Source organism: Stomoxys calcitrans, chromosome 1, assembly GCF_963082655.1.
Source record: "Stomoxys calcitrans chromosome 1, idStoCalc2.1, whole genome shotgun sequence".
In the NCBI taxonomy this organism is placed as follows: Eukaryota; Metazoa; Arthropoda; class Insecta; order Diptera; family Muscidae; genus Stomoxys; species Stomoxys calcitrans.
The window spans coordinates 144,293,738-144,582,095 of NC_081552.1; the positions used below are offsets into that span (position 1 = coordinate 144,293,738).

General features: G+C 38.3%; 8 protein-coding genes and 3 long non-coding RNA genes across 21 annotated transcripts in view; 6 read left to right on the forward strand and 5 right to left on the reverse strand.

Moving 5' to 3' along the window:
• The first annotated feature begins 19,025 nt into the window (after window positions 1-19,025).
• On the forward strand, window positions 19,026-56,998 carry LOC106089755 (girdin). 4 transcript variants are annotated; one of them, XR_001221684.2, is made up of 13 exons: window positions 19,027-19,715; window positions 27,422-27,838; window positions 27,907-28,217; window positions 28,288-28,369; window positions 28,448-28,644; window positions 28,699-28,984; window positions 29,398-31,146; window positions 31,208-31,446; window positions 31,572-31,647; window positions 31,795-31,961; window positions 42,720-42,824; window positions 43,106-43,226; window positions 56,443-56,504. XR_001221684.2 is itself a non-coding variant. In XM_059362117.1 (12 exons), exons 1-12 carry the CDS (start codon window positions 19,635-19,637, stop codon window positions 56,861-56,863), a joined length of 4,131 nt encoding a protein of 1,376 aa, XP_059218100.1. In that variant the 5' UTR covers window positions 19,029-19,634; the 3' UTR covers window positions 56,864-56,998. The 4 variants fall into 4 exon arrangements, 3 of the variants coding, with proteins under 3 accessions (XP_013111182.2, XP_013111181.2, XP_059218100.1); XM_059362117.1 differs by lacking the exon at window positions 43,106-43,226 and having other exon boundaries at window positions 19,029-19,715; window positions 56,443-56,998; XM_013255727.2 differs by lacking the exons at window positions 42,720-42,824; window positions 43,106-43,226 and having other exon boundaries at window positions 19,028-19,715; window positions 56,443-56,998.
• Window positions 56,999-58,308: 1,310 nt separating this feature from the next.
• On the reverse strand, window positions 58,309-60,315 carry LOC106089756 (threonine aspartase 1). Its single transcript, XM_013255729.2, has 3 exons — window positions 60,146-60,315; window positions 59,051-60,027; window positions 58,309-58,966 (listed from the first exon to the last, which is right to left on the reverse strand). The coding sequence occupies exons 1-3, from the start codon at window positions 60,171-60,173 to the stop codon at window positions 58,883-58,885; spliced, it is 1,089 nt and encodes a 362-aa protein (XP_013111183.1). The 5' UTR covers window positions 60,174-60,315; the 3' UTR covers window positions 58,309-58,882.
• Window positions 60,316-63,948: 3,633 nt separating this feature from the next.
• Window positions 63,949-106,831, forward strand: LOC106089761 (H(+)/Cl(-) exchange transporter 5). Of its 2 annotated transcripts, XM_013255735.2 has the most exons (13): window positions 63,949-64,073; window positions 64,408-64,520; window positions 82,280-82,592; window positions 103,379-103,405; window positions 103,488-103,831; window positions 103,897-104,529; window positions 104,594-104,811; window positions 104,873-105,087; window positions 105,146-105,396; window positions 105,462-105,562; window positions 105,630-105,793; window positions 105,854-106,067; window positions 106,288-106,831. In XM_013255735.2, the coding sequence occupies exons 2-13, from the start codon at window positions 64,419-64,421 to the stop codon at window positions 106,376-106,378; spliced, it is 2,673 nt and encodes an 890-aa protein (XP_013111189.1). In that variant the 5' UTR covers window positions 63,949-64,073; window positions 64,408-64,418; the 3' UTR covers window positions 106,379-106,831. The 2 variants fall into 2 exon arrangements, with proteins under 2 accessions (XP_013111189.1, XP_013111191.1); XM_013255737.2 differs by lacking the exon at window positions 103,379-103,405.
• On the forward strand, window positions 74,490-75,176 carry LOC106089762 (uncharacterized). Its single transcript, XR_001221687.2, has 2 exons — window positions 74,490-74,843; window positions 74,910-75,176. It is a non-coding gene; the product is annotated as an uncharacterized LOC106089762 (long non-coding RNA).
• Window positions 106,832-107,444: 613 nt separating the features above from the next.
• Window positions 107,445-169,280, reverse strand: LOC106095197 (uncharacterized). Of its 3 annotated transcripts, none has more exons than XM_059360495.1 (6): window positions 169,188-169,278; window positions 168,030-169,107; window positions 167,671-167,950; window positions 161,167-161,285; window positions 107,701-107,778; window positions 107,445-107,640 (listed from the first exon to the last, which is right to left on the reverse strand). In XM_059360495.1, exons 2-6 carry the CDS (start codon window positions 168,848-168,850, stop codon window positions 107,580-107,582), a joined length of 1,359 nt encoding a protein of 452 aa, XP_059216478.1. In that variant the 5' UTR covers window positions 168,851-169,107; window positions 169,188-169,278; the 3' UTR covers window positions 107,445-107,579. The 3 variants fall into 3 exon arrangements, 2 of the variants coding, with proteins under 2 accessions (XP_059216478.1, XP_059216479.1); XM_059360496.1 differs by having other exon boundaries at window positions 168,030-169,084; window positions 169,188-169,276; XR_009396472.1 differs by lacking the exon at window positions 107,445-107,640 and adding an exon at window positions 131,407-131,469 and having other exon boundaries at window positions 107,703-107,778; window positions 169,188-169,280.
• A 16-nt stretch (window positions 169,281-169,296) lies between these two features.
• Window positions 169,297-169,676, forward strand: LOC131994140 (uncharacterized). 2 transcript variants are annotated; one of them, XR_009396477.1, is made up of 2 exons: window positions 169,297-169,426; window positions 169,492-169,676. It is a non-coding gene; the product is annotated as an uncharacterized LOC131994140 (long non-coding RNA). The 2 variants fall into 2 exon arrangements; XR_009396484.1 differs by having other exon boundaries at window positions 169,298-169,422.
• A 28,463-nt stretch (window positions 169,677-198,139) lies between these two features.
• On the reverse strand, window positions 198,140-223,874 carry LOC106094935 (ATP synthase subunit beta, mitochondrial). 4 transcript variants are annotated; one of them, XM_013262176.2, is made up of 9 exons: window positions 223,785-223,874; window positions 211,201-212,828; window positions 211,063-211,149; window positions 210,794-211,005; window positions 210,467-210,736; window positions 210,234-210,351; window positions 209,898-210,140; window positions 209,553-209,839; window positions 198,140-198,539 (listed from the first exon to the last, which is right to left on the reverse strand). In XM_013262176.2, exons 2-9 carry the CDS (start codon window positions 211,244-211,246, stop codon window positions 198,261-198,263), a joined length of 1,542 nt encoding a protein of 513 aa, XP_013117630.1. In that variant the 5' UTR covers window positions 211,247-212,828; window positions 223,785-223,874; the 3' UTR covers window positions 198,140-198,260. The 4 variants fall into 4 exon arrangements, with proteins under 4 accessions (XP_013117630.1, XP_013117629.1, XP_013117628.1 ...); XM_013262175.2 differs by having other exon boundaries at window positions 209,898-210,351; window positions 211,063-211,094; XM_013262174.2 differs by having other exon boundaries at window positions 209,898-210,351; window positions 211,063-211,140.
• On the forward strand, window positions 219,227-225,763 carry LOC131998553 (uncharacterized). The gene is made up of 5 exons (XR_009398791.1): window positions 219,227-219,736; window positions 219,832-219,997; window positions 223,585-223,729; window positions 223,806-224,100; window positions 225,674-225,763. It is a non-coding gene; the product is annotated as an uncharacterized LOC131998553 (long non-coding RNA).
• A 12,249-nt stretch (window positions 225,764-238,012) lies between these two features.
• On the reverse strand, window positions 238,013-239,452 carry LOC131997081 (uncharacterized). The gene has a single exon (XM_059367371.1). The coding sequence runs from the start codon at window positions 239,450-239,452 to the stop codon at window positions 238,013-238,015; it is 1,440 nt and encodes a 479-aa protein (XP_059223354.1).
• A 27,711-nt stretch (window positions 239,453-267,163) lies between these two features.
• Window positions 267,164-278,976, forward strand: LOC106094630 (isoleucine--tRNA ligase, mitochondrial). Its single transcript, XM_059370129.1, has 13 exons — window positions 267,164-267,383; window positions 267,628-267,747; window positions 267,806-267,965; window positions 268,032-268,239; window positions 268,310-268,626; window positions 268,693-268,865; window positions 269,274-269,516; window positions 269,580-269,746; window positions 269,798-270,100; window positions 277,512-277,628; window positions 277,698-277,923; window positions 277,992-278,226; window positions 278,528-278,976. The coding sequence occupies exons 1-13, from the start codon at window positions 267,219-267,221 to the stop codon at window positions 278,953-278,955; spliced, it is 2,862 nt and encodes a 953-aa protein (XP_059226112.1). The 5' UTR covers window positions 267,164-267,218; the 3' UTR covers window positions 278,956-278,976.
• LOC106094631 (integrator complex subunit 9) overlaps window positions 278,957-288,358 on the reverse strand; it is a 10,597-nt gene continuing 1,195 nt past the window's right edge. Inside the window, exons 3-6 of the mRNA XM_013261864.2 lie at window positions 288,109-288,358; window positions 279,828-279,930; window positions 279,568-279,767; window positions 278,957-279,503 (exon numbers count right to left, since the gene is read on the reverse strand). The exon at window positions 288,109-288,358 is cut by the window's right edge and continues 64 nt beyond it. Of these exons, the coding sequence (XP_013117318.2) occupies window positions 279,003-279,503; window positions 279,568-279,767; window positions 279,828-279,930; window positions 288,109-288,358 (1,054 nt within the window). The 3' untranslated portion in view covers window positions 278,957-279,002. The remainder of the gene's footprint in view (window positions 279,504-279,567; window positions 279,768-279,827; window positions 279,931-288,108) is intronic.

Below are 288,358 nucleotides of genomic sequence, written 5' to 3' on the forward strand. Positions count from 1 at the left end.
ACAGACATCACAAAGTTTGCTTGTGCCACAATCTCTTATTTTCATACCACTTACAAGATTCTGTTTCTGCATTTCCTTCAGTGCTTCGAAATCTCTATGGCCAAAAATCTTGTGCCAATAATGTTGGCAATTGTTCATATCACATGTCGCAAATAAAATAGCCCTGATATACTTTCCGCAAAACCAATTTCCTTTCCGTCTTTCGCTACGATACTTGCATTTGAATTTTTAAAAACTATCTTCAAGCCCTTCTTTAACATTTTGTTGACAGACAATAAATTGCCTTGAAAAGACGGAATGAACAGCACATCATGTATAGTTATGTTAAAACTATCGCCCTTGGAATTCACAGTTTGAACAATGCAAGTTCCCTTGCCTTCACAATAAACTGACTCACCATTTGCAACAGTCACTAATTCTCGAACACTTGCATCCAGCGATAAGAAAAACGAGCATTGTGAACTTATGTGGCAAGTTGCACCAGAATCGATTACCCACGATGAAGCATCACTTCCAGTTGAAAAACAAAAGTTTCCCTCTGATGAATTAACTTCTTTTGCTTCGTTGACTTTATAGTTATTCTTTGCTTTCTTGAACTTCCAGCCATCCTTTTTAAGGTGACCTTTTGCCTTACAAAAAATGACAACGTTTCACATGATGTTCGCCTTCACGGTCTGAAATCTTAAGTATTGAATTCGAAGCTTATTTTTCAAACATTCTTCAATTAAGCAAGTTTCCACGACTTTCACAGTAAGTTCTTCCTTTTTCCGAACTTCTAAAGCTGTCACGAGCGTATCGAATGATGGTGGTAAGCTACTCAGTAGCATAGCTACTAGCCAGTTTTTCAAACAATAGCTTCATTTCCATTATATGCTCATTTATATCACCATTTATTGAATATTTCAAATTGCAAATTTGTCTCATAATACGTACGCTTCTTCCGAGCGTGTCCTTTTCATGGTGAGAACGCAATATTCCCCAGGATTCGTTGGCACTTCCAGCCTTTTTAATGAGCATAAGTTGACTATCTTCCACGGATAAACCAATAATGACCGTGGCTTCCTCATTCTTTTTCTTCCAAATTTCGTCTGGTTCGCTTGGGACCGGATTTGTTACGAATTCCCACAAACCTTCCTTACGTAAAATCAACTCCAACTTAAATTTCTACAAATGGTAGTTGTCCTCGTTAAATTTCGCGAAAGATGTTCTTAAATACTCCATAGCGCTGGACCCAAAACCTATTGGAAATGCTTCTATATATGTGGAATAGAGTTAATAAGAACACACACGAATTGAATGATACAAAGGTTTATTTGAGAATGAAAAAAATATTCTTTAGAATTGACAGCATGTATAATATATTGAAAATCAATGCTATCTATGTGAATATAATAAAAGAAATAATAAAGTTAATTATTCAAAGTCGATTGATACTCCAACAACCTCTAATACCAGGGATATCGTAGTTCCAAGCGGTTCTATCAGGAATAGTGGTACATTACTTTTTAGCAAAAAGCGGCTCAGGTAGGGTGTAATCCACACTGCCTGGAACATCGGACATTGTATCAAGGATAACACAGTGACCGTAGGCGCCACATGACCGAAGCGAAAGCTCCTTTAGCCTTACGGCAGTGGTCGCAGAAATTTGTCTAGCCACAATGTCCAGAGGCATTATATGTAGCATTAAATTCAGTGCATCAGATGGTGTCGTCCTCGGTGCGGCTGTGATGCACAAACAAGCCATCCTTTGGAATCGGTTGGCTATTGAACATTAGGTGGATTTTTGAAACGCCGTCCACCAGAGCACAACATCATATAGGATTATAGGTCTGACAACTGCAGCATAAACTCGGCGCATGACGCGCGATCTAATCCCCCAACTTTTGCCAATGGCTCTCTTGCAGGTGTATAGGGCAAGAATTGCCTTTCATGCCCTTTCCAAAATGTTAGAATTGAAGTGCAATTTCCTGTCCAGCAAAACCACCCAGATGGAACATTCTCTTCTCGCAAGGAGACGGGTGCCAATGTATGTAGGTAACTTGTATCTCCTGCTGAAGTGGGCTACCACTTTCGGTAGCCCACTTCGCTGTTGCACTTAGAGCTTCCTGAAGTATACCTCTTAGAGTACTGGGAAACTTTCCCCTAATCGCAATTGCCACGTCTTCAGCATACACGACCACTTTCACACTTTTTTCTTCCAGAAACAATAATATATTGTTAATGGCTATATTCCAAAGTAGAGGGAACAGTACATGACCTTGAGGTGTTCTTTTACTGGCGCATCTATTTAGATCCAGAGATCCCAAGCCTGCCGTAATGCATCTTTTAGTAAGTAAGTTATTAACAAACTTTCTAACGGTAAAGTTGATGCCTAGAAACTCCAACTCCTTCATGACTAACATCGGTTTAACGTTATTCAAAGCACCTTCAATGTCAAGAAATGCTACCATTGTAAATTCCTTGACAGCGAGAGATCCCTCTATGTAGCCGACTAGGTCGTGAAGGTCTGTTTCAGTGGATTTGCCTTTACTATATGCATGCTGCTATCGCGACATGCGATCTCCAGGGATCTTTGTCCTAAGATATGTTTCTATTAACCTCTCAAGAATCTTGAGAATAAAGTATGACAGACTAATAGAACGAAAATCTTTCGCCTTCGTGTGGTAAGGTTTTCCTGCTAATCATCTCCTGATTCCTCAAATCCACCGCTTCTAATGACCTTCAGTTTTAACTTGTTGAATCCGTAGGATTCAACTCCTTCAGACTTGTTGAGGAATGCGAGACAGCCGGTCACCATCAGCCTCATCCAATCTTCCATATGGTGGTTCAAAGATTTGGATTAAATTCCCTTAGTCTTCCAAGTATGGATTGAGGATCTAAGGGAATTCTTGGTATCCAAGCATGCGCCATTGGTCGAGAAGGAATATCTTCCTTCTTGACTAAACTAGTGCTGCACCTGACCAGATCTCACCAATCTTTTTTAGCGCACAACGATACATTTCAATTGAGTGTTGATCCCCGAAAGCAATTATTCTGTATCGTCCCCGATACCTGCATCGTCACAAACTGGAGGATACCAAGGAAATTCCGCAAGAACATCGCTGTATACTGATGACTGTCCATTAACTATCCCACTTCAATTATTCCTAGCTATGCAGCCCTGTTCTTCTCCGTTATCGACAACTGTCATCACCAAACTGTCCCTAGCCATTTAAGCAAACGTTCTTGGACCCATCTTACTATTGTTCGCCTTGGTTCTTTTAGGCATGGGATAACCGCAGTCTTATGGCTGACTGCGGTGCAGTTTCCAAATCTATACGTATAGTCGTTGGGGTAGCCTGTACAGCGAATCCTCGAGCCCTATTGAGGGAGTCTCTCTCACTATTAGCGAGAGTCTTAGAATCATTCGCGCCAAGCCTCTCAATAAACCTCAGAGCGGTGCGCCCTCTATTATTCCAACCTCTTAAGGGACGTTTGGTTTGCCGGGAAAGGCCAATGGCATAGGCAAATTGTAGGCACGCGAAGAATAAGTTTGGTCTTATCCTTAAGACTCGAACCAGTCTGTCGGCTTATCGAGCCTAGAGTAGCCGCTCCACCAGTCGAGGTTTCAATAGCAGACAACATGCTACGGCATAAAACCACCACCGCAGTTGTTCGGCCTTTGGAGTCCATTCTAAACCTACTCCCGGACTCTAGATCTGCCTCTACATTGGAAACAGACGCAGATCATAAACTGCCTAATGGATAACACTATCGTAGCTATCCTTGATTGACTTAATTTTTTTTTTCGAAAAATAATGACCTATTACGAGTTAAGGCTGGTACTACGCTCTTTTTTGCGGAAAATTTTCCGAAAAATCGTTCCTTCGGTGGTTCGACATGTTACCACATTTGATTTTTATTGGGTTATTTTGGCCAAAATGTTGTCATTTACATATAAAAATTGATATGGCATTAAATAATTTATCAGCTGCTTACGTGCATGTGTACACACAAATGTGAGTGTGTGGATCGAACTGAAATTCATGTGTGTTGTTGTAATTTCAACCAAAACCCACGCTTCCGTAATTGATAAATGATGAAACAGAAAACATATAAAACGAGACAAATCCAGCATTTACTTGTAAAAAAGTTGTAGTATTTTCAAAAGCCTTTGTCAGCATCTTCCACTTTTATCCAAATATTGTTGTCGCAATTGCAAGACCAAAAGCACAACACATACTTTCGCAAACCTTATTATTTCGTACAGATTGATTGAGTTGCTTGTTGTGAAAGAAATATTTATTTTTCTTTCGAGTATATTTAATTATATTTAAAAAATACTTTCTTATTTAGGCATCCACAAACACTTTATTTTTTCCACCCAGAGTAAATAACTGTGAGCAACATCACTTGCATTAACAAATACTCAGTTACAATTAGAAGTTTGGCGATCGCATTTATTATGCGTAAGAAAATGACTTTTTGCACAGCGACTGTGATTGTGCTTTCAATGGGCGTCCCGAAATGTAAATTTTCCCTAGATGAACAAAGCTATGGCGAAACGAACACATTTCGACAATTTTTCCGTTTGTTTTTTTTATATGGAGATTCAACGCGAAAACCGAATATATTTAGTACCGGTCTTTACAGACAATTTTCTTGCGGAGCGAAATAACAAAACATCTGCTCTATTCAACGGTTCAAACATGGTACAATTTAGAGGTAGCGCATGAGCACAACAACAAAACTCTACCCCCAACGAATTTGGGGGTGGAGTTGAAATGTCAAAGTGGTTTTAGAAATAAACTTTGTTTTGCAACTTATCTTCTACAAATGTTTTTTTATATATGTATGTATTTCTAACACTGTTTTGTTGCTTATGTGTTAAATATCGAATCAAATAGAACATGTTTTTAAGATTTTAGAAAAAAATCACAACTGTGTTATCAAGCCTTTGACATATAGGTTTAGTGCAAAATCAAAACAAAAAATTGTACTCAGCTGTTCGCCTTATGAGTGCATCCTGGAAATAAACTTTGTTTTACAACTTATCTTCTTAACGTGTGTTCTATATTTGTATTTTCATCATTATAACACTGTTTTATTGCTTATGTGTGGAATATCGGATCAAATAGAACATCTTTTTAAGATTTTAGAAAAAATCACAGCTGTATTATCAAGCCGTTGATATCTCAGCTGTTCGCATGACCGCACCTTATAGGTGCATCCAGGGTTCAAATAAACATTTGTAAGTACACAAATCTGCTGACAAAAAATGGTATGTTATTTTTTATGTTTGCCTGTTACATGTTTTGATTACTTAAGGTTTTTTTGTTTTTTTTTTTTTTTAAATTTTGTTGGAAGAGATGATTTTAATTTGTGGAATATTTCTGTAAAGAAGCTATCTGATCCATTCATTGGTGTACATTTGAAAATGTGGATGAGCTCGCTCGAATTTGTTGTTATTGCTCTACTTATGTAAACATGACTGGCATGGCTTTTTGTTTCTAAATTTAAAGAAAAAAGATTATGGAAAGTCTACATTCAGTGGTGATAATAAACATCCACTGAGACACACATTTACTTTTGCTTTTGTATTCTCCATCCTATGGTGGAGAGTATACCATAATATGGGGGTATACTAATTTCATCATTCTGTTTGTAATTCCTCGAAATATTCGTCTAAGACCCCATAAAGTATATATATTCTTGATCGTCATGACATTTCAAGTCGATCTAGCCATGTCCGTCCGTCTATCTGTCGAAAGCAGGCTAACTTTCGAAGGAGTAAAGCCAGCCCCTTGAAATTTTGCAAAAATACTTCTTATTAGTGTAGATCGGTCCATGTTTTGATATAGCTGCCATATAAACCGATCATGGATCTTGACTTTTTGAGCCACTAGAGGGTACAATTATTATCCGATTTGTCTGATATTTTGCATGAGGTGTTTTATTATACTGTGCTGAGTATGGTTGAAATCGGTCCATAATCTGATATAGCTGTCATATGAACCTATCTGGTGTCTTGACTTCTTGAGCGTCTGGAGGGCGCAATTGCTATCCGATTTGGCTGAAATTTTGCACAACGTGTGACGATGTGACTTCCAACAACTGTTCTAATTATACTAAATCGGTCCATAACCTGATATAGCTGCCATATAAACCGATCTTGGGTCTTGATTTCTTGAGCCACTTGAGGGCGCAATTCTTATCCGATTTGGCTGTAATTTTGAACGTTGTGTTTGCTGTCACTGTGTTATGTATGGTTCAAATCGGTTCATAACCTGGTAAAGCTGCCATATAAACCGATCTGGTATCTTGACTTCTTGAGCCACTAAAGGGCGCAATTCTTATCCGATTTGGCGGTAACTTTGCACGTGGTGTTTTGCGGTGAATTCCAACTACTGTGCTAAGTGTGGTTCAAATCGGTTCATAACCTGGTATAGCTGCCAAATAAACCGATCATGGATCTTGACTTCTTGAGCTGCTAGAGGGCGCAATTCACATTCGATTTGGGACAAATTTTGCATGAGATATTTTTGTAATGACTTCCAACAACTTTGCTTAGTATAGGTGCAATACAAACCGATCTGGGATCTTGACTTCTTGGCTTCTCTATTACGAATTAACGGATTGAGCTAGAGCATGAAAATTTGGGATACTGAATGGGCGACCAGAAAGTTTTTTGGTACATTTAGGTACTAAAACGTACAAAATGGTAAATCTTGGCGGATTGAATTAGAGTTCACAAAATTGAAATATAGTTACACCTTAATAGCATATGTCGGGCGGCTAGAGGTTTATTTGAAATTCGTACATTTGAGCATAAAAAATTAGCTTGTAATTTATATATGAAATTAGAGCCCTGCAAAGGGGCTTTAAAGATCTTAAAGGGGCTTATAGGAAAAAGTATCTTATTATTTAGGCCATTTATAGAGATTGGGCCACATCTTATCAACATTTTGGTCAAAAATTGGCATTTTTGCTTATAACTCATAAACTAATATGTTTATGCTTCTGAGAGCTTTCTACTGATGTTTGTATAAATCGGTTAAAAAACTTTCGAGCTATTCAGTAGTTTTGACCGACCCTTTCGAGGCCTATTTCTCAAGACCCAGATCTCCCGGAATTTTTTTAATATCGTTGGAATCAGCACTCCAAACTGTACAAACTATGTAATTTTCAGAGGAATCATTGAGGAGCCAGTTAACTGCACTTGGGCCTCCCTGAGGTGCATCGGTGTACGAATTTCTTTCTATGTTATTCCCACCAAAACTTAGAATCAATTTCTTATACTGTGTATTATATTGCAGATGTCGTTGCCAACACCAAGCCCTTCTGAATGATTATATCGATATTTACGAGTGCATTCTCGAATGCACTGCTGATATCAAAACAAAATTTGCCCTCCAAGAATTTGCCCTCCTTCTTAGCCAGCTGCGCCGCAGACCAAACTGTGACGGTGTTGTCAGTCGCCGATCTTGCCTGCCTAAAGCTAGACTGAGAGTTATGCAGTTTTTGAGCAGATTCGAGTTGATAGTCCAATCGATTGCTAATCATTTTCCTAAATGTCTTCCGAAGGCACGATACCAGAGCTATCGACCGCCATGAGCTTGGGTTTTCGGGTTGTTTACCTTTCTTGTGGATAGGTTTTAACTTGTACCACCCAAGTACGTGGGATTTCGCCAGATTTTAACATATGTTCAAATAAATCTAGAATAGTCCGTTTGAAACATTGAATTTTTCCATATGCTATTCATCCGGTGAAGTATCCCTGGATATGCTTATTGCTGCTTCTAACTATTCAAATGAGAACAATTCTATATTTTCAATGTTCACTTCAGGAGGTCTATTTTCAGGTAATTGAACCAATAATAATGCCGCAATTCTCCTCTCGACATATCTGTGGTATAGCTTTCCCACTTGGTGCGTGTAGACCTTTAAACTTCGTTATGGTGCGCCATAAGTCTGCAGGTGTTGTGTCGTAAGTAATGGTCTCAAATAAAGTCTTCCAGCAAATTTATTTACATAGTTACACGCATCAAAATACAACGGCTGCGTTGGCTAGGTCATGTTGTCAGAATGGATGAAGAAGCTCCAGCAAAGAAGTCTTTTGAAGGCAAACACGGTGGTACACGCAAACCGGGAAGACCAAAAGCCCGATGGAAAGATCAAGTTGTGGGAGACACCTCGAAACTTGGTGTCAGAGATTTTAGAATGAGCGCGAAGATCGAGGCGCTTGGAACACTATTCTACGTTCGGCTAGTGGAAGAAATATTCTGTCATAGCCAATTAAAGTAAAGTAAGCAAATTTATTTGTTATTCTTTATTGTATAGAAATACTCCTTCTTACTCAAGCCGGGTTTCCGTAGATTCTCCCTAGTCGGATTTCGTTTAAAATGGGCCATTGCCCGTCTGGGCCCACCCTTGATCTTATTACAATTGCCATTCCACCATGAGTTATTGGGGTAGTCAGTTATCTTTTTCCTGGTCTTAAATGTATCATGCAAAGCCTCGGAGAATATGTCAAGTATGTTGCCCAAAAGAGCATCGCAGAATCTCTCCTCCTACAACAAATTGGTAATTTTTCTATTGAACTAATCATCTGGTATATTTTTCGGTATGACGGAAATCTTGCGATTTCTTTGTATTGGCCTTAGATGGATGTCAATGCAAATCAATCAATGCAAATTGCACAATGACTACTACCCAGACACTCATTAGATGTCTCCAAGAGGAGGCAAGGATGGGCTGGCAATAGTTAGGTCGATGAACGATGGATTTGTACATCCAAAAAACGTACGGATCCATCGTCAAGTAATACCAAATCATGTCTTTGAATTCCATTACCTGCTCTCCTCTGTTGTTGCTGCTCCCCCCATCTGTAGAGTGTACATTGAAATCGCCGCATACTACTGGTATGCGTTAAACAGTTCAAATTTGTCCCAAGCAATCAATATAGAAGAATTCGGATATATTTGTCAAATTGATGTTGGTATTAGTTATGTGAAATGCGGTATCAGTGCCATCGCTCTCAATGTCAATGTTTTTATCTTGTTTTGTGTTGTTGGTATACTGGCCATCTTCATTGAAGTGTCGAATGGTTTTGTGGATACATTCCGTGTCTTCGTCCAAATTAGCCTCATTAGAGACTGAACTGTTTACTTCCACCTCAATATTCTCTATGTCGATGGGTATAACATCGTCTGGAGGATCATCAGTGGCTATCTTATCATTAGATGTCCTATCAGCTTCTTCCGGGTAAATCCTGTTTCTGGCATTTTTGCGTATTATTGATTGATGCACTCGATCAGGTAGTGCACTCGATTTTTTGTTGTTGGCCAACTGCTCCTACCTGTTAAATTTGTCTTGCATACACCGTCATGTGGAGAACCACAGCGAAGACAGAGCAGTGAATGTCGGCGGCAAAATCTATGTCCAAATTTTTTTTTTGGTCCAACGCTACATGGGACAGCAGCCTGTTGCCAGTAAAACAGATTATAATTACATCTGCTATTCTCTTGTCACTTTTGTTATCGTTGGTTCTGGTAAATCTCTTGACCTCTGCGATTTTGATATTTCTGTAAAGAGATCCATACTCCGGCATTTCCTCGTATTTTCGAAAATATATCTCTCGGATGATGAGGAATTTGCTGGGACTTCCACCACAGCTTTGATTTCCCAAAGATCGAGAGGAATGTATACGTTGTATTTCTTCCTAAACGCTTCATCACCAGCGAGCTGGTTGATAGTTGCCCTATCAATGCTAACAACGCGAAGCTTTTTCTTCGAGACGAAGATTATATCAAATATCTTCTCACTTATCTTTTCCAAGGCAATGCCCTTTACTCATCACGTTGCTGATGGATAACCACCTCGCATCTACGTCTCCCATATACATGAGTATATTTTCTGATCCTTGGCGGGGGTACTTGTACCCGTCGATCTGCTCGAGCTCCGGCCAAATCATCGTAGTTTATCCCTGGAAATATACTATATGAGCTGTATGACGACGATAGCATAGTTACACGCATCAAAATCCAACGGCTGCGTTGGCTAGGTCATGTTGTCAGAATGGATGAAGAAGCTCCAGCAAAGAAGTCTTTTGAAGGCAAACACGGTGGTACACGCAAACCGGAAAGACCAAAAGCCCGATGGAAAGATCAAGTGGTGGGAGACACCTCGAAACTTGGTGTCAGAGATTTTAGAATGAGCGCAGAAGATCGAGCGGCTTGGAACGCTATTCTACGTTCGGCTAGTGGAACAAATATTCTGTCATAGCCAATAAAAGTAAAGTAGGTATATACTATTTTTAAGTCAAAATAGAAATTTGGAAACTTCAACACGTGTTTTCAAATTAACAGACTTTCATTTTCAAGTTGTTTTGCCTGATAAGCCAGACTTCATTTGCAGCGAAAATAGCTCTTAAATTATTGCGAAATACGACGGACTCGAAACTTTTGCAGCACACAAGGAAAAGTCAAACAACAACACACAACAAAGACATCAATCCCATGGCAGTCGGTTGTACACACCGGATTGACCCGATGGAATCCTCATCGGCAAGCGCTGACGCCTCAGTGTACGTGTTCGTCTTTTTTCGTCATGGGAGAGGCACATCCAGGAGTGCCTTCTCCGCACAGTTCTAGTCCGTGCCGGGATTGAAAAGAACCCCGGACCCTGGTTCTGTTCGGTTTGCCAGAACCGCCTTCATCATTGGTCGGTGTCGGTGAGGTGTAGCCGGTGCATGGATCTTGCTCTGGCCTCACTTCACTACGGGAGTATAGTCATACTGGCTATGTCGCAAGATGCTGTGCGAACATAGCCAGCAGTAGGTTACAAGCGTCGTCGTCGTAGCCTTCTGCGTCCTCGTGGGACTATGTGACGGTCCTCGTGGCGCTGGACCTATCGAAGGCCATGCCAAATTATTTGAGGACTTCCCCAACACGTCCCTCCAGCCAGGCCTGAAACGATGGTTCGCGAATTATCTGTGTGGTCGCCAGTCATGTGTGGAATTTAGGGATAAGAAGTCGAAACGCCGTAGAGTGAAACAGGGAGTTCCCCAAGGAGGTGTGATATCTCCGGCATTGTTTAACCTCTACCTATCCTCCATTCCACCCCCTCCAGATGGCATAGAGATCGTATAACATGCGGACGATTGTTCGATCATGGCATCAGGCCCCCCACCCATTGATGACATCTGCGATAGGTTGAACGTCTACCTAAACGAGCTTGCCTCATATTTCGCTGCCAGAAATCTGAAGATATCCGCCACCAAATCTTCAGCCACACTGTTCACTACAAATACGCGTGAGGTGAATACTGAGCTGACTGTGATGGTCGATGGAGAAAGGATTCCGACTATCAAGTGTCCCAAAATACTTGGCGTCACATTTGACAGCTCCTACACTTTCTCCCCACATGCCACAGCAATCTGCGATAAAGTCAAAAGTAGAAACAAGGCCCTCAAGTCACTTGCTGGCAGCACTTGGGGTGCAGACAAAGAAACCTTGCTGACCACGTACAAAGCAATTGGCCGGTCTGTGGTAAGTTATGCAGCGCCAATGTGGTCTCGCAACTTTGTGACACGCAGTGGAATAATATTCAGATCTGTCAGAATGCCGCCCTCCGAACTGCGACGGGCTGTCTCCTCAGTTCTCATGTGGACCACCTCCATCAGGAGACAAAGATCCTACCAGTGCGAAGACATAACTGCATGCTGTCTAAGCAATACCTTTTGGGCTGTTATCGCAGAAACCATCCAAATCATCATGTGTTTTCAAATTAACAGACTTTCATTTTCAAGTTGTTTTGCCTGATAAGCCAGACTTCATTTGCAGCGAAAATAGCTCTTAAATTATTGCGAAATACGACGGACTCGAAACTTTTGCAGCACACAAGGAAAAGTCAAACAACAACACACAACAAAGACATCAATCCCATGGCAGTCGGTTGTACACACCGGATTGACCCGATGGAATCCTCATCGGCAAGCGCTGACGCCTCAGTGTACGTGTTCGTCTTTTTTCGTCATGGGAGAGGCACATCCAGGAGTGCCTTCTCCGCACAGTTCTAGTCCGTGCCGGGATTGAAAAGAACCCCGGACCCTGGTTCTGTTCGGTTTGCCAGAACCGCCTTCATCATTGGTCGGTGTCGGTGAGGTGTAGCCGGTGCATGGATCTTGCTCTGGCCTCACTTCACTACGGGAGTATAGTCATACTGGCTATGTCGCAAGATGCTGTGCGAACATAGCCAGCAGTAGGTTACAAGCGTCGTCGTCGTAGCCTTCTGCGTCCTCGTGGGACTATGTGACCCCCCGACCTCTCCCGTACGGCAATTTATGCAACGGCAGCATCCCAGCGCAAATATTGCCAGGCCAGTGCCGGTAAGTGTTTCGTTTTTGCAGTTAAACTGCAACGGACTTCGTGGCAAGATCGATCGATCGTCGCAGCGATCCAGGTGACAAAGCTGACCAACACCTGCAGCTTGCACAGTTGTCACGGTTACAATGTGCTACGTAAGGATCGCTCAAGGAATGGAGGTGGGGGATTGGCCTTCGTAATACACCATTCCGTGCAGTATAGACCTATCTCGCCTGCGCATAGCGCTAGTGACCCCTACATGGAATGCATGGGGATAGCAGTCAAGTCCGGTACTGCCGAGATAGAGCTATATAACGTATACATACCGCCGGCTGGTAGCTGTGTTCCGATTAGTGGCCAGGCTTACAACCCCGACATAATTGGGTTGCTATCTGGCCATAATCGTCTGATTCTAGGGGACTTTAATACGCATCACACGTCATGGCATTCTCCCCTAGGTAACGACCAGCATGGCAGAGCAGATTGAAAGCTCCACGTTTTGCACGGTGAATGAGGATGTCCCCACTAGGATTACGAGGAGGTGCTCGCCAGACATCTCCATTGCATCCCCTGATCTCCTGAGTGACGTATTCTGGCAAGCCGTCATCTCTTTGGGGTCAGACCACCTCCCCATAATTCTCACAATCGACCGACCACCCGACTTCATAACCTTCAATCATAAGAAGGCCGATTGGACTGGCTTCAGAGAGTATACCAATCGCCGCTTCAGTGAACTGCCACCCCCTCTGATGTGCTTGTGGCCGAGAGGAAATTTCGAGACATCATTAACGCAGCACTTGAACACTCGTATAGTTCCCGATGTCTGGAAAATGGGCAGAGTGATCCCGCTACTGAAGCCTGGAAAAGACCCGAGTTTGGGGGAGTCGTACAGACCGATCTCCCTTCTCTCACCAGTGGCAAAGACGCTTGAGGCATTACTCTTCCCGAGCCTCGTAGGAGAATTTCCATTCGCCAAGCATCAACATGGATTTCGAAGACTGCCACACACATTTGCCGTGGCTTCAATCAGCCCATGCCATGTGATAGGACGGTCCTCGTGGCGCTGGACCTATCGAAGGCCATGCCAAATTATTTGAGGACTTCCCCAACACGTCCCTCCAGCCAGGCCTGAAACGATGGTTCGCGAATTATCTGTGTGGTCGCCAGTCATGTGTGGAATTTAGGGATAAGAAGTCGAAACGCCGTAGAGTGAAACAGGGAGTTCCCCAAGGAGGTGTGATATCTCCGGCATTGTTTAACCTCTACCTATCCTCCATTCCACCCCCTCCAGATGGCATAGAGATCGTATAACATGCGGACGATTGTTCGATCATGGCATCAGGCCCCCCACCCATTGATGACATCTGCGATAGGTTGAACGTCTACCTAAACGAGCTTGCCTCATATTTCGCTGCCAGAAATCTGAAGATATCCGCCACCAAATCTTCAGCCACACTGTTCACTACAAATACGCGTGAGGTGAATACTGAGCTGACTGTGATGGTCGATGGAGAAAGGATTCCGACTATCAAGTGTCCCAAAATACTTGGCGTCACATTTGACAGCTCCTACACTTTCTCCCCACATGCCACAGCAATCTGCGATAAAGTCAAAAGTAGAAACAAGGCCCTCAAGTCACTTGCTGGCAGCACTTGGGGTGCAGACAAAGAAACCTTGCTGACCACGTACAAAGCAATTGGCCGGTCTGTGGTAAGTTATGCAGCGCCAATGTGGTCTCGCAACTTTGTGACACGCAGTGGAATAATATTCAGATCTGTCAGAATGCCGCCCTCCGAACTGCGACGGGCTGTCTCCTCAGTTCTCATGTGGACCACCTCCATCAGGAGACAAAGATCCTACCAGTGCGAAGACATAACTGCATGCTGTCTAAGCAATACCTTTTGGGCTGTTATCGCAGAAACCATCCAAATCATCATCTTGTGGAGAGATATCCACCGCCCAAAATCCTTAAGGTAGATCTACATGATCTAGAGCGTGAGGTTCAGCGCTACAAGAGAGAACCTCTAGATCAAGCAGGTCTAGACAACATTCATGCAGACACGGTAGCAGATGCGGTAATCTACCGGGTGAATGTAGTCCTTGGAGAACGACCGCCACCCATTGCACCTGAAGAAATTGACCTCCCCCGGCAAACCAGAGTAGTTCTGGCTCAATAACGTTCCGGCAGATGCAGCCGCCTTAATTCCTACAGAGCTAGGATTGATGCCGACGTGCAATATGTATGTCCCGATTGTAACCAGGGACCGCACGATACACGACACCTGTTTAATTGCCCGGCCAGACCCACTCGACTCTGACCCAGATCCCTGTGGACGCACCCCATCTTAGTCGCAGAGTTCCTGGGTCTTGACACTCAACAGAATCAAGCAGACGAAAGATAGAACACAACAAACTGCTACAACAACAACAACAAAGACATCATCATTAAAACAGAGTTGTATGGTGCCCATTTCGAGAGCATTTAATTATATGGGCAATTAATTGAAGCTAAATTTGTATGGGTGTAGCGACATGTCGCTACTATTTTGCTTATAGGATTTATATCACTTCAATGGAACTCATTTTCTTCGTCACCATTTTTATACCCACCACCGAAGGATGGGGGTATATTCATTTTGTCATTCCGTTTGCAAGACATCGAAATATCCATTTCCGACCCAATGAAGTATATATATTCTTGATCAGCTTAAAAATCTAAGACGATCTAGACATGTCCGTCCGTCTGTCCGTCTGTCTGTTGAAATCACGCTACAGTCTTCAAAAATAGAGATATTGAGCTGAAACATTGCACAGATTCTTGTTTTGTCCATAGGCAGGTTAAGTTCGAAGATAAGCTATATAGGACTATATCTTGATATAGCCCCCATATAGACCGATCCGTCGATTTAGGGTCTTAGGACCATAAAAGGCGCATTTATTGTCCAATGTTGCCGAAATTCGGGACAGAGAGTTAAGTTAAACCCCTCCACATATATCTGCAACTTGGCCCAAATCGGTTCAGATTTGAATTTGGGACAATGAGTTGTGTTAGGCCCTTTGACATCCTTCGTCAATTTGGCTTAGATCGGTCCAGATTTGGGTATAGCTTTTATATAGACCGATCCTCCGATTTAGGGTCTTAGGTCCATAAAAGGCGCATTTATTGTCCGATGTTGCCGAAATTCGGGACAGAGAGTTAAGTTAAACCCCTCCACATATTTCTGCAACTTGGCCCAAATCGGTTCAGATTTGAATATAGCTGCCATGTAGACCGATATCTCGATTAAAAGTCTTGGTCCCATAGACGGCGCATTTATAATCCGATTTCATTGAAATTTGACACAGTGACTTATGTTAGGCTTTTCGACATCCATGCTGTATATGGTTCAGATCGGTTTATTTTTTGATATAGCTACTAAAAGGACCAATATTTTGTTATACACAATTGAATAGTGACTTGTATTTATTAGTATTTGGTCCAAGTCGGATCATATTTCGATATAACTGCTATGGGACATAAATTATGCAATTTTCACCGGATTTTGATGAAAGGTGGTTTACATATATACCCGAGATGGTGGGTATCCAAAGTTAGGCCCGGCCGAACTTAACGCCTTTTTATTTGTTTTTATAATGCGTTTTGACAGTTATTCGGGGAAAAACTCGAAGTTAGTACTAGGCTGTAGGGCGAAATCATTTTAATTTTACAATTTTCGCTTGTTTCTCTTTCGAGACGATTTTCTCTCCGATCTCTTTCTATTGTTGTGTTCTTTAAATCTATCCAGTGGAATTCGGTAAATTGTTTTAACACAAATCGTTTACTTAAAAAACGATAAGGAAAAGCTAACGAATTTGGTATTTGGACATAATTAAAATCAGCTGTTTTCGCTAACGAATAGAAAATCGTCAACCAAACGACGGACAATTATTTGGTGTTTACTTAACGACGGGAAATAAAAATCATAAATTACAATAGCTTTAGAGTATTTTTCTCTTTTTTTAAACATTTCGGATGCGTCTGCATAATCAATTAGAAAGCGCTGTAGCGTGCTTTTCGTAATATGACAAAAAAATGCCAGCAAAAGTTTTATAGGAATGAATTGGAATTGATAACACTTTACCTAAATAATTGTGTACATTTTCTTTAGATTTGTGATGTTTTTAAGTTAAAATAAAAAGAATTTCAGGCTGAGAGGAATTATTTATTATTTTTGTCCATTTCTCTTTGTGTTTTCGATTTTTCGGGTAGAGTTGCAAAAGAGAACAAATAGATAACGATTTCTGCTAACTAGGATTTAGAGGATAACATAATCGTTATCCTCTAAATCCTGTAATTGAGGTACAGATGTTCTGGATAAAATATCAGTTCAAATTTGTACTACTAAGTTATCGATAACATGCAATTACAGATAATAAGAAACGATTAATCGTGAAGTGCACTATATAGTAATAAAATAAAATACGAATTAAGTAAGTACTAGGCTTTGGAGTTGTTTTTACTCTCCCGCAATTTTTTACTGGAAAAGTACCGGCGCATACCTATTAATCCATCATCTGCCAAGTAATTAGGCAAATTTCAAAGTGGGTTAATAAAGGTGGTCTCACACGAACAGCTAAAAACAGCCGGCCAGTTTGACGATATTAAGATGCCAGTTCTATGTTTCTTTCACTGGCCTAACAACAACGAAATCAAGTATGCAACCATGGTTGAATTAAGAAGGTTGGGTAACTTGGCCAACAACGACGAAATCGACGGTACAACCCTGCTAGACTGTCAAATTTCTGGACACTTCGTAATTAATATTGTATGTAGAGCATGCGGGGAAGATGATGAGACGTTGGAGCATTTCCTTTGTCATTGCGCGGCTTTCGCGTTTAACAGATACCGGCACTTAGGTGGAGATACAATACCAGACATGAACCAACATAGGAGACTGGTATTGAAAACAATTAATAATTTTGTAAGTAGTACCGGCGCATACCTATTAATCCATCATCTGCCAAGTAATTAGGCAAATTTCAAAGCGGGTTAATAAAGGTGGTCTCACGCGAACAGCTAAAAACAGCCTGCCAGTTTGACGATATTAAGATGCCAGTTCTGTGTTTCATTCACTGGCCTAACAACAACGAAATCAAGTATGCAACCATGGTTGAATTAAGAAGGTTGGGTAACTTGCCCAACAACGACGAAATCAACGGTACAACCCTGCTAGACTGTCAAATTTCTGGACACTTCCTAATTTATATTGTATGTAGAGCATGCGGGGAAGATGATGAGAAGTTGGAGCATTTTCTTTGTCATTGCGCGGCTTTCGCGTTTAACAGATACCGGCACTTAGGTGGAGATACAATACCAGACATGAACTAACATAGGAGACTGGTATTGAAAACAATTAATAATTTTGTAAGTAGCACGGAATTCCTAACTTAAAATTTTTTTTTTCAGAGGTTACGCACAACAAGCCGAATACTGGCTTAGGTGTACTTCCATAGTGGCATGGGGTGGATTAATACCAGCACCCTCTTTTCAACCTAACCTAACCTAACCTTATGAATATCCTATGCATTATCATGTGTAGTTTCAACAAGATCAACAGAATTTTGATTATAAACGTGTAAATTATAAATTAAAAAAATTAAAATGTGAAAAAAATTAAGATCCAAACCAATCATTTGACATTCTAGAGGGATTTGGATAGAACGCTGGAATTGGACAATTCCAACAGCTAGACAAGTGACCTTACGTTCTTTAGTGAACCCTGTGTAGGACATTCCAATGGAAATGGTAGCAAGATTTCATAATCGATTTTTAGCAACTACAACTCGCTTAGTTGAAAATCGACTTTTAGACACCTGTGTGAAGTTAACGATGTCGCTGACTTTCGATAACAAAAAAAATGCAAAATTCACAGGATGACACAAAATTAAAATATTATAAGTACGGAAATTATCAACCATTTTCAGTAGCTTGCGACGACAGAAAATTATGATTCCACCCAAGCGTGATACGTCAAATTGAAGGTAATGGCCTCCTTTTAGATCTGACATTCGCACTTTTTTGAATGAACTCTATTCCTGGACTCTAGGCTGGGATCAGTGTCCTGCCCTCCAGTTACTGAACAGAAATAAATCTGAAAGCTTTGTTCCACGAAAAACTGATTCCAGTCAAAAGGGTTGCGTCTAATATAAGGTAATGACAGCCTCTTTGATGTGAGGTTCGCTCCGTTCATTCCTGAACGCTGGGCTGAAATCAGTGTCCTTCTCTCCAGTTCAAAAAAGAAATCTAGAAACTTTGTTTAATGAAAAAACTGATTCCAATCAAGTGCGATAAATCAAATTGAATGTAATGACCTCCCTTTTGATGTGGCGTTTGAGCTTTTTTGAACGAAGTCCATTTCTGCCCTCCAAGCTGGAAATAGTGTTTTGACCACTAATTTCAAAATGGAAAGTTTCTTCGGGACTTGGCGTGTCCCGGTCTCAAGTTATGCACCAAATATCAAACTACGTTGAAATCAATATGTATCCAACGACTATCCAGGATGGAAGTCGTTGGCTAACATTATTGTTCAATTGCTAAAATTACAATTTTCTTCCGTCGCTAGCGTTTTCACTTTGTGTCACCCTGTGAATTTAGAAAATTTTTGTTATCGAAAGTTAGCGACGTCTCTAACTTCACGCAAGTATTTTTGGGTTTTCAATACTGTCGGAAGATATTGAAGTGTTGATAACAATCTTTAAAAAAATTTTGGAAAATAGCTTAACAAAAAATAAAAATAAAACAAATTACAGTCGTGTTTAATGTTTTGAATAAATTGCAATTATATATTTTGTGTACTTCTCAATGAAAGGTCATTCTTTTTGTGTCTTCGATAATATACATACATAGAGTATGCTCCTAAAGCCTCAGTCTATTTATGTTGAATACCACAAGAAAAAACTTGTTAGTTTTATTACAATAATTTCGTCGGTAGTTGTTTCTAGACATATTTTAACCTATTGTCGACAGTAAAAGATAAAAACTTTAGAAAAATTCGCAAATTGCGAGAAAAGGGAGTACTCTAATTTCATCCGAAGAAGTGAAATAGCCGATCTATTTATGACAATGGAGAACTTACAAACACATTGCCAAACGTATGTATATGGCATGTAGGGAAATGAAATTTCCCACGATCTCTATGCATGTGTTCCGTAGAGTACACTTAATTGTACTGGATTGAGCTGTTTTGTGGCTTGGTGGCAAGCATCTATCCAACCTTCAAATTGCAGGATACGTGAGCAGAAATTCAGACAATGGCTGGAGTTGGTGTTGCTTTTGCTGCTGTTTCAGCAAATGAAATAGATGAATTCATTAATGGTGCGCTTGTCTCGTGGGTAAGTCTCATTCTAAAAACGTCCACACATCTCGAGCGGGTATATTACCTATTTTTTTATTCCTATTAGTATACACAGAAAAAATTTTTATGATATGGATGATTTTGGCATAACATTTAAATGTCCAAAATGAAACTTTTCATAACATTAATGAAACACGTTTCATAAATCTCAATTCAATGGAAAATTTCATAATAATTATGAAAATCAAACATATGGTGTATGAGTACGACATTTGTGAGTATTTTTCGAAAAACTTAAGAAAAATGAAATGAGGGGACGAGGCTATTGCTGAAAGGAAGTAAGAAGGAGTTCAGTATAGCACACATATAGGACACATAAGACTACGAGTTCACCCTGTTCTACTCTTTATAAAATGTTTTCATTACATGCATAAAAAAACATTAAAACCAAAAGCTTGGATATTTAGTTAAATTTATTGAGATAAAATATATGCATAAATCTAGGTACTGTTTTGTTTTGGAGGGGGTTGCGATTCTTGACCAGCCTCTGGGATGGCTGGATCGTTCCGATACATAAAACCGACGCTATACACGAACACAAGTGTTCCCCAGTTGAAAAAATATTGCTTAACGGTTACCTTTTTGGTGTAAATTTTGATGGTCTTTCAATGGCTTCTCCCTGCAAATTATGTACTAAGTTCTTACGCTTCAATTCCTCGTACAGACTATAGTCAGTTCGGGATGCTCCTAATAATGTTAAGATGGAATTCTAATGAATTCTATATTTTAGATTATGGAATTCTAATGAAATATAGCGTAATCTCAGGTTTATTTCATGTTGGAAAATGTTTTTTGGTACAAGGGCCATTATATTATCGGCAGTACTTACTTTTTACACTTTTCAGTTCACTGCAGAGTTAAAAACACCCAATAGCTTCAAGATTTTACTTAGTATGAATGACGCAGAGATCTAGCTGTGAATTGTAGTAATGTAAAACATGCATGTAGGTATGCGTGTGTATGATTTTTCATTCTTTTTTTTGCACACAACGAAAGCATGTGAACAAAAATTGAAAACAAACAAACAAGTATCCCAAGTATGCATTAACTAGTTTACTTGAACTTGACATGGAAAATTCCCCCCTCAAATTTTCATAAATGAGACAATTTTCATTGTATAACTACGTAGACAATAACATAATTTTTATGTTGTTGATGTTGTAACCACATTTTCGTGTGGAGGAGGCGATCCTCGTCAAGCTCCTGTAGGTGAGCAAGATTGTTCCGGTGCAGAGGACCTATCGCCGAGGAAACAGGGTGACCATTGGTTATTTATCGTCATATCGAGAATCATAGACACTCAGCATTTGTGCAAGAGCCGGTGCCACCCGACCCTCACTGAGACTCTCCACTCGATATACCGCTGATTGTCTGCGACTGAAGTTACAGCTACTCCGGATGGAGCATTCCACAACCTGTGGACGCGCCCGGTAGCTCGCAGTTAAGCTTCTCGTGACAGCAATGAACACCACACAAATCGGACCTCAAAGTTCCAGCCTGTGTGGTACTCACAGCTATCTCATGCCGGGACATAATTTTTACATTTATGATAGGTAAGAGTGGCAGTCTTTTACAGACTCACTTGGACAATTTTAAATCCATTGTGATACCACAGTAGCGACAGACCAAGGCTTCTGACGGTAATCGACCCCAAGGTACCGGGGCAACCCAATATTATGAAAAGTTGCTTTACATGTATGAAAAAAAGTTTCATAAACATAACTTTTTTTCACAAACGATAATATTTATGATTTTTTCATTAATATAATAAAATTTTTCATAATATTTATGAACAAAAGGTTATGAAACCCGATTATTACATTTATGAAGGAAAATTCTTAATGCCCAAAACAATATTGGGCGTAATGACCGCATCAGGGTAAGTTCTTACGTTACGTTATGTCCCCTGGGCGTAATGACCGGTCACCCAATCTTCTCACATCTCAATAAGTGCTGTTTTATTCAAGTTTAAACTCAATGGTAGGAGAGACCTCCTTTTTATAGCCGAGCCCGGACGGCGTGCCGCAGAGCGACACCTCTTTGAGAAGAAGTTGTTACATGTCTTCTATGCATGGCATAGTACCTCAAAGATGTCGTCAACATTAGGAGGGCATAACCACCGCTGAATTTTTTCTGATTTTTCTCGTCAGGATTCGAAGCCAGGCGTTCAGCGTCATAGGCTTACATCTGCGCTACGATGGCCTCCACTAAAATTAAAAGATTAGATGAAATATACAATTTTATGAAGTATTTTTTACTTTGTTATTATTTATGTTAGCTTTTTATAGGTCGCTCTTGTATATTATAACTTTTTTTGTGTTTTTGTGTTTTGGAGTTGAGGTTCATGACCATAAGAATTTAGTGTACAAAAAAATTAATTTAAAACGCTGTACTGGAGCCTATTAGTTAATAAGTACCAAATATAATATCAAGGGTTTTAAACGAACAGACTGAACAAATAATCCTGTTGTTGGGGGCTGACATAATGCGGAAATGCATACTATAAAGGTTCCGTACAGTGTTTGTTACTTGGAATGCAAGATTCTTAGAATAATTTTTTAGACATAAAAATTAATTTAGAAAAAGTTAAATTTGTAGATTTCCATTAACATCCCTTAATATCAATGGGCTGGTTTTATTACATTTTAGTACGTTTCGTACACTTATGCTATATATTTCGGTTTATATCGAACTCCACAACAACTAGCCGACATGACGGTTCAGCAGGCGCTTTTAACGAAGACACTAGAGTCTTAAACACAAGGCCGAACCTTTTGGGCTCCCTTAATTGGGCTCGGAGATTCGCTAAACGGGCTACCCCAAAGGCAGCACCTCTAGATTCGGAAACCCGCCGCACTCCGCTAAAAGGCTGCGGTCACCTGGAGGGCATCTTATGCCTAAAAGATCTATGGCGAACAATAGTAATACGGGTCCAAGGACCTTTGCTAATGTCGCTAAGGACAGCTTGGTGATGGTAGTTGTCGACAAGGAAGAAAAACAGGGCTGCATACCTAAGAATAATTGGAGTGGATAGTCAATGGACTGTCATCTGTATACTCCGATGTAATTGCGGAATTGCCTAGGCCTCCTCCAATCTGTGACGATGCAGGTTAGTATCGGGGTCGATACAATCGAAGTGCTTTCGGGGATCAACGCTCAGTTTAACTGCATCGTAGCGCGTTAAGGAAGGGGCGCGGCACTGGATTTATTCAAGAAGGAAGATATTCCTTTTCGACCAATGACACACGCTTGGATATCAAGGATTCGAGAGTGTCTTAACAGTGCTCCAAGTGTTCCAGCCACAAATTCCGCTTATGTTCGTTTACTACCCTATTTATTTCCAGATTCAGCTCGCTGATTCTGGGGTTAGTGGGGTCTATAAACAAATCCCATCACTCTCGCCTGCGAGTACCACTGCTTGTGTATTCGACCGGTTGGTATACAACGAGGGGCTGCTGCGTTAATGATGTCTCGGAATTTCCTCTCGGCAACTAGCACATCTGAGGGGGTGGCAGTTCACTGAAGCGGCGATTGATATACTCTCTAAAGCCAGACCAATTCTGATTGATAAACGTCCGGCGCTCAGGGGCAATGAAGTCGGGTGGTCGGTCGATGGTGAAAATTATGGGGAGGAGGTCAGATCCCAAAGAAATAACGGCTTGCCAGGATCAAGATAACAATGATCTTATAATTCTTCTCTGGAATATAGCCATCAACTGTATATTATTGTCTCTGGAAGAAAAAAGTGTAAAAGTGGTCACACATGCTGATGATTGCGGTCAGGGGAACTTTTCCCAAAATCTTAGAGATATACTTCAGGTAGCTCTACGTGCAACAGCGAAGTGGGCTACCGAAAGTGTTCTAAGCGTAAATCCATGCAAGACAGAAGTACTTTTTTTGAGCAGGAGATAAAAGTTACCTACAGCGACATCTGTCTTATTGAAAGGAGAGAATGTTCCATTTACAGAAAGCGCAAAATACCTGGGTGTTTTGCTGGACAGGAATTCCAACATTCTGGAAAGGGAAAGAAAGGCAACTCTTACCCTATACACCTGCAAGAGACCCATTGGCAAAAGTTGGAGGGTTTAGACCGCGCGCTATGCACTGGGTATATACTGCAGTTGTTAGACCTCTAATGCTATATGGTGCTGTCTAATGCTAGGTGCTGTGCGAACATAGCCAGCAGTGGGTCACAAGCGTCGCCGTCATCGTCCTCGGCGTCGGACTATGTGACCCCCCCGACCTCTCCCGTACGGCAATTTATGCAACGACAGCACCCTAGCCCTAATATTGCCAGCCCAGTGCCGGGAAGTGTATCGTTCTTGCAGTTAAACTGCAGCGGACTGCGTGGCAAGATTGATGAGACTGTAGATTTTATGAGTCGGAAAAGCATATCGGTCGCAGCGATCCAGGAGACAAAGCTGACTAACACCTGCAGCTTGCACAGTTGTCACGGCTACAATGTGCTACGTAAGGATCGCTCAAGGAATGGAGGTGGGGGATTGGCCTTCGTTATACACTATTCCGTGGAGTATAGACCTATCTCACCTGCGCTTGAAGCTAGTGACCCATATATGGAATGTATGGGGGTAGCAGTCAAGTCTGGTACTGCCGAGATAGAGATATACAACGTGTATATACCGCCGGTTGGTAGCTGTGTCCCGATTAATGGCCAGGCCTACAACCCCGACATAAGTGGGTTGCTATCTGGCCATAGTCGTCTGGTTCTGGGGGATTTCAATGCACATCACTCGTCATGGCATTCTCCCCTAAATAACGACCAGCGTGGCATAGCTTTGGCAGAGCAGATAGATAGCTCCACGTTTTGCACGGTGAATGAGGATGCCCCCACTAGGATTACGAGGAGGTGCAGCAGCTCGCCAGACATCTCAATTGCATCCCCTGATCTCCTGAGTGACGTATCCTGGCAAGCCGTCATCTCTTTGGGTTCGGACCACCTCCCCATAATCCTCACCATCGACCGACCACCCGACTTCATAACCTCTGAGCGCCGGACGTTCATCAATTACAAGAAGGCCAATTGGACTGGCTTCAGAGAATACCAATCGCCGCTTCAATGAACTGCCACCCCCCTCTGATGTGCTTGTGGCCGAGAGGAAATTCCGAGACATCATCAACGCAGCAGCCGCTCGCTTTATACCAGCCGGTCGAATACCGCAAGTGCGACCCAATTTCCCGGCGCAAGCAGTGGTACTCGCAGACGAGCGTGATGGGATTCGTGCTATAGACCCCGCTAACCACAGAATCAGCGAGCTGAATCTGGAAATAAACAGGGTAGTCAACGAACATTAGCGGAATTTGTGGCTGGAACACTTGGAGCAATGTAACTTAGGCACTGGTGCAGGCACACTGTGGGCCACTGTTAAGTCTCTCTCGAACCCCGGTAGACGAGACGACAGGACCTCAGTCACTTTTGGCGAGATAACCGTGACTGATCCGAAGAGATGCGCCAGGTTGTTCAACCGTCAATTTATTGTGCATCCCGAGAGAGACAGGGCATCAAGTGTCCCAAAATTCTTGGCGTCACATTTGACAGCTCTAACACATTCTCCCCACATGCCACAGCAATCTGCGATAAAGTCAAAAGTAGAAACAAGGCCCTCAAGTCACTTGCTGGCAGCACTTGGGGTGCAGACAAAGAAACCTTGCTGACCACGTACAAAGCAATTGGCCGGTCTGTGGTAAGTTATGCAGCGCCAGTGTGGTCACGTCAACTTTGTGACACGCAGTGGAATAATATTCAGATCTGTCAGAATGCCGCCCTCCGAACTGCGACGGGCTGTCTCCTCAGTTCTCATGTGGACCACCTCCATCAGGAGACAAAGATCCTACCAGTGCGAAGACATAACTACATGCTGTCTAAGCAATACCTTTTGGGCTGTTATCGCAGAAATCATCCAAATCATCATCTTGTGGATAGGTACCCACCGCCCAGAAGCCTTAAGGTAGATCTACACGATCTAAAGCGTGAGGTCCAGCGCTACAAGAGAGAACCTCTAGATCAAGCGGCATATCAAGCGGGTCTGAACAACATTCATGCAGACACGGTAGCAGACGCGTTAATTGGCTACCGGGTGAATGTAGTCCTTGGAGAACGACCGCTGTAGGACTGCCACAATTTAAATTAAAAGAATATTCTCCGAACTTCGTGTTTCAGTCTTAACAATTTCAAACAAAACTAGAAATTTTATTTCAATACATAAAAAGTATTTTCTACAATAAATCCAAAAGCTCCTTAGACTATATTATTTTAAAAACTAACAAAGTAAAATACAGTACAAATATTGTGGAGATATAGTCACCACAATGCCGACGTGCAAGATGTATGTCCCGATTGTAACCAGGGACCGCACGATACACGTCACCTGTTTAACTGCCCGGCCAGACCCACTCGACTCAGACCCAGATCCCTGTGGACGCACCCCATCTTAGTCGCGAAGTTCCTGGGTCTTGACACTCAACAAAATCAAGCAGACGAAAGATACTACACAATAAACTGCTACAACAACAACAACGCTCGGCATTGCGGTCCCAGTTAGTTCTCCTAGTATTCCTGTATGAACAATGTATGCTTTACTTTACCATGATTGCTTTACTTTACTAGCTATTGATTCAAATTAAAAGGACCATTACCGTCCAAATTCACACATTCCATAAGAAGGAAAATAATAAATTCTATGAAGTAAATTCTTTTAGATTCCTTTATAGAACTGTCAAATAAACCTATTTTAAGGCTCCATAAAGTTTTGTTGTAAGACTTTACGAAATGCTATGAAAATTTCAAGTAAAAAACGTTCAATGGCCTAAATGTAAAAATTCATCGCCTCCCAAAGCATTGGCATTACCAATTACAAAAATAAACAAAAAGGCATTTTCCGATGACGAAATAAAAAAAAAAATATTCTAATAGGAATTCAAATGTAGTTGTTCGTCTGTATGGACAACCTGTATAACCAAAGAACAATGTTAATTATGAGTTAAAAAGCAATGATTGTCATGTCATCGACGCATTGCCATACCATAACAAGTGGATTCACATTTCTTATTGTTATAATCGGGGTTTTCAATATTAAACTACTCAATGCAAATGTCATTGCAATGCCATACTGGAAACTAAAGGCGCTATTACATGGCATGTAGATGTCTTATGACATGCCACTTTTTGTGTTCACATGTAATTCAAAATGTATGTCAAATTTGTTAATTTACATAGGATTCATCATTTTTGCTATGACATAACCTAGAAATTTGAGCAAAATCAGATTTTTTATGAGTAGCAATTGTTAAAGTTGTAAGAAAGCTGTTGTTGTAGCAGGTCAATCCGGTACGTACAACGGGCTGCCTAGGAATTGCAATTAATTTGGGGTTGCTTTCATTCGACTGACAACAAAAACAGCGAATTTCTTTATGTTCTTGTCGGGAGGAATAGAGCACGCACTAATCGAAAAAAAATCTGTCCTTGGCCAAAAATGATGCAGGATCCATCCCGAAACGTAAATTAAAATGCAGTGGAGATTGAGCAGTTGTGATGATTAGGGATATGAAAAAAGAAAAGGATTATTGCCCTGTAACATCTTGAATTTTCTTACACAAATTATTTCAGTCCTTTACAAATGTCCATATTTCATTTGGTGCTATACGCTAAATACTTATAAATTTTAGCTGGAATCGTGTTTACCGCGCCCAGAGATACTGACTGGTTATTCATCTCTTTTGGACGGCCACTTAATTCACAATGTTTGGTTGCAAATTGATCCAGAACCTCAAAACATACCAGCAAACATCAATGAGCATAGTGATGTCGCACTGTGTATTGCCCGAGCTAAGAATTTTGAATGTATTGTGCGAAATTTAAAAACATTATTTGAAGAAGAGTTGGGCCAAACCATTTTGGTTTTGCCCGACTGTTACACACTCGGGTATGGCCCTGAAACGAAGCAAGGCTTGGAACAGATGAAAATATTGCTTACACTTCTATTGGGAGCAGCTGTGCAGTGTCCCAATAAAGAACTTTTTATTGCCCGTATAAAGGAATTAGACTTGGAGACACAACATGCTATTGTAGAGTTAATAAAACAGGTTGGCTGTGATATATTAAAAATAGCTCAGTGAATTTTCAAAATAGACTCTTTGGAATTTTTTCTTAGGTTACAGACAATCACAGCCTTGTGCTCACGGAAGAGTCATTGAGTTTATTGACCCCACAGACTATGTATAACCACATATTGCGCCTAACAAAGGAACGCGATAACATGTACCTCAAGTGGATATCATCCGTATGCGCAGATCGTGAAGCAAATGCTTCCGAATGTACAGCAAGTTCAACTAACCTGACAATGTCACCGTCAAGCGGCAAAACGTCCACACCGATATCCTCGTCATCTAATGCGGACAACAATCACATGGCAGTAGAGTTGGCAGATTTAAAATCTAAATTAAGGAAACTGCGACAAGAATTGTAATAGCACACAACTCCACTGTAATAGAAAAAACTGTTCTGAGTAGTTTTCTTCTTGTATATTTCACAGAGAAGAAAAGTCCGAAAGTCAATTGGAACTCCGTGAAGAGTTGGACCATAAAAATGCACAGTATGAGAAACTGCGTCTAGAAGTAAGTTATATTATATGGCAGATGCGATGAGTAAGTACACTTATATGGCATTTCGTTGCTTATTTTTCGATATTCCAGAGCCAAGAGTGGTATAACGAAGCAAAACGTTCTTCGGCCTATCGCGATGAGGTAGATGTACTGAGGGAACGCACAGAGAGGGCAGACCGCTTGGAAATCGAACTGCAAAAATTTAAAGAGAAGCTAACTGATTCAGAGTTTTATAAGACGCGAGTAGAGGAACTACGCGAGGATAACCGTATGCTCCTGGAGACGAAGTAATTATAAATCATAATATTTATAAAAAATTTTGTAAGTGTTTTTCTTCCTAGGGAAATGTTGGAAGAACAATTACAACGTTGGCGCAAGAGATCCGAACATGTCATGACGCTGGAATCGGAAATCATTAAGTACAAACAAAAACTTAATGACATGGCCCTGGAAAGAGATGCTGATCGCTCAAAAATGGAGGAGTTAATCGAGGAAAACACGCAACTGCAACTGGTGGCGAAAAATCTGAACACAACGCTGGACATGGACAAATCATTTTCAGATAACGATGAAGAATGCAATTCGGGCGACAATAGTCTGTCCGAACAACTGACAAATAATGCCCAGGTAATTCAACAATTATTATTTAGAACATTATTTTCCTTTAAGCGCCAAAAAGATATAAGTGCCAAAAACAAACATAACAAGCATCGAGAAGCCTTTTAAAGAATTCAACCCAACTTGAAGACAATGAAAATGCTAAATTTGGCACATTGGTTAACAATATGCAGAGAATATGGACATAGCCAAATATTACCATCCCTTTGGCACTTCCATCTTTTCCGCGATATGGCAAGATGTTGTTCAGACTGTGTCGGAACTATGAGTTCGTTGTATGTGGAATGAATCAATAGCGTGAAATGGAATTGAAATCTTGATATCAGACACTTTCGCGTTTTCTAAGTTTGCAAAAAATCTTATTGCGAAAAAAGAAAAAAGTCTTGTGACCATGGATAATGTTTTCTTTTTCATATTTTTAGACTCGTGCTATTAAACTAGAACTTGAAAATCGCCGTCTTGCCGCAGCTTTAGACCAGCTTAAGGAATCATCATTCCATGAATCCACAAACAAAATACTTGAATTGGAAAAAGAGAAGAAAAAACTAGGGTTGAAACTCGAGCAAATGCAAGAAAGTGTTCAAAGGCTTTCACAACAAAATAATGAATTAGAAAATGTTTTTCGTGATGCTCTCGAGGAAAATAAGAAAATGCAAATAACATTAGACCAAAGGCAAAAAGCATATGAAAAACAGAGTCAAGAACGTGAGATAGAACGATCCAAAATCATGGATTTGGAAAAACATATCGAGTCTTTGAACAAAGAGAAGCAACGTGTACAAACTCTGAACGAAAGTGTTCAACGTAGAGCAGATGACCTCGAACGCATGGTAGATACACGAACAAAAGAAATAGAACAGTACGCTGAAAAGCTGGAATCTTTTGAAAAAAATAAGCAATGTGTGTATGAGCTGCAAACGAAATTAAACACTTGTGAGCGAGAAAACGCCAGCCTGACAAAAGAGGTTTCCAAACTGAAGGAAAATTTGGAGCAGAAATCAGTTGAGTTAGACAGTCAGTGCGAATTGGTGGAAACGCAGTGCAAGGAATTGTCGCGAATGTCGAGGACATTGGAAGAAGTTGGCGATATTCAAGCACGCTTAACAGAATTAGAAACACAAAACAATGACTTGGTATCGCAAAGAGAAATTGATCTTCAAACAATTACAACGTTAAGACAAGATTTGTTAACCGGCACTTTAGCTACCAACAAAGTCAAACACAACTTAGAAAAACTCGGCCTACATGTAGACACTGCCGATGACAAAACTGAAATCAACGTTGAAACAGTCGTCGAAAAACTTGTGCGGAATCCGGAAACGTTCAAAACTGTTAGAGAAATTATGCTCAATGTATCAAAGGAGCAGTCAACTAATAGCACATCCAAATCCGATATTTGTGTTTTATGTCATCGAAAAGAAGTTTTCACCGTAGAGCGAAATATAGAATTGTCACCATTGACAGAAACCATTGAAATAGCTGAAGTAGCAAAACTCTCCGAAGCTAATACGCAACTGAGTGCACTTAATGTAGCTCTGCAGTCGAGCAATGATCAATTGCACGCTGAAAATGCCAGATTTAAAGTCGATGTCGCCACCTTAGGCTCCCAAATAACTTCACTCAACACCCAACATGTGGCTTTGCAATTAGCCAATTCGCAATTAGCCGCAGATAAGGATGTACTCCTGAAGGAAAATGAATCCCTTAAGCAGGAGCACACAAATCTCCTTCATGACCAAGTGACCTTACAATGTTTGCATGACCAACTGTCAGCCGAATACGAATCTCTCAACAAGGGTAAAGAACAGCTGAAGGTTGTTGTACGTGATCTAAGAAATGAAGCGCGAGATTTGCGAGAACATATTGTAAGTCTGGAGTCGCAAATGGATGAACTGAAGCAGCAAAACCAATCTATGAAATCTTGTGCCGAAGATCTTGCCATTTTACGAACTGAACACTCTAAGCTCACCGACGATTTTCGTAATCTATTTGCCACAAGTGATCGTTTCAAAAATGAGTATAAAAATATTCAAGAACAGTACAAGATGATTCGAATGGAAAATAGTAAATTGAAGTTGCAAAACAATGAACTCACTGGGGAATTGGGAAGCAAAAATGATCAAATGAAAATTTTGGAAATTCAATATGCCAAATCGGCGCAACGATGCGAGGTAGTAGCTAGCACCATTGATCCACAACACATACAAATATATAACCAAATTTCTCTTGCAGATGTTAATGACACAAAATATTGATTTAGATACGGAACGCAAAACTCTGATGGAAAATGTTTCACATTTACTTAAGCAGTACCATGAGCTTCTCACACTTTCTTTGGAGGATAAGAAACATTTTCATGAAGAAGAAAAAAGCTATACAGAATGCGTTCACAATCTCAATCGCCAAAAGGAGAAGTTAGAGGAAAAAATAATGGAATTATTTAAAAAATCTGAGGCTGTTGCTCCAAAAAAGTATTAATTATGTAAAATAGTTTGTAATTGAATATTTCACCATTTCACTTTTAATCGCTAGGGCATCTCTCAGTTTATTCTTTGTCAGTTTCATTTATTTAAAGTAATTTATCACTTTTTTACAGAAAACCTTTTGCTAGTAATTTAGTTAGGCGTGTTAAAAAAGCCAGTTCAGATTTAATGAACAAAGTTCCCAGTCGGGTGAGTGTTTTATACCTTGATGTATTTTCTACATTAATTTGAAAATAATTTTCATTTTTCATATTTCAAAATTCTTAATGCACTAACTAAGACTAACAAGGCCTTATTTAGTTTATTCATGAATACAATTAATTGTAACTATTTCAGAACCGTCGTTCTTGGATTGACGACTCACGTCTAACACAGTCACAGTTTATGATTGGGTCTGAATCAGGTGGAAATGACTCTGACAACAGCGCTGAAGAACCCATATCAATCAATTCAGACACACATCTTTTCCAACGAAATATACCAATACGTCAGAGTTTGCAAAGGTAAGCATAGGCATATTTTACTGCTTGCCTACTTGGCACTCTTTGTTTACTTGTCATATTAAGTGTACTCGGGATATTCGACCCCCAAAAATCAAACGTCGCCAAAAACTACAATAATTACTCTACGAAAGTGGTTGGGTATATATAATTAGATCCAATTTAATTAAATCAAATACAATTTGATCTGAAATGTGATCAACTCGCTAAGTGAAGAATAGATATCCGTAGGCGTTTTAATAGGCCGCAATCTTGAAGAATATAATGCACGGTTTTTGCAGCACTGCATTTTGGTCATGTTTGGATTGGAGATGTGAACGCACTTAACCCTTTCACTACTGATGTCGTCTACAGAGGACATCACTGTAAGAGCCAAATATGATTTTTGTTATATATATTTTTATATTTTTATTTGAGTGTATTGACGGTACTGTTCGTATATTTACATATCAACCGTGGACAGCCCAACACGTTGTTGTTGTTGTAGCCACATTTTCATGTGGAGGTGGCGATCCTCGTCAAGCTCCTGGGAACAGGGTAGCCATTGGTTATTTAAAGGCGCCAATAACCCGCCTTGTCAAATCGAGCGTCATAGACACTCAATACTTGTGCAAGAGCCAGTGCCGCCCGGCATCTCACTAAGACTCTCCGCTCGATACCGCTGATTGTTCGCGACTGCCGTTTCAGCTACTCCGTATGGAGCATTCCACTATCCGCAAACTATGGCCGCGCCCTGTAGCTCGCAGCTAAGCTTCTCTTGACAACAACGAACACCACACAGATCGGACCTCAATGCCAGCCTGAGTGGTGCTCACAGCTATCCCGTGCCGGGCACAACACATATTTATTCGTTTTAATTTTGATTTTGTGTGACATTGTCGGCTAAAAACCCCTTGTGCGTATTTTCTTAAAAGAGATTTCAATAATTGTGGTGATCTTTTGCAAATATATAAACGGTGATTTTTTCTGGCAAGAAGAAGCGTTGCTAAGAAAAATGGATACAAAAAAATTAGAGATCAAGCCATGTGAGTGTAGTGTATTCCGAAATAGTGATGTCCTTTGTAGTGGATACCGGCAGCTAGCGATTTTATCATTGTTTTTGCTTAACTAGTTTATTATGCCGTTGATCTAGACCAAACTTGGCATTTATTATGTTGAAAGCCTTAACAGAAGTCATCGTGCAATAATTTAGCCAAATCGGATAAAAATGTCGCCTTCGATTAAATGCAAAAAATTTTAAATAAGAATGCAAAAAATTTTGCTTTGCTTGGACCACCCATCTTCGAATTCGTGCTCTACTTCCAAATAATTTAATTTGGGCCCCATATTGCCATTGTCGGTAAATATGTGCCGGTTGGTGGTGTTATGGGACCCCCAAACACTTGGCTACAAAATTGGATACCTGATTGACATGATACGTATTAACGTATTTGAGGAAATTGTAGTGGGTAAAGCGCCTCCCAACTACCTGTCATTTGAATATGGGACTCAAATTTATATTTATTTACTATTATTTACTAATATGCCATTTGGAGGGATTTTTGAGGTGGGGGCATAAAAATCCAAGCCATAATCATATTCGTATTCTACTCTTCAATAGCTTCCATTTGATACCCATATTGTCCCGATAGATCCACTTTTGATTTTGAGTGGTGTTTTTGGTTTTTTTACTTTCTTTTTTAAACGCTCAATTTCGAGTTATTTTTGGTATTTTTTCCCTATAAAGATCACGTTTGTAACTATTAAAACCATAACGAAAAAAATAGTCGGAGCAGTCGACGGCAAAAATCGAATGGAAACTAAATCCATTTCAACCTTTTGACTTATTCGACTTTTTTTTTCGAATTTTCGACTTTTTTTTGACAAAGTCGATTATTCAACTTTTTTGAACAGTAAAAGTCGACTTCGACTTTTTTACACAAAAGTCGATTAGTCGAAAGTCGACTTTAAGATCCCTAATCCAATCTACCAATCTAGATTGGGATAACATTCCCTTAGTCTCCCAAGAATGGATTCAGGAGTGGTTGAGAAGGAATATCTTCCTTCTTGACTAAATCCAGTTCTACACCTGGCCAGACCTCGCCAATCTTTTTTAATGCGCAACGATACATCTCAGTTGGAAGTATTATAACTAGAATGGCTCCCTAGCTGTATGCAAAATTGGAAATTTTGCCCATGAACATTCCACTAAGGAACCGGGTTAAACTTCTCACCTATCAATGAGTGCAGTCCGATTCAAGTTTAAGCTCAATGATAAGGGGCCTCCTTTTTATAGCCGAGTCCAAACGGCGTGCCGCAGTGCTACACCTCTTTGGAGAGAAGTTTTACTTGACATAGTACCTCACAAATGTTGCCAGAATTAGGAGGGGAAAGCCACCGCTGAAAATTTTTTATGATGGTCTCGCCAGGATTCGAACCCAGAAAAACAAAAAAACTTATAAAAACTGAAATTAAAGTATAATCGAAAAATTTTAAAATTGTTTTTTTTTTTTGTAAGGAAGATATGGGTGAGAAAATTTTTTGAGTAAATTCGGTAAGGGATTCCAAAAACTATGTACTCCACCTAAAAAAAATGTTCAAATATAGTAGAGTGTACTAAAGGAGCATCATCTGTATGCAACGTGTAAAATTTAAAAATGAGAATCGATTTTCCTGTTGTCATAACTTTGTAAAAATGAAGTACATTTCGCAAGGAAAGATAACTACGAAACGAACATCCTAGAAATTCGGCATTGGCAGCGACAGGATCATGCTCGTTTATTTTTTTAATTCATACATAAAACGAACAATTTTTCTGAGGCGGCATAAGCAAAAAATAGGATAATTTTATCCTAATATGCATTGGGGTGTATGGCCTCAACGAGTACAATCTTCTTAAAATAAGACAAACCCTATTTGTGAGAAAATTAATATAAGCTTCAAAATTTAAATTTGAGTCAAAAGTCACCCTAAGACATCTTAGGCTATCAACGTACTCGACTATATGATCATTTATTAAAATTCGCGGATAAGATACGGTACATAGATGGAAATTTGTTGCCTTTGTTTTCATAACACATTAAATTGCTTAAAAATTTCATATGCAAAATCCTTTCGTTTGAATTCCATATTGTCCCGGACCTGAACCCAAATTTTTATATAAGTTTCGTATTCAACTTCCGTATATCTTTCGCTTGAGTCCCAAACTGTCCTGTTATATCCGTTTCGATGTGGGGCCACCTCCCCGCACTAAGGACTACCTTTTGTATATCAAGTTCGTACTCTACGCTTAAATCCTTTTCATTTGAGACCCATATTGTCCCAATCGATAAACATGTCCGTTTCGAATTATTTAATTACAGTACAGGTTAAATTATGCCATGAATTATTCGAATAAAGCAGTTTACATTTATATATTATTAAGTTTAAATTATAATTTTTTATTTTATTTCATGCAATGCGAAGCCATCAGGCCTATAAATAATCACACTATGCATAAGACGTACTTTTTCTAACATAAGTTAAAAAACTACTCAATTAAAAATAAAAAACTTAAAAACTGAAAAATGGAAAAAAATTTTAACCTATTTAACACTTACTGAATCTTGATAAAACTAAATAACAAATAAGCAACAATTTACTAAAAATTATAAGCAGTCACTGATTAAAAGAAAATCCTACTCAAAAAAGATCAACGTAATAAATTAAAAAAACATGATTAAAGCATAATAAAAAAAGTAAAAAAAGCAATACTTAAACCAAAATATACAAAAAAAAATCACAATAGTACTCTTGGCTTTAAAAACAAATTATCAAGAATTATAAACAAAACAGCTTAAAAAAATAATTAAAAAAGATCACTTAACAATAAAAAAGAATTAAACAAAATGGAAAAAAATAAGTAATACTAAAATCAAAAAATTAATAAATTAACCATAATACTCACGATAAAAAACAATATAACATAGTTATAGTTGTTGACAATTTGACACAAAAATTAGAAGCGCTGAAAGTGTAGACGAAGACGAATTGATAAAAATCTTGTTGAAAAACTAAAATTTTTTATATCCGCAGGCAACGAGTTGTACAAACGTGCAACTCTTACAAAAAAAGTACTACTCAAAAAGTTATCTACCTTCGGAAGAACTAACTGATTAGTTCTGGTAGAATGACATTTCAATAACTTAAAAAGAAACAAAAGCAAACGATAATTAACATACGACGGGAAATCACAACCAAGAAAACGACACACATAGGGCGTTATATGAACACGACGACCTACACCGTAAGGCATTTAGACATCTGGGGATTTAAAAGAAGCGCATTTGCCGTTGCCCACTTAAACACTCGGGAAAGATTTTCGTTGAGTTTCGTTATGCATTCACTAGCCTTGTAAACGGAACGACTTATATATATTTGCACGTCGTCTGCATACATCATAACTTCGCTGGGAATTAATTGGAGTGGAAGATCATTTGCGTATAACGAAAACTGTAACGGTCCGATTAGCGAATCGAGTGTAATTCCTTTATGCACTTGCAAGGGCCTGGACTCGTGTCGCCTATGCAAACGGTTTGGAAACAGTTACTGAGTTAAGATGTTAAATGGCTGGTCGATGTAAAAATTCCGTAATTTCGTGCGAAGATTTAGATGATCCACAGTATCAAATGCTTTAGAATGATTAAGCAGACAAGAAGACTAAACTCATTGTCTTTAATGGCATTTCTTATTGATTCAGAAACCTCAACCAATGCACTAATACAGCTATGATCGACTAGAAATCGTGCTTGTCTATCATTCAACAAGGACTTACTGCGAAGATATGCAAACATTTGTCTATGTAGATTTTTTTCGAAAACTTTTGAGATATATTACAGAATTGAAATGGGACGAAAATCATTTTTCGGTTTCGGAATTGGTATAATTTTAGCGTGTTTCCATATGGAGCGTTATGTGCGGAGGTCAGAATAGAATTGAGAAGGTGTGTGAAATAAGGTAGAAGGTAAGGTAGCACAATCCTTTAAAACTTAGGGTCAGTCTCATCAGGGCCGATGACATTAGATTTTACGAGTGAAAAACTATTTTGTACTTCATCAGGTGTAACACATTTGAACTCAATGGATTTGAGTTCAATGTCTCCCCCATGGCTTGTCCATTGTCAAATCCACAAAAAGGAATTATCAGTTCGTATATTTGGTGTGTTAATAAAAGTCTCGTTCAATTCATCTATATCGCACTGGAAGTGAGTAACAGACCTGGATTTTCTAATTCCGATATCTTTATAATTTTCCTTTACTTTTCGAGTCTATCGCAGAACTATTGGGTTGCCCAAAAAGTAATTGCGGATTTTGTAAACGAAAGTAAATGCATTTTTAATTACACTTAGAATGAACTTTAATCAAATATACTTTTTTTACACTTTTTTTCTAAAGCAAGCTAAAAGTAACAGCTGATAACTGAAAGAAGAAAGAATGCAATTACAGAGTCACAAGCTGTGAAAAAATTTGTCAACGCCGACTATATGACAAATCCGCAATTACTTTTTGGGCAAACCAATAAATCTGCTGGAGTAGTTATAGTTAGGATAGAAAAAAGTCTCTAAATGTTAATGTACGGTGAAATCGTATGCAATGAACATGAGGTCGTATTTTGAAAAAACATGGGACCAAAATTTTATCGTAAAGCGCAGTATGCACTTCTAATTTTCGTTACCATAAGAAATACATTGACATATCCTAAACGAAATTTTCATTACCGGTACCGTTAGCGAAAATTTCGCTAGCAGATACGCAGCTTAAATGAAATTTTATTTGAGCTACAGGGTGACATAATAGGCATTGGTGAATTTTTTGTTGCAACTACGAATGAAAATGTATGTTTTAATAGTTCCATGTAACATGAAATAAAAGTATTTGCAAATAAAAACGATTAATCACAGCACATATGTTCTTTAATCGCCAAAAATGATTAAAATTCGACCAAAAAAATAGATCTATGTTTGTCGCCATCTTGTATCATAAATGTCTTGGCTGCAACCGAAAATTTCGCTAGAGGTGCATACTCAGCTTTAAGTAAGATTTTCGAGGAATTATTAATGAAAAAAGATCCAGAAGAGTGTTGATAGTTGACGAGAAATGTGTGGGGTTGGTATGATCAGCAGTTGAGGGACCTAAGGTCAGCATACTCTCAGTTAATCAAGAATCAACCAGGATATTGGAGATGAAGTCACCTGCAATAACAACATCATCATAACCCAAGATCGCGCCCTCTAAAATTTCATAAAGCTGTTGCAAATCAATTGTATTATTCGGTCGATAAATGCAACCAATTAAATTGTTTTGCCACACCCCCTCCACGACATTCCCTACCAGATCCGAAAACAGATTAACCAGGTTGATCAACCAATCTATCAGGAATGGCAGAACCTAATAATGTTTCTGAAAGGCATATTATGAGCGTACCAGACTTTATCAAATGTTAGCCTAAATTCATTAATTTTGTTGGCCAAGCTTTGTGCATACCCTCAAACCACTTTTTTATCTGGCCAGTATATAAACTAAGTCCTTAATTATGTATGTCATTGCAATCTCTTTCTACATCAACCGCTAGGACCTTTAAAAATGATAGAACTTAAGGTATCAGCAGCGTGTTTGTAAAATTTCCTAAACTGAAAATGAGGAACAAGAAAAAATTAAATTTGAAGTATGATAAGAGATAAAGATGTTATGAAAAAGAAACAAAAATTGTTTTCTAAAATCAATGTAAAAAATTATAGATTTATGGGTACTCATAACTAAAAGAAAGTGTGTAGTTTTGTAAGTTCTGCTGTTTTTCGCCGCCAGAAACATCTTCCAGAGTGCGAAGGCCATCGAAGATTTTTGTGTGATAATTACATATTGGCTCTTAAGCTATTTAGTTGTTTAATATAGGTAAGGCCACGAAAGGGGTACGTAGATTTCATCAGACCTTTTTTTTTTAATTTAATCGCTTCTTGAAGAAAGTGGTCATTTGCATTGGAGATGTTTTTATTGATGCAGTATGGGGTAGTAGATCTAAAACCGATTGAATGCAGCTATTGTATTTGTTGTTATTTTGCTTTTTGTAACCGGATACGGATTTTATCATATGGGTGCATGAATTTAACTAGAATACCACATCCGGTGAATTTTTGTTTTGTAGATTTGAGTCGAGGTGGTTCTATATCATATCATGGTAGCATACACATCCGCACAAAAATTCCTATGCCCGCGGGCATAGGTAAAACATACAGACGCACACAAACAGTGTAAAGAACTTGGTGTTGCTTCGTTCGACTGACTCTATTTCAGAGCAATTTCATTTAATTGATGTTTGAATTTCATTAAGTAGATGATGATGATTTGATACTCTCACACAGTTTCGGTATTTTCAATAGTGGTAATGTACCCATCACTGTTCTATATGCAAAGATCTGCAAATATTGCTAAAAACGTCCATCAAGTTATCATTTTGATGTGGTATACCATTCACCCGATCTTCACAGGAGACGGGAGCAATTTAATTTTCTGCCTTAGCAGCTGCATTCTCAATTCCTTCGTCGATCATCTGCATTATTCAAAACCCTTAGTCGTACATCCTTGGTGCTTTTGCCGAGTTTCCAAAAGAGCGCAGTATTATACTCTCGCTGTCTCCCGTCTTGTGGTATGCTGTTATTGTCAACAATTAAATTAATTTGTGTAATATCACCTTGGTTTTGATCATTCATGATTTTTTTTTTTTTTTGTTTAATGCAACTGTAGTCATGTTAAGGCGCTATTTTTAATAGAATATTTTCTACAGCTCGGCTTCTATCAACGACGTGTTGTTTTTGTAAAGCTTCAGATATACATATGTTAACCAATTGATTACAATTGCAGGCCAAAAAGCGCTTTTGAGTTTGACACACTGCGACTTAAGTCTTAAATAAGTCAATCCCTCTCAATGCTAGATTTTTTTGGTTGTTTTCATTTACTTATTGTTTTGTGTGGATGGGAGCAGCGTATACCATCGTGGTATAATCGAGGCGACGATAGAAAACCTGGAAGGAAGTGAAGAGGTTTCCGATCGGATACCTGAGATGAACCTTGAATTCCAGTACGAGGCACTGCTGCCATCGGCACAGTCTTGGATTGACGGAACCCTAGTATTGTCATCTGGAAGATCATGTTACACGGATCGATGAAACCCAGGAACTGAGATCTGTTTAAGACTGCCTGGCCATAATACGGTCCTGTAGATGGAGATCCGGGCGATCACGGAATGCTTTATGTGGTATGGTGCTAACGCGAGGACGTCGAGTGTGAACATCTTTACAGACAGTAAAATTGCCATAAGGGCAATAACAACCAGGACGGCAAGGTCACAGTCTTGCAGTGTAAGAGGGAGATTAACGCCTTCTCTGAGGATGAGAAAATCCTCATCGTTTGGGTGCCGGGCCATAACGAAGTAAGGGGAAATGAAAGGGCAGACGATTTGGCGGTGAAGACCAGGACTGCCGTTAATTAACCCGAAGCCTTTCAGATCGACGCAGTCCGAGTTAAGGGAGTGGGCGTCGAATGCACATGCAACATTGTGGAACAGGGAAACGGTCGGTAGGAGGGCAAATCCTATGGGGGGATCCAGATCGTGAGAAGACGAGGCTATTACTGAAAGGAAGTAAGAAGGAGGTCAGTATAGCTATTGGTATCATAACAGGTCATGCGGGGAAGATGATGAGACGTTGGAGCATTTCCTTTGTAATTGTCCGGTTTTCGCGTCTAACAGATAACGGCACTTAGGTGGAGACACAATACCAGACATGAACCAACTTAGGGGAGTGGTATTGAAAACAATTAACAATTTTGTAAGTAGCGAAAAAGAATTCCTAACTTAACTAACAAAAAACTCTAAAGTAACATCTAATAGGAAAATTTCAAGTTCGGAATTCCGATTACTGGCTTAGGTGTATGTGCATAATGGCATGGGGCGGATTAATATATTCACCCTCTTTTCCACCTAACCTAACCTATTGTTTTGTGTAATCCTTGCTCAATTGTTTCATTTGCTTTACTGTTGGCTGTTTTGCTCTGTTTATTTATATGTAAAATTCTTTGTACAATTTTAAAAGCAAAGAAATTTACACCAACTTTTTTACGGGTTGTATACAACGCAGAGTGTACAATTTAATGAGTTTTGATGTTTTGACTTTGTTAAAGTTTTTTTTTTGGAAAGATATTAGATATTTAATAGGAGCTAATACAAAACACGTCCACTCGCGACTAAAGTCTTGGAAGTGCTTTTTGAGTAGTTTTGAGGTAGGGCTTTCTGCCAGATTATTTTACCCCAATGTTTAATACCAATTTCGTGTTCTTGGGATATCATAAGCGTGTAAACCATATTTCACTTAAATCGGTGCACCTATCTCCAAGATCTGGCCGTTTTGAAAATTGAGGTAAGGGGGAGAGTCCTATATCCATCGAAGGCCAAATTCTACCATCTGTTCAGCCGTTTTTGTGTTTATAGGTAACATAGAAACAAAGAACAAAAGAGTGCAACACTTTAATTTTTATATACAGTCGGACCTCAATTATCCGGGAGTATACGCACACTTTACCATTATATTTGAATAACCAAATAAAATGATAATAAATTGAAGATGGATTTGTGCAGAAAGTGACTCTGTTTGTGGGTTTTAAAATGTAAAAGCCTTGGAAAACACAGAAGAACATAGAAATTTAAGAACGGTCTTCGAAAACGATTAAAGGAAACGTCTGTAACAGGCACATTGATTGAGAAAATTTTAATATTCTAACAGCTGGTTGCAAAAGTTTAAAAAGAGAAACTATATTCACAAGCACAAGGCCGAAGGAGCAAAGCCTCAGCTGATTTTGTCGTTTCCATAATGTTTGTGGAAAATTTAAATAATTTATTTCAAGGGAAAAACTGGGTTGGAAAGAGGTTGCGGATATTATTATAAAAATAAGCAATAAAAAAATTTACAATGGATATGAAGCTGTCCTATCTTTGAAATGTTGCCAATAAAGCAATATGGTATGCCATAATGAAGGCGAGACTAACTGCATTATTGTGTGCTAATGCTGCTGGTATTTTCAAGTGCAAGGCTTTAGTTATTGGAAAAAATGCTGGGTGACGATCTTTAATTTGTTTTAACAAACTTCCCGTTATTTATAAAACCAATAAAAAATCGTGGGTCACTCGACAAATATTTTTTAGAATGGCTTTACAAACACTTTAGTTGCGAATTAGGAGATCATCTGAAATACGATCGTTGATCCTTCTGTCCGATACATACAGACGTAAAATTGTTTGACAATGCTACAGAAAAATTAAATAAACCGAACGATTTTACCATAGAGCATATGAAAAGATAGCTCAAGTGTAATAATGATTCCTTATTTGCTGTTTTGTCCGATGGTGAAACTATAGATCTGACTTATGATGGCGATGTAATTATTCAGCAAAAATATCTTTAAAATAAACAATACATCGTTCCAAAAATTTTTTTGGACTTCTTGGAGACCTTTGGCTGCTCCGGCATTTGAGACTATGAAAAATGTTAGTAAAAAAATGTGTGGTCACGAGCTTGCCAGAAAAAATAGGTCCGACTGTAATAGATATTTTTAGAGTTTAGGCTACATGGCATTGCTGTTAATATTATTTAAATCGGTCATATAGTATTAAAATACGTAATTAAGCGAATAATATAATTTATCACTTTTTTTAATGTCTGTTCGCACTTTCCGTTCTTTTCTTTTTTTCATTTAGGGATGTACTGGACAACTCGCTTTCCCGTGGTGGTACAATGAGAAGTAGTTTACAAACCCAAAAACGTACGGACTTAAATAATTCACGTAGAAATAGCGTGCACGGGTAATGTGTTTTCCTTGTTGTTTTATATACGTATGCATTAAAATAAGTTATTTAAACTTTGAGATTACGAATAACACAAGTCAATTATTTCGTGTTTCGAGCCGAAATCTGCGCAATCGAATATAATTCAAAATTAATTAATTTTGTACATATATCAAAATTATTTTGCGAGTCCGATGGTTAATATGAAATTCTTTCTTATAAAAACATATATTTCATATTCTATATTAATTATTTGACTTGTTTTAATCTCATCACGCCTTATTTAATTTTTGTGGTAGACTCTTCAGTTTTGTATAATTCATTCAGCAAGATTACTCTTAACATATCATCAAATTTTCCAAACTGACGATTGCAAATTTTTGAGTTATGAAAAACAAATAAAAGGTTTGAGGTGGATAGGTAAATATTACTCTATCGTAAGAAGTTACAGTTTGATGAACGTCTTGCTGGCTGTTCAAAGCTTCAAAACCAAAATGCTACATGCTTTAAACAGTAACAAATAACATCTAAAAGTCGGGCAGGCCTGTTCCGATAACCGCAATCGCAACTTTAATTTGTAATCGTAAATCTTAAAAATTTTCCAGATTTTAAATCGGTCAGACCGAATTACCGCATACGAGAACGAGTAAAATTGTTTGAAAATGTTTGTTTTGGCATTACCGCATTCGTTAACGAATAAGCACTTTCGACATTCGTGATTATGGCATTCGTTAACGAGAGCATAATCGAGTATCAATCGAATTGTTAGGTTAGGTTAGGCTGAAAAGAGGATGCAGATATTAATCCGCCCCATGCCACTATGGACATACAACTAAGCCAGTAATCGGCTTGTTGTGCGCTCTAAAAACTATAAAGTAACATCTAAAAAGAAAATTTTAATTTGGAATTGTTACTTGATATAAATAGTTAAAATAAAAGTAAAAATTTAAGTTTTTGAGTGTTTTTATAATATGAAATAAATAAATACATTCTTTTTCATATTAAGGAATAATTTATGCAAAATAAATGGGCTACAAAGGATTGAAATGACACACTTTATGGCCATCCAAATTATAGCCAAGGGAAGGCCACATCTAAAGAACAAATGATGCCAAATCTTGGAGAAATGTAAGAAACGGCCAATTGCAGCTTGGGTGGTAGCGTGGTGAACATGAGCCCTTAGAAATTTAGCTCAAATCAAGTCAAATCAATTAAAGTAAAAGCATTTTAGTATCGTTAAAACATGTTAGTCTCTGTTTTGGAGCCGTCTATATTTCGGTCGCATACCATGGACGTACCAACAAGACTCGGCACCGTCACAAAAAGACTCGGCACTGTGCTTTAGCACGTGAAAACAAAGAACGGCAAAAAAAATCGTGTTCTCTACTTCATTTGGTCCACAGAGTGGCTGTCCAATTCGCCACATGCCAATCCGACGGACTCTTTTATTAAGGCCACTTTTGAGCGCAAGGTAAGGACTACAAAATATGACCGTATGGATTCACTGAAAAAAATTGCTTGCAATTCGCTTCTTGTACGTGGTCATATCGCGCAAAAGTGATTGGATTCAAAAATATTTCTACATATATTCGTACTTTGAATCAATATAAAATATTTTCACACAAACAAATGTGCTCGTTTATCAACTACCCGGCAAATATAAATAACATGCATTTGTTATTAATAATATAAATGTTTTATTTAGATTCTTTATGTACGCTTTATTCGGCAGTGTCATTGTTGCAACACTTTTATCTATCATTTCTCTACAAATACGCACAAAGTTATTGTCCTCTTCAGAATCGTGGACGACGAACACAACAAAAGCAATGACACCATGCTTTTTTTATTTATAAATTCACGCTTGTTTCCAAAAATTTCAATAAATTCATACTTTTTACAAAAACCGTTTGATGTTAATTGCCATTTGTGTTGTTTTTTTTTGCCACAAACATATGTTCAAATCAACTCTGATGCAAAAAAAAAAAAAAATCGGTAGCCGTTTGAAAAATTTTGATACGACAGCATTCGAGTGCGGTAATACAATACATCCATTCGATACGTGACGAAATCTCATTCGATACAAAAGCGTACTCGATAACGTATACGGTAATTCGGTTTTTTTTAAAAAACTTTTTGCTGCATATCTATAGAATTAATTCACATCATAAAAGTAAATTTTTATGAATTTTTTACCTAGATTTTTGATATGTTTAACAACACTCCAAATTCGCCGTCGTCGCTGTTGGTATATTTTGTGAATTCATTGCAAAACACAGGAATATTAACGAACGATTTGCAGATTAGAACATATTTCAGCTTTTTTCCTATTCACACAAATGCCTTTGCAAGGTTGTTTTTTTATTGCATTTAGCAAAATTTGGTCTGTGGCTATGTTCTTGCCATTTTTAGCAGCTACCAAAAATACGCGTGCACCGAATTGTGTCTGTCAGAATAAGAAACGGTGGTGTGCTGGTTTGCATTTTATCATCATACGATTCCAATACGAAAAAAGAACAAATATTGATAATGTGCCGTGTTCTACAATTCGATTTTGGACGATTACCGATTATTTTTTGCATTTTGCATCAGAGTTGATTTGAACATATGTTTGTGGCAAAACAAAACAACACAAATACATACATGAAATTAATATCTACCCGGCTTTTGTGAAAAATTTGAATTTATTGAAATTTTTCGAAACAAACGTGAATTTTTAAATAAAAAAAACATGGTTACATCGCTTTTGTTGTGCAATAACAATAACTTTATGCGTATTGGCAGAGAAATGATAGATAAAAGTGATCCAATGTCACTAGCGAATAAAGCGTTCATAAATAATCCAAATAAAAAATGTATATTATTAATAACAAATGCATGTTATTTATAGTAATCGGGTAGCTGACAAACGACAAAATTTTTTTGTGTGAACATATTTTTTATTGATTCAATGTACGAAAGCATGTGGAAATATTTTTGATTCCATTCACTTTTGCGCGATATGATCACATGTTCCATTATCTTTTGTTCTGAGTCGTCAAAGAAACGAATTGCAAGCAGCACGAATGTAATCTGCCGTTATGTTGGCCCATTCCTGTACAATGTATTTGTTTAGCGCATCCATACAGGCATATTTTGTAGTCCTTACCTTGCTTTCAAAAATGGCCTATGTACATAAATAAAAAAGTCAGTCGGATTGGCATGTGGCAAATTGGACAGCTACTCTGTGGACCAAATGAAGTAGGGAACATGATGTTTTTGCCATTCTTGGTTTACACGTGCTAAAGCACAGTGCCGAGTCTTGTTGGTACGTCCATGGTCTTCAACCGAAATTTTTGTTTGCGACCAACATGTTTTAACGATAATATTGGGTTGCCTAAAAAATAATTGCGGATTTTTTAAAAGAAAGTAAATGCATTTTTAATAAAACTTAGAATGAACTTTAATCAAATATATAATTGCCCATGGCAGCCGGTTGTACGTACCGGATTGACCCGATGGAATCTTCATCGGCAAGGGCTGCCGCCTCAGTGTACGTGTTCGTCTTTTTTCGTCATGGGAGAGGCACATCCCGGAGTGCCTTCTCCGTATGCTTTTGGTCCGTGCCGGGATTGAAAAGAACCCCGGACCCTGGTTCTGTTCCGTTTGCCAGAACCGCCTTCATCATCGGTCAGTGTCGGTGAGGTGTAACAGGTGCTTGGAGTGGGTACATTTCCGTTCTTGCTCTGGCCTAACTTCGCTACGGGAGTATAGTCATACTGGCTATGTCGCTAGGTGCTGTGCGAACATAGCCAGCAGTGGGTCACAAGCGTCGCCGTCGTCGCCTTCGGCGTCCTCGTCGCCGGACTATGTGACCCCCCCGACCTCTCCCGTACGGCAATTTATGCAAAGACAGCACCCTAGCCCTACTATTGCCAGGCCAGTGTCGGGAAATGTATCGTTCCTGCAGTTAAACTGCAATGGACTGCGAAGCAAGATTGATGAGATTGTGGATTTTATGAGTCGGAAGAGCATATCGGTCGCAGCGATCCAGGAGACAAAGCTGACTAACACCTGCAGCTTGCACAGTTGTCACGGCTACAATGTGCTACGTAAGGATCGCTCAAGGAATGGAGGTGGGGGATTGGCCTTCGTTATACACCATTCCGTGCAGTATAGACCTATCTCGCCTGCGCTTGACGCTAGTGACCCATATATGGAATGTATGGGGGTAGCAGTCAAGTCTGGTACTGCCGAGATAGAGATATACAACGTGTATATACCGCCGGTTGGCAGCTGTGTCCCGATTAATGGCCAGGCCTACAGCCCCGACATAAGTGGGTTGCTATCTGGCCATAGTCGTCTGGTTCTGGGGGATTTCAATGCACATCACTCGTCATGGCATTCTCCCCTAGGCAACGACCAGCGTGGCATAGCTTTGGCAGAGCAGATAGATAGCTCCACGTTTTGCACGGTGAATGAGGATGCCCCCACTAGGATTACGAGGAGGTGCAGCAGCTCGCCAGACATCTCAATCGCATCCCCTGATCTCCTGAGTGACGTATCCTGGCAAGCCGTCATCTCTTTGGGGTCAGACCACCTCCCCATAATCCTCACCATCGACCGACCACCCGACTTCATAACCTCTGAGCGCCGAACGTTCATCAACTACAAGAAGGCCAATTGGACTGGCTTCAGAGAGTATACCAATCGCCGCTTCAATGAACTGCCACCCCCCTCTGATGTGCTTGTGGCCGAGAGGAACTTCCGAGACATCATCAACGCAGCAGCCGCTCGCTTTATACCAGCCGGTCGAATACCGCAAGTGCGACCCAATTTCCCGGCGCAAACAGTGGTACTCGCAGACGAGCGTGATGGGATTCGTGCTATGGACCCCGCTAACCCCAGAATCAGCGAGCTGAATCTGGAAATAAACAGGGTAGTCAACGAACATAAGCGGAATTTGTGGCTGGAACACTTGGAGCAATGTAACTTAGGCACCGGTGCAGGCAAATTGTGGGCCACTGTTAAGTCTCTCTCGAACCCCAGTAGACGGGACGACAGGACCTCAGTCACTTTTGGCGAGTTAACCGTGACTGATCCGAAGAGATGCGCCAGGTTGTTCAACCGTCAATTTATCGTGCATCCCGAGAGAGACAGGGCAAGGAGGAGAGCCATTCGCCGTATTCGTGGTCTCCGAGCCGATGAACAGCCATCACAATTTACCGTGGGCGAAGTTACGAATGTCATCCGTGGCGCCAAATCTTCCAAGGCGTTGGGCCCCGACGGAATCTCTACATTGATGCTGAAGAATCTGGATTTACCTGGAGTTGAGTACCTTACCACTGTCCTTAACCTGTCATTGAACACTCTTATAGTTCCCGATGTCTGGAAAATGGGCAGAGTGATCCCGCTACTGAAGCCTGGTAAAGACCCGAGTTTGGGGGAATCGTACAGACCGATCTCCCTTCTCTCACCAGTGGCTAAGACGCTTGAGGCATTACTCCTAAACGTTGGGTCGCGAATTATCTGTGTGGCCGCCAGTCATTTGTGGAATTTAGGGATAAGAAGTCAAAACACCGTAGAGTGAAACAGGGAGTTCCCCAAGGCGGGGTGATATCTCCGGCTCTGTTTAACCTCTACCTATCCTCCATCCCACCTCCTCCAGACGGCATAGAGATCGTATCATATGCGGACGACTGTACGATCTTGGCATCAGGCCCCCCACCCATTGATGACATCTGCGATAGGTTGAACGTCTACCTCAACGAACTTGCCTCATATTTCGCTGCAAGAAATCTGAAGATATCCGCCACCAAATCTTCAGCCACACTGTTCACTACAAATACGCGTGAGGTGAATTCTGAGCTGACTGTGATGGTCGATGGAGAATTGATTCCGACCATCAAGTGTCCCAAAATACTTGGCGTCACATTTGACAGCTCCTACACTTTCTCCCCACATGCCACAGCAATCTGCAATAAAGTCAAAAGTAGAAACAAGGTCCTCAAGTCACTCGCTGGCAGCACTTGGGGTGCAGACAAAGAAACCTTGTTGACCACGTACAAAGCAATTGGCCGGTCTGTGGTAAGTTATGCAGCGCCAGTGTGGTCACGTCAGCTTTGTGACACGCAGTGGAATAATATTCAGATCCGTCAGAATGCCGCCCTCCGAACTGCGACGGGCTGCCTCCTTAGTTCTCATGTGGACCACCTCCACCAGGAGACAAAGATCCTACCAGTGCGAAGACATAACTACATGCTGTCTAAGCAATACCTTTTGGGCTGTTATCGCAGAAATCATCCAAATCATCATCTTGTGGATAGATATCCACCGCCCAGAAGCCTTAAGGTAGATCTACATGATCTAGAGCGTGAGGTCCAGCGCTACAAGAGAGAACCTCTAGATCAAGCGGCATATCAAGCGGGTCTGAACAACATTCATGCAGACACGGTAGCAGACGCGTTAACTGGCTACCGGGTGAATGTAGTCCTTGGAGAACGACCGCCACCCATTGCACCCGAAGAAATCGACCTCCCCCGGCAAACCAGAGTGATTCTGGCTCAATTACGTTCCGGCAGATGCAGCCGCCTCAATTCCCACAGAGCTAGGATTGATGCCGACGTGCAAGATGTATGTCCCGACTGTAACCAGGGACCGCACGATACACGTCACCTGTTTAACTGCCCGGCCAGACCCACTCGACTCAGACCCAGATCCCTGTGGACGCACCCCATCTTAGTCGCGGAGTTTCTGGGTCTTGACACTCAACAGAATCAAGCAGACGAAAGATAGTACACAATAAACTGCTACAACAACAACATATAATTACCATTTTGTTCTATAACCTTTTGCCATCTTCCTGGCAAATTTAGTATTCCACGCTCATAGAACTTCTGGCCGTTATCTGCAAAAAACTGAACCAAGTGTGATTTTATAGCCTCATCATTGCCGAAAGTTTTACCATTTAAGGAGTTCTGCAAAGATCGAAATAAATGGTAGTCTGATGGTGCAAGGTCAGGGCTATATGGTGGATGCATCAAAAGTTCCCAGCTAAGCTCACTCAGTTTTTGGCGAGTGACCAAAGATGTGTGCGGTCTAGCGTTGTCCTGGTGGAATATAACACCTTTACGATTGACCAATTCTGGTCGCTTCTCCTTGATGGCTGTATTCAATTTGTCCAATTGTTGACAGTAAACACCCGAATTAATCGTTTGGTTCCTTGGAAGCAGCTCAAAATGTACCACACCCTTCCAATCCCCCCAAACAGACGGCATAACCTTCTTTTGGTGAATATCAGCCTTTGAAGTGGTTTGAGCTGGTTCACCATGCTTGGACCATGATCGTTTTCGACTAACGTTGTTGTAAACAATCCATTTTTCATCTCCAGTTATGATTCGTTTTAAAAACGGATCGAATTCATTGCGTTTAAGGTGCATATCACAAGCGTTGATTTGGTTTGTTAAATGAATTTCTTTCAATACATGCGGTACCCATATTAAAATTGACGCCAAACAAACAAATGTAAACAAAATTTCGCGCACTTTTTTCCTAAAGCAAGCTAAAAGTAACAGCTGATAACTGACAGAAGAAAGAATGCAATTACATAGTCACAAGCCGTTGAAAAATTTGTCAACGCCGACTATATTTCTACTATATTACCGACAATTACTTTTTGGGCAACCCAATAAATTGCATTTATTGGGTTGCCAAAAAGTAATTGCGGATTTTTCATATAGTCGGCGTTGACAAATTTTTTCACAGCTTGTGACTCTGTAATTGCATTCTTTCTTCTGTCAGTTATCAGCTGTTACTTTTAGCTCGCTTTAGAAAAAAAGTTTAAAAAAAGTATATTTGATTAAAGTTCATTCTAAGTTTTATAAAAAATGCATTTACTTTCTTTTAAAAAATCCGCAACTTCTTTTTGGGCAACCCAATACTTTGATGGATTTGACTTGATTTGTTTAGCTAAAATTCAAAAGGCTCATGACCACCGCGGTACCACATAAGCTGCAATTGGGCGTTTCTTACATTTCTCCAAGTTTTGACATCATGTGTTCTTTAAATGTTGACTTCCCTTGGTTTCAATTTGGATTTTTTTTTTGCCAAATTCGGATGGCCATGAATTGAGTCATTTCAACCTTTCTTGGCCATTTATTTTGCATAAACTATTCCCAAAAACGAAAAAGTATGTATTTATTTTATATTATAATTACACTCAAAAACTTAAATTTTTACTTTTGTTTTATTTATTTATATCAAGTAACAATTCTATTCGATTGCTCCAGAGCTCACGAGTGGATTTCGAACAGCTGCAACTCGATTATGCTCTCGTTAACGAATGCCATAATCTTGAATGTCGTTAACGAATGCGGTAATGCCAAAAGAAAAATTTTCGATTCATTTTACTCGTTCACGTATGCGGTAATTCGGCCCCAGCTTTTGCTCCCATTTTTAGGATGTCATAAAAAATAGCATACTAGTGTGATAGCAAAAAAGGTTAGTCGTATGTAAAGTGGCAATTTTGACACATATACAGCCCTATTTTGAATAACAATTCCCTGGGAGTTTTTTCCCTGCTCCCCTTTCCCTTATTCTAAACAAGCTTCCAAAAAGAGGAATGTCTCCCAGGGAAAAAAGTAGGTATTCTGAATAGAAATAGAAGCGAGATTGAGATCATAAAATTCAGGAAAATTTTCCCCAACAAATAGAAGGGAGTTGGGATAAAAAAGTATGATTTAATGTTTTTTACAAAAAAAATGATACCACTTCTTACTCTTTACGAACAATTTATTGTGTACGGAAATTATATTTTGCTTTCTTTAAAAACAAGTAAACATTTTGTAAGGTTCTCATGGCCCAAACTCCATGTACCCACCACAGAAGATTTGTATACGTTTTTCAGTTTTATTAGCGATAAAATACAATAAAAGTTTTGGTATGTGATTATATCAAGATATTCGGTTCATATTTTAATATTCGCCGTTCGGACTTGGATACTAGAGTTCAAAAGTTAAATCGAACAGCATTCATTGATAGCGAGAAAACTTCAGATTGTTCTTTAATGGAATGTCCGTGGGCAATTTTGCAATATTGAATTATAGACCATCAATTATAGCAAAATTCTTGCTGCCACATTTGGCTGCATGTGCTCCGCTCTTTGAAAGTTAGTCAAGATCGGGAAGAATAAGTCGCTTTCCGGCAGCACTATATCCAGAAGCCGTCACAATTACCAGTCATTACAAAAGCGCCCACCATCCAGAAGTGTCGATTAGATGTTTACGTACTAGATAAGGGCAGACCGCCACAGCATTCATGATGATAAAGTAGCAGAGGTAAACCTTTATACTACTCCCTAAAGTAACTCGGCTCAAGAACGGTCCGGATTTTGGGCTGTTATCGCAGAGACCATCCAAATCATCATCTTGTGGATAGATATCCACCGCCCAGAAGCCTTAAGGTAGGTCTACATGATCTAGAGCGTGAGGTTCAGCGCTACAAGAGAGAACTCCTAGATCAAGCGGCATATCAAGCAGGTCTAAACAACATTCATGCAGACACGGTAGCAGATGCGGTAATTGGCTACCGGGTGAATGGAGAACGACCGTCTCCCATTGTACCGGCCAATTGCTTTGTATGTAGTCAACAAGGTTTCTTTCTCTGCACCCTAAGTACTGCTAGCAAGTGACTTGAGGACCTTGTTTCTATTGGGTTGCCCAAAAAGTAATTGCGGATTTTTCATATAGTCGGCGTTGACAAATTTTTTCAACGGCGTGACTCTGTAATCGCATTCTTTCTTCTGTCAGTTATCAGCTGTTACTTTTAGCTTGCTTTAGAAAAAAGTGTAAAAAAAGTATATTTGATTAAAGTTCATTCTAAATTTTATTAAAAATGCATTTACTTTCTTTTAAAATATCCGCAATTACTTTTTGGGCAACCCAAAACTTTTGACTTTATCGCAAATTGCTGTGGCATGTGGGAGAATGTGTAAGAGCTGTCAAATGTGACGCCAAGTGTTGTGGGACACTTGATGGTCGGAATCATTTCTCCATCGACCATCACAGTCAGCTCAGTATTCATCTCACGCGTATTTGTAGTGAACAATGTGGGGTTAGTAGTTAAGTTTGGTATAGTGTCCTAAGCATTGCAAATACTTTTCCTGTCGTTGCGATGACGTAATCTTTTCATGTTAAGGTGCTATTTATTATTATACCTAAATTTTTAGCTTTGTAAACCTGCTCAATTTGCTAATCTCCGATGAGAACTGAAAACTCACAAGATATGCTTTGCCTTCTGTCAGTAATTAGCATGAATTTGGATTTATCAGAAGATTGTTTGCAGTGGCCCATGTGTGTATTTTGCAGAGATCTCTGTTTAGCTTTAATATACCATCTGATAGTGATGATTTGTGGCAATGAAGTAATATTTGAACATTCACCCTTATTATGTATGTCGTAGTCGAATTTCGAGAGCAGTCGTAGTCGAACTCGAATTTACATTTCGTTGGTATTATGTAAAAAAAATGACGTGAGTGTTTTTGTAATAGACGTATCCTACATATTTTAATAAATTCTGAACTACCCAGTGATAAAAACATCAGCTGATTGAAAATATTTGAGTTACAATTGCCGGCTTTTTAAACGTTTCGTAATAAAAAGTAAAAAAGTAAAATAAAAATGCTAAGTGTTGCAAATTTTTCATCTTCTGACGAAGAAGACGAAACCAATGCTTATAATCTTATTTGTTATCGCAGGCAGATAAGAATTCAGTCAAACATATTTTCCCTTCCAAGTTCAAAGTAAGTATGTTTCCTTTCACGTTTCTCCCAAATTATCAATATTTTTTTGCAGATTTGTAAGCAATTTTAGACTGAACAAAGCGTCTTTTCGGTACGTTCTAAGGACAATTTCACAAAAACTTCGTGATCCCTCCAGATCAACATGTGTGCCTAAAACTTTGCGGCTGGCAGCAACACTAAGAATACTCGCGGAAGGTAGCTACCAAAAAGGAGCAGGAAACGATTTCAACGTGGGCCTGGCACAACCCACAATGAGTTGTGTCTTTCACGAGTGCATAGATGCGATGTATAGCGAACTTTGCTCCAAATGGATTACATTCAAAATGAGCGAAAGGGAAAAGATGGAAATAAAGGAGGTTTCCGGGCGTAATTGGCTGTATTGATGGCACCCATATAAAGATTTTGGCTCCAACTCTATCAGAACGTTGGAAATACTATAATAGAAAGGGATTTTATAGCTTAAATGTGATGGTGGTGAGTAACTGATTAATATGCTATTCACAGAATTTTATAATGCAAAATTACAGGTCTGTGATCATAAACTAAGAATACGTTATATTTCACCAAGCCATCCAGGTTCAGCACACGATTCGTTGGTATGGAATGTTAGTGATCTTAAAGCATATCTTGCAGAACGATATAATAACGGAGAAAGAAACACATGGCTTTTAGGTATGATGGAATGACAAGGATAAAAACAAACTTATTTATCTATATATCTACAGGTGATGCAGGATATCCACTAGAACCATATTTAATCACCCCCTTTAGGGCAGCAGAAGAAGGCAGTGCTGAGTTTTGACACATAAAATCCACAAGAGCTTCAAATTGTTTTGGTGTCGTTTTCTTTATCCTTTAAATATGTTTAATTGAATAATTTTAGGTAAACAATGCACAAATGTTTGATACTAAGACTTACGTTTTGCTGTTATTCATTTTTCTAATTATTTTTATTCAGTTTTTGTAATTTTTAATCTTGTCACTTGAAAAATTCTCTACGACTGTTTCTGTCGAATTTCTCGTTAAAAAACGGCATACATAATACCAAAAAATGTAATAGATTTTAAACATAGTCGCATTTCAGGCGAAAAACGACATATGTAATACCATTCACAATAAACGACAGGAATTCGTTGTGACTACGACATACATAATAGAGGTGATTATCTGCATATATATGGATGTTTGAATAGTCCAGTTGATGTGGCAAGTCGTTGATGTACATGGAGAACAAGAGCGGGCCGAAAATAGAACCTTGAGGCGCACGTCTATTCATTGCTAAGGGCGCTGACCTGGAAGTACCAATTATAACTGATTGAGTTCTATCTCGTAGGTAGTTCGATATTAGTGCGATAGCTGTGTTGGAAAAATTGAAGTAGTTTTTTAATAATACATAAAAAGTAGCATGTCATAAGACAAGAACATGTAGTGTGATAGAGCCCTATTGTGGTCGCGTGAATGTATGCTTTTAGCAGAAAATATTGTTGGCAACCCACAATCTATCTGGGATATCGGTAGGATCAGAAGAATCCAAATAAAATGTTTCTTTTCGAGAAGCTAACAAAGCCAAAAACATGCCAGACTGCATATTTTACAAAAAATATTTTTGAAAAACTAACAAATTTGTATGACGGCTTAAAACAAATAAACATACATATGTTTCTTGTTTTGTTTGCATCGAACGTGGACATCCCCCCGAATAACAGAAACTATGTATGTAAAAAAAAGTATGTAAAAAAACCGATGTGGAAATGAAAATGGTCGAAATTAAGAACATGGACCAATGTAGTATAATTATTTTGTAATTTCAAACGTTTCTTCTAAAGCAATTAGGCAAAACATTTGACTCAGTTCTGCTACAGCTGCTTAAGTGTTGCCAACGAAATGTAATGTAAATAAAATAAAAATCGGAGAATCAGCCTATGCATCGCACAAATTGATTACGATTTGTAATCGCAAACGTAGATACGACTGTAATGGGGAACGTGGCTGCTATCTTTGTAATTACTTTACCCATTTTTCTGTTACAATGTTTTTTTTTTTTTTGTTTGTTATTATTTCATCTGAACAAGGGGAACATAAGTTCATAGGCTCATCCGTCTTGTATTTTAAAATTTTTATCGTCAATGTTTCGGCTACTGCTTAATTTTGACTTTGACATTGATAATATTCTTTTTCGATTTGATAAATTATCAACGCGCCAATGAAAAAATATGTTTTCCGTTTAGATTTTGTTAGCAATTTTGTGCAGCACCGTGATGTGGTGGGTGTTTTTATTGGATACGAAATAATGATAATTACAATAATGTGTCGTTAATAGCTCTTAACCCCTTGCTGGGGCACTATCACCACTTGTACGGTATGCAAAATTCATTCATTTTTACCAACAGCGAACAAGAGAATCGTTCCAAAGATGAAAAAGTTCCAGCGTAGGATCAATTCATATAAAAACCAGCCAAACGGGATTAAATATGTAACAAGGATAGGAGGTGGTAATGTTTGTATATATGTTAATATATTGCGCTGAGCTCTGGCATTGCTCACTTGACTTTGTTTAAAGAGATTACAAAGTGATATACATAGCTCAGTAAACTAACAAGACATCAACAAATAACACTTTGCTTAAATGGGTTAATTGGCTATCGTAATTTTGCAAAAATATAATTTGAAATATTGCCAAAAATGTATGTTAATAATTAACGGCAGGCAAATGCATTAAAATGCTTGAGCTGTTTTCAAATATATTGCTGATAATATTCTGTTCTATATTAACCAAGAAATCTGCATGGTAATTTTCAAAATAAACATTACTAATTCGTTTTGCAAATTTTGCACTCCCCCGCTCAAAAAAAAATTTAGTCTGGAAGCGGCTGATGTAACAGGCAGCAGTCTAACACTGGGAACGGCAGGGTCAAGAAGAACAGTCTATCTCATCGATGAGAACCAAAAAATTCCCGACACAAATCAATCGACATCTACACTGCAAGTGGCCGCTTCTGGGGACAATAGCAGCAGCACTGCCGCAACCAATAACAATGGTGCCGAACCTCAAACACCTACGACCGCTAAATCGGAGAATCCTGCCACATTCCTTATGTACAATAGAATCAACAATATTGTGGGTGGCAATAGTTTGAGCTTGGCTAACAACGAAGCACCCACAAGTAGTGCTACTACTAATCGAGATACGGACGATCAACCTGACCAGGAGCATAAATTGTCTCGCAAGCGGAATGAGGACAAAAATAATAGCATATGGTATGAATATGGTTGTGTCTAAAGAACTTGCCGGCTGAATATGGGATTACAACAGGATATTGATTGCTGGTTGGGTAAACAATTGCATTTTGTATTGTGAATAGAAATTTAAGCATTGTATCGAATTTACTCATACTTCATAAACTCAAAAAACAAACACCACTAAAGTTCTAATAGATGGATGGAGGTGTTGGTATGGGGGAAATTGACCATCGTCTTCAAATGTATTATTTTTTGTGGTTGCTATTTACACATGCCCACGTACATAAGTGTATGCATAAAAGTTACTCGAATATTTTCAAAGCAGAGTGTGTCCTTAAAAGCCTTATACATTTAGATTTAGTAAAGATCATATTTTTTTACAAGCATTTATTAGAAACGTATTTGTAAAGTATTTATAACATATACCCTTTATATGAATATATATATATATATATATATATATATATATATATATATATATATATATATATATATATATATATATTATTTGTTCTCACTTCAGAAGCAACGAAGAACTTTCATCCTAAAATTATTTCGTACTTGTAAATGTCTAATATACTTGTTTGTGAATTTATTAAATATTTATTGAACACAAGCTGATCGTACAACACAAATACAGAATAAACAACATGCACAAAATTAAGAAATTATACAATAAATTCCTGCCGTCTTCTGTTTTTTTTTTTTTTATAAATTTATGATTCTTTAGCATAATACATATATACACAATTTTGATAGATTTTATAAAAAATTGACAATAAACTTTACATTGCCAAAATCAACACAACTGGTGTTTTTTTTTCAAGGTGCATGCATACAGTGTGCGTCAAAATAAAGTGTACAAAAGCATTTATTTAAAATAGTTTTTATTACAGCCTTCAAAATCACAATTTAAATAAACATTTTGTTTTTTCAAAAGAGAACTTAAGTCTACTCTACTCTACTTACACTAAAAAAAGTCAAAAACTTATACACGTGTCTATGGACACGTAGCTACACTTTATTTTGACACTCGCTGTATTTCAAATTTTATTGCAGGAAATTTCTTCATGTAATACCATACATCTGATGTCATTTTATGGTAATTCCTAAAATGTTGAGGGAGTTATCGACTATGCTTTGCTCCGCTACGAACTTGATGAGGAATGTGTCATATGCAGTTGACTTTACAGACATGAGAGTAGAGAACTCTTGTTTGTTCAAAGACGGAAATTATTGCTTCTGCTAACAGTGATGATGCTGTCCGATGTATTAGAAATGCATCATACAGTATTTTATTTTACATATATACTTATGTATATATTTTTTGTTTGTTTGTTTTATCTTAAATTAACATCTTTGGTCTATAAAAAATAGTTTTGAAAACTCGCAAACTTTTATTGCCTCGCATATTTGAGGGCGAGCGGACACAAGTGGCGCACCCATCCCTAAAACCTAAAGGAAATCGTATATCGAATCGATGGATTTGGTTTATCCTTCGTTGCTTTTATTCATAGATTAATTTCTTTTGTACGTGTGTATTGTATATAAATGTGTAGGTATACTATATTTTTATTCGCACACAAAACAAATGAAACTCACAATGCTGCACACAGTACAAACAGATAAATACATACAAACTTAATAGATTGGTTGGCTGGTTAGTTGGTTGGGAGAATATGAAAAACGCAAGAATAATATCTCTTCCATTTTCAATGAATTTCGCATGTGTTCACTATATAACTTGAGACATATAATGCAAAAATAAAACGGTTATTACTTGGGCGATGAATTCGGCAGAAGAGAATGACAAGAATTGTTCTTTCTTCTTTTTGCATGAGAGGAACATGATCTTAATAGGAAAAAAATGTGGATGTCATTGCCATCATAATCATCATTGCGGTCGGCGCTGCCATTTGTAAAAGTATTATGATCTTAGCGTGGTCATTATTATCCTCCTTTGCATGTCGTATCGGAGATCGTTGTTATAACGTACATACTATACATATGTGTGTGTGTCACCGAAAAATGAACATTTAAAATACAATTAGACGTCAAACTAAACACGCAGATGGAAATTGTGTCCGTTCACTACACTCGACTTCCCAGGCAGACTGTACGTTGGCAATGGTGAATAGACAAACTAGATGAGATAAATAAAAGAGAAATAGAAACAAATAAACAATAACGACATAAATCGACAACAACACAATTGATAGACACAAACTTTTGGCGTTTTCTGTTGCGTTGACATGTAACCTACGCAAAATGACTTTGTCGTGTGGCTCCATAGCACCTCCCCACAGTTATTTTTCGGGTAATAGATTAGGGATAAAGCTCCACCATAGAGGCATTGGTCGGCTGGAAGAAATGGCGATTCGAGGAATTTTGCTTTGAATGTTTTGTGAAGACTGGTGACGGCGCAATCGGAGGTGAATAAATCAGTGCATATCTCCTTTGCAAGAAAAGTTTTCATGAGATACTCTCCATTCCCCGTTGTACATGTGGCAACCGACAGATCGTCTGTGTCAGTGGCCCAACAACCTGCACCATAGGTGGCCGCTTGTCCTACGCGGCCAGGAACTTTTAATATTAGTCCGCCCGAACTGCAACCAGCCGCCGAATTACCCGTACTATCAACGCATACTGCTCCCACCGTATCTAATGGACTAACATCTGATGTCTCAACCGTTTCAGATGGATCACTGGAGTTTTCTATTTTTGTACTAGTAACTTTCGCTGCATCGCCTACCTTCGACTTGTAATGGTTGTAGGTGAACTTTGCTTTTGACGATATCATTGCACTTGCATCTATCATAGCACATCCCATTTCCTCCGCAAAATTTTCGGCTCCAACGCCTGCCATTACCATAGGAGGTATGCGTTCCATTGAAAGCATTCTTTCCTGACCTTCACACAATATTCGGGCCAACTGAATAGGATTTTTAACCGTTGAAACATTGGTACATGCTCCAAAATGCAAATTTGAGCCGTTCATAATGGAAGCATCGCACTGGACATGACCATCCCAACACAGATTTGAGCCAAATCCTGCATTTGTATTACCACAATTTTCAAGTCGAATAATAGCCGCTTCGCAAGCATCCATTGCAGAGCCACCATTTTTCAAAATATCTGTCGCCACTATACATGCTTCTTTTATAACGCGCTGGTATTTCGTTTCATCTACAATATTTCCCGCACCTATTAGACAAAAGATGTATATATATATATATGCATACATAAACAAAGGCAAAAATGTAATACACAAATTTTAGCTTGCATTCAAAATGAGCTTTTTCGCGTTTTTTAACCAATGTACCTGAATGCACAGCGATAAAACCAGACATTATTAATTTTCCCAATAACTGTTAATTTTGCCTCCGAATACTCTCGTTCTATAAAGTCTTTTTTAGAACATCTTAAACCGATACCTTCGCTTTAACAAAACGAAAATGTAAACATCTTCCCGATCCGATTGTGAATAAACAAATAAACTTTGGATCAATCGATTAATCGCCTTGCTGTGTAAAAAATGGAAGTCGACTTTTAAGTGGATAAAAAATCGAATAGCCGAATTTATAGGTATGTGTTACATGACACATCAAACGCTTATTGAAGATAAATTACATATCATGCATCTTTTGCTGTCGGTTAATATTTCAAAGAGGCAAGTTCGCTCCCAAGATATATTCATTTACATGTAGTGGCAGTTGCCTAACAACAAAATATTGCCTAACACTGTGAAAATCAGTGATTAGTTCAACTCTGATTTTGTGTATGTTTTGTGTACTTTCTTTTAAAAAATCCACAATTACTTTTTGGGCAACCCAATATATTACCGACAATTACTTTTTGGGCAACCCAATAGTTCTAAAAAGTACAATCGATGAAAACGCCATTCGGAGCTACAATATCTTCCTTTTTTCAAAAGCTCTTGAAGAAATATCCAATGCAAAAAGTTGTGTGTGTGTTATGGTTCTTAACTATAATTCACACACAACCAAAACTCGTTGAGAAAAAATTGTACTCAGCTACAGTACACTATTCGTTGTGAAAATTTCGCTTATGCGTACTCACGCATGCATGTCAAAAAAATTAAAATAGGATGGTTTGTATTGTGTGAGTTACATAACAAATGCACATATGCATCTGATGGAATTAGTTAACCAACTTTCAACTTTAAACGCGTTTCAGGACGCAAAACATATGATTTGATTATGTTTACTCAAGATGCACTTATAAGGTGAGGTCATGCGAACAGCTGAGTACAATTTTTTATTTTGCAGTAAATATAAATGTCAAAGGCTGGATAACACAGCTGTGATTTCTTCTAAAATCTTACAAAGATGTTCTATTTGAACCGATATTCCACACATAAGCAAGCAAGTTTATATTTTCAACCACTTTGACATTTCAATTTACAGCATTTGCCACTCAAGGTAGTTGCGTTGGGGTAGTTTTTGTTGTCGTGCTAATGACGCTACCTCTTATGCTGAGTATTCTGTTTAATTTCTCGAGCGAAATGCTCTGTTTATAGTGAGAAAAATGGCAAAAAACTACTATAGTGGCAACACTTGAAACTATTGCCGGCATTATTTGGTTTCAATGGTTCATATTTCTTTATTTATTTGAGAAAAAATATATAAAATAGAGAAAACAATAAGTACAAATAAAGAAACGTGTTTTGTTACGGAAACAAAAACATTTCATTTCTGTCAAATTTCGCGCGCGAAACAATTAAAAATTTCAGCGACAATTTCGAAAACAGAATGGCATACCAACCCTTAGTTGTACCATGATGTTTACTGAATTATAGTAATTGCTTAGCAGCCCGTAAATAAGGGGCGTGTCATGGAAAACAATTAGGCATTTTGTAAGTAGCACGGAATTCCTAACATAGATTTCTTTTTCGAGGTTACTTTTGAGTTTTTAGAGCGCACAACAAGTCAATTCCTGGCTTAGGTGTATGTCTATAGTGGTATAAGGCAGATTAATATCTGCACTCTCTCTTCAACCTAAAAGCCGGTACTATATTCGGTTTTCGCGTTGAAACTCCATATAAAAAAATAAACGGAAAAATTTGCCGAAATGTGTTCGTTATAACTTGTTTTTTCATCTAGGGAAAATTTACATTTCGGGACGCCCATTGAAAGCACAACCACAGTCGCTGTGCAAGAAGTCATTTTCTTAGGCAAAATAAACGCGATAATCAAACTTCTAATTGTAACTGGCTGTTTGTTAGTGTTAGTGATGTTACTCACATGTATTTACTCTGAGTAGAAAAAATAAAGTGTTTGTAGATGCATAAATAAGAAAGTATTTTTTTTATATAAGTAAATATAATCGAAAGGAAATTAATATTTCTTTCACAACAAGCAACTCAATCAATCTGTACGAAATAATAAGGCTTGTGAAAGAATGTGTTGCGCTTTTGGTCTTGCAATTACAACAACAATATTTGGATAAAAGTGGAAGATGCTGACAAAAGCTTTTGGAAATATGTGCTTATTTAACTTATAACAGTGAAAATACTACAAAATCTAATTATTTTCACAAATAAATTATGCATTTGTCTGCTTTTAAATTGATTAAATAAAATTAATTATGAAGGGGTGGGTTTTGGTTGAAATTACAAAAACACGTGAATTTCAGTACGACCCATACACTCACATTTGTGTGTACACATGCTCGTAAGCAGCTGATAAGTTGTTTGATTCCATATTATTTTTTTATATGTAAATGGCAACATTTCGGCCAAAGAAACCCAAAAAAGACACCTTGTCAAACCATCGAAAGAATGATTTTCGAAAATATTTCCGTAAAAAAGAACGTAGTACCAGCCTTAACCTAAAACCCCGTTTAGCTGATTTTATATAGGGAAAACTCCGGATTTAGGGCTCTCGTCAGCTGATTTTATAAAGGGAAAACAGATGATCGAGCCATTAAATCGAGATCGAGCCATAGTCAATCCTGCGTAATTGCAAGCTAAATTTTATGTAACATTCTCGGTAACGGAAATTTCGCTTAAGGTGGATTTACATACCTCGCGCAGCACTTATGCGTACTCATGCGTGCATGTCAAAATTAAGATAGGATGGTTTGTATTGTGTGAATTATATAACAAATGCACGACGCATCTGATGGAATTAGTTAACCAACTTTGAACTTTGAACGCGTTTCGGGGCGCGAAACATATGATTTGAATATGTTTACTGCTCAAAATTAGCAAATTAGAGAAATTATTTTATTAAAAACATATTAAACCACTTTATTACCAATTTCCACTGAAATTAACTTTAAAAATTACAGAAATAAGCTTAATTTTAGAAATTCATGGGCAGCAATAGGCGCATGGTATGTAACTCAACCAAAAGAACTCATATGGGTGCATACGATTGCTTTAGTATTTATAAGTGCTGCGCGGAGTATATAACTCCAGCTTTAAGATATGCCAATGTATTTCCTTTGGCAACGAACATTTTGTTTGAGGTGCATACCCCGTTAAAATTGCACTTATATATAAGCCCATGGCGAAATAATTAAAGGTGGTCTCATTTGTACAACAATCACAAATCAAATGGCGCAATCCGCCATCTTGAAATCAAGCTGATCGGACGTTTTGCCAACACACACAAATAAAATAAAAAAAAAACCGTCAAACCCGGCCGGCTGTTAACAGCTGATTGCGTGAGACCACCTTATTAAATCCGTCTTGATATATGCCATGACGAAACAATTAAAGGTTGTTTCATTTGTACAATACCCACAAATCATATGATGCAATCTGCCATCTCGTCACCAAGCTGATCGTAGTTATGCTAACACGCAAAGAAATTTGTGTGTATACGTGTGCGTACATGAGCAGAGAATATGCGAGAAAGAAGATAACAACAAAGAGAATGCAAACAAAAATCTGGCATCTTAATACCGTCAAACCCGGTCGGCTGTTAACAGCTGTTCGCGTGAGACCACCTTTTTAAATCCGCCTTGGATATATGCCTAGCTTAACAAGTTTAAAGATTCGTCTACAAATGTAAATCGCCTATAGCTTTTTTTTGCTGTACTCAAGTCAGCTGCTCCATAATGAAATTACGCTACGTTACTACGTTTCCACTGATTGGATTTGACGTTTGTCTTTTTGGTCTACCTCTTTTCAGCACGTCACAATTTCGGTAGTTAATTTTATTGTGTAAAAAATTTACTAATTGCGCGTTTCGAGCAAGAATATCTATTCAAAACTAATATGAGTACGTATACGGGGTTTCTCTAAATAAGTTCGCTATATCTTGCTGCATCAGTATTTTGTATATAGAAAAAGTAGATGCAAGTCTTAAGTGCTTTCTTTGTTGCATTAACGTATGAGCAATACCATCGCACCAATATACTTAGCATATGTGTGTACGCGCGTGTGTTATTCTTCTCGTATCTTTTTTTGCTAAATAAAATAATTAAATAAAACTGTGAATCGACTATGGAAAATGGATAGGCGTTTTTCACAAATTTTTTATCAAATCACACCATGAAAAATATTTCGGATACAAAATATTCGGTGTATTACATCCACCCACTTTTGTCTTGCAGATTTGCAGTGAATGATTACCAGCGTTATGGAAAAGTTTCCTTTAAAGGGTAATCGTGAAATTGCTGCAGAGGGAAACAGCTATATAACAGCGTATCAGTCTGTATTAAAGAAGGTAGGTATCTGAACTCTAAGTACCTATAATATATGGGACAATGCCAATGATTTTGATTTCGTGTATGCCATTTCTGAGTGATGCAAAATTTGAACAGGGTTTGCATTTTTGGACGAAGGTCCACAAAATCGAGCAACTTTTACTCGAAGTGACCTCATTTGCAACCGCATTCTAGGCGTAAAGTCCCCCATAGATGTTTTTGATGTCTTAAACCCTCATAAGTTCCCTAAACATTAATCAGATACTAATCTCTAGGGAATTACTACCAATTATTTTAAAAAATGGTGACACAGGACTTTCAATGTGAGAGGCGGGAATTCTAATACCCTTGAGTGTTGGAAGTTATTGTAGACTTGGTGTTGCCTTAGAAACTAAGCGCACATTGACATGTATAGATATGAAAGTTTTATACTATGTCTCATACAAACAAAAAAATTGGTTCATTTGTGATAACAATTTGGACAAATGCCTTAAGCAGTCGTTCTGCATTCGGAAGATTTGTGAAAAATCTAATTTATTTTCACAACCAACACAATCCTGCCTTCATATTACACTATAATGCATTGCTTGTAATTGTTCTTAAACCCCTTAACATAAAAATAGGTCCTAATGAATTTTCCATTTGGTATTTGTAAATAAATATTAAAAAAAACCACGTACACACCTACCCTTTTAAAAATTATTTGTTGCCTCGCTGATTGTTTTAAATTTAACGTTTTGTATATTTAATGTGTTTCTAAAATGTGTCCCAGAGAGTTTTATATACAGTGTTCAAAATGAAACCAAAACAAAATATTATTTTTTGGTAAAATGATATATTAATGAATTTCTATAACTTTTTAAACAATAAATTGTTCAATAAAAGCTCCAATAATTTAAAATATTACATATCATTATTTTTTCTCCATAAATAGCTGTTCAAAATAATAGGAGTATTAATACATATGAACTGTCATTCCGGTTCTCTGTAAAATAATTACAATGTTTCCCCATAAATGTTCAGTTGGTTTGACGACAGGAGACTGAGCAGCTCAACCTGAACCCCATGGATCTGAAACTACCCCTTGCCAATTTACTAGTGCTTCCGGTCATTATCTTATTAGAGTCCCGGCGCGGGATAGCTGTAAGCACCACATAGGCTGGGTTGATGTCCTCCGATCTGTGGTGTAGCTGCGAGCTACCGGGCGCTTCCACAGGTTGCTGGCAGTGGAATGCCCCATACGGAGTAGCTACAACGGCAGTTGCGGACAATCAGCGGTAACGAGTAAGATGTCGGGCGGCACCGGTTCTTGCACAAATACTGAGTGCCTATGATGCTCGATACGACAAGGCGAGTTATTGGCGCCTTTAAATAACCAATGGACAACCTGTTCCAGCGGCGATCGGCTCTTTGGACCGGAACGAGCATGGTAACCTACAGGAGATTGATGAGGAGAGTGTGGCTTCAACAACAATGTAACATTATTTGCTACAAGCTTGTAACATATTCATGATGTCTTGTATTTCATTATTGAAACTATACCGTTGCACAAAAAGCTCCAATGATTCAATAATTTTTCCCCAGCATGTTTGATTGCCTTTTTTGTAAATTTAGATTTATATTATGTATTTGGCAGTTCGGCAGACGTCTGTCTAGAACCTGTTCTACCAAATAATATAGCTATGTTCCTCTAGTTTTCAAGGGGCAAATCGATGTTTTTTAGCGAGCTTAAAGCGCGCAACTGTATACTTCTTGGTCAGCAATGGTAGCATTCTTGGACTTTTTGCGATTTAGTTATTTTCCAACAAACGTTTGCGAATAGTGGGGCCAGTTTCAGTCAGATTTAATCCCCATTGAATCTTTTTGTCACAGTAAGTTTCCCTTTAGATTAAATCCCATTGAATCTTTTTTGAAGTCGCAGTAGGTTTCCCTTTGCTATATCTTAACATCGACGGTCATCAATAGTTGATGTTTTATGTATGAGTCTGAATGTTTCGGCCAGTTTGGTATTTAATGAGGCATTGGCAACCGTTTGATCAAACCATCCTACTATTTCTTTAATGTATCTGTTTGTATATATAATAGTATTTTGATTAATTTTCGACAGTCACCTTTTTTTGGAACAGTCCCTCTATTACAGAAATTATGGTTTAAAATTTATTCAAAATTATTGCAAACAACAGCTTTATGATTTGGCTGCAATTTAGCGCAATGGCATCTACTATGGTCTTCAGCATCCAAACAAAGTTTGGCCCGGATCGGTTTATAGCCTGAAGTATCTCCACTAGCATATTAATTTTTATTCATTATCCTTTGATTGCCTATAAAGAGACCCGGCAAAGAACGAGACAAATGCGGTCCATGGTGGAGGATATATAAGAGTTGTCGGTATGTACAAGAGTTGTACATACCGTATGATACAAATGAAAATAACTTATGAAAATCACTTTTCAAAAAAAAAACATGTTATTTTTTCGATTAGATCGTGCTCTATTCCTTCTGAAAAAAGCAAAAAGTAATAAACTGTTTTTGCTGAAAAACCATAAATTTGTTATAAGAGATGATAGGATGAGAATAAGGGATAAGTGGTTTAGCTGGAATAGCAACAACGAATTGATATGTGGTGGAAGAAGTGCCAAAGTTGCGCTACTTGAACTATATGACGAAGAGTTAACAACAAAATCATTTAATGATACTATTGAACGAAATGCTTCAAAAAACTGTTAGAAAAAAATCTCACCGTAAACCAAGAAATATTTAATGAATTTAAACTAAAAATTATTTCTTAGAATATAAATGGATTAGCGGAAAAATACCTTTATCCTCAATTTCTCACATATTTAGCAGGCTTTGAAATAATTATTTTACTAGAAACTCACTTAATGAAGGATCACCCAAAACAAGCTGAAAAATATTTCCCAGGATACGATATTAAGTGGATATATGCTGTAAAGGAAAATCGGTTTGGAAGGGCTAGTGGTGGAAATATGTTAGCAATTAAATGAACTCTGTTAAATTACAATATAAAATATACTTTTACCTCAAATTATGAAATTATGGCAGTGGATATTGAAAATAATGGATTGAGATTTAGGATTATACCACTTTATATAAGAAGTGTTATCTGGAATCAGAAATTTGATGAGCTTCATGATAATGGGAGACCTTAATATGAATATAGGAGATCTATCACAGGAAGTATGTAGAGAGAGTTTTCTGTCGGGTACTCATGAAGGAGGCCATCGTAGCGCAGAGGTTAGCATGTCCGCCTATGACGCTGAACGCCTGGGTTCGAATCCTGGCGAGACAATCAGAAAAAATTTTCAGAGGTGGCTTTCCCCTCCTTATACTGGCAACATTTGTGGGGTAATATGCCATGTAAAACTTCTCTCCAAAGAGGTGTCGCACTGCGGCACCCCGTTCGGACTCGGCTATAAAAAGGAGGCCCCTTATCATTGAGCTTAAACATGAATCGGACTGCACTCATTGATAGGTGAGAAGTTTGCCTCTGTTCCTTAGTGGAATGTTTATGGGCAAAATTTGCATTTTACTCATGAAAGAAAGTCAATGGATAAAGTGGTCTCTAGCAAAGGTCGAAATTTTCTGGTTTACTGTAACGAACAAAACCTTTTAATTTTAAACGGTGATGAGGTCAGAAACTACTCATTTTTTAGCGCTGTAGGCAAATCTGTAAATGATTTTTGTGCGATGTCTCAGAACTTGCACAATCATGTCTACAGTTTGTGTGTTGATAAAACTATACCGATTTCGCAGCATCGCATATCTATTAGATTGAAAAGTTTTATTGAAGTGAAATTTGAAAAAATAATTTCTCGAACATACAAATACATAAAATCATTGCCTAGTAACATAATAACAAAGAACGATACAAGTAGATATTAATTTGTTAAACATATACTTCAACACTTTCCCTTTGGTAAAGGCTTGGTCATCATATCTGCGAGTTGATTTTCAGTTGAAACTTGAGTCGTTGACAATAAACCTTCTGTTACCTTTTCACGTACGAAGAAGTGTTTTAGATCAATGTGCTTTGTTCGTTTATGAAATTCTGGATTCTTTGATAGACGAATCGCAGCTGTATTGTCTATATTTATAATTGGAATGTCCTTATAATTTATTATGTCCTTGAAAAGTCGTGTAAGCCATATTACTTCTTTTGCGGCTTCACTTGCAGCTATAATTTCTGCTTCAGTTGTTGAAGTTGACACTGTTGGTTGTCGTTGACTCATCCAAGATAAAGCTCCACCTGCATAAGTTGCAACAACACCTGTTGTAGAACGTCCTGTAGTGACACATCCACCATAGTCAGCATCGCTGTAACATTCTAATAGCTTGGGTCCTTCTTTATTATAAGCTATTCCAACATCTATGGAACCAGCTACAGCGGTCAAAAAAAGTATTCATCATTCAATGTTTTTTTTTTAATAAGTCTACAAAAGACAATTGGAATAAAAACATATTAAACTAATGATGCAGTAGTGCTTGTGTGATATATATGTACACAATTTCATTGTTTTTAAAGAAAAAAATAGTATTTATTGGAACAAAAAGGGCCATTTTACAGCTGAACACAAAAAATTAAACAAAAAAAGTATTCATCATTGCAAAAAAACAAAAAAATAAATAACATAATTTAAAAAAATTAATACTTTGTTATTCGACCACCGCGTCTTATAACTTCTTTTAAACGGTTTGACATCGATTGGACTAATTTAGCGGTTATATTTTGGTCTATATTAGTCCATTCCTCCATTATCACCTGTTGCATTTGACTCTTGCTCGAAAAATTGCGCGTTCTCAATTTGCGTTCGAGATGTTCCCAAAGATGTTCAATTGGGTTCAAGTCGGGACTTTGAGGAGGAGTTTTAATGACTTTGGGGCAGTTATACAGCATCCACATCTTGGTATTTAAAGCAGAATGTTTGGGGTCATTATCTTGATAATATTGAAAGTTATTACCAAGCCCAAGTTTTACAGCACTATCTTTTAAATTCCTCTTTAAAATGTCAATGTAATACTTATGATCCATTACTCCATTAATAATTTCAAGATTTCCCGCTCCTGAAGCCGCCATACACCCCCAAACCATTAAACCACCTCCACCATGTTTTACAGTAGCAACTGTGTTTCGTTCTTCAAGCTCTGTATTTGCTTTTCTGTACACTATGACCTTTCCATCGCACCCAAAAAGATTAAATTTGCTCTCGTCTGCAAAAATGACTGTTTTCCAAAATGATTCGGGCTGTTTTACATACATTTTTGCGAAGTTTAGCCTGTTCACTCGGTTTATTTTATTTATAAAGGGCTTCTTACGTGCAGTTCTTCCTCTGTAACTATGCCTTTTGAGTGTATTTCGAATTGTTTGTGTAGTAACTTCCTTCCCTAAATATTCCATAGTGTTTTTACGAAGAATGGTCGCATTTGTCTTCGGAGTTTTCTGAACTTGCCGCACTAGCCAACGCACATCTCCAACTGAAAGTGCTTTTGGTCGACCAGATCTTGGTTTATTGTCAACAGTTTTCGTTTCTGTCCACTTTCTGATGATGGATTGTATAGTAGATCGTGGTCTATTTAATATTTCACTGATAGTTTTTTGAGTTAAACCATTCCTGTGGTGTTTTATTATCAAAACTTTTACCTCATCAGAAACCTCGTTTTGCTTACGACCCATTTTGACAAAAACTATATTTTCAATGAAATTAAATATTTGCTGTCAAGGGCAAAGCCTCCTTTACTAAATAAAACAGAAAAGGGGGATTCCCAAATAATATTTGAATTTGACTTTGATGATAGCACATCAATGATGAATACTTTTTTTGTTCTGTTTATGGTGTTATTATATAAAATTGCATTTTTTGCGCTAATTAAATTTATTTTTTGAATTTATTTTAAAACATATTACGAAAAATAAACTATTGCATAAAACTGCATTATTTGTTTACTTTAAATTTTCTTCAATTACCCAAAATAAGTGAATTTATTATCAATTTTGCTAATGATGAATACTTTTTTTGACCGCTGTATATATCTGAATACTCACTTGAGCTTTTGAATATCTTCACAAGTGTAGTTGTCAAGGTGTCTTGATAGATAACCGACACTATATGCCAAATCTGGTCTTGTTCCTAGCATCAAATACATCAGAGCACCTACAGCTTGTCTATAAGGAAACTCGATTCGTGCTTTCCCTGGTTTTGAAATGCATTTGACTGTATTTTCCATTGGTGTATGGTTTAGTAGCTGCATCAGACAAAGAAGAACTTGAGCATTTTCTCAACAGTTTAAAATCAGAGTTCAAGATCGTTTCTAATGAAGTTTCATACTTTCTTGGTATAAAAATTGAAAACAGCAATGATCAAATTAAATTTTTCCAAAATTTTCTTGGCATAAGACTTTTGAGAGATTCTAATTTGATCATTGCTGTTTTCAATTTTTATACCAAGAAAGTATGAAACTTCATTAGAAACGATCTTGAACTCTGATTTTAAACTGTTGAGAAAATGCTCAAGTTCTTCTTTGTCTGATGCAGCTACTAAACCATCATCGACATAGAGAGCAAGGATTAACTTTTTACCATCTTTCTCTCTTATAAACAAACAGCTATCTACAGAGTTGGCCTTAAATCCATGTTTCTTTAAGAAATCTCCCATTCTTTTGTTCCAACATCTGGGTGCTTGCTTCAAACCATAGAGACTTCGTTTTAACAGACAAACTCTATTTGATCCATCGTTAAAACCTTCTGGCTGTTCCATGTACACGGTCTCGTTCAATTCACCGTATAAAAAGGCTGTAGACACATCAAATTGTGACAAATGTAGTCTTTCAGTTGCAGCAATACTTAGGACAGATCGTATACTAGACATTCTTGCTACTGGACTGAAAGTTTCATCATAATCTTCACCTTCCTTTTGTTTAAATCCTTTTACAACCAGTCTTGCCTTGTACTTTTCAATGGTGCCATCTGATTTTGTCTTCACACAATATACCCATTTCGAGGGAAGTGCCTTTGCTCCATTAGGAAGATTCGTGAGTACCCAAGTTTTGTTCTCAATCAATGAATTCATCTCTGATTTCATGGCTTGTATCCAATTGATTCTCTCTTCACTTTCAACAGCTTCTAAATATCTTGATGGAGGTTCGGTTTGGCAAACAAAATCATGTGCCATCATCACCATCTCATCGCTGACACAATTTGATAAAATTACAGTACGATTTCTTAAGCGTTTCACAATAGTATTATCGCACGTATCATCTAATTCATCTCTTCGACGCTTTTTACGTTGGATTTCTTCAAAACCTTCAAAGTCTTCTAAATCACTTGTCGAATCTTGATTTTCGTTGTCGCCATCTTGGAGTTCGGCATCTTGCTCTTCGAAATCCTCTATATCATTTGTGGAATCTTGATTTTCGTTGTGGCTTTCTAGCGGTTCGGCATCTTGCACCGCTTTCTCTTTAACTAATTCTTGTTGGTATTCATCTTGTTCTTCACCTTCGTGATTATATGGATCGATGCGTATTGATATTTCTTTCCCATTTTTTTCTTGGATATTATTGGAATTCTTGTTGTTTTGCTCTTCCACAACTTCATCTTCTTTAACTTCTTCATTAGCACAACCATTTATTTCTTCGGAAAATATCACATCTCTTGATATTTCTACTATATTTTGTTCTTTAATATAGACACGATATCTCTCATCGCCGTCATAACCAACAAGATAACCTACTGTTGCCTTCTTGTCCATTTTCTTCCTACGCTGACTGGGAACATGAACATAGCATTTTGATCCAATAATTCTTAGGTGTTTAATTCTAGGTTTCTTGTCGCACCATTGCTCAAATGGACTTTTATCCTTTTCTGACGATTTTCCCGTTCGATTTAAAATATATATGGCTGATTTCACAAATTCGGCCCATAACGACAAAGGAAATTCAACATTCTTGTTTGAGTTCATGAATGTTCTTGCCATCTCTACAATGGTTCTATTTTCTCTCTCAGCACCACCGTTCTGTTGAGGTGTATATGGAGCGGTAAACCGTTGACTTACTCCATGTTTTGCCAGAATTTTCTTCACTTCTGCATTGTTGAATTCACCACCATTATCACTAAGCAATGTTTTAACTGTGTGTCCTTGAGATCTGGCATGTGCAAGCATTTTTATTAATGTATCCTTCACATCTGATTTGTTCTTCACAACATATCCATAACGAAATTTTGTGTAATCATCCTTATAAACGACAAGATATTTATATTCTCTAAATGAAGAGGGAAATGGTCCGCAAACATCTGTCGATATTAATTCTCCTGGAGCTTTTGCAGTCTCACGTCATCCAAATGGTAATCTTGACAACTTACCAAAAACGCAAGGCTCACAGATTTCACTGTTGTTCTTTACTCGAATTCCCATCTCCTTTTCTAATTTCTCCTTTACATGCCGTTTATCTTGATGTCCCCATCTTTCATGGTATAATTGCAGTTTTGATATTTCTACAGAGAATGAAACACACTGATTTGCAGACACGGGTCGAAAATCTATTCTGTATAAAGTTCCATTTGGCTCACGGTGTCCACATAAAATTGTTTCTCCATTGAGATCTAGCTTGCACTTTTTTATTGTCGAATAAAACTTACTTGAGGGGTTTCTGTCATGTGAAGCCAATACAGAAAAAAGGTTTCTTGATATACCAGGAATATACCAAACATCATACAACTCCACTGTCTTCTCAGCATTGTTTACTTTTGATAAAACTTGAATTGTTCCTTTTCCCATTGCACTTAAAGTCTCTTTACCAGCAGCTTGTATTGAATGTGGTTCTTTGAATGCTTCGTAGTCAATAAAAAATTCCTTCGCATTTGTTACGTGCCTTGTTGCACCATTATCAACCCACCAATCGCTGACAGATGTGCTCAAATTAACTTCATTTGACACCGAATGAAGAGCAACATTGGAGTGCGATGTATCCAATTGTTTTGACTTACTTGGCTTTCCATCAGCTATCCACTTTCTGCAGTCTTTAATCCAATGTCCCTTTTTCTTGCAATAGTGACAAATGTCATCTTTCTTGCCATTTGCAAAATTCTTATTTTTCCGCTTCTCATTTAGAACCAATGCTTCTTGTTTCTCCGAAATCGTGTCTTCAGATTTCTTAAAATTTCTTTCAAATAAACAAAGTTGCATAAGAAGTTCATCTAACGACTTATCTTCATCTCGTGTGAGCATCATCCAACTGGATTTAAACATTTCAAATGATTTTGGCAATATGTGTAAAATCTTGCATATCAGGAGCAATTCTGGTAATTTTTTTTCTCCTTTTATTACCAAACCAGCATTGATTTCGTTCCATAAGCTCTTGAGCTTGGATATATGTGTAGAAACATCGCTTTCTGCCATCCATTCGAAAGAAAATAGCTCCGTGCACATCTTGAATAATTGATCTTTAGATGTCGCTTCAAATTGCTGATGCAGCGCTTGCCAGACATCACATGCAGACTCTTTATCCATTACCTTCATGAAAATGTCATCCGAAATTGTGTTTGTGATCAGACTCTTGGCATAGCTATTAGCTTTTTTGTAAAAATCACAACGATTTTTGTGTTCTTTTTCTTGAGCTTCTGTTACTCCTTCTTCCAAGGGTTCCGGCTTTGTAATTCTATGCTCAACCACATCCAGAGCTCCCTCGTAGAAATCTAGAAGATCCTTCACCTTCCGCTTCCAAATTGGCCAGTCCGACTCGTTATGTGTCGAGTCGGACTGGCCAATTTGGAAGCGGAAGGTGAAGGATCTTCTAGATTTCTACGAGGGAGCTCTGGATGTGGTTGAGCATAGAATTACAAAGCCGGAACCCTTGGAAGAAGGAGTAACAGAAGCTCAAGAAAAAGAACACAAAAATCGTTGTGATTTTTACAAAAAAGCTTTATGTTTTTGCAAAATTCCATTGTAATTTTCTTTTCTTGATACCTCTTTTTCACAAAATTAATTTCTCCAATATTCTTTTTTTTTTTTTTTCTTTTCACAGACTTCAAAAATTTTCACAATAATTATTTTATTTTCTTCGAGCTTGCTGGGCTCATAACCTATTAGATTGAAAAGTTTTATTGAAGTGAAATTTGAAAAAATAATTTCTCGAACATACAAATACATAAAATCATTGCCTAGTAACATAATAACAAAGAACGATACAAGTAGATATTAATTTGTTAAACATATACTTCAACAATATCAACTCTCGAAAAATAGAACTTCTACCGAAATTAGTGTGGAGGGACTCACTTAAGGATCAATATCAGAGAAACGTAACTAAGAATTTGTACGGGGTTTAAGGGGGTTTGTATATTGATGATACTAATATCAGAATACTATTATATGCAGATGACATAGTTATTCTAGCAGAAGACATATACATAGTGCAAAAAATGATATCTAAATTGGAGGACAACTGTGCAAAATGGAATCTGATAGTCAAAACAGACGAATCAAAAATTATGATATTCAAAAAAGGTGGAAGACATTCTGGGCAAGATAGGTGGACATACCGTGGAGAAGAAATTGAAATATGTTCTCAATACAACTAACGAGGCATTATTTTAATATCACAAATGAAGTTTCTATTGAACATACAGAATAGAAATGAGCAAGCAAAGGCTGCAATAAATATTAGTTGGATAAATTTTTTAAAGAAGGACTCTGTTAAGCTTCAGCATAAGTGGAACCTTTTCAGGGCCGTCTTTAGAAGCGTACAATCGTATGCTGCTCAAGTTTGGGGGTATACCCACTTCGAAGAAGCAGACAAGTTGCAACGTTTAACACTTTCTGGGAATCTGTCCTTTACTGAAAGAATACAGATTGCGCTTCTTGTGAAAACGTTTATTGTGCGAGGATGAAATTATAACTGTCGACAATATTTAATAAATGAGTATAATTAAAAAAACTTTTAGTATTCCTATGAATTTCAACAAAAGCATATGTATTATTAATACAGGTTGGCGACAAACTGTCATAGCCGTACATCTTTTTTCAAAAATTCAAAATTGGTTTAATTTGTATAATGTATACTATTTTTAATGAAATAAAGATACTCTACTCCGTAAGCTTTTTTTGTTGTCAGTCTAATGAATGCAACCCAAAATAAATGCAAATTGCAAAAAAATTTAGCAAAATTTGCCCATCAACATTCCACTCAGGAACAGGGGCAAACTTCTCACATATCAATGAGTGCAGTCCGATTCAAGTTTAAGCTCAATGATAAGGGGCCTCCTTTTTATAGCCGAGACTCGTACCCAGGTGTTCAGCGTCATAGGCGGAAATGCTAACCTCTGCGCTACGGTGGCCCAAAAAAAATTGTTTCCACAACTGCATGATTTGACCAGCTTAATTATAATTAATTGTATATATATGTTCAGTGTGAACATAGAACGTCAAAGCCTTTTCTTGATTCTACGATAAATGGGTTGATTCCCATACTCTTTTCGTATAGCGGATCTATGTGGTTTTCGTGTCAGCTCCATCGCTGTCTTTGCGGGTGTCAGTCTACAATTTTTTTTTTTTTTGCAATTTACGAAGGCATTTGTGGCTTGATTTTCATTTTTATGCTGGATTTGGATTACAATTACTATACCGCAAAAAGTGTCCGCATTTTATGATTCAGTTAAAGGTTATACAGATTGGAAGTCAAGAAATATAAAAAATTTTATTTTTTTAACGTGCTGAAATGCCTTAATATTTTCTTTTTTTGTAAAGAGGGCATTTTGTAGATGCATTTTAAGTGAAATTTGAACAAGATCAATTGTCAATTTGTTTTACCAAATTTCAAAAGTTTCACACTAGAAAAAATTTCCACGGGGATTTTATCACTTTTTTTGAAATTGAATTAAAGATTCAATATTTTCCAATATTTTAGGGCATGTCCCGTTATATCCTACCTAGCCATACATGAATTCATGGCAGCCAAAATACTAAAAAATTTAGATTATCAGGTAGTCAAACTTTATTGCACCTACAAAACACAAAAGAATCATGAAAATATTTGTCTCTATTCCATCCGATTTTATGTAACCCGCAACATAAAAGTAAATTTTTCAACAAGTTGAATTTTCCAAATATTTTGTAGTCGTCACCACAGTAAAGGAAATTTCCATACCTTTCAAGCGATGTATAAAATATTTCGCAGTTCTATCTACTCTAAATTCAATTTAGACTCCACTAAACTAGTTGTAAAAATCGCTATTTTTGAAATGTACTCTTGTGTGAAAGCTTCAACAAAATATTGATCAATTCGTCCATGGGATGGAACATATTTTTTCCATGTCGAGAAAATGTCGCACGCCGAATTTTAGAAAAATTGGAACACAATGTGGGTTCCAGAGCAAAAATACCAAAAATGGGGGTACGTTTTTATGGGACTGACACCTAAAGTTAGACCGATCTGGACCATATTCGGTTGTAGTTGGTCTAGACAGTCTAAATTTCAGCCAAATCGGATAAAAAGTACGCATTTGGAGATTGGTATAGCTGTCATATACAGAAATTTTTTAAATTTCCTGTATCTGTTAGCCGCAAAAGCCGGGATATGAAATAGGAAATGCTCCAACGTCTCATCATCTTCCCCGCATGCTTTACACATGCTATCACCTGCCGTACCGATTTTGCATAAGTGAGCTCGTAGTCCTGTGTTCCGTTATTATACTAAAAGCTATACGGACCTCTTTCTTACTTCTTTTCAGTAATAGTCTCGTCCTCTCACGATGTGGATCTCTCTATATGATTTTCGCCGTGTTACCGATTGTTTCGCTATTCCACAGGGTCACATGCACATTCGTCGCCCACGACCTTAACTCGACCTTGCCACTCTGGCGTAAGAGGGCGACTCCTTACCTTTTTTTTAGCGACTATCTTACCTTTCCGTCATGACTGTGTCGTCAATTTGGATGTCACAGTCCTCCATGAAGACTCAGGAGCGTGCGCGCTTACTTCGCGCTTGGTCTACCCAGAATAGTTGAAAGCGGGGAGCTCTATTTCTTTTTCAGCATTTTAACAGCGTTATGCTGTTCGGGAGATCTGGTTCTCTTCCCAGCTTTGGTGGAAGTGCGCGGAATGTCAGTTCTATCCCTTCCAGCATTCGCCCGATTGCGCTGCCGGTGCATACTCCTCTGTCACCTTCGTCGTGCCCTGGATTGCTTTCTTGGTCTTCTCGTGGGTTTAGCGAATCCCTCGCTCACTTCTGCCGTCATTCCACTGTTCTCATCTCTCGATTCGGCTACGATGACTGTTTCCTTGACACTGTCGATGTCTTAATCTAAATCGGAAACACCTCGTTTACTCAAACGCTGGGGACGAACTGTGTTTCCCTCTGCGTTATCCGTCTCTTCCTCATTAATTAGTCTGAGGACTGGTTGTGCGCTTCAAGCATTACTCTCGACTACGGGTGCCAAGGCACCCACACCTATAGGAGGGGCGGACAACATGCTACGGTGTAATGCCATCACCGCAGCTGTTGAGTCTTTGGAGTCGATTTTGAACCTACTCCTGAAAATCTTTTAATTTTTTCGTAATAGGTTCGTATTACAAGTAGAAGCGTGCTTAGTTCGGCCGTGCCGGGCAAACAAAGGATAATGGATAAGAATTGCTAAGCTATTGGAGCTATTTCAAGTTATGGTCAAATTCAGAGCATAGATGAATTGAATGTTGAAGACCATAGTAGAAGTCATTCTGTAAAATTTCACCTAATTCGTTTAAGAATTGCGCTCTTTAGGGGCTCACGAAGTAAAATCGGGAGATCGGTTTATATAGGAGCTGTATTAGAGGAGAAGCCGTTGTACAAAATTTCAGCCAAATCGGATAAGAATTGCGCCCTCTAGAGGATTAAAAATATAATTGGGACATCGTTCTATATGTCTATATCAGGTTATTAACCGTTTTAGACCATACTTGACATAGTTGTTGCGAGACAAAACAAAACACTTGTTTTTGATTTGATTTATTTTATTCTTTTTTCGCGCACAACGCCGGATTGACCCGATGGAATCTTCATCGGCAACGGCTTCCGCCTCTCCGCACGCTTCTGGTCCGTGTCAAGATTAAAAAGAACCCCGGACCTTGGTTGTGTTCGGTTTGCCTCCTCCACCACCGGTCGGTGTCAGTGAGGTGTAACCGATGCATGGAGAGGGTACTTTTCCGATCTTGCTCTGGCCTTACTTCATTTCGGGAGTATATTCACACTGAATATGTTGCAAGGTGCTGTGCGAACATAGACAGCAGTGGGTCACAAGCAGCGTTACCGTTGTGCCACTTTAGCATCAAATTTGACACTTTTTTCGACGATGACGCTTGTGTGCCACTTTTTTATTGTGCTATTTAATACCATACTTTTTGGGTTTTTGGGCCACTTTTCCACTTCTCTGTGCCACTTTTCAAAAATTATTTCGTTATTGTGTGTTTTCACTTAAATAACCGTGGTGCGTCGTTCAAATCTTAACGTGAGCATCTGAAGTTTATCCAGCGGTGATACTCCCCACACCATTGCTGGCGACACCTCTTCATCATTCAGCATGTAACTTATCGAAATAGTGATCGTGTGTATACTATGTCGATCGTTCTGAGTGTGCTTAACGTCTTCAGTTCACCCGTCAATATCTCGAAACACGAGTAAGGCCGCTCGAGATTTTGCAATCATTGATATTTAAAAGGCTTGCTCTCCGTACCTTGATGCAAATTGGCAATTCACATTCTTGTCGAGTATGGTTGAAAAAGAAATTCGTTTAGAAATTTTTTTGCTGTTCGTCCTCGAAATATTCGTCCAAGACCCCATAAAGTATATATATTCTTGATCGTCATGACATTTCTAAGTCGATCTAAGAATGTCCGTTTGTCCGTCGAAAGTACGCTAACGCTCGAAGGAGTAAAGCTAGCCGCTTGAAATATATACTTCTTATTGTAATACTTCTATTGTGTAAATCGGTTGGGATTGTGAAAGGCTATATCGGTCCGATCTGGGATCTTGACTTCTTGAGTCAGTAGAGGGCACAATTCTTATCCGATTTAGCTGAAATTTAGCATTACGTGTATTATGTGATATAGGTGTCACATAAACTGATCTGGGGTCTTGACTTCTTGAGCGGCTAGAGGACGGTTTAAGTCTTGATCTGCTGGAGACCAAATCCTTATTTAATTTGGTTGAAATTGTCTATATGATGTACTACTATGGCCTCAAAAATCATGGCATGGTCTCCAGATTGAGAGAAATCGTCCAGAGCACTTGGAGTACATAGTGCAGGGCATATACGAATCGGCTTAGCCGAACTTTACACCTATGTAGAGTGTGCCACCTTTTTAGAAAAGTTATGCTACTTTTTTTCAACGAATGCAACTTTATTTGCCCCTTTTTGAAATATTTCATCGTCGTCGTAGCCTTCCGCGTCCTTGTTGTTGTTTTAGTCACATATGCATGTGGAGGTGGCGATCTTCGTCGAGCTCTAATAGGTGAGCAAGTTAGTTTCGATCTATACAACCGATCGCCGCGGGAACATGATGGCCATTGGTTATTTAAAGTCGCCAATAACTCGCCTTGTCGTATCGAGCTTCATAGGCATTCAGTATTTAACCAAGAGCCGGTACCACCCGGCCTCTCACTGAAACTCTCCACTCGATAGCTCTGATTGTCCGTGACTGCAGTTGTAGCTACTCCGTATGGCGCATTCCGCGTCTTTGTCGCCGGACTTTGTGACCCCCGACCGGGAAGTGTATCATTTTTGCAATTGAATTGCAACGGTCTCCGAGGCATGTTCGACGAGATTATGGATTTTATGAGTCGGAAGAACATATTTTTTTGCAGCGACCAGGGATACAAAGCCCACCAACACCTGCAGCTTGCACAGTTGTCACGGATACAATGCTACGTTAGGATCGCTTAAGGAATAGAGGTGGGATTAGTCTTCGTGATGCACCATTCCGTGCAGTATAGACACATCTCTCCTGCGCCTGGCGCTAGTGATAGCAGTCAGGGATCAGACCACCTTCCCATAATCGACCGACAAACCGACTTCATAATCTCTGAGCGCCGAACGTTTATCAATCAGAAGAAGGCCGACTGGGCTGGCTTCAGAGAGTACACCAATCGCAGCTTCAGTAAACCGACATCCCCCTCAAATGTGAGAGTTACCGAAAGGAAATTTTGAGACATCATTAACGCAACAGCCGCTCGCTTTATACCAGCCACTCGAATACCCCAAGTGCGGCCCGTAGATTACGAATGTCATACGTGGCGCCAAATCATCCAAGGCGTTGGGCCCCGCCGGAATCTCCGCACTGATGCTGAAGAATCTGGATCTACCTGGAGTTGAGTACCTTACTACTGTCCTCAACCTGTTTTTGAACACTCTTATAGTTCCCGATGTTTGGAAAATGGGCAGAGTGATCCCGCTACTGAAGCCTTGAAAGAACCCGAGTTTGGGGGAGTCGTACAGACCGATCTCCCTTCTCTCATCAGTGGCCAAGACGCTTGAGGCACTACTCCTCCCGGGCTTCGAAGGAGAATTTCCATTCGCCGAGCAACAGCATGGATTTGCGGTGGCTTCAATCAGCTATGTGATAGGACGGTCCTCGTCGCACTGGATCTATCGAAGGAATTTGACATGGTCAGCCATGCCAAGCTATTTGAGAACGTCGCCAACACCTCCATCTAGCCAGGCCTGCAACGCTGTGTCGCGAATTATCTGTGTGGTCACCAGTCATTTGTGGAATTTAGGAATGAGAAGCCAAAGCACCGTAGAATGAAACAGGGATTTCTCCAAGGCGGGGTGATATCTCCGGCACTGTTTAACCTCCACCTATTTAACCTGCACCTCTAGAATCGCAACCACTAAAAATGTCACTTCCATATAACAGAACAGGCTTTGGTGTAAATGTCTGTGTGTGATACAGTGTTGTCATCATACCTCATAACAATTTTTGCAGACACCCCAATGTTGTGATCAGTCCAAGTGAGAGATTTGCTTATTATAATGCCAAGATTTTTTGCCTTTTCTACGAGCTGTATGTATTAATATTCTCTCTTCTCATTGGATATTTCGTGTGCAGTTGAAAATTAGTATTCATTTCGATTTTTGTGGATTTACGTGGAGGTAATTTTCCAAAGCCCATATATGAACAGCTTCTAAATCTTCATTTATCTTACACTTAAAATGTCATGACGATCATGAATATATATACTTTATGGGGTCTTAGTATACCCCCATCCTATGCTGGAGGGTATATATACATATAAAAAAGTCCCCAAATAAAGTTTAGTCTTAGAACTCAAAAACACCAAGGTTTGATCTACTAACCTAATACCATCACCGTGGCTTGAAATCTCCCACATCCCAGATTGGCTGTTGTATAGTGTAATCACGAATGTGGAACTAACTGAAAAATCCCTTGGATCATCGGAAAATAAATTTTCGACGTTGACCTCAAAACATTTCAGTTTTGGAATTTAGATATGCCCTTCGCAATCTCGCAAGAATTAAAGATTTTTTTCTTAAGAATTCCGAATTGCTCTGACCTCAGAACTTTGTTTTAGGCGTTTGTTCTAGCTACCGGAAAATTTTTTAAAGTTATCATCAAATATGCCGCCATAATGAGGATGCCATTTTCAAATTGGGGAATACATAGTTTCCAAACATTTTTTTATAAACGTTTTGCATATCGTTTTCAACGTCTTATTTGTTATTTATAATTTAGTAGTTGCTAAAAATCAAATATATACTTTGCGATTCTCTTTTCAGGCGAACGGTCAAACGGGAAGCGACGCGAATAATCCAGACCATCCTTTAGCAGCTCAATCAGGCAGTGCAGCAACGACGTCCTTAACTACGCCAGAAGAAGATGATGAAATGATTGACATCACTCCGCGATCCAGCCCAGGTGACGTAGCGAATCATTTTAATACATACAGTCGCACAAGTACCGCTGATAATTCCGACATGGAAAGAGAACGAGGAGATTATCGTCATCAACAATTAAATAGCGGTAGTCACCAGCAGCAGCGTTCACATCAACATGTGCCAACACATAGTGCTTTCGGAGATTCATTGGATGGTAAGATAAAAGAAAATTAACACATATCCAAAATATTGCACGTGATGTTAGTATAAGCATGTTCCAGTATTTGTTTACAAAATATGATTTACAAATTATACACAGTAGACTCTAATAATTCGAACTTTTCCGTTCCTATCTAGAAGAATTTGCAAATAAAATCAAATAATAAAATTTGTATGTACGTAGGTATACAACGAAAGGCGTAATTTGGAGGTCGTGTTTCGAACTGTTTTTCAGTATATTTTTTTTATTTTTAATCTCAACAAGCATTTTCATTGTTTTGTAGAAATTAAGCGAACCCCTTTAATTTGGCAAAATATTTAATAGATAGGATTTAATGAAGATTCATTTAAATTTCAAAAATTTTTTACTCTAATTTGTGTTTGTGTTTGTTTTTGAGCACTATCCAGCAAAAAAGAATTTTGAAAATCGGACCGCAAATGAAGATTTGGCAGCACGAACAATTTTTGCGAAATGCCGAGTTTATCAATTTTAGGGGACTGCCAAGAGACGTGCGGACAGCCTAGGGACACGATGTCAAATTTCAAAGAGATATCTCTACTGGTTCTCACACGGCATATTTTTTTACTAATGTTTTTCGATTTTCTCCCACTGTGCGTCGTCCACATATGCGATCATTTTCACGCCATCCCCGTGGAGATCCAACAGGATTTTGTTTATCACTAGTTTCCAGAGAATCGGCGAGAAACCCCTTCCTTGTGTCACACTTCTGAACACACTATCTCCGAAGTCCGCGATGATGTGGCGATGACTATCTTCCGATGTGGCGATGACTATCGACTCTGTTTCCACGTTGTTAAATATCCCTTTAATATTTAGGAAGGACGCTATCGCCTATTCCTTTAGTTGGAGAGACGTCTCGACTTCTCGTACCACTACTTTGTGGAAGGCCGTCTCCTCCGCCCTGCCCTTGAGGGATGCATGTTGTGCCCCGTGGAGATCCAACAGGATTTTGTTTATCACTAGTTTCCAGAGAATCGGCAAGAAACCCTTTTCTTTTGTCACTCTTCTGAACACACTATCTCAGAAGTCCGCGATGATAATCCTGCCACGTAGCATGTCTTCAGATGTGGCGATGACTATCGACTCTATTCCACGTTGTTAAATATCCCTTCAATATTTAGTTAGGCCGCTATCGCCTATTCCTTCAGTTGGAGAGACGTCTCGACTTCTCGTACCACTACTTTGTGGAGGACCGTCTCCTCCGCCCTGCCCTTGAGAGATGCATGTTGTGCCTATTAAGGTATGATCCACATCCATGTCTTTATTGTTAATAATATTATTTTGTTTGAAATGTCAAATGCTACGTTTTATTCTACGCTATTAATATATAGCATACAAAATTTGGGCCCAAGACGGAACCTTGGAGTACACCAGTAGGAACAGAATTAACATTCAATCATGACAGACTACATACAGCGAGCGATTTTACAAAAAGGACATAAGAAGTCTACAAGACGTAAATGACAAGTTGAAATTGTTATAGAGTTTAAAAAAAAGCACGCTATGGTCTACGAAATCAAAAGGTTTGGTGAGGTCAAGTGCGGCAAGTATGCACGGATTGTCTTTGTCAACAGCACGCCTAATGTCATCATTAAGCGAGATCATAAGAGATGTAGTACTGTGGTATATTTTCTAAAACCCGATTGCAATCGTCGGTTAGCAAGTAACGATTAAGATGATCTAAAAGTTGATTCCTTCCGGCACGGGATAACTGTGGGCACCACACAGGCTGGAACATTGAGATTCGAACTGTGTGGTGTTCACTGCTTTGACGAAAAGCTTAGCTGCGAGCTACCGGACGCGTCCACAGGTTGCGAATAGTGGAATGCTCCATATGGCAGTCGTGGACAATCAGCGGTATCGAGCGCAGAGTCGCAGTGAGAGGTCGGGTGGCACCGGCTCTTGCACAAATACTGGCCATTCTGTTCCCGCGGTGATCGGTCTGGACCGGAACGAGCTTGCTCACCTACAGGAGCATGACGAGGATTGCTACCTCCACATGAAAATCTGACTATAACAACAACAAGTTGAATCCTTATAATTATTTCGAAGGTCTTTGAAAAAGCGGTTATAATGGAGATTTCGAGATGAGAGTCTCAGTGAGGAGTCAGGTGGCACTGGCTCTTAATTAAATACTGAGTGTCAATGATACTCGAGATGACAAGGCGAGTTATTGGCGCCTTTAAATAACCAATGGCCAACATCAGCGTCTGTTCCCAGGTTAGGGGCGGCTGGCGGCGAGCGTCGGATCTAGTAAAAAGCGGCTCGCCACAACGAGGGATACATGTGCAATCCCACAAAACTCATGCGGTTGGCGCGCTGCGCCAGTAACCCGCCCCCGGAAAACTGAGAACTACTATCAGAAACAAAGGAATAGTTAAAACGGACCCCCCCAACGTTGACGACCAACTCAAACGAAAAAAGGACCATGATTTGCGGATCTGCACCTGGAATGTCCGCACTCTTTATAGAGAAGGTGCAGTATACGCGCTGGCGGATGTATTAGAGAAGTACAAGGCAGATATTACCGCCTTACAGGAAGTGCGATGGACTGAGAACGGCTTCACTACAACACCAAACATGCATTTTGCTGTGGATTTGTGGTTAGTCGGAGACTGAAACACCTTGTCTCCAGCTTTACTCCGGTGGATGAGAGGCTTGCCACAATCCACATAAAAGCCAAATTCTTCAACTTCAGCCTTATTTGTGCCCATGCCCCGACGGAAGACAAAGACGAGCAGACCAAGGATTTTTTCTACGAGCACCTAGAGAGAGATCATATTCTCCCTCTTGCCCCGCCCATGATATCAAAATCGTTCTGGGAGATTTTAATGCGAAAATAGGGAAGGAAGACATTTTTGGTCCAACAGTCGGAAAGTTAGCCTCCACGTGATAACGTCCAGTAATGGGTTGAGGCTGATAGATTTCGCGACGGCAAAAAACATGGTAGTTAGTAGCACCAGATTTCAACATAAAAATATTCACAAAGGCGGCGAAGAGGATACCTCAGAACCAATCCCTGATGATGGTATAGAATGTTTACCTCCTAGTCACAATGAGGTCCAAGTAGCAGTGACCCGACTAAAGAACAACAAGGCAACGGGTTGTCCGCTGAACTATTGGGTTGCCCAAAAAATAATTGCGGATTTTTCATATAGTCGGCGTTGACAAATTTTTTCACAGCTTGTGACTCTGTAATTGCATTCTTTCTTCTGTCAGTTACCAGCTGTTACTTTTAGCTTGCTTTAGAAAAAAAAGTGTAAAAAAGTATATTTGATTAAAGTTCTTTCTAAGTTTTATTAAAAATGCATTTACTTTCTTTTAAAAAATCCGCAATTACTTTTTGGGCAACCCAATATTTAAGACCGCAGGCTACACGCTGATAAGGCGAATGCATCAGCTTATCTGCGCAACCTGGCTAGAAGAACGCATACCCGATGATTGGAACCTCGGCATACTATGTCCCGTACACAAGAAAGGAGACAAGACGGAATGTGCCAACTACAGAGGAATAAGTCTCCTCCCCATCGCACACGAGATACTCCTCGAGCGTACTGTGTGAAAGATTAAAACCTAAAGTCAATGAGATAATTGGGCCCTATCAATGCGGTTTTAGACCTGGTAAATCCACCCTAGACCAGATATTCACCCTGCGCCAAATCCTGGAAAAGACCCGAGAAGGACAAATCCACACCTAACATCTCTTTGTTGACAACAAAGCTGCCTTCGATACTCCTTAACGTTCAAAGGTATTTCAAGCCATATCTGAGTTTGGTATCCCTGCAAAATTAATAAGGCTCTGCAGGATTACACTTGCTGAAACGCGTTCCTTAGTAATAATAGGAAAGAATCTCTCCGAACCATTTAATACCAAACGAGGTTTCAGACAACGAGACAGCCTATCGAGTGATCTGTTTAATATCCTGCTGGAGAAGATTATACGACATGCAGATGTGAATAGATATGGCACACTAATCACAAGAGAACACATGCTACTCGCCTATGCCGACGACATCGATATCATATGTCGGTCAGTAGTAACTGAAGCCTTTGAAAGAATCGAAAGACAGTCAGTGAAAATGGGTCTGGAGGTAAATGGGGATAAGACGAAAAGGATGGTTTTATCTCCCAAAAAGCCTTGCACAACCGAGCAGATAAAGAAAATGGTAAATCAGTAACTTTACCTACCTTGGCACCGAAACGAACGACACCAGTTTTAAGACTAAGCGAAGAATAATACTGGCAAACAGATGCTACTTTGGACTAAGTAAGCAGTTTAGAAACAAGTCCACCTCTCGACAGACGAAGATTCCACTATACACTGATTACAGAGACTGATACTACCCGTGCTGTTATATGATTCTGAAGTATGGGTACTTGGGAAGGCGGATGAGGCAGTGTTTGGAGTATTTGAGAGAAAGATTCTTCGTAAAATATATGGACTAGTTTGCTTTAACGGAGAATATATGCGACGTATGAACCACGAGCAGTATGAGCTGTATGACGACGATAGCATAGTTACATGCATCAAAATACAATAATTATTCAATAAATTAGGATCTATATCACAGTTGTTGGTGATTGTAACCAGCGTAATGATGAAAAGATTGCCATAAGATGCGAAAATGATAATGACAAAAATATTTTGTGAACGAGATCAAGGATAAGATGGGGAATGATTATAGTGTTCAAAGATGAGAAGACCTAGATTGTTGATTCCTGGTATGAATGAAGAGACTGAAAAAAGTGCTATTATTGCAGCGATCAAAAAACAAAATAATATTGATTGTGATTATATTGAATGCGTTAAAGTTAATAAGTCATTTAAAAATCCGACAGTTTTTAATGCAATAATTGAGATTGATGGTAAAGGGTAAAAAGAAATGAGGACGAGCAAACTTAACATTGAATGGGAATTATGTCCTGTGTATGAAAATTGCACCGCCTTAAGATCTTTCAAATGTTGGGGATTCCATTATGTAAGTATTGCAAAAATAATGAGCAGATATGTGCCAAATGCAGTGAAAGTGGACATGCATATAAAGACTGTAAAACTGAAGATAATTGCATCAATTGTAAAAAAGCTAAAGAGAGACTAAACCTGCGTGATGAGGATACAAAACATGATTGTAGAAGTGCAAATTGTCCGATTTTGCAGAGGAAAAATTGTTTGAAAGCTGAGAATATAGTTTTTTAGCAACCAAATGTTTTAAATGGACTCTATTTGAACATTTGTAGTTTAACGACGAATTTGGATGAGCTTCAAGTGCTCTGTCATTGTATTTGTTTGTCAGAAACCCATCTGACCGAAATAATGAAGTGGAGCTACATAACTATTTTATTTTAAGATGCAATAGCACATCTAGACATATTGGTGGTGTTTGCTTTTGTATAAATGGCAATATGAAGTAATCGAGAATGTTGTAACGGACAGTTGGATATGGTGGTTAAAAATACAGATGAAATATATGAATGAAGCATATACATTAGTCGGCGTCTACAGATCACCACAGAGGCAGAATTTAGCTGAAACGATATTCACTGATTTTTTTGAGTCAAAGATTGAGAACTTCGGTGCTGAAGAAAAAGTATTGATTGTGGGCGACTTTAATATCAACTGGATAACAATATTCACAAAATTAAATTGGAGGCAATTTTAAATGACAATTGACGAAAACCTCTTGCACGTTAATTGACTACGTAGTTTCAAATATTAATGATGTATCTGCTAAAACTAACCGCAAAATGAAAATAAGTGATCATGAATCAATAGAGATTGAAATTCCAGTAAGGACGGCGCTTGATCAATCAGAACCAAAAATAATACAATTCTTAAGTTATAATCACAATTTGTATCGTAACAATCTCTTATATAGCAATATAAATAACATTTTTCCGGATCAAAGTTGCCAAGAAATAAGTTTAGCATTGGTTGAAACCTTAACAGACGCTACTACAACAATGATAAAAAAAGAAGGCGCTAAAGCTAAAAGAAAAACAGCACAATGGTATAATTACAGTACACTGGCGATGAAAACCATAAAAATAAATTTATATCAAAGAGCTATATGGTTAAACAACAATGTAAATGGGCAAGAATACAAGCGTTACAGAAATTTAAATATATAAAACTAATATTCAAAAAGTAAGTACATTAATAATAAAATTACACATTGTTCCGTCCAAAAAAATATGTAGAGAGCCATAAAAGAACTCATTCTAAAAAAAGATATATCAAAAATTAAGGAAATTTATTTTGAGGGAAAATATTATAAGCGTGAACAAGAAATTTCAAATGTACTCAACAACTTCTTCATAGATAGTATAAAGCAAATAGTAGACAACGTACCAGCTAAAACGTTTCAGAACTTTATTCAAACGAGCCCTTCCACCAAATTTAAATGTGATATACCAGATATCGTATCATTGAAAAATATACTCAAAACCATGAATAATAAAAAAGACTAGGATTTTCTATCAGTAAAAATTATATTAGAAAATTATGATATAATTGGAAATCATCTACACAGAGTAATAGAATCATCAATGAATGAGGGAGTATTCCCAGAATGTCTAAAAGAATCAATAATTATACCAATTCAACAAGTTTAAAATTCCAAAGACCCTCAAGAAATTTGACCAGTCAACACACTATCAACAATAAGTAAAATCATAGAGAAAATTGTGCATCATCAATTGAACGAATATTTTGAAATCAACAATCTTTTAAATGAGACGCAATCTGGATTTAGAGAAAAACATAGCTCTGAATCCCTGTTAAATTTTGTAGTTGAACAATGGAAGACGGATGTCGGAAAGAAAAAGTGTGTAGTTGCTGTTTTTCTAGCTTTGAAACGAGCCTTCGAAAAAATCGATAGGAAAATATTGATTAAAAAGCTTAACATATACGGCGTTGAAGGAAAAGAGCTAAATTGGTTTCAAAGCTATCAAGAAAATAGAAAACAATAAACTAAATGTGGTAATTTCATATCTATACCAGCCATTGTTAACACGGGAGTGCCCCCTGTATTGGGAACATTACTTTTTTTAATTCTAATATACATAAACGATTTGCAAAAAACATTGACCGAGGCAAAGACATGTATGTTTGCGGATGATGCCCTAACTGGTGAAGATCCAAACATTTGCATTGTCAAACTAAACGAAGAACTGGAAAATGTGGCAAAATATGTGAAACTAAATAAAATGAAACTGAATACAACTAAAACTAAGGCAATGGTTATAAACGGAAACGCAACGGAAAATATTGGGTTGTCCAAAAAGTACTTGCGGATTTTTCATATAGTCGGCGTTGACAAATTTTTTCACAGCTTGTGACTCTGTAATTGCATTCTTTCTTCTGTCAGTTATCAGCTGTTACTTTTAGCTTGCTTTAGAAAAAAAGTGTAAAAAAAGTATATTTGATTAAAGTTCATTCTAATTTTTATTAAAAATGCATTTACTTTCTTTTAAAAAATCCGCAATTACTTTTTGGGCAACCCAATATTATAATTGAAAATTCAATTATAAAGAAAGTGGAGGAGATAAAGTATCTTGGCATTATCGTCAATAAGCATTTGAAATTTGACAAACACTTTGAATTTCTATGTAAAAAATAGCAAAAAAGGTGGCTTTCCTGGGAAGAACAAGAAATAATATTGTATATCAAAGAAAACTTCAATTCGAATTTACAATACAATAAAAAGCCTCACTTTGAATACTGTTCAACATTACTTTTCTTAGGAAGCAATACAATGAAGTAACGACTCCAAAAATTACAAAATCGTGCCATGAAATGTATTTTAAGATGTAGTAGAATGGATGCTAGAAACTTGCAGTGGATGTCATAAGTTGCTGTCAATGAAAGCATTAATTTTCATGTTTAAAGCCAAAAATGGCATGTTACCAAAATATGTTCAAAATCATTTAACTGATGTAGAACCATACAATTTACGCAATTTACACGATTTTAGATTACAACTCCATAGATCTAATTTTTGTCAAAACTTAATATTTGATAATGGCCTTAAGATATTTAATCAACTTCCTGTGGAATTAAAAACTGAAAACAATTTTAAAAACTTTAAGCGCAATATAATTTTCTATGTTAATCGAAATTTCTAATTTATAAAATCCGAACTCAAAATTTTGTGTTATCTAATAGCTTAGCTTGTTGTTGTTGTAGCAGTTTATTGTGTTCTATCTTTCGTCTGCTTGATTCTGTTGAGTGTCGAGACTCAGGAACTCTTCGACTAAGATGGGGTGCGTCCACAGGGATCTGGGTCTGAGTCGAGTGGGTCTGGCCGGGCAGTTAAACAGGTGACGTGTATCGTGCGGTCCCTGGTTACAATTGGGACATACATCTTGGACGTCGGCATCAATCCTAGCTCTGTAGGAATTGAGGCGGCTGCATCTGCCGGAACGTAACTGAGCCAGAACTACTCTGGTTTGCGGTCGTTCTGCAAGGACAACATTCACCCGGTAGCCGTTTACCGCATCTGCCATCGTGTCTGCATGAATGTTGTTTAGACCTGCTTGATATGCCGCTCGATCTACAGGTTCTCTCTTGTAGCGCTGAACCTCACGCTCTAGATCATGTAAATCTACCTTAAGGCTTCTGTGCGGTGGATATCTATCCACAAGATGATGATTTGGATGGTCTCTGCGATAATAGCCCAAAAGGTATTGCTTAGACAAAAGGTATTGCTTACATGAGAACTGAGGAGACAGCCCGTTGCAGTTCGGAGGGCGGCATTCTGACAGATCTGAATATTATTCCACTGCGTGTCACAAAGTTGAAGATACCACACTGGCGCTGCATAACTTACCACAGACCGGCCAATTGCTTCGTACGTGATCAACAAGGTTTCTTTGTCTGCACCCCAAGTGCTGCCAGCAAGTGACTTGAGGACCTTGTTTCTACTTTTGACTTTATCGCAGATTGCTGTGGTTTGTGGGGAGAATGTGAAAGAGCTCTCAAATGTGACGCCAAGTATTTTGGGACACTTGATGGTCGGAATCATTTCTCCATCGACCACCACAGTCAGCTCAGTATTCACCTCACGCGTATTTGTAGTGAACAATGTGGCTGAATATTTGGTGGCGGATATCTTCAGATTTCTTGCAGCGAAATATGAGGCAAGTTCGTTGAGATAGACGTTCAACCTATCGCAGATGTCATCAATGGGTGGGGGGCCTGATGCCATGATCGTACAATCGTCCGCATATGATACGATCTCTATGCCGTCTTGAGGGGGTGGGATGGAGGATAGGTAGAGGTTAAACAGAGCCGGAGATATCACCCCACCTTGGGGAACTCCCTGTTTCACTCTACGGTGTTTCGACTTCTTATACCTAAATTCCACAAATGACTGGCGGCCACACAGATAATTCGCGACCCAACGTTTCAGACCTGGCTGGAGGGACGTGTTAGCGATGTCCTCAAATAATTTGGCATGGCTGACCTTGTTGAATGCCTTCGATAGGTCCAGTGCCACGAGGACCGTCCTATCACATGGCCTGGGCTGATTGAAGTCGCGGCAAATGTGTGCGGTGATGGCATGCAAAGCTGTTGTTGTGCAGTTTTCGAAATCCATGTTAATGTTCGGCGAACGGAAACTCTCCTACGAGGCTCGGGAGGAGTAATGCCTCAAGCGTCTTTGCCACTGGTGAGAGAAGGGAGATCGGTCTGTACGACTCCCCCAAACTCGGGTCTTTTCCAGGCTTTAGTAGCGGGATCACTCTGCCCATTTTCCAGACATCGGGAACTATAAGAGTGTTCAATGACAGGTTGAGGACAGTGGTAAGGTACTCAACTCCAGGTGAATCCAGATTCTTCAACATCAATGTTCAGTTCACTGAAGCGGCGATTGGTATACTCTCTGAAGCCAGTTCAATCGGCCTTGTTATGATTGATAATCGTCCGGCGTTCAGAGGTTATGAAGTCGGGTGGTCGGTCGATGGTGAGAATTATGGGGAGGAGGTCTGACCCCTAAGAGATGACGGCTTGCCAGGATACGTCACTCAGAAGATCAGGGGATGCAATGAAGATGTCTGGCGAGCTGCTGCACCTCCTCGTAATCCTAGTGGGGGCATCCTCATTCACCGTGCAAAACGTGGAGCTTTCAATCTGAAATGTGATGCGCATTAAAGTCCCCTAGAACCAGACGATTATGGCCAGATAACAATCCACTTATATCGGGGTTGTAAGCCTGGCCATTAATCGGGACACAGCTACCAACCGACGGTATGTACACGTTATATAGCTCTATCTCGGCAGTACCGGACTTTACTGCCATCCCCATGCATTCCATGTAGGGGTCACTAGCGCTATGCGCAGGCAAGATAGGTCTATATTGCGCGGAATGGTGTATTACGAAGGCCAATCCCCCACCTCCATTCCTTGAGCGATCCTTACGTAGCACATTGTAACCGTGACAACTGTGCAAGCTGCAGGTGTTGGTCAGCTTTGTCTCCTGGATCGCTGCGACCGATATGCTCTTCCGACTTCAGTCTACGATCTCATCGATCCTGCCACGCAGTCCGTTGCAGTTTAACTGCAAGAACGATACACTTCCCGGCACTGGCCTGGCAATAGTAGGGCTAGGGTGCTGTCGTTGCAAAAATTGCCGTACGGGAGAGGTCGGGCGGTCACATAGTCCGATGACGAGGACGCAGAAGGCGACGACGACGACGCTTGTGACCCACTGCTGGCTATGTTCGCACAGCACCTTGCGACATAGCCAGTATGACTATACTTCCGTAGTGAAGTGAGGCCAGAGCAAGATCGGAAATGTACCCACTCCATGCACCGGTTACACCTCACCGACACCAACCGATGATGAAGGCGGTTCTGGCAAACCGAACAAAACCAGGGTCCGGGGTTCTTTTCAATCCCGGGACGGACCAGAAACGTGCGGAGAAGGCACTCCGGGATGTGCCTCTCCCATGACGAAAAAGGAGAAACACGTACACTGAGGCGGCAGCCCTTGCCGATGAGGGTTCCATCGGGTCAATCCGGTGCGTACAACCGGCTGCCATGGGATTGAGAAAATAGATAAATAAACATTTGTATATTGGGGTGGCTATCATCGCAAAGCTTCATATCGGTCTCTCACTGAGATTCTCCACTCTATACCGCTGATTGTCCGCGACTGCAATTGGAGCTACTCCGTATATAGGGCATCCCACTATCCGCAACCTGTGGACGAGCCCGGTAGCTCTCAGCTATGCTTCTCGTCATGACGGTGAACACCACACAAATCGGAACTGAGAGTTCCAACACGTGTGGTGCTGTGGCGGGATGACTATGAGCTCAGTTGTTATCACATCTATCTGGGATATATAGATCTAGATAATCTTTTAAAGATTTTTCTATCTACAACGTTACAAAATCCCAGGTTAAATTGCACAAAACAATTTTACCTGAAATACTAATCACTCCCACCCAACCAAATGTTAACACTTAATTTATAATTTGTCCAGATGACTGCATGAGAAGTGCCAAATGGCGGAGTAGCAAAAACAACGGTTGGCGAATTGCTTCTCCGATTTAAACGCCGCTTAATTATATTTTCTTCCTCTCCAGCCAAGAAAGAAAGTTGCTAAAAGCGTGCTAAGTTCGGTCGGGCCGACTGTCATACCAAAACGGCATATACTGCACCGATTAGAGGCTCAAGAAATCTTATGGGGAGATCGGTTTATATGGCAGCATATCAGGTTATGGACTGATTTAAACCACACTAGACAAAGTTGTTGAAAGTCATACCAAAACAACACATGCAAAATTTCAGCCAAATCGGATTAAAGTTGCGCCATCAGATTTCTAAACGGTAGATCGGCAGCTATACCTGGTTACCGATTTGAACCTTACTCATTACAATTGTTGGAAGTCCTACCAAAACACCACGTGCAAAATTTCAGCCAAATCGAATAATAATTGCGCTTTCCAGAAGCTCAAGAAGTCAAGACCCAATACCGGTTTATATGGCTGCTATATAAAAACATGGACCGATTTGGGTCATTTGCAATCTCAACCGACCTAAACTAATAAGTAGTATTTGGTACGGTTGTACGTACCGGATTGGCCTGATGGAGTCCTTCATCGGCAAGGGCTGCCACCTCAGTGTACAACACACTACTACAACAACAACTTACCACAAAAGTATCAACCATCAGTTGATTTCTGGAAGTGGATTGAACAAACTCAAAAGTGTCAACAGAACATTTGTACAACCGTTCTTAATACGTTTAAATATGTATAAATGTTTCCATTCCTATTTTTTAGCGATTAAAAAACATAATTGCACATTCATAATGACTACAAAAATGATCACGTATTCTGATTATTGGAAAGTTCGAATTTGTAAGAGTTCACTGTGTAGCTTATTTCGTACGCCAGCATTCACCGATAAATTCGTTTGTGCTAGGGAGGGGGAATTGTATGTGTGCCATCACTTCAGTGTCTGCTTGTATTTGTTGTTTATTATTTGTTTTCATGTTTGTTAAATATATTTACAAATAATTGTTAAATTTTGAAATTAACATATTAATCGCCAGCCACATATGTGAAATTTAAAGAATACAGAACAAATAGATCATTTGCTTTTGGTCGGCAGTTACCGCAGGGATAACTACCAAACCAATGGTTGTCCAACTTATTCATTAGTTGTCAACCGTGGGTGATTTTATTTATTTGTCAATAATAAAATCAACATTTGGTTTTAAATCAAAATGTTTTCAAAAAGTGGTAAAATTGTTCGCTGGACTGCCACATCATTTTTCAATTCTCATATAAATTCATCCAAGTGCGAAAGATTTTCGTAGAATCAGAAAAATCTGCAGAAAATATGCATATCATTGTTGTCATTGCCTAAACAAAAACAACGAACCCGCCGCACAGTGGTGGCGCTTGTATGGGATGAGTGGGTAAAAATAGTAAACATTGATGTTCGGCCTGAAATTTTTAGTATGAGTTTGTTCCATGGACAAAATTTAAAATATATAAAATGGTGTTTTCGTCTATGTGGCAACAAAACCCACACACGCAAAAAAAAACGTTTGAGACTTTTTTACGACAAACAAAACACTTTTATCACGAAGTTTTTCTTTTATTGTAACCGTGTGACGTTTCGCTTCAACATATCAAACGTAAGCCATAAACGTAGCATTATAGAACGTAACTTTGTTTATTGGTAACCCATTAGCAGCTTTGCCTACGACTTGACCTAAATAATTAGAGCAAGACACAAATGGCTGACGAGTACAAAAAAAAACACAACAAGAATTTCTAAGGCACCTGCGTTGTTTGGGAACATTTACGCGATAAAGAAATATCCATCCCAAAGAAGGTATTTAAATTTGCGAAAACAACAACTCCCATAAGCGATTTTTTGTTTTATTTATAGTATAACGAATACAGCAGTTCATAATACAATATTTTAATGGTTTTGCGCGAAAATGGCTTTTAATATAAATTTGTATCATAACATAATCCAGATAAACTCTGAAGGAATTTGAATTACCAACTGAGATCTGATTAAAATTGGCGAAATATTGAGTTTGAATTATGTATATACAACATTAAATTGAACTTAGCATACTTTTCAATATAGAAACTCCGTGCTACTCACAAAATCCTTAATTTTTTCCATACCACTCCCCTAAGTTGGTTCATGTCTGGTATCGTGTCCCCACCTAAGTACCGGTGTCTGTTAGCGACGAAAGCCGGGCAATGATATAGGAAATGCTCCAACGTATCATTATCTTCCCTACATGCTCTACACATGCTATAACTTGCCGCACAGATTTTGCATAAGTGAGTTTGTTGTCTTATGTATCCCATTATGGCACCAAAAGCTATATTGACCTCCTTCTTACTTCCTTTGAGTAATAGTCTCGTCCTCTGACGATCCAGATCACCCCATAGGATTTTCGCCGTTCTACCGACTGTTTCGCCGTTCCACAGTGTTACATGCCCGTTCGTCGCCCACGCCTTTAACCAAGTTTATTGACGGCAATCCTCTGGCCTTCACCATCAAATCGTCTGCCCTTTCATTCTCCCTTACTTCGTTATGGCCCGGCCATAAGGTCCTGGTTGTTATTGCCCTTTTGGCCATTTTACTGTTCCTAAGGATGTTCATACTCGACGTCCTCGCTTTAGCACCACACCACCTCATTATTATTAATTTATAAATAAAGACATACTAGCTGAAATCGCCAATAACATGTTCTAAATATCAAGAATGAAAGGTATTGGCAGGTATTGTATTGTTGTTGTAGCCAATATTTCGCCTTGTCGTATTGAGCACCATAGTCACTCAGTATTTAAGCAAGAGCCGGTGCCACCCGTCCTCTGACTGAGACTCTCCACTCGATACCGCTGATTGTCCGCGACTGCAGTTGCAGCCACTCCAACCTGTGGACGCGCCCGGTATATAGTTTTGTCCGATGTGGGAACAGAATCCAAAATTATATTCCCATTTAAAAGAAATTTTGATCAGACTATACTGTCGCTATCTTCTTAAAGTGTGCTCATTTTGAACTAAATCGGTTCAGATTTAGATATAGCTCCTATATAAATTTTTGTCCGATATGGGCACAGAATCCACAAGAAAGACTGAAGAAACAAAATAATACATATAGAAAGTATGGAGAACAAAATCAAAATTGGACAAACGCATGTAATTAAAAAAATAAAGTTTCTGCAAAGTATAAATGCTCACAATTCTATAATATTTCTTTTCCATCTTATATGTGCTGCAAGCTTCTGCAGCTGTAATCTATTTAGTTGCGTTTCTCAACTGGCATTTTGAAGTATAGTTTGTCAGTAAACTTGCCTGTACTAAGTACTAAAATTTTGCATGCATATTGAGACATTCAAAGTTTGTGTCAACTTAGTATAAATGATGCCACACACTCATCTGCAAACTTCTGCAGCTCACAACTATTTTGTTGTTTTTTGAGATGTATAGATTGGCATGCAACTTATATGTAGCCCATAAAACTACTCATAATAGCGGAGGTTAACTTAGTATAAATGATGTCTCTCATTATTCTGCAAGTTTTTACAGCTGAAATTGTTTTAGTTGTAATCTGTAGATCTCAGCCGACATTTTGGTGCTTAGTTTGGGGCAGTAAACTCGATTATACCAGGTACTAAAACTCTAAATCAATATTGAGAAATTCTAAATTTATATCGAAAAATTAACTAATTCTAAGCGCTAATTTAATGTGATCACACAACCGATTCATGAGATGTACTTTATATAATTGTTTTTTTTTTTTAATAAAACCCAAAACATTTGAGGTATTTATTATCAGCTTGAAGTACAACCAAAACATTTTTGAATGACCTTGACTTCGTTTATATGGCAACCGCGGGCACGTTTGCATCTGTCAATACGTTGGACCCAATTTTCGATGACTCGTCCACATATTTCAACCGAAACGTCCCTATTTCCATGTTAGCTCTTCCAACGACTTCGGCTTATTGGCATAAACCAATGACCTGACGTAGCCTCAAAGAAAATAGTCTAGAGGCGTCGAATCGCACGAACGAGGGCCAATCGACTGGGCCATTTCTTGAGATAACATGAGCTAACATTGTTATGCGTGCTCTGTGCCTTGCACCCTCCCAATTCAGGTCAAAAATAATCAGTGAGAATGGTGAGGTAGCGTTGTCCATTCACGGTTAAATGACGATTGGCATCGTCGTAGATGGAGTATGATCCACATATGGATTTCATTAAGCCAAAAATGAGATTTCCGAGTAAAAAAATGATATGGTCAGATCCAAATATATCTCAGATGAGATATTGTTGGATCTAATTAGATCCAAATGGATCTGCCGTATCCAATTATATTATATAACCAGATATAATTATATCTGCTATATATAATTATATCCGGTCTTGGATATAATTATATCTGGCCTTAGATATAATTATATCTGGCCTTAGATATAATTATATCTTGGGCAATATATATGTATATCTTGCTCTACAAATTTTGTCCTTTCAGTGTTTAAAACTAGAAATGCTTCAATTTTATTTTAAATTTTTAGGCATTAGGCATTTTACTAACAAAACGTTAGATATTTTGTATTATTTTTTTTAATTTTAACAATATGTGATTGTTAACAATTGTTAATATGTGATATATGAGAGTTAATATGTGATATATGAAGTTTATTTTCTAAATGTAATATGGTTACAGAATGTAAAATATTTTCAATTACATTTGTACATTCCGCCAATTTAAGGTTGTTCATTGTTTCTCGTCCAAAGTTTTTTTTCCATGGACGTTGTTTGCTAAAAATTCATTACGTGATTCAAAAGGAAAAACAGATGTTGCCCATAAAGTGTCCCAGCGCCGGACGTTTCATTCACTATTTCAAATTTCATCGAAATCGGATGAAAAATGGTGCTTTTATGGGCTTAATACTCTATGTCGGGAGATCGGTCTTTATGACGGCTATATCCAAATGTGGTTCGACCTGGACCACATTCGACTAGGGAGTGTAGAGGTCTACTAAAACTCACTGTTCCAAAATGAAAAATTTGATGAAAAAAGCTCCTTTTATGGGGTCAATATTCTATTTCGGGAGATCGGTCTATATGGCATCTTTATCCAAATATGGTCCGATCTGGACCACATTCAACAAAAAGATGTAGGGGTCTATTTCATCGAAAAATGCTCCTTTTATGGGCTCAATACTCTACACATTAATGATATGTGTGTGAGTGCAACCCAAATACAAAGAGTAAGAGTAAACTCAAATTCATAACTACTTTCCAAGAGTAGGCAAAAATAAGGAGCAAAACACATGCTGTTTGTTCTAAAAATAGACCAATTGTATTTGTTTACCTTTAGCCCCGCACATTATAAACAAGTAGTTGGCTGAGTTGGTAACCCACCTGACTAGCAAACGAGGGGACCCATGTTCAAACTCCATTGGCGACAAAAAGTAAAGATAGCAGTAATATTGAAAAATGGTAAAAAATAAGAGTTTAATAAATGTAAAAAACAAAAACAAGCAAAAAAAGTAAAAGCGTGCTAAGTTCGGCCGGGCCGAACCCACTACCATGAATTTTGCTTAAAATTTATACGAAATAAATTTAGTGGAAGGGTGTAATTTTATTCTACATACCAAACTTCTCTCAAACCAGCAAAAATTAAAGCTTCTAGGAAGCGAACAAGGATGATCGAGAGACCGGTTTACATGAGAGCTATATCAGGTTATAGACTGATATGGACCGTATTTGACACAGTTGTTGGAAGTCGTAACAACACCTCATGCAAAATTTCAGCCAAATCGGACAAAATTTGCGAATTAGACGAATATTTCGAGGTGTTACAAACGGAATGACTAGATTAGTAAACCCCATCCTATGATGGTGGGTGTAAAAAAAACAACAGCAATTTTTTTATTTAAGATCCAATTATATATAATTTGATCTTTTTATATTTGGGACAAATTCGAGATACAATTGTACCAAATTGTATCAGATTGTGTCCAATTAGATCTACTTTGATACAATGAGATCCATTAGATATAATTGGATCTGACCATATAAATTTTTTTTACTCGGGTTGTCAAAATTTGAGTTAACGCTCTTAAAGTAGCGGTCATCGACTCCGAATTTCGCTAGTTAATCTTTATGATTTGCCGAGGTTGTTCGTTCGTGTACTTTTCCATGAAAAAAATGAGAGTTTATTAAATACAGTTAAATACAAGTACAGTGACAGTTCGATGATTAGTCTCAAATTGCACTCAAGTTGTCAAGTCCCTTTTGGAAATCCCTTTACTTTTGGAAAATTCGTTTTATTAAACAACAATAATCTCTAATGTAGACTCTACTTAACGGTATTTAAATTATCGGGTGAGTTGACATTTCCCTTTAAAAATTTCTTATTCTGGTGTGTTCCGGGTTTATCTTCGAAACAAATTGTTAGTATCTATTATCACATACACAAAATGGCAAAATTAATTCCTTGTGGTTAATATATGATCGAAAATTCGTGAAATTTTGACATTTTACATCCGTGTTAACAAAAGTATGAAAGTCAAAGTGAAACCTAGAAAACACATAAATATTACTTTATTTTAGCTGCAATTGGCTATGACAGAACATTTGTTCCACTAGCCGAACGTAGAATAGCGTCCCTAGCGCATCGATCTAATGCACTCATTCTAAAATCTCGGACACCAAGTTTCGAGGTGTCTCCCACCACTTGATATTTCCATCGGGCTTTTGTTATTCCCGGTTTGCGTGTACCACAGTGTTTGCATTCAAAAGACTTCTTTGCTGGAGCTTCTTCATCCATTCTCACAACATGAACTATCCAACGCAGCCGTTGTATTTTGATGTGTGTAACTATGCTATCGTCGTCATACACCTCATACAACTCGTGGTTCATAGGTCGCCTATATTCTCCATTAACGCAAACTGGTCCATATATTTTACGAAGAATCTTTCTCTTAAATACTCCAAGGACTGCCTCATCTGCTTTCACAAGTACCCGTGCTTCAGTAACATATCTTAGCACGGGTAGTATCAGTGTCTGTAATCAGTGTATAGTGGAATCTTCGTCTGTCGAGAGGTGGCCTTGTTTCTGAATTGCTTACTTAGTCCAAAGTAGCATCTGTTTGCCAATATTATTCTTCGCTTTATCTCAAAACTGGTGCCATTCGTTTCGGTTACGGCGGTGCCGAGGTAGATAAAGTTCCAAACTTTCTCCATTTTCTTTATCAGCTCGGTTGTGCAAGGCTTTTTGAGAGTTGAAACCATCCATTTCGCCTTATCTCCATTTACTGCCAAACCCATTTTGATTGACTCTCCTTCGGATCTTTTAAAGGCTGGAGTTACTACTTCCGGTGACCGACCTATAATGTCGATGTCGTCGGCATAGGCGAGTAGCATGTTTTCTCTTGTGATTAGTGTGCCATATCTATTAACATCTGCATCTCGTATAACCTTCTCCAGCAGGATATTAAAGAGATCACACGATAGGCTGTCTCCTTGTCTGAAACCTCGTTTGGTATTAAATGATTCGGAGAGATACTGAGGTTCCAATCATCGGGTATGCTGAGGTTCCAATCATTGGGTATGCGTTCTTCTAGCCAGATTGCGCAGATAAGCTGATGCATTCGCCTTATCAGCGTGTCGCCTCCGGTCTTAAATAGTTGAGCGGGTAATCCGTCGGCTCCTGCTGCCTTGTTGTTATTTAGTCGGGTCACTGCTACCTGGACTTCATTCTAACTAGGAGGCAAACATTCTATACCATTATAATTGATTGGTTCTGCGGTATCCTCTTCGCCCCCCAACGTCGGACACTAGCAGTTGGATAAAATGTTTTTCCATATCCTCAGCATGTTATCAGTGTCAGTTAACAGATTTCCTTCTTTGGCTCTGTAGAAGGATATGCCTGTATTAAAGCCATCGGTTTGATGTTTAATTCTTTGGTAAAATTTCCGGACTTCATTCTGACTCCTGTACATCTCCATTCGGTCACACTCACGCCTTTCCATTTCCTTTTTCTTTCTGCGGAATAGACGTATCCCGTGTCGGCCGGGCATTTAGGTTAAGTTAGGTTAGGTTAAAGGACACATGCCTGGCAACCGCTTTAACCGAAAACCTCGGGTCCAATGTTTTCATCTTAGAAATAAATAAAATAAGAGGTAACAGAGATACGAAAGCTGGTAGAAAGAGATTAATATGAACGAAAAGCCGACATACAGACCGAAAGAAGTTTCACCGACTGGAGGCCCACCTCGTCAGCCATCCCAAGCGCTTACATATGATAATATGATATTTTTTAACTTAAGTTCTCACACATTACGTACGTTGTTTCGTTAGCATATTTGTTGTTGTTATAACATGTAAAAGGAAGAAAGGTAGCCATAAAACTGTCCATTTTACGTTGAAATCAATGTACAAACGTATTGGAATTAGGAATGAATATTACCTTTGGTCTTCATTGCTTTAGACGAATATTGAAATAGTGTGAACCCTTGTCAACTGATCTTCAAATTTGGCTCCGATCACCTCTTAATCTGTGTTGATGCACACAGTTGTAAAGGGTGATTTTTTTGAAGTTAGGATTTTCATGCATTAGTATTTGACAGATCACGTGGGATTTCAGACATGGTGTCAAAGAGAAAGATGCTCAGTATGCTTTGACATTTCATCATGAATAGACTTACTAACGAGCAACGCTTGCAAATCATTGAATTTTATTACCAAAATCAGTGTTCGGTTCGAAATGTGTTCATTCACCGTAACGTTGCGTCCAACAGCATCTTTGAAAAAATACGGTCCAATGATTCCACCAGCGTACAAACCACACCAAACAGTGCATTTTTCGGGATGCATGGGCAGTTCTTGAACGGCTTCTGGTTGCTCTTCACTCCAAATGCGGCAATTTTGCTTATTTACGTAGCCATTCAACCAGAAATGAGCCTCATCGCTGAACAAAATTTGTCAAAATTTGAACACATTTCGAACCGAACACTGATTTTGGTAATAAAATTCAATGATTTGCAAGCGTTGCTCGTTAGTAAGTCTATTCATGGTAAAATGTCAAAGCATACTGAGCATCTTTCTCTTTGACACCATGTCTGAAATCCCACGTGATCTGTCAAATACTAATGCATGAAAATCCTAACCTCAAAAAAATCATCCTTTACAAACTATTTCTCAATGGATACAAATAAGTCGCATTTAACTAGTTGTTTGTTCTATGTTTCTCTGTTTTAGCTGGTTTATCATTTTACGGATCCTCAGGTATGATATGCTACTTCAAATTGTTTTTAACGCCCACTTTAGAAACTAAATTAAATTTTGTCATACTTAATTACAATTTCAGAACCTCATGAAGATATACCGGGGATTGGACAGTACGATGATTTTCATACGATAGACTGGCAACGTGACATTGCAAGAGATCGTATGCGACATCGTTATATTGTGAAGAAACGTCAAGACTCGTTGTGGGATTTGGTCAAAGGAGCCCATGATGCATGGTCGGGATGGCTGTGTGTTTTGTTAGTGGGAATCGCGGCAGGATGTGTTGCCGGTATGGTGGATATTGGAGCTAGTTGGATGTCAGATTTGAAGCATGGAATTTGTCCACAAGCTTTTTGGTTTAATCGTGAACAATGTTGTTGGCCTACCAAACAGTCGGTCTTCGAGGAAGGCAACTGCTCAACGGTGAGTTTTGTGAATAGCTCAGTGCATCGAAATAAAATCCTAACAACGAAGTTTTTGTTATTTAGTGGAAGACATGGCCCCAGATTTTTGGCTTAAGTCGTGAGGGTACGGGAGCATATATAATATCCTACATTTGGTATGTTCTATGGGCATTGTTATTTGCTGCTCTGAGTGCTTCCCTTGTGCGGATGTTTGCACCGTACGCCTGTGGTTCCGGTATTCCAGAAATAAAAACTATTTTATCTGGTTTCATTATAAGAGGATACTTGGGTAAATGGACGTTGCTTATTAAGTCGGTGGGTCTAATGCTGTCTGTGTCTGCTGGCTTAACACTGGGAAAAGAAGGCCCGATGGTACATATTGCTAGCTGCATTGGCAATATATTTTCCCATTTGTTTCCAAAGTACGGACGAAATGAAGCAAAAAAGAGAGAAATCTTATCGGCCGCAGCTGCAGCGGGCGTTTCAGTGGCTTTCGGAGCTCCGATCGGCGGTGTTTTGTTTTCCTTGGAAGAAGTTTCCTATTATTTTCCACTAAAGACTCTGTGGCGTTCGTTCTTTTGTGCATTAATAGCCGCTTTTGTCCTAAGATCTCTGACACCATTTGGCAATGAACACTCCGTGCTATTTTTCGTGGAGTATAAACAACCTTGGATTTTCTTCGAATTGATACCATTTGTATTTTTAGGTATCATGGGGGTATGAAAACGCCCAGTACTACATTTCTATAAATAAATAATGTTTCGCATTCGAATATTTTTAGGGTGTCATTGGGACACTTTTCATCAAAGCCAACTTGTGGTGGTGTCGTTTCAGAAAATTCAGCAAATTGGGACAATATCCCGTCATGGAAGTGTTGGTCGTCACTCTTGTCACCGGCATTATATGTTATCCAAACCCATTTACTCGCATGAATATGAATGAACTTATTTATTTGCTCTTCAGCCAGTGCTCTGCAGGAGATGTATCGAACCCTCTATGGTAAGTTTTTTTAAGTTTGTCATTGAGGTGCTTTGAAATGGTAAAATGTCTCAATTTTCAGTGATTACACGCGCATGAATATAACAAGTGGAACATCTTCTTCGATAGAGGTCACTCAATTGGGCCCTGGAGTCTATCGTGCAATTGGTTTGCTCATTTTGACATTTTTCTTAAAGCTTGCATTAACAGTTTTTACATTCGGTATGAAAGTTCCGGCGGGTCTTTTTATACCTTCACTACTGCTTGGAGCCATCATGGGGAGAATTGTGGGCATTGGTGGGTGCTGCACTTTTTTCGTTTCATTCAATATATACTAATGGTACTTTAAAATTAGCCGTAGAACAATTCGCATATAGTTATCCAAATGTTTGGTTCTTTACCGGAGAGTGTGTCACGGGAAACAATCTGATAACCCCGGGCTTATATGCTATTGTGGGTGCTGCTGCAACTTTGGGCGGTGTGACACGCATGACGGTATCCTTGGTTGTGATAATGTTCGAACTGACCGGCGGTGTTGGCTATATTGTACCATTGATGGCTGCTGCTATGGCTTCAAAGTGGGTCGGTGATGCTCTGGGAAGACAGGTGAGAGGGGGAAAAAACACTAAGTCAAAGCTGCAAAGCTATCAATATACCATTTTATTTTTAAGGGTATTTATGACGCACATATTGCCCTTAATGGTTACCCCTTCCTAGATAGTAAAGAAGAATTTGCCCATACTACCCTGGCAGCAGATGTAATGCAACCAAAGTAATAAATATTAAGCAATGATCGCTTGTGCACATAAATCTTCATATTGATACTCTTAATTTTCCAGGCGCAATGAAACACTTAACGTCATTACACAAGATTCTATGACTGTTGACGACATTGAGACTCTACTGAAGGAAACTGAACACAATGGATATCCAGTGGTCGTTTCCCGAGAAAATCAATACCTCGTGGGTTTTGTATTGCGCAGGGATCTCAATTTAGCTTTGGGTGAGCGATGACGTAAAAACCTAGTCTCATCGGGAACATTCACATTGTTTCATGTTTTAGGTAATGCGAAGCGTTTTGTCGAAGGAATAAGCGGACACTCTATAGTATTGTTTACGTCGACCGCACCTGCACAAAACCTGGGACCACCACCGGTGAAAATGAAAAAGATTCTCGATATGGCGCCAATTACAGTAACGGATCAAACACCCATGGAAACTGTAGTTGATATGTTCCGAAAGTTAGGATTGAGGCAAACACTTGTAACACATAACGGGTAAGAAGGGTATTTCAATTGTCAACGGTTCTAGCAAACTTTCTTGACCTAATCCATTTGAATTGTTATTATAATGAATTTTGCAAACAAAGTTCAAATATTTCTTGTTATTGTACTTAAGTCCTACGAAACCCAAACCACCAGTTGTTTAAAATGCATCCTCTTCTTGTTGGGTGTAATCGCGATTTTTAATGCCAACAATTCTTCTCTCGCATTTTAGGCGTTTGTTGGGAGTTATAACGAAGAAGGATGTACTGAGGCATGTCAAGCAAATGGACAATGAAGACCCAAACACAGTTCTATTCAATTAATTTGGAAAGCATACTGGCGATAATATTTCAAAATGCAACAGCTCCAAATCGAGTTACGCTCCTGCGTCAAAATTATACGCGGCGAGCGCTTTTCTATCATATCGAACTTACTTTTGACTTCTTTGCAAGTTATATGGCGATTGAATGGCTGGCTTGGTATTAAGACCCACATTGATTGTAAACAAATGCAGCACGCAATATTATCGTTGTTGTTTTGTAATAATGAATGCATGCGATACAAATTTTTAGAAAATTATGATGTGATGAGTTTATAACAATTATGATTAAAATACTGTATAGATGAAAAGTAGAAAATCTTTAATGTTAGACATAACCTCTAGTTCTGGTCTTACTGCTCTGGCATGAGAACCAATAGTTTTTCGGAGCTAAACATTTCTACAAATTTTAGTTCGAAACCGAATTGTTACAAATACATGTCCTTGTTTTTATTTATTTATATTTTTTCATTTAATTAATTTTATCTTAAACACCACGAAGTTTTTTCGCAAAATTACAATATATATGGAGAGAGAGAGAGGGAGAGAGAGAGAGAGAGAGAGAGGAAGGAAACGTTGTTTACATTCTTCATCTAATTTATTAGCTGATATTATTAACTCCATCTCGCTAACAAAGGTTTTTCATTACATTCAATTATTCATTCAATTAAAAAACATCACATTGTCCTAGATGTCTGTCGGTATTATAGATTAAATTTGTATTTCAAACCAAGAGAAATTCTGAAACAAAATAGGTACACAATACATTTGCAAAACTCTTTAACTAACAGAACGTACGGGGAAAATGTGTTTGTCAAAATTAACGCATGCTGGGGTACACATATATGTAAATAAGTAAGCGTTACATTTCAGCCGTTTTTTATTGGCCTAAACGTCATCATGCAATTGTATAAGAAACACTTTCCACATTTGAAACCTCTTGGCTATTTACATCTAAATTCTTCATAATTCTTCTACCCTTTAATTTTTATAAATTTTTTAATTGGTTCATCTTAATTGTATATTAGACATCGTTTTTATGTTTGGTAAAATACAAAAAATCGTGTGTATAAGCGCAAAGTATATATTATTATTATTATATTTAAGAAACGTTATTGTAAATAGTTAATTATTTAATCATACATTACAGATTTTAATCAATAATAAAGTATATTGAAATAATAATGATAATAAATTGAAACGGTTTAGATATCCAAACAGAATATTTGAAATCCATTTTCATATAGGCCGGTTATTATCCAGGACCTACAAATATATTTTCAAATTATTTGTATTCAGAGATGGAAGAAAAATGTTATCTTTTACCCATTGTCACTGGACTTTATAAAGTTTCCTTTGCCTCTTAAGTCTCCTTTGATAGTGAAATGCTCGCCATCCAGCAATCTGTAAGAAATATAATCATGTCATAGACGATGTTGTTTGATTCACCATGAAACTTTTTTCAAATCTCTGTTTGCGTTTTCTTTTTCGGTCTTAAAATCTTACTGAGATTTCATTGCAGGATATCGTCCGGTTTTAGACCATTGTTATACCCTCCACCATAGGATGGGGTTATACTAATTTGGTCATTATGTTTGCAACTCCTCGAAATATTCCTCTGAGACCCCATAAAGTATATATATATTTTTGATCGTCATGTCGTTTTAAGTCGATCTAGCCATGTCCGTCCGTCTGTCGAAAGCATGCTAACTTTCGAAGGAGTAAAGCTAGCCGCTTGGAATTTTGCACGAATACTACTTATTGGTGTAGGTCGGTTGGGATTGTAAATGGGCCATATCGGTCCATGTTTTGTTATAGCTGCCATATAAACCGATCTTGGATCTTGACTTCTTGAGTTACTAGAGGCCGCAATTCTTATCCGATTTGGCTGAAACCGTTCTTGTATCTTAACTTCTTGAGCCACTAGAGAGCGGAATTTTTATCCGATTTGGCTGAAATTTTGCAAGAAGTGTTTTGTTCTCACTTCCAATAACTGTGCCTAATATTGTTTTTATTGGTCCATAACCTGATATAGCTGCCATATAAACCGATCTCGGATTTTGACTTCTTCGGCCTCTAAAGTTAGCCATTATTATCCGATTTGGCTGAAACTTTGTATAACGAATTTTCTCATGACCTCCACCTAACGTGTGCAATATGGTCTGAATCGGTCTATAGCCTGATACAGCTCCATATAAACCGATCTCCCTATTTTTTTTCTTGAGCCCCTAAAGGGCGCAATTTTACACAACGACTTTTACTATGGTCTACAACATTCAGTTCAATTATGGTCCAAATCGGACGATAACTTGATATTATAGCTCCAATATCATAGCAATTCTTTCCTTTTATCATATGCTTGCCTAAAAAGAGATATCGGGAAAAGAACTCGACAAATACGATCCATGGTGGAGGGTATATAAGATTTGGCCCGGCCGAACTTAGCACGCTTTTACTTGTTTAATGCTTTCTATTCGAAGAATAGCATAGCGAAAAACATATAAAAAAGGAAGCGCAAACAGGCAAACCAAACGAAAGGCACGTCGCATGTGGTCTAGGTATCTCTGCCTATACACAAAACAGCACATGGGACGTGCCTTTCGTTTGCTTTGTCTGTTTGCGCTTTTTTTAATGTTTTTTGCTATGCTATTCTTGGAATAGAAAGCATTAAACAATGGTTTAAAGCCGGACAATATCCTGCAATGAAATCTCAATATTTTTTTCAAATATTTAAAAATTATTGAGGTTAGCTGTTAGGGCAACCCTGGTTTTGGGCAGAAACATATATAAACAAAGAATTTGAACTTCGCACATAGACTGGTTGGTGGCGCTTGTGAATATAGATAAATGATCAATATCTAAGAACATGCCGCAAGCAGAACTCTGCTCTCCATGGCATGCAGTTTGGTCGTTTATATTTTCTAAATATGCATTATTTCCTTTCCCGTGTAGGAAACTATGGCGTAATACACGTATATAGGGTTTTGGCAGTCTTAGCTTCCAATATATGTAACTTTCTTTTATTATTATTTTTCTTTTTGCTGTAAATTTGATTTTTTTTAATTTTTCGGCAGATCTGCATGCTGTAAAGAAAAATAAAATAATACCTTGACATATGCTGCCAAATTTTGAGAGCACAAAAATGTCTCTGTTATTTCTGGTGGAGCGGCTGCTCAGGGTCCACTTGCCGACAGATGACTAGTCAACAGGGCCTTTTGACGAAGACACCTGGTTAGAGTCTTAAGGACAAGACCGAACCTATTCTAACTTCGCATGCCTATAATTTGCCTTGGCTATCGGCTTTCCCCGGCAAACCAACACGCTCTTTAAGAGGTTGGAATTATAGAAGGCTCATCGCTCTCAGGTTTATTGAGAGGCTTGGTGCGAATGATCCTAAGACTCTCACTAATAGGGAAAGAGATTACCTAAATTGGGCTCGCGAATTCGCTGCACAAGCTACCCCACGTCTAGATTCGGAAACTGCACCGCAGTCAGCCAAGAGGCTGCAATCACCTGGAGGGCATTCCATGTCTAACAAAATTAGGGCGAACAATAGTAAGATGGATCCAATAACCTTTGCTAATGTCGCTAGGGACAGTTTCGTGATGGCGGTTGTCGACAAGGGAGAAGAACAGGGCTGCATACCTGGGAATAATTGGAGTGGGATAGTCAATGATCTGTCGTCAGTATACTCCGATGTTCTTGCGGAATTTCCTGAAACTCCTCTAGTTTGTATCGATGCAGGCTGGTATCGAGGCCGATACAGACTAATTGCCTTCGGGGATCAACGCTCAATTCAAATATATCGTTGCGCCTTAAAAAAGAATGGTGAGATCTGGACAGGCGCGGCACAAGATTTAGTCAAGAAGAAAGGTATTCTTTCTCGACCAATGGCGCATGCTTGGATATCAAGGATTCCCTCAGATCCTGAATCCATACTTGGAAGACTAAGGACATATAATCCCAATCTTTTAACCACCGAGTGGAAGATTGGATGAGGCTGATGGTGACCTGAGACATGTAGTGCTCGTACTTACCCCAGGTTGTCTCGCAGACCGCAAGCTCGTTCCGGTCCAAAGGACCGATCGCCGCGAGAACAGAGAGGCCATTGGTTATGAAAAGGAGCCAATAACTCCCCTTGTCATATCGAGCATAATAGGCACTCAGTATTTGTGCAAGAGCCGGTGCCGCCCGATCTGTCACTTAGACTCCGCTCGATACCGCTGATTGTCCGCGACTGCTGTTGCAGCTACACCGTATGGAGCATTCCACTATCCGCAACTTGTAGACGCGCCCGGTAGCTCGTAGCTAAGCTTCTCGGGACAGCAATGAACACCACACAAATTGGAGCTCAATATTCCAGCCTGTGTGGTGCGCACAGCTAACCCGTGCCGGGCGGAGAAATCGTCCACACCGCAAGTGTCACTGGTCACAACATTGTCGTTCATATAAGGTATATTTCTTTAAAATCGGCTAAACAATCGTTAAGTTACTAGTGGCTGAAAAATAAAAAATAAAACACACTAAAAACACACATTTTCCTCTGCCTCTATTCTGCCTAAAAGGTACCAAACAATACATAAAGGGTGATTTTTTTGAGGTTAGGATTTTCATGCATTAGTATTTGACAGATCACGTGGGATTTCAGACATGGTGTCAAAGAGAAAGATGCTCAGTATGCTTTGACATTTCATCATGAATAGACTTACTAACGAGCAACGCTTGCAAATCATTGAATTTTATTACCAAAATCAGTGTTCGGTTCGAAATGTGTTCAAATTTTGACAAATTTTGTTCAGCGATGAGGCTCATTTCTGGTTGAATGGCTACGTAAATAAGCAAAATTGCCGCATTTGGAGTGAAGAGCAACCAGAAGCCGTTCAAGAACTGCCCATGCATCCCGAAAAATGCACTGTTTGGTGTGGTTTGTACGCTGGTGGAATCATTGGACCGTATTTTTTCAAAGATGCTGTTGGACGCAACGTTACGCTGAATGAACACATTTCGAACCGAACACTGATTTTGGTAATAAAATTCAATGATTTGCAAGCGTTGCTCGTTAGTAAGTCTATTCATGATGAAATGTCAAAGCATACTGAGCATCTTTCTCTTTGACACCATGTCTGAAATCCCACGTGATCTGTCAAATACTAATGCATGAAAATCCTAACCTCAAAAAAATCACCCTTTATATTTACTAAATAAGTTTTCCAAAATGGGTAATAGCAATAAAATCGGTTAAAAAATAGATGACTTATGCAATTTTTTCTTCATTTAGAAATTTCTTAGAATAATGAGTTATGCGTGAATGAAAACCTGCATGGGAAAACATACAAATTTTCTTGAACACCCAAATGCAAAATGCAAATTTTGCCCATGAACATTCCACTATGGAACAGGGGCAAACATCTCACATATCAATGAGTGCAGTACGATTTAAGTTTTAAGCTCATGATAAGGGACCTCCTTTTTATAGCCGAGTCCGAACGGCTAACCGCAGTGCGACACCTCTTTGGAGAGAAGTTTTACTTGGCATAGTACCTCACAAATGTTGCCAGCATTAGGAGGGGAAAACCACCGCTGAAAATTTTTTCTGATGGCCTCGCCAGAATTCGAACACCCACCAACAACAAACATGCTTTGGCCTAAAAATTCGAAAAAAAAAACGATTTAAACAATTTTTTATGGCTTGGAGTTTTATGAGTCAAATAGGTAGGTTCAAAAAAGTGTTTCATTCAGTAGAACACAGGATGATCCTTAAAAACGATTTAAACAATTTTTTATGGCTTGGGGTTTTATGAGTCAAATAGGTAGGTACATATTTAGCCCATTAACGCTAAATATGTAGAGGCTACAAAAGTCTGTCATTTTTAGCCTTTTACCTGTTTGTTGGTAATGAGCCTTATAAATGAAGTCAAAAATTTCTCAATTGTTATGGCCTTGGTTGTTATGGGTTAAACAGTTAACGTTATATCCTTTATCTATTAATGGATTAAATAAATAAAGGATATAACGGAACCAAACTTGTGGTGGCGAAACATTATATTTTCTGTAAGTGAACAATAAACATAGGAGTGATTTTAGTGCAAAAAGTGAAGTAACAGAGTCTTTTTTTTATTAAAATTTACCAAAGATTAAAAATATTATCAAATAAAAATATCTTAAAAGTGTGTAGTATATGAGACAGCTTTTGTTGTATTTGTGGATTGTATTTGGATAAACGAAATAAGATAGATGTGTCGGTAAAGAAGCATGCTATTTCTCTTTATGAAGAATATTTTAATCGTCCCACAGTGGGATGAAAAAAAAAAGTGAAAATAAGTCTGCCATTTTGCCCATTTTGTCCTAGGGGCCCTCCAAAGCTGGTCACTTCGGCCCTAAAAAAATTTTTTTCGGGCTGTCAAAAGCGCATTTATGGTCCGATTTTTAAAATTTGTTGGAAAGTGCGTAAAAAGCCCTATAGCAATAGGCCTAAATGTGCGGGATATCTTCCATAGTGTCCAAGAAATTTGACTAAAAAATTTTTTTTTGCAGTTTTCGCTGGTCTCTTATATTGTTGCTTGTGAAAGGATTTCTGAACCGATTTAAATTTTTTTAACTGATTTGGAAAGTTAATAAAATGTACTATTGGTCGCGAAATATGCTAAGGTTCGATTCTTCAGTCAAAAGTTATGCGAGTTACAAATCAAAAAATGTGAAAAAAATAAATTTTTGTAATTTTTTTCGCAAAAAGGGTGATTTCATCGTTTCGTCTCTATGCAGAAAACTTGGCCCAGCACTATCAATTTTGCTTACTGTAATGTAAAGAAGACTTAATGAAGATGTGTTTAAAGTGTAATTTTTATAAATTGTGTTAATCCCAATTGGAGATGTGTGAAGTACAATATTGATATTTGAAAATTTCAGCTTAATTGTAGTTGAAATTGAAAATCCATTTGCCAGGTTTTGGGAGTGTGCGGCCCTCTTAGGCACCCCACCCCAGATTTTTATACCAAATTTTTTTGTTTTTAGATCGTTGTAAGTTTGCAAACAAAATTTCGCTTGAATCGCCTTACACAACTCCGAGATCAGTCGTTTTTATACCCACCACCGAAGGATGGGGGTATATTCATTTTGTCATTCCGTTTGCAACACATCGAAATATCCATTTCCGACCCTATAAAGTATATATATTCTTGATCAGCGTAAAAATCTAAGACGATCTAGACATGTCCGTCCGTCTGTCTGTTGAAATCACGCTACAGCCTTTAAAAATTGAGATATTGAGCTGAAACTTTGCACGGATTCTTTTTTTGTCCATAAGCAGGTTAAGTTCGAAGATGGGCTATATCGGACTATATCTTGATATAGCCCCCATATAGACCGATCGGCCGATTTAGGGTCTTAGGCCCATAAAAGCCACATTTATTATCCGATTTTGCTGAAATTTGGTACAGTGAGTTGTGTTAGGCCCTTCGATATCCTCCGTCAATTTGGCTCAGATCGGTCTAGATTTGGATATAGCTGCCATATAGACCGATCCTCCGATTTGGGGTCTTAGGCCCATAAAAGCCACATTTATTATCCGATTTTGCTGAAATTTGGGACAGTGAGTTGTGTTAGGCCACTCGACATCCTTCGTCAATATGGCTCAGATCGGTTCAGATTTGGATATAGCTGCCATATAGACCGATCCTCAAATTTAGGGTCTTAGGCCCATAAAAGCCACATTTATTAGCCGATTTTCCTATGATTTGGGACAGTGAGTTGTGTTAGACCCTACAACGTCCTTCGTCAATTTGGCTCAGATCGGTTCACATTTGGATATAGCTGCCATATAGACCGATCCTCCGATTTGGGGTCTTAGGCCCATAAAACACGCATTTATTGTCCGATGTCGCCGAAATTTGGGACAGTGAGTTAAGTTAAGCCCCTTAACACACTTCTGCATTATCGCACTGATCGGTCCAGATTTGGATATAGCTGCCATATAGACCGATCTCTCGGTTTTAAGTTTTGGGGCCATAAAAAGCGCATTTATTGTCCGATGTTGCCGAAATTTGGGACAAAGAGTAAAGTTAAGCCCCTCCACATATTTCTGCTATGGGACATAAGTTATGAGTTTTGCACCGGATTTTGACGAAAGGTGGTTTACATATATAGCCGAGGTGGTAGGTATCCAACGCCTTTTTACTTGTTATCTATGGCAAAGATAGGCAATAAAACTACCTTAAACAACGTCTTGGAAGGGAAAGTTAAAAAATAATACCGCAAACAACAGCAACGAAATTCCTATATTTTATTTTTCTTTATTCAAAAGGCCGATAGGTTGTCATAATAAATATACATGTTGGATGATTAATTTTTATCACTCTGCCCTCTCTCTTTTTATGTTGGCTTCACCAAATTAGCGCCATTTACTGGCTGTTTTCAATTGGATCAACTAAATCCTATTGGGTCAAGTAAATACAATTGAAGACTGCCAGATGGCGCTAATTAAAATGTTAGTGCTACTCGCTTAGGGTGGATCATCATGTGACCCACCATACCACTATTAAATAGTCATCATTTAGTATTTTTTTAAATCAAACCAAATTGCCATATTAAACGATTTTCTGTGGTAAAGAACTAATTTTCCAGTCTATATATTTGGTGCGGCGGTGATAGTTCTTACTATTAAACCATTTAAAACTTTTGAAAACTTGTCTATCGATGAGCTAAATATGGTTGCAACCTTAACGTTAAAGTTTGCAACACCTGCTATCACGCTAAACGTTATAATTTCGGGACTATGGCGGCCTACATTTATTTGTGTCCCCACACATTAATTAAATCACACAGTGTCCCGTCAGTTCATTATAATTGATCGACTGTTTTGGGGTGAGGCGGTCCGCTAGATATATGAGCAGAATAATGATATCAGATTCGCAGTTTACAACCTTATACCTTTAATTTAACCCCATACAGTCATGAGTGGTGTATACAGCCGTTTGGTAGAGGGCGTCTATAAGAGGGTTGTGCGCCACACTGCCACTCGAGCACAAATTTGAGTGACGCACTCTAAAAAATCTATCACTTGATTCCCCATTGTTTAATAGGTCAAATAACCTATTGGAAGCGATTATAGGAGGTAAAGCACCACCTAGATTCTTGGTCACAAAGTTTAATGTCATATTCGTAATTTGCTCTCAAATGCCTTTCATTTGAGTTTTATCAAGCTATGATCGAGTAATATTCCCATTTGAGGAGCTTATCAGGGAGGGGCGACCATCATTTATTTGGACCTCGTTTTATATGTCATATTTGTAGTCTACTCCCGAATACCTTTCATTTGAGTCCTATATTGATATAAACGTCCAATATGTCTATTTGGAGCAGTTTTTGGGGTTGGGCGTCCCCTTGGATACTTGAATCCAAGATTTTATATCACATTCGTGTTCTTATCTCCAATGTCTTCCATTTGATACCCATATTGTCCCTTTCGATCCACTTTTGATTTTGGGTGGCGTTTTTGTGGTAACGGGGGACGGTGCGCCCCTTTCCAACATCAATAAATTACATAGCCTATACCTCCTTCCTGATCATATTCGTAATCTTTTCCTGAATACCTTTCATTCGAGCCCCATATTGTCATTATCGTCCAATAAACCTATTTGAGGGTTTTGGGGTCGGGGCGGCCCTTCAATTACTTGGACCCAATTTGTAATATGGAATTCGTAATCTACTCTTAAATACCTTTCATTTAAGTCCCATATTGTCGCGATCGGTCCACTTTTTTTTTGGGTGGTACTTTTGGGGTAAGGAGGAGGATCCGCCCCCCTTGCGATATCAAAAAATTATTTAGCGTATTGCTTCTTCCGAACCATATTCGCTATCTACTCCCGAATACCTTTCATTCAAATCCCATATTGTCATTATCGCCCATTAAACCTATTTTGAGGGGTTTTGGGGTCGGGCTGCCCCTCAATTACTTTGAACCAATTTTTAATATGGAATTCTTACTCTACTCTTCAATACTTTTCATTTAAGTCCCAATCGATCCACTTTTATTTTTGGGTGGTACTTTTAGGGTAAGGGGGAGTGTCCATTCCCCTTGCGACATCAAAAAGTTATATAGCCTATTGCTCCTTCCGGTTTAGCCGTTGTTGAGTCTAGACAGAACAAAAAAATGTACAAACCCACAAACACAAATTCATTTTTTTATATATAGAATATAGATAGATGGTATATACTATCGGTTTGCTGTTCGTCTTCTTATTCAACTCTAAGATCCTGGAAAAAATGTTCACGTTGTTCTTTTGAATTGCCGTTTCTTGAACTGTTTAATTGGCTTCCATTACGTGTGCATAGAAAAAACAAGTAAGAGTGTGCTACGTTCGGCCGGGCCGAATCTTATATACCATCCACCATGGTCGCATCTGTCGAGTTCTTTGCGCAGTATCTGTTTTTAGGCAAACAAAGTATAATATAATGCATAAGGACGGAGGAGCTGCCATATCAAGTTATAGTCCGATTCGGGGATCCAGAAGCAAAATTGGGAGTTCGGTTTATATGGGAGCTGTATCAAGCTATAAATCGATTTAGACCATATTGCACACGTATGTTGAAGGCCGTGGGAGAAGCCGTTGTAAAAAAATTCTGCCAAATCGGATGAGAATTGCGCCCTTTAGCGGCTCAGTAAGTTAAGATCCAAGATCGGTTTATATGACATCTATAGCAGGTTGTGGACCGATTTGGACTATACTTCGCACAAATGTTGGAAGTGATACCAAAACAATTACAGCCAAATCGATACACTACACACAAGTGGCCAAATGTGGCAGATTTGAAAGTACTAACAATTTTGAATGGCTTGCAAGGTGGTAGTACAAAGTATTCTTGGCATTTTTGTGAATGGGACAGCCGAGACTCATCTAAACATTACATACAAAGAGACTGGAAACTGCGTTCAACAGCAATAATTTGTGAAAAATAACATAAATATACCGTTAGTCAATCCAAAAGACATCATTTTACCTCCGTTGCACATAAAATTGGGCTTAATAAAGCAATTCATGAAAACACTTGATGAAAATGGAACAACATTCAAAAACCTTGAACAGGGTTTTCCACGAATTACGAGCGGAAAATTAAAAGAAGGTAAATCATATTTTATATTAACAGAACAGGTATCTTTATTGGTCCCCAATTACGGAAATTGGTAAAAGATGACAAATTCGTTCAACAAATGAAATTTGAAGAAAAAAAGTCATGGAATGGTTTTGTTTTAGTGCAAAAACTTTCTTGGAAACACAAAAAGTGAAAATTATGAGCAGATAGTAAACATCATACTGTTGGCTTAACATGCAATGGGGTTGCAAAATGTCAATAAAATTACACTATCTGCAAGATTTTCTTTAAGTTTAGGAAAGCAGAGTGATAAGCAAGGTGAAAGATTTCACTAGGAAATATCTAAAATTGAACAACGTTACATAGGAAAAAATAAAATAAATTTAAAACACAAAAAATTGTATAATTTAACTATTTTTTAAGCGATTTTATTGTCATTACGCATTTTGGAAAGCTTATTTAATTTCCTTTTTCACGCTACCAACACGGCGCCCCGGTAGTAGAGTTGGTAGCGTGCTTGGATTACTAGTGGAGGGGTCGAGGGTTCGATTCCCGCCAGAAGCCTTAGTCTGTCGCTACTGTGGTGTCACAATGGACTTAAAATCTCTAAGTGAGTCTGTAAAGGACTGCCACTCTTACCTAACCTAAATATATACATATATTGTTTGGTACTTTTTAAAGAGAACAGAGACCGAGGAAAATGTTGTTTAGCGCGTTTTTATACCCTCCACCATAGTTTCGTCATTCTGTTTGTAACTACTCGAAATATTCGCCTGAGACCCTATAAAGTATATATATTCTTGATCGTCGCGACATTTTATGTCGATCTAGCCATGTCTGTCCGTCCGTTCGTCCGAAGGAGTAAAGCTAGCCGCTTGAAATTTTGCACAAATATATTCTTATTAGTGTAGGTCGGTTGGTATTGTAAATGGGCCATATCGGTCCATGTTTTGATATAGCTGCCATATAAACCGATCTTGGGTCTTGACTTCTTGAGCCTCTAGAGTGCGCAATTCTTATCCGATTGGAATGAAATTTGCACGACGTGTTTTGTTATGATATTCAACAACTGTGTCAAGTATGATTCAAATCGGTCCATAACCTGATATAGCTGTCATATAAACCTATCTTGGGTCTTGACTTCTTGAGCCTCTAGAGGGTTCAATTCTTATCCGATTGGAATGGAATTTAGCACGAAGTATTTTGTTATGATATCCAACAACTGTGCCAAGTATGGTTCAAATCGGTCCATAACCTGATATAGCTGTCATATAAACAGATCTGGGGACTTGACTTCTTGAGCTTCTAGAGGGCGCAATTCCTTTCTGATTTGGCTGAAATTTTGCATGACGTATTTTATTCTTACTTTCAACAACTGTGTCAAATAATGTTCAAATCGGTTCATAATCTGATATATCTGCCATATAAACCGATCTGGGATCTTGACTTCTTGAGCCTCTAGAGGTCGTATTTATTATCCGATTTGCCGATTTGTACGACGGATCCTCTCATGACCATCAACATACGTGTTTATTATGGTCTGAATCGGTCTATAGCCCGATACAGCTCCCATATAAATCGATCTCTCTATTTTACTTCTTGAGCCCCAAGGGGCGCAATTCTTATTCGAATTGGCTGACATTTTACACAGGTCTCCAACATATAATTTAATTGCGGTCCAAACTGGACCATATCTTGATATCGCTCTAATAGCAGAGCAAATCTTTTCTTATATCCTTATTGCCTAAGAAGAGATGCTGGGAAAAGAACTCGACATGGTGGTGGGTATATAAGATTCGGCCCGGCCGAACTTAGCACGCTTTTACTTGTTCATATTTCAGCCACTGTAACTTAGCGATTTTTTGGCCGATTTAAAAGAAATATAGCGTATATATGGTATGCCTGTTTTAAACCGAAAATCTACGAAAACGCATTTTCTCTACGCTTAGCGTCCTAAATTAATTAACGAAGCGACCCAGAAAAATTAAAGGTATTTTCGTTTTCCATGGACTCAAACAAAACAGAATTTGTACATTAGAACCTCTGCATATTTTTGATGTAGCACGTAATTTCAGTTACGTTGCCAATTTCGTTACAGAAATTTTCATTTTTATATTTATTTACCTACTTTTTTACAAATGAAATTGACTAAAATTTCCAACTTTATACTAATTTTTACTTCGTGGTTTCCTGGTCTCCTGAAAACTCAACTGTAGTCGAGTTACAATCCATAATCGACACAATGGACTTCTATACGGATGGTTCCAAACTAGACGACCAGGTGAGAATTGGGGTGTATTCTGAAGAACTTGGAAGAACTCATATCGAGAAGGTTACCCGACCACTGTAGTGTATATCAAGAGGAGATCCTTGCAAGTAAAGAAGGAATGGCTATGATGTAGTGTCAAATGACGATTGGCATAAATATATTCTCAGACAGCCAGGCAACCATCAAATCCCTGCGTAATGTAGTTCTCAATTTAAATGCCGCTCTCGACTGTCGCAGATCTTTCAACGAGATAGCTGAACAGTTCAAAATCCACCTGCTCTGGGTGCAAGGCCACCGAGATACCCAGGGAACTGTAGAACGGACGGGCTTGCGAGACTAGGAACTACCTTACACATTCCAGGGAAACTGGAATCTGTGCCTCTAGCGACTTGTAAGCTATGTTTTCAGGATCAGGCTCGAATGGCAACGATTGATAGATGGTCACAAAGAGGGGGCTGTGAGCATTCCAAATCTGAGATAGACGTCTCAGTCATTGTGTCCGTCATGACAGGTTACTGTCTAATCGGAAAAAATGCTGACAGACTGAAGGTTGCCAGCACCGACTTTTGCAGAAGCTGTGAGGACATCGAAGAAGAAGAGACTATAGAACACCTTCTGTATGTGTGTCCCGCTCTGGCAGTCAGAAGGAGTTCCACTTATGGTTCCCAATTTCTGTGAGAGCCTGTCTAATTTAGCGGATGTGAACATTCGCAAGTTTTTGGTATTTTTAAAGCGATCTGGATGGTTCAACGGTAGGAACTAGAAGTCATCTTCCTTCTTTTATTCCTGTGATATCACAATGGACGAAAAGGTGTAAGCGAGTTTAATGGCAGACTGCCACTTAAACCTAACCTAACCTTCAATGCTCTTTGCAGACATTCCGGATAATAGTATGGCAACATCAAAATCTAGGCAAATTTATACAAGGTAAAGTTGCTGGTGCAGCTATGGAATTTTCTAATATCAGAGTTGTATCCAAATTCCACTAGAATGTGGAATGAATTGTTTGCATTTTAAAAGTACGTTTACTAAATCCGAATTTTTGGCCTTATCAAGATTTAAGTGCTAAATCCAGTGGTATTTTGCAAATAAGCCCGATTTCATGGCTGAATAATCCATAAATGTACCAAAATATTGGGTTGCCCAAAAAGTAATTGCGGATTTTTCATATAGTCGGCGTTGACAAATGTTTTCACAGCTTGTGACTCTGTAATTGCATTCTTTCTTCTGTCAGTTATCAGCTGTTACTTTTAGCTTGCTTTAGAAAAAAAGTGTAAAAAAAGTATATTTGATTAAAGTTCGTTCTAAGCTTTATTAAAAATGCATTTACTTTCTTTTAAAAAATCCGCAATTACTTTTTGGGCAACCCAATATATTGTTTTCAAGAGTTGTCTATGGTTGTGTAATATGCATATTCATGTATACGCATTTACGCTTGTGTATGTCACTTAAATCCCCAAAAACGCAGTGCAAACGGACATGATTTGTTTATGGATTTAATTAAATCCAGATTTAAAAAATTTCAATGTAAAAGTTTTTTACATTTGGTTCCTTTTACACGTTTTTATACCCACCACCGAAGGATAGGGCTATATTCATTTTGTCATTCCGTTTCCAACACATCGAAATATCCATTTCCGACCCTATAAAGTATATACTAGATCAGCGTAAAAATCTAAGACGATCTAGACATGTCCGTCCGTCTGTCTGTTGAAATCATGCTGCAGTCTTTAAAAATAGAGATATTGAGCTGAAACTTTGCACAGATTCTTTTTTTTGTCTATAAGCAGGATAAGTTAGAACATGAGCTATATCGGACTATATCTTGGTGTAGCCCCCATTTAGACTGATCGGCCGATTTAGGGTCTTAGGCCCATAAAAGCCACATTTATTATCCGATTTTCGTTAATTTGGCCTAGATCGGTCCAGATTTGGATATAGCTGCCATATAGACCGATCCTCCGATTTAGGGTCTTAGGCCCATAAAAGCCACATTTATTTTCCAATTTTGCTAAAATTTGAGACAGTGAGTTGTGTTACGCTCTTCGACATCCTTCATCAATTTGGCACAGATGGGTCCAGATTTGGATATAGCTGCCATATAGACCGATCCTCCGATTTATAGTCTTAGGCCCATAAAAGTCACATTTTTTATCCGATTCTGCTGAAATTTGGGACAGTGAGTTGTCTAAGGCCCTTCCATATCTTTCTTTGATTTGGCCATGATAGGTTCAAATTTGGTTATAATATTGCCATATAGACCGATCTCCCGATTTAAGGTTTTTGGCCCATAAAAGGGGCATTTATTGTCCGATGTCGCCCAAATTTGGGACAGTGAGTTGTGTAAGGCTCTTCGACATTTTTCTGTAACTTTGCCCAAATTGGTCCAGATTTGGATATAGCTGCCATGTAGACCGATATCTCGATTTAAAATCTTGGCCTCATAAAAGGCGCATTTATAATCCGATTCCACTGAAATTTGACACAGTGACTTATGTTAGGCTTTTCGACATCCGTGTCGTATATGGTTCAGATCGGTTTATTTTTAGATATGCTGCTAAAAATACTAATATTTTGTTATATACAATTGAACAATGACTTATACTTATTAGTATTTGGTCCAAATCGGAACATATTTTGATATAACCGCTATAGGACATAAGGTATGCAATTTTCACCGGATTTTGGTGGAAGGTGGTTTACATATATACCCGAGGTGGAGGGTGTGTAAAGTTCGGCCCGGCCGAACTTAACGCCTTTTTAATTATTATTGTTTTAATTTTTAAATTAAACGTTTATAGTGATGCATCTTTTAATTTTGTGGTGCTACACATGATAATGCAAATAAAAACTAGAATGTCAATTTAACAGGTAAAACGCTTGTGTTCTCGTAAGATACACATAGTCAATTTCAGAACATAGATAAATTACAAAGACATAGACTGTCAATGGGTCGGATATCTAGAATAGTATCCAGTGCCCTAGTGGGCGTGGTCCTCATTGCTCTGCACATGCCAAGACAACATGTTCTCTAAACTTGTTGTATGGTCCTAACGTTACACTTTTTCTCCATAGCAGTCCACCAATCTATTATGGCGTAAGTAAGTATTGGTCTAATCACGCTTCTGTAGAGGCAGTGGACTATCGTTGGATTCAGGCCCCATTTCGAGTCTGAGGCCCATTGACATAGTGCCCAACATCTGTGAGCCTTCTCAGTACGCTCCTGAATGTGACACTTCCAAATTAGTTTCCTATCCAAGATCACTCCTAAATATTTGACCTTGTCAGATATCGAAATCGTTTTATTGAGGAAACGTGGCGCGTCAGATTGGCCCACCTTCATCTTCCTCGTGAACAGGCATATTTCTGTTTTCTCTGGGTTAACATTGAGACCTCTGGGTCTAGCCCAGTCATATGCCATATGCAAGAGCCTTTCGGCCTTTCTGAATAGCTGGTTCCGATCCTTACCTCTAAGAATTATTATAACATCGCCTCCATAGCACACGGGTGTGATTAATGAAATAACCAAATTTGTGAGCAGGAATGGTTCGATTGGAACTGCTTTCGTTTAAGTTTTGTGATGCGTAGAAACCTTAGGTTATATGGGAATCAACACATTGCCGAGATTTGAAGGATTTTCATCGAATCGAGGTCGAAATTTCAGAGGATATGTGCTGAGAAGAAAATTCAATTATATAATAAGAACCTAGAATTGTTAGAAGCGGTAATATAGCAAAGATTGGTAGTCTTTGTCTAATTCGATGAAAAATCGTAAACATTTCAACAAGGGTAATATTATCATAAATTACTACCTGATACAATCAAATGGCAACCGCTTGTACGCACCGGATTGACCCGATGGAATCCTCATCGGCAAGGCCTTCCGCCTCAGTGTACGTGTTCTTTTTTTGTGTGCGAACATAGACATCAGTGGGTCGCAAGCGTCGTCGTCGTTGCCTTCTACTTCCTCGTCGTCGGACTATGTGACCCCTCTAACCTCTCCCGTGCGGCAATATACGCAACAGCAGCACCTTAATATTGCCTGGCCAGAGCCAGGAAGTGTATCTTTCTTGCAATTGAATTGCAAGATCGACGAGATACCTTAATATTGCCTGGCCAGAGCCGGGAAGTGTATCTTTCTTGCAATTGAATTGCAAGATCGACGAGATAGTAAATTTTATGAGTCGGAAGAATATATTGGCTGCAGCGATCTATGAGTCAAAGCTGACCAACACCTGCAGCCTGCACAGTTGCCACGGCTATAGCAGTCAGGTCCGGTACTGCCGAGACAGAGCTATACAACGTGTACATACCGCCGCTTGGTAGTTGTGAGCCAGTTAATGGTCAAAAGAGGCCGATTGGGTCGGCTTCAGAGAGTACAACAATGCCGCTTCAATAAACCGACGTCCCTCTCGAATGTGCTTGCCGAGAGGAAATTCCGAGATATCAATAATGCAGCAGCCGCTTGCTTCATGCCAGCCGGTCGAATACCCCAAGTGCGGCCCAATTTCCCGGCACAGGCAGTGGTACTCGCAGGCGAGCGTGATGGAATTCGTTGTACGGACTCCACTAACCCAAGAATCAGCGAGCTTAATCTGAAAATAAGCAGGGTAGTCAACGAACATACGTGGAATTTGTGGCTGGAACACCTGGAGCAATGTAGTTTAGGCACAGGTTTAGAAAAGCTGTGGTCTACTGTTAAGTCACTCTCGAACGCCGGTAGATGGGATGACAGGACCTCAGTCACTTTTGGCGAAGTAGCCGCGACTGATCCGAAGAGATGCGCCAGGTAGTTCAACCGTCAATTTATTGTACATGCCGAGAGTGACAGGGCAAGGAGGAGAGCAATTCGCCTTATCCGTGGTCTCCGAGCCTATGGACAACCATCACAATTTACCGTGGGCGAAGTTACGAATGCCATCCGTGACGCAGAGTTGCTAGATCTTGACACTCAACAGAATCAAGCAGACGAAAGATAGAACACAAGAAACTGCTACAACAATAACAACAACTTTTTGAGGTCTGCGAGCCAGTCGGAACATAGTATGAATACTGCATGTCTCCGGTCGCCATCAGCCTCATCCAATCTACCAATCTTCAAGTCAGTGGTTGAAAGATTGGGATTACAGTCACTTAGTCCCCAAGTATGGATTCAGAATCTGAGGATATCCTTGGAATATCTTCCTTCTTGACTAAATCCAGTGCCGCGCCCCTTCCTTAAGGTGCAACGATACATTTAAACTGAGCGTTAATCCCCGAAAACACTTCGAGTGTATCGACCCCGATACCAACCTGCATCGTAACAGATTGGAGGAGATCTAGGCATTTGCGAAAGTACATCGGAGTATACAGATGACAGCCTCTCTGCTTATCGGTGAATGTTTTAGGATCATTCGCACCAAGAGATTCTATAAACCTGAGAACGATGCGCTTTTTATTATTCCAACCACTTAAAGAGTGTATTGGTTTGTCAGCGACGGCCGATGGCCTAGGCATATTATGGGCATGCGAAGATAAAAAGGTTCGGTCTTGTGCTTAAGACTCGAACCAAGTAAAAGCCCATGCTGACCTGTTGTCTGTTGGCTAGTTTTTGTGGAGTTCGATATAAACCGAAATTTATATTAAGGGATGTTGATGGAATTCTACAAATTTAACTTTTTCTAAAATAATTTTAATGTGTAAAAAAAAATTATTTATTTCATTATTATCTTGCATTCCAACTAACAAATATGGTACGGAACCTTTATGAAATAAATTTCCGCACACTTATTTCACCCCTCAACAACAGCATTCTTTTTTTCAGTCTGTTCGTTTAAAACCCTTGATCTTATATTTGGTACTTCTTAACTAATAGGCTCCAGTACAGCGTTTTAAATTAATTTTTTTGTACACTAAATTCTCATGGTCATGAACCTCAACTCCACTTTGGAGAAAAAACAACTAAAGTTATAATATACATGAGCGGCCTATAACAGGCTAACATAAATAAAAACAATGTAAAAAATACTTCATAAAATTTTATATTTCATCTAATCTTTTAATTTTAGTGGAGGCCATCGTAGCGCAGATGTAAGTATGTCCACACATAACGCTGAACGCCTGACTTCGAATCCTGACAAGAAAATCAGAAAAAATCCTGCGGGCGTTAGAACTTACCCTGAAAATTATGAAAAAACCCCAGAGCAAAAAAATGAAATAACCCCCAATAGTAATTTTGGGAATTATTGGATTATTTTGACCCAATTGTAGGGAATAAAACCTTAGAATTCCTCGTATATTGCAATACTATTGTGTTGCCCAAAAAGTAATTGCGGATTTTTTATATAGTTGACGTTGACAAATTTTTTCACAGCTTGTGACTCTGTAATTGCATTCTTTCTTCCGTCGGTTATCAGCTGTTACTTTTAGCTTGCTTTAGAAAAAAAGTGTAAAAAAGTATATTTGATTAAAGTTCATTCTAAGTTTTATTAAAAATGTATTTACTTTCTTTTAGAAAATCCCCAATTACTTTTTGGGCAACCCAATAGAATAGAAGCAATGTAATAAGGGCTATATGTTAATCTAAACCGACCAAAAAAGATGTCTGTGGCAAATAAGATATATACTTTGATTGTAATATATTATTGTCAGGCGTACAGGCACAAGGTTTTATGCCCAATTCGACTCAACTCAGAAAGTGATTACGAGACAATCCGTATACCAATTATAACCACTTCTTTTGGATGCTGCAAAAGTCACTAGGTTATAATACCCTGTTTATCCTAGTAGTGGAATAGGCTACACAGAGAAAATTTTCCTTCATACATGTAATAATTCGGTTTCATTACCTTTTGTAAATATTATGAAAAGTTTTATTATATTAGTGAAAAATCATAAATATTATGAAAATGAAATGAATATGATCGTTTATGAAAAAAAGTTATGTTTAAGAAACTTTGTTTCATACATGTACCTTAAAGGTCTACTTCTCCCGATCCTCGTTGGAGAATTTCCATTCGCCTAGCTTCAGCATGGATTTCGAAGACTGCATAGTACGTCTTAATCGTAATAATTAAATGAATCGTAATAATTACCACGAAATCTAGATCCACATATGTCATCCTCCGTCCTCAGAGCCGTTTTACTTTTACTTTAATTGGATATGACAGAACATTTGTTCCACTAGCTGAACGTAGAATTGCGCCCCGATCTTCTGCACTCAATTCAAGTTTCGAGGTGTCTCCCACCACTTGATATTTCCATCGCGCTTTTGGTCTCCCCGGTTTACGTGTACCACCGTATTTGCCTTCAAAAGACTTCTTTGCTGGAGCTTCTCCATCCATTCTGACAACATGACCTAGCCAACGCAGCCGTTGTATTTTTATACGTGTAACTATGCTATCGTCGTCATACAGCTTATACAGCTGGTGGTTCATACGATGCCAATATTCTCCATTAACACAAACTGGTCTATATATTTTACGAAGAATCTTTCTCTCAAATACTCCAAGCACTGCCTCATCTGCTTTTACAAGTACCCATGCCTCAGAACCATATAACAACACGGGTAGTATCAGTGCCTTGTACAGTGTAATCTTCGTCTGTCGAGAGGTGGCCTTGTTTCTAAACTGCTTACTTAGTCCAAAGTAGCATCTGTTTGCCAGTATTATTCTTCGGTTTATCTCAAAACTGGTATCATTCGTTTCGGTTAAGGCGGTGCCATAGGAGATAAAGTTGCTGACTATCTCAAAGTTGTGGTTCCCAACTTTCTCCATTTTCTTTATCTGCTCGGTTGTACACGGCGGTTTGGGAGTTGAAACCATCCATTTCGTCTTATCTCCATTTACTGCCAGACCCATTTGATTGACTCTCCTTCGATTCTTTCAAAGGCTGGAGTTACTACTTCCGGTGAACGACCTATGATGTCGATGTCGTCGGCATAGGCGAGTAGCATGTGTTCTCTTGTGATTAGTGTGTCATATCTATTCACATCTGCATCTCGTATAATCTTCTCCAGCAGGATATTAAAGAGATCACACGATAGGCTATCTCCTTGATTGAAACCTCGTTTGGTATTGAATGGTTCGGAGAGATTCTTTTTTATTCTCCTGCCGAGTATTATTAATTCTGCAGGAATACCAAACACAGATATGGCTTGAAATACCTTTGCTCGTGAAGGGGTATCGAAAGCGGAGATGGTAGGTATTGATTTCTGCTTCTCAGAATATCTGGTCCAGGGTGGATTTACAAGATCTAAAGCCGCATTGATAGGGCCCAATTATCTCATTGACTTTAGGTTTTAATCTTTCACACATTACGCTCGAGAGTATTTTGTATGTGATGGGGAGGAGACTTACTCCTCTGTAGTTGGCATATTCCGTCTTGTCTCCTTTCATGTGTACGGGACATAGTATGCTGAGGTTTCAATTATCGGATATGCGTTCTTCTAGCCAGATTGCGCAGAAAAGCTGATGATACGCCTTATCAGCGTGCCGCCGCCGGTCTTAAATAGTTGAGCGGGTAACCCGTCGGCTCCTGCTGCCTTGTTGTTCTTTAGTCGGGTCATTGCTACTTGGACCTCATTCTGACTAGGAGGTAAACATTCTATACCATCATCATTGATTGGTTCTGCGGTATGCTTCCTCTTCGCAGCCAACGTCGGACATTTGCAGTTTAATATCTTATAATTTAATCTTACTTTAATAGTTTTGAGATTATATTGACTTTGAAAACGTCACTGTTCTTTTTTTGTAGTAAAAAAGCAGTGCCATTTTCCAAGTTAATATAATCTCTAAACTGTTAAAATAAGATCATATTAGTAATATTTATATGTTATAAATACCATGTTTGGAGGCCACCGTAGCGCAGAGGTAAGCATGTCCGCCTATGACGCTGAACGCGTGGGTTCGAATCCATCAAAAAAAAACCTTTTTCAGCGGTGGTTTTCCCCTCCTAATGCTGGAAACATTAGTGAGGTACTATACCATGTAAAAACTTCTCTCCAAAGAGGTGTCGTACTGCGGCACGCCGTTCGGACTCGGCTTTAAAAAGGAGGTCCCTTATCATTGAGCTTAGTTTGCTCCAGTTCCTTATGGAATTTTCATGGGCAAAATTTGCATTCTAAAATTCCCTTCAATATGTTGCGTTTGGAATTCATCCATTCTATTTGCGAGGCATATATTTGACTCACTCTGACTTTTTTCGCAATGGATATGTGTGAAAGGGACCACAGTATAATCTTGATCAATGTACAATTTATACTATCAAATAAAAATTTAATTCGTACAATTAAAAATATTTTCAACGTATGCCTTGTTAACCAATCAATTGCCGTGATACAAAAGAAAATCGAATTTCTATTTCAAAAATTTTTAAAGCAATTAACACCTTGATTAAAAAGTCTTTTATAAGACAATATCATATTTAATCGGTCAAATTTAGGTCTATGTTTTTCTGGTTACAGGGTCATGAAGAAACCAGCGAAATGAACACATATTTAAGTCAACATACAAATACATTTTATATAACATGTAGCTTTGTATAATGGACGAACAGCAGACTAGGTACACAAAAAATATATTGACTTAAATTTTATCAAATCAACTTATAAAGTGTATTGATAAGCAATCCTATTTTTAACAAAGTGATTAATTGCTTTGATAATTTTTGATATCGATATTCTATTATCTACTTTATTGTGTTCCTCCTAGAATGTTTACCTCCTAGTCAGAATGAGGTCCAAGTAGGAGTGAGCCGACAAAAAAAACAACAAGGCAGCAGGAGCCGACGGGTTACCCGCTGAACTATTTAAGACCGGAGGCGGCACGCTGATAAGGCGTATCATCAGCTTTTCTGCGCAATCTGGCTAGAAGAACGCATATCCGATAATTGGAACCTCAGCATACTATGTCCCGTACACATGAAAGGAGACAAGACGGAATGTGTCCCCATCGCATACAAGATACTCTCGAGCGTACTGTGTGAAAGCTAACCTGTGAAACCTAAAGTCAATGAGATAATTAGGCCCTATCAATGCGGCTTTAGACATATTAAATCCACCCCGGACTAGATATTCACACTGCGCCAAATTCTGGAAAAGACCCGAGAAGGACAAATCAACACCTACCATCTCTTTGTTGACTACAAAGCCGCCTTCGATACTCCTTTACGTTCAAAGGTATTTCAAGCCATATCTGATTTTGGTATCCCTGCAAAATTAATAAGACTCTGCAGGATTACACTTGCTGATGCACGTTCCTCAGTAAGAATAGGAAAGAATCTCTCCCAACCATTTAATTCCAAACGAGGTTTCAGACAAGGAGATAGCCTATCGTGTGATCTCTTTATTATCCTGCTGGAGAAGATTATACGAGATGCAGATGTGAATAGATATGGCACACTAATCACAAGAGAACACATGCAACTCGCTTATGCCGACGACATCGATATCATAGGTCGGTTACCGGAAGTAGTAACTGCAGCCTTTGAAAGAATCGAAAGAGAGTAAGTGAAAATGGGTCTGGCAGTAAATGGAGATAAGACGAAATGGATGGTTTCAACTCCCAAAAAACCTTGCACAACCGAGCAGATAAAGAAAATTTAGAAAGTTGGGAACCACAACTTTGAGACATTCAGTAACTTTATCTACCTCGGCACTGCCTCAAGCGAAACGAATGAAACCAGTTTTGAGACTAAGCGAAGAATAATACTGGCAAACTGATGCTACTTTGGACTAAGTTAGCAGTTTAGAAGCAAGTCCACCTCTCGACAGACGAAGATTACCCTATACACGACATTGATACTAGCCGTGCTGTTATATAGTTCTGAAGCATGGGTACTTGTGAAAGCAGATGAGGCAGTGCTTGGAGTATTTGACAGAAAGATTCTGTGTAAAATATATGGACCAGTTTGCGTTAATGCAGAATATAGGCGACATATGAACCACGAGCTGTATAAGTTGTATGACGACGATAGCATAGTTGCACGCATCAAAATACGGCTGCGTTGGCTCGGTCATGTTGTCAGAACGCAAACCGGGAAGACCAAAAGCCCGATGGAAAGTTCAAGTGGTGGGAGACACCTCGAAACTTGGCGTCACAGATTTTAGAATGAGCGCAGAAGATCGGTGCGCTTGGAACGCTATTCTATGTTCGGCTAGTGGAACAAATATTGTGTCATAGCCAATTAAAGTAAAGTAAAGTTCTATTGTGATTGGTAAATAAGACTAATGTTTAATAAATTTTTAATTACACGAATTAAAATTGATATTTAATAGCAGAAAACGTATTGATCTGCTTCTACAAAAAGAAATACGGTATTTTGTTCTCTTTCACACACATCCGAAAAGACGTGGAAGCAGCTCTTAAATTTTTGCGCCAATGTCGATAATTTTTAACACGCTCATGCCAAATGTTGCGTATATGCAACATTGTGTTTGTGGGCGTTTAATTTCCGTTATTTTGATTTTTTTAAACCTATCTCGAAAATATAGCCTCATGTGTTTTTAAGCTTTCAGCTGATTAACTAACAGTCAACTGCACGTGTTCAGTCAGCAGTGATTGTTCCGAGAATGAATGTGATAAATTTATTTAGCAAAAATCGTGTCTTAAAAAACATCAAAATAGTTAACTAGTTTGCCCGCAATAATTTCTAAATTTTGTGTTGCGTATATGCAACATTGGACCATCAGGACTTACATATTGTGGTAATTTTGTTTTTGTATATCCATTCCAAGATGCGTTCAAAAGGTCTAAAACAGGCTGAAATTGAAAAAATAGCCAATTTTGATTTTTATAAGTCGTATGACGAGGAAGTGAAAGAAGATGGAGGTCAAAATCTGGAGAAAATTATTGATGAAGTGTTGGACAGCGAAGCTGAAATTATTCAAGTTGGTTTGATTGAACAATTGATTACAACGGAAACTGATGACGATTTGAGTGAAAATGAAATCGTTGTGCAGGAGGTGAGGAAAAAAATTGATTTGCAGAGTTGATGTGGAGGAATGCCGAAATAATGGGAAGCGATACCAGCTGGATATTTCACTAATTTTTTCTGATGGAGTGTGACATAAAATATGCGAACAAACAAACTTATATGCCATGCAAATAAAGGGCCTAGAACTAAAATGTACTGTGCCTGAAATAAAAACATTTGTTGGCCTTCTACTATACCTTGCGGTTATGAAAATACCAACATATAGAATGGCGTGGGCGGCCAATTTCCAACTACTGGTCGTTGCAAACGCATTACCAAGAAACAGATTCGAAAAAATCAAACAATTTTTTCACTTGAATGATAATACTAAAGTTTTATAAAGTTCGACCTTTGTTGGACTTCATAGAAACCAAATTTAGTGAAATTCCACGGGAAGAATACCAAAGTATTGATGAGCAATGCTTGCATATACAGGTATCATATTATTTTGAACATATCTTATATATTTCAATATAGTTTGAAACAATATCTTCCAATGAAGCCCAACAAGTGGAGCTTCAAAATGTTCACTCGAGCTGGTGTATCTGGGATTATTTATGATTTTACACTTTACATTGGAGAAGGAACTTGTAAATCTTATGGCTTGGGCATATCATCAGATATTGTTCTATTTTTATCATCCATTGTACCAGTAAACCAAAATTTCAAATTGTTTTTTGACAAGTGGGTTTCTTCAATAAGATTGATGGTTGCTTTGAAAGAAACCGACATATTACCTGTTGGTACAATTAGAAGCAACCGATTGAAAATTGTGCTCTAAGTAGTGAGAAGGCACTTCAAAAACGAGGACGATGATCAAGCGATTTCAAATATGAAGCAACACACTATTAGAATCCCATCGGTGAATGTAAGAGTGGTGGTGCCGCAAAGAGAAGGAGTTTATAACTATACCTCGTTCAGCTCTAGTAGATTACTATAACAAGTTAGTGGGAGGGGTTGATCTTGCGGACATGCTGATTGAATTGTACAAAATCAACCACCGCTAAAATGTATGGTACATGCGCATAGTCTACTGGTGCATAAATTCGAGTTTAGTAAACAGTTGGTTGTTGTACCGCAAAGACATCACACGAACGGACGGCGAATTGAAGCATATGGCATTTATAGATTTTCAATTGGAAAATGCTACCGAGCTAATGAATGCAGGTCAAACTGCAGCTGTCGCAAAAAAGAGGTCGTCCATCATTACTCCTTCTGACAATAAATGAAATGAACTTTTTCACATTATCCATCGACTCCGTTATAACCAGTTCTATCACCATCATCAGTTCCGTCACCAGTTTCTGATTCAAGCCCCTATAAGAAGAGAGCATATGTTGCAGAATCTGCAAAATCCTTACGTTTGGATGGATACAATAATTGGCCGGAATGGGGAACAAGGGGCAAATGTAGGCTCTGCAGCACCGGATTTCCAAGCAGTAAATGCAATGTGCACTTGTGCTCTAATCCACAAAAAAATTTATTTTGTATCATACTATACCAAATTGGTTTAAACGGCATATGAAAAAAATCAACTTATATTTCAAATTATACCACCGTTGACCAATGTTGCATATACGCAACATCCTGTAGCTCATGAACCAGGAAACCTAGAACATTGAAATTTTTGTCAGTTATTATTGATGGTTAACACCATCGATACTATCGGTGAAATTATTACCCAAACATACTAAAATTTTGTGCGTGAATCGCTCTAAACCCGCGGTTTCATTTCTTAAACCCCTTAAAGCTGTAATCATTGGGCGATTAACTATCTTATTAATAATCATCATTTGTACAGAAGTAATACCACTGTGGAACAATTTCTGGGTCATGGTCTTGATGTTTCAATTCAAACTTTGAGCGCCCTCTTCATGTCGGACGGGTAAAGCCTGAAAAGGTTTTAGAGTTCTCAGACAAAACATTTCAGCTCGAGTATAGCTGATTGGCTGGTGTACGAATACCCAGGCAGAAAGTGGATATTCAAAGCTCAATCCGGTCCAATTTAATCGTTTTTACGTTTTTTTTTTAAATATGCATATTTTATAATATATTTAGCAAATTTGTTGATCCTATATATTAAATTAAATTAAATAAAGATTAGGTCTATTAGATACTATCTATTAGAACAATTAGATGATATCGATTGTTAAGAATAAAAATGTCGAAACTATCGAATGGAGGAGAATATCGATAGTTTGCAACTCATACACGCAGACAGAAAATGAATACTAAACAAACTATCCACACCAGGCACAAAGATGAGTAATAAACAAAGAAAATCAAGAGAAGAGAGAATTTCAACAGAACTGTGAATGAACAATTATCTAATTTTCTAGTATTCAATCAATTGCGGACACTTTTTTGCTTTTAAACTTGATATTATTTTAATAAAACACTTTTTAACTTCCTTCCGTGTTTTTCTACAGTTTTTATGTTCCCCCAATTTCCTTTTTTCCTCTCTTAAGGACGGTACTATATTCGTTTTTCTCGTTGAAACTCCATATAAAAAAAAAAAAATAAAAAAACAAACGGAAAAATTGCCGAAATGTGTTTGTTTCGTCATAACTTGTGTTTTCATCTGGGGAAAATTTACATTTTGGGACGTCCATTGAGAGCCCAACCACAGTCGCTGTGCAACAAGTAGTTTTCTTACGCAAAATACACGCAATATCGCCAAACATCTAATTGTAACTGAGGGTTTGTTAGTGTTAGTGATGTTACTCACATGTATTTTCTTTGAGTGGAAAAAAATTAAGTGTTTGAGGATGCATAAATTAGAAAGTATTTTTTAAATATAAAAATATACTCGAAAGAAAAATAAATATTTCTTTCACAACAAGCAACTCTATCAATCAGTATGAAATAATAAGGTTTGTGTAAGAATGTGTTGTGTTTTTGGTCTTGCAATTACAACAACAATATTTGGATAAAAGTGGAAGATGCTGACAAAGTCTTTTGGAAATATGTACTTATTTTACTTATAAAGGCTAGTTCTATGTTTCTTTGGGGAAAATTTCCCTAAATCGTTTTTTCGGTGGTTTGACGAGGTAACCACATTTGAATTTTTTGGGTTTCTTTGGCCATAATGTTGCCATTTACATATAAAAATTCATATGGCACCAACCAATTTATCAGCTGCTTACGTACATGTTTACATACAAATGTGAGCGTGTGGACCACGCTCAAATTCATATATGTTGTTGTAATTTCAACCAAAACCCACCTCTTCGAAATTAATAAATAATGAAACACAAAACTATTTAAAAAGAAACGAATTCTACTTTTATTTGTAAAATTGCTTAGATTTTGTAGTATTTTTGTTGGTATAAGTTAAATAAACACAACTTTCCAAAAGCCTTTGCCAGCATCTTCCACTTGTTTAAAAATAATGTTGCTGTAATAGCAAGACCAAAAGCACAACACTTGCACAATCGTTATTACTTTGTACAATAGTTTGCTATGAACGAAATGTTTATTTTTATTTATTTTAGAAGTATATTTATTTATATTTATATACAAAAAGTTTCTTATTTATTAATCCACAAACAATATTTTTTTCCACCCCGAGTAAGTACATGTGAGCAAGATCACTAACACTTACAAACATTTAGTTACATTTGGAGTTCGGCGATCGCGTTTATTTTACATAGGAAAACGATTTGTTGCGCAGCAACTGTGATTGTGCTCTTCTTGAGCGTCGAGAAATGTAAATTTTCACTAGATGAAAAAACAAGTTATAGCGAAATGAACACTTTTCATCAATATTTTCCTCTTATTTTTTTATATGGAGTTTTACCGCGAAAACCGAATAGAGTTCGAACCTTAAGTAATAAGGGAATGCCCTGCTTAAATTAACTTAACTCACTGTCCAAAATTTCGGCGACATCGGACAATAAATGCGCCTTTTATGGGCCCAAAACCTTAAATCGAGAGATCTGTCTATATGGCAGCTATATCCAAATCTAAACCGATCAGGGCAAAATTAAAGAAAGATGTGGTCCTAAGGGCCTAAGACAACTCACTGTCTCAAATTTCAGCAAAATCGGATAATAAATGTGGCTTTTATGGGCCTAAGACACCAAATCGGAGGATCGGTCTATATGAAAGCTATATCCAAATCTAGATCGATCTGGGCCAAATTGACGTAGGATATCGAAGAGCCTAACACAAGTCATTGTCTCAAATTTCAGCAAAATCGGATAATAAATGTGGCTTTTATGGGCCTAAGACACTAAATCGGAGGATCGATCTATATGGGGGCTATATCCAAATCTGGACCGATCTGAGCCAATTTGGCGGAGGATGTCGAAAAGCCTAACACAACTCACTGTCCCAAATTTCAGCAAAATCGGATAATAAATGTGGCTTTTATGGGCCTAAGACCCTAAATCGGAGGATCGATCTATATGGCAGCTATATCCAAATCTGGACCGATCTGGGCCAATTTGGCGGAGGATGTCGAAAAGCCTAACACAACTCACTTTCCCAAATTTCAGCAAAATCGGATAATAAATGTGGCTTTTATGGACCTAAGACCATAAATCGGCCGATTTTTATTACATTTTTAAAGTAAAACAAATTTATTGTGAAAAATGTTGCGTGAAATAGTGTTATACAAATAGAATGAATAAAATCCAAATGCAACAAATTGGAAGATATTGTAGAATGTAAACGTTGTATTTATACAAAGCGCAAAGCTTCACAAAGGCTATGGTCTTCATCAAGGGATGGGGCACTAAATTTGCGACGGAACGCATGTTGAGATTCTTGGGCAAGCAAAACGGAGGCTTGGGGGAAGGAAGGAACTCGCTTTGTGGTTGGCATTGATCAAGTCTCCGTGACAAATTTGGCTAAGACTAACGGAATGGTGCACTACGGGAGCAGAAATTTTTATTCTGCGACATCAGGCCGTGCAGTGGCAGGTAACTCAATACCGCCCAACAAATTGGAAAGACTAGGAGATGCAAAGGTCCTAATACTAAAATATAAGGCAGTGCAGTGGTGAGAGACCCAACACAGCCTAACAAACAGGAACCCGACGACGGACCCATCGCCGACTTTAAGATTCGGAATACTGGGATAGGTAAAGATCCTAATATTGAAACATAAGGCAGCGCAGCAACAGGAGTCTCAATGCATCCCCACGAACAGGGAGCTGATGATGGTACCATCACCTACTCCCAAGAAGCCCATTTACTTAAGATTTGGATGGCTAAGATAGGCAAAGATCCTAGTATTGAAACACCAGGCAGTACAGGGAATGGAAACCCAATACAGCTTAACGAACAGGGACCCGACGATGGAACCATTACCGACTTTATAAAGAGTCGGAAGATTAGACTAGGCAAAGAACCTAAAACGATGACATGACATGGCAGTGCAGTGACAGGAATGTCAATGCAGTCTAAAAAACAGGGAGCAGACGATGAGATCATCACCTACTCCCAAGATACCCATTTACTGCAGGACCAGTAATTGAGGTAATCCAGATTAACCTCCACCGGAGCGAGACTGCTACACACCCTCTGATGGAGAAAATCAGCAAGGGCAAGATTCATAATTCAGGAGCCATGGACGACCCGGAACAAAGTCTCTGGACTAAACCATATCAAGTACCAATTATTCTATGCTATTACTGGTACTTGGCCGAGGACCTGCGTTATTTGTCATAGAAATTTGAATTATATATTTTCCCCAGAGTTGTCAACGTCGGATGCAACACTGGTGAGACAGGGAGACGGTGGACTATACCTGGCATCACTTTATCTGCCTTTCGACACTCCGACACCGCCACCCACGTCGGAGCTGCAACGGCTGGTGGAGAAAGCAAAACAGACAAGAAACGAGGGAGTGCGATGCAAACTCTCACCACATTTCGTGGGGTAGTACCAACACTAATAAGCGGGGCCAAGCCCTGGCAGAGTTCTTGACGACCTTATAACACTTAATATTGGTAACACCGCTAGCTTTGTTAATAGGATTATGGAGGAGGTATTAGATGTGACGATATGTTCGGAAATCTAATCGATGGGGTTCAGGATTGAAGGGTATCTGAGGAAAACCTTTCTCTGACCATCTTTACATTAGGTTTATAATAGCGCGGCCAGCGCCGAATCCGATAAGCTTCCGGAATAAGTTGAAAACCAACTGGACAAAATTCGGAAGGTTACTCAGAAGAAGACTTGGGCAAGATATTTTAGATTGTCCAAGCATAGAAGACATTGACGAAAATGTCAACAGGACGAAAATGTCAACTGCAAGATAGTTGTCCTATTCGGGAAAGGAATTCAGCCCAAGAAAAACCCTGGATGAACGGGGAGATTCGCCATAATGGGGTAAGGGGTCCGTAGACTTTTTAACAGAGCACGTCTTAAAAAAGCGATAGTTTATTGGGATGTGTATTACACACGGCTCAAGGAATACAATATGATTACCAGAACCAGTTTCTCTCAAAAACCCATGTCCAAACTGAAACTTTACTAGACGACATGGGAGTGAGAGCAGAGACAACGGAGGACATGTTAAGGCTTTTGATAAAAACCCATTTTCCACAAGATACGAAGGGACTCACGGAGACATCGGAATCTTGGAATAATGACGTTGATCGAAGGTTTATAATTACGGAATTTATGGTAAACGAATCCTTGAGGAGCTTCAAACCATTTAAGCCACCCGGACCTGATGGAATATTTCCGGCGTTACTGCAAAGGAAGCCGACTATCTGGCGCTTCATCTGGCCAAAATTTTCACAGCGTGCCTAAGACTTTCATATACTCCGAAAATCTGGCAGGAGGCAATCGTGGTGTTTATACCTATGTTAAGGGAAGGTCAGTGGAGACTGCCCTGCACGAGGTTGTGCATAAAACAGAAGAATCCTTCGATGCCAATACGTACACACTGGCGGTATGCATTGACATCGAGCGGGCTCTTAACAATGTGCGGACCGACACACTGATCCTTAGACCAGTTCCGGGTGGATCTGGTCCTTAGAGACTGGAGAAACCATATGGTAAGGAACAGGTGGATAAATTGTGTGTCCCATAGCTTAAATATAAGTGAGAAAGTGCCACAGGGCACGCCACAGGGGGACATTTTATCGCTACTCCTATGGATGACCACCATAAATGACCTATTACGGATGCTGACTGAGGAGGGATTTGAACCTGTCTGCTACGAAGACGATGTTGTAATACTTCTCAGAAGGGCCGAAAGGGTCTTGCATATGGCATATGACTGGGCTAGACCCAGAGGTCTCAATGTTAACCCAGAGAAGACTGAAATATGCCTGTTCACGAGGAAGACGAAGGTGGGCCAATTTAACGCACCACGTTTCCTCAATAAGACGATTTCGATATCTGACAAGGTCAAATATTTAGGTGTGATCTTGGACACGAAACTGAATTGGAAGTGTCACATTCAGGAGCATACTGAGAAGGCTCATAGATCTTGGGCAGTATGTAGACGGGCCGTAGGCTCGAAATGGGGCCTGAATCCGAGGATAGTTCACTGGCTCTACATGAGCGTGATTAGACCAATACTTACTTACGCCTCAGTAGTTTGGTGGACTGCTATGGAGAAAAAGTGCAACATAGGCTGAGCGATGAGGACCACGCCCACTAGGGCACTGGAGACTATTCTAGATATCCGACCCATTGACATACAGATTAAGTGTGAGGCAGCCACTGCGGCTATGAGATTTAAGGCAATGGGAGAATGGATTGAGGATGAGAGCAGCTCATACCACCGCGATATAATCGAGGCGACGAGGCCTGGAAGGAAGGGAAGATGTTTCCTGAGATGAACCTTGAAGTCGAGTGCGAGGCACTGCTGCCATAGGCACAGTCTTGGATTGATGGAACCCTAGTATTGCCATCTGGAAGATCATGTAACACGGATGGATCAAAGCTAGAGGACAGAATGGGCCAGGGGGTTCACATTGAGAACCTAGGAACTGAGATCTGTTTTAGACTGCCTGAACATAATACGGTCCTGCAGGCGGAGATCCAGGCGATCACGGAATGCGTGCAGTGGTGTGGTGCTAACGCGAGGACGTCGAGCGTGAACATCTTTACCGACAGTGAAATTGTCATTAGGGCAATAAAAACCAGGACGATAAGTTCACGAACAGTCTTAAAGTGTAAGAAGGAGATAAACGCCTTCTCTGAGGATGGGAAAATCCGCACCTTTTGGGTGCCGGGCCATAACGGAGTAAGGGGAAATGAAAGGGCAGACGATTTGGCGGTCAATGCCAGAGGACTGCGGTCAATAAACTTGGTTAACCCGAAGCCTTTCGAGTCGACGCAGTCCGAGTTAAGGGAGTGGGCGACGAGTGCGCATGCAACATTGTGGAATTGCGAAACGGTCAGTAGGACAGCGAAAATCCTATGGGGGATCCAGATCGTGAGAAGACGAGGCTATTACTGAAAGGAAGCAAGAAGGATGTCAGTATAGCTATTGGTATCGTAACAGGACACAAAGGACTACGAGCTCACTTATGTAAAATCGGTGCGGCAAGTGCTAGCATGTGTAGGGCATGCGGGGAAGATGATGAGTCGTTGCAGCATTTCCTTTGTCAATGCTCAGCTTTCGCGTTTAACAGATACCGACACTTAGGTGGAGACACAATACTGGACATAGACCAACTTAGGGGAGTGGTGTTGAAAACAAATAAGGATTTTGTAAGTAGCACGGAATTCCTAGCTAAAATTTTCTTTTTAGAGGTTACTTATTAGTTTTTAGAGCGTAGTGAATAGTGGCATGGGGGGGATTAATATCTGCACCCTCTTTCAACCTAACCTAACCTTACCTATGGTGGTGGGTTCCTAAAACTCGGCCCAGCCTAACTTAGCGCGCTTTTACTTGTTATTTATCATGTTGGCCCAAGTTGGAAATGTTTCGTCCACGCTTTTAATGAATGCCAAATTTCCACTCAATAAAGAACTTATGTACATGAAATTGTTTTCGCCATTTTTTTTATATGGAGTTTCACTGTGAAAACTGAAGTTAATACCCACCTTTATTGTAGAAATATTCAAAAAAAGCACTTTCTGCTATAAAAATACATGTAGGCAACCCTCCCATCATATGTTTTACTACCAGCATTAGGTCTGTTTGCAGGAGAGTAAGAACAGCCTTTACTCTGTTTTACCATTTATTTTAATTAGACAGCTAGTTTCTGATATTAGATGCTGTACATTTCTGTTGGGAAAACAACGTCCAGTAGAAATTGGAAGCGCTCAAAATTTCGCTCGCTCTCACGCACTCTTCCGCTCTCTTCTGGTAGCAAATAAAGCACATGATCGATTTCCAGTAACAATTTTTGCATAAATTTATGAGTTCACGAATACACTTATTATATAGCAAATTATTGTTTGCGTGGTGTTATCATAAAAAATAAAAGTGGAAGATCTATATTTGTAAGGGATTGTATTTTATTTGAAGGACAAAGAACGAAAATGCAAGAAAATTCCTTTTTTTCATGGCCTAAGTTGACAAACATTCCGTCCAATCCTTCGTACCGCAAATGAAAATTTTTTCACAGATTTTCTTTTTACTATTTTTTATATGGAGTTTCAATGTGAAAACGGAACTTAATACCCACATTTAGTTACAAAAAAAGAGAAAATTGTGAAATTTTATGATCTTCACCCTAAAGCCTACTACTTCGACTTTTCGGCCGAGCAACTGTCGAAACGCATTATAAAACCAGTAAGGAAAGGCAAAAGTCGGGCGGTGCCGACTATATAATACCCTACACAACCTAGTGCATGTAGTACTTTTTGTATGTAGAACTTATCTCGAAATCTAGTCAGACTTTAATTTGGATACCAATTGAAATAGCAATTTAGAACCTTGTAAGATTTTCCTACCATAGGAAAAAAGATTTGGATTTCCACATCTTTAAAAGGCCATATCGGATAAAAGATTATATGGGAGTTATATCGAAACCTGTGCCAATTTTAATGACACATACTGGGGCGTCAAATAGAGACTGACGTCCCAGTATGTGTCATTGAGATGTGGCCAAAATTGTGGTTTTTACTGCCATAAAAGTCCATATCGGATGAAATATACACATTGGAGTTATATCTTAATTAGGACTGATTTTAATGAAATTTTGCGCACGTATTGGAACGTCAATTTGAACGTCTCATGCAAAATCGGGCGAAAATTGTGGATTCTACAGCCTTAAAAGGCCATATCGGATGGACGATATATATGGTAGCTATATCTAAATCCAAACCGATTTTTATGAAATTTTGCATACATATGAAGACGTCAAATAAAGCACCTCATGCAAAATTTTGTAAAGATCGGACCAAAATTGTGGATTCTACAACCTTAAAAAGCCAAATCGGATGAAATATAGATATGGGAGCTATATCTAAATCTGAACCGATTTTTATGAAATTTTACACATTGAGACTTCATAAACACGACTCCACACCAAATTTGGTAAAGACCAGACCAAAATTATGGCTTCTGAAGCTTTAATAGTTCAAATCGGAAGAAGATATATATGAGAGCTATATCTAAATCTGAACCGATTTTTATGATATATTAAGATCAGTAACAAAACAGTCCGTGCCAAATTTTGTGCAGATCGGTTAATAATTTTAGCTACTACGGCCATTTAAGTGAAAATCGGGCGATACATATATATGGGAGCTATATCTTAATCTGGACCGATTTTTATTATATATATATATATGTCGTGCGGGTGTAAATAAATAGATTTTTTTCAAAATCAATATCGTTTGTCCTTGGGCCAAATAGTGGCATGTGCAAACTTTCGGGACAATCGGACAACAAATACGACCTGCACTTTGATGACAAGAATACATGGACTCACAGAAGGACATGACTAAATCGAATCAGAAAGTGATTCTGAGTCGACCGGTATACTTATCAATGGGTCTAGCTCTTCTTCTTCATAGCGTTGCAAACAAATGTACAAATCTATAATACCCTGTACCACAGTGGTGGTGCAGGGTATAAAAATTGAGCCGAAGTGCACTATCTGTCAAAATCAGTGATTAGTGCAACTCTGATTTTGTGTATGTTAATAGTTCGGGCCATTTTTTTGTTGGTTGTGTGTTATGGTTCTTAACTATAATACACACACACAACCAAAACTCGTTGAAAGATAATGCACATCGCGAGAAAAAATTTTAGCTGTTTATGGTATGAGTTCAATAGTAGCGATGTCGCTGTGCCAATACAAATTTCGCTTCAATTAATTGCCAATGTTATTAAATGCTCACGAAATGGTCGCCATTCAACTCTGTTTCTATGATGTTGTAAGTTTAACTGCAAGAACGATACACTTCCTGGCACTGGCCTGGCAATATTTGGGCTGGGATGCTGCTGTTGCGTAAATTGCCGTACGGGAGAGGTCGGGGGGTCACATAGTTCGATGACGAGGACGCAGAAGGCGACGACGACGACGCTTGTGACCCGCTGCTGGCTATGTTCGCACAGCACCTTGCGACAAATTAAAAATTAAAAAATTCGGCGGGGCCTGGCCGGGATTCGAGCCTGGGCACACGGAGCGGCGGAAAGAGCCGTTGTCTAGCGTTTGAAGCCATCAATACAACTTCCAACAGATGCATGGGTGTAGTGTAATTGTCGCAGAAAAAAGTCTGTTAGTCACGAAAACACATGTATTGGGAAAAGTACAGCTAATAGACAGGGTTGTCAAGCAACCTCTCTGGTTTTCCTTTTCCATTTGCAAAGAAAATCCCCGATCATTGAGCTCGTCTCGAAAGAGAAACAAACAAAAATTTTAAAATAAAATGATCTTCGCCCTAATAGGCAAAAAACTTGAAAAATGAAAAAATTCGGCAGAGCCCGGCCGGGATTCGAACGTGGGCACACAGAGCAACAGCGAGAGCCGTTGCCGTTGTCTAGTGTTCGAAGTCATCAAAACAACTTCCAACGGATTCACAGAATCATGTGCACCATGGAAGTAGTGTAATTGTCGCAGAAAAAAGCCGGTCATTACACGAAAACACATGCATTGGGAAAAAGTACAGCTAATAGACAGGGTTGTCGAGCGTGGTTAATGTATTGTAGTAATTGCATCATTGAGGCGTTTTGGCAATAAATGCGATTCAAATAAAATATACAAACGCACGGCCCTTGAAGCCATCACACCTCATATGGTTGAAAAGTCTTCTAACCAAAGACGTTGCGATCTCTGGCTTTCCTTTTTCATTTCCAATGAAAGTCTCTGATCATTGAGCTCGTCTCGAAAGAGAAACAAACAAAAGTTGTGACATGAATGTTGCCTTGGCATGGGCGACGAGTGCACATGCAACATTGTGGAACTGCGAAACGGTCGGTAGGACGGCGAAAATCCTATGGGGGATCCAGATCGTGAGAAGACGAGGCTATTACTGAAAGGAAGCAAGAAGGATGTCAGTATAGCTATTGGTATCATAACGGGACACAAGTTTATTATTAACTTACTTACTTAAAGAAGCATTACGACTGGCTTGGGATCTGTGGATCTAAACAGATGGGTCAGCAGAGGAACACCTCGAGGAGGTGTTCCATTAACAATATATTATTGTCTCTGGAAGAAAAAGGTGTTAAAGTGGTCGTGTATGCTGACGACGTGGCAATTGCGGTTAGGGGAAAGTTTCCCAGCACTCTAAAAGATAAACTTCAGGAAGCTTTACGTGCTACAGCAAGTAGGCTACCGAAAGTGGTCTGGGTATAAATCCGTGCAAGACAGAAGTAGTTCTTTTTACCAGGAGATACAAGTTGCCTACAGTGGAACCTGTCTCCGTGTGAGGAGAGAATGTTTCATTTACAGAAAGCGCAAAATACCTGGGTTTTTTGCCGGACAGGAAATTGAACTTCAAATCCAACATTTTGGAAAGGGCAAGGAAGGCAGCTGGACATTGTGGCTGGACAAAAATTTCTGCGAACACTGCCGTGAGCTTTCTCATTGAACATGTGGCGGCTACGGACACTGTGCTATCCTTGATACAATATCCGATCTTCCAGGCAGTGTGGATTACACCCTGAGCCGCTTTTTGATAAAAAGTACTGTATCACTATTTCTGATAGAACCGATTGGAACTACGATATCCCTAGTAACAGAAGTTATTGGGTTGCCCAAAAAGTAATTGCGGATTTTTTAAAAGAAAGCAAATGTATTTTTAATAAAACTTAGAATGAACTTTAATCAAATATACTTTTTTTACACTTATTTTCTAAAGCAAGCTAAAAGTAACAGCTGATAACTGACAGAAGAAAGAATGCAATTACAGAGTCACAAGCTGTGAAAAAATTTGTCAACGCCGACTATATGAAAAATCCGCAATTACTTTTTGGGCAACCCAATACATAGACTTCTATACGGATGGTTCTAAACTAATCGACCAGGAGGGCTTTGGGTGTACTCTAAAGATCTAGAACTGGTCATATCGAAGAGGTTACCCGACCACTGCAGTGTGTAACAAGCGGAGATCACTGCAATTAAGAAAGTGGTGGACACATAAGACTACGAGCTCACTTATGTAAAATCGGTGCGGCAAGTGATAACATGTGTAGGGCATGCGGGGAAGATGATGAGACGTTGGAGCATTTCTTTTGTCATTTCTTTCGCCCGGCTTTCGCGTCCAACAGATACCCGTACTTAGGTGGAGACACAATATCATACATGAACCAACTTAGGGGAGTGGCATTGAAAACAATTAAGGATTTTGTAAGTAGCAAGGAATTCCTAACTTAAAATTTTCTTTTAAGAGGTTACTTTTTAGTTTTTAAAGTGCTTAACAAGCCGATTACTGGCTTAGGTGTATGTCCATAGTGGCATGGGGCGGATTAATATCTGCACCCTCTTTTGAACCTAACCTAACCTAACAAGCAAAACTTGAAAAGAAAAATTTACTTTATAGGGCGTACCCCTAATTTTATCACACCTCGCGTGATATTTTAGAATTTTTTTTTCATTTTCGACTATATGTATATGGAATTCCGTTTGAAAAATTCAAATTTTTTTTATAATGCAGTTTGTTGGAAAAATTAAAAAAAATATATATAAAAAAATAAAAATAAATATATCTTTTAGAGCTTGATTGATTTTTGTTGCATATCTATCGTATTCGTACCTTTCATTTGATACACATATTGCCTAGGAGTAAGGTAGGTTAAAAACTCTCAAGACCCCGTAGGTCCTTCCCGGGTCCATTTTTTAGACATATTTTTGCATATTCGTAATCTACTCGCTAATGCCTTTCACTTGATAGCCATATTGCCTAGGAATAAGGTAGGTTCTCAAGACCCCGTCGATTCCCGGGTTAAATTTTTAGGCATGTTTCTGCATATTCGTATTCTACTCGCTAATACCTTTCATTTGATATCCATTTTGCCTAAGTTCGAGCACTTTTTCTCAAGAGGGAGTTTTTGGACACCATATGCGGACAGGCATGGCTAAGCCGAATCAGCAGGAATTTCTAAGTCGAACTACACATTATATCACAGCCACAGTAGTGGTGCAGGGTACAGTTTGTGGTTTTGTAATATATTTCACACAAAAGTATACTTAGTTTACCAATTTTATGTTAGGACCTAAGTCTGAACTGGATTCCTAAGAAAGCACTACGAGTACATATAACTTTCATCGTCGTGGCGGCACGGGTTATTGTTAACCTATCGCCATAATATTTCGTATTTTTCTTATTGGGATCAAAGGAAAAAATGGTGTGTATGCGTTTCAAAAAAAATTACTTTTTGGGCAACCCAATATAAACTCAAAGAATTTACTGAGTATTGAGATCCATATATTGTAGTTTCCCATGATTGTACCATGAAGATCCTCTACTTTTTTAAGTATCATTAGGTTTTTTGTTTTTATTAAAAAGGCAAAAGAAGTTTTGTTATTTCGCTCCGCAAGAATTTTCCTGTAACTCGTAATAGGTCCAGGCTCCACTAGCCGAGATGACAGCTGGTTAGCAGGGGCTTTTGGCGTAGACACCTGGCTCGAGTCTTAAGGGCAAGGTCGAACTTATTCTTTCTTCGCATGCCTATAATTTGCCTAGGCCATTGGCCTTCCCCTGCAAACCCATACGCTCTTTAATAGGTTGGAATAATAGAAGACGCATCGCTCTTAGGTTTATTGAGAGGCTTGGTGTGAATGATCCTAAGACTCTCACTAATAGGGACAGTGACACCCTAAATTGGGCTCGGGAATTCGCTGCACAGGCTACCCCAAAGATTACACGTCTAGATTCGAAAACTGCACCGCAGTCAGCCATAAGGCTGCGGTTCCCTGGAGGGCATACCTAAAAGAACTAGGGCGAACAATAGTAAGATGGGTTCAAGAACCTAATGTCTAGGGACAGTTTGGTGATGGCAGTTGTCCACAGGGGAGTAGAACAGGGCTGCATACCTAGGAATAATTTGAGTGGGAAAGTCAATGGACTGTCATCATCAACTCGTGGTGCGCTAAAAAAGATTAGTGAGATCTGGCCAAGTGCAGCACTAGATGTAGTCAAGAAGGAAGAAATTCCTTCTCAACAGATGGCGCATGCTTGGATACCAAGGATTCCCTCAGATCCATACTTAGAAGACTATGGCAATGTAATCCCAATATAATAGTATTGGCACTAAACTCCGGCTGTCTCGCAGACCTCAACAAGTCTGAAGGGGTTGTATACTACGGTTTCAACAAGTTCAAAATGAAGGTCTATAGAAGCGGTGGGGTTGGGGAATCAGGAGACGACTCAGCAGTTGTTGCTGAACACTTGCCTGAGGAACTACCGACCACATCGCTAAAGTCTGACGGATTGCAGGAGACTGAAAATCCCCCCGCCACAATCGAGACAGGAGGAGATGGCATCGAAACGGGACCCGACAGCCCTGTGTGGGTGAGTCATCCAGTTGGACTGGGCTCAAGGTGTGCGCCAGCGGGAAAGCACGGAACTCAAAAAGTACTTCCGCAGTAGCAGCTAGTGAAGCAATTAAGGAGGAATCGCCCACACCGCAATAGTCCAGTGTCCTGAGGAAGAGTGGTTCCACAGCTTTCTCACCTACCCCTGGATGCGTTCGGAAGCTCATCGTGACAAGATCTTACGAATCTTGTGAGGATGAACTCCTGGCGGGATCAGAAGACGAGGCTAACACAACAGTGATGGAAGTTCTGAATCCTGACTATGGTTCAGTTTCTACAAAAAATGCTCCACCATTGTTAGGCCCTTTCGGCGGCACTAAAGGCCATCCTGATGACGGGGGGATTTGACGTGGTTCTCATCCAGGAATCATGGGTCTGTGGAGGAATGGATCGTGGACTAAGAATTCCAGGATTTGAGCTACTTAAGGGTACGGGAAATGCCGGCTTTAAACCTTAAGTCGCTGGTTGAAGCCGTTTCTGTAGGGTAGAAGAGCCTCATTGTAGGAAGTGATGCTAGTGCACATCACCAGATATGAGGAAGTTCGATGTGAACGAAAGGGGTGAGCTGCTTATCGAATATATTATAAGCGGCAATCTGTCGACCTTTATTGCCAGGAACAGGCAGGGGGTACTAGATATTACCTTTGGATCGGAAGATATAAGCGCTTGAATATGCGACTGGGATATGTTAGATGACCAAAGCTTCTCTGATCATCGTTATATTAGTTTCAGCCTTGGAGAAAATATTGCAAGTGTCCCTCGGCTTAACAGAAGAAAGGCAGATTGGAATAAATTTCGGCACAAATTCTGCAGGACTATCCCTTCTAGACCAGAAAAGGAAGTGGAAACTACGGAGGATACAAATTCTGCACGACTATCCCTTCTAGACCAGAAAAGGAAGTGGAAACTACGGAGGATATAGACATAATAGGCAAGCGGAAGGCACTGAATGAGTTTGTGTCAGCATGTCCTAGTGCCAAGTCAAGGGGCAAACAGCGACCGTCATAGTCGCTGACGGTCGCTGTTTGCTGGACATGCTGACACAAACGAGTCATTCAGTGCCTTCCGTCAGCGTCAGCGACCATGACGGTCGCTGTTTGCCCCTTGACTTGGCACTAGGACATGCTGACACAAACGAGTCATTCAGTGCCTTCCGCGACCATGACGGTCGCTGTTTGCCCCTTGACTTGGCACTAGGACATGCTGACACAAATGAGTCATTCAGTGCCTTCCGCTTACCTATTATGTCTATATCCTCCATAGTTTCTACTTCCTTTTCTGGTCTAGAAGGGATAGTCGTGCAGAATTTGTGCCGAAATTTATTCCAATCTGCCTTTCTTCTGTTAAGCCGAGTGACACTCTTGCAATATTTTCTCCAAGGCTGAAACTAATATAACGATGATCAGAGAAGCTTTGGTCATCTAACATATCCCAGTCGCATATTCAAGCGCTTATATCTTTCGATCCAAAGGTAATATCTAGTACCCCCGGCCTGTTCCTGGCGAGTCGCCAGAGCTAGTTGGTCTAAGGAAGGACTGCAGAAACTCTAGAGCAACACACGATTGGGGCATCTATAAGGCTGAGCTAAGAAAGGGCGAGCTGAGAAAGGCTCAGAAAAAATCCTGGGTAGAATTCTGCAGCTCTGTGGAGGATACATCTGAGGCCTCTAGGCTAAGGAAGATTCTTTCCTGGAGACATATTACGGTAGAGTACATTCAGAAGTCAGTGAATGTATGAACAATGCCTAGTGAAGAAATACCAGCACCTCTCGTTAATACACATTTCCCGGGAAATTCTGCAACGGACAAAGTGGCACCAGAAGAGGTTGGCACTGGCATGCATTCGTCGGAGGCTATTAGGGAAATTGTGAGTGAACCGAAAATCCTTTGGGCGATAAGAAGTTTTCACTCCTTTAAGTCGCCAGGCCCTGATGATGTATCACCGATTGAATTACAAGCTGTGTCTGATAGACTGTGGGATGAAGGGACACGGAGATCATTTTTATTCCGAAAGCAGGAAAACCCTGCCACACGAAGGCGAAAGATTTTCGTCCTATTAATCTGTCATCCTTTATGCTGAAGACTCTTGAGAGGATGATAGAATCATATCCTAGGGCAAGGTCCCTAGAGATCGCCTGTCGTGGCAGCAGCATGCATATATTAAAGGCAAATCCATTGAAACAACCCTTGACGACCTAGTCGGCTACATGGAGGGTTCTCTCGCTGTCAAGAAATATACAATGGTAACATTTCTTGACATTGAAGGTGCTTTCAATAATGTAAAACCGACGTCAATCATGAAGGAGGTGGAGTTTCTAGGTATCTACCGTAGGAAAGTTTATTATAAACTTACTTACTAAAAGATGCATTACGGCAATCTTGGGATCTGTGGATCTAAAAAGATGGGTCAGCAGAGGAACACCTCGAGGAGGCGTACTGTCTCCTCTACTTAGGAATATAGCCATTAACAATATATTATTGTCTCTGGAAGAAAAAGGTGTTAAAGTGGTCGTGTATGCTGACGACGTGGCAATTGCGGTTAGGGGAAAGTTTCCCAGCACTCTAAAAGATAAACTTCAGGAAGCTTTACGTGCTACAGCAAGTAGGCTACCGAAAGTGGTCTGGGTATAAATCCGTGCAAGACAGAAGTAGTTCTTTTCGCCAGGAGATACAAGTTGCCTACAGTGGAACCTCTCTCCATGTGAGGAGAGAATGTTTCATTTACAGAAAGCGCAAAATACCTGGGTTTTTTGCTGGACAGGAAATTGAACTTCAAATCCAACATTTTGGAAAGGGCAAGGAAGGCAGCTGGACATTGTGGCTGATCAAAACTTTCTGCGAACACTGCCGTGAGCTTTCTCATTGAACATGCGGCGGCTACGGACACTTTGTTATGCTTGATACAATATCAGATGTTCCAGGCAGTGTGGATTACACCCCCCCGCTTTTTGATAAAAGTACTGTACCACTATTTCTGATAGAACCGACTGAAACTACGATATCCCTAGTAACAGAAGTTACATAGACTTCTATACGGATGGTTCCAAACTAAACGACTGGTGGGCTTTGGGTGTACTCTAAAGATCTAGAACTGGTTATATCGAAGAGGTTACCCGACCACTGCAGTGTGTAACAAGCGGAGATCCTTGCAATTAAGAAAGTGGTGGAATGGCTAAGATATAATGTCATAACGACAATTGGCATAAATATCTTCTCAGACAGCTAGGCAGCCATTTAATCCCTGGAGAACGTATTTCTAAACACAAAAACCGCCCTCAACTGTTGCAGATCTCTCAACGAGATGGCTGAACAGTTAAAAATTCACCTGTTCTGGGTGCCGGGCCACAGAGATATCCCAGGGAATTGTAAAGCGGACCAGCTTGCGAGACTAGGAACTACCCTACACATTCCAGGGATACCGAAATCTGTGGGTATGTCTCTAGCGACATGTAAGCTATGTTTTCAGGACCAGGCCCGAAGGACAACGAATGGTGGATGGTCACAAAGAGGGAGCTGTGAGCATTCCAAGACTATGTGGCCTAATCTAGACTAGAAGAGGTCTACTGCTTTGCTGTCATTAGCTAGACAGTCTCAGTCATTGCGTCCGTCATGACAGGTCACTGTCTAATCGGAAAACATGCTGACAGACTGAAGGTTGCCAGCAACGACTTTTGCAGAAGCTGGCTGGATATCGTAGAAGAAGAGACTGATTTTTAATGTCTGTCTGATATTTTTAATTGTACGAATTAAATTGTTATTTAAAAGTATAAATTGTGTGTTGATCAAGAATATACTGTGGGTCCTTTCACACATATACATTGCGAAAAGAAGTGAGAATGAGTCAAATATATGCCTGGCTTCTATCATATACAGCCGCAAAGTGGAGTGGGTAGACAAAAAAATATGAAGAAATATATAAAGCTTGTTTGACAAAACCTACCGACTAGAATGAGTGGTACCAAACGAAATCGTGATCTAAGAAACCAGTCAAACAATTACAAAGCAAAAACACATTTTTCTGCCTATCTTTAAAAACAAGGGTTTTTGTTTTCTATTTGTAATAGAAACAGAAGACCCTATAGACTGCAGCCGGACAATATCCGTTACGCTGAAAAAGTGAAAAGCAGAAAAAATTTGAATGTGAACAAATAAAATGGATAAATTTGTCAAACTCAACTAATTACAGGAAATTGTAGAATGCAAACGTGGTATATATGACATATAAATATTGCTAATATTATTTAATTTTTATAGTTTATTGGAAAACGACGCTGAGGGCGGAAAAAACATATGTGGATGTAGATTTCTTGGTACGACGGTTGCCTTTGTTATTTTGGGATTGGACAACTGACAGCTCTATCGAAAAACTTGACATTATTGAGGTTATACGTACTCAGAACGTTTTGACATACGAGCTCTATTTGTGTTGTTTACAGTAACTTAAAAGATTCATCTTGGCCTTAAAAATGGAATGAAATCGTGAACATTTTCGTGCGATTATTTTTTACAATTTTCGCCGTGAACGATGAACTCAATTAAAATGAAGCTCCAACAAGGTATGGTGATGGTATGGTGAATTCAACCGAGGTCGTAGTTCACTACAATACAAATTTCGTGAAGGTCGTCCAAAAACCATTGATGCTGTGCGCTAACTGATCGTCATTTGACCTATTGTGAGATTGAGACAACCTTAGGTATAAATGGAACCACACAATTTGTCAATCGCCCCAAAAAAACTCATGTCGATCGGTCGAAAGAAATGCTCCAAAATTACGAAACAACTGCATTTTTGAGCACTCAAAATATCGATTTGACGAGTCATCCGCCGTATAGTCCCGATTTGGCACCGAATGACTTTTTTTTACGTACCCGTCATAAAAAAACGAGAGATCAACGTTTTTCAACACCTGAAGAAGCGGTTGATGCATTCAGAATGCATGTTTTGGGATACCTCAATCAGAGTGGCAAAAGAGCTTCGACAATTGGTTCAAACGCATGCAAAAGTGTATAGATTTCAATGAGGAATATTTTAAAAAACAATGAAGCGATTTTCGATGATTAATATTTGTTTTTGTGTTCTCTAATCCCGAAATATAAAAGGCAACCCCCGTACTGTACGCAAAATGTTAAGATTGGTATTTATTACGATCCATTTTAAATATGTATGTAAATTAATTGGTTTCCTTAAAATTCATGTTGAGGCGTAGTGACAAAAAATACTGATGTTGGTCGAAATCGGATCAGATGTAGATATAGCTTCCATATATACGTTCGTCGCATTTGGACTAGTATTGCAGAAATTTTTGTATTTGTCAACTGATGAAGTTTAACTAGCAAGCCAAAAATCAGCTCAAACTATGGTACCATATATAAAAATCAATTTGTGTTTGTTTGTCGGTTTGTTTGTGTATGACCCTCCCCCTTACCCTAATTTTCAGAAAAGCCAGATTTCGGTGATAAGTGGTGCGAGTTAAGCGAAATTTTGTGTGCTCTCTTAAAGTAACCTTAAAATAAAAATTTGGAATCCAAATTTCGGATGGGGTACCTAGGGGGGTAGCCCCACCCCCAAAAAACTACCAAATATATATATATAGACCAAAATACAAATACAAATTTTGCCCATGAACATTCCACTAAGGAACAGGGGCAAACTTCTCACATATCAATGAGTGCAGTCCGATTCAAGTTTTTAAGCTCAATGATAAGGGGCCTCCTCTTTATAGCCGAGTCCGAACGGCGCGCCGCAGTGCAACACCTCTTTCGAGTGAAGAATATATATAGACTAATAATGACAATACGGAACTCAAATGAAAGCTATTTTAAGAGTAGAAAACCTATCTGCTATCCAATTGTCGGACTAAGTATTTGGGGGACCCCCCAAACCCCTTCCAAAACAACCCCAAAGAGGACAAATTTACTACAATCGCAATAAGGGCTCAAATGAAAGGTCTTTGGGAGTAAAGCACGAATCTGATATCAATATTAGGGAAAAGGTGTGTATGGGGCCACCCCCATAATACCACCCATATGGGGCTGTAATAAGAAGTTTTTTAGAGTAGAACACGAATCTGATATATATTTTCAGGGCCAAGTCACTGAACGGCCGCCCCATCCCCCAAAACAGGTCATGTTCGCTGACTATAGAAATATGGGGCTCAAATGAAAGGTATTTTGGAGTAGACCATGAATCTGATATAAACATTCGGGACCAACTGCCTAGGGGACGTCCCATCCCCATAACAACGCCCCAAATAGGACGTATTTGCTCACCAGGACAATTTTATGTTTTAAAGGGAGTGGATGTCGATATTTATAGTTTTTAGTTACCCTAAACCGGAAATATTTGCTGACTTTTGCAATAAGGGGTATTTGAGATTGGAAAACGAATTTGATATCCAATTTTGAGGCTAATGGCAATATGGGGTTCAAATAAATGATATTTGAGAGTAGAGCACGATGCTGATATATTTTCTAGGCCAATTGTTTGGGGGACCACCCCACACCCAAAACACCCCTAAATCGGGCATATTTACCAACCACGTCAATGTGGGGCTCAAATGAAAGGTATTGGGGGTCTACCCCTTCCCTAAAACACCCTTCAAACAACAATCGCAACCATTGCAATATGGGGCTGAAATAAAGGTATTTGGGAGTACAATACGAATCTGATATCCAAATGTAGGACCATGTATTTGGGGCACCGCTCCTTTCCCAAAATACCCCCCAAAGAATACAAATTTATGGGCCAAATGTTCGAGGACTCCTCGTCCCATAAACTCCCCTTAAACCAATGGCAATATGGGGTTTAAATAAACGGTATTTGAGAGAAGAGCACGATGCTGGTATTTTTTTCTGGGTCAAAAGTCTTACGGACCACCTCACCCCCGAAAACACCCCTAAATCGGACATCATGACAATATCGAGCTGAAATAAAGACTTTTAATAATAGGGTATATCTAACACCCAAACGTTAATGACCCTAAACCCTGCTAGCGAATTCATAGACCAGTAAAGATCATATTGGTTTCAGATAAAGGCATTTATATTGTTATGCTTTTGCGATATAGCATGGTATTTCACTAAAAGCTCTTAATTTGTCGAAAATAAATATTCAAAGGATAAAAAAGGCGCAGCGGAGCGGACCCAGTTCAGCTAGTACCATATAAAGAACGAAATCAACACTTCTAGAGCAGAAGACATTTGTAGCAAATAACAAACTTGTTAGCATTAACTAAAATGGCGAAGAAACTTTTCCAATATTTTAAATCGTGAGATCGGTATATATGGGTTCTATAGCAGATTATGGACCGATTTGGACCGAACTTATCTGCTGATCTAAAAAAACGTACGCTATATACCTCTAAAACTAAAATAAGTTTGCTACATAGAAAAAACATAGACATAAATTTGCGCGATTAAACATGGTGTTGGCTTGTAAAAATCTTTTCAAACAAGATGTGCTGTTTTTGATGGGATTTCGAAATTTTTTGTATCACGGTAAGTGATTGGTAAAGAAGGCATACCTTGAACATATTTGTAATTGTACGAATTCAATTATTATTTTATAGTTTAAATTTTTTGTTTTTACTTTTATGGTTTTTATCTCTACATGAAATGTTTTTTTTATACCCTCCACCATAAGATGGGGGTATACTAATTTCGTCATTCTGTTTGTAACTACTCGAAATATTCGTCTGAGACCCCATAAAGTATATATATTCTTCATCGTCGCGACATTTCATGTCGATCTAGCCATTTCCGTCCGTCTGTCCGTCCGTCCGTCTGTCTGTCGAAAGCACGCTAACTTCCGAAGGAGTAAAGCTAGCCGCTTGAAATTTTGCACAAATACTTCTTATAAGTGTAGGTCGGTTGGTATTGTAAATGGGTCTTATCGGTCCATGTTTTGATATAGCTGCCATATAAACCGATCTTGGGTCTTGACTTCTTGAGCCTCTAGAGTGCGCAATTCTTATCCGATTGGAATGAAATTTTGCACGACGTGTTTTGCTATGATATCCAACAACTGTGCCATGTATAGTTCAAATCGGCCCATAACCTGATATAGCTGCCATATAAACCGATATTGGGTATTGACTTCTTGAGCCTCTAGCGTGCGCAATTCTTATCCGATCAGAATGAAATATTGCACGACGTGTTTTGTTATTATATTCAACAACTGTGCCAAGTATGGTTCAAATCGGTCCATAACCTGATATAGCTGCCATATAAACCGATCTTGGGTCTTGACTTCTTGAGGCTCTAGAGTGCGCAATTCTTATCCGATTAAAATGAAATTTTGCACGACGTGTTTTGTTTTGATATCCAACAACTGTGCAAAGTATGGTTCAAATCGGTTCATAACCTGATATAGCTGCCATATAAACAGATCTTGGGTCTTGAATTCTTGAGCCTCTAAAGGGCGCAATTCTTATCCGATGGAATTTCGCACGACGTGTTTTGTTGTGATATGCAACAACTGTGCCAAGTATGGTTTAAATCGGTCCATGTTTTGATATAGCTGCCATATAAACCGATCTTGGGTCTTGACTTCTTGAGCCTCTAGAGGGCACAATTCTTATCCGATTTGAATGAATTTTGCACGAAGTATTTCGTTATGATATCCAACAATTGTGCCAATTATGGTTGAAATCGGTCCATAACCTGATATAGATGTCATATAAACAGATCTGGGGATTTGAGTTCTTGAGCTTCTAGAGGGCGCAATTTCTATCCGATTTGGCTGAAATTTTGCATGACGTATTTTATTTTTACTTTCAACAACTGTGTCAAATAAGGTTCAAATCGGTTCATAACCTGATATAGCTGCCAAATAAACCGATCTGGGATCTTGACTTCTTGACCCCTAGAGGTCGCAATTATTATTCGATATGCCTGAAATTTTGTACGACGGATCCTCTCATGACCATCAACGAACGTGTTTATTATGGTCTGAATCGGTCTATAGCCCGATACAGATCCCATATAAATCGTTCTCTCTATTTTACTTCGTGAGCCCCAATGGGCGCAATTCTTATACGAATTGGCGGAAATTTTACGCAGGTCTCCAACATATAATTTAATTGTGGTCCCAACCGGACCATATCTTGATATCGTTTTAATAGCAGAGCAACTCTTTTCTTATATCCTTTTTTGCCTAAGAAGAGATGCCGGGAAAAGAACTCGACAAATGCGATCCATGGTGGAGGGTATATAAGATTCGGCCCGGCCGAACTTAGCACGCTTTTACTTGTTTTAATATAATTTCAAAGTAAAACAAATTTATTGTGAAAAATTTTGCGCTGAAATAGTGTAATGGAGTAAAATGCCGAATGTATGGATAAATTCCAAGCGCAACAAATTGGAGGACATTGTAGAATGTAAACGTGGTATTTATTAATACGTATTATTATTATTATCTTATCTAAATATTGAGGATGGAAGATAACAGATTTGGATCTAGATGCTATGATTGGTATTTATCACGACTCATTTAAATACATATGTATGAATATAAATGTTATTGTTTGTAATACTTTTTACAGACGGTGTCACCGACAACGAAGAGAGGTGGCTCAAAATGGAATCAACAATTTTTCTTTTTTTTTTTTTGGAAGCCTGGGACCATTAAAAAATAAACTAGAAATATTTTTAAGCAATGTATTTCATGTTATAACCGCAATTTAATCCAATGAAATAAAAAGTGTTTTACAAATGTGAAAAATGTCAATTATTTAATATTGTGGTGTATCCACATTTATTATTCTCAATCGTTTAAATTATTTATTTTTAACACAGTAGGTTAAGTTTTCATTTCCTTGTTAGTTTATATAACACTTTTGAGTTTTAAAAAATATGTTAAATTGAGTAGGCATTGGATTGTCATTTTCTTTTCATTGTACAGAAAAATTTGATTCATTCGAAAAAATATAAGTGACGTGTCAGGAAGCAAAATTAAAAATATTCATAAATTTGTTAATTGTTTGCGTTTTATTTCGTTTTGCACCCTTAACCGCGTCAATTGGTGACCCCGACTACACGTTAAAGCACATAAGACAATGTTTCATTCGCCAACCGGAAACGCCAGCAGAGCCATAGATAATCAATTTGAAGAAATCATTCCTGGAATGAATTCACCATTGGTTCATGGTAATATTACGTCAAACTCTATAATGGATGACCCGCTACCAACAGTCCCAGTGGAGGTTTCAAAAGTTTCAGCGAAAATTCCACCATTCTGGCCCAACAATCCAGCATTATGGTTCAAACAGGTCGAAAGCCAATTTATAACATCTGGAATAACATCCGATTCAACCAAATTCCACACAATTGTTGGTTCCATAGACGCAAGCGTTCTTTCGGAGGTAAGCGACCTTATTCTCAAACCACCAGAAACAAATATGTTTGAAACGCTAAAGAAGAGTGTTCAAGAGCGTTTCATGGATTCGAAAGAGAAGCGGTTGAAGCGTTTGTTGCGTGAAATGGAACTTGGCGATAAAAAGCCATCAACATTACTCCGTGAGATGATCTGTTTAGCCTCTGGTGAAGTTTCGGATGAACTTTTAAAAACTCTCTGGATGCAACGACTTACGAAGCAAACTCAAGCAATTTTATCGGTAAGCAGTGAATCTTTAAGCAATTTGGCGGCTATGGCCGATAAATTTCTGAAACCGCGGAATCATGGGATGTTAGTGCTATATCCTCAAGAAAACCGACAGAGTCGACACAAATTCAGGATTTAAAAGCCAAAATTGAAGAAATAACCAAGAAGATCGAGGCACTCGCAAATCAATCAAGAAGCCGTTCAAAATCAAGAGGCAGGTCACAGAGAAAGTCACGTGATAAACCTTTTTGTTGGTATCATTATAAGTTTGGTGATCGTGCTACCAAATGTGTGCAGCCCTGCTCATTTGTGCCAAATTATTCTCCGGAAAACTAAAAGGCTCCTCATCATCGGTGACGGATGAGGACTGCCAACAGATAGGTCGCCTTTTTGTTCGTGATACAAACCTAAAATATGAGTTTCTCATCGATACTGGTGCTGATGTATCTGTGTTCCCGGCTACCTCAACTAATAAACGCCAAAACCCATCAAGTCTTGAATTAATAGCAGCTAATGAGTCCCCTATTAAAACATTTGGTATAAAAACTCTTACCTTAAGTCTTGGCCTCAACCGAAAATTTACCTGGAATTTTATCGTTGCCAGTGTTAACAGACCAATAATTGGCGCTGATTTTCTTAGCCATTTTGGGTTATTGGTTGATGTAAAGAACAATTGTCTGATAGATAATACGTCCAGATCAGAAAGTAAAGCAACATTATTTTCTGGATCTTTAAATTCTGTAAAATCAATTTCAAAAAACTCAGAATTTTGTAAGCTTTTTCTACAATTTGCTGAACTGACGCAAAGTGACAATCGTATTTCACCAGCAAAGCATTCTGTGAAGCATGTTATCCACACAGAAGGTCCACCGGTTCATCCAAAAGCACGAAGATTGCCCCCTGAGAAGCTCAAAATTGTAAAGCGTGAGTTTGATTTGATGCTGCAACAAGGTATATGTCGTCCTTCGAAAAGTTCCTGGGCAAGTCCGTTGCATTTAGTCCCGAAGTCAAATGGAGAGTGGCGTCCATGTGGCGACTACCGCCGTTTAAATGCTGTTACCACTCCCGACCGCTATCATGTTCCCCACATACACGATTTTGGACACATGTTGAGCGGTAAGCAAATATTTAGTAAAGTGGACCTTGTTAAAGCATATCATCAAATACCAGTTGAAGAATCTGACATTGCTAAGACTGCAATTATAACTCCATTTGGGTTATTTGAGTTTCCTCGAATGAGCTTTGGACTTTGTAATGCAGCTCAGTCTTTTCAGCGCTTCATACACGAGGTCATACAAGGTTTGGATTTCTGTTACGCCTATATAGATGATATCCTCATTGCGTCAAACAACAAAGAGGAGCACTTGGAACATCTCAGGAAATTATTTTCAAGATTTCGAGAGTTTGGTGTTACTATTAATTATTCCAAGTCGGTGCTCGGAGTTGCAGAAGTCGAATTTTTAGGATATGTAGTCAATACAGATGGTATCAAACCTCTGCCATCCCGCGTAGAAGCAATCAAAGGCTACAAGTTGCCAGAAACTGAAAAAGAGCTGCGAAGGTTTTTAGGAAAGGTAAAATTTTTATAGACGATTTATTCCTAATGCAACACATCAACAGTCAAAACTTCATGCAATAAAAAGGGAACGAACGCAAAGACCCAATGGACAGAGGACTTACTTGAAGCTTTCAAGGAATGCAAGAACTCATTAGCTGATGCAGTTCACTACATGGAATATCTCATCCAGGCATCCGAGCAACAACAAGCATGATTAAAACTCGTTTTGTTTGGCCATCAATATCTAAGGACCTGCATGTTTGGACCAAATGTTGTATATCCTGTCAAAAGGCAAAGGTTAATCGCCACGTCAAGAGTCCTCTTGGAAATTTTGAGTTACCAACGGAACGTTTTAAAAACATCAGCATCGATTTGGTTGGTCCGCTACCTCTATGTCAAAATTTCAGGTATGTTCTCACTTGTATTGACAGATTTACCAGATGGACCGAAGCTATACCGTTGACAGACATAACAGCAACAACCGTTGCTTCAGCATTTCTGTCAGGCTGGGTTTCCCGATATAGAGTTCCGTCATCTATTACAACCGATCAGGGAAGACAATTTGAATCTGCTCTTTTTCGAGAATTTTCGCGGTTATTAGGAGTAAATGTTACCCATACAACACCTTACCATCCCCAAAGCAATGGTCAAATTGAAAGATGGCATAGAACAATGAAGGCAGCTATCAAGTCATACAAATCGCAGAATTGGGTAGAAATTCTTCCTGTAGTTATGATGGGTTTGCACTCGGCAATTATTCAAGATGTTGGTTATTCTTCTGCTGAAATGGTTTTTGGGACCAACCTCACTTCTGGTGAGATATTTGATAACGTCAACTCCAAATATTCATACAATTGGATTGATGAATTTCGTAATAATATGCAAAATATAAGACCAACTCCTGGAATAAGACATGGGAAGCATACAATTTTTGTACCCATGGATCTACTGAAATGCTCACATGTTTTTGTAAGAAATGATGCAGTTCGAAAACCTCTACAACCTCCCTACGAAGGCCCATTTCAAGTAATTTCGCGGAATAGTAAGATATTCAAAATTAGACGAGGCCAGGATGAAAAGGTTATATCCATCGACCGGCTCAAACCCGCCTATCTCTTAAATGAATCAGAATCAATAAATGGCAAATTCCAAAAAAAATTGGTTAATTGAGTTAGTAACCACTTTAATTGGAATGGAAGCACCACTTAATACGAGAGCCATATCTTTTTGTAATCCTCAAAGACCTACATTTATTAGATATACCTGTGCGAAATTTTAATTGATACACAGACGGTGTAACGGACGGACATGGTTAAGATGACTGAAAATGTCAAGACGATTAAGAAGATATATACTTTAATGTCTCAATACTTCGAGGTGCTACAAATGGTGTACCCATTATTTAACTATGATAATTACCTGTGGCATTCAAGTGAACCGTCTTCCCCAGGCGAAAACAGCAAATGTCCATCTTGTGTAGCCGCAATTAGATTTGTAAAGGGCAGGGGGATCTTTGAGATAAGGGTTCCTTCAGTCTCCTGGAAGAAAAGGAGTATTAATGTAAATTATTTGGAATCTTTTCGGATTCATTATCTTATGAGCAAATAAATTCATACAAGCGTGTGATAACAAAACAAGTAAAAGTATGTTAAGTTCGACTGGGTCAACTCTTACCTCCACTATGGATTGCATTAATCAAGTTTGCACAGATTCTCTTTGTCAAAGGAAAATGGGGAGTTAAAAAGGATATGCTCCAACGTCTCATCACCTTCCCCACATGCCCTACACATACTATAACTTACCGCATCTATACTGCATAAGTGAGCTCGGCCTTTCGGTCTTTTTACATAGCTGATTCGGACCCCAACCCATTAGAAAGAAGTTTTATAATATCATCTGTATAAATAGCTCCCATATAAAACGATCTTCCGATTATACTTTTTAAGGCTCTTGACCTCAAATATCTATATTAAGAATGGCTCGAATGAGAAAAAAAGTTTCTCTTAAAACCCATATCTAAGCTGGATATAGATAGCTGGATATCCACAGGATACGACAGGATTAACGGAGACACCGGAATCTTGGAATAATGAGGTTGATCGAAAGCTCATTACAGAATTTATTGCAAGGAAAACATTGAAGAACTTCCAACCATTTAAGTCACCCAGACCTGATGGAATATTTCCGGAGATACTACAGAAGGAGGTAGACTTAGTGGCTGCTCATCTGGCTGCTATTTGTACAGCGTGCCTATGACTTGGGTATAATCCCAACCCGTTACAGAAAGCAAGGGTGATATTTATACCCAAGCCCCGACAAGGCAAGTTATGCTACGTCCTTCCTACTCAAAACCATGGAACGTATTGTGGATACCATGATACAGAGTAGAACATCCAGCGAACTACTCAAATATAAACAGCACGCATATATCAAGGGAAGGTGGATGGAGACTTCCCTGCACGAGGTTGTGCATAAAATAGAAGAATCCATCGATGCCAAGACGTGGACTTTGGCGGTATGCATTGACATTGAGGGGGCTTTAATAATGTGCGGACCGACATATTGATCCAATCCTTAGACCAGTACCGGGTAGACCTGGTCCTTAGAGACTGGATAAACCATATGCTAAGGAACAGGTGCATAAATTTTGTGTCCTATCGCATAAATATAAGGGGCACAAGGCACGCCACAGGGGGGCATTTTATCGCCACTCCTATGGCTGACCAACATAAATGTGCTATTACGGATGCTGACTGAGGAGGGATTTGAACCCGTCTGCTACGCAGACGATGATATAATACTTGTTAGGGATAAGGATCCGAACAAGTTATGCAGAAGGGGCGAAAATGTCTTGCATATGACTGGGCTACCCCAGAGGCCTCAATGTTAGCCCAGAGAAGACTGAATGCCTGTTCACGACCGGGCCGAACTTTGGATACGCACCACCTCGGGTATATATGTAAACCACCTTTCATTAAAATCCGGTGAAAATTGCATACCTTATGTTCCATAGCGGTTATATACTAATAAGTACAAGTCATTGTTCAAATGTGTATAACAAAATATTGGTCTTTTAAGTAGCTATATCTAAAAATAAACCGATCTGAACCATATACGACACGGATGTCGAAAAGCCAAACATAAGTCACTGTGCCAAATTTCAGTGAAATCGGATTATAAATGCGCCTTTTATGGGGCCATTACTTTAAACCGAGATATAGGTCTACATGGCTGCTATATCCAAATCTGGACCGATTTGGGCCAAGTTGCAGAAAAATGTCGAAGAGCCTAACCCAACTCACTGTCCCAAATTTGGGCGAAATCGGACAATAAATGCGCCTTTTAAGGGCCCAAAACTTTAAATCGAGAGATCGTTCTATATGGCAGCTATATTCAAATCTGGACCGATCAGGGCCAAATTGAAGAAGGACGTCGAAGAGCCTAACACAACTCACTGTCTCAAATTTCAGCGACATCGGACAATAAACCTAAAACCGAGAGATCGGTCTATTGGCAGCTATATCAAAATCTTTACCGATCTGTCTGCCATATTGCACAAGTATATCAAGGGGCTTAACTTAACACACTGACCCAAATTTCGGCAACATCGGACAATAAATGCGTCTTTTATGGGCCCAAAACCTTAAATCGAGAGATCGGTCTACAGGGTGGCTGATGAAAGCCGCTACCAAAAAAAATGTAATAACTTTTTTTCTATTTAATAATAATAATTTAATAATTAATTTAATTAATTAATTAATTAATTTAATTAATAATAATTTAATAATTAATTTAATAATTTAATTTAACATGAATAAAAGAAAAATGTATTCCATACACCGAAAAAAAAATGTAGCAATATTCATCATTGTAGCAATATTCATCAGCCACCCTGTATATGGCAGTTATATCCAAATTTGAACCGATCAGGGCCAAATTAATGAAAGATGTGGAAGGGCCCAACACAACTTACTGTCCCAAATTTCAGCAAAATCGGATAATAAATGTGGCTTTATGGGCCTAAGACCCTTAATCGGAGGATCGGTCTATATGGCAGCTATATCCAAATCTGGACCGATCTGGGCCAATTGGCGGATGATGTCTAAGAGCCTAACACAACTCACTATCCCAAATTTCAGCCTAAGATCCTATGACGGCCGATCGGTCTATATGGGGACTATATCAAGATATAGGATATGGACAAAAAAGAATCTGTGCAAAGTTTCACCTCAATATCTCTATTTTTAAAGACTGTAGCGTGATTTCAACAGACAGACGGGCGGACATGTCTAGATTGTCTTAGATTTTTACGCTGATCAAGAATATATATACTTTATAGGGTCGGAAATGGATATTTCGATGTGTTGCAAACGGAATGTCAAATTGAATATATCCCCATCCTTCGGTGGTGGGTATAAAAATTTCGATATCCGACAAGGTTAAATACTTAGGTGTGATCTTGGAGAGGAAACTGAATTGAAAGTGTCACATTCAGGAGCGTACTGAGAAGGCTTACAGATATTGGGCTCTATGTAGAAGGGTCGTAGGCTCGAAATGGGGCCTGCATCTGGTGGAGATTAGGGCGATCATGGTGTGGTGCTAACGAGAGGATGTCGAGTTTACCGACAGTAAAATTGCCATAAGGGCAATAACAACCAGGACGGTAAGGACACGAACAGTCTTGCAGTGTAAGAAGGAGACTAACACCTTCTCTAAGGATGGCAAAATCCGCATTGTTTCGGTGTCAGGCCATAGCGGCGACCCCTTTCGGGTCGACGCAGTCCGAGTTAAGGGAGTGGGCAACGAATGCGCATGCAACATTGTGGGACAGCGAAACGGTAGGGAGGTGAAAATCGTATGGCGGGATCCAGATCATAAGAAGACGAGGCTATTACTGAAAGGAAGTAAGAAGGAGGTCAGTATAACTATTGGTATCATAACGGGACACATAGGACTACGAGCTCAATTATGTAAAATCGGTGCGGCAAGTGATAGCATGTGTAGAGCATGCGGGGAAGATGATGAAGCGTTGGAGCATTTCCTTTGTCATTGCCCGGCTTTCGCGCCTAACAGATACCGGCACTTAGGTGGAGACATAATACCAGACCTGAACCAACTTAGGGGAATAGTATTGAAAACAGTTAAGGATTTTGTAAGTAGCACGGAATTCCTAACTTAAAATTTTCTTTTTTGAGGTTACTTTATAGTTTTTAGAGCGCACAACAAGCCGATTACTGGCTTAGGTGTATGTCCATAGTGGCATGGGGCGGATTAATATAATTCATAATTGACCGATTTGACTTATAAAAAACTTTTCAAACAAGGTGTTAATTGCTTTAATTACTTTTGGCAAATAAATTCGATTTTCTTATATCACGACAAGTGATTGGTAAACAAGGCATACGTTTACATATTTTTAATTGTTCGAATAGAATTGTTATTTAAAGGCTGGTACTATGTTCGCTTTTCGTGAAATTAGCTCGTGATTACTTTTTTTAGATAATACATTTTGAAGCAATAAAAACTTGCTCATTTCACTGAGTAGGATATTCCCCCATAATGGCTGTCACTATGTCCGTTTTTCACCGTTGACAACCCATGTTTTTCGCGATTACTTTTTTGAAAGACTTCAAAAACGTCAATGATAGAATACCAATTTTATTAAAATTTCCCCACAAGTAATGAGAAAATTTTCACTGAATGAAGTTTATATTGCTTTAAAATCAATTATCTTTAAAAATATTATCTTTTAAAAATCTTCAATCGTTCTGTCAAATATAGAAGGGCGACTGACGACGGAAAACTTTAATGCGGCAAAACATGTATTTCTCAAGAGAAAGGGACTTTTAGCGAGCATATGGAAAGGTCATTAGGAAGACTGTCGAGATAGGCAAAGAGAAGTGAGTTGAAGATGACCCCAGGAAATACAAAGTTGGCCCTCTTCACTTCGAGATATGAGTTATCATCCTGCAAATGTCGAAGAAGGCGAGATACCTGAGCCTAGTATTATATTCGAAACTATCTTGAAAAAGGAATACGGATGAATGGGGCACTTGAATAGTGGAAGGCTATGAAGACCTCGGTCTTCACAAATGGAGTTAAAGACTGTATTGGGAGTACGTTCTTTCAGGCTGAGTTCTGTGGCATAACGATAGCCGCAAAATTCTGATTGGAAGATAAGCTCTTGCCCCCGATTCTCTTCTTGTAATTTCTTCTTATATTCTCCCATTTATCTCACGTTTTCTTTTCTTTCTCATCCACACTTCGTTTTCTCACTAGGATATCCATTGGCCAGACTGGCCTCCGAGTGAACTCACCCTTTCATGATGAGCCATCCATTGGACCCTAACCATTGGCAATCATTGAATAGGACTAACTGTTTTAATGATATACATTTTTGGTTTTAAAATTTGTCCAAAATTAAAATTTAAACAGCTGGCACGAAAGCGAAACGTAAAATGTTGTTTTTACTGAATTCTACTTTCGGGTCACGGTCGACTGACTCTCGGTAATCGTTTCCATATGTATTCATAAGGCAAAACAAAACAGCTGCCATGTTCTTCTACATTAACGGTATGTTTACGAGAGCATAACCTTTATTTGGTGCACCTCTGGTTAAAGCCTATGCAAATTTATACAAGACTAATGTCACTAGCCCAGCTGATCGAATTTTCCAATTTCAGATTTGTATCCAAATCCCACAATGACGTCAAGCTTTGTTTGGGTTTTAAAAGCTTTTAACATTTTGTTTCTTTTTTACATTTTTATAGTTTTAATTTATAATTTTAACGTTTATGTGCAAAATGTTGAGAGTTTGGTGATTAAGAGCTTCCAATTTCTACTGGACGTTTATCCCAAGCAGAAATTTGCGGCATCGAACAGCCAGCTGTTTAATAAATACCAAAAGAGAATAAAGACTTATCTTTCTCTCCAAAAATTTTTACTGAAAACTACGCGAAACAACCTTACAGCAAAAGCGAATACAGGCCAAGATATAATCATGTTGGCAGTTGCCCAACAACAAAATATTGAGTGCACTATCGGTCTAAATTAGCGATCAGTGCGACTCTGATTTCGTGTATGTAACTAGTTTGCGCCATTTTTCGTTGTTTGTGTGTGCTATGGTTCTTAAATATAATACACACACAACCAAAACTTATTGACAGATAATGCACTTCGCGAGAAAACATTGTACTCAGCTGTTTACGGTAGTGATACAGGCGGTTCTCACACCGGTATGCATAACACTTAATGTAGCTTTGAAATAGGGTTATTTGACAGATCTCTGTTATAGAACAGTCAAATAAACCTATTTGAAGCTTTCATTAAGTTTTGCGGCCACTAATCTATGAAATAACAAGAAATTAAAATGTTTAAAACATATGTACCATGTGCGTACTCAAAAATGTGTACAAATTTACACAAATTGTTACTGGAAGTCGTTTCGTACTTTATTTGCCAGCAGAAGAGAACGAATGAGCACGTGAGAGCAAGCAAAATTTTGAGAGTTTGGTAATTGAGAGCTTACAAATTTCTACTGGAGGTTTTTTTCCCAGCAGTTTTATGAAATTCAGCTGTTTAATTCAAACAAAAAGCAAAAGAGAGCAAAGGCTGTTCTTACTCTTCTGCAAATTTTTACTGGAGAAGTAAGCGAACAGACAGAAGAGAGTACGTGAGAGCGAGCAAAATTTTGAGAGTTAGGTAATAGAGAACTTGGCAATTTCTACTGGAGATTTTTTCCAGCAGAAATTTGCTGCATCGAACAGCGTTTTATGAAAACCTGCTGTTTGATTCAAACAAAAAGCAAAAGAGAGTAAAGGTTACGCTTATTCTCTTACTGAAAAAGTACGCAAACAGACCAATTATAGAAGAAATATGAACTTCAAATGCTTTGTTCGATTGAATATGAGTTTATGTACTTACATCATGAGAATTTCTCAAGTCGTGAATGAAGACTTCACCACTCAAATCGCAGCTAATCAATATAGTGTAACCTTTAAAATTGGCCTTTAGTAGAGATGAAGTCGAGAAAACGTGTTTTTTCATTTGTAGCGTTTCTAAATGGCGCTTTACAGCGGTAGAGTTGGAGATCCAACATTGCAGAATAGAGCCATCATTACAACCAACAACAAATTCATTATAGCTCAGCGCTATCAGACAGGTTATGTCTATTGGAGAGTTCGGCGTGAGTCGTAGAGAAAACCTAAGGGGTCAATGAGTTTCGATTTAAGTTAAATTCTATGCATATATATGTATGATTTATTCACAAATTGAATACATACTCGGCCTCCATGGTTAATTCTGCACCCAAACGCCATTGGGCAACATGTCCACCGCTATGAGCTGTCAGTAAAGTATGTTCGTTGGTCCAATCAATTGCTATAGCGTAACCATGCAAAAGCGGATTGTGGTACAATTCTGATATGCCCGACCATTTGACATTTTGCTCATAGTTCCAAATGTAAATGTCACCATCCATAGTCGAACCAGCAAACATACATTTTCTGTAGGGATTGGTACACAGACTTCGAAGACAGGCTTTAATGGGAACACGCTTCGTTTCTCTCCAAGCGATTAAATTGTTCTGTTCTCGCTTTGGGACAAATAACAAGAGATTCTGTTCTACGTGCTCGCACCAGTCTTCATCGTGTGGGAATATTGTGCTTATGACAAGGACTGGAGCATTGTTCGTCTGCACAGACAGCCAAATTGCGATCCCTTGAGAGTTTTCTAAAGTTTCCAACGAAAGTTTTTGGTAGGGTTGTATTTCGAGGTCATTATTCGTTTTGTTCGTATTTCCTGATTGAAAGTCTGGTGTGCATCCTTTAAGAAGTTCTCTTTCAACGTTTGGGAGTATTTTTCGTAGCCAAGTTGCCAGTTGCCGTTCGTCAATAATGGTCTGGTTAGAATTTGCTCTAATTCCCACTGTTTGCGTTCCTCGATTGCACCACTCGTTAAATGAAGATGATGCATCGGCTTTTGGACGCATTGGATCCGTGCTTGTAGTTTTGTCGGTTAAATTTAGCTGTTTATCGTCTTCGTGGGTAGCTTTGAATTCAATCACTGAATTCAATGCGAAAGTGTGTTCCGACAATTCATCCATGATTTAATTTTTAATCAAAACTTCACCAAAAGCGAATTTTCTTATTTGTTCACAATTACTCGACACCAGATGAACCATTATTTGGCCAATGAACTAATGAACCAGCGAAACGGAAACTCAATGTGTGCTAGTAGTTTCTATGGTAACTAGCAAACCATTAGGGGTTTCAATGCGCTTCTTAATGGCTTGTGCTTTGTTCCTCTTATTTCACTTGGACAACTGTCAAACTACATACTAATGTAATGATACGAGTAGAACTAATAGTTAAATTGAAAATGATTAATATGAAGGCAGGATTGTGTTGGTTAGCAACATATCTGAATAAGTTTAAACTTACCCAGTAGGAAGTCCCATGTCACCACTTTTGTCTACTATGGATGTGACATTGTCACCGAATTGTCTACATTGTTTGTTTTGACAGGTGACAAACTATAATTTATTTTATATTTTATTCGTTTTCTCAATTGTTTTGTTGAAAATAATTTTGCCGGGCCATACATCTTTTCGAAAAGCAATGAAAAAATTGCAAATTTAGTAAGTTATGCTAATTAGCGACGTAAACTGACACATTTGTAGGTACATAAATTTATTGTAATACAAGTTCTATAAACAATTTTAAACTTTTTGTTTGTACTTAATAGGCACTGCAGATGAAGACAATTCTTGGTGATAATGCTGAATGCAACCGACACCAGGCATATGGACACGGCAATTTTTGACGGATAATTTGGCAGCTATTCAAAATTTTCCTTTTTTATAATTTTTTTAATAAAATATATTTTAAACTAATTAATAAATACATGTCTTAACTAATATTAATGCCCTATTCAGCTAGTTTTGAAATTTAGTGAAAGGGTTGGTATTCTATTCTGCTTAGGCGCGGAAATCTTTAATTGTTCCGCGAGCGGAATTTGACAATTAGTTTTTATACCCTCCACCATAAGATAGGGGGTATACTAATTTCGTCATTCTGTTTGTAACTACTCGAAATATTCGTCTGAGACCCCATAAAGTATATATATTCTTGATCGTCGTGACATTTTATGTCGATCTAGCCATGTCCGTCCGTCCGTCTGTCTGTCGAAAGCACGCTAACTTCCGAAGGAGTAAAGCTAGTCGCTTGAAATTTTGCACAAATACTTCTTATTAGTGTAGGTCGGTTGGTATTGTAAATGGGCCATATCGGTCCATGTTTTGATATAGCTGCCATATAAACCGATCTTGGGTCTTGACTTCTTAAGCCTCTAGAGTGCGCAATTCTTATCCGATTAGAATGAAAATTTGCACGACGTGTTTTGTTATGATATACAACAAATGTGCGAAGTATGGTTCAAATCGGTCCATAACCTGATATAGGTGCCATATAAACCGATCTTGGGTCTTGACTTCTTAAGCCTCTAGAGTGCGCAATTCTTATCCGATTGGAATGAAATTTTGCACGGCGTGTTTTGTTATGATATCCAACAACTGTGCGAAGCATGGTTTAAATCGGTCCATAACCTGATATAGCTGCCATATAATCCGATCTTGGGTCTAGACTTCTTGAGCCTCTAGCGTGCGCAATTCTTATCCGATCAGAACGAAATTTTGCACGACGTGTTTTGTTATTATATCCAATAACTGTGCCAAGTATGGTTTAAATCGGTCCATAACCTGATATAGCTGACATATAAACCGATCTTGGGTCTTGACTTCTTGAGCCTGTAGTGGGCACAATTCTTATCCGATTTGAATGAATTTTTGCACGAAGTATTTCATTTGATATCCAATAACTGTGCCATGTAAGGTTGAAATCGGTCCATAACCTGATATAGCTGTCATATAAACAGATCTGGGGATTTGAGTTCTTGAGCTTCTAGAGGGCGCAATTCCTATCGGGTTTGGCTGAAATTTTGCATGACGTATTTTATTTTTACTTTCAACAACTGTTTCAAATAAGGCTCAAATCAGTTCATAACCTGGTATAGCTTCCATATAAACCGATCTTGGGTCTTGACTTCTTGAGCCTCTAGAGTGCGCAATTCTTATCCGATCAGAATGAAATTTTGTACGACGTGTTTTGCTATGATATCCAACAACTGTGCCAAGTATAGTTCAAATCGGTCTATAACCTGATATAGCTGCCATATAAACCGATCTTGGGTCTTGACTTCTTGAGCCTCTAGAGTGCGCAATTCTTATCCGATCAGAATGAAATTTTGCACGACGTGTTTTGTTATGATATCCAACAAATGTGGGAAGTATGGTTCAAATCGGTCCATAACCTGATATAGCTGCCATATAAACCGATCTTGGGTCTAGTCTTCTTGAGCCTCTAGAGTGCGCAATTCTTATCCGATTGAAATAAAATTTTGCACGACGTGTTTTGTTATTATATCCAACAACTGTGCCAAGTATGGTTCAAATCGGTCCATAACCTGATATAGCTGCCATATAAACCGATCTTGGTTCTTGACTTCTTGAGCCTCTAGCGTGCGCAATTCTTATCCGAGTGGAATGGAATTTCGCACGACGTGTTTTGTTATGATACTCAACAACTGTGTTAAGTATGGTTTTAATCGGTCCCTAACCTGATATAGCTGCCATATAAACCGATCTTGGGTCTTGACTTCTTGAGCCTGTAAAGGGCACAATTCTTATCCGATTTGAATGAACTTTTGCACGAAGTATTTCGTTATAATATCCAACAAGTGTGCCAAGTATGATTGAAATCGGTCCATAACCTGATATAGCTGTCATATAAACAGATCTGGGGATTTGACTTCTTGAGCTTCTAGAGGGCGCAATTCCTATCCGATTTGGCTGAAATTTTGCATGACGTATTTCATTTTTACTTTCAACAACTGTGTCAAATAAGGTTCAAATCGGTTCATAACCTGATATAGCTGCCATATAAACCGATCTGGGATCTTGACTTCTTGACCCCTAGAGGTCGCAATTATTATCCGATATGCCTGAAATTTTGTACGATGGATCCTCTCATGACCATCAACAAACGTGTTTATTATGGTCTGAATCGGTCTATAGCCCGATACAGATCCCATATAAAACGTTCTCTCTATTTTACTTCGTGAGCCCCAATGGACACACAGGTCTCCAACATATAATTTAATTGTGGTCCGAACCGGACCATATCTTGATATCGTGTTAATAGCAGAGCAATTCTTTTCTTATATCCTTTTTTGGCTAAGAAGAGATGCCGGGAAAAGAACACGACAAATGCGATCCATGGTGGAGGGTATATATGATTCGGCCCGGCCGAACTTAGCACGCTTTTACTTGTTGTTTTTATTTTCATACCAAAAGACGTTTTTTATCTGCACTTATGGTTTTAACATGGTTTTAAACGAATCATTGAAACCAATTAAACAAAAATGATGACGACAATGATGTCAAGCGTTGCCACTAAAATTTCTTTTTGCCATTTTCCTCACTATAAACAAAGTACTACTTTGTCACCTATTTTTCTCCAGCATTACGGTTGGTATTCAATTCTGCTTTCGGAATAGCCGCTGAAATTTTTAATTGTTCCGCGAGCGGAATTTGACAGCAAGCAAATGTTTTTATTTCCGTACCAAAACACGTTTCTTCATCTGCACTTATTGTTTTATCTATTTTATATATTTTTTCTCAAATACATAAAAAAACGGACCATTGAAACAATTAAAACAAGCAAAAATGAAGCCGGCAATAGTTTCAAGTGTTGCCACTAATAGTTTTTTGCCATTTTCTTCACTATAAACAGAGTCTTACTTGTCCGCCTATTTTCAGCCAACGTTTCGTCGTCGTTTTAATACCCTCCACCATAGGGTATAAAAACGACGTCATTCTGTTTGTAACTCCTCGATATATTCGTCTAAGACCCCTTAAAATATAATATTCTTGATCGTCATGACATTTTAAGTCGAACTAGCCATGTCCGTTCGTCTGTCCGTCCGTCTGTCTGTCGAAAGCACGCTAACTTTCGAAGGAGTAAAGCTAGCCGCTTGAAATTTTGCACAAATACTTCCTTTTTGTGTAGGTCGGTTGGGATTGTAAATGGGCTAAATCGATTGGGATCTTGATTTCTTGAGCCGCTAGAGGGCACAATTATTATCCGATTTGGCTGAAATTTTGCATGGCGTGTTTTGCTATGACTTCCAACAACTATGCTAAGAATAGTTCAAATCTGTCCATAACCTGATATAGCTGCCATATAAACCGATCTGGGATCTTGAATTCTTGAGCCTCTAGAGGACGCAATTATTATCCGATTTAGCTGAAACTTTGTACAACGGCTTCTCTCATGAGTTTCAACAAAATATGGTTTGAACCGATCAATAGTTTGATATAGCTCCAATATAAACCTATCTCCCGATGTTGCTTCTTGAGCCCCTACAAGACGCAATTCTTATCCGAGTGTACTGAAATATTACACAATGACTTCTACAATGTTCAGCATTCATTTATGGTCCGAATCGGATTATAACTTGATATAGCTCCAATAGCATAACAGTTCCTATCCTATTCCAATATTCTTTGTTTGCCTAAAAAGAGATACCGCGCATAGAACTCGACAAATGCGATCCACGGTGGAGGGTATATAAGATTCGGCCCGGCCGAAATTAGCTCTTACTTGTTATATTTGAGTTTGGCAGCATTCCGCCTGAAAAGCTGAACAGAATACTCAGTTAAAAGGTCGAAAATTTCGACTAAGGGCTGGTACTATGTTCGTTTTTCACTGTTGAAACCCCTTTTTTCCACGATTACTATTTTGAAAACAAAAAAAACAATGATAAATTAACTATTTTATTAAAATTTTACCAAAAGTAATACTGAATGATAATTCGAAATCAGCAAGTTTTTTTGCTTTAAAATCTATTATCTAAAAAGAGTAATCGGCGAAAAATGATTTCGCGAAAAGCGAATATAATACCAGCCTTAAATGATTAAAAATGTCTTAAAATGGGTTGTTTAATATGCCAGTGTAGCGGATTTGCTAGCTTAAGGCTGGTACTACATTCGTTTTCCACAGTTGAAAACACACATTTTTCACGGTTACTTTTTTGAAACACTACAAAAATAAGAAACATAATACTTTTATGAAGATTTTTCATAAATAATGAGGGAATGTCCTACTGAATGAAATCAGCAAGTTGTTTTCCTTCAAAATCTATTATCTAAAAAAGTAATCATGAAAAAAATTTTGCGAAAATCGAACAAAGTCCCAACCATTATGGATAAATAAAACGCACTTCCCGCTATATGCTTTGTACTTTAAACGTTGGAAGAATCCAGAATATCAAGATCAACAAAACAAACAAAATAAATCATTTTAAATAAATGTGTCTCGGAGTTCATATATGTGATTTTATTAAAATCCTGAGCAAATTTTGCATTCCAGAACGTTTAATCATTGAATAAATATGTTGCCTTTTTCCACTTTTAGTTTTGTCATTCAGATTGAATGATGACACAATATCCGCTTACTAATCGGGGATAGCAATTCTTTCCATACAATGCATGACATAATTATCAGGTAGAGTATCGTAAACAGCTGAGTACAATTTTTTCTCGCGAAGTACACTATCTGTCAACGAGTTTTGGTTGTGCGTGTGTATTATAGTTAAGAACCATACCATACACAAATAACAAAAAATGACGCGAACTAGTAACATACTCAAAATCAGTGTTGCACTAATCACTGATTTTGATAGACAGTGCAGTCAATATTTTGTTGTTGGGCAGCTGCCACTACCTGTAAATGAATATATCTTGATACAAACTAAGCGAGAAAATCCGCTAAATGGGGTAAATAAAACACGGCAAAAATTTCCCTACTGACAATGCCCCATATATACCGCAATGTCTCTATATATTCCATAATGACTTACTAATGATTTCTGAATGACAACCTCATATAAAATGTCTATAGCAAAAAGCATGGGTTTGGGTAAAATTTGTCGGTAGTTCTGGTTACAAAAGTCAATAGTATGTCAGTATAGATTTATTATTGACACTTCCTACATATGTATATATATATACCTAGGTATACATAAATATGTGCATACATATGTATTTTTATTCATGTATTTTCTGCGGTAGCCGGTTTAATAATTTTACAATTATGAGAACCTTTGCTAATGTCGCTAGGGACAGCTTGGTGATAGTAGTTGTCGACAAGGAAAACAGGGCTGCAGGGCGGCTGTTGTGATCGTGTGTTGCATGATAATGAAACAGGTTAAATAGATTTTTAATGGCTAATGCCTTATTTTTACTATTTTAAACCACAATTAATATTTAAGGCAAGCTGGTCTTAAAGAGTGTTAACTCTCTGTTATCAACAGACGAACCCACACCCAAAAGGAAATCGTTGTTGACATTCATCTACTCCAAACTCAGTGTTGCCAGTTTGTTATAAATGTTTTCCATTTATTGGGGTATCCCAACACATACCTAGGATCAATTGGAGTGGGATAGGCAATGAACTGTCATCTGTATACTCTGATGTGCTTGCAGAGTTTCTTGAGCCTCCTCCAGTTTGTGACGATGCAGGCTGGTATCGGGGCCGATACAAACTAATTGCTTTCGGACAGGGATTCGCAGCGGAGCAAGCCTACTTTTGTCGGAGCGGGAGCGAAATTTTTCTAACCCGCTCCGCTCCGACAAAAAAGTCTTAAAAATACAAATTTTTTTTGGCTTACGAACTTGTTGTTTTGGAATTAACACACAAATTTTAGAGTTAACTTTCGTTAAATCGTTATCGGAAACATATTGAAGAACATATTTTTATCAATTTTAAAAAGTTTAGTCTTAAAGTCCAAACAAGTTAAAACGAGCTAAGTACGGTAGACTCGCATCTGTCAAATTCTTTTTTGTTTTGTAAACCGCCAGTTGTATTAGGGCCCCCGGTATCCGAACCAAAAATCGTCCATATCGGCCCATAATTTGATATAGTTGCCATATAATCCGACCTGCCGATTTAAGGGCGCATTTAGCATTTTTATCACGATTTTGTTGAAATTTAGAACAGTGACCTCCTGCCGACCTTCGCAACGAGCTTGGTCCATATCTAACTATATTTAGATACAGCTGCCGTATAGACCGATCTATGTCTTTAGAAATAGCTGCCATATAGAACATAAACTTCTCGGGACCAAATTTGGATATAGCTGCCATATAGACCGATCTACCCCTATAAACCTTATTTTCCTATTTCGCTGAAATTTAGAGCAGTCAGTTGGACAAGATTTCCCGTTGTCCGACCGAAATTTGGCCCAGGTCGGACGATACTTTGATAATACATTTGGAACATGGAGTTGCATTTATCCGAACGGCGTATGGTTCAAATTAGACCATATTTAGATATAGCTGCCTTATGGACCTACATGCAGATCTGGGATCTTAAGCCATTACATCTACATTTATAACCTGATTTCCTTGACATTTTAAAACCTGACTTATATAAACTTCTCGGTACCTGAACCGAATATGATCCAAATTGACCCATACTTGGACATTAATATAGACATAATAGGTTTATAATAAATATATCCATTTTACTTTTAGTTTTTACTTTTTTTATTTGGTTAGGAATTGCTTCCAGTATATGTTTAAAAAGTAAAGTCGGTTGATATGTTTATATAAAAGCAATAGACACGGATTCAGATCATCCTTGGCATGGATGTTGGAGACTTTAGGAGAAATTATTATGCAAAATTTCGGTCAAATCAAATAATAATTGCGCCTTCTAGACGCTTAGGAAGTAAAATCGGGAGGTCTGATTATTCGGAAGTTGGAGGTTGTTGGAGAAATTTTGCAAAATTTCACCCAAATTGGATAAGAAATGATCCCTCTAGGGACTCAAGAAGTACAATCGTGAGATCGGTCCATATGGAGGATATAAACGGTTATGGACCGATTGAGACTATATTTTACAAAAATGTTGGAGGTTATAAAAGAAACCGATACGCATAATTTCAGCTAAATCGGATAAGAATTGCGGCCTCTAGAGACTGAACAAATCAATCCAGTATACCGGTTTATATGGGGGCTTTAAAGGTATATAGCCCTATATAGATGTTGATCAAGAATACATATAATCGGAATATTGCTTACTGATTTAATCGTAATGACAAAATTAATAGATCACTTCACAGCGCACGGTGTGTATAAAAAGAAAATTTAAAAATAAATAGTCAATTTAAAAGTAAAGGAGCGGTAGCGAACCGAAAATAAAAATGCCGGAGCGGAGCGGAAAAATTATTGCCGAAGCGGAGCGGGAAAAAAGTACCCGCTCCGGATCCTTGCTTTTGGGGATCAACGCTCAAATGTATCTTTGCGCCCTAAAAAAGAGATTGGTGAGATCTGGCCAGGCGCAGCACTCGATTTAGTTAATAAGGAAGATATTTCCTCTCGACCAATAGCACCCAAGCGTGTGCTATTGGTCGAGATTCCGTCAGATCCTGAGTCCATACTTGGGAGACTAAGGGACTGTAATCCCAATCTTTCAACTGGAGTATTGGTAGATTGGATGACGCTGATGGCGACCAATATTCGTACTTAACTCCGGTTGTTTCGCAGATCTTATCAAGTCTGAAAAATTTGTATCCTACGGATTCAACACGTTGAAACTGAAAGTCTATAGAAGCGGTGTGTTTGAGGAATCAGGAGACGACTCAGCAGCAGTTCTTGCTGAAAACTTGCCTGAGGAACTATCGATTACATCGGTAATGTCTGTAGAATTGCACGAGACGGAAAATCCCCCTGCCACGATGGAAACAGGAGGGAAAAACAACCCGACAACCCGGAAGGGTCATCCAGTGGAATTGCCCTCAAGGTGTGCGCCAGCGGGGAAGGACGAAACTCAAAAGGTACTTCCACAGCAGCAGCTAGTGAAGCATCTACAGAAGAATCGTCCACACCGCAAGTATCCAGTGTCCTGAGGAAGAGTGAATCCACTGCTCATAATGACAATATCAAACGAATCTTGTGAGGGTGAACTCCTGGCGGAATCAGAAGATGAGTCTAACGCAACGGTGGTGGAAATTTTGAATCCTGACTGTGGTCCGGTTTTTGCAGATAAATCTCCACCATTACAAGTCCGCTTCGGCGACACTAAAGACCTTTCTGGTTCTTGTCCAGGGACTATGGATATACGAAGAAATGGTTTGTAGACTAAGAATTACTGGATTTAAACTACTCAGGGGCACGAGGAATGGGAGACATTCGCCTCTCTAGCCTACTTGAAATTAATAAGTCTTATTACTGACTTGCTTCCCTGTATATGGCGCATGATTCAGAGATGCCGTCTTCAAGCCTTAAGTTGCTTGTTGAAGCCGCTTTAACAGGGAAATATATGATAGTAATGCACATCACCAGACATGGGAAAGTTCGGATATCAACGAAAGGGGTGAGTTGCTTATCGAATATATTATAGGTTGCAATCTGGCGGTTTGTAATAAAACGAATAAACCGACTTTTATTAACAGAAGCAGGCAGGAGCTTGTTGTTGTAGCCACATTTGCATGTGGAGGTGGCGATCCTTATCAAGCTCTTATATGCGAGCAAACTCGTTCCGGTCTAAACGACCGATCGCTGCGGGAATATGATGGCCATTAGATATTTAAAGGCGCCAATAACTCGCCTTGTCGTATCGGGAATCAAAGGCAAATAGTACTTAAGCTAGAGCCGATGCCACCCGGGCTCTCACTGAGACTCTCCACTCGCACAGAAAAAATATAGACCTATATTTGAACGATTAAATATGGTATTGACTTGAAAAAAATTTTTTCAAAAAAGGTGTTAATTGCTTTTATAATTTTTAACAAAGAAATTAGATTTTTTGTATCACGGCAAGTGGTTGGTAAGCATGTCATTTATTGAACGAATTAAATTCTTATTTAATAATATAAATTGTGGAAGAATATATGGCGTTCCCTTTCACACATATATTATGTGAAAAGAAGCAAGAATGAGTCAAATATATGCCTCGCTTCTATTATTGGGTTGCCCAAGAAGTAATTGCGGATTTTTCATATAGTCGGCGTTGACAAATTTTTTCACAGCTTGTGACTCTGTAATTGCATTCTTTCTTTTGTCAGTTATCAGCTATTACTTTTAGCTTGCTTTAGAAAAAAAGTGTAAAAAAGTATATTTTAAAGTTCATTCTAAGTTTTCTTAAAAATGCATTTACTTTCTTTTAAAAAATCCGCATTAACTTTTTGATCAACCCAATATATACAGACACAAAGTAGCGTATGTAGAAAAAAAATAAAAAGTGTGTTTTATATTTTTCCATAAAATACAATTTGTTTAATTATAATTTAAGAGTAAAACAAGTAAAAGCGTGCTAAGTTCGGCCGGGCCGAATCTTATATACCCTCCACCATAGATCGCATTTGTCGAGTTCTTTTCCTGGCATCTCTTCTTATGCAAAAAAGGATATAAGAAAAGAGTTGCTCTGCTATTAAAACGATATCAAGATATGGTCCGGTGCGGACCACAATTAAATTATATGTTGGAGACCTGTGTAAAATTTCAGCCAATTCGTATAAGAATTGCGCCCATTGGGGGCTCACGAAGTAAAATAGTGAGAACGATTTATATGGGATCTGTATCGGGCTATAGACCGATTCAGACCATAATAAACACGTATGTTGATGGTCATTAGAAGATACGTCGTACAAAATTTCAGGCATATCGGATAATAATTGCGACCTCTAGCGGTCAAGAAGTCAAGATCCCAGATCGGTTTATATGGCAGCTATATCAGGTTATGAACCGATTTGAACCTTATTTAAAACAGTTGTTGAAAGTAAAAATAAAATACGTCATGCAAAATTTTAGCCAAATCGGATAGGAATTGCGCCCTCTAGAAGCTCAAGAAGTCAAATCCCCAGATCTGTTTATATGACAGCTATATCAGGTTATTAACCGATTGCAAGCATACTTGGCACAGTTATTGGATATCATAACGAAATACTTCGTGCAAAAATTCATTCAAATCGGATAAGAATTGTGCCCTCTAGAGGCTCAAGAAGTCAAGACCCAAGTTCGGTTTATATGGCAGCTATATCAGGTTATAAACCGATTTAAACCATACTTGGCACAGTTGTTGGGTATCATAACAAAACACGTCGTGCAAAATTCCATTCAAATCGGATAAGAATTGTGCCCTCTAGAGGCTCAAGAAGTCAAGACCCAAGATCGGTTTATATGGCAGCTATATCAGGTTATGGACCGATTTGACCCATACTTGGCACAGTTGTTGGGTATCATAACAAAACACGTCGTGCAAAATTTCATTTCTTTCGGATAAGAATTGCGCACTCTAGATGCTCAAGAATTCAAGACCCAAGATCGGTTTATATGGAAGCTATATCAGGTTATGGACCGATTTGAACCATACTTGGCACAGTTGTTGGATATTATAACAAAATACGTCGTGCAAAATTTCATTCCAATCGGATAAGAATTGCGCACTCTAGAGGCTCAAGAAGTCAAGACCCAAGATCGGTTTATATGGCAGCTATATCAAAACATGGACCGATATGGCCCATTTACAATACCAACCGACCTACACTAATAAGAAGCATTTGTGCAAAATTTTAAGCGGCTAGCTTTACTCCTTCGGAAGTTAGCGTGCTTTCGACAGACAGACGGACGGACATGACTAGATCGACATAAAATGTCGCGACGATCAAGAATATATATACTTTATGGGGTCTCAGACGAATATTTCGAGTAGTTACAAACAGAATGACGAAATTAGTATACCCCCCATCTTATGGTGGAGGGTATAAAAAATATTGTGAAAAACGGTACCCTGAAATAGCGAAAAAAATTAAAATGTGAACAAACAGAATGGATAAATTTCAAATGCAACGAATTCGAGGAAATTGTAGAATACAAGCGTGGTATATGTAACGTATAAATATTATCTTATTTTAATAGTTTCGAGATTATATTGACTTGGAAAACGGCGCTGAGAACGGAATTTGCGTCTACATTTCGTGGTATTGAGAGCAAAATGCTAAGATTGGTAATTTTATACCCACCACCGAAGGATGGGGGTATATTCATTTTGTCATTCCGTTTGCAACACATCGAAATATTCATTTCCGACCCTATAAAGTATATATATTCTTGATCAGCGTAAAAATCTAAGACGATCTAGACATGTCCGTCCGTCTGTCTGTTGAAATCACGCTACAGTCTTTAAAAATAGATATATTGAGCTGAAATTTGGCACAGATTCTTTTTTTGTCCATAAGCAGGTTAAGTTCGAAGATGGGCTATATCGGACTATATCTTGATATAGCCCCCATATAGATCGATCCGCCGATTTAGGGTCTTAGGCCCATAAAAGCCACATTTATTATCCGATTTTGTTGAAATTTGGGGCAGTGAGTTGTGTTAGCCCATTTGACATCCTTCGTTAATTTGGCTCAGATCGGTTCAGATTCGGATATAGCTGCCATATAGACCGATCCTCCGATTTAGGGTCTAAGGCCCATAAAAGCCACATTTATTATCCGATTTTGCTGAAATTTGGGGCAGTGAGTTGTGTTAGGCCATTTGACATCCTTCGTTAATTTGGCTCAGAACGGTCCAGATTTGGATATAGCTGCCATATAGATTGATCCTCCGATTTATGGTGTAAGGCACATAAAAGCCACATTCATTATTCGATTTTGCTGAAATATGGGACAGTGAGTTGTGTTAGGCCCTTTGACATATTTCTTCAATGTGGTTCAGATCGGTTCAGATTTGGATATAGCTGCCATTTAGACCGATTTCTTGATTTATGGTTTTGGGCCCATAAAATGCTCATTTATTGTCCGATGTCGCCGAAATTTGGAACAGTGTGTTAAATTAAGCTCCTTGACATACTTCTGCAATATCGCACAGATCGGTACAGATTTGGATGTAGCTGCCATATAGACCGATATCTAGGTTTTAGGTTTTGGGGCCATAAAAGACGTATTTATTGTCCGATGTCGCTGAAATTTGACACAGTGGGTTTGGTTAGGCTTTTCGACGTCCTTCTTCAACTTTGCCCAGATAGGTTTAGATTTGCATATAGCTGCCATATAGACCGATCCCTCGATTTAAGTTTTAGGGCCCATAAAAGAGGCATTTATTGTCCGATTTCGCCGAAATTTGGGACAGTGCTTTGTGTTAGGCTTTTCGACATTTTTATGCAACTTGGCCCAAATCGGTTCAGATTTGGATATAGATGCCATGTAGACCGATATCTCGATTTAAAGTCCTGGCCCCATAAAAGGCGCATTTATAATCCGATTTCACTGAAATTTGACACAGTGACTTATGTTCGGCTTTTCGACATCCGTGTCGTATATAGTTTAGATCGGTATGAGGTATATTAGTATAAGGTATGAAATTTGCACCGAATTTTGATGAAAGGTAGTTTACATATATACCCGAGGTGGTGGGTATCCAAAGTTCGGCCCGGCCGGAACTTAACGCCTTTTTACTTGTTATAATTCTTTTTAAATATTTTGTTTATAAAGGGTGATTTTTTTGAGGTTAGGATTTTCATGCATTAGTATTTGACAGATCACGTGGGATTTCAGACATGGTGTCAAAGAGAAAGATGCTCAGTATGCTTTGACATTTCATCATGAATAGACTTACTAACGAGCAACGCTTGCAAATCATTGAATTTTATTACCAAAATCAGTGTTCGGTTCGAAATGTGTTCAAATTTTGACAAATTTTGTTCAGCGATGAGGCTCATTTCTGGTTGAATGGCTACGTAAATAAGCAAAATTGCCGCATTTGGAGTGAAGAGCAACCAGAAGCCGTTCAAGAACTGCCCATGCATCCCGAAAAATGCACTGTTTGGTGTGGTTTGTACGCTGGTGGAATCATTGGACCGTATTTTTTCAAAGATGCTGTTGGACGCAACGTTACGGTGAATGAACACATTTCGAACCGAACACTGATTTTGGTAATAAAATTCAATGATTTGCAAGCGTTGCTCGTAAGTAAGTCTATTCATGATGAAATGTCAAAGCATACTGAGCATCTTTCTCTTTGACACCATGTCTGAAATCCCACGTGATCTGTCAAATACTAATGCATGAAAATCCTAACCTCAAAAAAATCACCCTTTATTACTCTTTACAGACCATGTGCGCGAATGAACCGAGGCTTATAATGGACTTATAGAATACAAGCGTGGTATATGTAACGTATAAATATTATCTTATTTTAATAGTTTCGAGATTATATTGACTTGGAAAACGGCGCTGAGAACGGAATTTGCGTCTACATTTCGTGCTATTGAGAGCAAAATGCTAAGATTGGTAATTTTTATAATTCTTTTTACATATTTTGTTTATATTACTCTTTACAGACCATGTCCGCGAATGAACCGAGGCTTATAATGGAAAATAAATTTCTCTTTAAATTCTCCTTTTTTTTCGAAGTCTGATTTCAATAAAGAAGAAATATGTATTTTTAAGCAATATAAATATTTCATGTTTTATACGCAATTAAATCCAATGTAATAAAAAGTTTTTTTTTTCATGTGAAAAATATTAATTGTTTAGTTTTATTAAAACAGTAAAATAGTTGCTTAAAAGAAAGAGAAACTTTCAAATAATAGGTTTATGGAGTTAATAACCAATTTAATTAGATTTTGGAGCTTATCATAAATCCAAATTGCAAAATTGTTAATCAATAATACAAATTCCTTTAAAGGACCCATTTTAGCAAATTGTTTAATTGAATAAACAAATTTCTTAACTGAAACTAGTTTTTAATTTTTTCTGTGAAAGTGGTCTAGGCGTAAATTCGTGGAAAACAGAAATAGTTATTTTCAGCAGAAATTATAAGGTACCTACAGTGGCGCCCGTCTCTTGCGAGGAGAGAATGGTCCATTTACTGAAATCGCAAAAACCTGGGTGTTTTGCTGGACAGGAAATTTAACTTCCAATACAACATTTTGGAAAGGGCAACAAAGGTAACTCTTGCCCTTTATAACTGTAAGAGAGCTATGGGCAAAAAATGGGGGTTTAAACCGCCCTGAGTATATACTACTATATTGCTATATGGTGTTGTGGTCTGGTGGACGGCGCTTCAAAAGTTCACCTACTGCTCAATACTCAACCGGATCCAAAGGATGGTTTGTTTGTACATAACAGCCGCACTGAAGATGACACTATCTGATGCACTGAATTTAATGCTACTCGTATTGCCTCTGGACATTTTGCTTAGACAAATTGCTGCGACCACTGCTGTGAGTCTAAGGGAGCTTTTCATTTGGACATGTTGCGCCTACGGACTCTGTGTTATCCTTGATATAATGCCCGATATCCCAGGCTGTGTTGATTACAAACTACCTGAGCTGCTTTTTGATGGTTATAGAAGTTACATGCATTTCTAGACATAGAAAAAATATTTACATAAATCTTACCAATCAAACATGGTATTAACTAATAATATTTTTGAAAAAGTGATTAATTGCAGAGATTATTTTTTACATAAAAATTCTATTTTGCATTAAATCATGACTTGTGCTAAGGAACAAATGGTTAAATTGCGTGTCCCATGACATAAATATAAGGGAGAAAGTGACACAAGGCACGCCACAGAGGGGCATTATGCAGAATTGCCGAAAGGGTCTTGCAGATGGCGCACGACTGGGCATGAACTAGGGGTCTTAATGTTAACCCAGAGAAGACTGAAATCTGCCTGTTCACGAGGAAGATGAAGGTGGGCCAATTTGAAGCACTGTGTTTCCTCAATGATCTTGAACAGGAAGATGAATTGGAAGTGTCACATTCAGGAGCGTACTGAGAAGGCTCACAGATGTGGAGGATGGCACGATCCGCATCATTGGGGTGGCGCGCTAAAGCGGAGTAAAGAATGAAAAATCGGACGAATTGGCAATGAAGGCCAGAGGACTGACGTCAATAAACTTATGGGAACATCCAGATCGTGAGAAGACGAGGCTATTATTGAAAGGAAGCAAGAGGGAGGCCAGTATAGCTTTCGGTATCATAACTAATCTATGAGCTCACTTGTGTAAAATCGGTGCGGCAAGTGATAGCATGTGGGGAAGATGATGAGACGTTGGAGCATTTCCTTTGTCATTGCCCGGCTTTCGTGGCTAACAGATACCGGCACTTAGGTGGGGACCAGGCAAGAACCAACTTAAGGCTCTATAATACATTTCATATGTTATTTTATTCACACTATGTGTGCAACTTGAACAATAACAAAATTTGACATGTCATAAGACAAGAACATGTATTGTGATGACACCTTTAGCGGCGTGCCATGGAAACAATAAAGGATTTTGTAAATAGTACGGAATTCCTGACATAGATTTTCTTTTTCGAGGTAACTTTTTTAAGTTGCCCAAAAAGTAATTGCGGATTTTTCATATAGTCGGCGTTGACAAATTTTTTCAACGGCTTGTGACTCTGTAATTGCATTCTTTCTTCTGTCAGTTATCAGCTGTTACTTTTAGCTTGCTTTAGAAAAAAAGTGTAAAAAAGTATATTTGATTAAAGTTCATTCTAAGTTTTCTTAAAAATGCATTTACTTTCTTTTAAAAAATCCGCAATTACTTTTTGGGCAACCCAATATTTAGAGCGCACAACAAGCCGATTAGTGGCTCAGGTGTATATCCATAGTGGCATGGGGCTGATTAATATCCGCACCCTCTTTTCAACCAAACCTAATTGCACGAATTAAAATTGTTATTTACTAGCATAAACGGTATGTATCTGTTTCTACAAAAAGCAAGATGATATAGTGTTCTCTTTCACACAGATGTAATTCGGACAGAAGTGCATATGAACCAAATATGTGTATGCATATTTTCTGCGTCCTTAATGTAATTCAAAACAAGTAAAATGGCGTTAAGTTCGGCCGAACTTTGGATACCCACCACCTCGGGTATATATGTAAGCCACCTTTCATCAAAATCCGGTGAAAATTGCATACCTTATGTCCCACAGCAGTTATATCGAAATATATTCCGATTTGGACCAAATACTAATAAGTACCAGTCATTGTTCAATTGTGTATAACAAAATATTGGTCTTTTTAGTAGCTATATTTAAACATAAAGCGATCTGAACCATATACGACACGGATGTCGAAAAGCCTAACATAAGTCACTGTGTCAAATTTCAGTAAAATCGGATCATAAATGCGCCGTTTATGGGACCAAGGCTTTAAATCGAGATATCGGTCTACATGGCAGCTATATTCAAATCTGGACCGATTTGGGCCAAGTTGCAGAAAAATGCCAAAGTGCCTAACACAACTCATTGTCGCAAATTTGGGCGAAATCGAATAATAAATGTGGCTTTTATGGGCCTAAGACTATACATATATAATCTGGACCGATCTGAGCCAAATTGACGAATGATGTCGAAGAGCCTTACACAACTCACTGTCCCAAATTTCAGCGACATCTGACAATAAGTGCGCCCTTAATGGCCCCAAAACCTAAAACCAAGAGATCGGTCTATATGGCAGCTATATACAAATCTTTACCGATCTGAGCCATCTTTCACAAGTATGTCAAGAGGCTTAACTAATCTCACTATCCCACTGTCACTGGCGACATCGGACAATAAATGCGCCTTTTATGGGCCCAAACCCTTAAATCGAGAGATCGGTCTATATGGCAGCTATATCCAAATATGAACCGATCAGGGCCAATTTAAAGAAAAATGTGTGTGCCTAAGACAAGTCACTGTCTCAAATTTCAGCAAAATCGGATAATAAATGTAGCTTTTATGGGCCTAAGACTATAAATCGGAGGATCGGTCTATATGGCAGCTATATCTAAATCTGGACCGATCAGGACCAAATTGACGAATGATGTCGAAGAGCCTAACACAATCAGTGTCTCAAATTTGAGCAAAATCGGATAATAAATGTGACTTTTATGGGCCTAAGACTATAAATTGCCATATAGACGGCAGCTACATCCAAACCTGGACCGATCTAGGCCAAATTGACGGGGGATGTTGAAGGGCCTAACACAACTCACTGTCCCAAATTTCAGCAAAATCGGATAATAAATGTGGCTTTTATGGGCCTAAGACCTTAAATAGGAGGATCGGTCTATATGACAGCTATATCCAAATCTGGACATGTCTGGCCAAATTGAATTAGGATATTTAAAGGCCTAACACAACCCACTGTCCCAAATTTCAGCAAAATCGGATAATAAATGTGGCTTTTATGGACCTAAGACCATAAATCGGCCGATCGGTCTATATGGGGGCTATATCAAGATATAGTCCGATATAGCCCATCTTCGAACTTAACCTGCTTATGGACAAAAAAGAATCTGTGCAAAGTTTCAGCTTATGTCTGTATTTTTAAAGACTGTAGCGTGATTTCAACTGACAGACGGACGAACATGTCTAGATCGTCTTCGATTTTTACGCTGATCAAGAATATATTTACTTTATATATATAAGAATATATATACTTTCTATGTGCTGCAAACGGAATGACAAAATGAATATACCCCCATCATTCGGTGGTGGGTATAAAAACACGTGGTTAAAGGAAAGAAAACCTTGCTAGGTTTTCCCTTTAGATGTTTGGATGGAAAATGGGAAAAATTTTATAATTCTTGATAAATATAATGGGCCGATTATGGATAGAAACCAATGTTCAGTTGAGTGGTTATCTGACAACGCAACCAAAATAGATAAAAATTTTTATTATGTGTGGCAACTTTTGTCGTTGGCAGTTCCGCAGCAAGCAAATGTGTGACTAAATAATTAAACCACCACAAAAAATGCTAGAAGTTGTGAATAAACATTTTATTATACCCTCCACCGTAGGATGGGGGTATACTAATTTCGTCATTCTGTTTGCAACACCTCGAAATATACGTCTAATACCCCATAAGGTATATATATTCTTGATCGTCATGTCATTTTAAGTCGATCTAGCCATGTCCGTCCGTCTGTCAGTCGCTAACGCTAACTTTTGAAGGAGTAAAGCTAGCCGCTTGAAATTTTGCACAAATACTTTTTATTAGTGTAGGTCGGTTGGGATTGTAAATGGGCCAAATCGGTTCATTTTTTGATAAAGCTGCCATATAAACCGATCTTGGGTCTTGACTTCTTGAGCCTTTAGAGGGCGCAATTTTTACCCGGTTTAACTTAATTTTAATTTTGCACAAAGTGTATCATTTCCAACAACTGTGATAAGTATGATTCGAATCGGTTCATAATCTGGTATTGCTGTCATATAAACCGATCTTGGATCTTGACTTCTTGAGCCAATAGAGCGCGCAATTCTCATCCGATTTGGCTAAAATTTTGCATGAGGTGTTTTGTTATGCCTTCCAATAACTGTGCTAAGTATGGCGTAAATCGGTATATAACTGCCTTATAAACCGATCTGGGTCTTGACTTCTTGAACCTCTAGAGGGCTCAATTCTCGTCCGATTGGGCTGAAATTTTGTTTTTTCATTTCATGACCTTCAACATACGTGTCTAATATGATGTGAATCGATCAATAGCTTAATACTGCTCCCATATAAACCTATCTCCCGATTTTGCTTCTTGAGCCCCTACAAGGCGCAATTCTTATCCGAATGAACTGAAATATTGCACAATGACTTCTACAATGTTCAGCATTCATTTATGGTCCGAATCGGACTATAACTTGATATAGCTCCAATAGCATTACAGTTCTTATTCAATATTCTATGTTTGGCTAAAAGAGATACCGTGCATAGAACTCGACAAATGCGATCAATGGTGGAGGGTATATAAGATTCGGCCCGGCCGAACTTAGCACGCTCTTACTTGTTTTTAATTTGAATTTGATCTATCTTTTTATTTATTAACGTGTAGAAGATCATTGTATGTCGCCGTTTGCTGCTCTTCTCAATGGTTTTCTTAGCTGCTCCAAACCCAATATTTTTTCAGTACTTAAGAACTCTCCTACTAGATTTATATTGAGTTAATTTGCAATAAATCTGCTGCCGTCCGTATAATGGAAATACATAGACACTCCAGGTTGTGGCCGACGGATGGCCAGTTTTTTCTTTTTTTCTTATTTTATTACCCGCCCGATTCTTTTTGTTTTGTTTAAAATCTTGTTACACTATCAACGTTTTTACACTATCAACGTTATGGACCGATTTGGACCATACTTCGCACAAATGGTGGAAGTGATACCAAAACACCACGTGCAAAATTACAGCCATATCGGATAAGAATTGAGCCTCAAAAAGCCCAAGAAGTCAAGATACAAGATCGGTTTATATGGCAGCTATATCAGGTTATGAACCGATTTGAACCATACTTGGCACAGTTGTTGGAAATGATACCAAAACACTTCGTGCAAAATTAAAATTAAGTGAAATCGGGTAAGAATTGCGCCCTCTAAAGGCTCAAGAAGTCAAGACCCAAGATCGGTTTATATGGCAGCTATATCAAAACTTTGACCGATTTGGCCCATTTACAATTCCAACCAACCTACACTAATAAGAAGTATTTGTGCAAAATTTCAAGCGGCTAGCTTTACTCCTTCAAAAGTTAGCGTGCTTTCGACAGACAGACGGACGGACAGACATGGCTAGTTCGACTTAAAATGTCACGACGATCAAGAACATATATACTTTATGGGGTCTTAGACGCATATTTCGAGGTGTTACAAACAGAATGACGAAATTAGTATGCCCCCATCCTATGGTGAAGGATATAAAAAGAACAGAGCAACTACAAAAGTGGTTGGCGAAAAATCGCATTTTTAGCAACTGCCACTGGCAACTTCAGTTGATAGTTGCCATCCGCAATGCAAATTTGTCAACTGACAACGCAATTAAAATAAGGTTGCCATCCATAATAGTCCCATAAATTTATAGTGTGAATTTGAAAAGGGCAAAAGAGAAAAATTCCCTATATCTATCTATATATATTCAAATGAATTTGTATTTGTTTGTGGGTTTGTAAATTTGTAAATTTTGTTTGTTCCGTATAGACTCAATAACGGCTGAACCGATTTCTTTCAAATTTTTACAGATTGTGGGGATTGGCCCAGAAGGAGCAATAAGCTATATAATTTATTGATATCGGTAGGGGGGCGGACCTTCCCCCTCACCCTAAAAGTACGACGCCAAAATAAAAGTGAACCGATCGGGACAATATGGGATTCAAATGAAAGGTATTCAAGAGTAGACTACGAATTCATATTAACATTGGATCCAAGTAACTGAGGGGCCACCCCGACCCAAAACCCCCTAAAAAAAGTTTATTGGGCGATAATGACAATATGGAACTCGAATGAAAGGTATTTGGGAGTAGATTACGAAAATGGTCAGAAAGGAGGAAAAGGCTTTTAAGTTTGTTGATATTGGAAGGGACCCTCATCCGTTACCCCAAAAACAACACCTAAAATCAAAACTGGACCCATAGGGACTATATGGGTATCAAATGAAAGGTATTGGGGAGTAGAATACGAATATGGTATTAACAATTGGGATGAAGTATGCGAGGGGTCGTCCAACCGCAAAAACTCCCCCAAACATACATTTTGGACGTAAATATCAATATGGGACTCAAATGAAAGGTATTCGGGACTAGACTACGAATATGACATAAAATATGAGGTCCAAGTAATTGGGGGTTGCCCCACCCTCAAATGGGAATATAATTCGATCTAAGCTAGATGAGCCTCAAATTAAAGGCATTTGGTAGCAGATTACGAATATGACAATAAATATTGTGTCCAAGAATCTAGGTGGTGATTTACCTCCGCATTAAAACAATGGGGGATGAAGTAATAGATATTTTTAAGTGGAGTGCGTCATTCAAATTTGTGCTCAAGTGTCAGGTGCAGAGATGGCCTGTCAAAAACAGTGACGTATATGACATACATTTCCGACGTATATTACATACGTCGAAAACGTCGTAAACCTAGCCAAAAAACTAGGTTTCTGACAGAAAAAAAAATTTCGAACGAAAATTTGTCGAATTTTTGATCTGATTAACTAAAAATTTTGGCATAAGTATTAACACTCCATGTACCGTTTCACTTGACACTTCCTCAGATGTCATGCATTTTTAACATATGTCGTTTACAACAGCTTTCAAAAAGCAAATTAAAACGGGAGAAGCAAATAATTTTGCAAAAGGATATAAAATAATTGCAATTTCTAAATATAATTGATGAAAACTAATAATTTATTGATTTTGTGCTTCACAAAAAAATCCTTAAACGTTACTTTATAAATTGACTTGAAATTTGCGTATATTTCCAATTTATTGTGTGAAAAATGTAAATGCAAAAATTAAAAAAAAAACTTAATATTTCTTTTATTGCGAAATTTTTTTACATATAAACTCTTCTATATACAACAAATAAGTGACAATAATATTTGTTAAAAATCAAACTTTTACACTGAGTTATTAAGGTTTATGACGTTTGTGACTTTTTCTACGTTTTATACAAGTATACGACGTTTTCGACTTTTACAACTTTTTGACAGTCGGAAACCTAAAAAATCGTCTTACGGACCATCTCTGGTCAGGTGGAGTGAGGCGCCCCTCACCAAACGGCTGTATACACCAATTATGACAATATGGGGTTAAATTCAACGTATAAGGTTGTGGACTGCGAAAATGGCGGACCACCTCACCCCAAAACAGTTGATCAATTATAATGACCTAATAGGACACTGCCGACATACACCCAAAGTTATTACGTTCAGTGTGATAGGAGCAGTTGCAAACCTTAAGTCAAGGTGGCCGCCATTTTTAGCTCATCGACAAGGAGCCTTCTTTTCCTAGACAAGTCCAAACAATGTGCTGCTGGGCAACACTTTCATGTTCAAAAGTCTTACATAGTTAAATAACTAAGAACTGTCGCCAACGCACCTAATATAAAGACCGGCAAATTAGTTCTTTACCACTAAGAATCGTTTAATATGGCAATTTGATTTGATTTAAAAAAGACTAAATTATGACTTTTCAACAGGTAACCATATATACGCCATGTAGCCTTAGTATATTATAGACAACTACCACATCACCAATCCCATGTCAGTCGGTTGTACGTACCGGATTGAACCGATGGAGTTCTTCATCGGCAAGAGCTGCCGCCTCAGTGTATAACACACTGCTACAACAACAACAACCACATCATGATCAATATTATATGCACTAAGCCGCTCCAAGCGAGTAGCAGCATAGACAAAGGAAATCTATAGACTCATAACATATGTTCAAAAAAGCTCTCACAGATGGAAGAAATGTAAAATTCTCAGTCGTTTATATGTGATTCCCAAGCATCCGAGCGATATGGAACGGAGAACTTTTAAGTTATTTTGTTAACATTTTGGATATTAAAGTCAAAACCTTTCCCTTATCGATGGCAGCACTAGCATTTATATAAGCTCCATCTATTCTGTTTGCAAATGGATCAACTGAATGGAGACGCCACCACGAACAGAGAGAGGGCAGAGTGGTAAAAATGGATCATGTATAAATTATCGTTGTTATGGAAACCTATCGGTCCTTAAAATACAGAATTTCGTTGCGGTTGTTTGCTGTATTATTTTTTTGAATTTCCCACCTTAAGATGGGCCTTAACAATATGTGTTTCAGGTAGTTTAAGTGGCTATCTCTGCCATAGACAAAAATTTATTTAATAGAGTCCGAATATCCAAATTTGTGTTAAACTGTTAGAGGGGAAGGCTGAACGAACCTACACAGAATCAGAGCTATTGGAGAGTAGGTTACGTTACTGAGGTGACATTTTTCTACGCCTTGAAAGCGAAAGCTCAGTGGAGCGGGTTTGATTGCAAATTTAGCTGAAAGATAAGAAGCCTCCTTTTTATAGTCGAGCCCAAGTGGCATGCCGATGAGCACACAATTGTTTTCGTTTTGTCACTCGATTCGTTCGCCAAGTCATTGAAAATAGCCGATTTTATAAAGGAAAAATAGCTGTTTTCAATGACTTGGCGAACGAATCGGAGACAATATGTAAAAGCGGGAAGTTCGGCCGGGCCAAATCTTACATACCCTCTACCATGGATCTCGTTTGTAATTTTTTTGCCCGATATCTCTTTACAGGCAAACAAAGGATAATGGATAAAAATTGCAAAGTTATTGGAGCTATTTCAGGTTATCAATCAATTCGGAACATGCTAGGTTTGGCTGTTGGAGACCATAGTAGATGTCATTGCGCAAAATGTCAGCAAAAATTGGATAAGAATTGAGCCCTATAGTGGCTTAAGAAGGAGCTATATCAGGTTATGGACCCAATCAGACCACATTTGGCACGTATGTGGAAGATCATAGGAGATGTCGTTAAAATAATGTTTAGCCAAATCGCATGAGAATTGCGCCCTATAGTCAAATTAGAAGATCGGTTTATATGGGAGCTACATCAAGTTTTAAACCGGTTTGAACCATACTTAGTTGTTGGAAGTCATAACAAAATATCTTATACAAAATTAGAGACAAAGCGGCGTTTAGGGGCTCAAGAGGTCAAGATCCTAAATCGGTTTATATGGCAGCTATATCAAAATAACGACCAATATGACCCATTTAATAATATAATAGAAATCCCACTGACCTACACTAATATCCCTTCGAAAGTTAGCATGCTTTCTACAGATGGACGGACCGACATAGCTAAATCGGCTTAGAATGTCAAGACGATCAAAAATATACATATATCCTTGGTTGGGTCTCAGATGAATATTTCGATGGTTTACAAACGGAATGACGAAATTAGATTATGATGGATGGTATAAAAAGAAAAAATAAATTAAGTGGTCTAGGCCGTACGTTTTTGTACTGAAGTCTTAAATGGATAATGATTATTGTCACAACTATTATTGAAGGAATATCCAGTGCAGAAAATTATTTGAATAGCCAAGCAAACCCGAACAAAGAAAAAGAGCGCGAGAGGTACAGGAGAATGTGTTCAAAGTTGATCATTTGTTTTTCAGTTTGTCAATTTGTTTGTGTGTTCCTCATAGACGGTTCCAAAAACGACTGAACCGATTTTCTTGAAATTTTCACAAAATGTGCATAATGATCCCGTGGTGAAAATAGGGTGCTACATTTTTGACATCTGAAGGGGGAGCGGACCTTCCACCTTACCCTAATTTTGAGAAACGTCAGATCTCGGAGATGGGTGGTGCGATTTAAGCGAAATTTTGTGTGCTCTCTTATAGTAACCTAAAAACAAAAATTTGGTATCCCAATTTCGGATAGGGTACCTGGGGGGCCGCCCTACCCCCAAAACCTAATATATATATATATATATATATATATATATATATATATATATATATATATATATATATATATATATATATATATGGTCAGCAAATACTTCCTATTTGGTGAGTAAATATGTGGGATTTAGGCGTGTTTTGTGGGTTGAGGTGGTCCCCCAAACACTTGATTCCCATATATATATATATATATATATATATATATATATACATATATATATATATATATATATATATATATACATATATATATATATATATACATATACATATATATATATATATATATATATATATATATATATATATATATATATATATATATATATATATATATATATATATATATATATATATATATATATATATATATATATATATATATATATATATATATATATATATATATATATATGGGAATCAAGTGTTTGGGGGACCACCTCAACCCACAAAACACGCCTAAATCCCACATATTTACTCACCAAATAGGAAGTATTTGCTGACCATTGCTATATGAACAGCATTCCGCCGTTCATATAAAAAACACGTCGGCGAAACGCTGGACGAAAATAGGTGAAAAAGTATTACTCTGTTAATAGTGAGGAAAACGGCAAAAATAAATTTTAGTGACAACGCTTGACATCATTTTTGTTTTTTGATTTCAATGGTTCGTTTTTTCTATTTGTTATTTTACTTATTTGCGAAAAAAAATAAACATAACTGTAAAATCCGCTCGCGGAACAATGAAAGATTTCTGCGACCATTCCGAAAGCAGAATAGAATACCAACCCTAAGGGCTTAATCACATGAACGGCGCACTTATTACCCGATTTCGCTGAAATTTCAAACTGTTACTTGTAATGAGCTTTTCTGCACCTGAACCAAATTTGAACTTTGATATAATAGTGTTATATTAAATTTTGATAATAAACCTTGAAAATTTTATTTAGCATTTTTTGCACTTAAAAATTTTTTGATTGTTGTCGTCTACTTCTTTCCGAGAATGCGTACATCAGACTGAGAGTTGTGATGATTTTTTACCTTCCCTGTGTGGTTATTGGATGACGTCTTTTCGTCGGCGGCACACGCATCTGCTTATTGCTTGGAATGGTTTATGAACGTCCATGATGGGGCATATGAATATTTGTTTTTGTAATGCTCGACTCCGCAGCCGCCATGTATTTCAAACACACATATAAGGGTCAAACTGTCAAATACCCAAAATTTATTCCAGGATGCACTTATAAGGTGAGGTCATGTGAACAGCTGAGTACAATTTTTTATTTTTGTTTTGATTTTGCAGTTAATCTAAACGTCAAAGGTTTGATAATACAGCTGTGATTTTTTTTTCTAAAATCCTAAAAGGATGTTCTTTTGATCCGATATTCCATACATAAGCAACAAAACAGTGTTATAATGATAAAAATACAAATATAAAACACATTTGAAAAGATAAGTTGTAAAATTTCAATTTACGGCATTTGCACTCAAGGTAGATTTGTTGGGGGTAGTTTTTTGTTATTGTGCTAATGACGCTACCTCATAATTGCAAGATATATTCATTTACAGGTAGTGGCAGTTGCCCAACAACAAAATATTGAGTGCACTATCTGTCAAAACCAGTGATTAGTGCAGCGTTGATTTTGTGTATGTACTAGTTTGCGACATTTTTCGAGCAAAACTCGTTGACAGATAGTGAACTTCGGGAGAAAAATTGTACTCAGCTTTTTACGGTATTCTACCTGGTAATTATGTCATGCTTAATTGTATCATGGATTTATCCACAGCACAGGTAGCATGTCAAGAAGAAATTGTAAAATTTTAAATACGAATTTGTATCAGTAATAAATCTTTATGGTTTCTAAGGGCATTTTATTGAGGGTGTCTAACCTGGATCTATTTTCCCATACAAAGTGAAGTCACAAAACAAACGTTCTTGTATTATGACATTCTGGTTTTATTCGAGAAATGATTGCATGACTGACAAACAACTTGTTGAAAAATACTTTTATAATTGCCTTAAGGCTAGGCTTGGTATTACTGAGACTATGTGCGTCTGAGACCCGATAAATTATATATATTCTTGATCGTCATGTCATTCTAGCCATGTCCGTCCGTCTGTACGTCCGTCTGTCTGTCGAAAGATAACTTTCGAAGGAGTGAAGCTAGCCGCTTGAAATTTTGCACAAATACTTTCTATTAGTGTAGGTCGGTTGGGATTGTAAATGAGCCAAATCGGTCCATGTTTCGATATAGCTGCCTTATAAACCGATCTTGGGTCTTGACTTCTTGAGCCTCTAGAAGGAGCAATTCTCGTCCGATTTGACTGAAATTTTGCACGTGGTGTTTTAGTATAACTTCCAATAACTGAGCTAAGCATGGTTCAAATCGGTCCATCTTTCGATATAGCTGCCATATAAACCGATCTTGAGTCTTGACTTCTTGAGCCTCTAGAGGGCACATTTCTCGTCCGATTTGGCTGAAAATTTGCACACGGTGTTTTCAATCAAGTGCGCTAAATATGGTTCAAATCGGTCTTTGTTTTGATATAGCTGCCATATAAACCGATCTTGGATCTTGACTTCTTGAGCCAATAGAGCTCGCAAATCTCATCCGATTTGGCTGAAATTTTACATGAGAAATTTTGTTATGACTTCCAATAAATGTGCTAAGTATGGCGCAAATCGGTAAATAACCTGATATAGCTGCCATATAAACCGAAGTGGGATCTCGACTTCTTGAGCCTCTAGAGGGCTTAATTATCTTCCGATTTGGCAGAAATTTTGTACATCGGTTTCTCTCATGACCTTGAACATACGTGTGTTATATGGTCTGAATCGATCTATAGCTTGATACAGCTCCCATATAACTGAGCTCCCGATTTTGCTTTTTGAGCCCTTACAAGGCGCAATTCTTATCCAAATGAACTGAAATATTACACGAAGACTTCTACAATGTTCAGCATTTATTTATGGTCCGAATCAGACTTACTTGATATAGCTCCAATAGCATAACAGTTCTTATTCAATATTCTTTGTTTGCCTAAAAAGAGATACTACGCATAGAACTCGACAAATGCGATCCATGATGGAGGGTATATAAGATTCGGCCCGGCCGAAATTAGCACGCTCTTACTTGTTTTAACAAAATTTTATATAAAAACCTTTATTTGAATTAAATTTATTCAATTATATTAAAATTTTGGAAATTCGTAAACTATTTTGAACGAATTTTTATTTAACTTCAAGAATATAGGTTTGTAACAAATATTGAACTCAAAATAACAACATGTTTATATTGGGTAATTAAAAACGTCTTTTGCTATAGGAGTATTTAATTTGTTGAGAAGAAACTTGGTGAAGTAGAATGACTTTCCTAACCCAAGATTATAACTATCAAAATCGGAGGAGAATTGCGCCCTCTAGAGGCTTAAGAAGTCAAGACCCAAGATCGGTTTATATGGCAGCTATATCAAAACATAGACCGATTTGGCCCATTAACAATCTCAACCAACCTACACTAATAAGAAGTATTTGTGCAAAATTTCAAGCGGCTAGTTTTACTCCTTCAAAAGTTAGCGTGCTTTCGACAGATAGACGGACGGACATGGCTAGTTCGACTTAAAATGTCAGGACGATCAAGAATATATATATACTTTATGGGGTCTTAGACGTATATTTCGAGGTGTTACAAACAGAATGACGAAATTATTGTAGTATGCCCCCATCCTATGGTGGAGGGTATAATAAAAAATTGGGTTTGTATGAGGGGCAGTAAAACCCGACCAATGAACCAAGGATAAATTAAAAACAATACTATGTAAAATAACAACAATGCGTCGACTGAACGAAGGCATGCGAAATTGGTTACACTGCCCGTGCGATTTGTTAGTTTTTCCAAATCCCGCGGGCATAGGAATTAATCTGCGCTTGTGTGTTGTTGTCTTAAATGGCTAAATTTAGAATATCCAGACAATGAAGAATACGTATATATATAGGGTCTCAAATTAACGTTAATTAGAGGAATAATGCTTTCAATTATAATATTCATCAATTGATCATATCAACCAACCAACAACCATAACCCATATTTTTTTTTAATTTTTAATAAAACTAATTATAACAACATACATATGATAGAAAATTGTTTCGAAAAATTTTACATTTTTGATACAATATCTTTAGCTTTAGCAAGCGCTTCGTCTATGTCACCGACCATGTAAAATGCTATCTCTGGAATATCATCCATATCACCATTTAAAAGACGCTTGAAGCCTTCAATTGTTTTTGTCAGTGGTACCATTTTACCCGCATGACCGGTGAATACTTCGGCAACTTGAAAAGGCTGAGATAAAAAGCGTTGAATTTTTCGAGCTCTGGCAACGGTTAGTTTGTCGTCTTCCGCTAGTTCATCCATTCCCAATATGGCAATGATGTCCTGAAAATAGAAAAGTAATGCCAAAAAATTAGGGAAGTCAGGAAAAATTTTTGTTAAAACAATAAAAATTCTAATTGTGTTTGCTGACAAAGCAAACATTACGGCTGTTCGCGTTCTTTTCCAGTACAAATTTGCAGAGAGTAAGCACAGCCTTTACACTCTTTTGCCATTTTTATACCCTCCACCATAAGATGGGGGGTATACTAATTTCGTCATTCTGTTTGTAACTACTCGAAATATTCGTCTGAGACCCCATAAAGTATATATATTCTTGATCGTCGCGACATTTTATGTCGATCTAGCCATGTCCGTCCGTCTGTCTGTCTGTCGAAAGCACGCTAACTTCCGAAGGAGTAAAGCTAGCCGCTTGAAATTTTGCACAAATACTTCTTATTAGTGTAGGTCGGTTGGTATTGTAAATGGGCCATATCGGTCCATGTTTTGATATAGCTGCCATATAAACCGATCTTGGGTCTTGACTTCTTGAGCCTCTAGAGTGCGCAATTCTTATCCGATTGGAATGAAATTTTGCAAGACATGTTTTGCTATGATATCCAACAACTGTGCCAAGTATAGTTCAAATCGGTCTATAACCTGATATAGCTGCCATATAAACCGATCTTGGGTCTTGACTTCTTGAGCTTCTAGCGTGCGCAATTCTTATCCGATCAGAATGAAATTTTGCACGACGTGTTTTGTTATTATATCCAACAACTGTGCCAAGTATGGTTCAAATCGGTCCATAACCTGATATAGCTGCCATATAAACCGATCTTGGGTCTTGACTTCTTGAGCCTCTAGAGTGCGCAATTCTTATCCGATTGAAATGGAATTTCGCACGACGTGTTTTGTTATGATACCCAACAACTGTGCCAAGTATGGCTTAAATCTGTCCATGTTTTGATATAGCTGCAATATAAACCGATCTTAGGTCTTGACTTCTTGAGCCTCTAGAGGGCACAATTCTTATCCGATTTGAATGAATTTTTGCACGAAGTATTTCGTTATGATATCCAACGACTGTGCCAAGTATGGTTCAAATCGGTCCATAACCTGATATAGCTGTCATATAAACAGATCTGGGGATTTGACTTCTTGAGCTTCTAGAGGGCGCAATTCCTATTCGTTTTGGCTGAAATTTTGCATGACGTATTTTATTTTTACTTTCAACAACTGTGTCAAATAAGGTTCAAATCGGTTCATAACCTGATATAGCTGCCATATAAACCGATCTGGGATCTTGACTTCTTGACCCCTAGAGGTCGCAATAATTATTCGATATGCCTGAAATTTTGTACGACGGATCCTCTCATGACCATCAACAAACGTGTTTATTATGTCTGAATCGGTCTATAGCCCGATACAGATCCCATATAAATCGTTCTCTCTATTTTACTTCGTGAGCCCCAATGGGCGCAATTCTTATACGAATTGGCGGAAATTTTACACAGGTCTCCAACATATAATTTAATTGTGGTCTGAACCGGACCATATCTTGATATGGTTTTAATAGCAGAGCAACTCTTTTCTTATATCCTTTTTTGCCTTAGAAGAGATGCCGGGAAAAGAACTCGACAAATGCGATCCATGGTGGAGGGTATATAAGATTCGGCCCGGCCGAACTTAGCACGCTTTTACTTGTTTTAATTAAACAGCTGGTTTTCATTAAGCTGCTGTTCGATGCTGCAAATTTCTGTTGGAAAAACCTCCAGCAGAAATTTACAAGGTCTCATTTACCAAATTGAAAATTGTGCTCGCTCTCACACACTCTCCGGTTCTCTTCTGCTGGCAAATGAAGTACGCGAACGACTTCCAGTAACAATTTGCGCAAATTGTACAAATTTTTGGTAACAAATGGTAAAAAGTTGACTGTAGCCAAATAATATGAAAAATACTTTTAAAACTTGCGTACGAGACATTGTATTTTTTACCATTTTTTAACGTTTTCGAATAATCAATTTTTTTTATTATTAATACATATAAAGCAAATGCTTTAATTATTGTTTCGAAGCTAAAAAATTTGGAAAGCTTCCTCAAAAGTCAAAGAATTTTAATTTTAGAGTGGAAAATGTTTACTGGAAAAGTACCCTTATATTTGAAATAGTTTTTGATTGGTGGCAGGTCCACAACAGGACTTTTGGCATATATTGCTGTTTAACTTTCAAAAGTGTAAAAAGTTGTAGTTAAAGAAAGGCAAACATTGTGTGATATGCAGGGAGAATATGTGTTGACCAAATGAACGCCAACGTTAAAGTTGGTTTGCAAAATTTCCTTCTAGCAATTTCGATCTTTAGGATGCACCATCCCAGTGGCGGAATCACGTATCGCACCCCACATGCAGGCATACAAATATATCACTTTGAGGAGTCAATCCACAACTTATCAAAATATGCCTGCAACGAAAATGCTCTTACACCTACCCACATAACTTCTCAAAATTGTTGTTTTAATATTTCTGCTTATCGGCTCCAAAAGATGCGATACCCACTGCTCCTGCATTTCTTAAAATAGGTCAAACATGCCTCTATTTGAGCTCAAAAAGATCCAATACAGATTAATTTTAATATTCTCCTCTTCTCTGTATATAAAGGCCACGCGTGATTTACTGACTGAGTAATCACTGCCAAGCCTAAAAGGCTAAAGCTGGAATTATAAAATCGAATCGAAAATTTTGGTACCAAAATTGGTTCTTTCTTTACAAATTGAGCTAGAGGTCTGAAATATTGATGGCAGTCATCTGGTCTACACTGCCAAATCGTTTAAGTACCTAAATGCACGAATTAAAAACAAATCTTCTAGCCGCCCTATATGTCAAAGTGTAGCCGATTCCAAATTTGGAGTGCTTTAGGTCAATTCGTAGAGAAAGTACCATTTTGTATGTCTTAGTACCGAAATATTCGATTTTGAAAATAATCATCTGATCGCCCAAAACTTGTCGTCAAGGTATAGATGTATCCCAATTTTGAGAGCTTTATCTTACTCCGTAAAGAATGTACCATTTTGTACTTTTGAGTACCTAAGTACCAATACATACTTTCAAGGTACAAACTGCACCACAATTAGTACATTTTCGTTCGCATGTCTTATTTTGGTCAAGACGCGATAATGTTTGTCAAAATGCTTAATTCTAGCTGTTCCCGTTCGCTGTAGGCAAAGATGAGCACATGTATATTATTTTAAACCTTCTGGTACAGCAATGTACGAATTTTAAATACATCATTAAGTCACCCATCATATTTTTCCTCGTTGAATCTACATGCCAAATTCCCGACCTCTAGCTCCACCTATAAAGAAATTACCAAATGATCCTAATTTTGGTACCAAAATGTTCGAATTTTAAATAGATCATGTAGTCATCCTTCATATTTTTCCTCGTTGTATCAACATGCCAAATTTCAGACCTGTAGCTACATCTGTAAAGAAAGAACAAAATGGTACCAATTTTGGTACCAAAATTTACGAATTTTAAATAGATAATTTTGTTACCCATCATATTTTTCCTAGTTGTACCTACATGCCAAGTTTCAGACCTGTAGCTCCATCTATAAAGAAAATGCCAAATGGTCCCAATTTTGGTACGAAAATGTTCGAATTTTAAATAGATCATCATATTTTTCCTCGTTGTATCTACATGCCAAATTTCGGACCTGAATCTACATCTATTGGGTTGCCCAAAAAGTAATTGCGGATTTTTTAAAAGAAAGCAAATGCATTTTTAATAAAACTTAGAATGAACTTTAATCAAATATACTTTTTTTCTAAAGCAAGCTAAAAGTACCAGCTGATAACTGACAGAAGAAAGAATGCAATTACAGAGTCACAAGCTGTGAAAAAATTTGTCAACGCCGACCATATGAAAAATCCGCAATTACTTTTTGGGCAACCCAATATAAAGAAAGTACCAAATGGTACCAATTTTGTTATCGAAATGTACGATTTTTTAAAAGATCATTTAAGCATGCACCTACGACTGCCTGCAAACTGCAATTAAGGGGTAGTTTTCTACTACAATTTTGTTGTTAAGTTAAAGTAAACCTTTCGCCGCTCATTACATTAATTGTGTGGTGGCTGAGTTGGTAGAGTATGCGCTTTGCGTTTGAAGGGACCTGAGTTCAAATCACGCTGGCAGCAAAAAGTGGACTTCAAAAAAATGTTGAAGGGGTATGAAAATAATTAATAACACGCGAAATAAGATTGCCTAAATATAAAAAAAAAAAAAATTTCTAGTTTTAGCTTTTTAGGACATACAAATATTCCATTTTTCGCAGTGCTGCAAAAACAATTTTAAGAGCAGGCCTTTTTTAATTGGTGGTGTTGCAGGCCAGTGTGGAAGTACTGGTAACTGCCTTTGCAGACATATGCATATGCATGTATTCCGCCTCTTACCGCTACTGGGATGTTCGGGAATATTTATTACACCAGATGGGGGTAAAATACTGACGTATATCAATTGCTGTTGAGAGAGTGATAGAATATTAAATTTGTCTAACTGGACCGTTCACAAGTATATGAAACTGCTAAGGTTTAATTCGACATATGGATTTCCCATGTCTTTATGGAATCTTATTTGCCCTGGCAACGAAATAGTCCATTTTCAAAGGGCATTTTCAGTTTGCTAAAATCACAATGGGCTCTTGAACAGGAGGATTTCTGTCGGGTCTGTGGTTGGTGTGGAGAAGGCGTAGGATTATGGGTGACAGCCTCTTTTCTTCTCTAAGCTCTTTTCAATCGTTTGACCCTGTTGTCATTCTGGACTTCTTTAAGGGCATGGATTGGCTGGATTTCATTCGATGAGGTTTCTTTTTGTGCCATGTGGATCGGCATTTCTTTCTCACTCCATTTCATCATGTTATGTGTGTGTGTTTATGTTATTAACACTGGTCAGCTTAAGCAGAGATCAATAGAGGACTTATCGCGAAGTTTTCAGATTGCGTATTCTCGAAACATCCATGTGGCCAGCAAGAGGTATATAAGGTAGTGGCACAACGCAATATCAGTGAGTCTTATCGGAGAACGCGTATTGTAAACATATCAGCGAACATCAGTTAGCGAATTGTAAAGCAATTGTAAAAGTAAGTAAAGTAAACGAACTGTGTTTTAATTGGAAGTACAGTAAAAACGTAACAATTGGTGTCAGAAATGAAGTTCTACAATGAAATTCGCCAATTTACGTGTGGAAGACTTGAAGAAAAAGCTGAGTAAAATGGAGTTAGCAACTACCGGCAACAAGACGGAACTACAGTTATTAGAGGAATTTTAGAGCCGTAAAATTTATATCAACGAATATGAGTTCGACAGTAAGGTTGGTCTCGATATATCGATAAGAGGTGATGCTAGAGGAGAGCGAGTTTCGAAGTAGCTGCAAGTGGTGTGAGTCTCGCAGCAATGCTAACCGACGATAGAAAAATGATGGAAGATAATTCCAGAATGATGGAAGAAGATTTTAGTAAGATGGAAGAAAATTCTAAGAAAATTATGGAAGATACTTCCAGAATTATGCCTGAAAAATTGGATACAAAATTCTTAGAAAATTTCACAATTCTCCTGGAAATCTTTCAAATTATGTACAGAGTGGAAAACTTGGAAGGCCATATTAAGGAGGTAGATAAGAAAATCTTTACTCACGGCGAGAAGCTTCTGGACAAAGAGAAAAAAATTTCGGGCGTGGATATCAAAGGTGGTCAACATCATTTGATGCATTCATGTTCCAGTTCGAAATTATGGCTGAACTTCAATGCAAATACGGTGGAGAAAGCAAGCAAGACATCTACAGAATGGAATTGAGAGGACAAGTGCGAGACGCTACAGGATTTCGCAACAGAGATAGAGCGACTGGTACTATTGGCATATCCAGGGAAAATCATTCATTGGTTGACCGTATGAAGATGGAGACCTTCACCAATGGTATCCGTGACCCTGAAATACAATGTGCAACATATGCGTCACAGAAGGCTACATTCGTTGAAACTGTTTCATTTGCTCTTGTATAAGATACTGCGAGAATAATCGCGAAGCGCCAGATTTACGAGGAGTGTAAGGAACTGATATTAAATTAATAAGGGAAGCATAGAAACAGGCAATAAAAGAAATAAAACGAGAATCAAATAAGTTAAATATAAAATGCTTTAATTGTGACAAACGTGGACACTTTGCCCGAGAATAAAAAGCTAGATTCAAACGTTCCAGATCGATATCGCTTGATCGCAAAAGTCCCCTTTAAAGCTAAACCGAGTTATTCCAGCATGATCTGGTTTCCATGGATAATTGCCCCACAGCCATAAGAACACCAACTTAACTACATCCAGTTACATCAATGGCGACAGGCGTATCTTACCGCTGGATACGGGAGCATCAAAAACTCGTTAGGTCAGATTTGGTAAAAGGAAGAATATCCCCGTTAAATGGAGTGAGACTGAGTGAGAGGGTCATGGGAAATCACGCAACAGTCAAAGAAAAGTTTGTTATGGAGCTGACTATCGCCAATAGATACGTTAAATATGTATTTATAGTAGCCGATATTGTGGACGAAGTTATAATATGCGCCAATTTTATTATTGCGTTCGATGTTAAGCAGAATATGAAGCATCGTGTGATGACCTGATTCAACATCGAATTACCGCTAAATATGGGTTATAGTGAAGATATCTCTGTTAGATGTCTGACTACAAACTATCCAAAGGCAATACTTTGGAATGGCGAACCAATTAGATGGGTGCCAATGAATGGAGATTCTGAAACAGGTAAAATGTCTGTGATTGAGACGGATGGTACTAGAACATCGTGTCCTCATGCGCAACACATGGTGAAAAGTTTTACTCGTACTCTAAAGGAACATCTTCAAAAAGTGGCGGAAAGCGGCCAGATAGATCAAGATGTGCATATATCATTTATCATCTTTGTGTTCCCATATACATCAGCTGTGCACGATTCGACTTCGCAGACAACGGCTAAGTCTTCGTTCGGAAGCAATTTAAGGTAAAGGCTACGGAAAGGAAGGTAGGATAACTTCAAAACGCCAAGGAACTGGATGAAGGTATGATATGACCGTGCGACGAATACTGAAGGCTTTCAAGAAGAGATTGTGTCCAAAATTGCAAACACATTGGGAAGGCCCCTGCAAAGTCATCAGCAAAATAAACGACGAAAATACCTATTAAATTCTTGCGTAATCCAACGGAATCTATTCTTTGCAAGAACACAAACAAAAGTCAAACTAAAATTGGTGCTCATTTCGTGAGCATTTAATTACATTGTGTTCGCATTTTCTTCGTCACCATTTTTTTTATAATGCGTTTTGACAGTTGTTCGGCCGAAAAATTGCTTAACATGTTTTTTCATCTAGGGAAAATTAACATTTCACAACGCCCAATAAGACCACAACCACAGTCGCTGCGCAGCAAGTCGTTTCCTTACGCAAAATAAACGCGATCGCCAAACTTCTAATTGTAACTAAGTGTTTGTTAGTGTTAGTGATCTTGCTTAGATGTACATATTCGGCGTGGAAAAAATAAGTATATGTGGATGCATAATAAGAAAGTATTTGTATATAAATATACTTTTAAAATAAAACAAGTAAAAAGGCGTTAAGTTCGGCCGGGCCGAACTTTGGATACCCACCACCTCGGCTATATATGTAAACCACCTTTCGTCAAAATCCGGTGCAAAACTCATAACTTATGTCCCATAGCAGAAATATGTGGAGGGGCTTAACTTTACTCTTTGTCCCAAATTTCGGCAACATCGGACAATAAATGCGCTTTTTATGGCCCCAAAACTTAAAACCGAGAGATCGGTCTATATGGCAGCTATATCCAAATCTGGACCGATCAGTGCGATAATGCAGAAGTATGTTAAGGGGCTTAACTTAACTCACTGTCCCAAATTTCGGCGACATCGGACAATAAATGCGTGTTTTATGGGCCTAAGACCCCAAATCGGAGGATCGGTCTATATGGCAGCTATATCTAAATCTAAACCGATCTGAGCCAAATTCACAGAGGACGTCGGAGGGCCTAAGACAACGCACTGTCCCAAATTTCAGCAAAATCGGATAATAAATGTAGCTTTTATGGGCATATAACCCTAAATCGGAGGATCGGTCTATATGGCAGCTATATCCAAATGTGAACCGATCTGAGCCAAATTGACGAAGGACGTTGTAGGGCCTAACACAACTCACTGTCCCAAATCATAGGAAAATCGGCTAATAAATGTGGCTTTTATGGGCCTAAGACCCTAAATTTGAGGATCGGTCTATATGGCAGCTATATCCAAATCTGAACCGATCTGAGCCATATTGACGAAGGATGTCGAGTGGCCTAACACAACTCACTGTCCCAAATTTCAGCAAAATCGGATAATAAATGTGGCTTTTATGGGCCTAAGACCCCAAATCGGAGGATCGGTCTATATGGCAGCTATATCCAAATCTATACCGATCTGAGCCAAATTGACGGAGGATATCGAAGGGCCTAACACAACTCACTGTACCAAATTTCAGCAAAATTGGATAATAAATGTGGCTTTTATGGGCCTAAGACCCTAAATCGGCCGATCAGTCTATATGGGGGCTATATCAAGATATAGTCCGATATAGCCCATCTTCGAACTTAACCTGCTTATGGACAAAAAAAGAATCTGTGCAAAGTTTCAGCTCAATATCTCAATTTTTAAAGGCTGTAGCATGATTTCAACAGACAGACGGACGGACATGTCTAGATCGTCTTAGATTTTTACGCTGATCAAGAATATATATACTTTATAGGGTCGGAAATGGATTTTTCGATGTGTTGCAAACGGAATGAAAAAATGAATATACCCCCATCCATCGGTGGTGGGTATAAAAATAAACCTTTCCGTCATAACAAGGTATTCCAATAATCTGCACGAAGTGATAACGTTTGTGAAAGAATGTCTTGTGCTTTTGGTCATGCAATTACAACAACTGTGTTTTGATACAAGTCATGGCGAAACAATTAAAGGTGGTCTCATTAGTATATCAACCACAAGTCATATGGTTCTCTCCGCCAAAACCTCGTGTGTGCGTAAATGAGTAGAGAATATGCGAGAAAGGAGATAAGAACAAAGAGAATACAAATAAAACCTAATACCGTCAAATCCGGCTGTTAACAGCAGTTCGCATGAGATCACCTTTTTGATATAATTACCAGGTAGTATACCATAAACAGCTGAGTACAATTTTTTCTCGCGAGTGCACTATCTGTCAACGAGTTTTGGTTGTGTGTGTGTATTATAACTAAGAATCATAACACACATACAACGATAAATGGCGCGAAGTAGTAACATTCACAAAATCAGAGTTGCCCTAATCACTAATTTTGACAGATAGTGCACTTAATATTTTGTTGTCGGACAACAGCCACAACCTGTAAATGAATATATCATGGATGTAAGCAGATGATAAATTGGTTGGTGCCATATTAATTTTTATATGTAAATGGCAACAAATGTGGCAACCTTGTCAAACCAATGAAAGAACGATTTACGAAAAATATTCCCTCCCCCCCCAAAAAAAATGCCTTAACATTTTAATATTTTCAATTAAATTTGTTATTGATTCAATTAAAAAATTAATTAATTTCGAAAATTTCAATCAATTTAGTAAATGGATCAATAAAAATTAATTAAAAATTTGAAAAAATTCAATTATTTTTTTAATTGGATCAAATTAAAAATTAATTTAAAACAATTCCAATAATGTTTTTAATTGAATATGCAATATTTTTAATTTCAATTTTTTTAGTCACCATTTTCAAAAACTGTGATTGATATTATCATTTTCGTGACTGAAGCAGTTTTAATTAAAAAATCAATTGGATCAATTCATTTCGTGATTGAAACCGATTTTTATTTTTTTCTATACATATAACGTTTTTAATCATTTTTAACCCAGGCAACTCAAGCAAAAGCGGAGCGATGAGGACCACGACCACTAGGGCACTGGAGACTATTCTAGATATTCGATCCATTGACATATAGATTAAGTGTGCGGCAGCCACTGCCGCTATGAGACTTAAGGCGATGGGAAAGTGGATAGATGATAGGAGCAGGTCATACCATAGTGGTATAATCGAAGCGACAATAGGAAACCCGAATGGATTAGAATGGGTTTTCGATCGGATACCTGAGATGATACTTGAGGTCGAGTGCGAGACACTGCTACCAGAGGCACAGACTTGGATTGACGGATCTCTGATATTGCCATCTGGGACATCATGCTATACAGATCGATCAAAGCCGGAGGATAGAGTTGACCTAAGGGTCTACATTGAGAAACCAGTCTGTTTTTAACTGCCTGACCACAGAGATGCGGGCGATCACGGAATGCGTGAGGTGGTGTGGTGTTGACACGAAGACGTCGACCAGGACAGTAAGGTCACGGACAGTCTTGGAGTGTAAGACAAAGGTTAACGCCTTCTCTGGATGACGGGTCTTAGCGAAGTAAGGGGAATGAAAGATCCGACGAATTGAAAGCGAAGGCCAGAGGACTGCAGTCAATAACCGTCAATAACCTTGTTTAACCCGAAGCTTTTCGGGTCAACGAAGTCCCAGTTATGGGCGTGGGATACAAGCCCGCGAAACGGTCGGTAGGACGTCGAAAATCCTATGGGGAGGAACGTGAGAAAACGAGGCAAAATCGATGCGGCAAGTGATGATGAGACGTTGGAGCATTTCCTATGCCATTGCACGGCTTAGGTAGGTGGCGACACAATACCAGACATGAACCAACTTAGGGGGGTGGTATAGAAAACAATTAAGGATTTTGTAAGTAGCACGGGATTCCTAGCTTAGATTAGATTTTCGTTTTCGAGGTTACTTTTTAGTATATAGATCGCACAACAACCCGATTACTGCCTAGATGTATGTCCAAAGTGGCATGAGGGGTGTTAATATCCGCACCCTCTTTTCAACCTAACCTAACCCAAGCGAATGTGGAGTTCTAAGGCGTAAGTCGCGCAACGATAAAAAGAAAGTATTGCATTATTTAGTTACCTGTAATGATTTATAATTCTGCAGTGTCTTTTGTACGGATCTAGCAACTATGTAGTGTTCGTCGCCTACAACCATCGGATCCATTATGCGAGAAGATGAATCTAAAGGATCAACAGCCGGGTAAATGCCTAACTCAGCAATTGGTCTTGAAAGTACAGTTGTGGCATCCAAATGCGAAAATGTTGCTGCTGGGGCAGGATCGGTCAAATCATCAGCCGGAACGTAAACGGCCTGTACTGAAGTAATGGATCCATTTTTAGTACTTGTTATACGTTCCTGCATGGTGCCTTTTAGAAAAATACTTTTTGGAGGTTGCTAAAACATATTCAAATATATTTCACCTACCCATATCTGTACCCAAAGTAGGTTGATAGCCAACTGCAGATGGTATGCGACCAAGCAAGGCCGATACTTCCGAGCCAGCTTGAGTGAAACGAAATATGTTGTCTATAAACAGTAAAACATCTTGGCCCTCCATGTCACGGAAGTATTCGGATATAGTCAAACCCGTTAAAACAACACGAGATCGTGCTCCAGGTGGCTCATTCATTTGCCCGTAAACCAGGGTTACCTTCGATGTATCGTCATCTAATGAAATTACTTTCGATTCAATCATCTCCATATACAGGTCATTGCCCTCACGAGTTCTTTCTCCAGCTCCCACAAAGACAGAATACCCACCATGAGCCTTTGCGATATTATTTATCAGTTCCATGATTAAGACCGTTTTTCCCACACCAGCTCCGCCAAATAAGCCAATTTTTCCTCCTTTGACATATGGAGCCAACAAGTCAATAACCTAAGAAACATATTTTAATATGACGTACATTACTTTGGAAATACCAGGAATCTGTTATAACTAGTTATTCCAGCAAATAACAAACTCCCTTATATAACATTAACAACATACAGACCTTGATTCCCGTTTCCAATAAAACAGGTTTAACTGACAATTCAGTCATTTCAGGAGCTTCTGCATGAATAAATGAATAAAATTCGGAGTTTATGGGACCACGTTCGTCGATAGGATCTCCAGTGACATTGAGAATGCGACCCAATGTAGCCCGACCTACTGGCACTCTAATTGGATTTCCCGTATCTATAACTTCTTGGCCACGTCTCAAACCTTCTGTACTGTCCATTGCCACCGTGCGCACGATGTTATTACTCAAATGATGGAAGACCTACAAATAATGTTAGTATGGTATTTCTGTAGTCTATACGACATGGTATTGACCAACCTCTAGGACTAATCTATTGCCATTTTTATAGCCTGGAACTTCCATGGCATTCAAAATGTTGGGTACATCATTTTCAAATATGACATCAACTACAGGACCAATAACAGCATGTACTTTACCAGTTTTAGGTGTACTGCTAAAATAACCGTTCTCTTCGTCTTTCTCATATACCTCGTCACAGAGATTCTTCTCCTTTAGTACGCAACAATCACCTGCAAACAATGGAAGCAAGACATTATAGGAAGTCACTTTTTTCGTAGTATTCTTACCGTTATCCCGCCCTCCTTTCAGAAGATTATTACTTATCCGATAGCAGCGTTTAAAAGAAAAATCAGTTGAAAGCAATTCTGAAACACCTAACAGTGTGTGAAAGTGGTGTAGTTAATCAGAGCCGGTTTAAAACTTACCTCCGTAACATTTAGAGTTGGTCAAGATTGTTTTTAAGAAATTCATGTTTTTTTTTTATTCTAGTTTTTGAGAGATTTACGCATGCAAGCTACTGTTTTATATATGTGTACTGAATAAAATGTTCACATTCGTAGTATACATAACTACCAAAGTTTGCTATGTTAATATGTGCGCAGTAGCTTGGGTGAGTACTTTGGAATCAATTCACTTTGTTTTATAAATCAAAATTCGTCCTCCCGGGCTATACATTTAGGGTTCGTACTCTGTTCGAGAAATGTCCTAGACTGGAACCTGCAAGCCCCACGATCTAGATCTACCTTTAGCCTTCTGGGCGGTGTATACCCATCCACAAGATGATGATTTCGATTGTATTGCTTAGAGATCATGTAGTTATGTCTTCGCACAGGTAGGATCTTTGTCTCCTGATGCAGGTGGTCCACTTGAGAACTGCGGAGACAGCCCGTCGGAGTTCAGAGGGCGGCATTCTGACAGATCTGAATATTATCCACTGCGTGTCACAAAGCTGACGAGACAACACTGGCGCTGCATAACTTACCACAGGCTAATTGCTTAGTACGTGGTCAACAAGGTTTTTTTGTGGAGGATAGGAAGACGTTAAACAGTGCCGTAGATATCACCCCGCCTGGGGGACTCACTGTTTCATTTTCCATTTTCCCAAACATCGGGAGTGTTCAAAAACAGGTTGAGGACAGTAGTAAGGTACTCAACTCCAGGTAGATCCAGATTCTTCAGCATCAGTGCAGAGATTCCGTCGGGGCCCAACGCCTTGGATGATTTGGCGCCACGAATGACATTCGTAACTTCGCTCACGGTTAATTGTTATGGCCGTCCATCGGGTCGGAGATCACGACGACTACGAATGGCTCTTCTCCTATCCCTGTCATTCTCGGGATGCACAATTAATTGACGGGTGAACAATCTGTCGCACCTCTTCGGATCAGTCATAGTTACGTCGCCAAAAGTGACTGAGGTCCTGTCTATCGGGTTTCGAGAGTGACTTAACAGTAGACCACAGCTTAATTAATCCGGTGCCTAAGTTACATTGCTCCAAGTGTTCCAGCCACAAATTCCGCTTATGTTCGTTGACTACCCTGTTTATTTCCAGATTCCGCTTGCTGATTCTGGGATTAGTGGGGTCCGTACAACAAAACCCATCACGCTCGTCTGCGAGAGAGCTTATTGATGCCCTATGTTCATACTGAACAGTTTACTTTTGGCCATACTTTATTATAATATCTTCTTATATATAACAAGTGAGAGCGTGCTTTGATCGATCTGTATAGCATGATGTCCCAGATGGCAATATCAGAGTTTCGTTAATCCAAGTCTGTGCCTCTGGTAGCAGTATCTCGCACTCGACCTCAAGTATCATCTCAGGTATCCGATCGAAAACCCATTCTAATCCATACGGGTTTCCTATTGTCGCTTCGATTATACCACTATGGTATGACCTGCTCCTATCATCTATCCACTTTCCCATCGCCTTAAGTCTCATAGCGGCAGTGGCTGCCTCACACTTAATCTATATGTCAATGGATCGAATATCTAGAATAGTCTCCTGTGCTAGTGGTCGTGGTCCTCATCGCTCCGCTTTTGCTTGAGTTGCCTGGATTAAAAATGATTAAAAACGTTATATGTATAGAAAAAAAAAATAAAATCGGTTTCAATCACGAAATGAATTGATCCAATTGATTTTTTAATTAAAACTGCTTCAGTCACGAAAATGATAATATCAATCAGTTTTTGAAAATGGTGACTAAAAAAATTGAAATTAAAAATATTGCATATTCAATTAAAAACTTGATTGGAATTGTTTTAAATTAATTTTGAATTTGATCCAATTAAAAAAAAAATGAATTTTTTCAAATTTTTAATTAATTTTTATTGATCCATTTACTAAAATGATTGAAATTTTCGAAATTAATTAATTTTTTAATTGAATCAATAAAAAATGTATTTGAAAATATTAAAATGTTAAGGCTTTTTTTTGGGGGGGTGTGTATTTTTCGTAAATCTTTCTTTCATTGGTTTGACAAGGTTGCCATTTACATATAAAAATTAATATGGCACCAACCAATTTATCATCTGCTTACATCCATGATATATTCATTTACAGGTTGTGGCTGTTGTCCGACAACAAAATATTGAGTGCACTATCTGTCAAAATCAGTGATTAGGGCAACTCTGATTTTGTGAATGTTACTACTTCGCGCCATTTATCGTTGTTTGTGTGTTATGATTCTTAATTATAATACACACACACAACCAAAACTCGTTGACAGATAGTGCACTCGCGAGAAAAAATTGTACTCAGCTGTTTATGGTAATTATATCATGCTTATATTCATGTGTAAACACCAAGGTGGATATATATATATATATATATATATATATATATATATATATATATATATATATATATATATATATATATATATATATATGTATATAAGCCCCCAAATAGGACAATTGGGCCAAGACAATTTGGGCCTTCAAGAGAGCAAGAGAGTGCCAAACCGGGCATATTTGCTGTCTTTTGCTATAAGGGGCTTAAATGAAAGTTACTTGAGATTAGAAAACGAATTTGATATCTAATTTCGAGGCCAATACCAATATGGGGTTCAAATAATTGATATATAGATATATAAGAATAGAACACGTTGCTGATATTTTTCAGGGCTTAGTGTTTGGGGGACCACCTCACTCCTCAAAACACCCCTAAATCGGGCATATTTACCGACCATGTCAATGTGGGGCTCATATGAAATTGGTACCCACTTTCGAGACCAATTTTCTGGGGGTCTACCCTTTTCCCAAATTAGGCCACAAACAGCAATTATTTACTCACCATCGCAATATGGGGCTATAATAAAGGTATTTGGGAGTTGAATATGAATATCCAACTGTGGGACCATGTATTTGGGGCACCGCTCTATCCCTAAAAACCCCCCAAATTGTAAAAATTTGACGACCATGCCATTATGTGGCTCAAATGAAAGGTATTTGAGATTGGAAAACTAATTTGAAAACCAATTTTGGGGCCAAGTGTTTGGGGGACGCCTCATCCTACATACTCTACTTAAACCAATGGCAATAAATGGTATTTAAGACAAGAACACGATGCTGATATTTTTTTCAGGGCTAAGTGTCTAGGGGACCACCTCACCCCCGTAAACACTCCTAAATCGGACATCATAAGAATATTGCGCGGAAATAAAGTCTTTTAAGAATGCAATTAAATCCTCCGAGCGAATTCGTGGTCCAATAAAGATCATATGCAATTCAGATAAAGGCACTTTAGTCAAGCGATATGCATATACTTTTTTCATAGCATGGCATATCATTAAAAGCTCTTTTTTTGTCGAAAATAAATATTCAAAGGATAATTTTGTTCCATATAAAGTAAAAGAAGGCGCAGCGGAAAGGGCCCGGTTTAGCGAGTATCTATAATATGAAGGCAAGATTGTTTTGATACGCCAAATTTTTTATAAATATGTTCAAACAAATTGAGAAATTTTATTAATATTTTTCATATCTTTTCCGGAATGGGTCCAATTTTGTTTGAACCCTTAAGTTATTCAGGAACAAGAATTTGTTTAAATTATTGTTGGCAGTCGAAGTATCCAATGAAGTCCAGTACATGAGATAAAAAGGAAAACTTCGTTTATCAAAAGCAAGTACAGAAGTAAATAATGGGGGTAAGAAGACATGGGGGAGCGCCCCACCCTTAAAACCATCTTAACGGACATATAGGGCGATAACGACAAATAGGTCTCAAATGGAAGATATTGGAGATTATTGGTATATAGGAGCAAGGAATTTGAATGAATTTTTGCACGAAGTATTTCGTTATGATATCCAACAATTGTGCCAAGTATGGTTGAAATCGGTCCATAACCTGATATAGATGTCATATAAACAGATCTGGGGATTTGAGTTCTTGAGCTTCTAGAGGGCGCAATTCCTATCCGATTTGGCTGAAATTTTGCATGACGTATTTTATTTTTACTTTCAAGAACTGTGTCAAATAAGGTTCAATTCAGTTCATAACCTGATATAGCTGCCATATTAACCGATCTGGGATCTTGACTTCTTGACCCCTAGAGGTCGGAATTATTATTCGATATGCCTGAAATTGTGTACGATGGATCCTCTCATGACCATCAACGAACGTGTTTATTATGGTCTGAATCGGTCTATAGCCCGATACAGATCCCATATAAATCGTTCTCTCTATTTTACTTCGTGAGCCCCAATGGGCGCAATTCTTATACGAATTGGCGGAAATTTTACGCAGGTCTCCAACATATAATTTAATTGTGGTCCGAACCGGACCATATCTTGATATCGTTTTAATAGCAGAGCAACTCTTTTCTTATATCCTTTTTTCCCTAAGAAGAGATGCCGGGAAAAGAACTCGACAAATGCGATCCATGGTGGAGGGTATATAAGATTCGGCCCGGCCGAACTTAGCACGCTTTTACTTGTTTTTATTTTCTTATCACCACAGGTCAGGCTGGCACTGAGTGAACCCACCTTTTCATGGTGGACAATCCATTCAACCTATACTATTAACAATAAATTGTGATAAATTCCTCGAAAAATCATAATATATGAGAAAAACAGTTTTCTAAATAAAATTATTGGTTTTGAAATTTGTTTGAACTTCAAATTTTGTCAGCTGAGACGAAAACGGAACGTAAAATTTTGTTTTTACCGAATTCTACTTGCCGGTTACGGTCGACAGACGTTAGGTAATCATTTGTATGTGTATTCATAAGCCAAAACTAAACAGCTGACAGGTTTTTCTACATTTACGGTATGCTCACGAGAGTATAACCAGATCTTTAGTACCATTAGCTACTTTCCTTACAACTTGGGCTCTAAATTTGTATTCATTATAATTGGGGGAAAACAAAATAATCAAAAGGAATATATGAATGTAGTGGTGCCTACAAAATATCTCGAAACAGCTTACCTTACCCAAAGCTACGTACCACGTCTGCCGTTTGGACTAGCCATAATTGGTAAATATATCCATATTGTGGGTGTTTTGGGGGATATTGCTGCCCCTATGCTTCCGTTGCGGATTCACATTATTTAATTAGTTCAGCGAAATTGTAATCTACTTTCACACGGGGTTGATCAGCCCATACTTTTTTTGGAGGTCTTTTTGTGCCGTGGGTGGACTCGCATGTATACCTTGCTCCTATATACCAATAATCTCCAATATCTTCCATTTGAGACCTATTTGTCGTTATCGCCCTATATGTCCGTTAAGATGGTTTTAAGGGTGGGGCGCTCCCCCATGTCTTCTTACCCCCATTATTTACTTCTGTACTTGCTTTTGATAAACGAAGTTTTCCTTTTTATCTCATGTACTGGACTTCATTGGATACTTCGACTGCCAACAATAATTTGAACAAATTCTTGTTCCTGAATAACTTAAGGGTTCAAACAAAATTGGACCCATTCCGGAAAAGATATGAAAAATATTAATAAAATTTCTCAATTTGTTTGAACATATTTATAAAAAATTTGGCGTATCAAAACAATCTTGCCTTCATATTATAGATACTCGCTAAACCGGGCCCTTTCCGCTGCGCCTTCTTTTACTTTATATGGAACAAAATTATCCTTTGAATATTTATTTTCGACAAAAAAAGAGCTTTTAATGATATGCCATGCTATGAAAAAAGTATATGCATATCGCTTGACTAAAGTGCCTTTATCTGAATTGCATATGATCTTTATTGGACCACGAATTCGCTCGGAGGATTTAATTGCATTCTTAAAAGACTTTATTTCCGCGCAATATTCTCATGATGTCCGATTTAGGAGTGTTTACGGGGGTGAGGTGGTCCCCTAGACACTTAGCCCTGAAAAAAATATCAGCATCGTGTTCTTGTCTTAAATACCATTTATTGCCATTGGTTTAAGTAGAGTATGTAGGATGAGGCGTCCCCCAAACACTTTGCCCCAAAATTGGTTTTCAAATTAGTTTTCCAATCTCAAATACCTTTCATTTGAGCCACATAATGGCATGGTCGTCAAATTTTTACAATTTGGGGGGTTTTTAGGGATAGAGCGGTGCCCCAAATACATGGTCCCACAGTTGGATATTCATATTCAACTCCCAAATACCTTTATTATAGCCCCATATTGCGATGGTGAGTAAATAATTGCTGTTTGTGGCCTAATTTGGGAAAAGGGTAGACCCCCAGAAAATTGGTCTCGAAAGTGGGTACCAATTTCATATGAGCCCCACATTGACATGGTCGGTAAATATGCCCGATTTAGGGGTGTTTTGAGGAGTGAGGTGGTCCCCCAAACACTAAGCCCTGAAAAATATCAGCAACGTGTTCTATTCTCATATATCTATATATCAATTATTTGAACCCCATATTGGTATTGGCCTCGAAATTAGATATCAAATTCGTTTTCTAATCTCAAGTAACTTTCATTTAAGCCCCTTATAGCAAAAGACAGCAAATATGCCCGGTTTGGCACTCTCTTGCTCTCTTGAAGGCCCAAATTGTCTTGGCCCAATTGTCCTATTTGGGGGCTTATATACATACATATATATATATATATATATATATATATATATATATATATATATATATATATATATATATATATATATATATATATATATATATATATATATATATATATATATATATATATATATATATATATATATATATATATATATATATATATATATATATATATATATATATATATATATATATATATATATATATATATATATATATGTATATAAGCCCCCAAATAGGACAATTGGGCCAAGACAATTTGGCCCAATTGTCCTATTTGGGGGCTTATATATATATATATATATATATATATATATATATATATATATATATATATATATATATATATATATATGTATATAAGCCCCCAAATAGGACAATTGGGCCAAGACAATTTGGGCCTTCAAGAGAGCAAGAGAGTGCCAAACCGGGCATATTTGCTGTCTTTTGCTATAAGGGGCTTAAATGAAAGTTACTTGAGATTAGAAAACGAATTTGATATCTAATTTCGAGGCCAATACCAATATGGGGTTCAAATAATTGATATATAGATATATGAGAATAGAACACGTTGCTGATATTTTTCAGGGCTTAGTGTTTGGGGGACCACCTCACTCCTCAAAACACCCCTAAATCGGGCATATTTACCGACCATGTCAATGTGGGGCTCATATGAAATTGGTACCCACTTTCGAGACCAATTTTCTGGGGGTCTACCCTTTTCCCAAATTAGGCCACAAACAGCAATTATTTACTCACCATCGCAATATGGGGCTATAATAAAGGTATTTGGGAGTTGAATATGAATATCCAACTGTGGGACCATGTATTTGGGGCACCGCTCTATCCCTAAAAACCCCCCAAATTGTAAAAATTTGACGACCATGCCATTATGTGGCTCAAATGAAAGGTACTTGAGATTGGAAAACTAATTTGAAAACCAATTTTGGGGCCAAGTGTTTGGGGGACGCCTCATCCTACATACTCTACTTAAACCAATGGCAATAAATGGTATTTAAGACAAGAACACGATGCTGATATTTTTTTCAGGGCTAAGTGTCTAGGGGACCACCTCACCCCCGTAAACACTCCTAAATCGGACATCATAAGAATATTGCGCGGAAATAAAGTCTTTTAAGAATGCAATTAAATCCTCCGAGCGAATTCGTGGTCCAATAAAGATCATATGCAATTCAGATAAAGGCACTTTAGTCAAGCGATATGCATATACTTTTTTCATAGCATGGCATATCATTAAAAGCTCTTTTTTTGTCGAAAATAAATATTCAAAGGATAATTTTGTTCCATATAAAGTAAAAGAAGGCGCAGCGGAAAGGGCCCGGTTTAGCGAGTATCTATAATATGAAGGCAAGATTGTTTTGATACGCCAAATTTTTTATAAATATGTTCAAACAAATTGAGAAATTTTATTAATATTTTTCATATCTTTTCCGGAATGGGTCCAATTTTGTTTGAACCCTTAAGTTATTCAGGAACAAGAATTTGTTTAAATTATTGTTGGCAGTCGAAGTATCCAATGAAGTCCAGTACATGAGATAAAAAGGAAAACTTCGTTTATCAAAAGCAAGTACAGAAGTAAATAATGGGGGTAAGAAGACATGGGGGAGCGCCCCACCCTTAAAACCATCTTAACGGACATATAGGGCGATAACGACAAATAGGTCTCAAATGGAAGATATTGGAGATTATTGGTATATAGGAGCAAGGTATACATGCGAGTCCACCCACGGCACAAAAAGACCTCCAAAAAAAGTATGGGCTGATCAACCCCGTGTGAAAGTAGATTACAATTTCGCTGAACTAATTAAATAATGTGAATCCGCAACGGAAGCATAGGGGCAGCAATATCCCCCAAAACACCCACAATATGGATATATTTACCAATTATGGCTAGTCCAAACGGCAGACGTGGTACGTAGCTTTGGGTAAGGTAAGCTGTTTCGAGATATTTTGTAGGCACCACTACATTCATATATTCCTTTTGATTATTTTGTTTTCCCCCAATTATAATGAATACAAATTTAGAGCCCAAGTTGTAAGGAAAGTAGCTAATGGTACTAAAGATCTGGTTATACTCTCGTGAGCATACCGTAAATGTAGAAAAACCTGTCAGCTGTTTAGTTTTGGCTTATGAATACACATACAAATGATTACCTAACGTCTGTCGACCGTAACCGGCAAGTAGAATTCGGTAAAAACAAAATTTTACGTTCCGTTTTCGTCTCAGCTGACAAAATTTGAAGTTCAAACAAATTTCAAAACCAATAATTTTATTTAGAAAACTGTTTTTCTCATATATTATGATTTTTCGAGGAATTTATCACAATTTATTGTTAATAGTATAGGTTGAATGGATTGTCCACCATGAAAAGGTGGGTTCACTCAGTGCCAGCCTGACCTGTGGTGATAAGAAAATAAAAACAAGTAAAAGCGTGCTAAGTTCGGCCGGGCCGAATCTTATATACCCTCCACCATGGATCGCATTTGTCGAGTTCTTTTCCCGGCATCTCTTCTTAGGGAAAAAAGGATATAAGAAAAGAGTTGCTCTGCTATTAAAACGATATCAAGATATGGTCCGGTTCGGACCACAATTAAATTATATGTTGGAGACCTGCGTAAAATTTCCGCCAATTCGTATAAGAATTGCGCCCATTGGGGCTCACGAAGTAAAATAGAGAGAACGATTTATATGGGATCTGTATCGGGCTATAGACCGATTCAGACCATAATAAACACGTTCGTTGATGGTCATGAGAGGATCCATCGTACACAATTTCAGGCATATCGAATAATAATTCCGACCTCTAGGGGTCAAGAAGTCAAGATCCCAGATCGGTTAATATGGCAGCTATATCAGGTTATGAACTGAATTGAACCTTATTTGACACAGTTCTTGAAAGTAAAAATAAAATACGTCATGCAAAATTTCAGCCAAATCGGATAGGAATTGCGCCCTCTAGAAGCTCAAGAACTCAAATCCCCAGATCTGTTTATATGACATCTATATCAGGTTATGGACCGATTTCAACCATACTTGGCACAATTGTTGGATATCATAACGAAATACTTCGTGCAAAAATTCATTCAAATCGGATAAGAATTGTGCCCTCTAGAGGCTCAAGAAGTCAAGACCCAAGATCGGTTTATATGGCAGCTATATCAGGTTATGGACCGATTTAAACCATACTTGGCACAGTTGTTGGGTATCATAACAAAACACGTCGTGCGAAATTCCATTCCAATCAGATAAGAATTGCGCCCTTTAAAGGCTCAAGAAGTCAAGACCCAAGATCGGTTTATATGACAGCTATATCAGGTTATGGACCGATTTAAACCATACTTAGCACAGTTGTTGGATATAATAACAAAACACGTCGTGCAAAATTTCATTTCAATCGGATAAGAATTGCGCACTTTAGAGGCTCAAGAAGTCAAGACCCAAGATCGGTTTATATGGCAGCTATATCAGGTTATGAACCGATTTAAACCATACTTGGCACAGTTGTTGAATATAATAACAAAACACGTCGTGCAAAATTTCATTCTGATTGGATAAGAATTGCGCACGCTAGAGGCTCAAGAAGTCAAGACCCAAGATCGGTTTATATGGCAGCTATATCAGGTTATGGGCCGATTTGAACTATACTTGGCACAGTTGTTGGATATCATAGCAAAACACGTCGTGCAAAATTTCATTCCAATCGGATAAGAATTGCGCACTCTAGAGGCTCAAGAAGTCAAGACCCAAGATCGGTTTATATGGCAGCTATATCAAAACATGGACCGATATGACCCATTTACAATACCAACCGACCTACACTTATAAGAAGTATTTGTGCAAAATTTCAAGCGGCTAGCTTTACTCCTTCGGAAGTTAGCGTGCTTTCGACAGACAGACGGACGGACGGACGGACATGGCTAGATCGACATGAAATGTCGCGACGATCAAGAATATATATACTTTATGGGGTCTCAGACGAATATTTCGAGTAGTTACAAACAGAATGACGAAATTAGTATACCCCCCATCTTATGGTGGAGGGTATAAAAATTAAATATGTGATAAAAAAAATTAAAAGAGAGTAGGGGGTTAGTGCCAATACGGCGCCGTCGTATGCGCTTATCCATGTTAGCACTATGTCGTGAAACTGGAGTCTATTCAGGGATTCCACACATTCCGCCAAGAACTTCGATCTCACTGTCCTAGAACCCACGGCAATTCCGCATCGGCGAATTGCTACAACAAAGTATCTTTTTGGAAGCTTGATATGTCAAAATTTCTAAACAGGACAAAGAAAATTTGATTCGCATTTAAAATTTTCGGCAAATTTGCTTCGACCAATCAGAGCGAGAAGAAAGAAGTTTACTAATTTTGGGGTGTCAAGCAAGAAAACATATTTAAAAATGTTCAATATTCCAAAAAGCTCCAGAAGCTTTACACACAAAACTGGCTGGAATATTGAGGTCCGATCTGCTGTCACGAAAAGCTTAGCTGCGAACTACCGGGCGCGAGACTGCATTGAAATTGAACAGCTTTAAATTGCAGATTGGAGGGAGCTTCTCCAGACCGTCTGGCCGTTTGTCTTGCATTCTGGCTCCTAATCTTCTTAATTTTAATGTCTGGCATTGTACTAACGTAAATTTTATCAGTGTTTTTCTATGCTTTTTGAATTTTTCGGGGGCAACACTATACACCTAAGTTCCCTGCAATATTCCTTTCGCCATTCTTGACTACTACAGCTTTAAATTGCATATTAGAGGGAGCTTCTCCAGACCGCCTGGCCGTTTAGTCATGCAAGTTGGCTAATAAACTTCTTTCTTTTAATGTTGGCTCCTAATCTTTTTTATTGGATCTTAATCTCCTTTATTTAATCAATGTTCTTCTGCGCTTTTTGAATCTTTCGGGGGCTACACAATAGACCTAAGTTCCCTGAGTAAAACTAACTGAATGAGGTTGATAGCCCCGTGCCATATTTATTTTGAAGTTTATATTTTTGTACGGCGAATTAAAGAATGAGTTGACATATCAAATTCTCTCAGCTGGGTTGATGCGGCCACCTGATAAATACGCCTAGGGAAAAATCTTTCTTTTCCTTTTGAGACGTCGAAGCAGCCGGAGATGAGAATTTAGTGACACTTGCCATTAATCAACTGACAACAATAACAACAAAACGCCGTAAAAGAAAACTCAAAATCATACTTTTTGTCAACGTTTTTTTTTATATTTGTTGATGCTTGACGGCTGCTAAGCAAGACAGTTGTAATAATTAGACAGTATTCTAATCTGTGGAATTGGAAATTATTCGACATTAATGTGAGTTATTGCCAAGGCAGGAAAGTAAACGAAATAAGTGTTGAATTGAAATTTACCGAACTGAACTTAAAATTCCTGGCCTTGACATATAAGAAAGAAGAAAAAAAAACTTGTGTAGAAAGAAAACACACACAGAATTGAACTTTATTGAATTTTAAAAAAGAAAATCCCAGCGTGGGATTCTTCAGAAGGCACTTGCAATCCGAAGTGTCCCAGGTGATTGCTTACGACCTAATATGGTAAACAGGACACAAACCTTGGACGGGCGGACTAAGTTAGGTTAGGTTCAAAAGAGGGTGCATATATTAATCCGCCCCGTGCCACTATGGACATATACTTAAGCCAGCAATCGGCTTGTTGTGCACTCTAAAAACTATAAAGTTACCTGTAAGAAGAAAATTTTAAGTTAGGAAAGCCGTGCTACTTACAAAATCCTTAATTGCTTTCAATACCACTCCCCTAAGTTGGCTCCTGTCTGTAATGTGTCTCCACCTAAGTGCTGGTCTCTGTTAGACGCGAAAGCCGCGCAATGACAAAGGAAATGCTCCAACGTCTCATCATTTTTCCCGCATGCCCTACACACGTTATCACTTGCCGCACCGATTTTACGTAAGTGAGCTCGTAGTCTTATGTGTCTCGTTATGATACCAATAGCTATACTGACCTCCTTCTTGCTTCCTTTCAGAAATAGCCTCGTCTTGTCACGATCTGGATCCCCCCATAGGATCTTCGCCGTCCTACTGACCGTTTCACTGTTCCACAATGTTGCATGCGCATTCGTCGCCCACTCCCTTAACTTCGATTGCGTCGACTCGAAAGGCTTCGGGTTAACCAAGTTTATTGACGGCTGTCCTCTGGCCTTCACCGCCAAGGACGTTAATCTCCTTCTTCTACTGCAAGACTGTTCGTGACCTTACCGTCCTGATCTGCAAAAAAATTAAAGAGAAAGACAAAATAAAAAAAAAATAATTTTGGCAAAGGTAGGCATTGTCTTCGTTATATCAAACTTATCTTTTTTGTTTTTTTTTTTTTTTGTTTGGAGCGCTTCCAAATCTTTTACGGTCCTTGCCTTTCCCCAATAGAAAGAGCTCGATATAGGCAGGTAGAAAGTTTATTAGAGATTTTGGTCCCGGCCAATTAGACCACAAATGCTGTCCTCTTTGATGAATATAATGGTCTAAAGAAAAGGAAATAATAAAAACCAGAAACCAGACTAGGAAAAAGCTTTTATTTTGATAATCCGACCCATACCTATAACATTACGATTTTTGAACGGACAGACAGAAAGTAAGCGTCTAGGTGGAACGAGAGACTGGCTGTAAATTCCCTGGCAGAAGAGAAGCCTAGATGCAATCAGCTTTACCCTACACATATACATATTATTAAATGCCTTTCTATTGTAACATTTAATTTAATTTATTATAATTTTAACTTTTTATTATTAGTCAAAGAATTTACTTTTGATTATAAATGGATTTAAAAATAGCTTTGCGAATAACGAATGGATTTCACAAATATTTTGTTTAATTGAATTTTTGATTTGTTTCCCACATACCCTGAGAATGAGTCCTTCTTATAGGAAATAAATAAAAACGATCTTGAAAACGTTTAACAAAGATGATGTCTTTGATTAAGATCCTGTAGATCTTACAATAGAATAGGATAGGAAGGGGATAAGATGAAGAGGTATGTACGGGGCAACAGAAGTTAACGTTTCTATGGTGAAGCTCCGACTCCAGAGGGAGAGCATAATCCTCGCCGGAACATCATGCGAGAAGTTTTCTAACAGTTAGGTGTGGTGCTTCCTCTTTTTAGTTTGCCTTATTAGATCAGCACGTTTCTTTCTCGGGCCAAACATACATTCCTATTTTTCATTTCCTTTTAGTTATAGATAGCCTGGCATGTAAAACTTTTATGTTTCTGCTACGGTGATATGCTTGCGCAAAAAACCACCCCATCCGGCGAGCATTAGCAGCGCATACGTCATCATGCCAGCGAGCGACAAGCGGTCAACTGAAATACTGGCACACATAATGGACCAGGACAGGACAAGCTCTGCCCGAAAAAACGTACATTCATCCGGCAGTCTCACTGAAGCACCGATATTTTGTGTGTCGGTGTATGGCCACATTCCAGTCCTTGTCTCCATCACGTTGTATCTATAAAGACCGAGGTATCGTTCTCTTCAAACACAGGATTTGCGAGAAGCAAATCCCGAGAACAACCCATCCTGGACGCGTTCCCCTTACCACTAACATTCTGACTACATTATCTCCGAAGTCCGCGTTTATAGCCCTTTCACTTAGCATACAGTCACACAAGGAGAAACTAAGTTGGACCACGTGCGGCTTAGGACGGAGACTGTCGACCCATCTCCTCGTTATTAAATGTCCACTCAATATTCAGGAAAGCAGCCATCGCGTACTCATTTAGTAGGAGAGACGTCTCGACTTTTCGCACCACTTCTTTTTTGTTAACAAATTTTTTTCATTTTTAATGTCAAATGCATAATTGCCTCTTTACATTTACGATACATTTATTCTACATTTACAGTACAAACTATTTAATAACTATGAATCTAGAAAGCTGATAGTTTTGCAGTCTTTTAACGCCTTGTAGCAGAGGATATTAGGTAATTGCGGATTTTTTAAAAAAAAGTAAATGCATTTTTAATAAAATTTAGAATGAACTTTAATCAAATATACTTTTTTATACTTTTTTTCTAAAGCAAGCTAAAAGTAACAACTGATAACTGACAGAAGAAAGAATGGAATTACAGAGTCACAAGCTGTGAAAAAATTTGTCAACGCCGACTATATGAAAAATCCGCAATTACTTTTTGGGCAACCCAATACGTCACCAATTTGACGATTAAACGAAAAAACTTTTATTACGAATAGTTAATAAAAAATGTTCTCTTTGGTTCCGAAAACGTTGACGATTTAACGAAAAAAACTTTTATTACTAATTGTTAATAAATAACGTTTTTTCAGTGCTAAATTTTTAACTATTTGTTCTCTTTGGTTCCGAAAACGCATTTCATTGCAGTGACATATAAGGGAAACCCTTAAAAAGTTCATTTAATACATATTAGGTCTGTTCGAGTACTTTTGCAGTAAAAATTTGCAGGAGAGTAAAAACAGACTTTATCCCCTTTCGCTACTTATTTGAATTAAATAGCTGAACTTCATAAAACAGCTGTTCGATACTGCGAATTTTTGATGGAAAAAAACCCTCCAGTAGAAATTTACAAGCTCTCAATTACCAAACGCTGACGCGAACGACTTCCAGTAATAATTTGTGCAAATTTGCACAAATTTTTGAGTACACGTACACACATATAATCTACAGCACAACTCCAACTAATACAAGTCTGGAATAACGTACTTAACTAAAAAAAGATACGTCCAATTACTACCAACTAGGTCTGTTCGGGTATTTTTCCAGTAAAAACTAGCATGAAAGTTAGAACAGCCTTTGCTCTCTTTTGCTATTTATTTGAATTAAGCAGCCGGTTTCTTAAAACAGCTGTCCGATGCTGCAAATTTCTACTGGGAAAAAACCTCCAGTAGAAATTTGGAAGCTCTCTCTTCTGCAGGCAAACAAAGTACCCGAAAGAAGCACAGTGAGGAATTTAACCTCAAGAGTGTCGACGGACAGGCCGATCTTCATGAAATTCCGTAAATGTGACTTATATATCTGATACATATATTGTTTATACTATTTATTGATATTACAAAAGCTCTTTGATTAATGTTTTTTTAATGTCGATTTTATTGAAATTCAGCTTATGACGGAAGGAAGTTGAAATGGAGATATTTGGTGAATATGAAAAAATATTTTTTTTTTATTTTTTATTAATATTATATATATATATATATATATATATATATATATATATATATATATATATATGCTTTGGAAAATATTTTTAATGCTTTTTAATACTATAACGCCTACAAACAAGATCCGATTGGGATGTCAGATGTTGCCGATTTCAAGAAAATCGGTTAAGATTTGCATATAGTTCCTTTCAGGGACGTAGACAAAATAATTTTGTCTGCAGAAAAAATTTAAATTAATTTTCTTCTAAACAAAAAAATTCAGCAAAATTTTTTACAATGAAAAAATTTCATATTTATAGTATTCTACAAAGACAACATTTTGCTGAGACCAGGCCGACCTTAAAATTATTTTTCTTAAGGACAAAATTGTAATGAAATTCTTAGTAAAAATAAAAATTTTATCAAATTTTTTCTCAACAAATGAAACTTTTCTAAAGACAACATTTTAGCGTAACATTCTCTACTGACAAAACTTCAGCACGGACCGGACCCCCTCAAAATTACTTTTTAAAGACAAAATTTCTTTAAAATTTTTACCAAGGATAACATTTTAATTAAATTTTTCCTAAAGACAAAATTTTATAAAAAAAAAGTCAGTAAAAAGAGATTATTTTTTAAGCCAAAATTTCAATAAAATTTTGCAAATTGTGATACTTCATTTTTCATAAACATATTCAAAGTCTTTTTATTAAGCTTACCAGTCCCAAATAAAATTAAATATTTTTAAAGACAACTTTTTAACCCATTACACCTGACCCTCGATTTAATTGTCCGATTTTAATGAAATTTTATATATTCATAACATTGACGCATCCATTTTTTTTAAATATTTCGAATTTTAAACATTTTTGAATAAAAAATCTTTTTATTTCCTAAGCCCCTTTAACAAAAAAAAAATCATTTTCTTAATATTTTATGAACATTTAGCGAAGAAAGCTGGATTTAAAGATTTTGGCATAAAATAGCACTTACTGTCAAAAGAAGTAGGATTATTGCCATAAATGTATTTTCTGTGATTTTATTGTTGACTTTAGGAATTTTATAACTTTGTCTTCTTGGTTTGGCTCGAGGTCACAAAAACAGGTGTTGGTGTTTTATTTGTAACTAGCTGACCCGGGCCCGCTCCGCTGCGCCTTCTTTTACTTTATATGGAACCAAAGTTTCTTTGGAATATTTATTTTCGAAAATTAAAGATTTTTTTTTGAAATACCATGCTACGAAAATAGTATATCGCTTGACTTAAAGTTTAACAATATTGGTCTACGAATTTAAGTTTGGATATAAGGTGTACACCCAGATACTTGGCCCTGAAAAAATATCAGCATCGTGCTCTTCTCTCAAATACCTTTTATTTAAACCCCATATTGCCACTGGCTTAAGAGGAGTTTACAGGATGAGGCGTCCCCCAAACACATGGCCCCAAAATCATTTAGATATCAAATTCGTATTCTACTCCCAAATACCTTTATTTGAGCCCCATATTGCGATGGTCACTAAAAAATTGCTCTGCGTGGGGTATTTTGGGAAAGGGGTAGACTCCCAGAAAATTGGTATCAATTCTTACTCTACCCCCCAATACTTTTCATTTAGGCCCACATTGTCATGGTCGGTAAATATGCCCGATTTAGAGGTGTTTTGGGGATTGGGGTGGTCCCCAAAACTCTAAGCCCGGAAAATATATCAGCAACGTGCTCTATTCTCATATATCTATATATCATTTATTTGAACCCCATATTGCTATTGGCCTCAAAATTGGATATCAAATTCGTTTTCAAATCTCATTTAAACTCCTTATTGCAAAAGTCAGCAAATATGTCCGGTTTGGGGTATTGGCCCTAAAAACTATAAATATTTAGTTCCACTCTCTTTAAGACCCAAATTGTCCTGGTGAGCAAATACGTCCTATTTGGGGGTTGTTATGGTGGTGAGACGTCCCCTAGACAGTTGGTCCCTAATGTTGATAACAGATACGTGGTCTACTCCCAAATACCTTTACTTTGAGCCCCATATTTCCATAGTCGGCAAACATGACCGGGGGTGTTTTGGGGGATGGGCGGCCACTCAGTGAGTTGGCCTTGAAAATATATATCGGATTCGTGTTCCACTTTAAAAATGGCCCCATAGACACTTTTCCCAAATATTGATATCAGATTCGTGCTTTACTCCCAAAGACCTTTCATTTGAGCCCCATATTGCTATGGTCGTAAATTTGTCCCCTTTGGGGGATGTTTTTGGGGAGAGGCGGCCCCCCAAAATTTGGTCCCATATTTGGATATCAGATTCTAATTCTTCACTCAAATACCTTTTATTTAAGACCCATATTCCCATGGTCACTAAATAAGTCCTGTTCCTATCCTAAATACCTTTCATTTGAGTCCCATATTGCCGTGATTGGTGTAAATATATGTTTGGTAGGTTTTAGGGTGGGGCGGCCCTCCTAGGTACCCCATCCGAAATTTGGACCAAATTTTTATTTTTAGGGTACTGTATGAGAGCACACAAAATTTCGCTTAAATAGCACCACCCATCTCTGAGATCTGGCGTTTCTGAAAATTAGGGTAAGGGGGAGGGTCCGCCCCACCGTCAGATATCAAAAAATTTAGTACCCCATTTTCACCACGGGATCATTATGCACCATCTGTGAAAATTTCAAGAAAATCGGTTCAGCTGTTTCTGAGTCTATAAGGAACACACAAACATACAAACAAACAAACCTACAAACAAACACAAATTGATTTTTATATATAAGATTTTCTTTCAGTTGAACTTGTGCGCTGTAAAGGAAAAGTCGATTGTTTTGTTTCAAAATTTAAATCTCTGATAAAGATCACCGTGCTCTTCGTGCTCTTCTCTCAAATACCATTTATATAAACCCCAAATTGCCATTGGTTTAAGTAGAGTTTATAGGATGAGGCGTCCCCCAAACACTTGACCCCAAAATTGGTTATAACATTTGTTTTCTAATTGTAAAAGTCAGCAAATATATCAGGTTTGGGGTATGGACCCTAAAAGCTATCGGTATCGTGCTCAATTGTATTGAAGACCCAAATTGTCTTGACGAGCTAATACGTCCTACTTGGGGGGTTTTTATGGTGTTGGGATGCCCCCAGATAGTTGGTGCCGAATGTTGATATCAGATTCGTGGTCTACTCCCAAATACCTTTCATTTAAGCCCCATATTTCCATAGTCGACAAACATGACCGGTTTGGGGGATGGGGCGGCCACTCAGTGACTCGGCCTTGAAAAATATATCAAATTCGTGTCCCACTCTAAAATACCTCCTATTTGAGCCCCATATTGCAATCGTCTGCAAATACATCCTATTTGGGTAGTGTTATGGGGTTGCGGTGGCCCCATAGAAACTTTGTCCTCTTTGGGTCATGTCTTTGAGGAGGGGCGAACACTTGGTCCCACATTTGGATATCAGATTCGTATTCTACACTCAAATAGATTTTATTTTAGCCCTATATTGCCATGGTCAGTAAATAAGTCCTGTTTTGGGGGTGTTTTGGGAAGGGGTGGACCCCCAGAATCTTGGTCTCATTTTTGGATATAAGATTCGTATTCTATTCGCATGTACCTTTCATTTCTATATTGCCATGGTGGGTAAATATGCTCGATGTAAGGATGTTTTGGGGGTTGGGGTGGTCCCCCAAACACTTGGTCCAACAGTTGGATATCAGATCCATTTTGTAATCTTAAATACCTTTCATTTGTGTCCCATATTGTCGTGATTGGTCTCTATATATATTTGGTAGTATTGGGGGTGGGGCGGTCCCCCTAGGTACCACATCCGAAATTTGGATGCCGAATGTTTAATTTTAGGTTACCATAAGAGAGCACACAAATTCCGCTTAAATCGCACCACCCATCTCCAGGATCTGGCGTTTCTGAAAATTAGATTAAGAGAGAGGGTACGCGCGGGCCGGACCCCCCTAGGAATCATTTTTGAAAAATCACAAAACAAAACACAATTTTTTTCTACGTAAAGATAAAACTTGAAGGACATTTAATGAAATGAAATATTGTCTAAAGGCAAAATGTTGCTCAGGCCCGGGCATCCTCGAATTTTTCTGTAGACAATTTTCATTAAGTATTTATAGAGAAAAACTTTTAATTGATTACGTTTGACCCTTGATTCCCTTTTCCAATTTAGATAAAATTTCATATATTCATAATTTAAAGCATTTTTATTTTTTTAAGAAAATTAAAAAAAAAATCGCCAGCTGATAACATTTCTTGGTCGAAATTGAAATCGCGATACGGGTAACCAGTCAATCGCTTATAGCAAAAAAAACCCTTTGCTGACTTTTAAATGTTTTATACTACAAATACAAATACTACAAAATTACATTTATGTAGAAAAAAATCTTTTTATTTCCTAAGCCACAACTTCACATTCAGGAGCGTACTGAGAAAGATCACAGATGTTGGGCACTATGTAGACGGGCCGTAGGCTCGAAATGGGGCCTGAATCCGAGGATAGTCCACTGGCTCTACAGGAGCGTGATTAGACCAATTCTTACTTATACCTCAGTAGTTTGGTGGACTACGATGGAGAAAAAGTGCAACATAAGAACCATGCAACAGGTTCAGAGAACATGTTGCCTTGACATAGGCGGAGCGATGTGGACCACGCCCACTATGGCACTGGAGAGTATTCAAGATATCCGACCCATTGATATACAGATAAAGTGTGAGACAGCCACTGCGGTTACACTAGCCGTAGTTGCCATAAGGGCAATAACAACCAGGACGGTAAGGTTACGACATGTCTTGCAGTGTAAAAAGGTGATTAACGCCTTCTCTGAGGATGGCAAAATCCGCATCGTTTGGGTGCCGGGCCATAACGGAGTAAGGGGAAATGAAAGGGCAGACGATTTGGCGGTGAAGGCCAGAGGACTGCCGTCAATAAACTTGGTTAACCCGCAACCTTGCGGGCAGTTGCTCAACAACAAACTATTGAGTGCACTATCTGTCAAAATCAGTGCAACTCTGGTTTTGAGTATGTTACTAGTTCGCGCCATTTTTCGTTGTTTGTGTGTGTTGTAGTTCTTAACTATAACACTCACACACAACCAAATCTCGTTGACAGATAGTGCACTTCGAGAGAAAAAATTTTACTCAGCTGTTAACGGTACATTACCTGGTAATTATGTCATGCTTTCGGTTCAACGCAGTCCGAGTTAAGGGAGTGGGCGACGCATGCTCGACTTTGTGGAGCAGCGAAACGATCGGTAGGACGGCGAAAAACCTATGGGGGATCCAGATCGTGAGAAGACGAGGTTATTTCTGAAAGGAAGTAAGAAGGAGGTCAGTATAGCTATTGGTATCATAACGGGACACATAGGACTGCGAGCTCACTTATGTAAAATCGGTGCGGCAAGTGATAGCATGTGCAGGTCATGCGGGGAAGATGATCAGACATTAGAGAATTTCCTTTGTCATCGCCCAGCTTTCTTGTTTAACAGATACCGGCACTTAGGTAGAGACACAATACCAGACATGAACCAACTTAGGGGAGTGGTATTGAAAACAATTAACGATTTTGTAAATAGTACGGAATTCCTAAATTAATTTTTTTTGAGGTTACTTTATAGTTTCTAGAGCGCACAACAAGCCGAGTACCGTCTTAGGTGTATGTCCATAGTGGCATGTGGCGTAATAATATCTGCACCCTCTTTTCAACCTAACCTAACCTAAGCCACAATTTATTTACAACAAAATAAATCATTTTTTAATGTTTTATAACCATTTAGCGAAGAAATGTGCATTTTATTACATTGGCATAAAAAACACCATAATTTTTTTTAATAAAGAAACCATCAAATGCAACAAGGCACTAAATGGATTCCAGAAATCTAACTCCTAAGAATTTTGAGACAAATTTTTGTTGGTTATTTTTAGATGTAAAAAAATTGCCGACTTTCGAAAAGCCATTTTCCTCAAAACATGACCTTATATCATGGGAAAATTTGTTTTTTAACTAGTTTTAGTCGTCCACTTACGCCAATCCCAATTTCAGTAGGATACCTCTATACATACCTCTCGAAATCTATCAGTCAATAGCAAGCAGCGTTGATTCTAGTACAAATTTATTAGTTCTGTAGTCTTTGACCGTAGAGTTGGACACAGTAAAATATTAGTTAAAACTATAAACAATTTTAAAATTTACTTTTTTTTGATTTTCTTTCAAGAAAATCTTTTGACAATGAAAGGATTTTGCAAATAATGATTTCCTTTTGTTATGTACGAAAATCTTTATTGAAATTTGACGGGTCAAATTGCATTTTACAGAAATGTGGATACTTAGATCGTGATTCACAGTGAAATACCCATGTTTCTCAAGATTAATTTATTGAAAAACTACAAAAATATCATTAATAACGTAAAAGTTTTATTAACATTTTATCGTTTATAATGGGAATACCCTAATGAATGAAATCAGAAAGTCTCTTTGCTTCAAAATATATTATGTACAAAAAGTAATCGTAAAAAATATTTATTTTCAGTGTGAAACACGAACTTAAGACCCACCTTAAGTGAGAAAATGTGTTAAAATAGCATAGACAGCCAAGGCGGATTTAACAAGGTGGTCTCACGCGAACAGCTGTTAACAGCCGGCTAGGTTTGACGGTATTAAGTTGTTAGATTTTTGTTTGCATTCTGTCTGTCTGAACACTATTATGGTACCCGGTGTTTGGAAGATGGGCAGTGTGATCCCGCTTCTGAAACCTGGAAAGGACACGAGCAAGGGGAAGTCGTACAGACCGATCTGTCTTCTTTCATCAGCGGCCAAGACGCAAGAGGGACTTCTCATTCCGATTCTCCCGTTGGAAAATTTCCATTCGACGAGCATCAGCATGCATTTTGAAGGCCGCATAGAAATACAACTGCGTTACATGTCATCACCGTACACAAAAGTAGAAACAACGTTCTCAAGTCCCTTGTCGGCAGCACTTGGTATGCTGGGAAAAGAACCGTGGACTAACCAGCTAATGCTTCTGGATATTGTGGCTAGACAAATTGCTGCGACCACTGATGTGAGGCTAAGGGAGCTTTCTATTTGGCCATGCAGCGGCTACAGACGCTGTGTTTTCATTGAAGATATCTGTATTCGTTCACAATTGGCAGACTAATTTGCACTAATTTTTTTTCAATCGCACTATACCTAACTTTTAACTGCCCAGCCAGGCCCACTAAATACTACGGCAGAATCTTCCCTCCTTAACAAATTTAAAGGAACGGTGTTGGTTTCATCGTAGCTCTCTGATGAGGATGATTCCATCAAAACACTTAAGAAACCGATCATTGCTTTTTTCTTGGCGTCTAGAAGAGTACAATGTTTTAGTTTTTCAACATTTTCCAAATAATTCCGCAAATTTTGCACTTACCTTTTAATGTAGAACAACCGACTTGAGGTAAAATTACAACTTTATTTGGCGAGTTTTCTGTACCTGAACACTAGCTGCTGCCTTGAATCTTCATAAAAAGTATATAAAAATTTAACAAATTTAATGATAACCAATAAACAATTTTTTTTACTTACCTCTACCTTTTTGATCCATTTTGGTGTTATCTTTTGTATTTTCATGTAATAGCTGCTTTTTATAAAACAGCAGACCTTTACAAAACATCTGTTCAAAGTTGCAAATTTCTGCTGGCAAAAAAAAGTGCCAGTAGGAATTTGCAGGTTCTCTGTTTTCTAACTGTCAAAATTTGCTTTCTCTCGCGCTCTCTTCTGCTGGCAAATAAAGTATGCGACTTCCGTTAAAAATGTGTGCATATTTGCACAAATTAATAAGTTCCCAAACACAGCTATTGTTTTACCATGATAGACAGCAGACTTTTATCTATGAGAGCAAGCTTGATATTACATTGGTTGATATTACATTGATTATTACGTTTGCCGCTAAGCCATTTGACATCAATTAGTGGGCAAAGAAAGAAAAAGTTTACAACTACAATAACGTAGACATCTCTTCGTGTTTCTGATTCTAGTTCTACCACCTTTTCTTATTTTATCCCCAATAAATTAGGAAAGCTTTAGGACTTATAAAACATGATGGAAATTAGAAGCATATACGACAATAGCAAGATGTACAATATTCATTTACAGGTAGTGGCAGTTGCCCGACAACAATATATTGAGTGCACTATCTGTCAAAATCAATGATTAGTGCAACTCTGATTTTGAGTATGTAACTATTTAGTTCGCGCCATTTTTCGTATGTTTTTGTGTTTAGCTGTAATACACACACAACTAAAACTCGTTGACAGATTGTGCACTTCGCGAGAAAAAATTCTACTCAGCTGCATACGGTACACTACCTGGTAATTATTATATCACGGACAATAGTTTGATGCAATTCTTAACGGACTTCTTTCCCAACACAACCGGATTTTCGATTGTTTTTAATTAAGTTCAAAGATGATATTAGCTACTTCATTTAAGCAGAATGTACAATAGATGGTTCATCGTAAAAATTGGTCATCATTTATTTTTTGAAATATTCGGCAAATATAGTTGCTTAATGTTTTCAGTTTGTTTGTGAAAAATCTTATACAAGAAATAAAAGTCATTTAAAACCAATAGACCGACACAAACAATAACCTGTTGAAATCATAAAACTATTTAAAAGCAAATGAAAAAATGTAATAAAAATATTGAAGCGGATTCGTCCAAAACTTTCACTTTAAAACTAAAATATTTGCAAAGACAACCACACTTTGCAGGCTTTGAAAGGCTGGGATCAGCCCAAGATATGTTCATTTACAGGTAGTGACAGTTGCCCAACAACAAAATATTTGGTGCACTATCTATCGAAATCAGTGATTAGTGCAACTCTGATTTTGTGTATGTGACTAGTTCGCGCAATTTTTCGTTGTTTTGTGTGGTATGGTTCCCAACTAAAATACACATACACAACCAAAACTTGTTGACAGATAGTGCACTTCGCGAGAAAAAATTGTACTCAGCTGTTTACGGTACACCACTTGTATATTATGTCATGGATCAGCCTATAAATAGTGTGTTGGCAATCAGTGCCAAATCCAGCTCAGATTTTATGACCAAATGTCACCGCCGATAGATCAGTGCAAAACTCCAATAGCGCCCACAATTTTCAAAGAATTTTCGATTTTGAAAAAATGTGCGCTAGATAGTTCTGCATAAAACCTCAGATCATTTATTCTAGCTTTTACAATATTTATTTGAAATATGTGACCATGACATTGGGCAAAATTTGGCATACAAGCAATACAAAGAGCATAAGACACAAAATATGTGCTTGTTTTGGGATGGAAGGATCGAGGATCTCTTGAATTAGAAAAACCAAGATTCGAAGCTTTATATGTTTAAATAGTCAACTATGACTGTCATCTTTTTCTAAACAAAACCCGCTTAATATGCCGCTTGATCTAGAGGTTCTCACTTGTAGCGCTGGACCTCACGCTCTAGGTAGAGGTTAAACAGTGCCAGAGATATCACTCCGCCTTGGGGAACCCTCTGTTTCACTCAAAGGTGTTTCGATTTTTATCCCTAAATTCCACAAATGACTGGCCACCACACAGATAGTTCGCCACCCAGCGTATCAGGCCTGGCTGGAGGGACGTATTGGCGATGTCATCAAATAGTTTGGCATGGCTGACCGTGTCGAATGCCTTTGATAGGTCCAGTCCTACGAGGTCCATCCCATCACATGGCCCGGGCTCATTGAAACGACGGCAGATGTGTGCGGTGATGGCATTCAAAGCAGTTGTTGTGCTATGCAGTCTTCGAAATACATGCTGATGCTCGACGAATGGAAATTCTCCTACGAGGCTCGGGAGGAATAGTTCCTCTAGTGTCTTGGCTACCGGTGAATGTAGGGATCACTCTGCCCATTTTCCAAACATCGGGCACAATAAGAGTGTTCAAAGATAGGTTGAGGACAGTTGTAAGGTACTCGACTACAGGTTGATTTAGATTTTTAGCATCAGTGTTGAGATTCCGTCGGAGCCCAACGCCTTGGATGACTTGGCGCCACGGATGACATTCGTAACTTCGACCACGGTAAATTGTGATGGCTGTTCTTCGGCTCGGAGACCACGTATACGTCGAATGGCTCTCCTCCTAGCCCTGTCGCTCTGGGAATGCACAATAAATTGACGGGTGAACAACCTGGCGCACCTCATCGGATCAGTCACAGATACGTCGCCAAAAGTGACTGAGGTCCTGTCTACCGGGGTTCCAGAGTGACTTAACAGTAGACCACAGCTTGCCTAAAGCGGTACCTTGGTTACATTGCTCCAAATGGTCCAGATTATGTTCGTTGACTACCCTTTTTATTTCCAAATTCAGCTCGCTGATTCTGGGGTTAGTGGTGTCCGTGCAACTAATTCCATCACGCTCGTCTGCCTACCACTGCCTGCGCCGGGAAATTAAGTCGCACTTGGGGTATTCAACCGGCTGGTATAAAGCAATGGTGAAACAATTAAAGGTGGTTTCATTTGTACAACAACCACAAATCAAATGGTGGAAGCTGCCATCATGCCATCAAGCATGTTAAGCTGACCAATGTGTAAGCTGAAAAATGAAAACACCCGTACGGTTTGGTTGTATCTTCAAATCTGATTTATTATGCCATTCAATCCTGTTTATATACTATCTTACCAACTAATTCTTAAACTACACTAAGCGAACAATCTTATCTTCCTTATTAGACGAATAACAACAGTACCTAATTACAGCGTCCCTTTTAAGTGATAAGCCGGTCATAAACTACCTAAGCGTCTTCCATATGCGCGGCAGGAAAACCCTAAACAATTATCGCTTGTAAACTCATTTACTTTATGGCTACATTAGATATGCATTAAGAAACCATAAACTGTAAAGAGATAAACAATCTCTATTGAAAGAGTAGGGATAAATGATCCTAATGACCTGAACTATTTTGATAAGAAAAGTATGCTTAAGATATTTTATTACTCCACCTTAAGATTATTCTAATGTATAGATTGTGTTCATATTTTTATGAACATTCTCCCGGCCGGCAAATAAACATTCTAGACCGTCGGCACCCCTGGGAACTGAATTGCAGCTATGCGCCTCTTCCTTATCTTTCCTCTTATGCATAGAATTATTAGAATTATTGATATTATTATAACTAAAATAAATGCCAAATGACCGGACCAATGATGGAACTCTAAGCCTCTTAATTTTATTCCTTCCTTCTTTAAATTGTCCACGACCTTCTTCAGTTCGTTGACCTCTTCGTGATGATTGACCAGTACATTTCCAAGGGGTTTTATGATTTCTCTTTCAGCCGGACTCACATCCTTCAAAAGAACTGAGGGAAATTTGGAAGATATCTCATCCTTTTGCTGATGGACCGCCACCAATGTGATTTGGTCTATCCTTGCCGCACAGTCTGGCTCTAGGACTAAAATACCTTGCTGTGGAAGCTCCATTAGGGTTTGCTGTTTGTCCGAACATTTCACGTGAGCTGTTGTGTTAGCAAATATCTTGAATAACCAGTTTGCCTTGCGTTTGAGCTGTATAAAATATGGACTGTTTTCTACTTCATCGTAAGTGCACTTCAAGTTTATGTGTGGCCTCAGAGGAGCTAACTCGCAATCATTTGTAGACGCATCTCTCCACGGAAAATTTTCTTCGCAAACAATTTCATCATCCAAGGTGCCTTTACACTCGTTCAACATGGCTTGCGTTAGATAGTGAAATGAATCCAATTCGAAATTGTACACTATATACGGTGCCTTTGTCCTCGCTATCATGACGACATTATTTCGTTCAAACGGTATCGGAATAACTCTGTATAGTTGCGATGACTGCCTATTGAAAAGAGGTATTTTCAAGTCGATTACCAACTGAGTGCCTACAAACATCCCATGACCTCTCATTAAATGCAACACCTCCTTCAGTTCTGCACCAGTGCTTTTACCGGGTAAAACATACTTCTCTGGTAGAGCATTACGTATTCTTATTATCTCAGACTGCAGTTGACTGGGACTCATGAGCACGGGGTGAAAGTGACCATTGTTCACTTCCAACAATACGTCGATGACCTCTTTCTGCGTCTCGTCACATTCTGTGATACTCTCGTGTATTTCTTTGGTGATTATAAAGAACCGAATTGATTCTCTATAAACGTAATAATTCTCGTTCATTGTGGCGCTTATGTTCTCAATTTTGCACTTCATTTCCGTAAAGTGCGAATTGACTTCATCTGTCGTTCTCTTTAGCAGATTGACCGTAGCATCAACTACAGATGTCTGCTTCCTTTCTAGTTCTTTAAGATCATGCTGGTTCGCTAATAGGTTTCTCACGTTGTTTTCCATTGCCACGCGATCTTCGTCGTCCATCACTCCGAAAACCCAATGTTGAAAAGAGCCTACGAACTTCAATGGAGCTCCTCTTTTCTGGCGTCTATCTTCTTTCATGAATAAACGATTATTCGCCTTTATTTTACTTATTTTGTATTCCATGTTCCTTATAACTGACCAGCACTGATCTTGAAATGTTTGGAGTCTCGGACATATTTCTTTTGATTTGTCCAGTAATCTTGCTGCAAGCTCCAAAGCATCCAAATAACTTCGCATTTCGAAATATATGACCATATTCCATGAAGATGATGACATATGGGTCTGTGATATCGGATCCAAGCATTGCCTTCGTGTTGCTGATTCTCTCCAAATGGATTAGTGTGTTATGACTCAATCCGCACTTCTGACATTTGCTATCACTCAAACACCGCTTATCTTTCCCGTGTTTGAGACATTTGAGGCATAACTGCGCTGTCTTTACCCAACTATATCTCTCGTTCGATGACTGTGCCGCAAATTTCCTACAAGCAACAATATCATGCCCATTAAACTTGCAGAATCGGCATTGCTTCTTTTCCGCCATTCCAGATCTATCCTGCGGCTTAAATAGTCCTGGTACGAATTGTTTTCTGCTTGTTGAAGCCTCCAGTGCTTGATACTGCTGTTCCAGAAAGTCCAACACATCTGCCAGTCTTTGAATCTCTTTAGATTTTTTTACATTTTGCTCATACTGAATAAGCCCCTCCTTATCGAGTTTACGTATGATAATTCGGGCTAAAATTGGATCCGCATGGTCTAAAGGAATATCCATTGCTTTTAAAGCATGAATACTCTCATTCACGCTGTCTAGCAATTTTCTTAGACCCACCGCCACTTGGCTGTTTATACTTGGGTGATCCAGAATCTTGTCCACTAGTTTCGTGAACAAAATTCTTTTATTATTATATCTCTTCTCCAGCAATTCCCATGCTGCTTTATAATTTGCGTCTGTGACTTGCAGATGCTGAATTAAACGGAAGGCATCTCCTCTTAAATTCGTTTTTAGGTAGTACAGTTTTTGAACTTCGGATAATTGAGAGTTTCCATCTACCATTTTCTTAAACAGGTCATGAAAGCAATTCCAATCCTCCACATTTCCATTGAAGCATGGAATCTCTATCCTTTTTAATTCCACAGTCTGTGATTCTTCTTTCAAGCCACTCATCTTTACAATTATATTTTGTATTTTTGTGTTCATTTTTTCTTCTATGTCTTCCAGTTCTTCATCCACTTCTTCCATTCCATGTTCTGTGGTTAATTCCAAATGAAGCCGCTTGATGTCGTCGAATTGTTTTTCCCACATAGACTTCATATTTTCTAGAGCATATATGGAGACCCCAGAAATATCTGCTTCCATGGCATCGGAAAACTTCATGATCCTTCTGCGGAATTGAGACAGCACTGCATTTTTTCTCTCACTATTGGTATGTGGGGTGGCTATGGTCAATTCCTTCAACGCTGCTCGCTCTTCTACTTGCTGGGTGACTTCTCTCTTCTTCTCATATAATTGCTCTTGTAGCATCTGCTCCATTTTCTTTTGAAATATCTCCTGCTGTCTCTTCAGTTGCTCCTGCTGTGTTTGAAATTGAAGTAGCATGTTTTCCTGTAATGCCCGAAATTGTTCCATTACTGCTCCTTGGTTCTCTTTTTTCCTTGCACCCTTTTCGTGCTCAGTTGTCGTTGTAGGATTTGTCAGTAGCGCAAGCTCCACTTTTTCGCTTCCGGTTTCCTCATTTTCGGGCTCCTCTCTAATTTGTTGCATGTGTTCCTTGCATTTTTCATAGGAACTCTCAATTCTCTCCCAGATGTTGTCCTTGAAGTAGACATCGCTATTCGGCCCAAGTTGCTCTAATTTATAATTATTTAGCTTTGCTTCCTCCATTTTATTCTCTAGCGACTTGGACGTACTTTCCAATGTAGCCTTTCTGAACTTCTCCGTCTTTAGTTTTCCAGAAATCTCAATGATTTCCTTAAGGATTTTATTTTGAATTTTGTAAAGAATATGTCTATCTGCCGACATTTTTATTATTTGTTTTTTTTTTTTTTTTTAGTATTTGCCTTTTAGCTGTTATTAATTGGTTTTGTTTTTTTTTGATATATTTTTTTTTTTTTTTAATTTTTGTTTTTGCCTTCTTTTTTTTTGGCTATTTGTATTTTTTTTACATATATATTTTCTTAGCGCTGTTTTTTTTTTGTAGTTGCCTTTCTTCTTGGCTTTTTTGATTTTTTTTTTTTTGGCTTTATATTTTAAGGAATTCCTTTTCCTGTTTTATTTTTGATCTGTTTTTTTTTAATATTTTTTACGGCCGCTGATTTTCAATCCGGTTCGAAGGACCAATGTTAAGCTGACCAATGTGTAAGCTGAAAAATGAAAACACCCGTACGGTTTGGTTGTATCTTCAAATCTGATTTATTATGCCATTCAATCCTGTTTATATACTATCTTACCAACTAATTCTTAAACTACACTAAGCGAACAATCTTATCTTCCTTATTAGACGAATAACAACAGTACCTAATTACAGCGTCCCTTTTAAGTGATAAGCCGGTCATAAACTACCTAAGCGTCTTCCATATGCGCGGCAGGAAAACCCTAAACAATTATCGCTTGTAAACTCATTTACTTTATGGCTACATTAGATATGCATTAAGAAACCATAAACTGTAAAGAGATAAACAATCTCTATTGAAAGAGTAGGGATAAATGATCCTAATGACCTGAACTATTTTGATAAGAAAAGTATGCTTAAGATATTTTATTACTCCACCTTAAGATTATTCTAATGTATAGATTGTGTTCATATTTTTATGAACAAAGCAGATCAGGGTTTTTCCAACACACGCAAACAAATTTGTGTACGTGAATGTATACGTGTGCGTACATAAGCAGAGTATATGCGAGAAAGAACAACTAAGAGAATCACCTCTATTATGTATGTCGTAGTCACAACGAATTCCTGTCGTTTATTGTGAATGGTATTACATATGTCGTTTTTCGCCTGAAATGCGACTATGTTTAAAATCTATTACATTTTTTGGTATTATGTATGCCGTTTTTTAACGAGAAATTCGACAGAAACAGTCGTAGAGAATTTTTCAAGTGACAAGATTAAAAATTACAAAAACTGAATAAAAATAATTAGAAAAATGAATAACAGCAAAACGTAAGTCTTAGTATCAAACATTTGTGCATTGTTTACCTAAAATTATTCAATTATACATATTTAAAGGATAAAGAAAACGACACCAAAACAATTTGAAGCTCTTGTGGATTTTATGTGTCAAAACCCAAATATAGCTAAAGGATACCATAAAAACACAGACAAGTTGTCCATTAAAGAGCAGTGGAATAATTTGCAAAGGAAGCTGAATAGTTTAGGCCCTCCCACACGTGAGGCTGAAGGTTGGATGAAGGTATGGGCAGATATGAAGAGCAGCGTTAAGCGTTATATGGGTGCCATCAATACAGCCAATTACGCCCGGAAACCTCGTTTGGCCATAGAAATGTTCCTTTATTTCCATCTTTTCCCTTTCGCTCATTTTGAATGTAATCCATTTGGAGCAAAGTTCGCTATACATCGCATCTATGCACTCGTGAAAGACACAACTCATTGTGGGTTGTGCCAGGCCCACGTTGAAATCGTTTCCTGCTCATTTTTGGTAGCTACCTTCCGCGAGTATTCTTAGTGTTGCTGCCAGCCGCAAAGTTTTAGGCACACATGTTGATCTGGAGGGATCACGAAGTTTTTGTGAAATTGTCCTTAGAACGTACCGAAAGGACGCTTTGTTCAGTCTAAAATTGCTTACAAATCTGCAAAAAAATATTGATAATTTGGGAGAAACGTGAAAGGAAACATACTTACTTTGAACTTGGAAGGGAAAATATGTTTGACTGAATTCTTATCTGCCTGCGATAACAAATAAGATTATAAGCATTGGTTTCGTCTTCTTCGTCAGAAGATGAAAAATTTGCAACACTTAGCATTTTTATTTTACTTTTTTACTTTTTATTACGAAACGTTTAAAAAGCCGGCAATTGTAACTCAAATATTTTCAATCAGCTGATGTTTTTATCACTGGGTAGTTCAGAATTTATTAAAATATGTAGGATACGTCTATTACAAAAACACTCACGTCATTTTTTTTACATAATACCAACGAAATGTAAATTCGAGTTCGACTACGACTGCTCTCGAAATTCGACTACGACATACATAATAAGGGTGAATAAAAATCTGACATCTTAATACCATCAAACCCGGCTGACTTTTAACTGCGGTTTGCGTGAGACCACCTTCTTAAATCCGCCTTGCTATAAAGCGAGCGGCAGCTGCGTTAATGATGTCTCGAAATTTCCTCTCGGCAACTAGCACATTTGAGGGGGGTGTCAGTTCACTGAAGCGGCTATTGGTGTACTCATTGAAGCCAACGCAATCGGCGCTCAGAGGTTATGAAGTCGGATGGTCGGTCGTTGGTGGGATTTATGGGGAGGGGGTCTGATCCCAAAGAAATGACAGCTTGCCAGATTTCGTCACTCAGGAGATCAGGGGATGCAATGGAAATGTCTGGCGAGCTGCTTCTCCTCGTAAACTGCATCTCCTCGTAATCTTAGTGGGGGCCATCCTCATTCACCGAGCAAAACGTGGAGCCTTCAATCTGCGCTGGTAGTTACCTAAGGGAGAATGCCATGAAACGTGATGAGCATCTAGATGATTATGGCCAGACAGTAGTCCACTTATGTCGGGCTTGTAAGCATGGCCATTAACTGGTTCACAACTACCAACCGGCAGTATGTACACGTTGTATAGCTCTGCCTCGGCAGTACCGGACCTGACTGCTTTACTCACACACTCCGGAATGGTGTGTCACGAAGACCAATCCTCCAATCCTCCATGCCTTAAGCGATCCTTACGTAGCTTATTGTATCCGTGAGAAGTCTGCAGGTTGCAGGTGTTCGTCGACTTTATCTCCTGAATCGCTTCAACCAAAATGTTCAGCCTACTCATGAAATCCACTACCTCGTCGATCTTGCCTCTCAGACTATTGCAATTCAATTGCAAAAAAGATTCATTTCCCTGCACTTGCCTGGCAATGTTGGGGCTGGGATGCTGCTGTTGCGTATACTGCCGCACAGGAGAGGTCGTCGCCTTTTCCGTCGTCGGAACTGAGACGACGGAATTGAGGCGCATTCAGTGCGGTGCATACAACCTGCTGCCATGGGATTTTATCGACCAATAAAATGGGACTTTGGAACCATAATGCATTGGTTCATAAAAGTGAATCAACACACATATGTTATCAGATCAACCCGGTTACGACCCATGTTAAGGCACTATGACTTCTGTATTAATAAGCATTTAAAATAAATACATATATCCCTTTTCCTATGACTGCGTTATTTGCAAAAAATGAAAAGCATGGCAAACTTCCACCGGACTGTCAAATTTAACATTCTAGTTTTTATTTGCATTATCATATGTAGCAGTGTAGGGTGACTTGTCGCTGGTTTTCTGCTTTCTGCTTTATATTTTTTTTTTGCTACAATTTAGCTACAAATTTTGTTCTATTTTTTCTTATTTTCTATTTTTTTATTTTTTTTTTTTTTCATGCGTTTGAATAACATCAGGCGTTAGAACAATAAAATTTATTTCGACCGGTCCGGGATTCGAACCTGGGCTTCCGGATTGCAAGGCGACGCCACTAACTGCTAGGCTATTCCTATAGTGTGGGTGGGTCTGTCGGAGTTGTGGTTTTTCTTCAAGTGCTTGTATAGGACCTCCGTGGGGCTTGATCTGGGCCTTGAGATCCATATTAGCATTGGCTTGATTGTGTTGAGGAAGGTTTTATTTTTGTATTGGTTTTTAGTACGTATACGTATACGCAGTTCCCGCAACAATTTAACGAAAATTAGCTGAATTAGCGTATTATTTCCAAGGCTTTTTATTTTATAAATAGAAGTTAGGCTCAGTGAAATTGTCTATTTCAATAAATTTTCTGGAGCCATTTAAGGGGTGAGACTATTGAATCCCGTCGCTAATGATTTTTTTTAGATTCTACTTTTTTGTTGTTTTTTTTGCTTTTTTTTCTTTTTGATTTTTTTTTTGCTTCAGCAATATATTTTTTTTCTGCTGCACTTATTGGAGCCTTTTACTATTGCATCTTGACTGCTCCTGCTGCAATTTTTTTTTGGAACTTTTAACCTTTTTTTTTGGTTGATCCCCATTCGCCTGGCTGGACTAGCTTTGTTTGAGATTGATGTTAGCTGTTTGGACCATCAAAGGCCGATTCTTTTTTTTTGGGAACGGGAAACCCTCATCGACAAACCCGCATATCCTTTCGATGATGAATTTGGGAGAAATTCGCCGACGGCTTTTGGGCATTTCATCGAGTAATTTGTGAAGATTGTGAAAACTTGGCCCTGCGTCTGGTTACCAGACCAAGAAGTGTTTTAGAAAGTGTAAAATTTTGTTGACTAAGTCTCTCAAACGTCCAGAACTAAAATTTTTAAAGAGTATATTTAAAAATTGGTTAAAAACCTGTAAAAAAAAAATTTGTCCATTTTATTGTAACAAAAAAAATTATGTACGTATATACATAAAAGAAAACGGTTTCGGGGAGGAAAAAAAAAGAACATACATATTTCGAAAGAAACCCAAAGACCATAAGAAAACAGTAAAAAGGAAAAATTGAATTAATTCGGAAAGTTTTTTGTAAAAAAAAAAAAAAAACAAAAAAAAAAAAAAAACAAAGTATTATTTAAAGTAAAAATAGCTATAAATATTGATAGAAAAAAATTAGAACTCAAACTTTTGTAAGTGTTGTGCAATTTCAATGGTAAAAAGAAAAAGTCTAGAGACAAATAAAATAAAGAAAATTAGCTAAAACTGTTGTGCTAAAAATTAAAATTTTTTTTAAAAAGAAAGTAAAAGACAGTGGTTAAAGACAAAAAAAAAGGGAAAAAAAAACATAGACATTGAATGCGTGAGTGTGTAAGTGCTTGTTGCTGATTTCACCAATTTCCTGTCCATATCCGCTTTTAAATACCTCCTTGGAATCGCTGTGTTGGAATATATCCCGGAACCGGAACACTTGAAAGATCTTTCAACGGGGGACATTTTTCAAAGTGAGTAATTAAACACCCTTTTTGATTAGATTTTAATACCCACCGAAGTTCAACGTGGTATTCACCTTGTTTTTTTTGGTGTAACTAAGCAAATATCATTCAAAGTGATCAAATGGCCGCTTAGCCATCATCCCATCAAGTGGTTGGTTGGCTCAGTGGTGGGGGTCGCTGACTCTGAAGTGAGAGGTCGTGGGATCGAGCCCGGGTTCGGTCATTTAATTTTTCTTTTCAAAATTTATTTTTTTTTTGTCTAATTAATTAATTAGATCAATAATTTTTGTTTTTTTAAATAATTCCATTTTGGTTTGGATGATATTTGTTTGGTAACTCTCGTGGGTAAGGCAGTATATGGGAGGAAGAGGAAGCACTTGGTGCACTTTAATGTACCATACAGAGAAATAATTCTGAGTAAAGCTACATACATACATCCAATGCATTTCGAATGTAATCCACCACGGCACAGTGGGTCGCAGGTTCATATCCCCGAACCAGAATGAAATTTTAAATGGATTTTCATTCTTAATTAAAGTTTTTGCCATTAAATTTTCTTTTACATTTTCTTTTATATTTAAATTTTGCATGCACATTTGATTTAAATTAACCCCATGATATCCGAATGGGATATATTTCTTTCAGTTTTTTTTCTTTGAAATTGCACATACACCGGTTAGGTTTATTTGTCCTTTAGCTAGGCTGTTAGCCTTTTAGTTTTGTTTCCTGTTTTTAAAGTAAAGGGATAGTTGTTTTTAGAATCATTGTTGCCTAAATTATTATTGGACTAGTTGCTATCTAAATAATTATTGTTACTTGAATTAGATTTGGTCTAGGCCACAATGAACGTTAATTATCTGGAAATTGTTTTAATGAATTTATTAATGCTGTTTAGGATTAAGGTTATGTGAAAGTTCAAGTTAGCTTTTTCTAGAATTTTAATGGATTATTTTGGATTTTGTTTAATAAACAACATAATGAATATTAGCTAAATTTCCGTTTTGTGATTCCGGGGCTACAAACATTTGAAGGGTAGGTACAGTGGGACCAATGGATAAATATGATATAACTTTGGGTTTTAGTCCTGGTCATGGATGGGCGGGCGTATTACGATGTGAACATCTCTGCATCGGTGGTAGACAAAACCCTCTCTTGAAAATTCCCCCTTTTTTTTTTCTTTCCTTTCTCTATTTCTCTCTCCCTCTCTTCTATCTTTCGCACGCACACTTTTAAAATAATATAGTGTAGACATCCCATAGTTTGAGTGTTCAGCCTTAAAGAACCTCCCCATTGCCGACGAGACAGAAGCCGGAAGCTAGCTGCGTGCTGCTGATTTCAGCTCAAACATTTCAGACCATCTTGGGGTTTACTAGACCTAGCGTTGTATGCTACATTATATTTTGGCGCCCAACGTGGGGCCCGACACACAAATTATTCATTATTTTTTTTTCCATCTTTGGGTTTTATTCCAAATAGGCAGTGTGGGTCCTTACCTATATTTCATTTTCCCTCTAGAGATCTTTTTTTTTCCAGTTTATATCTATCGGTTGGTTGTTGTATAGGTTTGGAAGCTGTCTATGGATTTGAAAGCTATTGTCAGGCCGACCTATTCGCAACTCATCCCCCAATCTATCCCTTTGTATTTTCAACATTGACTTCTCTTTAATCTGGAAATGCTGTCATTGGAATTTTTTTTTGCTAGTGCCAGACCGGTTAGGGTGCTGTTAATGATGTTGATACCCTAAATATTCTTTTAGTTTAGTCCGGAATAGACTATTTGTCTTAAGTTCAAATTAGTACCGTCTAAACTCAACTCTTGCTTCTTCTTTTCTATTTCTTCTGAATTTTAAGAGATTGGTGATTTTTTCTACTTTTTTTTATACCCTTCAAAATTTTTTGATTTCCCCGGGATCAGGAAAGAGCTATTTCTGGGTGGTTTTACTGTATATTTTTTTTATTTATATTTGAACGAAGTCGAAATATTGTGGCAGTTACTTAGAATTTGTAGTCGGATTCGTATAGTGAAGGTCGATCAATACTATAACTTTTTTTTTGCGTACATTTTGGTTTTTATAATGCCTTTACGTCATAGTTCGGAAGATTTGTCGAACACTGGTCCTCATCCAGAGTGCGGAATATGTTGTACATCGGTGGCTAAGGCGGCCTGTTCTTACACTACAGCTTGTGGACACGTATTTCATAAGTCATGTCTCACAAATCACACTAAGACGTGCCCCAATTGCCCTGTTTGTGACACCGTTTTGACTTCACTTAGTATGTCCACAGCGGCACATGCAGGAATTGCTCCATCACCCATGGGTACCAGGTCACAGACACAAAGAGCTAGGGAATTTGATTCTTCTCGAGCTGGGATTCAAAATACGACTTCTCCTTCTGGTATTCAAAATACGACTTCTCCTCACAGTAATGAGGAAGCAGATGTAGCTGCGACTGTAATGAATCAGGGTGATAACCCGTCTACTTCCCAGAATTTTGATGCCGGTCAGACTGATCCAATTAGGAGCATGGTTGAAGAGGCAGTGAGGGCACAGCATGATGAGCTGTTGGCGACTGTTAGTCAAAGATTGTCGAGTCTCATCGAGACTAATTTGGCTGCAGGCTTTAGTAGGTTGAATACTGTTCCCCAGGACAATATTTCGTCCCGACATGTTTTTCCTCCACCCTCAACCCCTGTTGAAGTTCGAACCATTGAAAGGTTATTAGGTTTTCCAGAGAATAACAATGACGATAATAGGGGTAATCCTTTGAATCATTCCCAGGATAGGAGGCATGGTCCTACGTCTGATCGACAACCATCATCCCATTCGTATGTTTCTTTACGTCCAGATAAGGCTGGACATATTATTCTTAATTGGCGAATTAAATTTACAGGTGATTCTAATGGCATGTCCATCGACAATTTCTTATATAGAGTTGAGGCATTGACAAATCAAACCCTGAATGGTGATTTTGACTTACTTTGTGGCCATATTTCTACCCATTTTGATGCTAAGGCTAGTGATTTTTACTGGCGGTACCACAGGTCGGTTTCTAGGATTCGTTGGCCGGATTTATGCAGGGCTTTACGGAAACAGTACCGTGATACTCGCACCGATGTCGACTTCCGTGAGATGATTAGGGACCGGAAGCAGCGGTCTGGTGAGTCCTTTGACACCTTTTATGAGGCCATTGTTAGCATTGCCGATAAATTATCTGAACCTTTATCTGAGAATGTTTTAGTCGAAATTTTAAGAAGGAATCTTCTGCCGGAGATTCAACATGAAATTCTCAATTTACACATTTCTTCTGTTTCTCATTTACGTGAAATTTGTCGCCGTAGGGAGTTTTTCATGCAAGATGTTGCCAGGAAACAGACTTTTTCTAAACCAGTTGGCCATCGCGGCAAAATTAACGAGATTTTGGATGCCCCTTTGGAATCTTCTGAGGAAAATGAGGAGCAGGTTTCTGCTATTTCTCTGGTTTGTTGGAATTGCCAGAAAACTGGGCACCGCTACCACGATTGTATGGAAGATCGCAGGGTGTTTTGCTACGGATGCGGTGCTTCAAAGGTTTATAGACCAAAGTGTTCTGTTTGTAGTTCAAAAAACTCTTCAGCGAATGCACCGAAAGGTGCGTGCAAACCCCTAAAGAATCCTTGTGCGAGCACAGATTAAGCCCTGTTAATACTGTCGACAATCAACCTGATCTTAAACCCAATTCTACACCTTCTATTTTGACAACTCTGAATGATAGTCCAATTAGTCCGACTGGAAAATGCGATTTAGTCCCGAACAACAATGTTAAAGTTTTACGTTCTGTTTCTGATTCAAAACTCAGTTCGCCACCTAAATCTTCTCCACATCCCCCAACATATGTTAAACCATTTCATGTCCGCTTAGCGGAATATAATGCGAAAAGAGCCGAAATTTTTGGTAAGGCAGTTAGCTCTGTTAGAAGAGTGAGGTCCACCGGACGTATGAGGAATTTTTGGCGACAAATTAATCATACGCGGCATTTGCTGCTAAGTTCCATATATGACAAACCTAATGATATAAGACCTTACGCGCAAGTTGAACTGCTTGGTAAGATGATTAACGGCCTTTTAGACACAGGAGCTTCTGTTAGTTGCTTAGGTTCAATTGCTGCATTATACGCTTTACAGTCAAGCAGGATTCACTGAATAAGGTTAAGCCAAGCGATCAGCCGATATACTTTTTTTTTAATATTTGGCAGTACTTGGCATTGAGGATGTCAACTTGTTCTCTTTTTACATTCATTCTTTGTTTACGTTTTCTCCTATATGATGACATTTTCAATCGTCAGATTTGACATCCTTAATGATGTTTATGGGGCCTATCCACTTTGTGTTTTGCATGTGACCTAACCTTCTATTAGTGAATCCTGACAGTCAAGTAAGGATATTAAGAAATTTAGCTCTTTTGTAAAGACAGCTGATGGCAAATGTCAGCCTGTTTCTGGTGTCATCAGTACCCCCATTTCTTTTAGAGGCCTTTCCAAGCCAATTAAACTATATATTGTTCCCGGTCTGTCGCAAGATTTGTACTTAGGCATCGATTTTTGGCGCGCTTTTGATTTATTACCTATGGGTCTCGTATCGGAAATTAATACCCGATTGTTTTCACCGGTTCTTTCGGAGATTTCTACCTTAGGAACTTTGACAGATATTGAACGTGGTCGTTTGCAATCTACCATTAATAGCTTTCCATCGTTTTCGAAGCAAGGTTTGGGCCGAACAAATGTCATATCGCATGTTATAGACGTTGGAGACGTAGCTCCGATTAAACAACGACACTTTCCGGTTTCACCAGCCATAATCGGAAATCGGAATCGGAAAGTGCCTGGTCTTCGCCAATGGTGCTAGTTCGCAAGCCTGGGAAAGTTCGGTTGTGCTTGGATAGCAGGAAGGTAAACTCAGTGACGGTCAAGGATGCTTATCCTTTGCCCCACATAGACGGCATCCTGAGTAGACTTCCTCGCGCCGAGTACATAACGAGCTTGGACCTCAAAGATGCGTTCTGGCAAATTCCCCTCGATAAGTCGTCGAAAGATAAAACAGCATTTACCGTTCCTGGCCGTCCCTTGTACCACTTCAAGGTCATGCCCTTTGGCCTTTGTAACGCGCCACAGACCATGTCAAGGTTGATGGACAAGGTGATACCGGCGCATTTGAGAACGGAAGTGTTTGTTTATCTGGATGACTTATTGATAATCTCTGACTCCTTCGATCGGCATATGGAAGTTTTAAAGGAAGTGGCGGATAGAATTCGGTCGGCGGGCTTGACTATTAATATTGAAAAGTCGAAATTTTGCGTTCCCGAAGTCAAATACCTTGGCCACGTCGTAGGAAACGGGGTAATACGAACAGATCCTGACAAGATATCTGCCATTGTTGAATTTCCACCGCCGCGTTCGGTCCGACAAATAAGACGGTTTCTGGGTATGTCCGGTTGGTACCGGAAGTTCATTAGGAACTACGCTTCTATTACCTCTCCTTTAACTGATTTGCTCAAAACTAATCGTAGATTTGTATGGTGCGATAATGCGCAATTAGCTTTCGATGAATTAAAGTCCATTTTGTCCACTGCCCCAGTGCTGCATAGTCCTGACTTCTCACAGCCGTTTTACATACACTGTGATGCTAGCAGTACTGGTATAGGAGGCGTGCTGGTGCAAAAAACTGCGGAGGGCGACGAGTTTCCCATCGCCTTCATGTCGAAGAAGCTCAATCAAGCCCAACGCAAATACTCTGTCACCGAACAGGAATGTTTAGCCGCCGTGCTAAGCATTAAAAAGTTTAGAGCGTATGTGGAAGGACATGAGTTCACAGTGATCACTGACCGTGCGTCATTGAAGTGGCTCATGTCCCAAACTGACCTCAATTCTCGGTTGGCAAGATGGGCTTTGAGACTTCAGGGCTTTAGATTCAATATAGAGCATCGTAAAGGTAGCAGAAATGTAGTTCCAGATGCACTATCCCGTGCCAACACGGAGGATCTGTCCGGAATTGAGACTACGGCTTTAGATGGGTCCGGATTATTTGTCGATCTAGAATCGCCTCACTTCAAGAGCGAACATTACCTCGGGTTGTTGGAAACGGTCAATAAGACGATTGTAAAGACACCGGATCTGAGAGTTATTGACGGTTACCTTTATAGACGCGCGGAGCACTGCACCGGAGAGCAGTTACAGGATAACTTCGCCTGGAAATTATGGATACCCAAGGAAATGGTTAACGACTTGTTAATTAAATCGCATAACGACCCCATATCGTCTCATTGCGGCATAAACAAAATGTTGGAAAGAATTCGAAGATTTTATTTTTGGCCGAATCTAGTAAATGACGTTCGGAACTTCGTTAATAAGTGTGAAATTTGCAAGGGAACTAAACACCCGAACATCGTTATGCGTCCACCGATGGGAAAGACACCGGAAACGGAAAGATGTTTTCAAAAGCTGTTTATAGACTTTTTAGGTCCTTACCCTAGATCGAAGTCTGGAAATGTTGGTATTTTTATTACCGTCGATCATTTGTCCAAATTTTGTTTTTTAGAACCCGTTAAGAAGTTCACCACTGATGTGGTTACCAAGTATCTGGAGCAGAAGATTTTTCATGTATTTGGAACGCCTGAAACAATTGTTTCAGATAATGGGTCCCAATTTAAGTCGAGTAATTTTTCCAAATTTCTTTCAAGTTTCGGAATCCGTCATGTTTTTACGGCTGTTCATTCGCCCCAATCGAATGCCTCTGAGCGGGTCAACCGTTCAGTTCTGTCCGCAATAAGGGCTTACTTGAAACACGATCAAAGTAATTGGGATGAGTACCTCAGCAGCATCGCATGCTCTTTACGTTCTTCGATACACACATCGATAGGCACTACACCTTACTTTATGGCTTTCGGTCAACACATGGTAACTCATGGGCATACCTATTCTTTGCTCAGAAAACTGGAGATGCTAGAAGACAGGGCTATTAAATTTGATCGTGGAGATAACTTCGATATAATCAGAGATAGAGCTTCTAAAAATATGGAGAAACGGCGGCAGCAGAATGAACGTAATTACAATTTGCGATCTAGGCTTGTTAACTTCATTGTAGGTCAAGAGGTCTACAGGAGAAATTTTTCTCAAAGCTGTTTTGAAAAGGGGTATAACTCCAAATTGGCACCACCATTTTTAAAAAGCTAGAGTCCGGAAGAAGATAGGAACGTGCTACTACGAAATAGAGGACTTAAGTGGGAAGAAAATTGGTATTTATCATGCAAAGGACCTTCGTATGTAAGAGAAATTTCAATCAGCTCCAGGCATTGTCAGCTTTGTGGTCTTCTTTGAAAACCCCAAACCTGATTTTGGTGGGGGGGATTGTAGGGTGACTTGTCGCTGGTTTTCTGCTTTCTGCTTTATATTTTTTTTTTTTTGCTACAATTTAGCTACAAATTTTGTTCTATTTTTTCTTATTTTCTATTTTTTTTATTTTTTTTTTTCACGCGTTTGAATAACATCAGGCGTTAGAACAATAAAATTTGTTTCGACCGGTCCGGGATTCGAACCTGGGCTTCCGGATTGCAAGGCGACGCCACTAACCGCTAGGCTATTCCTATAGTGTGGGTGGGTCTGTCGGAGTTGTGGTTTTTCTTCAAGTGCTTGTATAGGACCTCCGTGGGGCTTGATCTGGGCCTTGAGATCCATATTAGCATTGGCTTGATTGTGTTGAGGAAGGTTTTATTTTTGTATTGGTTTTTAGTACGTATACGTATACGCAGTTCCCGCAACAATTTAACGAAAATTAGCTGAATTAGCGTATTATTTCCAAGGCTTTTTATTTTATAAATAGAAGTTAGGCTCAGTGAAATTGTCTATTTCAATAAATTTTCTGGAGCCATTTAAGGGGTGAGACTATTGAATCCCGTCGCTAATGATTTTTTTTAGATTCTATTTTTTTGTTGTTTTTTTTTTTGCTTTTTTTTCTTTTTGATTTTTTTTTTTTGCCTTCAGCAATATATTTTTTTTCTGCTGCACTTATTGGAGCCTTTTACTATTGCATCTTGACTGCTCCTGCTGCAATTTTTTTTTGGAACTTTTAACCTTTTTTTTTGGTTGATCCCCATTCGCCTGGCTGGACTAGCTTTGTTTGAGATTGATGTTAGCTGTTTGGACCATCAAAGGCCGATTCTTTTTTTTTTGGGAACGGGAAACCCTCATCGACAAACCCGCATATCCTTTCGATGATGAATTTGGGAGAAATTCGTCGACGGCTTTTGGGCATTTCATCGAGTAATTTGTGAAGATTGTGAAAACTTGGCCCTGCGTCTGGTTACCAGACCAAGAAGTGTTTTAGAAAGTGTAAAATTTTGTTGACTAAGTCTCTCAAACGTCCAGAACTAAAATTTTTAAAGAGAATATATCAAAATTGGTTAAAAACCTGTAAAAAAAAAAATTTGTCCATTTTATTGTAACAAAAAAAATTATGTACGTATATACATAAAAGAAAACGGTTTCGGGGAGGAAAAAAAAAAGAACATACATATTTCGAAAGAAACCCAAAGACCATAAGAAAACAGTAAAAAGGAAAAATTGAATTAATTCGGAAAGTTTTTTGTAAAAAAAAAAAAAAAAACAAAGTATTATTTAAAGTAAAAATAGCTATAAATATTGATAGAAAAAAATTAGAACTCAAACTTTTGTAAGTGTTGTGCAATTTCAATGGTAAAAAGAAAAAGTCTAGAGACAAATAAAATAAAGAAAATTAGCTAAAACTGTTGTGCTAAAAATTAAAATTTTTTTTAAAAAGAAAGTAAAAGACAGTGGTTAAAGACAAAAAAAAAGGGAAAAAAAAAAACATAGACATTGAATGCGTGAGTGTGTAAGTGCTTGTTGCTGATTTCACCAATTTCCTGTCCATATCCGCTTTTAAATACCTCCTTGGAATCGCTGTGTTGGAATATATCCCGGAACCGGAACACTTGAAAGATCTTTCAACGGGGGACATTTTTCAAAGTGAGTAATTAAACACCCTTTTTGATTAGATTTTAATACCCACCGAAGTTCAACGTGGTATTCACCTTGTTTTTTTTGGTGTAACTAAGCAAATATCATTCAAAGTGATCAAATGGCCGCTTAGCCATCATCCCATCAAGTGGTTGGTTGGCTCAGTGGTGGGGGTCGCTGACTCTGAAGTGAGAGGTCGTGGGATCGAGCCCGGGTTCGGTCATTTAATTTTTCTTTTCAAAATTTATTTTTTTTTGTCTAATTAATTAATTAGATCAATAATTTTTGTTTTTTTAAATAATTCCATTTTGGTTTGGATGATATTTGTTTGGTAACTCTCGTGGGTAAGGCAGTATATGGGAGGAAGAGGAAGCACTTGGTGCACTTTAATGTACCATACAGAGAAATAATTCTGATTAAAGCTACATACATACATCCAATGCATTTCGAATGTAATCCACCACGGCACAGTGGGTCGCAGGTTCATATCCCCGAACCAGAATGAAATTTTAAATGGATTTTCATTCTTAATTAAAGTTTTTGCCATTAAATTTTCTTTTACATTTTCTTTTATATTTAAATTTTGCATGCACATTTGATTTAAATTAACCCCATGATATCCGAATGGGATATATTTCTTTCAGTTTTTTTTCTTTGAAATTGCACATACACCGGTTAGGTTTATTTGTCCTTTAGCTAGGCTGTTAGCCTTTTAGTTTTGTTTCCTGTTTTTAAAGTAAAGGGATAGTTGTTTTTAGAATCATTGTTGCCTAAATTATTATTGGACTAGTTGCTATCTAAATAATTATTGTTACTTGAATTAGATTTGGTCTAGGCCACAATGAACGTTAATTATCTGGAAATTGTTTTAATGAATTTATTAATGCTGTTTAGGATTAAGGTTATGTGAAAGTTCAAGTTAGCTTTTTCTAGAATTTTAATGGATTATTTTGGATTTTGTTTAATAAACAACATAATGAATATTAGCTAAATTTCCGTTTTGTGATTCCGGGGCTACAAACATTTGAAGGGTAGGTACAGTGGGACCAATGGATAAATATGATATAACTTTGGGTTTTAGTCCTGGTCATGGATGGGCGGGCGTATTACGATGTAAACATCTCTGCATCGGTGGTAGACAAAACCCTCTCTTGAAAATTCCCCCTTTTTTTCTTTCCTTTCTCGATTTCTCTCTCCCTCTCTTCTATCTTTCGCACGCACACTTTTAAAATAATATAGTGTAGACATCCCATAGTTTGAGTTTTCAGCCTTAAAGAACCTCCCCATTGCCGACGAGACAGAAGCCGGAAGCTAGCTGCGTGCTGCTGATTTCAGCTCAAACATTTCAGACCATCTTGGGGTTTACTAGACCTAGCGTTGTATGCTACAGCAGCAACAAGATCTAAAGATTTATGACTATAAACGTGTAAATTATAAAGTAAAACAATTAAAATGTGAAAAAATATAAAACTCCAAACAACGCATTTGACGTTCTAATGGAATTTGGATACAACTCAGGAATTGGATAATTCCATCACCTGAGCAAGTGGCCTAACCTCGCTTTCTAGCGTCAAAGCTAGGTAGATTTAAGAAGATAAAGTCATTAGCCCCACAACAAAGAAATCAACCATACCAATTTGTGGAAATGGGGGTAGAAATTCCCGCTCTTCTGTCAAATTTATGTACACTGGCATTTTAATTTTTATTTAAATTGCCACATGCAGCAGCAAAAAAAATAAAATGGTTTAAGGTGCAAAACGAAATAAAACGCAAACAATTAACAAATTTATGAATATTTTTTATTTTTGTTTCCTGACACGTCACTTATATTTTTTCGAGTGAATCAAATTTTTCTGTACAATGAAAAGAAATGAAAATGACAATTCAATGCCTACTCATCTAACATATTTTTTAAAACTCAAAAGTGTTATATAAACTAACAAAGAAAATGAAAACGTAACCTACTTTGTTAAAAATAAAAAATTTAAACGATTGAGAATAATAAATGTGGATACACCACAAATCTAAACAAACCATTTGACATAAGAGTGTATTTGGATACAACTCTAAAATTGGAAAATTTTATCATCTGGGCTTATAACGTTACCCCGGCACGGGATAGCTGTGAGCACCACACAGGCTGGGACATTGAAGTCCGATCTGTTTGGTATTCATTGGTGTCACGAGAATCTTAGCTGCGAGCTACCGGACGCGCCCAAAGACTGGGGAACGTACACGATACTTTCCTAGATCTACCATGAGTCAAAGGGTTGGTATTCTATTCTGCTTTCGGAATAGCCCGCGAGCAGAATTGGACAGTTATGTTTTATGTCAAGCGTTGCCACTCAAATTTCTTTTTGCCAATTTCCTCACTATAAACAGAGTACTAATTTTTCGCCTATTTTCCTCCAGCGATTCACCGTCGTTTTTTTATATGGTTTGACAGCATTCCGGCCGAAAAGCAAAACAGAATTCTGAGCTAAATTTTGAAACTTTTCCGCGTTGCTTTTGTGGTAATTTTGTGCAGAGTTGCATTTCTGCAACGTTTCATTCTGTTTCGGCCTTAAAGATTGATGCTTGTTCAGTTTTCGCGGTGAAACTCCATATAAAAAATAAGCGGAGAATATTGATGAAAAGTGTTCGTTTCGTTATAACTTGTTTTTTCATCTAGTGAAAATTTACATTTCACGACGCACAGTGGGCCAAATGGCAAAAAAATTGGAAATAAGTCTACAACTTTTTATCTGTTGATTTTAGCCATACAAAATGTTCTAGACATTTGTAGAGGAGGACATAGGCTTTCAGAAAAGTGCTGTTGTTGGTCCATATCTTTAATACAGGGTGAGCTACAGGGTGTCAAAGTTGACCACTTTTGACTTCTCCAAGCTTCTGGGGGCCATAACTTTTGATCTACTCAACCGATTTACATGATTTAGGACTCTAGAGAAAGAGCTTGACAAGATCTAAAAAACTTATGCATAAAGTACCATGCCATCGTGTACTGTTAAGGAGTTATGAATTGTTTAATTTTAAAATATGAAAATTTGGCCTTGGTTTTTTTCAGTGTTTTTTAAATAACTCCGTCAATTTTAAAGCTATAAACTTCATACTTCACACAAATTATGCCAGCATATGTGTGCATAAAATACAAAAGGAATCACGTGAATATCTTTGGCGGTTTAAAAATGGCATCGTTTTCAATATGAAAAATATTTTTTTTGTCAAAAAATTGCAAAATTTTTCAAAAAAGATACTCCCATTTCCTTTAAGTTTTCGCAAACTTTGGCCGTCAAAGCATTATCATTTCTTTCCATTTTCACAAAGTCGAGGTATTAAGAAAAGTTTTAAGTGCTAATTTGGCTAATTTCGATATCAAACAACACCGTTATCTTAAGACCAAAATGGCCAATTTTTTTACTAAACTTCAAAAGTTTCTCACTGGAAAAAAAGTTCCACGGGGATTTTTTCGCTTTTTTTGAACTTAAATGAAAGCTTAAAATGTTCCCAACATTTTAAGGTATGTCTCGCCATATCCTAGCCATAAATGAGATCGTAGCGATCAAAATACTGAAAAAAGTCAATTTTCAAGTAGTGCTATATTCATTGCTAAAAAACAAGTATTACGTCACATTTTATTGCAAAGATGTTAAATAAACTTTTATTTGGTAACACTTCTTCTACAAAACACAAAAAGAATCATGGAAATATCTCTATTCTATTCCATTTTATGGAACCGGCAATAAAAAAGTCAATTTTTCAAAAAAGTCGAATTTCCCAAATTTTGTTTTTGTTGTCCTAATTGCACATGACACACTATAGCCATATTTACGCAACATACCTTATCGTAAAGGAAATTTTCATACCTTTCCAACGATGTATAAAACATTTCTCAACTCGGATTCTATCTACTCTAAAATTCATTTACACTTCATTAAACTCTATATAAAAATGTCTATTTGTGAAATGGAACCTTATATGGGGCCTACACTAAAACATTGATAGATTTGCCCAGGGTTTACAATACAAATGTGTTAGAATAAAAAAAGGTCTCCTGCCAAAGTTTAAAAAAATTGGAATAAAAATATGTGTTTTAGAGCGAAAACACTTCGCATCGGCGTGCGTTTATATGTATATTAGCTACTCCCAAAATAAAAAAGCATTTTAGTTTTGTATTATTTGATTTTATTCTCTACCAAATAATCTAAGGTATCAAAATTTAAAAGCTCTTTAATTTGAATGGCATCGGGATCGTCCTTATCTATATCGTCACATATTTTTGGTAGCCATTTAGTTCTGATGCTGTATAGTACCGGATCAGACGATAACAATAAATATTGAAGTAAATCATAATTTTGGTTAAATTTGGTGCTCTTTCGGGTATTGAAAAGCCGGAACTGTTTAACATCTCTATTACGGGATTCCTGAGCTTCTTCTGTAAGTTCTCCTAACGGAAGTATGTTGTATTCCACAATTTCCTTGCCATGATGTAAGACTTTATGTACTGTCGGTGTTAAAGCTTTCCACGAATATAAATCAGATAAAATGTTTTTTGTGTCATTACTATAAGCTTCAAATTTGGTTGAATTTATCATCTTTTTGCTATTGATTACAGCCAAAATCACTTTGAATCGTCTTAGCAAGTGTTCATCAAGACCGGTTATTTTAGATGTCGATACGGGGTCCTCAAAAAACCGCCTTGCCGAGTTGCCATCATTTGTGCTTCCGTATCCGTAAAGAGGTTTATCTATTATAAGTCCCTTTTGTTTAAACTCCAACTGGATTCGATTCTTCTCTTCCTGCCTCATTTTGTGAAGATCTTGGTTGTTTCTAGCAGAGACATCGCGGTTTCCAGGGCTAGTCCGATATTTAAGGTCATACGATAAATGCAAACAATACTCCATGAATCGAATTCTACAGTGCAGGGGCGAAATACCGAAATTGAGCGCATTTTCGTTTACTAAATTTTCATCAGACTTGTCCTCGAATTGCCCATTCTTCTTGCCACAAATATTGCATCTCCAATTGGACATAACGCCAGTTAATGCGTTTGCCACCTTTCCATCGATCATAGTGAGTTGTAGTTGAAACGAAACTTTTATATTTCTTCCCAATTGGTTTATAACAATCATGGGTAATGCAGCAATTTCTTCCTTTATTTCGTTCACCAAAGATCGTGTTGTGTTCCGGTCTTCCTTTGTATACTCAAACCGAATTGGGCGACATAAATATTTTGACCCAGGTGTTCTATTTATCCATATATCTTGAAATGCATTTTCTTTCGACGATGAAGATTGGTCCTTGTACAATCTCATTCTCAATGGTACTAATGATGCCATGAAAATTGATGCGAAGTTGGTATCTATTTCTGTTTGTTGCTTATATTCGGAAAATCCAGATGATCCATCACAACCCCATTTGCTGATCAAAACCACTTCGGAATTATTACATGTGTTCAACTGTTCTTCAGTAAAATTAGAAATAATTCTAACAGCTGTATTTTCAACAAGATCAGCAAGTTTCACTCTTGCTTTTAATTCGTCCACGTATATATTTGATGGCACCATTTTCGTCCTGGTGTTGTACAATTTATGTTTTGAGGGTAAACAACCCCATCCTTTTTCACGAAGAGCCTTCCTCATTGTTGAGTATTTGTTTCTTGAGAGGCCTAGGTTCAAAATCAGGGCCAGTGCATCTTCCTCCGTGAATTCTGTAGTCGATTTTGGAGTTGGAATACTTTCTACCATTCTCTTTACCCTTTTCGGAGATGCTAATGGTAAAACATCGACAATTCGTCCAACATTTTTTGGTTGTGTTTTTAACAATGCTGTTTTGAACGTATCTTTTATTAAATTTGGCGGATGTGCCGCCAATAGTTCCTCTTGTTTTTTCTTTTTGGTTTTCTCCGTAACTTCGTCGTATGCTTTGCTAGGCCGGCCGGGAATCAGCGGTTTAATTTCAATAAGTAGATCCGATTTCAGCCACTTCTCATACATTTTGAAAAACTTGATTTTTGCGAATGAACATTCTGGCAACCTTCTCTCAAATGATTTGTAGAATTTTTCAAGTTTGTCTAAAGCGTCTTTATTTAGCCTTATTCCATATATGTGGTCCAAAGTGTAAACAAGTTCCTTAAATGACTCCGTGTATGATTTGGAATCATTTTTGATGTCCCATACAATTTTCGAAAGAGTGGAATACTTCAGTATGACTTCCATAACTTATAAATGTCCTTTACGCCTCTACAAAATATAATGAAGAAAATTTGGATTTTGTTCAAATATTTATGCAATATATTCACAATTAATGACCCATTTCAGGTATCAGACGCAATCGTAAAAAGGGGTCCAAAGTGCCTCTTTTTACTTACTCTTCTATAATTATTTACCTGGACTCGAATTTGGTTAAAAAAAATGACAATGAATTTTTTATGGGTAGGTTTTTTCACATTCATTGATACGGTGGATTTCCTGGGAATTCGACATAGCGAAACAGGTAACATTTGTCTGCATCAAATCTTAACACAAATATATATATATATGCAGGTATATTTCTAGGTTACTTTTTATTCAAAAATCATCAGCTTACATTAAAAATAGATGTAGGTACTATACAAACGCACGCCGATGCGAAGTGTTTTCGCTCTAAAACACATATTTTTATTCCAATTTTTTTAAACTTTGGCAGGAGACCTTTTTTTATTCTAACACATTTGTATTGTAAACCCTGGGCAAATCTATCAATGTTTTAGTGTAGGCCCCATATAAGGTTCCATTTCACAAATAGACATTTTTATATAGAGTTTAATGAAGTGTAAATGAATTTTAGAGTAGATAGAATCCGAGTTGAGAAATGTTTTATACATCGTTGGAAAGGTATGAAAATTTCCTTTACGATAAGGTATGTTGCGTAAATATGGCTATAGTGTGTCATGTGCAATTAGGACAACAAAAACAAAATTTGGGAAATTCGACTTTTTTGAAAAATTGACTTTTTTATTGCCGGTTCCATAAAATGGAATAGAATAGAGATATTTCCATGATTCTTTTTGTGTTTTGTAGAAGAAGTGTTACCAAATAAAAGTTTATTTAACATCTTTGCAATAAAATGTGACGTAATACTTGTTTTTTAGCAATGAATATAGCACTACTTGAAAATTGACTTTTTTCAGTATTTTGATCGCTACGATCTCATTTATGGCTAGGATATGGCGAGACATACCTTAAAATGTTGGGAACATTTTAAGCTTTCATTTAAGTTCAAAAAAAGCGAAAAAATCCCCGTGGAACTTTTTTTCCAGTGAGAAACTTTTGAAGTTTAGTAAAAAAATTGGCCATTTTGGTCTTAAGATAACGGTGTTGTTTGATATCGAAATTAGCCAAATTAGCACTTAAAACTTTTCTTAATACCTCGACTTTGTGAAAATGGAAAGAAATGATAATGCTTTGACGGCCAAAGTTTGCGAAAACTTAAAGGAAATGGGAGTATCTTTTTTGAAAAATTTTGCAATTTTTTGACAAAAAAAATATTTTTCATATTGAAAACGATGCCATTTTTAAACCGCCAAAGATATTCACGTGATTCCTTTTGTATTTTATGCACACATATGCTGGCATAATTTGTGTGAAGTATGAAGTTTATAGCTTTAAAATTGACGGAGTTATTTAAAAAACACTGAAAAAAACCAAGGCCAAATTTTCATATTTTAAAATTAAACAATTCATAACTCCTTAACAGTACACGATGGCATGGTACTTTATGCATAAGTTTTTTAGATCTTGTCAAGCTCTTTCTCTAGAGTCCTAAATCATGTAAATCGGTTGAGTAGATCAAAAGTTATGGCCCCCAGAAGCTTGGAGAAGTCAAAAGTGGTCAACTTTGACACCCTGTAGCTCACCCTGTATTAAAGATATGGACCAACAACAGCACTTTTCTGAAAGCCTATGTCCTCCTCTACAAATGTCTAGAACATTTTGTATGGCTAAAATCAACAGATAAAAAGTTGTAGACTTATTTCCAATTTTTTTGCCATTTGGCCCACTGTGCGACGCCTAAAAAGAGCATTATGCTCACATGTACTTACTCGGGATGGAAAACAATTTAGTATTTGTGGATGCATAAATAAGAAAGAATTTGTGTATAAATATAAATAAATATTCTTCTTAAATAAATAAAAAATGTTTCTTTCATAGCAAGTTATTGCCATAAATCTGTACGAAGTGATAACGATTGTGAAAGATAGTGTTGTGATTTTGGTCGTGCAATTACAACAACATTATTTTAACAATTGAAAGATGCTGGCAAAGGTTTTTGGAAAGTTCTTCTTATTTAACTTATACCAATAAAAATACTATAACATCCACTTATATTTACAAATAAAAGCTGCATTCGTTTCTTTTTAAATAGTTTTGTGTTTCATTATTTATTTCGAAGGAGTGGGTTTTGGTTGAAATTACAACAATATATATGAATTTGAGAACGGTCCACACACTCACATTTGTGCGTAACATGCACGTAAAGGCTCTATTACACGGCATGTCAAATTAAGCCCATGTTGAGTTGCACATGTCGTGTGATACAAACAAAAGTAAAATATGAAAATCACTTTTCAAAATAGCACATGTAATTTTTTTTTGATCGGAGCGTGCTCCATTCCTTCTGTCAAAAACATAAAAAAAATCATCTGTTTTTGTTGCCAGTCGAATGAAAGCAACCCAAAATTAAATTGCTTTCACAAATTTATGATTTAACCAGCTTTTTCACAACTTTAACAATTATTACGCATAAAAAACAGATTTTGCTCCAATTTTTAGGTTATGTCATACGAAAAAAAAATGATGAATCGTATATAAATTGACAATTTTGACAACATTTTCAATTACAATTACCGTAAACGAGTTTTGGTTGTGTGTGTGTGTATTATAGTTGAGAACCATGACACACAAACAACGAAAATTGGCGCGAACTGGTAACATACTCAAAATCAGAGTTGCACTTATCACTGATTTTAGCAGATAGTGCACTCAATATTTTGTTGTTGAACAACTGCAACTACCTGTAAATGAATATATGTTTTATAAAATAAAAAGGTGGTCTCACACGAGCAGCTGTTAACAGCCGGCCAGGTTTGACAATATTAAGATGTCAGATTTTTGTTTGCATTCCCTTTGTTGTTATCTTCGTTCTCGCATGTTCTCGCTCATGTACGCACACATATACACACACGCACTCAAATTTGTTTGCGCGTGCTGGCAAAACGTCGATTAGCTTGATGAAAAGATGGCGGATTGCACCATATGTTTTATGGTTGTTGTACAAATGAGACCACCTTTAATTGTTTCGCCATGGGTGCCATATTAATTTTTATATGTGAATAGGTCTGTTCGCGTACTTTTCCAATAAAAATTTGCAGGAAAGTAAGAGCCATTTTACTCTTTTTAAAAATTTTGCAAGCAAAAGTACATGAACGACTTCCAGTGAAAATTTGCACAAAAACAGCTGATTTTTGCTTTGGTTTTTTTAATTACATGCAAAACATTTTTTTTTTCAAATTAAAAATGCTGGCGATACTTTTGAAGTATTTTCCTTAGATAAACATCAATTTATTAAACCGAGAGCGAAAAGACTAGAAGGGGAGCCATTTGATCTCCGTGCCGCTGGACAGCCATCACAAATTACCGTGCAATTCCATGGCAGCCGGTTGTACGTACCAAATTGGCTCGATGGAGTCTTTCATTGGCACAAAAGAGTTTTTCAGTGTACAACACACTGCTACAACAACAACCGTGCATCATCCGTCGCCCCAATTCGCACAAAGCGCTGGTTCTAAACAGAATCTCTACACTGTTGCTGAAGAATCTTGATCTGCCTGGAGTCGATTACCTTACAACTGTCCTCAGCCTATCTGAACACTATTATAGTACCCGATGTTTGGAAAATATGCAGTCTGATCCCGCTACTGGAACCTGAAAAGAACACGAGCAGGGGAAAGTCGTACAGATCGATATTCCTTCCCTCATCAGCAGCCAAGACGCATGAGGGACTACTTCTCCCGCTCCTCTCGTTGGGCAATTTCCATTCGCCGAGCATCAGCATGCATTTCGAAGGCTCCATAGGACTACAACTGCTTTACATGCCATCACCGTATACAAAAGTAAACTTGTTGTGCTGACAAAGATACCTTGGACTCACCATCTAATGCTTTTGCACATTGTGGCTAGATAAATATTAAGTCATGTGACGGCTACGGACACATTGTTTTCTTTGAAGATATCTGTATCCGTTCACAATTGACAGTCTAATTTGTAGTAATTTTCCTAATCCCAATGCGCGTCACTTGTTTAACTGCCCAGCTAGACCCACTCAATCCCATGGCAGCATCTTCGCTCCTCAACAAATTCAAAGGTACGGTGTTGGTTTCATCGTAGCTCCGAGGATGATTCCATCAAAACACTTAAGAAACCGTTAATTGCTCTTTTCTTGGTGTCCGGAAGGATACAATGTTTTAATTTCCAAATATTTCCCCAAATTTTGCACTTACCTTCTAATGTAGAACAACCGACTTGAGGTAAAATTACAACTTCATTTGTCGAGTTTTGTGTGCCAGAACACTACCTGCTGCCATGAATCTTTATTAAAAGCAAATAAAAATTAAACAAATTTAATAATTACCAATAAACAATATTAATATTTTTTACTTACCTCTGCCTTTTTGATCCATTTTGCCGTTAGCTTTTGTATTTTCATGTAACGACTGCTTTTCATAAAACATCTTACTTTTTCAAAATAACCGTTCAAAGTTGCAAATTTCTGCTGGGAAAAAAGTCCCAGTAAAAATTTGCAGGTTCTCTATTTTCTAACTGTCAAAATTTTCTCTATGTTGCGCTCTCTTCTGCTGGCAAATAAAGTACGCGAACGACTTCCAGTAGAAATTTGTGCAAATTTGCACAAGTTTTTGAGTTCCCGAACACAGCTAAAAGCAACATTTTCGCCAAAGAACCCCCCAAAAAATGAAATGTGGCAACCTTGTCAAACCACCGAAAGAACGATTAGGGAAATTTTTCCAAAAAAAAACGTAGTACCAACCTTAACAGAGGAGAATAGGATAATTAGAGAATATAAATACTGTTAAAAAAACACACAAATAAGTTAACAAAAGCAATCTAAGAAAAAAGACCAGATATGCTTTGTAAAAATTAAATAAAGCTTAAAAGCAAATAAATACCCACATACGGTTGAAAACCAGCTTAATCACTTTCATTGTTTATTTTCTTGACTCTATTCTTAAAATTGTCTCTTCTCGTTATTTCCTTCGTAAAGGAATAGCCGCTGAAATTTTTAATTGTTTCCATACCAAAACACGTTTCATTATCTGCACCTATTGTTTTCTCTATTTTATATATTTTTCTCAAACAAATAAAGAAAAACAACGAGCCATTGAAACCAATAAAACAAACTTAAAAGATGCCGGCAATAGTTTCAAGTGTTGACACTATAGCATTTTTTTGCCAGTTTCTTCACTAAAAATAGAGTATTACTTTTCCGCCGATTTTCAGCCAACGTTTCGCCGACCTTTTTTTAAATGGAGTTTGACAGCATTCCGCTCGAAGAACTGAACAGAATACTCAGCTTTAATTTCTAATTGTTGTGCTAGAGCTTTTTGTTAAAGAGTTGCCCGGCACATCTATATGAATTAAACATATGTGCACCATTCTGTCGGTTGTTTTTTTTTTTGTCAGCTGTTTGTTTCCTTACATAAAGTTGTGAAGAAGAATGTTAAGATTTAGTTTTATCTCAAAGAATTTGCGGTTTTACTCAATTAAACATGCAACTAAAGGCCCTGTTAAGTACACATCAACAATTAATTTGCCAAAAACACGTTTTCCCGCTCGCCTTTCGGCTGCCAAGAGATTGGAACTGGAGCGTAGTTTGGTTGAGGTACGTGTGTGTTAAAAGGCCAGTGCTATGTTCACATTTCGCAGAAAATTTTCACTGCCTATAGCTGTACCGACTGTATTTTGAAGTTGTAATTTAAGACATTTTCATTCGTAGACTACTATTAGGTATTAATTTTCATTCATGAATTCCTTTTAAAATAAGGATTTCTCCAGCGAAAAGCGAACATATTAACAGCCTTAAGTAGAAACATGCTTCAATAAAGCTAAATCTTTGTACAATGTAGACAACATTTGCCAATGCCTATATGTATCAGCAAGAACATAATAAAGATCCACAATATATTTTGCATGATGGGCCGCCGTACGCGAATGGCGATTTACACATAGGTCATGCAGTTAATAAGGTAAGATTGCTCCAAAATGGACATATCTATAAATTGATCATATTTTTTGTCCCCCAAGATTCTCAAGGATATAACAATAAGGAATCAGATAGCACATGGACGGAAAGTTCATTTTATGCCAGGATGGGATTGCCATGGCCTACCAATTGAGCTGAAGGCCTTAGCTTCGACCGGCAAAAAAACTGGTGTGGAAGACCCTATAACAGTGAGAAAGAAATGTATTATGTTGTTTAATAAGACATTTCTGCAAATTGTCTTTGACACAAAAATATTTTTGTTTTTAGCAAGACGATTTGCTTTAGAGGCAATAGAAAGGCAAAAATCCGAGTTTCGGTCGTGGGGAATCCTTTCTAACTGGGACGAAAAGGGAGGACTGTACTTTACATTCAATCCCGATTTTATATGCAATCAGCTGAAACTTTTTTATAATATGTATGCAAAGGGCCTTGTTTATCGTGACTTAAAGCCAGTCTACTGGTCCCCCTCCTCAAGGTAAAAATTCTGCTATTAATGTTTAAGCAAGACATTCTCATGTCTGCCGTAACTTTTTGAAATAAACTAGGACAGCGCTAGCTGAAGCGGAATTGGAATACGATAATAATTTTGTAAGTCCCTCAGTTTATACAAGATTCGCTATAGACACTTTGCCATCCTCCTTTAAATGTGAAAATGGCCAAAAATTGTTTGCCATAATTTGGACCACAACGCCATGGACACTACCCAGCAATCAAGCCATTTGTTTCAATTCCAATTTGGAATATTCCATTGTTCAATTGAATGCGTCATATGGAAAAGACTTGTACCTTATTGCGACAAAACTGATAGACGAATTTGTGAAGACTACAGGAATAGATTGTGAAGTTAAAAACAACATAGCTGGTAATTAACACTTACCATTTAAATACATACGAATATATGTTTAATTCTTATGAAGTTTCGTTGTAGGAGCTGATTTAATTGGATGCACTTACCGTCATTCGCTATATCCAGATGCACCTTCCTTGCCCTTTTTTGATGCCACGCATGTACAAGACACAAAGGGCACTGGATTGGTGCATACTGCACCAGCACATGGACCAGATGATTTTTTGATATGCTTGGCAAAAAATATTCCGATTGTAAGATTGATTATGTATTATGGCGATATTCACAAAACTTATTGCACCTTAAAGTAGGTTTATTTGAGTTCTTTAAAGGAAATCTGTCAAATAAACCCACTTTAATGGATGGTACTATGTTCGTTTTTCACCGTTGAAACCCCCTTTTATCACGATTACATTTAAGAAATATTACAAAAATAACATTGATAAAATAACAATTTTATTAAAATTTACCATAAGTATTGAGGGAATGTCGTACTGAATGAAATCAGCAAGTTTTCTTGCTTTAAAATCTATTATAAAAAAAAGTAATCGGCGAAAAATATCGCGAAAAGCGAATACAGTACCAGACTTCAGGCTGCAAAAGTTTTGTGAATATGGGTCTCAAGGTTTGTCAAAAACAACTTAGCTATGTCGCATTTGCAGAAATCTTTGATTGACGAAGATGGGGTTTATAATTTGGATGCACCAAATTTTCTTCGGGGAAAAAACGTTTTAAAGGAAGGCAACAAAATCGTTATGGAACACTTAAAAGACGATATAATTTATGCTGACGTATTTACGCACAGCTATCCTTTGGATTGGCGTACTAAGGAACCGATTATTTTACGAGCCAGTGAACAATGGTTTATAAACACATCTCTGCTTAAAGAGAAAGCTGTCGACGAGGTATGTTTGTCCGAATGGGAAAATACCTTGGGTTTTGTTTATAAAGGTGCAACTTTATTTTAGATATCTAATGTCAAAATATATCCTAGAGTCAACGCTGAGGCCAGTAGAAATACACTTAGGACCCAAGTAATGAAACGTCCGTATTGGTGCATATCTCGGCAAAGAGCTTGGGGAGTGCCAATACCGGTGTTTTATAATAGCACATCGAAGGAAGTGATATGCAATGAGTATGTACAATAAGACACCTTGCTTCAAGAAATCATTGTTTTATTTTGCAGGGCCATATTGTCACATATTTGTGATCTTGTCACCGCAGAAGGTGGCATTGATTTCTGGTGGTCCAAATCTGTTGACGAGTTGCTGCCCAAATCCCTGCTAACAAATTTAAATGTGGACACCAAAAATATTGTAAAAGGTTTAGATATTTTCGATATATGGTTCGATTCTGGTAGCACTTGGTCTCATGCGCTAAAGGACCAACAAATTGCAGATTTATATTTGGAAGGTTATGATCAATTTACCGGTTGGTTTCAATCATCACTTCTAACAAGTGTGGCTGCCAGAGAATCGGCCCCTTACAAGTAAGTATAGAATTCCTTAAGATGTCCATAAATGCATTCCATTAGAATCTTGTGTGTATAAATGCGATATCATTTATTAAAAAAGTTAGTGCAACTTTGCAATAGGTTAGCTTAGGTTAGGCGCGATGTAGTTTAGACTGCAATTAACTTATCTATTGATCGTTTTCGCCAATTTTGACAGTCGAATTCGACTTATGTGATACCAAAAATTCAAACAAATTTTCGTCTTCGACAACCATAATACCATTTTGTAAAAATTTCGACATTCTACTACGCTATCGCCAACCGGGATAAGGGGGATTAGGTTCGCGTACTTTTCAAGTAAAAATTGCAGGAGAATAAGAACAGTCTTAAAACCATGTTTACACTTGGAGCAAATCCAGATTTGCGATGAGATTTCGAAAATCTTGAGATTTCAGTGTGAACAAATCTACCTATTTGAGGAGATTTGCAGCCAATCTCCTTCGGAATTCAAATGCAACACTGCGTTTGTATTGAATATCGCTTATTATCGGTAGTTTTTACAGTACTTTTTCTCAACATTTGTCAATTTCTTATTGAAATTATAAAATTTTGTAGACATATTTAATAAAATCTTCACCAATTGAATTGCTGACTAATATATATGCTGAACAAATCACTTGAATCGTAGTGTAAACCCCGTTTACATTGCTCATCAAATCCGGATTTAACACTCTCGTCAGCTGATTTTATAAAGGGAAAACAGATGATTGTTATCTCAAATCAAGTGGATTCGGGCTCTAGTGTAAACGAAGTTTAACGCTCTTTTGCTATATAAGGTCTGTTCGCTCAATTTTTGTTTTATTTATTTGTAATTTATCAATCAAACTCCCTTAGTGGAATATACATTGATAGGATGAAAGTTTTATTACACAAAATAAAAAAAGAACTATATATAAATATTTAGAATTCAAACACATGAACATACAATCGAACTGGAAATTTTTCAAACATTAACATACAAAATAAAAACTTAACATATAAAAACTAAAATAAAAAAAGCTTAAACATTAAAAAAAGTAAAAAAAAAATCTAACGTACTAGAGAAAAGTACGTTAGATTTTTTTTAAAAAAGTAATAATAAAGAGCAAATTGTCAGGGAGACTTGAAAGAAAAGACCTAAAAATATGACTCAATAAAATCTATGGCAATAAAATACAACAACAGTTACTTTAGCTGCTTAAAGAATTAAATTTCTTTTGAATGCTGAAGGACTTACAACAAAAATTTTTAAATTTTGCGGTAAGGAATTCCACTGACGCGAAACCCGGTTATGGTAAGATCTTTCAAGAATAGTACTATTGTAACGTTCAATAATTATGCGGGAATTTCCGCTACTAGTTAGAAAGTTGATAGTGTTAAACAAATAAAAGGGCTGTATATTTAATAATGCAGAAGAGATAATATAGACACCTAACGTTTATGCAATGCTCGAATGAGCATCGAAAAAATTCAATGATAAAACGTTGGTAATCGCTGCGGCCGTGATTATCATAGACGTAACGTAAAATTCTATGAAAACAGGATAAGAGCTTGCGGTGATTACAGAAATTTGCCCCCGACTACATTTCTAAGCCATATAAAATATGTGGAATTATAAGAGAATGCGCTAAGAAACGTTTAATATTCACTGGAAGAATTAAATATAAATTATACAATCTCTAGAAATGACATGTGAACGATGAGTCCAAATCAAAACCAAGAAGTGAAGCCGACTCCTTTGTATCAATAGCAGAATTCTGTGCTGTCTGTCTGGTATATAAAGGAATATTGCGATCATTAGAAAATACCAAACATTCAATTTTATCGATATTCATGAGGATTCCGTTTAACGTTGCCCACTCACAGACTCGACCAATGTACTCATTCAATTGGTTAAGGCATGCATCAATGGGTTCGGCGTTGCTATATGCAAATAGCTGAATATCATCGGCATATATACATACTCAGCTATGAGTGCCGAATCTATTTATGGATGTCATTAACGTATAACATAAAAAGAAGCGTGCCTAAAATGGATCCCTGTGGAACACCATTAAAAAATATGGGAAGAGTTGGAGACTACACCATTAGATAATACAAACTGGGAACGAATTCATAAAAGCGATCGAATGAGATTGCAAGCCGTATGTGAAAATTTAAAGTGTGACATTTTCAGTCAGATGTAAAATAATTGACGTAGTGCTGTGATGCCTTTGAGATCCAGATTGACATTAATGTATAAGATTTCTCTCATATAAATAAATAGATATCTGATTCTTCAACAGTATCTCTTACACATATCACATTAGAAAGAGCAGGCAATATCGATATTAGACGGTAGTGCGCGCAGTTCAATCCGGTTATATTCTTTTTACGTAGCGATATAACTTTCGCTAGCTTCCAAGATAAAGGAAATTTACAAGTGGTTATAATAGTGTTAACGACGTGAAGTAAATGTTGTCTGGTGGCAGGAAAAACTATTTTAATAAATCTAACAGGTATTGCATCAGCTCCAATGCTATTCGACCTAATTTTATATAAAGCATCACAAACCTCCAAGTCGCCAACATTTCTAAAACTAAACTCGTCCAAACGAAAAACAGATGGAAAATAATTATAATTGGTATAATCATGAAAATTTGACGAATACGGATTTGAAGTAAAATAATTGTTTAAAACATCAACATTTATATCACAGTAATTATTATCACAGATTGTCACTCCAGTCGAAATAACACCATAGAGACCATAGGTCTTTCGTGTTGGTCGCACCATTAAAGAATCTGTAGCCTTGCGCTCGCTTTGCCCTGCGAATACAATTTCGAGCAAAATCTCTATAAGTTCTAAAAATCTCTTTGTTTGCATCTGTCGGATTCTTAATATATGCCAGGTGTGAAAGGTCACGATTCCTAATAGCTGAAGTTATTTCCGGTCGGGACATTTACGAAGGCTAATCATTAAAAATTGTCTTAGAATTTTCAGGCACGTCTGTTAAACAGCGAAAAAAGAACACCATTAATAAATTCAACTTGAACATCTGAAATATTAGTATCGTAAATTGAAGAAAAATTGGTTCCATTAATATCGAAGTGTGTCGACAAATTGTTGTGCACAAGTGATAAATTACATCGAGTATGAATATCTTTAAATTTGAATAATTTCTGCGAATAATAAGATCGTAATTGAAATCACCAATAATAATGATGCAACCGAATCGGGCACTAATGTCCGCAGCGTGCTCTTCAAATGCTTCAATATCTACATGCGGTAAATAAACAACCCCTACCACAACGCTGAAGGCGTCTGAGTAAACACGAACAAACAAGGCCTCACATTTACCACTGTCAGAAATCGATGGCACAAACTGAGTTTTCAAGGAAGATGATACATAGAGTGCGACGCCATCACCTCTATTTCCAATGCGACCATTCCTTAACATTTTAAATCCAGGAATATGAACAGACTTACTTGAAATGTATGGTTTGAGCCATGTCTCTGTAATTCCAACTATGCTTAAATATTTACTAGATATAATACTTTGAATCTCAGTGAATTTGGTAGATTTTCCTCCTGGGTTCATAGACTGCGCATTAAAATAAGCTATGTTTACGTTACCATTGAACGGAGTACTAAAATCTTTTATAAACGAGTCATCGCTGACAATTTCCCTAATAGGGCTATCGAACATAAAATATATACAATAAGGAAGTATGCGTTAGACATAAAAGATTAAAAAAATAATTATGAATTAACATAAAACACAATTTGTACTAACATAATACTGGCTAAATGAACTAGACATTTTCGTACATTGTGATACCACAAGAACAGAAGAAGGAAGATGCCTTTTAGTTCCCACCGTTAAAGCATCCAGATCGTTAAAAAGCCCAACAACTTGAGATTGCTCACATCCGGCAAATCAGACAGGTTCTCAATAAAATGAGAACCAAAAATGGAACTCCTTCTGATTGCTAGTGCGGGACACACACGCAGAAGGTGTTCTATAGTATTTTCTTAATCGATGTCCTCACAGCATCTGCAAAAGTCGTTACTGGCAACCCTCATTCTATCAACATGTTTTCAGATTAGACAGTGACCTCTTATGACGGACACAATGAGTGAGGCGTCTGTTCTAGTCAGTGACAGCAAAGTGGTCGACCTCTTCAAGTTTAGATTAGGCCACATAGTTTTGGAATGCGCACAGCCCGCTCTTTGTGACCATCTATTATGCGTTGTCCTTCGGGCCTGTTCCTGAAAACTTATCTTACGTGTCGCTAGAGACATACCCACAGATTCCAGTTTGCCTTCCATCAAATAGTGGTATAGTACTTTTTATCAAAAAAAAGGCTCAGGTAGGTTGTTGTTGTTGTAGCAATGTGTTCTACACTGAGGTGGCAGCCCTTGCCGATGAAGTACTCCATCGGGTCAATCCGGTACGTACAACCGGCTGCCATGGGATTGAGGTTGTTGTTGTTGTTGTAGCAGTGAGTTATACACTGAGGCCGCAGCCCTTGCCGATGAAGAAGTCCATCGGGTCAATCCGGTACGTACAACCGGCTGCCATGGGATTGAGGTAGGTTGTAATCGACACTGCCTGAAATATCGGATATTGTATCAAGGATAACGCAGTGTACGTAGCCGCCACATGACCAAAGAGAAAACTCCCTTAGCCTCACGGCAGTAGTTGCAGCAATTTGTGTAGCCACAATGTCCAGAGGCATTAGCTGTGGCATTAAGTTCAATGCATCAGATGGAATCGTCCTCAGTGCGGCTGTGATGCACAAACAAGCCATCCTTTGGATCCGGTTGAGTATTGAACGGTAGGTGCCGTCCATCAGACCACAATACCATTATAGGTCTGACAACTGCAGTATATACCTAATGCATGATGCGCGATCTAAATCCCCAACTTTTGGCTCTCTTGCAGGTGTATAAGGCAAGAGTTGCCTTTCTTGCCCTTTCCAAAAAGTTAGATTCGAAGTTCAATTTCCTATCCAGCAAAACACCCAGGTATTTTACTCTTTCTGTAAATGGAACATTCAAGAAGACTAGAACTACCTAGGCCACTTTCGGAACCCCACTTCGCAGTTGCACGTAGAATATCCCGAGTGCTGGGAAAGTTTCCCCTAACCGCAATTGCCACGTCACCAGCATCCCCTGTCATCGAGAGGACTTTTAGTGTCGCCAAAGCTTCCTTATCTGCAGAAACCGGACCATAGTCAGGATTCAGAACTTCCAACACTGTTGCTTAGCCTCATCTTCTGATTCCGCCAGGAGTTCATCCTTACAAGTTTCGTCAGATCTTGTCATGATGAGCTTCCGTACGCATCCAGCGGCTGGTGAGAAAGCAGTGGAACCACTCTTCCTCAGGACACTGGACACTTGCGGTGTGGACGATTCCTCCATTGATGCTTCACTAGCTGCTGCTGTCGAAGTACTTTTTGAGTTCCGTCCTTTCCCGCTGGCGCACACCTTAAGGCCAGCCCATCTGGACATCCCACCCACAGAGGGCTTTGGGTATCGTTTCGATGCCTTCCCCATGTCTCGATTATGGCAGGGGGATTTTCAGTTACCTGCAATCGGCCAGACCTTAGCGATGTGGTCGATGGTTCCTCAGACAAGTGTTCAGCAACAACTGCTGAGTCGTCTCTTGGAGTTTAGTACGAATGCTGCATGTCTCCGGTCACCATCAGCCTCATCCAATCTTCCAGTCAGTGGTTGAAAGATTGGGATTACATTCTCTTAGTCTTCCAAGTATGGATTCAGGATCTAAGAGGCTTCATGGTATCCAAGCATGTGCCGTTGGTCGAGAAGGAATATCTTCCTTGACTACATCTAGTGCTGCACCTGGCCAGATCTCACCCATCTATTTTAGCGCACAACGATACATTTCAATTGAGCGTTGATGCCAGAAGACAATTAGTCTGTATCGGCTCCGATACCAGCCTTCATCGTAAAAAACTAGAGAAGACCCAGGAAGTTCCGCAAGAACATCGGAGTATACTGATGAGAGTCCACTGGCTCCAATTATTCCTAGGTATGCAGCCCTGTTCTTCTCCCTTGTCGACAACTGCCATCACCAAACTGTCCCTACCGAAATAAGCAAAGGTTCTTAGTGTTCAAATACACAATTAAATACTTGTTTGTGAACACTTTGATCTATAATATTGATTTAATCACATATGCTTTGAATTTTGTATGTATTCAAGGAAAAATTATTTTCAAATTTTATGTCAATCTTTTTCAAACCTTCTTCAATAAAACTCCGTTTTGTCATAACCCTTTAAACTTGTTGCTGAATTTTATCTCTTCGACGCATCCTACGCATCCTATTGGTCGCCCTAGTTCTGTTAAGAGTGGGATGGCTTCCAGGTGACCGCAGCGTTGCAGTTGTCGAATCTAGACTTGAAGTCTGTGGGGTATCCTGTGCAGCAAATCCCCGAGCCCAATTAAGGGAGTCTCCCCATATTAGTGAAAGTCTTAGGATCATTCGCACCAAGCCTCTCAATGAACCTGAGTGTGATGCGCCTTCCATTATTCCAAGAGCGTATTGGTGTTGGTTTGCCGGGGAAGACCGATGCCTAGGGAAATTATAGGCATGTGAAGATAGAATAGGCTCGGTCTTGTACTTAAGACTCGAACCAGGTGTCTTAGTCAAAAGCCCCTGATGACGTCATCTGGCTAGCGGAGCCTGGAGCTGTCGCCCCACCAGTCGAGGTTTTAGTAGCAGACAACATTCTACAGCTGATACCACCACCGCAGCTGTTGGGTCTTTAGAGTCCATTCTAAGCCTACTCCCGGACTCTAGATCGTGCGTCGTGAGCAGGATTTCACTCAATCAATCACACACAATCACGTTATTTTCACTCACAAATCATGTGAATCGCGCGTGATACGACAACTCACGAATCACGTACACACCTCTATTTGGGGGTGCTAATAAAAACGTATATACCGATCGTAAAGAGATAGTTTGTCAGATAAATTTGACTAACGTGATAACAAATTTTTCGTATTTGACAACCATAATAACATATTGGGTTGCCCAAAAAGTAATTGCGGATTTTTTAAAAGAAAGCAAATGCATTTTTAATAAAACTTAGAATGAACTTTAATCAAATAAACTTTTTTTACACTTTTTTTCAAAGCAAGCTAGAAGTAACAGCTGATAACTGACAGAAGAAAGAATGCAATTACAGAGTCACAAGCTGTGAAAAAATTTGTCAACGCCGACTATATGAAAAATCCGCAATTACTTTTTGGGCAACCCAATATTTTAAAATGTAAAAATTCCACTACGCTTTCGACAACCGAAATAACTTTGAAATATCTCCTTGTAAAGACTTTCTATTAAGTGGGCGTTATCATTTCGAAGAAAACCTCTTTTCACTTGGTCAATCAATTTTAGGTCAATCTTCGTACATGGGTTTACGGTGGATGAAAATGGTCACAAAATGTCAAAATCGTTGGGCAATGTTATATCCCCAAATGATATAACGAAAAAGTTTGGCGTTGACACCTTAAGGTAAGTACATAAATCACATTTTCTATCTATACATGAACAGCACATTTACTTCATCAAATATTCTCGCAGATGGTGGGTAGCGTCACATGGTACCCAACATATGGCAATCACTGTGAGCGAAAAGCTTCTGCAACAGGCAGCAGATGGCATTAGCAAAATCCGCTTAACATTGCGTTTCCTCAACGGCGTTATTGGTACAAAGCGAGGTAATGATAGTCAATCTAAGCAGCATACATCAAGGCTCACATACTTGAATCAATATTTATTAAGTAAATTGGTTGACTTCGACCAAAAAGTAAGTTAGTTAAGAGGTCCTTTCAAGTGCCCCGTTTTTGACAATAGATAGCATTTATCTATTTACAGATAAATACATTGTACGCTTCCCATGAATACAATCGTGTAGTGGCAAATATACAAAATTTTGTTGCAAACCAAATGTCCTCAATGTATTTACATTTAATTAAGGACCGCTTGTATTGTGGATCTGAGGCAGAGATTGAGAGCATACGTTTTACAATGGAAAAATGTTATATTATATTGAACAAAGCTTTATGGCCCATTGTTCCATTTTTGGTGGAGGAGAGTTGGAGTTATTATGGTAAGTCAAAAACGGATGTATTGGGTTGCCCAAAAAGTAATTGCGGATTTTTTAAAAGAAAGTAAATGCATTTTTAATAAAGCTTAGAATGAACATTAATCAAATATACTTTTTTACACTTTTTTTCTAAAGCAAGCTAAAAGTAACAGCTGATAACTGACAGAAGAAAGAATGCAATTACAGAGTCACAAGCTGTGAAATTTGTCAACGCCGACTATATGAAAAATCCGCAATTACTTTTTGGGCAACCCAATAGTATTATTGACTATCAACATCGACATTATATTTACTGTACTTACAGATCCGAAATCGGCCTTTTATCAACAAACCTTTGAACCTGAAAGTACTTGGAAAAATGATCAAATTGAACTAATTGTTGAGACTGCTTTGGAGGTGAAACGATTGGCAAATCAAAAGTCGAATTTCTCAAAGAACTCTTGGTTATTAGCTGCCAGTGTTAAGTGTAGCAATGATGGACATTTCAAAATGCTGCAACATTTACATCAGCCCCATTCAAATGACAACGATGCTAATTCTGATTCCGAGTTATGTGAAATTTTGCAGGTACAATCTGTAACTCTCATCAAATCATGTGATCCTTCTTCAGAAGTCGATGTCGATTTGACCGAAATCGAAGGTACTCTCTGTCCACGTTGTAGACGCTATGCTGTTATATCTGCAAATGAAATTTGCTCTAGGTGTTGTAAAGTTTTAGAAACACAAAAATAAATGGTTTGAGTAAAAGGAAAATGTATTTTTATCACCTATCATATATATTAAAATGACTGCAAACACTTTAGCAGAGAATCTCTAAGCTTTAGGCGTAGTGACTGTTTGCCGCCACAGACTATGTGTGTTTCATTGTCCTCGAAAGTGATTGTGGTATCCTCATTAACTAAACGAAGTGTTAACACATTGGCCTGTCGTTCCATCTTAATATTTGTTATGCCATCTTGACTGAGGCGTTTTACGAGCGAGTCCACATCCAAAGATCCGTATTCGTACTTAACATTTTTTAGAACATCTTCCCGAGATGGAGGCGGTTGTTTTTTGCTGCCGCTGGGTTGTTCACTTGTAATTTCGGCGCAAGGCTTTATGTTGTGTACCTTGTCCTTTACCTGCAGAATTCCGGTAATTGTAGAGATTGTAACACCATTTCCAACATCGCGAGGTACAATCTTTTGAGCCATCTCTGAGGTGAGAAATACCCGATCAAGTTTTCTCTTTAATGGTAATCTGATAATGTCGCCGCATTTAAACGTAATTATTTTCTTATCCTTAAGATAGAACAAATTAATTTTTAAGTCGGCTATAGCAACTTGTAAGGGACTTGTAACTTACGGGTTGTTCAATGAAAAGATTGGGAGCACTGGGATGCGGTTTGGTATAAGCTTCAGGAATAACCAAAACACTTGGCTTTAATTCTTTAATTAACTTATTGGCTTGCTGATAGTTAAGGGAGGTGTCTATAGGGCAGTAGAATGCTTTCATAGCAAGTGGTTGAAATGGCGCCAACACTTGTAGGTAGGGAAAGTCTGGTTCTAAAAAAAACATGGTTAATATTACTATGTACGAACCTGCAAAAACTTATTGCAATTTACCTGTAAAAATAATTGAATTATTAGGATTGTTTCCCCACATTTCTATAAAATGGACAGCGTCGCCAAATCGCAGACTTGGGTGACCACAAAAAACAACGCAGGGCTGTAAAAAAAAACATTAGAAAAACACAATATTTTATTTTTATTTCGTCAAGCTCCTGTAAGTGAGTAAGCTCGTTCCGGTCCAAAGGACCGGACAGATAACAGCGGGAACAGGTTGGTCATTGGCTATGTAAAGGCGTCAATAACTCGCCTTGTTATATTGAACATCAAGGGCACTCAGTATTTATGCAAGAGTCGGTGTCGCCCGGCCTCTCACAGAATCTCTCTGCTCGATATCGCTGATTGTCCGTGACTGCCGGACAATCAGCTACTCCATATGGAGCATATCACTATCCGCAACCTGTGGACGCGCCCGATAGCTCACAGCTAAGCTTCGCAGTACAGCGATTAGCACCACACAGATTGAACCTCAAAGTTCCAGCCTGTGTGGTGTTCACAGGCATCCCGTGCCGGGTATTTTGATTAATTTCAATATAATACAAAAAGCCTTACGGCCAAATAACGGTTTTACAAGTAAAAATATCTATACGATATGAAAACAGTAAAAACTAAAATCTAAATAAAAAATTAAACCAAAAAATTTATAGATAGCAAAATTGGCTCCCCAGCCGTAATACACAAAAAATATATTTATGAACAAACATGAAGTATAATTGCCAAAAGAAATTGACTAGGTCAGTGATGGAAAGTAAGTGATAAAATTGTACATGAAGATGCCATGAAAGTCGGTCTAATTTACTTATACGTATATTCAAATGTCAATTGTAACTAAGGTGCAGGTACTTAACGTTTAAAATATTCTAACAATTTTAGGCGGAATACATTATTACACTGCGAAAAAATACGTAGGAATAGGGCCAATTAATTCCAGCAACGAGCAACTCTAACAACCAACACCTTCATATAAATAGAATTCTTAATAAGTGGAATCACTATTTACGGATTTGTGGTAGACCTACTTAATGTAAAGCTTTCATACGGAGTAAGCGGTCGCCCATATTTGATGATTTTATGGAACATAAGAAGTAAACGGAATTTAACGAAATCATCAAATGGACAACCTGGGAACTGCTGTACATAATTGAAATGTGTTCACGCCTATTAACATTATAAACACGATCGTATTCACGATCCGTTTAATCGACGCTTTATGAATTAAGTTAGTACCGGAAAAAACTTCAAGGTCATACATTACTTGGGACAGTAAAAGGGTAAGAGCAAGACATTTCCGCCCAGAAGTAGGTAAGTAGATATTTGAAGCACAAATTCTTCTCAATGAACTCCACATCCTGCAAGAAACCAAAGCAATGTGAGTCTCGAATCGAGGTCAATGCCAAGACATTTTAATTGATGCACATATTCAATTTTAACACCGTTCATCACAATATTCAAATCAAAGATTTTATGATCATTAGATCCAAACATAATAGCCTTGGTTTTGGATGTAATAACCACCAAACAGAAGAAAAACATTATCAGCGTAAACAAAAATTGGTTAACAGGCAAGAGTATCAATAGCTTGTTTTATGTCATTTAGGTACAGAATAAACAAAAGGTGACCAAGAATAGATCTTTGGGGAACTCCAGATGTTAAAGAAAGCATGGATGACGTTAAGTTGGCCATGGCCGCCGGTTGTAAGTACCGGATTGACCCGATGGAATCAATCTTCGGCAAGGGCAGTCGCCTTAGTGTACAACACACTGCTACAATAAAGACAACAACAAATTGAGTTCTAAGTTTGGATGATGTTTTTAGAAAATTGTATTTTCTCTTTTCTTTGAATATCAAAACATAATGGTAAATAGAACTAAAAGCTTTTGAGAGGTCGATTGAAACCAGAGCATAACTTGTTCCCCATTAATTTCTTCCCTCACTGCATAAGTCAGCCATAACTTAAAAAAAAAAAACAAGAAACTTTCTTGTTTGTCAAGAGTCTTTTAACTTTAAAATGGCAAAGTATGTTCTTTTCTGAAACATAATTATCATTTAAACACGTAAGGACGGGCTGAAGTCGGGCGAAGCTGACTTTTTGATCCCTACACTACATTGGATATGCAGGCTAAGTCGTCAAATTTAAAATTTGCTTAAATTTGATATGTAGAATTTCGATCAAAATCCGTTCATACTGTAGGAGCCATAGAGTAAATCGTTGTGCAAATTTTTGAGAAGATCGATTGATAAATGCGTAAGCAAAGGCATTGAAGGTGAAAATCGGGAGAGGCATATATATGGGAAGTAGATCTAAAATTGAAAAATTTATGTATCGTATGGTCCCTCGTTACAATCGGGACATACATCTTGCACGTCGGCATCAATCCTAGCTCTGTAGGAATTGAGGCGGCTGCATCTGCGGGAGCGTAATTGAGCCAGAACTACTCTGATTTGCCGGAGGAGGTCGATTTCTTCAGGTGCAATGGGTGGCGGCCGTTCTCCAAGGACTACATTCACCCGGTAGCCAATTACCGCATCTGCTACCGTGACTGCATGAATGTTGTTTAGACCCGCTTGATATGCCGCTTGGTCTAGAGATTCTCTCTTGTAGCGCTGAACCTCACGCTCTAGATCATGTAGATCTACCTTAAGGCTTCTGGGCGGTGGATATCTATCCACAAGATGATGATTTGGATGGTCTCTGCGATAACAGCCCAAAAGGTATTGCTTAGACAGCATGTAGTTATGTCTTCGCACTGGTAGGATCTTTGTCTCCTGATGAAGGTGGTCCACATGAGAACTGAGTAGAAAACCCGTCGCAGTTCGGAGGGCTGCATTCTGACAGATCTGAAGATTATTCCACTGCGTGTCACAAAGTTGACGAGGCCACACTGGCGTTGCATAACTTACCACAGACCGGCCAATTGCTTTGTATGTGGTCAACAAGGTTTCTTTGTCTGCACCCCAAGTGCTGCCAGCAAGTAACTTGAGGACCTTGTTTCTACTTTTGACTTTATCGCAAATTGCTGTGGTATCTGGGGAGAAGGCGTAAATGTGACGCCAAGTATTTTGGGACACTTGATGGTCGGAATCATTTCTGCATCGACCATCACAGTCAGCTCGGTATTCACCTCACGCATATTTGTAGTGAACATGTTTATCGCAGCGAGATATGAGGCAAGTTCCTTGAGGTAGACGTTTAACCTATCGCAGATGTCAACAATGGGTGGGGGCCTGATGCCATGATCGTACAGTCGTCCGCATATGATACGATCTCTATGCCATCTGGAGGGGTTGGAATGGAGGATAGGTAGAGGTTAACAGTGCCGGAGATATCACCCGACTTGGGGAAATCCCTGTTTCACTCTACGGTGCTTCGACTTCTTATCACTAAATTCCACAAATGACTGCCGACCATACAGATAATTCGTGACCCAGCGTTTCAGGCCTGGCTGGAGGGACCCAACGCATTGGATGATTTGGCGCCACGGATGAAATTCATAACTTCGCCCACGGTTAATTGTGATAGCTGTCCATCGGCTTGGAGACCACGGATACGGCGAATGGCTCTCCTCCTTGCCCTGTCACTCTCGGGATGCACAATAAATTGGCGGTTGAACAACCTGGCGCATCTCTTCGGATCAGTCACGGTTAGTTCGCAGTAGACCACAGCTTGCCTAAACCGGTGCTTAAGTTACATTGCTCCAAGTGTTCTGGCCACAAATTCCCCTTATGTTCGTTGACTACCCTGTTTATTTCCAGATTCAGCTCACTGATTCTGGGGTTAGTCCATACAACGAATCCCAGCACGCTCGACTGCTAGTACCACTAGTTACCAGTTCACTGAAGCGGCGATTGGTATACTCTCTGAAGCCAGCCCAAGGTCTTCTTTTGATTGATAAACGTCCGGCGCTCAGAGGTTATGAAGTCGGGTGGTCGGTCGATTTGAGAATTATGGGGAGGTGGTCTGACCCCAAAGAGATGACGGCTTGCCAGGATACGTCACTCAGGAGATCAGGGGATGCAATCCTAGTAGGGGCATCCTCATTCACCGTGCAAAAAATGGAGCCTCTGCCAAAGCCATGCCACGCTGGTCAACACCTAGGGCAGAATGGCCAGATGATTATGGTCAGATAGTAAGCTTGGCCATTAATTGGGACACAGCTACCAACCGCCCGTATGTACACGTTGTATATCTCTATGTCGGCAGTACCGGACTTGGCTGCTGTCTCCATGCACTCCTTGTAGGGGTTATTACCGACAGGCGCAGGCGAGATGGGTCTGTATTGCACGGAATGGTGTATCACGAAGACCAATCGCCCACCTACATTCCTTGAGCGATCCTTATGTAGCTTATTGTATCTGTGACAACTGTGCAAGCTGCATGTGTTGGTCAGCATTGTCTCCTCTCCTGGATCGCTGCGACCAATATGTTCTTGTGACTCATAAAATCCACAATCTAATCCATCTTGCCACGGAGACTGGGGCAGTTCAGTTGAAAAATGATACACTTTCCGGCACTGGCCTGGCAATATTGGGGCTGGGATGCTGCTGTTGCGTATATTGCCGCTGCTCGCTTTGTTCGCACAGCATCTTGCAAAATATTAGTATGACTATACTCCCGTAGTGATGTAAGGTCAGAGCAAAATCGTATATTTTGCTCGGACCTCCATGCACCGGTTACACCTCACCGGCTGAGCGATCCTTACGTAGCACATTGTACCTATGACAACTGTGCAAGCAGTAGGTGTTGACATAGCCAGTATGACTATACTCCTGTAGTGAAGTGAGACCAGAGCAAGATCGGAAATGTACCCACTCCATGCACCGGTTACACCTCACCGACACCGACCGATGATGGAGGCGGTTCTGGCAAACAGAACCAGTTTCCGGGGTTCTTTTCAATCCTGGCAGGGACCAGAAGCGTGCGGAGAAGGCACTCCGGGATGTGCCTCTCCCATGACGAAAAGCGACGAACACGTACACTGAGGCGACAGCCCTTGCCGATGAGGATTCCATCTGGTCAATCCGGTGCATACAACCGGCTGTCATGAGATAGTTTACCAGCAGTATTTCGCAACTATGCTCTTATATGACGCACCCGATTGCGATCCAAAAGTAAAAGTGGCCCAAAAATATGCTTTTTTTCTTCAAATTTTACAGAAAATATGGGACCCTCTATAGATCAATTTAATTCAAATTTTACCCTGAGATACTTATTGAGTTGGCTATCACTATTCGAACTCAGAATAGATTTCCAAGCGTATCTATATTTTGAGCCCTTTTCTCTCAGGTACTACTACTTCTAAATTTCCCTTGAACATTCCATTAAAGAAAAGGCGATATTTAAAGTTTAATCTCAATGATAAGAGGCCTCATTTTTTATGACGAGTCCGAACGGCGTGCCGCATAGCGACACCTCTTGGTTGAGAAGTTTTAACATGGCAGGATAGCTTACAAATGTAGCCAGTATTAGTAAGGGGATAAATACCGCTGAAAATTTGTTGATGTTCGGCGTCATAGGCGGACATGCTAACCTCTGCGCCATGGTGGCCTCTGAGGTACTAAAACTTTCAAATTAGGAGCAGATAATTCGAGATTGCCTTCAAAGAGCACATAAGACATACTTTTTCACGATTAAGGTTTCAATGGGTAGTTGTGAGTCTATGCCCAGTATGGTACGCAACACGTTGATAGAATTGGAAAAACAAAAACAAGTAAAAACGTGTTATGTTTTACGTTATATCTCCCAAAGGGGGGTGAGTCAAGCTAATGACCATGCGAATGAATGAATATGACCAGAAATTTAAGGATTTAATTGATTACTGAAAATAAATTGTCATAAAACAGATGGATTTGATCACAGACAACACGCCGTTTCAAGCATGGAAGTGCTATCTTCAGCACTGTAGTGTTGCTCTATTACTTCGCGTCTGTCGAGCCTACAGTTCATAGCTTGATAATTTGCAGCGTCAAATCTAAATCCAAATGGATCTACATTTGTATCTAAATCCAAATGTTTAGTTGGGCCGAATCTTTTTACCATGGACCCATTTCTTTAATAACATCCACTCTGGACCCGATTTGGCCCATTTACAATCCCAACAAATCTGCATTCCCAAGAAGTATTTATGCACAATTTAGGGCGTAGCTTTACTCCTTCGAAAGTTAGCGTGCCTGCGACAGACGGACGGACATGGCTAGATCGACTTAAACAGCCGTATACTGAATAACAATTCCCTGGGAGTTATTTCCCTACTCCCTTTTTCGCTATTCTGAATAAGAATTCCCTAGGAGTTTTTCCCTACCACCTTTTTCCTTATTCTAAACAAACTTCGAAAAAAGTAAATATGTCTCAGGGAAAAGTAGGTACTCTGAATCGAAATAAAAAGAAAAAAAAAATATTGTTAGGTTCTCCCGGTTTAAATATGTAGAAGGTGTAGTTAGTTTACTTGTAGTGTATTCCAGATGTGAGTGAAGAAAAATTCCAAATTTAACTGGTGGAGACACAAACCACTCAATTAACAGTCCTCTGTTACTAGCATTAGCAGAACACTGTTAAGCAATATTGACGTAATTAATTCCTAAAAAAATTATTTGTTCATGAAAATGATGGTATATGTATTAGAAACTAGGCTTCCTAAGCTGCCGTTTGAGGCCGGTTTTGAGTTTTCGTCTTTTGGGAAATTTTTTGAAGTTTTTGCCAAAAATTCTACATTCTACAAAACTGCTTAACAGTGTTCTGCTAAGACAGTAACAGAGGCCAGTTAAGTCAGTGGTTTGTGTCTCTATTAGTTAAATTCGGAATTTATCTTCACTTACATTATATTTTGTCTATCATTTCTCGGAATATGTATTTATCAAATATTTTTCATTTTTCAAAGCACCATATTCGGTGCAAAAATTAAGATTTTTAGGGCCCTTTCCAGGATATCTTTTGTTGTTGTTCAAGCTCTTATAGGCGTTCCCGTCCAAAGGACATGTTGTTGTAGCCACATGTCTATATGTGAAGGAGGCGATACGTCCGAAGGACCGATCGCCGCGGGAACATTATGGCCATTGGTTATTTAAAGGTGCCAACAACTCGCCTTGTCATATCGAGCATCATAGGCACCCAGTATTTATGCAAGAGCCGGCGCCACCTGACCTCTCACTGAAAATCTCCACTCGATACTGCTGATTGTCCGTGACTGCCGTTGCAGCTACTACATATGGAGCATTTCACTATCCGCAACCTGTGGACGCCCGGTAGATCCCAGGTAGGCTTCTCATGATAACGAAGAACACCACTCAAATTGAAGCTCAAAGTTATAGCCTGTGTGATGCTCATAGTTTTATTTATTTATTTCATTTCATGCAATGCGAAGCCATCAGGCCTATAAATAATCACACTATGCATAAGACGTACTTTTTCTAACATAAGTTAAAAAACTACTCAATTAAAAATAAAAAACTTAGAAAATGGAAAAGTTGTTTTACCTATTTAACACTTAATGAATCTAGATAAAACTAAATAACAAATAAAAAAAAATATAAGCAGTAACTGATTAAAAAATACTACTCCTAGTTATCCCGTGCCGGGATATCGTTTGTATAGTCATCTAGTTAAATATTTTCCGTTATGTACCATACTCCATAAATGCAATGGTCTAATATTTTGCGGAACCATTACGTTTTTCCCGGTTATACAGCTTTAATGTCGATCGCATAGGTAACTCCCAGGTAAGCTTCTCATGATAACGAAGAACACCACATAGATTGGAGCTGTTGTTTTTGTAGCAGTGTGATGTACACTGAGGCGGCAGCCCTTGCCAATCCGGTACGTACAACCGGCTGCCATGGGATTGATAGATTGGAGCTTAAAGTACCAGCCTGTGCCATGCTCATACAATAGTTATCCCGTGCCAGGATATCGTTTGTATAGTAATCTAGTTATATATTTTTCGTGTATGTACCATACTAAATAAATGTAATGGTCTAATATTTTGCGGAACCCGGTGAAACCCGTTTTTCCCGGTTACACAGCTTTAAATGTTGATCGTATAGTCATCACTGTTCTTTCCAATGTATCTTTCATTCCCGCTTCCTATTGCTGAGGTACCATGCCACGTAAAAACTTCTCCCCAAAGAGGTGTCGCACTGCGGCGATCGGACTTTATAAGGAGATCCCTTATCATTGGGCTTAAACTTGAATCGGACAGAACTTATTGATATGTGAGAAAATTGCCCCTGGATCCTAATGGAATGTTCATTGATCAAATAGCATTTCCATGTTTTTTTACTTACCTGTCTAAAATCTTTGCTAAATCCATCAGAAAAAACATGTTTGTAATGTTTAAGTTTTGAATTACGCAAGTAAAATGCATGTGGAAAGGGATCATCTGGCAGGTAGACTTTGTTTTGCTTAGCAGAACTTAACCATTCCGCTAAAATATTTGAATATGCCAAAGAACTATCGGCTACGGGCGATATAAAGAACATAGGCACGTTATTTAGTCCAGCATTTTCCAAATTCTGCGTAAGGCATTCAAACAGG

Bases quoted from the DNA above. Each gene is read 5' to 3' on its own strand.
- LOC106094935 (XM_013262173.2), bottom strand. From the start codon at position 211,246: ATGAATTTCTTAAAAACAATCTTGACCAACTCTAAATGTTACGGAG. The intron at 210,737-210,793 runs GTTGGTCAATAC...CATTATTTGTAG, and splicing joins GCAATAGATTAGTCCTAGAG to GTCTTCCATCATTTGAGTAA. The intron at 209,840-209,897 runs GTAGGTGAAATA...TTTTTCTAAAAG, and splicing joins TACTTTGGGTACAGATATGG to GCACCATGCAGGAACGTATA.
- LOC106089755 (XM_059362117.1), top strand. From the start codon at position 19,635: ATGGCTGGAGTTGGTGTTGCTTTTGCTGCTGTTTCAGCAAATGAAATA. The intron at 31,447-31,571 runs GTATTAATTATG...ACTTTTTTACAG, and splicing joins GAGGCTGTTGCTCCAAAAAA to AAAACCTTTTGCTAGTAATT. The intron at 42,825-56,442 runs GTAATGTGTTTT...AAAAAAATTTAG, and splicing joins CGTAGAAATAGCGTGCACGG to TCTGGAAGCGGCTGATGTAA.
- LOC106089761 (XM_013255735.2), top strand. From the start codon at position 64,419: ATGATTACCAGCGTTATGGAAAAGTTTCCTTTAAAGGGTAATCGTGAA. The intron at 82,593-103,378 runs GTAAGATAAAAG...TCTCTGTTTTAG, and splicing joins TTTCGGAGATTCATTGGATG to CTGGTTTATCATTTTACGGA. The intron at 103,406-103,487 runs GTATGATATGCT...TTACAATTTCAG, and splicing joins ATCATTTTACGGATCCTCAG to AACCTCATGAAGATATACCG.
- LOC131997081 (XM_059367371.1), bottom strand. From the start codon at position 239,452: ATGGAATACAAAATAAGTAAAATAAAGGCGAATAATCGTTTATTCATG.
- LOC106095197 (XM_059360495.1), bottom strand. From the start codon at position 168,850: ATGGATGAATTGTCGGAACACACTTTCGCATTGAATTCAGTGATTGAA. The intron at 167,951-168,029 runs GTATGTATTCAA...TTGACCCCTTAG, and splicing joins GAATTAACCATGGAGGCCGA to GTTTTCTCTACGACTCACGC. The intron at 161,286-167,670 runs GTAAGTACATAA...CTTTTCTTCCAG, and splicing joins ACTTGAGAAATTCTCATGAT to GAGACTGAAGGAACCCTTAT.
- LOC106094630 (XM_059370129.1), top strand. From the start codon at position 267,219: ATGTTAAGATTTAGTTTTATCTCAAAGAATTTGCGGTTTTACTCAATT. The intron at 269,517-269,579 runs GTATGTTTGTCC...ACTTTATTTTAG, and splicing joins AAGAGAAAGCTGTCGACGAG to ATATCTAATGTCAAAATATA. The intron at 277,629-277,697 runs GTAAGTACATAA...ATATTCTCGCAG, and splicing joins TTTGGCGTTGACACCTTAAG to ATGGTGGGTAGCGTCACATG.
- LOC106089756 (XM_013255729.2), bottom strand. From the start codon at position 60,173: ATGTCTGGTTTTATCGCTGTGCATTCAG. The intron at 60,028-60,145 runs GTACATTGGTTA...TTTGTCTAATAG, and splicing joins TTTTATCGCTGTGCATTCAG to GTGCGGGAAATATTGTAGAT. The intron at 58,967-59,050 runs GTTTGTGTCTAT...TATCTCATCTAG, and splicing joins CGCAACAGAAAACGCCAAAA to TTTGTCTATTCACCATTGCC.